Source organism: Drosophila elegans, unplaced genomic scaffold (genome assembly GCF_018152505.1).
Source record: "Drosophila elegans isolate 14027-0461.03 unplaced genomic scaffold, ASM1815250v1 contig_149, whole genome shotgun sequence".
Lineage (NCBI taxonomy): Eukaryota > Metazoa > Arthropoda > Insecta > Diptera > Drosophilidae > Drosophila > Drosophila elegans.
Genome location: NW_024545513.1, coordinates 7,429,974 through 7,686,698, shown reverse-complemented (window position 1 = coordinate 7,686,698; position 256,725 = coordinate 7,429,974). Strand labels below are relative to the sequence as shown.

The window sequence follows — 256,725 nt, the reverse complement described above, 5'->3', positions numbered from 1 at the left end:
CATGTTTCTATATACATATTTATTTTTTCTAAATTTTCACACTTAATATATGTCAAGTTTCACCCAAATTGGTTTTAAACATTGAAGCAAGCGCCAATTGCAGGTCCTTAAGACGAACTAAAACCGGCTAATGGCTCGGCAACGACTGGAGCTGACTGGGCGAGACAAATGGAAGATGTGTCGGTCCGTTGGCCTCGGCCAGCCCCTTTGCGATAGCCCGGTCCTGTTCTGTTCTGTTCTGTTCAGTTCAGTTCAGTTTTGGGGAATGGAAAGGAAAAGCCGAAGAGTTGTTCCAGTTGTTGTAGCCCGTAGCCGGTGGACCGCAATTGCTGGCGACATTTGCCGGACATTCTACGGCTGCGACAGCGGCATTTTCAGCTTGAAAACAATGCGAACGCAGGACACAAATACGGATACGGATGTGGACGTGGATGTGGACGTGAATGTGGATGTGAATGTGGATGTGAATGCGGATACAAGTACGGGGGAGTGGTGGGCAGTGCAGACACTAAGCAGACCGCTGACAACGTGGCGTATGAGCAACATGTCCCAGAACATTGTTATCGGACTCCGAACACCCACCATTCAACATCGCACAGCGACCAACCCACCTTGGCATTTTTCCACTTTTCCTATTTTCCCCAACATGTTTGCAGCTTGGAAAAATGTTGGACAGGAACTTCTTCATTTACATGCATTGCGGACGTGGTCCATTTCACGACGATGTCGCGACCAGAGTCCATCCATCACGGGCACGTGCTCGAAGCTCCATTTCGGGCTTGGGTTATGGGCTTGGATTTGTGCTTGGGTTTGGGTTTGGGTTTGGGTTTCGCCAACTCCCGCCAAGCAATTTGGGCGATAATAGTTTTAAGTGATTCGGGAGTGGTACACTCCGCTAGATTTATGAAACTCAATTCTTCGCCCTAGTCAAAAGCCAACTCAAATGCACCTTTTTCCACCCATTAATTGCCCATGGTCGAGAATTTGTTACGCTTTTATGAGTCAGCGTAAAGTTAATATTTTCTAAATTACAAGCTCTTATTTCTGTGTTTGAGCTATTAAACATATTTAAAAAAGTTTGAAATCAAATCATTTACGAGTTTTTAACGAATTCAAACTTTTTAAATTTAAATAAATCCAAAAATACTTTTTATTCCGATGAGTTTGCTTATTCTCTTTATTATAAAATTTACAACTACTTTGGTGAAGACTAAAGCCATTTAGAACCACTTTTAAACAATGATAATTAGTTGAGTAAATTGTCTCTTTAATAGATTTATAAATTTTTATGTTTTTCTGCGTTTAGATTTTTTCTGCAAAGTGGTCGCCAAGCTGTCATTGATTTTCGTGGAGTGTCCAATGGGTTAACGAAGCACCTTGGCAATCTTTTTGGCTTATCGGACATCTAAGTCCCTTTCAATTAGATAAATTAGCTGGCCACAGATTTCTCCGCACCTGTGAAAAGTCGTCCCCAGAACCGGGCTCTGGAATCTGTCGGTCCGCAATTAGCGTGGTCACCGTAATGCGGTTGGTTTTGGGCTTTGGGTTGTGGGCTTTGGGTTTCGGTTGGCCGGGATCATCCCGGCGGTTTGAGTGGTCTGAGTGGTTCCGATGGTGTAAATATTGTCGCAGCTGGCCAAAAAAAAACGAGAGAAGGGTTGGCTGAAGCTGCTACTAAAAAAAATATAGATGACAATGACAATGAGCGAGAGAGAGGGTGTGCAAAATCCATTTGATTGATTGAATTTAAAGAGCAGCGACAGCCAAGCGGGAAAATGGGGAAAATTACAAGACCGATGTCTGATAATGATAATGGTGATGATGATGATGATGATGATGATGATGGTGCAGTGCTGCAGCGTTTTTTCCCCCGCTCTTGGGAAAACTCAAATCATTAGAGTGATTAAAGGTTGAAGCTGACATGACAAGAGTTCCTTTGACTTGACTCGGACCCTCATCTTCTTGAGCTCTCAAATCAGTCATGGCAAATTCTTGGACTCTAATATCTGTTATGAACAAGAAACCTACGAAAGGCAGAAAGCCAACTAAATGAATTTAGCCAATTGTACATTACTTTGACGGGGATAATTTACATTTAAATTTCTCATTAGCTATTTCACACCTCTAATATACATAGTATGTATTTCGAAGAACCCTTATCATCTTGAGCTCAAAAATCAGACAAGACAACGACTTTTAGATCCAAAATAATTGATGAGCAAATTAAACAAATGTTTTAAGCCCGCTAAATGTTTTTAACGGAAGGAAAATGTTTCCCCATTTGTCGCCAAACTCTTAAACCTATTATGAATAACATTTATTTTAAAAAACCTGGACTTTTCTGAAAACCAAAAACAATTCACAAGCTGCTCTAACATCCTGAAAATATAAAAAAAAAATTAAAACCAAAAAAAAAAGCAAACCAAATGAATTTAATCAATTGTAAATCTAAATTATTACTCTAATTTGTTATTTCCTTAAAACAAATAGTTAAGGATCAGGAAATTATGTTCCAATAATAGAAAAATTCGCAATTCTCTTAACGATATAATTTCTTAAAAATTTTAGTTAAGGGCACGGAAATGTGTTACTGTTCCGTTTGTACATAAAAGTAAATAAACGTAAGATTGTTTTTAGGCTTAAACATAAACTACTTATAATTGTTAAACGATTTTTTCCGGTTTTGTTATAACCCTGAGAACCCTAGGACACTTTTTACTAGCTAAAATTTAAGATGAAATTTAGCGATTTTACTAAAAACAGCATCAAGAATCTATACTAATGAAAAAAAGAAAAACAAAAAATAAATGGATTACAATGTGTAGTATAAGTCAGCTATGCCTAGGATTAAGTAAAATGTACGATATTTTTTTTTTTATAAAAACATATACATAAATACTTAAAGTATCAAATTGAACTACAGAGAAACCCAGCAAAAAATATTTAAAAAAAATTGTCTTTTTTTTCAAAATGACTGCAAGCATTGTAACTGTAAATTGTCGAGCGACAAAAAAATGTAATACACATACGAGCATTAAATAAATACTTTAAAAAAAAATGCTTAAATGGATATGGCGAAAGAGATAGACGAGCAGAATTATGTGTGAGGATTTGAAAGTGTTTGAATGCGTGTAAAATAAGCCCCAAAGCGATTGAATAAAAATTAATTTTTGTGGAAATGTGAACAATGAAGGTGTGGTCTTGTTTTTTCCTGGGTGTTGGTACTTCAATCACTTCAATCGCCGCCCGAAAATATGCCATTAGTCGGTGAGATCGGCCCGAAAGTAGATGGCACTCGAGTGTGGATAAACACGGAAGGCGAATGGCGATAGCGATGGCGATGGCAGAGGCGGAGGCGGAGGCCATCGGATGACCCAATTAGAGGGGAGCAAACAATTCGCTATCGCATTGTGTCAGAACGGACTAGACCACCCGGAGGCGTCACAATCACGGCAGAAACGAATCGCTTAATTATGCGGGGTATCAGCAGAGACGAGGATGTGATGGACTCTTTAAAAGGTTGGTAACAGGTCGCAATGGGTCACTAGCTTAACACGCTACACAAATATAAATAGGGAGTCTTTTTAATTTATTGCATCATGGAAAGTATAATTTAGAATTCTGTTTAATTTCTAAGAAGTGGGAAAATTAATGCCAAAAATATCAAATTACCTTACATAATTATATAAATTTGTATCTTTACTAAACCACAAAGACAGTTAATTCCATTTAATATAATATTTTGGTACAATATAAGATCAATTAGTTATTTTTTTTAATGTACGCCAGTATAAAAATAGCAGCATTATCGAGTCAACTAAAAATTATTTATTGTTTTGTATGAGAATAACTTTAATTTAATAACCAAGCAAAAAAATATAATAATAATAATAATAATAATATAAAATATAACTTAAGATAAATTAGTTCGTTTATTTAATTTATGCCCATATAGAAATATCAGCTTTATTGAGATACAAAACTAATGATTATTTGTATAAGACTAACTTCAATTCACAATCCAAGCTTATAATTAATTCATTATTGAATTGAAGTTTTGTAATACAGAATACCATCATACACGACCTGATATATTTATTTTAATATTAGTAAATTCCAGGAAATTGTTTAAATTTAATTATTTGCTGTGATTTGTGGGTGGATGGATTTTATTTCGGGAAAGCCGTAGCAGTAATTATCTTTTGTATCGGTGAGTCCAAAACGTTCTTGTTGGCTCGCATTTGCCAGATAGCTGGCATGTGTATGAATCTGAGTCTGGAAGTCGCAGTGCGAAATGCAAATTGTCGCGCGCATCGCTTTTGTTTTCCATAGATTTATGCACTCGGTCGATGCTGCGGCTGATTTGTGGTCAGCCGTGTGAATGGCCAGCTCATCGGCGATGTGAGAGTCCCAGCCATATAAAAGTGAACCCCGCCGGACGGGGAATGGTAGTCGTAGTCGTAGTCGGTAGCCCCCAAGATGCCATCGAGTCGGTTTGATAACCAGCTGCAGATTCACCTGTTGCTCTGCGTCCTGCTCCTCGCCGCTGGACAGAGGATACCGGTTCGAGTGCCACAGCAGGATCTGCAGGTGCCCAACTTCGGGGGCGAGAGCTTCGAGAGATTTGCCAGCGGATCCGGTTCGGGATCGGGATCGAGCAGTAGCGGGAGCAGTGAGAGCCAGGAAACCAGCGATGAGATGCGGGAGCAACTGAAGCAGCTCCTGGGCAACCAGCTGTCCAAAGCCTTTGTCCCCCTGGCCACCACTCCTTTTACCCGCCGACAACCGGCCATTGTGGCACCCACTTCCTCCGGGGAAGCAGCTCGGACACAGTTCAACGCCGATCAGGATCAGGAAACGAATGAAGAGGAGTCCCCGGAGGAGGAGGAAGGGGGTGAAGGCAACGAGGAGGAGGCGGAGGAGGAAGAGCAGGTTACTCAGCAGCCACAGCCACTGCCACCACCTCTTCCACAGCCTGCAGGCCCCGAGGAGGAGCTGATTGGTGGGCAGGAGGAGGTGCTCGAGGACTACAATGCCTGGCGCGACAACTTCTACGACCTCAACGAAGACGGTAGCTATATCTTTGGGTAAGTTTGCACAGTCACAAGCCGTTACCATGACCATAAAAAAAAGGCTTTAACAAGTTAAGATTGCAGTTTTTCTAAGTATTCTCCTTATCTTTGGCTAGTGAAGGCTATGGTTAATATCAAAGTTAGGTTTATAAAACCCTTAGCTTAATGCATTAACTTAAACAAACATTTCACAGATTATTTAAATGAAAATTAACTTTTGTATAAGGTTGTGTAATTAATGAACATTTGAACATTTAATCTATAAGATGTGCATTTTTCCATCAAGTCAACAGATGCTGATATTTGGAAAGATTTTTCTTAATAACAAACCTTCAAATACAAAAAAAAAACACTTTTAAAAAGCCGATTTTGAACGAAAACACTGGAAAGTAATAGTCAAAAGTTCGAGTAACATCGTTAAACACGTTATAAAATTAATCGAATGTTATTCACATCTTACAATGTTTAGTTCTTGCAAATTTTCAGAAAAATAAACACCATGTAACCCCCTAACAAAAATACTAAAATCGGTCATAAACTAAATTTATTCGACTTTATTTTTAATGTAAAAAACACATTCTTATTTGGCCAGTTACTCCATACCCCATGGCGTTCGTCGCTGGGAGAAGGGCTTCTTTTCGGAGGAGCAGCATGGTAAAGTGATCGAGGGCTTCTACGTCCAGCCTCGTCAGATTGCCCAGGGCCTTGGATACGAGCTGCGATGCTACAGAGCCGATGACAATGGCTACCAGCCACTGCCAGGTAAGGAGTTTTATATATGTAGTACACAGTTTATATATTAATAACTACACATATATTTTTAAACAGTTGAGTTTCTAAGAACGCCGCCAGTTGTAAGGCGTGATGTGGTACCCCAGGTCAATTGCTTCCGTAATTCCGATGACAGACGACCATAAGCCGGGGATTGTCCAAAACCACACGATGGAAAACAATCCCCAAATTCAGTAGATAACACACTATAATCGTCCGAAATGCAGCCTTATTAAAGTGTATTTAAAATACTTTTTCCTAAGCTATTTATACTGTTTAAATTTTTTTTTTGCACGTGCTTAATATATCTAAATGGAAAAGTTTTATATTTATTGTCAGTTTAAATTCTCGACCTTAAACCATAAAGTTTATAAGCTGAAAATCCTTGAAAGGAATTAACCTATTCAAATTATTTTTTTTTATTAGGTAAGAGGAAATACATACATTGTTTCCTAACCTCATAATTAAAAATAAATCTTATTGGTGAGAGAAGGAAAATAGTTACATGTTAAGCAAAAATTCCAATATATTAAGCTGTATACTGTTTTACTAAAATAAGGACCGTCTGACTGTTTTTGGCCATACTTTACGACCAAACTCCTCTTAGCACATCCCGGGATTAAAAACAGGAAACCGTGGACCATAAAGAACTCGAGTCCATAAGAAGCATAACAATCGCTTAACCGAATTCACGGGGCTTACCCGTACAGTCATCACTTCCTTGTTTGCTTTGGCGCTACTTCTTGGTTTATTCTTTTTATTCGCTTTACTTTCGCCACTGTTTCAGCTTCCCTCGTTGCTCGGTTTCAAGTTTAATTCAAATGGCATTTCAAAATACTTTTTATTTGTTTTTATTGTCTTTTATTTTCGCCCAGGTCCTCGGTACTCTTTTTCTCTTTACTACATATAGAGAAAAGTATTAGTTTATTAGTCTTACTATCGAAGAAATTGACTACAGCGTTAAACAATCTTCTTAAATTTTGCTATTTCTTAAATTAAACATTATTAGCCTTATTTTCAGCAGCTTTGTATAACTTTTGGCAGTTTATGTTAAAAGAAATTATTATTATGCGTACAATTACAACGTTTAATTGCATTACACTAACACAAAGATTTAAAAAAGCGCTTTTAACGCTTTTTTGTAATACTTAAATATATTGGCTTGTTAAATAAATATAATTCTGAGATTCTAACTTTTTGAGGATCATTAATTTTCTCGCTGTGCATACGTCCCACTGTGGGGGGCAAACGAGATTTGTAGCTATGTGTGAGCTTGGCGTGGCTTTTGCGGCGTCCCTGGCGTGGAGCGGTATTCCCACAGTTTTCAATTTTTGGCGATTTGTTGCGGCACTTAACGGTTGTTTGTTAGCTGTCATTGTTGTTGCTGATGAAGCGCCTTTTGTCTCAACTTCCCTCCATATCTCTAGCGTTCTGCACACCGGTACAGGTCAACTTCTCTAAAGTGATCGCTTAAACGCAACAAAATAGTTAGTAATTTATATGCCCACGAGAAAGTTTTTCTACGTTAAATAAAATTAAATGAAAAATTAATGATTTCAACTAGAAAAATTTTTTTTTTAAATTTATAATTACTCCGCCTAAGGAAAAATTCCAATGAATGGCTTTTTTAAGTATTGAGTATGAAAGTATTTGAAGTTGTTCTTTAAATAAAGGTCCACCTGTACTTTGTATGATTGTTGTTCCCATTGTTTTTTCGCGACTATCCCAAGACGGACGCACAAATTCTGGGCAAATTGTTTGGGCCAAGTCGCCAGGAAGGGGTTGCCCGCATTCACATCCGCATCCGCATCCATAGCCCCATCCGAATCCAAATCCAAAAACCGCGGGTCCCCAAAGTTTGTTCGACTCTGGCTTAAATACGAATTTGCCTAAATCAACAAACGGCGAGAACAGAACATTTTGTGTGTCTTCTTTGCATTTGAAAAGTAAAAAGTAACAAGATTTCATTGTGGCTCATATTGTCTCGTCTATTTGCATATCTTGCGCGTGGCTTTATAGCGTTATATACGGGCGTAAATAGATATATATATATATATATATAAATATATATATATATATATACCACCGACCTTTGCATTATATAGTCAAGCCAAACAGCGAAGGAGCGGAGAAGGGGCCAGTAAACAGGTTCATTTAGCTCACGTTTTGAACTTTTAGCGATTGATCGTGATTTTTATTGTGGTTTCTGTTTCTGTTTCGGTTTCTGTTTGCTGTCATTTGCATGAGTCAACCGCGAGGAAAAAAAAAAGAATTTCTAAAATAAAAAAAATACTCCCAAATGAAATGTGGTCTCAGCATTTGCATGTTTGCGTTAAGTCAATATTTGGGAGGTATCCCACTTTAAAATCGGTATCCGATTGATAAAGTTATAATCTCATGAAGTGCCGTCTTGGCTTACATTTCTAAGGCCTTAGGAGAGATAGAAAAATTTACCATCTTTAAAATGTTTACTTTCAATGCGGATTATTTAGAATTAAGCCACAAACTTTTAAAGGCATATAATTAAAAAATAAAGATTTAGAATGCATGTACAATATCTCCTTCAATGCATTGCAAGCTTCTGACTCAAAGTAACAACAAATACATATATATATATATATATATATATATATCATATTTTTGTTGTTCCCCAAATAAGTCATCAAACTCTATCAACACAGAAATGCATACAACTAGTTCGGTTTCCAATTTCCACACATTTTTCCCCCGGTCCTAGGAAAACTCAGTTTTGGTCAACTGAAAATCCCGAAGTAATCAACTTAAAGCGAAACTTTGCCGGCCAAACTTTTGCAGATACAAAGATGCTCACAATCAGATACACAGCTACATGGGCCTGTGCTACCAACTTGGCTATAATTGAGCAATTTACACCACAACAAGATGGGGGGCAGTGGGTGGTTCTGTTTGTTTTTTTTTTTCTTGTATGGTTTTTTGGGTTGCTGGAAGGTCAGCTCGCAAGACGAATCGGGGAAAGTTTACCCGGGAGCATCACACAGTGCTGGAATGTGATAAAAATGCCGAGATTATGTAACCGAAATACTTTTAAATCGAAATCGAGCAATATAAATTCATGGCTTAGACACTTGAAAATGCCAACGACGGTTGGGACACTTGGTCATGGCCCATGGCTATGAGGGGGGTTATTTGGGTGACGGGCTGGGCGGTCTTCCCATTGGGAAATGGAAACTGGGAACTGGGAACTGGGAACTGGGAAATGAAATATTGTGAGCACACACACCGAAAAGGGAGGGCAACAGGCGACAGACAGTGCTGAGTTTGCCAGTTTTTGGTTTGGCTCTAAACAATATTTTATACTTACATGGCCGAGGATATTTATTAGTTTGTTGTGCGCATCGCTGCCACTCTCGAACGCCCAATTTCAGCTGCACATTCGAACTCCTTTTTACGATGCCGCTGGGCTGGCATTTACATGCGAAATGTCTTAAGTCGCTGCCATTAAAACTCAAACGAATGCGATAAAATCGGCGACCGTTAGTCGGCACCTTAATACCTTAATAGTATGACATGCCGAAAAAAAATGAATAAAAAGTACGAAAAGTGGGGGAACTGTTTCCGAATAAACGCTTACATTTATTAATTACGCATGCAGTTTGACGGACTCTCGAGAATTTAATCTCACAAATTGATGGTTAACCCTCTGCTAGCTGATATATTTTCCGCATCATCCCACACTCGAAGAAAAAGCTGATTTAAGTCAATTTATGGATTGGCAACGATCGATCAAAGCTGGACAAATTTAAGGAATTTTTCTCATTCAATTGATCATTAATTCTGCCGTAATTTATCAACAGATTCATTTAATTTAAATTATCAATTAAATGTCATTTCGCTGTTAATCAATCAAGGGGGTTAAAATTAATCATTAATAACAAACAAATGACAAACAATTAATAGAATTGTATTGTTGTTTCTTGGAAATCAATAAAAAATCAAGTAACTAAGATCATCCCTAATTATAATGACACATTCTTTACTTTTGAAGTTTAGAAGTAATTTGTTTTCATCAACACCTCTGAATATAGTATCTTCCTTAAACATTAAGCAATAAAGAACGACCAAATCTAATAAACTATGCACCATCCCTATTAAGCAATCAAGAAGCTGCTGTCCTATCAAAGTCATCACAAACAAAAGCCGAGAAATACATAAATATTTAACTCAGCGGGCGTGGATGAATCTGGAGTCTGGAGTCAGAAGTCTGATGTCTGGATTCTGGCATTTATCACACACTCGGCCACAAGGGTTAAGCAATTATAGGGGCAGATGGTGACGCCTACACTGAGCGACCGAATCGATGACCAACTCGCCGAGGGAAAAAAACAACCGCAGGGATGTGGGGCGAAGAGAACTTGGCCGGAAAGATGGGCCAAGTCGATAGCAATGTGGAACGATGACGAGCCTGGTCAATGAACCATGTCGATGGGACTCAGATGGGGACCGGAATGAGTTGCCTTGCATCTGGGGCTGACACACTTCGGCCGACCGGCGCAACAAACAAATAATCAAACAAACAGACGGAGTAAACAGGCCGAAAAGAATCCCGTCACAGGTCCAAGGATCCGTCGCCCCGAAAACTCTGTCAAAATCACAAAAGCCACCATGACGCCTCACAAAAGCCGACAAAAGAAGCGTTCTCAGTGGCTGCAGATGGGCGGTCAGTGCTGTCTGCTTCTGCAAAAAATAAGAAATATAGCTGCCTTTGAAGCAAAGGTTAAGGCGTTCTTTATTGGAAACATTGTAAGAAACATAATATTAATTCTTGTTCCTTAAAGTAAACCCTTTAAGGAACAAGTTGTAGAAACTTGTTAAATGTGGGCACAAAATTTGTAGAAAGGTTACTTTTTGGACATGTTATTTATCATTATTCTTAAATATATAAACAATTTTTTGTAACTCTTTAGGCACATATTTTATTAATACAAAACATTTTTAGATATATAAACAATGCATTGTTACTTTCAGCCATATATTTGATCAATAAACAAAATTTTTAAATAAATAAACAATTGAATGTCCTTTTCGATAATAACGAAATCTATCAACAGAAATAATAAATTTCTTCAGAAAACCGCTAGATGTATTAGCCAGAATTTGTAGCCAAACTGTCATCTTTGAGTCTGAGGAGTTGCCTGATAAGGAAGGGAAATGGAGAAGTTGGGAAGTGGGGGAGTGGGGGAGTGTGGGCGTGTGGGCCACCGAAAACACTGCCAAATCATTGGCATTGACGTGCGAGCAAAAGAGGGGTTTATTATGCTGCAGAGCCAGCCTGTTGCCGGCCTTTCTTCATTTGCCACTTTCTTGTTCCTGCTCTTCGCATGGACATTTTTCATCTTTAGTGCCGAAAGGCTTCACTCGAGTGCTCTGCGTGTGTTTTCTTCGGTGGGTTCGGGTGGGTATATAAAAGGCCGCGCATTCGCCCCAATGCCACACAATCAATTATTGAATTCTGAGTGCAACATGTTCCGTTCGAAAGAGATCTATGCGGGTGTGAGAATCAGCTTCCTACTGCTTTGCCTGGCGATCCTGCTGATGCACAACCCCGTCGATGCCCGATGGACCCGGAGGCCGAGGCGCACCACCACGCCCAGGAGTACGACAAAGAATCCGGATCGCCACCAGCATGTGCACCACTGGCCACCACTGGTACCACCAACGGCCCAGCCCCAACCACATCCCCAAGTTGTTGTGGTGCAAAAACCCAGCTACACAGAGTCGAGTCCTCGCCTAATCGACAGCTTCGATCAGAGATCAATCGACGGGCAGTATGAGTTTAGGTAAGAAATGGTAAAAGAATATGGAAAAATTTGTAATTGACATGCCAAAATAAATAGACAAAAAAACTAGATTTTCAAATTCACTTTTAAAGGTTTCAGAAAGACGCTCTAACAAGAAATATTTTGTTTCCTGCTTTTAGGCACCTTCTTAAAGTGATTTAAAATCCAAAATTTTTATAGAAGTCCTACAATATAATTAATCTATATATTATTTTACAGAAGTCTTTAAATATATATTTTTGACAAACAGAAAAAAAACTTTATTATAATGATACTTGCTTCGATGAAATCCCTTTTTAGTTTTGATACGGGAAAAATGACATTAACGTTATTCAATAGTAAAAGTTATACGTATTTGTTGATGTCTTTTTTTGTGCAGATACCAGCTGGACAACGGGAACACCCGCTACGAGCGCGCCTACTGGCTGCCAGTGGGCAAGGACCTCGTCCTGGCCAAAAAGGGCTACTACTCGGTGCCTCTGCCCAATGACAAGTACTCGACGGTGTTCTACACAGCCGACCATCGTGGCTACCATGTTGACATGCGTGAGTTTCGAGCTCTGAGCCATAAGTCCCTGTCAAATCATTTTCAAACCGCTAATGAATTTATCCAAAACGCAGAGACATTATCAGAGGAGCAGCCGCTGTTGCCGCGGAACCTCGAAGTGTCCGGAATGGAGAGGGAAATGGGAACGGCAACGGGAGCGGCAACGGGAGCGGGAACGGGAAAGGGTTCCGAAATGGGCACGGGTGCGGGGTCTAAGCGAAATTCAATAAGCGACCCGGAGCGTAACGAGCTGGATATGGAAGTGGATGAGAATGTGGACGCAAGTGAAGCTGGCACCGAGCTGGTTCCTAATGTAAGTGCCACTGGGGGCTAGGTTTACTCGGAACCAAGGCCCCCTCCATATGAGTATACCGAAAAAAACGGTTTGAGGGATTTTATTCCATGACAATTAAGGGTTTTTATTATATTTTTCCTAATATTACATTAGTTTAATCATGGTCAAAACTTTACAGCTTTCTTTTCTTTGATTTTTGATAACTTAATTAATACAATAACTTTATTGAAAAACGTACTCTATATTTATTAAAATTTTTCAAGATGTTTAAATGAATTGAAAAAAAAAAACAAAAAACTAGAATTTTGTCATGTTATACAATCACTAGTTACTTGTTGATCAAATTCCATAATATCATACATTTTGAATTTTTCACTGTGCATTTCCCCCGTTTTGCTGCAGGCTGTAAACCAAGTCGAAACCCAAACCGAACCATCAACTTTGGCCAACGACATTTTGGCAACTGAAGCACCAGCCGACAGCCACGTTGAGGATGATGACGATGTTGATGATGATGAAGGCGCCTCAAACTGAAAGCCAGAACATTAGAGGACATTTCGGCATATACAGGATGGTGGATGGTGGATGGTGGATGGTGGATGAAGGGCCTGGATGAAGGGACTGGATGAAAGGACACACACACTTGGCTGAGTCGCAGCTCGCTCTACTTGCTGCAAATCAAATTGAAAACAATTGTTGCAGTCAGCAGTCGGACACAGTTGAGTTGGCCAGTAGTCACGGCATCCCAAGGAGGGGGACAAGTCAACTCGACTCCACTTAACTCCATCTTCATCTTCATCTTCATCTTGCAGTTCATGGGGAATGTGTCTCAATTGGTCGCTTGACAGCTCCTTCTAGCTCCCTTTTCCTTTTATATATGATAGATTTCTTTTTTTTTTTTTGCAATATTCAATAAAAATAAATATAGGCTATATACTTCCAGTCGTTTTTATTTCAACATTGACTTATGAACTTAAAGGGTTTTTGAAGCACAGCATATACTATGTATGTATGTAATAATATACTTACTTATGTTAGTTGATGAACGTATTAAATTTTGGTCTAAAAGACTTAAGACTTGATTCTTATTTTATGTCTCAATTATTTATTACTAAATTGGTTCTTTTGAATAATTAGTTTTAAATAAAAGTAATATTTGCTGGTTGACTGTTTTCAAATTCCTAACTTAATTGTATATATTTACAACTGTTTTGACATGATACGACATTTTAATTGTCAAACGATTTTAAAAATTAGTTTGTGAACAGAATGTAATCTTGCTTAATGACAGCTCTTAAATGACATCATGTTCAGACACCCAAACGAGGTCCATTGCAGCAATTTCAAATAGTTTAGAGGTGTCATAGCCATTTTCAATGGGCGAACCGTGTGCTGTGTGTGTGTGTGTGTGTGTGTGTGTGTGTGTGTGTGTGATGGGCAAAAGATGAGACATTATGAGGCGGCTGACAAAAACACATTCGAGCCTCAATTTGCCAGCTGCCGACGACTGTCTTTTGTGGGGCCAGGCCTTTTGGATCGCTGCCTTTGCTATGGCCACTGCCTGCACCACTGCCTGCACCACTGCCTGTGCCACTGCCTTTGCCATGGCCCCCTTTGCTGGTTTCAATTTAAATGGTTTCTGGAAAAACGACCCAAATTGGGTGGTCGCATTGGTGAAAAGGCGATGCCAGGAGATTTGTCGGCAGCAAATCGGTGAGCATTCATAAAACTTCTCCATTTCTGGCCCTCCACTGCTCTCCACTGCTTTTGGCCAACTGCATGTCCCTGTAAGACTTGGCTGCCTTCCTTCGGTTTCTCCGCAAAACACACCCACAGTCAGGTGCACATGTGCTCGTAAAATGCAGCGCACACTGGGAAAAAATAGTTGGCAAAAAGTATAAGTTGCTAGAAAAGATGGCTTTGTAAATTCCCAAATTATAGGGCATTTTTATGCGAATGTTATCTCACATGAGCTGTCATTTAATGTGTTTCTGTTTTTTTTTTGCTTTAATAGCATAAATACTAAATAAACAAATAAAATTTTATGTCGGATATAAGTTCTATATATAGCCTCGTATATGTACTATATATGGTAATCATTAATTTAAAATTAAAAATCATTTCAATTCTGTGTTAATATAAAAGACTGATTCATTTGATTCATAACCCTAGGATTGCACTTTGTTTTTCTATTTTATGTTATACAAATTCTTAATAATATGAAAATCAAAGTACTGCCCTTGAATATAAAAATTGTTCTTTTTTGATATTTATTTCGGCGAGTGTGGAGTGAATCGGGACCGAGTTCTGTGGCAGGATAACTGCAGCTATTCATTTCGCTACTAATCCAATGCGGGCCGGGATTCGGATTCAGGATTCCGGATCGTACTGGTCCTTTTGGCCCTCTCCCTCTCACTGCCCTTGACTCGTTTTGTATTTACGAGTCAGCCATGCCCACGTAATGAATGGCAGGACCTCCTGCTCCTCGGGCGTGTGAATGAATTGAGTGTGCAAATGGCTGAATGAATGAATGAACCAATGCGAATGCGACTACGAATGCTGGTGGAATATGTTTTTGTGGCCTGTTGGGGGGCGGATCGATGGCCGACGTGAGTCACGTTGCCATCTCTGGCATAAGGCATACTATATAGCCCAGCCTGCCTGCAATCCACCCTCCAAACTCACAGTTCTTTTCTTAATTTTATGTGCGTCGCCTGCATCAAAGTTTACACATTTACCACACTCACGTGAAGCTCCATAAAAGCAGCGCCATTGGGAATGAAGATTGAATGGACTTTGCACTGGATACGCAGCTCATCCCGCCCAGAACTTTCCAAGCACCCGAACACATTAGCATTTTTCAGACAGGACCGGCACAATATGATGGATTACGCATCCCCAACAAATATGTTTCACAATTTCAACGAGGATACTCAGCAAGCACCGAAAGAAATAAAAGTCATTTGCAAACCCTAGATTTTAGTGGTTCTCTTTATTCAAATATTTATATATTTTTTTTTTATTATTTAAACTTTTCACTTTTGTCATATCTCCATAAAAACTTTTATATCAAAATGATTTGATACCCAAACTGAAGATAATTTTGTTTGTGTATTCTGACATTTCGATTGGCGCACTTGTGGCTATTTATAAGGTGCCATGGGTCATCGATGACCCTTGTCCCGGATTATTAATGTAAATATACACACGGACCCTTAACCCTTAACCATATCATTTGCCCATTTGCCAAAATTAATTTATCTTCATGAGCACTCTCCAGACAACAGAAAAATGGGAAAAACAAAACGCAGCCGAGTACCAAGTTCTCCAGGGACCTGACCCATGTCCAAATCGAGTTCGGCCGCCGTATTGTAAATAAGTAAATAGGGAAATAAATAAATAAATTGAGTAATGGCCATAATTGACGTGTCGCATGAAAAATTCAAAGCGCCGACAAACACACAAATTGAATGGGAACGGGAACGGGAATGTGAATGTGAATGCGAAAGCCAGCCGTTGAACTTTAGTCCCCCAAAAGTCCAAGTCGAAAAGCCAGGCCAAAACGAAGCCAAAACAGTCCAGAAACTGCGTGTGTGAGTGACTGCGGCATTTTCCAGATTTATATCGGGGTTATCAAACCTCGAAGCACAATGAGAGCACACACACATCCACACACGTGCACACACGAAAATGCTCAAAAAATCAAACGGAGTTTGGCTCTAAAAAGTGGCTAAGATATTTGTTGGTTCTTAGTAAGCCAGGCACATACCATCGACCAGACAGCTGAGGGGGAGTCGAAGATGGGGGCCCCATTTGATAATATCTGGGTTTGCCCCGCAAACATTCTACACAGGAACAATCTCAGACATTGGATCCCAATTCTCAATACTTCCATGGGTTCAATTTTTAAATAAACATTTCTTTATTTTTGTTTGAAGAGATTTTATGTATCCTATCGAATAAAAAATATATATGAAAGCTTAAATTTCCACGTATAAAATGTATTTACAAGATTGATTAATATTAAATTTCTCCCAATGTACTCAACCCTCTCCTTATAATGTTGATATATTTATGCAAACAGCTAGGTATTTCGTATTTCGCATTTAAGTTTATCAAAAACACGACTCCATCTAATCTGAAGATTAATAATGCGGCTCTGCGTAAATTTCAATTGTGACCACAGACCCACACATGCTGTCCGCAAAAATGTAGATTTAATGGGGACCTCAGCTGCAGCTTCGACCATGGTCAGCAAAGTCCAATAGGAACGGAAGCCAGGGCAAGTGGGTTGGAAGGGAGTGAAAGTCCGCCCCTTTTTATGGTTAGTATTTTATTGACTCGGATTAGACGTATGCCACAGTCCGTATTCTGCATCCGTAAGATACACATTAGAGAGATGGAGCGACCTGCTGCACGATTGCAACAACGTTTCGACCAGATTCTCTGCCATATTTTCGGTAATTGAGAATTGTGAATTTCGGCCCGGCTTAGCCGCTTAATAAATTTATGCAAACCAAGATAGAGAGATACAAATGTATCTGCCAGGGATCTGCAGAGATTCGTTCTATGCACAGTGAGAAAGCAGTGCGAGTTTGAAATAACATCCATTTGAACTAGAACAATAATAATAATAATTTGTATTATTATCTTTATTAAAAACTTAAGGTAATTAATAATATTATAAACACAAAAATGTAATTTCCGCTTTAGCATTATGTAAACATCAGTTTAATTGAATGTAATCAAAATTTTAGAAAATGTAAATGGTTATTATATTGTTAAACGTATCATAAATTTACTCTTCAGCAGAAAGCTTATAATTAAACGATAAATGAGTAAAAAGTCATATAAGTTATTATTTTATATTTCGTTTTAATAAATTGAAAATGTTTGCCTGTGTATCGGCAAGTTTTGTTGTTTGTTCCCCGCCCCCTATTCCCGGTATTTGTTTATCATTGCTTCTTTTTTGCACAGACACTCAGCTTGCGGATTTTATAATTTATTCAAGACACCAAACAAACTCGGCTTAAGTCTTACAAATTGTTTTGAGATGCTCGGCATATCATATAAAAAAGTACAAGCGAAAAGGAAAAGCAGCAGAAATCTGTATCTGAGTTTTGAAGAGCACCGCAAAAAATAAAAAATAAAAAGTAAAAAAAAAAAAAGGGGAGAGGGCGGGACGTGATTTGATGGGAATTATTCCATTGCCGGCAACAGGCAGCAGACTCAAAGCCGCAAAAAAGTGGGCAAAGTGCTCCAGACCAAAAGGTAGCTATCCCGGAGTGCAGAGTGTGGAGAGAGGGTTGCGGGTGGGGGGGGGATAATGGGGGGCGTGGGAGGGTCCACAACAAGTTGTATCTCGGAGATGTCATGTCACGTAGGCAGCAAGCGCTACATGGACCATTCATACAAATTTTGTTTTATAAGCCACTTTTGTACGTTATTTGTGTGTAACTTTGCCCGATTCAGACTGGCTGGTCTGCTTCTGCTGCTGCTGCTGCTTCTGCTCCGTGTGTGTTTATCTGTAGCTATATCTTCCCCGGGCTCACTCTTTTTTTGGGCCATTTCATTGCCGCCGATGTAGATTCACTTGCGAGCAATTGCCAACACAAGGCACAGTGGTTAATCCCTAGAAGCTCGACTACATACGTTGAAAGTTGATAAAAAAAGTTTCACAACCAAACGACTTTTTTGAAAAACTCAAAAAATGTTAAATGTAAATGCCAAAACCAAGTTTTTAATGTGTTTTATGGATTTTTGGCGATTTTTCAAACAAAATTATTTCTGAAGAGTCTTTTTGCTGTAACTTTGCCAAAATAAGACCCAAAGTCAAAAGAGTTGCTATTTTGAACAGCTGGCAACCCATACCATCCGTCCCCGATCGATTGAAAACAATTTATTCAGCTTTGACGCAAAAACCGAATTCTGAAAAACGTTTTTTGAACAATTTATTTATGTCTAAATTTCTGACTTTTTTGTAAGGGGGTATATCATCATTTTTTGGAGAAATTTGAAAATCTGAACAAATTTTAGCTGAGAATGCCATTCGATTGGAAATTTTATTACGAATTCAACGGTGTATGACATTCCACATTTTGACCATTATTTCCCAGGGTTTTGACACAAAAACCAAGTTTTTAATGTGTTTTTTTGCGTTTTTTGAGATTTTTCAAACAAAATTATTTCTGAGGAGACTTTTTGCTGTAACTTTGCCAAAATAAGACCCAAAGTCAAAAGAGTTGCTATTTTGAAGAGCTAGCAACCTATACCATCCGTCCCCGATCGATTTAAAACAATAAATTTTGTTTTGACACAAAAACAGAATTTAGAAAGACGTTTTTTAAAAAAATTATTTTTGTCTAAGTTTCTGGATTTTTTGTAAGGGGGTACATCATCATTTTTTGCCAAAATATCAAAATCTGAAAAAATTTTAACTGTGAATGCCATTCGATTGGAAATTTTGTTACGAATTCAACGGTGTATGGCATTCTACATTTTGACCATTGTTTCCAAGGGTTTTGACACAAAAACCAAGTTTTTAATGTGTTTTTTGGGATTTTTGGTGATTTTTCAAACAATATTATTTCTGAAGAGTCTTTTTGTTGTAACTTTGCCAAAAAAAGACCCAAAGTCAAAAGAGTTGCTATTTTGAACAGCTGGCAACCCATATCATCCATCCCTGATCGATTGAAAACAATTTATTCAGCTTTGACGCAAAAACCGAATTCTGAAAAACGTTTTTTGAACAATTTATTTATGTCTAAATTTCTGACTTTTTTGTAAGGGGGTATATCATCATTTTTTGGAGAAATTTGAAAATCTGAACAAATTTTAGCTGAGAATGCCATTCGATTGGAAATTTTATTACGAATTCAACGGTGTATGACATTCCACATTTTGACCATTATTTCCCAGGGTTTTGACACAAAAACCAAGTTTTTAATGTGTTTTTTTGCGTTTTTTAAAATTTTTCAAACTAAATTATTTCTGAAGAGTCTTTTTGTTGTAACTTTGCCAAAATAAGACCCAAAGTCAAAAGAGTTGCTATTTTGAACAGCTGGCAACCCATACCATCCATCCCTGATCGATTGAAAACAATTTATTCAGCTTTGACGCAAAAACCGAATTCTGAAAAACGTTTTTTGAACAATTTATTTATGTCTAAATTTCTGACTTTTTTGTAAGGGGGTACATCATCATTTTTTGCAGAAATTTGAAAATCTGAACAAATTTTAGCTGTGAATGCCATTCGATTGGAAATTTTATTACGAATTCAACGGTGTATGGCATTCCACATTTTGACCATTGTTTCCAAGGGTTTTGACACAAAAACCAAGTTTTTAATGTGTTTTTTTGCGTTTTTTAAAATTTTTCAAACTAAATTATTTCTGAAGAGTCTTTTTGTTGTAACTTTGCCAAAATAAGACCCAAAGTCAAAAGAGTTGCTATTTTGAACAGCTGGCAACCCATACCATCCATCCCTGATCGATTGAAAACAATTAATTTAGTTTTGACGAAAAAACCGAATTTTGAACAGCGCGTTTTTAAAAAATTAAGATATGTCCAATTTTCTGACTTTTTTGTAAGGGGGTACATCATCATTTTTTGCAGAAATTTGAAAATCTGAACAAATTTTAGCTGAGAATGCCATTCGATTGGAAATTTTGTTACGAATTCAACGGTGTATGGCATTCCACATTTTGACCATTGTTTCCAAGGGTTTTGACACAAAAACCAAGTTTTTATTGTGTTTTTTGGGATTTTTGGTGATTTTTCAAACAAAATTATTTCTGAAGAGACTTTTTGCTGTAACTTTGCCAAAATAAGACCCAAAGTCAAAAGAGTTGCTATTTTGAACAGCTGGCTAGCTATACCATTTATGTATTTAAATAAAAATACATAATTTGTTTAACAAATCAGTGTTTTCAAATACTTACAGATCCCAGTTTTTTCCCATTTTGCCCCACTGTGCCGCTGGTTGGCCGTGTGTTGAAAACTGCAGCACGTCGTCAACAGAATGTCGAGGGTCCCCACGCTGACACCTACAAAGTAAGACAAACCGAGGCACCTCCTGCTGCTCCTTGGCCATTGATGTTGCTGCCGTGGCTGCGATGTTGCTGCCGTGGCTGCGATGTTGCTGCCGTTGACTTTGCTGTTGCTGTTGCTGGGGGGAAACTGCAACCTGCCCAAAAATAACCAACGCACGGTAATGACAAACAGCGTTGTTGTCTCAACCATTTAGCATCACAGAAAGCCACACTGGGAAAAAAGTATTGATTTGCTTGTTATATTTTAAGGGTGGGAGTATAAAACGACAAGTATAAGTACGAATGAAATGTAATTTAAATACATTAAAAGCTTAAAAAACATACACACAATTTTGTTATAAAAAATGCATCTTAAATTAACTTGGATTATTTTCTCGGTGCAGCAGCAACACTACCAGGAATCGCTTCCTGTCACGACTGCACAGCGGCAACATCTTCCTTTTTCTGCTGTTGATTCTTTTTCGGACGCAGTCTTTGTCATCGACAGACAAAACAAATGACCTTGCTGATGAGGCACCTCAACTACTCCTCCCCCTCTGAGCCACTGTTCCTTGTGCTGCTACACAACACAAAATGCTTTTTAATTTTTTCAAAGTTACAATTATTATTCGCAATCAACATTTTGCAGACAATTTATTTTGTCTTAACAAGCTTTTGTTTTCTTTATAAGCAAAATTGTAAACCTTTACTTAAATTGTAATACTTTATATGTTACATTGTTAATATTTAAGTATTCCGTTCAATTTTTTTTTTTAATTTTTATACTTGAAGCCATTGTGTCAAACGCATTAAATATAAGTCTGTATATGTAGCCTTAGGATATTAGTTAATAAATGAAATAAGCGAAATAGTTTTCCGAAAATATATTTATTTGATAACGAAAACAAAACACTTGTTGTGATTTTTCAAACATTTATATGTAACGTTAGCTTGTTTACCTTGAATATAAAAATTTGTTGTCTGTGCTCCGATGGGCGCAACAAGTTTGGCAAACATTTTTGTACTTTTGCACTCTTGCACTTTTGTACTTTTGTACTTTTTTACTTTTGTATTTTAATTTCTGGGTCTGAGCGTCGTCTTTTGTTCGCCTGGCCAGAATGTGAAATGAATGCTTTGTCACAGGCAGAGATAAAATACGTTTATAAATAAATCAGTTTACGGCAGGATGAAGGAAGTGCCAGTGCCGCCTGATGTTGCTGGCGTGCTGATGTAGCTGTTGCCACTTTGGCAAGTTTAGCGCGCCTTTTTGGCCCCGACTGACAGGGTGACAAACTGACAGGGCGACAAACTGACAGAGTGACAAACTGACAGAGTGACTGCGTGACTGCATGACTTAGCCGGCGAGTGGAACGACTGTGACTGCGATTGTCACTGTTTCCGTCACTGCGACTTGGCCATAAATCTACTCTGGATGCCACGAAAAAGCCGAAACAATGCGGCTCAACAAATGAAATAAACTCATAAATGCTATCCAAGCAAGAGATGGTATTATTGATATTTTTCGCAATGCATTGGCGTGACCTTTGAGGTGTGCGGAAATTAATTAAATGGCGATAAGTCCGTGTCGACGTATTGACAGCTGCCCCCGAGCAGCATTATGCGATAAGTTTTGCGGTCCCTCGGTCCCTCAGTCCCCGGCTCAATTGCACATCATTAAGTTTGGCCGACTGACCAAGTGGCCCCTCGATGGCCCCCGGCCCTCATTTCAGATATCGCAGATATCCCAGCTGCCCGGTCCTGTGTTCGCTAAATCGCTGCACATTAAATGCAATTAAGAAATGATTGAAATCATAAATTAGCCCTAATTGGCCACAGGACGCTCGCCTCGTTCGCTCCTCCCTCATTCCGCTCCTGGTCCCCCATTCCGCCTCTGGTGTTGCATCTTCCCCGCTCGGAATCCGCTGCTTTGGCAACTGGAATCGGGAGCCGGGAGCCGGGAGTCTGGAGTTCAGAGCCTGAAGTTTAGAGCTTTGAGCTTGGAGTTCGGCGATGACAGGCGGCACGTACTGGCTGGCTAAATTGTAGGGTGCAAGAGCTGTTGTATTTTTAGCTACTGCCCAGCACAGTGGGTTCAATGGGTTATATTTCGATTTCAGCTGAAATTACCTTGACTTCTTCCCTGATTTTACTTACTTTTTAATAATTCCCTTTCTTTTTTCTTAAGTAATTAACATAAATGTTGATATAGCAGTGTTGATCAAGGAACAAAAAATATCGAACAATAAATAACGAAAAAAAATAAAGAAATATAAAATTTAAAAAAATGTATTAAAACCACTAAAAAACAAAAAAAACATGTAATTAAATGAAATTGAAGGCATTGCTTATATCAAATAGAATGAATGGAGTTTAAAGGCTTTCCAAGTCTGCTTAACTTTGTAAATTACAATATAAAAATAAATTTTGAAATGTTTTTTATGAATGAAAACGTTTAGTTGACTATAATTATATAGAATAAATTGTAACAAATTTATTGAAAATCTAATTGATTATTTGATGTGTATCTTTAAGATACAATTAAACAAGATCTGTCAGTATGCCGCATAATGAGATCATTTAATTTACTTATTAGATGGTTAAGTACCATTTTGAACAAGCAGCATTAAAGGCACTTTGTAGCTATTCCCTGGCCATCCATCAATTGGCAGCAAATCGATTATGTCTGCTGTATCAGTTTTCAGCTGTGATTGCTTAGCCCCACGCCCTTCCACCCCCTCCAACCCCCTTATACCCCTACATCTGCCGAACCCCTCCTAACCCATTGTGCGCAATTTGGCGGCCGTGCGAATAGCGCCAAAAGCAAACACACAAAAGAGGCGCAACCAAATTGCCCAGTTAGCAACCTGTCCAGCCCCTACCCCGCCCCCATTCGCCCCTTCCGCCCCTTTTACCCATTGAGCAGGGCACACCGATAAGCATGTGTGTAAGTAGATGAAATTAAGATTTTTTTCGTATGATTAAGCGTTGAGAATTTTTGACGGCAATGGCTCAGAGAGATGTACATACACTGAGCGAAATTCTGCTATTTTCTGGACTTCTACTTACAATTTAAGGCCTACAAAATATCTTTACATTGAAATAATACTATAATTATTAACTAAACCAACGGAACAACATATTTTAATTTAAAATAATAGTTCAAAAATTCGATTCTTCAAATTTGGATCCTTGTCTGATTACTTATTTTGTAAATTAGCAAAAAAAATAGTTTATAAAAATGTAAAATGTTGTTTGGAAACATCATATAAGTTTCGGCAAAGGGTAGTTCGTTAATAGAAATTACTGCAATTCCTTGATGTGTCAGCACTATACTTTTTGGTTAATTTGAAAAACAGATTATACTCAATAAAAAAAGGTCAATCCTTTTTTACCTGTGTATTTGGCTCTCTGTCACCCCTTTGGATATCCCGCTCAGGCTGAAGATATTCGCTGCCGCAGCCAAAGTCGACTTCTCTGCTCGCGTCGCTGCCTCCGATGGCGACTATAAAAAGCCAAAGTTACACAGTTTCCGAATTAAACTGTTAACAAAACAACACGCGACAGCACACACACGCAACCTCCAAAAACCCAAGCACCCCATACACACCCCACCCCATATATCATCACACACCATCCAAATATCACACGCTCACACATTAAAATGGCCACTTCCGGTCTGTTCCTGCTCTCTATCTTCTTGCTGAGCGCCACCCTTACTTCCGGCCAGCAGATCAGGGAAAGCGAAAAGGAGAGGGAGGCGGTGCGAAGTGTGCGATTATTGGATCGATTCGATAACCGATACCCCGATGGCAGCTACGAGTATCGATTCGAGTTGGACGACGGAACGGCGCGTTACGAGCGCGGATATTTCGCCAAGATTAACGAGGTCAAGACCCTGATGGTCGTGGGCTATTACTCGTATCGCATGACCGACGGCCGATACATCACCGTATTCTACAATGCCGATCAATTTGGCTATCGGCAAAATCAGTGTAAGTACAATCGGCATTTGTCTATCGATTTTAGGTTTTCACAAGACTAGGAAGTGAACAAAAAGTGATTACAAATTTAACAAAAAAAAGCCAAAAGATACAGTTATTAAAATAAATGTGATGTTCCTTCAAAGTTTGAAAGCTAGATGCAATTCATTAGGTTAATTTAAAAATTAATTGTTTCCTTATTCTGCTACAATTAAAGACATTTCAAAAGCAAGCAATCAAAGCCGTTTTAACAAACAATAAATAAAACTCTCTTAAAATCCAATACCAAATCTTTTAAGTGAGCATTTTAATTTTACGTATCCTAAATGTAACAATGTAATTTTGAATTAAAATCACCATTTAATATGCTCAATAACATTTTTTCATTTAGGATCAATAAACGAATAATTGTTTGATTGGCAATAAATATTTAAACACATGGTTAAATGAAATAAATATCTTTGAAATTAATAATTTAAAAGTTAGCCACTTGAAAAAATTTTGTCAGCTAAAAATGCACATCATTTAACTGGACCCAATTATCATGGCCTTTATTGACCACAACTAAAATGATTAATGTAAACGGCCTACCCTTTAACGAAACTCCTTCGGCAAAAATTAACAAGACATGCAGACGACACCCAACGATTATTCCTAACCTTAACCCAGAGATGGGCAATCTGGTTTATATTAATTCGTATTATTTTGTACCGCCCACAGCGATCACGCCGCAAGTGTATCCCAACCTGCCGCGCTCCATCGAGGTGCCCATGGCCAGGTCCGATCCTGAGTCCACTGCCAGCTCCAGCTCCAGCTCTAGCTCCAATTCCCAATCTCAATACCAATCCCGGTCGGAGGTCCATGGAAGCCCAAGCCCCTCCATAACGACGACAACGCCCCGGGGGGCGGGGACGAATCGCAGGGGCCGCTACTGATACCCCGTAATTGCACACCATCCTCATTATTATTATTATGGCTCCTTCCATCGTTTTTTTTTTTTCACCCTTCCTTTTTTTTAATTTTTGTGCCCCGACTACTCGTATTATATTATTATGATTTTTTTTCTGTTCATTGAAATGGAATTAAAAAATAATAAAAATTTATTAAGGCAAAGCAAAGCGAAAATTATGAATTTATTATTGAAGATGTTTCGAGTTGTTTGTGGCTGTTTTGCGTTTTTTTTATGGTCTACGCCCCTCTGCGCCTTACGAGTATTTTTGTTTTTTGGGTTTGTTTTTTGGCTGCGAAGATTTCGCGTTTTTTCGAAAGTCGCCGACAATTTGGCAATAAATTTACCACAAAGCGTTTCGGGCAATAAAACATACAAGTGCAGGGCACCCCCTCGCCAACCTGGGGTTCACACACTATACATATATATATATATGTATATTGGATATCTGGTCATATTTTTGCATTTTTGCATTTTTAACACATTTTTGGCGAGGTTCTCGGGCGCAGGCAATTAAGAAACGAAAACGAAACCAAACCAAAAACAAGACAATGTCCAGCACACTGAAAGAAACAGCTAAGCAATTAATTCATTTTATTTTATTTCTTAAGTTGCTTAAAAAATAAAAAAATAGCAAATAGATAAGGGGAACAAATAATAATAAATTGTTCTAAATGTATAATAAAATACTACAGAATATTAGTATAAGAAAAAATACATTCTGTTCATTCAATTTATAGTTTGGTGTAGAATATATAATCTTTTCAATATACATAAGACATATTCCTCTTAAATTACTCTTAAATATAGATTGCTGTTTTTTTTATATATTATATTTATTGCGAAGCTATATATGGGAACAAAATGAATATTTTTTGTGACGGTACCATTGCAAAGAGACAATTTCCAACAATGTCCAGTATGACACAATTTTTTTCCTCAGTGCAGGAACGAATTGAAATGAAATGGGATGATGCGGAATGGAATGGAATCCCAAATTCTGAACTCTCGAGTGTACGAAGGTTCATCATAAATTTATTAAGTGCCGACAGGATACCTGGGAAACGAGTTCAACGCTCGACTGACTTGCAGAATTAATTCAACTGGCACCTTTTTGTGGGCCGACTATTAAGCCATAAAACATAAAAGGCCATAAAAAATCATCTTGAGATGGGATTGCAATGGACCAGCTTAATTGCAGACCCCCGAAAATAAAGCATGATTTGTGCGCACATAAAATTGAAATTGATTTCAAATCAGATTAACTCAAGTGTTGCATAAGAAAAATTATGAAATGCGAGAAAAAAAAGGCAGCCACAAGTTTGCAACAGAGAAAAATAAAACTAAGGGCTTAAACCGGAGAATATTTTGCTAATGAAAAAAAAAAATTGGATTAAAAAGGAAATTGCATAAGCGAAAGCTTTTGGCTGCCATGAAAGCAATACTTGCCTCGCGGTTTTGGTAAGCTGAAGAAAAGGCGTTGGTAAATGTGAAAAGTGGGTGGAAAATGGGAGGAAAAGTGGTTGAGCTGGGCAGGTGGTTCTTGGCCTTCGACACTTGACTCAATGGCTTGCCACTGTTCCCATTGTGGAGCTCAGCTACACAGAACTTAAGATAAATCCAAAGAAAAAACCATGAAATAAGTAAACAAAAATGAACAGAGCAAAATTAGCTAGGTAAGTAAATAAACTGATTCTCTTAGTTTAAGTTTCATTTAAATATACCTACCTTTATATATTACAAAAAAATCCATATTTAATTAAAATTAAGAGCCACTTCAATGCAGTTATTTTTAGTAACTATTCTATTGAATATTTTGTATTACAAATTCCTTTATAATAGCTTGCATATACAAAGACAAATGAGTAGTTGAACAAGAAGAGTTAATTAATCATTAAAAACTAAAAGAGAAATTTGCTTTGAGAAACTAACTAACTAACATTTAAATTCGTGCACACGCCAAGGGAGTTTATTTAAAATCCCTAGTAATTAGAGTGCCTTTCTCTCAGCTGGATTGCTCAGTCCGTGAATTATTGTACGAGAAACACAATAAAACCAACTTCTGGGAAGTACTTAAAGAGCCTTTGCAGTTCAACACGAACCGGCAATCCCCCCCGAAATCCCCTCCACAACTCCGACTTTCCGACTTCCCGACTTTGCGACTTGCCGACGAACGGACACATGTAGCTGGGAGTCGTTAAAATTATCAATGAAACTTTACAAATCTTCTCCGGGAAAAGCCGGGAAAATGGATTGGGGCGAGGGGCAATGAAATGGAAAATAAGAAAGGAATAAAGCCAAATACAAGGGAAAAAGTTAAGTTGCAACTTTGTTAACTTTGACGCTTATTAAAGAGAGCAAAATCCAGCCAGTAACTAAGTGAAGGGAAATCGGATAAATGGTAAAAAACAGTCTTCCAGAACTTCGTTTCGATTAAAGGGCGAGGAAACCTAAAAAAAATTACCACAACCCGTCATTTCAATGTCAATGCCATATATCCCGCTCTGTGTTTCCATTAAATTCACATCACCCAAATCTTAAATGCCTTGCAAAAAGAAATAAATATTTTTTCCGGCTCGGCCCCGAAATATAATCAAAAGGCAATAAATATTACAAATGTGACAAAGCAGGCAAAGTTTAACTAGGACATGGACCTCCTTTTTTCGCCGTATCCCAGGAAGCGGCTACAAAATGTTTGCATGCTGCGGCAACAGCAACAAACAGTGAAAACAGCGTCACAAAAAATGTAAACCAAAGCCAAAGGATGAAGAATAAACAGAGGTGGAAAGGACACCGAAAAATGAGCGAGGACCAAGGACTAACTAAGCCTGCTCAAAGAGGGAAATACCCTATAAGGAGGTCGAAAAAACCAGTGGAAGTCGATTGATATTGATAATTTATGGTTTCATGATGGTTTCAACCAATTTTCGAAGAATATTTAAGCTATATTTATATATATAATATAATAAATGTAGTTTTGGAATTTAGCCAAAGGTTTTTAATACTTAATATCATTAGGATTTAACATTTTCAATTTAAGCAACTTATTTATAACTTTAAAATCATATGTTAATGTAAGAAAATAACAATCAAATGTTTTGCAGTCGGTATTATATTTTCAAATAAGGCATAAGTTCCTGAAAACCAAGACGCATGCTATGTATGGAACACCTTTTTTAGAGGGTATGGAAAAGGGATAAGCATTGCGGCACACCCGTTGAGGGGGCGTCGGCGAAAAAATTAAATATAAAATGCAAAAATGGCTTTTAAGCAGCGAAAGTCGCGTTTAGCGGGTGGGGGGGAGAGGTAGGCACTTACTCCACGAGTGGGGGGTTGGGGATGCCCAAAGGACGCAGGACACATGGCAGGTGTGTGGGCAGGGTGTGCTAAAAGGACATGGCCGTTGTTTGCCGCTGGGTGCCGAGCCATGCCAAGCCATGCCAAGCCGTGTCGCGCCGGGTGATGTGTGCAGTTCATCAGCGACCGCAGCAAAAGGCTGCGAGATCCGGCTAACAAAAAAGGACGTACTGCCAGTTAGCCATCAAAAAAACGCGCAAGAAGGATTCAACCGAAACGGGAAAACGAAATTAGCATAGGGCTGGCTTAGCGCTGTCAAATGAACCAGAAAGCAGTTCATTAAAAACGAAAATATGACCAAATAAAAAAACAAACAAACAGAAACGTTGAGAGTATAATCAAAGGTACTTTGCTTCCAGGTAAAACATAACGAGCATCTATAAAATACGATAAATTGTAAAGTGAAAAGCGTTTTATTAGAATTTTCACTGCAACCCTAGGCAAATTATGAAGTAAATTGCATTTCTTCGTGAGAGTTTTTCTTTTATTTAATTCCGTTTTTTAACACCTCTAATGAAATTGCCAGGCGCAAGTTGTCTAACTAACTCCTTGCGCCTCGCCCGCCACACTCCTTTGTTTATGCAAGTGGAAATTCATTATTTTAGCATGCACGCCGCAAATTATGCTCTGAACTCGCACATTTCCCCCTTTTTTTTTGCGAGCTTTGTAAGTGGAATTACCTTATTGGGCCAGATTAAATTCATCAGGAATTGCGGGCGAGTTTCTGGCCGCGAATTAACATTCCAAATTGAATTGGTGTTCAACAGTTCATGATTGCATTTGGGGGTATTTATGGCCATTTGGTAGTTCAAGCTCTGCAAATTTAATATCAAATATTTTATCACATTTAAATCATTTTTTCTCACATATAAAATAATGGTTAGTCTTCTTGGATCACCCTAACTGCAAATAAATGTATTAATTACCATTAATCGATCGCTTAAAGCTTTAAAAACATCTGGCACTGATTTAACTAAAAAAGTTCGCTCATAAATATTTAAAGAACGCACTAATTGCTGCTTGTCAACACAATTAAGAGAGGTACTGAGGTGAAACTGAATTCGGACACGCAGTTTTGCTCATATATTAAATGAAGTTTCAGCAATTATTTTTCGCTTTGGCCGAAAAAAAACGTTGTTAACCAGTGCAGCAAACACAATAAAAGCGAAGGGAACATTCAGCCGCAAAACAACTGGGGATTTTATTTAAATTTTTAAACGAAAATCCGCTAAGAGTATTTGCCCTGACCAGAATATCCAGGTGAGTCGTGGATAATAATATAGTACATACATATATACATACATCTGTATAAAAACGTTTAAAATAAAAATGCACACTCGCTTGGTTTTTTCGTTTTGCCATTTTTGCCATTTTTGCCGTAAACAGGCGTAACTTTTTCGTGTTTTGCCTTTGTTCCTCTTTGGTTTAAAATGAACACGAAGCTATTTGTTAATTCAATGAATTTATTTGCAGGCCCAGGCAGGAATCGTCTGGAACTGAGTCGCCGAGTCCGGAACACTGCCCGAAACATGTTCCATCGCCATCCGCACACATTGATAAACACATTACAAGATATTTTGCATATTTCATGTGTTCGAGGCGAAGGAAAAAGGACATCCATATTTGCATGGTCATGGGGATGGGCATTTATGGCACATATACAATACGCACATGGCATACAGTCAGCTCGTGTTAAAATCTGCTTTTATGATTAATTGCCGTGGTGCTGGAAAATAAACCGCGACAAGGAAGGCGACTTGCTGCATTTCAATTTGTATTTTCGCAGCTCGACCATTTTCATTGCTCGACCGCTTTTCCGGCCTTTCCCATTTCGCACAGTCACACTCACACTCACACTCACACTTCTGGGGTTTTTCGCTTTTTGGTTGCCGCGGTGTAATGTTGCATTCGGGGGATTGAAGTGTGATCCTTGTGTAATTGGGCGTTAATTAATTATTTCATTCATTTTTCGAGAGTTCACAAGTGCACAACAATTGTATCATATTATATTGATACATTTAACACATTTAGTTTGTGGACATAACAAATTCAGGTTGTGACAAGCTGTGGAAATATACATTTAAGCATGTCTGCCCAGGATATTAATTACACATTGGGAGTAAGCCAAACAATTTGTGGCAATATGATCAGTCAATCAATACAATTTATCTATTTTTAATCAAAGTCCACAAATTAAAATTAATAATTGGACAAATATGTATAAAAATCCAACTAAGCTAATTAATGTTTACAAAGTTTTTCATGTGCTTATGTTTTGTACATTAATAATGAATATAATAAATACAAAAATTAGAATATACTTTATTTGACTACTAAAATTTGCCTGAATTTAAACTTGTTTAACAGCCATTGTAACCATTTTGCAAGTATTTATCTTCGAATAAAAATAAACGTTGTTTGACCCATTTATTCATTATTAATTGGCTAACTAAAATAGTTTATACATTTTTTTGTCGGTGCCTTAATACATTTTCTTTCCCCCATTAAACCCCACTTGGCCCAACATTTCTTTCGCCTACGAAAGTTGTTCTTATTTCGGATCTTCTGGAAATTGGCGCGTTTATCTTGCATTATTTTGCGCACATTCGCTTCGCATAACTTTCGGCCTCTGTTGCAGTCACTGTTCCTCTGCCTCAACTTAAACTCATTCTGCTTGAAATGCACTTAAATAAATAATGCATCAGGAAAAGTACACTCACATACTCATTTAGCTAGGAAACATTTTTGTATGATGTTTACACTTTAAAAATTAACAAATAAACTGCTTTTGGCTTCTGTTACTTTAATCATATATACAATTCGTGTTAATAAATTTGGAACTTAAAGCCTAGTTTTTGTTTTTTTTTAGCAAGCGAAATCAACGCTTATGTCAAATCTTACAGGAAATATCACTAAGAACTTAAAAATGGATTTAAAAGAAATATAAAAATCTATTACAAAATATTTTTATAACTTTGAATAAATTAGATATAAAATAGCCAGATTAGGATTTTTTGAAATATCCAATGATCCAATAAATAAATAAACAAATAAATAAATAAACTTATTTAGCCGTTTATTTAAAAATACATAAACCTTAAACATCCCATATTCATTGTTAGAAATTAAAAAAAAAATGTTTAACCAAGATATAACTGCTTAAAAGCAAAAAAGCATGGAGGCCATTAGTTAGTTAACGAAACGGCCATTTACGCTGGTTTCTTTCTGTGCTTCTGAGACTTTCGCCATTGCTTCCGTTTCCTTTACGCCCAGAAGGGGATGGAAATGAGGGACGGAGGACGAAGGACGAAGGACGAAGGAGAGCAAAGGAGGAACTGCAACTGGCATTTTTGGCGTTCCCGGCACGCGCTCACTAATTTTATTCCTTAATAAAAACCAAAGGCACACAATACGCTGGAAGCGGAAAGCCGGTTGTGCACGTAGCGTCCTTGCAATCGCCCCCTCTCCCTCTGTCCCCATATAGCCATCTCTCTCTCCCAGGGGATAGCCATCTCGCTCATTGCTACCTTGCCACATTGCTACCTTTTGGCAAAGGTTCGCTATCAAACTAGCAAAGTTCATTAAAGTGATAATTACAAAGGCCGTAAAAGAAGCGACCAAGAAGACCAAGTCGACACGGAAAGGATATACGAGCTGCAAACTGAAAAGTAACCCCAAACCGAAACCAGGTTAAAATTAGACAAAAAGAAGGCCAAGTTGGTTCAGACATGGATGCCCATGCCCACATTTAATGTGCGAGTTGCTTGCCAAATAGTTATTTCTTTATTTGCAGGCAAGATAGTGATGATCTGAAATAAATATTGTATAAATAAAATTGTAACTATAAAATATAATCTTTATTAAAACTAAACTATTTTGGCATGTAAAGAAATAAGATAGGAGAACAAGGAACAAATCTATCCAAAAAAAACGACAAAATGGCAGCACTGGCGAGACTTTTCCGCACTTCTCAGTTTGCAGCAAATGAGGTGAAACAGTTACACTTGATAAGAATGGAAAATTCGTGTTCAATTTAATTGCCAGACCCCGAAGCCCATAGTTTTTTAATTTACACATTCAGGGAAAATCATTGGCATCGGCACAGGCCTATAAAGTTGGGTTCGAACCAGGCTTTAAATAATCATAAGCCAAGACCCAAAAAACTTTGCACAGCTGCCAACAGGCTGTCGCCCAAGGACCAAGAAAACTTTGTGGCATAAACAACAAACAGGGAGAATTCGGTGGCATATGGGGCGGGGCAAATTGAGGGAAAGGCAGGCCATAAACTACAATTGAAAGAAACAACAAAGACATTGGCAGCAGCAGCAGTAGCAGCAGCAGCAGAAGGCAAAAAGTAAATAAATAAATAAATAAATACTATACATATGCAAAAATGCCAAAAGGATTGGGCAAAAGTGAAATGCTTTGATATGCATCTAAATGGCATCATCAGCATCATCCATGCCCCTGCCCTTAACACCCCACTGCCCAGGGGTTTTCAAGTGGGACAACAGCAGGCACACAGAAAAACCAAAATCGATTTAATATTTGAGCTGATTTCAAAAAAATAGCATGCTTACAAATTATAGGACATTTTATGTGTGCTTTGAAATATTAAACCATATAAATGAAATCAAGTCATATTTCAAAATGTATTAATCAAATTATATTATTTGGTGTTATGTTATCAATCAACAAATTAAATAAAATATCTATAGTTAATAAACCAAAATTCTAAACTAATTTGCATTCTATATTTAACAACATGGAATTTAGTTTAAAATATTTTAAAACTTTTCTTTCAGTTCAGCAGCAACATGAACAGCAGCAACAGCAACAGCAACCAAAGATGGCAATCAGCAACACTACGATTGAGAAAGCAACAGCAAATAGAATAGGAATCAAGCAAAACAACAACAACAACAACAACAGCATTCAATGTTTGCAAAATCTGGTAAAAAATAAAAATAGTGGAAAAACAAAATACGAACAGATCAGACCTGCCAACAGTAGCAAAAACAGCAACAAAAAATAATGTATGTATATAACACCACGAACGACAAACAAACACAAAAAATACAGCAAATCATTTTGCGGGCATTACATTTTATTTCGCCATTCGTTTGCCGCAGAGCAGGCAAAGTAAACATTGGGTCAAAAGATTTATTCATAAACTATTTTAATACAGAGATTTTTATTTAAAAAAATTTACAAATGAACGTATATATTCAAATTCAAACCCTGCCTACAAACTGCCACTACAGTTAAAAAAATATTTCTTAAGTAATATTTCATAAAAATATATATATAATTTGTTTTTCTTTTTTTGTTCTACTGCTGGAAACCTTTAATAATAATGGTAATAGGAGTTTAAATATATCAAAATAAATTAGCCAATAAAAATGCCACCTTTTTTCCAAAATTTATTCAAAACTAGATCAGCTTATATAAGTTATAAAAAAAAGAAAAAAAAACTATACTCTATATCTAGTATGATTATCCATTGCTTGAGGACCACTGTGCCCACCGCTTCAAAAGCCTGTTCATCCTCTTTCACATATTGGTCGCTTTTGTGGCTTTGTAATGCAAATGTTTGGGCAACCCTGGCTGGTGATAGTGGAGCTCGACTGGGGGCGAAAGAAATGTGTGTGGGGGGGGGATAAATGGAATATACAATCACTATTGATGGCAACTCTGGACAGACAACTCACTTCTGTAGACATTGTAGCCCCGCTCGTCGGCAATGTAGTACTGCGTCTGGATTTGATTCTTGGGCCCGGGAATGGGCACTGAATTGTAGCCCTCCTGCACGTTGATCACCTGGTCACCCACTTTCTTGGTGTACAACTTCTTGTAGTTCACCAGACCGTTGCTCATCACTAATCTGGGGTATAGAAAACATTTTAAAGTATCCTATTAGCATACATTTTTAATGGACTAAATATAATTTTATTCCTAACAAAATAGTGGATTGTGAAAAATTTAAAGCATATTGGCTTACAAAAATGTTAAAACTGCTTACATTTAAAGTTTTAATTTACTTTAGAGGGATTTTATTGAAGTGGGTACTCTAAAATGGATTTTAAAATACAAGTTTTTGAAGTTATTTCAAATTTCTAAGCCAAAAATCATTAATTTATTAAATGCTATTTAAATGGATCTAGAAAAATCATTGAGTTAAGTTTTGTATAAGATTGGTTATAGGATATATTATTTGTTAAGTTTTTCATAAGCATTGAAAAATTATTTTCCATATGCAAAATAAAAGTTTTAAATAAATTGTATCCTGACCATTTTTAAAATGTACTTAATATCCACAAATCATTGGTGAAACTTTTGGGAGCCCAAATTCGATTTAATTGCTTGTGACCGGCATATATTTTAATTAATTAGTTTGAGCCAACTTACTTGTATTCCTCGGTGCCATTGGGGTGTATGACGTGATAGTTTTGCACAACATAAATGGGCGTGGGTGTGGGCGTGCCCGTGGGATGGCTGGTGGTTGCAGGTCGTGTAGTTGATGCTGATGTGGGTGGTGCCACTTCGTCGAAGAAATAATCAAGATTCTCCTCTTCAAAGTCCATTTGCGGAAATACGACCAATTGATCCTCGTACAATGGCCATATTTGCTCAATAGGTGTCCCAACTTGGATGGGTTTTGGGGTGGTGGTGGTGGTGGTGGTGGTGCTGCTGCTGCTGCTGCTGCTAGTTGTGGTGCCATCTGTTGTTGTTGTTGTGGTGGTCAGCGGCGGACCAAAGTCATCACCATCCTCGATGTCAGTGGGCCAAACAACCAATTGTAATTCATAGATGGGCTGGCTGTCCGGGGACTTCAAGTGACGATGCTGTTGCTGCTGTTGCTGTTGCTGCCAGTCCGGATTTTGCAGTGGCTTCTCCACCGGCTTATTACCAGCCCGATGCCACGCCCCCTCATTGTGGCAACCTAACGAGTCCATTGTCGCCGCATCGAAAGTCAATTTACAGTCGATGCGTCGGCCATCCACTTGAACAGAGGGCTCCTTTTGCGACTCGGATTTCGTTTCTAGCTGCTCTGTATAGGGGCTTTGGCCCAAGTCCAGGTCTGTGCTAGCAATGGTGGTGTCCGGATCCGGATCCGGATCCTGATCCCTAACTATCCCGGCCTGCAGCATCGGGATTAGTGTCGCCGCCAGCAGCAGCAACCACTCCGGCCGGATTCTGTTTGATGACATGTCTGCGGGCGCCTTTCCTTGCCTTTTGCACGCTGCCAAAAGGCCCGGACTTGTATTTATACGAATCAAGGGCGTTCTCGTTCTGGTTCTCTTTCTCGCTGCTGCTGATTTCAAGTTGACTGAATCATCATCATCGTCGTCATCGTCAGCTGCACTTTGGCCATCAGGAATACACTATATACATATATATATATATATGGCTACAATACCGTTATGCGCCACGAACGGCAAATAAGCCGGCTTTTGAGGCGGCTGCTTTGGAGGAGGGCCAATAATAAACAGTCGAAGCTGCAGCTTAACCCTTGAGTTTGGGACAAATATCAAGCCTTTGTATATTAATTAAACGCTGTGTAGCTCAAATAATTGTGAAACTAATTGAAGCTTTAAAATCTCTAAGCGGAAAACAATGCTTTTGGACATTTAGACTACTTTAATTACTTAAGTAATGAATTCAATGAAGTTGAGCATTACTCATACGCAGCGTTGCCTTCGTTAAATTCCTGCAGATTTGCTTATACATGCTTTATTGTTCATTAAAGAAAATACGTTTTTAATTTGTTTTTTATTACTAAACTAGTTCATTAAATCATGTGTTTATTAAATTTTCTTTTATCATCACATATTTTAAGTCGAATAAATATGCCATCAATACATGCCAAAGATTGAAACTAATTTTAATTTCACTCAATTTAAATAAATGCCAAGACACAAATTCAGTTTGCTTGTAACCCACCAAGGGGTTAAAGTGCATAATATAATACCCGAAAGATGATGAAAATCGGTAAATGAATACATGATTGTGAAGCGTGAGGAGCTCAAGTGCAGGATTGTTAAAATCTTTATAATCACGCTCGTAAATGTGCTAATGGGTATTTGCATCGGAGTTTGTTTGTGCAAGGGGTGATCGAAGTTCATTGGTTTAGTAACTGAAAATATTTGTATATATATTTTTTAATTAAAGAATTTGTTTTCTTCCTCCTCATTCCAGTGTTCTTTGGCCTTTTGCTCATTTACTTGATGATACCTTTCGTGAAATTTAAACAGGGTCATTTATAATGAGATTTTCCATGGCTGGCGCATCTGCTGTTGATGACTTGGATTTCTTGCTATTTTGGCCAACTTTCTGCATTTATCTGCTGGTGATTCTTCGCCGTCATTTCGGTTCCTTAGCCATGTCTCATAAAATATATTGGACGTTGTAAAGTATTATAATATTTTTAAAGCTTGCCTTTCGGCTCAAACCGGTTTCAACTTTGTCTGCTTATCTCGTTCACATTCTGGTTTATTTTTGGCGCATTTTCAAGGGCAGCTAGCCTTATAATTTAATTCAAATTCTATTTAATTGAATCAAAGGCGTCTTTAATGTGCAATTTGTCAAAAACTTTTTGATTTATGAGTCCGCAACAGCAAGCGGCTGTCAAGGAACTTGTTCACTTCACTTTACTTCTTTCTTATTTCCCTTTTCTTTCCTCCAGGAAAATTGAAAATCTCTCACAGCAATTTCCATGCAAACGAAACAATTCCGCCCCCATCCAGCCCAAATTTCCTGTTTCCCTTTTTTCTGCACTTTTTTGTTGGCACAAATTTAATTTGATTTGATTTTGGCCGCTGGACATGGCAAGCCCCCGGCAATTTGTCAAAAACTGTATACCTAAAACATTTTTATATGTGTATGCTAAAGTATATGCCATGCCATGTGCCCCTAATAACAAACAGCAATCCGCAGCATTTTTTTGGGGAAAAAAATTGCAATAATTATGGGAGGTTTATTAAAAAAAAGAAAACCATTTAAATAATGGGTGCAAAATAAAAATTCTCTTTATTTAGGACAAACACCATATATTTTTCATTAAAAATCGCAAAACAATAAATCCGTGTTACCAACTATAATAAAACAAAAACGAATTGACAATTTCACAAGTATTCATAGTAAAATGTAGGGTATGTCTATGGCGTGTCAGTTATTAAATACTAATAGAATGGATTAGGGGCTCCTTGCCAAAAGCTTGGGAATCTGCATTGTGGGAAAACTTAATTTTGGCAAAATTGAGAAACAATAGAAAGGTAACTATTGATTGTTTCTGTTTTGTCTGGAAAATTAAGTGCACGCCTCCAGAAAATTACTGGAGAACTGCAGTGTGTGTGTTAGTCCATGATAATATTGAATTTAAGACTCATAAACTTTGAAACGAAGGTGGTGTAATTTGGCAGGAATATATACATAAATATACGGCCGTTATTAAATGCTGACCCACATTCTGTGTCAGCAAATCCAGTTTTTTCTTCTTTTTTTTTTTGCAATTAAGTCCTTATTAAAACAAATTTGGATTCTTTGCAAATCTGGTTCCATTTACTGCACCCCGAAAATCATAAAATGTCTGGATATGAGACCCCAAAAATCATATATAAGAAGTGGCGGTTCTGGTCACCACATCAAAGCAAATCAAAGCAAACTCTGACTAAGAACAATCCTCAAGGAATTGGCAGAGAACTTTACACAAAAAAACCACATCAATTTGCCAGAGCTCAACATCAATTTTTTGAGAACATGGCTAACAAACTGAGTTTGCTCATCTTTATGAGTGCTATAGCTGTCGGTCTGGCTTTAACCACAACAACAGCAGCCACCAGGGAACCCATGCCCACTACCACTGAAAAGCAGATGAGCAGCGGCCCCATGAAGTCCTTAGACCGACGTGACAAACGGCAATTGGTGAGTGACAAAAAGGATTACTATTTATTAAATATTAATTGCTTATAATAATAATTAATAAACAATATTTTAAAAAACATTTGTCAATTGTTTCCCACAAAAATGTTCATAGCTAAGCATTCCAATGATGTGAAATCATATTATTATGTTAAATAGGGACAACCTTTTTAAATATAACAATGTAAGCCCCTTAAAAAATGTTTCACATCCTAAGAAATACTTGTATTTTGAATATTTTTCTTTAATATTTTTTAGAATATTAAAGCAAAGATCTCTTTTGAAATATAATTCATGTGGCAAACTATTTTGGTGTTATATTTTATAAATCTGACTTTGTTTATATTTTCCAGACTGCGAATGGTGGCCAGAGCAGCTTGGCCGGCTCCAGTGGCTCGTTTCCCATTTTCTTCGATGGGGTGAATGTGAATCCCCCCCTCCAACAGCTGCCGCCCCTCCAGCAACTGCCGCCCCTGCAACAACTGCAGCCCCTGCAGCCCATCACGGTGGTGACGCCCGTGGCCTCCAACTCGAATGCCCAGAGTCAGCAGCCGCAGCAGGGTTGGCTGCCCGCTTTCGGCCAGAATCTGCCCATAATTGGCACCTGGGTGGGTGGGCTGCCCAATTTGATCAGTGGCCTGGGATTGGGCACCCTGAATGGAGGTTTCGGCACACTGGGTGGCCTGAATCTGGGAAATCTGGGCCTGGGCGGAGCGGCTCCTGTGCAACAAGGTGGAGCTGCACCATCTAATCAAATCCCGGGATCCTCGCCGAATCCCCAGGCCAGTTGTCCGTTGACCCAGAAGCTCAGCTGCCGCTGTGAGCCGCTCCTCCAGTTGCCCGGACTGAAGCCCAGCTCGAATCCTCTGAGATCCCAGCTGGTGCAAATCCTGCGGCAGAATGCCCGCAAGAACGACGATGGATCGCAGGAGATGCGGGTGATCCTTAGCAGCGGACATGTGATCTACCAGCGCACCGCCAGGGATCTCGGCCAGACTGGCTACCTGGCCATGCGGATTCAGTCGGGCAGGTACTTCAACATCTACTACAGCGTCAACGACAAGGAGTACACGGTGCGGGCGGATGTCAAGGACACGCCGCCCACCTCCGATTTCGATGACGAGCTGAGCGGTCAACTGTAAAGTGTAAAAAGGAGTTGGCCAATATGGAAATCCTTCGGGTTAACTTTAAGTTTCATTTTTTTTTTTTAATTTAACTGCCCTCTTTTTGTATTAAATGGATTTCCAAGCCAATAAAAAGCTGCATTAAACGATTTGTTTTATCTAAAAATTGGGTTAATGGATCAACGTTTTATTTTTAAGCAAAAAAAAAATTTAGAAATAATTGAAATTTTTCTTTTGAAAGGTAATATTATTAGGCAAAAAAATCAATCATAGGAAAGTCGCTTACCAAACAAAACTTGTTAAATAAAGTGGTAATGTTACTTTAAGAAAAATATATTTGCAATTTGTCTTCAATAATTTTAAGCGAAAGTAGCATGTCTTCAAGGGATTGAAAATCATCAAAAAACACTTAATATGGTCACATATGCTGAGCGAACCCAATTCAAACTCAACCCCTCGAAACTTTCCCATAAACTGTATTAATCCTTTTTTTATTTGCAAACTTCGTTTTTTTTTCGTTTTTGTTGGTTAGCTGCTACAACTACAAACTAGCTGCGAACCAAATAAACAACAATGAAACACATTTCCGGCGATTGCTCTTTTGGGAGAAAAAGTTGAGCTGCAAAGACAAATATTCATGGGTGTGCGGCAATAAACTTGTCTTTTATTGCCATAGATGTTGTTAAAGGGTTAACAAAGGGGTGGCGAGGGCTCTCAACCCAAACAATATCCAGTTTAATTGAGGACTTCTAAATTCAAAGAGCCTGGCAAAACAGCGTGAAATATGTTCAGCAAACAGAGAAAAAATAGAATTATACAAATTGTCTTAAAATCTATATAAATACAGAATAATAACATAATACATTTATTTGAAAAATATAGCAACTTTATATCAAAACTTGATTATTGCATGAACTGTAATTGTGAGCTTCTAACTAAATTAACATTTAAGAAAACTAATTTGTGGCACGTTGAAATATTTGAAAAATTAAATAAAAATTATATAGGCTTAACAAATTTTGATATAAATATGCTAGCCAAAACATACCATTCTTTTCCACAATGGTTCACAGTTTTGTATTATTTTTTCCTGTTCACCGCCACCAGTTGAGTCGTAGTCATGGAAAAGCCTGGAAAAGCATGGAAAAGCCAAGAGAGGGAGGCAAACAAATAAAGAGCTCTATGGGCAAATGGAAATCAAGCTGTAAAATGCCATGTCCCTTACCCCGATGTTCCACTCCTTCGGTTTTGTGCACTCCACTTTCCACACTCCCACTGCTGCCTTTCAAGTTGTGCCGAGAAGTTTAGCAATGAGCCGGGAAATGGAAACTGGCTGGATATGCCCGGAAAAGCGAAGTTGAGTGAATGAGGGCCAGCGGGGCGATGTATAATTAAAAGTTCCCTTTTGTGTCGAAACTGGTAGATCCTCCCAAAAGGCAGCAGCATTTTGATCCTTTCAAGCAGCGATTAGTCAGAAAAACAGCAGCAATGGAAATTCTTGAATTCAGGACAACGGTTTTCCATTTTTTTAAAGAGTTTTCATTTTTGTTTTTAATTTTAAGATAAAGGACAACAAAACAGACACAAAACGCAATATTTCTATTATTTATTTATGCAATACTTAAAATCTAACAAATATTTTAACTCTATTTATAAATAAAAACATAAATTGTATGTTCAGTTAATCGGATTTAAAAGCAACACTTGCGTTCTCTGGTGAAAGAAATAATAATAATAATTAAGCCAGATTAAAGATAAATTTGTGTATGAATCAACATATGTAGATAAATAAATAACTATTTCCATTTGACTGACTATAATACTCAGGATTTAAATGTCAACAAAATTATGCATTTAATTTAAAGGTGAAAAAAATGTATTGACTTATTGCATTTTTAAAATCCATTTTTTTTTTCTGTTTAGCATGTAGCACAAACTGAATTTTGTGTTAATCGAAGGTTTTTTATTTCAGTCAAATGTCGAAGAAATTTATTTAGTTATATTAACCAACCATTTATATTTCAAAACTTCTCCATTTTCGATTTTGGGTCATAAATTTACGATGGTTTCGAATCGATTTCGCTCTCAATTCTGTTCTTAAACCGCTTCCTGCAACTAATTCACCCGCTGGCGGATGAAAGTTGTTCCTGAGGGGGGTTGCATCGAAGGGGTTGTAGCAGGGACGTAGAGGGGGGGAGTGTGGCTGGTAATGAAACCGCATTCCTCGGTGCCCACGCAACTTTTTCACAAATCATAAATGGTCCCAGGTCACAAACACACTATCCGGCTTTTAAGAGCACCTCTTTTCCCCAACACCCCCTACCCGCCCTTTTAACTACCTTTTAAAACCCCTTTTTTCACCCGCTTTAGCCCACTTTAACCACTGGTTATGCCGATTGCAAAAAGTCCTGGGCAACAATTGAAATTGCCGGACTCGTTGATGAGACTTTAAGCTGTGGCTGCAGCTGAAACCACGCCCCTAATTACGTATTACCAGATGACTGCCATTACGTACTTCCTGCCCGCCCCCTTCTACGCCCCTACGCCCCTACGCCATACGCCCCTGTTCACAGCCCCTTTTTAAAGCTGGTGCATCTTAAAGTGCCGAATGGTGCCCAACGCACCATTAAATCCACTGAATGCTCCACATTTCGGTTGGCTTTGGTTTGTTGATGTTTCTAGTTTTGCGTGGGCGGCATTAATGGGCGTGGGTGGGTCAAGGGGTCAAGGGGGGTTGCACAGGGCTAATGTGGAGGACTGTATCCATTAGCTGATATAGCAGAGGAGCAAAGCCAGACTCGTCGCAACCGCAGACCAACGTGAGTGACCGGCGACGACTAGACAGTGCGCAATATGTGTGTGCCTGTGTCTGACCCCCGAGCCACGCCCCCTTAAACCGGGATGCACCTAGCACGAAGCCCCTTCCGTTTGCCGCCCCTGGCTGCCCCCGAAAAAGTGCCGCATTGTGTGGCCAAAAAGCGAAACCGCGACTGCAACTGGCCCCGCAATAGAAAAGACACTGTAAGAAAAACGAGACATTGGACTAGAACAAATACTGCGAAGACAATATAAATAGCAACCAAAATGGTATAACTCAATTGATTAAGGGGCCATTAGAAGTGAATGATTTTTTAGTAATTATTTTAGATCCCTATAATATTAACTAAAGTTTATGCATAATTACAGACAAAACAATTAGATATAATTTACTAAAAAAAATGAAAAGACACTGAAAGAAAGGTGGCATAAAAAATTAAAACACTAAGCACAAATATTTTTTAAATTCAGGGTGTCCAAAAAAAGGTAAGTATTAGCAAATTATCCCCATAAATCTTAACTTAAGATATTGCATCTCTATAGACTAAGCAACTAGAGATAAATTAATAAAAATATGTTTTTTTCGGAAGGGAATAGAAACGACACTGAAAAAACTGGTATAATCCAAGAAAATCTTTGTTTAAGTATTGATTAAATAAATTTGCAAAAATTGATCACATTATAATATCTTTAAAAAATAGTGTAGGTATTAAAATGTTTCTTACAAGAAATAAGAATATTAATGCATTAATATTGTATTATAGTAAAAAAGGCCAGAATATAATATTACATCATTTTATACAATATCCAATTGTTTTTCGAAATGTAAAAGGGACCAGCAAAGCGGCCAGAAAAGGATAACCAGAAAACGAGGACCCATGGTGAACGGATGCGAATCGAGAGCGGAAAGCGTGACAGATAGATGGGCTGGGGCAGCAAGGGGTTAATGAAAGGGGGAATTTAGTTCGAGGCACTGTGGAAATGATTAAAATGTATTAGGCAAAATTAAGTTGGTTAAACAGAGAAAAGAGGCAAAATAAAAGGCGTACAAATGGGGTAAAAACGGATAAAAAAGGCAACGAGCAATGGAACAGGTAGAGCGGGACAATATCATTAGTCCCTTTTAAATAAAAACATTACCCCTATTCCCAGCCATGAATTTCCACGAATGCAAACACTTTTGGGCTAGCCATTCTTTAAGTAGCATTTAATGTGCTCTGGTTTTAAGTGCTGGATATTACTTCGGTTTACGCAGAACAACAAAATCCCACCAAAGCATTTGAGTCTGCAACATTTTGGCAATTGCAGAAAATGCTGTTTTATTAGGCAAAGTTTGAGTTATCTCGGGATAATTGGTTTGCACGAAGGGAGAGGAAAAAGTGATGGCAAAGTTGAGGAAAATGCGGTGAGAATCCCCTGTAACCCGCTCAAAGCTTATTAATCCCACCCCTGCGGACTTGGCAAGCCACTGTAAACAGGTGCAAACCTTGCACAGCAATTTCACCGACCTCCCCTCAACTTTTTCGAACAGTTTTTTCCTTTTTTCCCTCGTTCAAATAGTTGTAAATGGGCGAAAAAACAAACCAACCTGAGATCCACTTGAAAGCGAAAACAAGAAAAATCATTGAAAGGCAACAATGCTGGCACAACAAAAGCAACACGAAATGCAAAGCCAGCGACCACTAAATAAGTGGAGTGCGTGGGCGTGACCGTGGGCGTGGGGGAGTGGAAATGCGGAAAAGCGGATGCAAGAAAGTCCAATGAGCGGAACAATAAAGGATCAAGCGATTCCCGCCAATCATTCAAATGGCGAATATTAGCTGCAAAAGTTGAATGGTGGAAAATTCGTGATTTCTAAAAACACATAAGCAGATATATTTTTTTTTATTTAAAAATACCCAAAATAAATGCGTTTCTTTTATGAAAAACTAATCGATTGATTTAAACAATTTGAATATATAAAATTGAAAGCTTTTTGAAAAAAATAAATCACGAAAACACAAACGCATAAATATTTTTTTAATAATTTACTTTTGTATTTTAAATAAGAAATAAATTCTTTACGTTTAGGAACACATAAATAATGGATTTTTCATAACTTTTTTGTTGATATAAAATTAAAAAAATTGTATTTTTGGAAAGTTAAAATACGTGCGTTAGGTATTTAAAAATATCAAAAATATATTGTTTACTTTTAGGAACACATAATTTATTTTTCACCATTACGTTGTATGAGCACTTTTATTAACATAAAATTTATTCTTGATAAAAAAAAATTTAAAAAAAAAAACACAGGATCTAGATCCTCGCCAGGACCTCGTAGTGCTCCAGACGCACCTCCTCGCCGCCGAAGGGGATGTAGATGCAGCCGTGCGAGGGATGGATCTTTCCCACGCTCAGGCTGTCACAGTAAATGGCCCGTCCGACGTACAGGGCTTCCCCGTCGACATTCGGGCCGGAGGACAGGGCTCCGGGCGCAACATTTCCGTGCGAGGCAGGCACCCACTGGAAGCCCGATCCCGTGAGCACCTGGACATCGGTGAGCTCGTGCTCCGCCTGGGCATATGCGGCATAGGCCTTGCCCTTGGCCGGCACCACCTTGGCGGGCAGCAAGTCGCCGTTGCGGAAAACGCGGCCCACGTAGATGGTGTCGCCGTTGGAGTCGTGGCCGGCCACCAGAGCGCCATCCGGTATGTCCGTGGCCGTGGTGTCGACCCAGCGCTCCGGCTGACACAGCACCTCGTAGCCGAAGATCTTCACCTCATCGGAATCGTAGGGGATGTACAGGCAGCCGTGCGAGGGGTGCACCTTGCCCATGGTCAGGCTGCCGGCGTGGTAGCCCCGGCCGGCGTACAGGAACTCCCCGTCCACGTTGCGGCCCACCTTGACGGCCCCCGGCGGCACCTCTCCGTTCTCCGCCGGCAGCCACTCGTAGTTGTAACCGGCCAGCACCTCGTAGTTCTCCAGCTCGTGCTCCTCGCGCGCATACGCCACGTAGGCCCGGCCCTTGTTCGGGATCACCTTCGCCGGCAGCATGTCGTTTTGGAAGAAGGCGCGGCCCACGAAGATCGTGTCCCCGTCCGAGTCGTGGCCGGCCACCACGGCATTCGGCGGCACGCTGCCGTGGCTAAAGTGCATCCATCTGTGGTCTACGGGAGTGCAGTGTGAATATTAATAAATTTATTAGTAATTTTCAATTTGGTAAAGAAATGTATATCCTCTTCAACCATATTGTTATGTTAATATGGACAATTTATAAACGTAACCACAACGTAACAAGAAAATTATAAGTGATTTGCATTTATTATATTCCTTACGATATTATGAAAAATATAAGATATTTTCAGTATTCATTTGAGGACAACTAAAACACAATTTATAAAGCCATTTGAATTATACGAAATTACAGGGAAAGTGTCACAATAATGTTAAGCTCTTTCAAGTAAGCTTAAGTAATATTCTGGCTTTTGAAGATTTATATATAAATTTTAACTTAAACATGAATAGCTTAAAAATCCTTATCTGCTATTTATGAAACTACTGAGAATTTCATGGTTATTTATCAGACCTATCGAATTGTTTAAAAACCTTTTTTGACTGGTTAGTTACAAGTTACAAGTTGTAACACTAAAATGATGCAGTAAAACGAAATGTAACTGATATCATTAAATATCAGTCCGGTCAAATGGTTTCTTGTTATGGCATCTTGTTGCCCCGATTTGCTTACCTGTCATTTTCCTTGTCCGTTTGTCCGTTCTGCAGCAGCTCCGGCATCCAACTGAAGAGGTGGCCGACTTAATGGTCTTTCCGTGTTTCCGTCCGATGCCGTTGATATGCCGTTGCCTTATCGGAGCACACAAGCCCAGATAAGGGAGCCAACCTTTGATGACTCGGTTCTTGTAAGGCCCATGTTTAAACTCTCTGAAATTAGCCAATTCGATGAAAAGTTCGCTCTAACAGATATGAGGTTAAGCACAATTCAGGAAAATCGCTTTTGCTTAACACAACGGTGGAAATAATAGTTGTGCAGTTTCAAAAAAATATATTATATGTTAAACTTTTTTTTACAATTAGCAGTGAAGAATTGGAAAAAAGCATTTTTAAAAAATATTTCAACGGCAACATCAAATCTACTAAAGATTGGTAACCGTATTATATTCGATAAACATTTACTTTTGATAAACACAATTTATCATTTGCACAATCATTGATCATTGAAATCTTTTTGCAGTTTTAGATTTAGAAAAATTATAAACAGCTCATGTATATTTTACAATGCTAAGTTTTAGTATAGTTGTTTCAAGAATTAATCCACAAACGTTTGGAGGTGCCATTTTGGATTAACATAAAAATGTTTTAGCAAATTAAACAGCTTTTAAATTGTAAGGGCATATTCAAATATAGATTGCTGATATTATTTATTGCAATCAGTCTTTTAAATCTAAGAAATTCCCTCATTCATCGAGTGTTTTGCTGATATTAGCTACCTGTGGATGTCATGGAAATTTCGAAGCTTCGCGGATGTGGGTAAATTTTTACTACGGGACTATCAAGTCGGTTATCAATTAGCAACAATTGGTTGATTTCTGGCCATAAATCGTCGCCTACTAATAGCATAATTAACCATTTGCACTCGCGAAGTGACTTAACAAACACTCGATCGAGGGCGAGTCGTAAAACTCAGTAAGATATAAAGTCATACCCAAAAATACATACATACTAGACAAAAAAGTGACCATTTCAGTAGTGGGTTCTCTTCTGGTATAGAAAATATCTTATTTTTTTAATTTGATCCCGATTATTGAACAGCTCTTTTTTCCTGCCCAAAATTGTAGGAGTTTTCAGAACAACAATGGAAATAATACTACCATAATCAATCAATTAGCTTTAAAATTCAAAGTTTTGGGCCACAACAAAGCAAAGTCAATTCAATTCAGCGATGATATTACTTTTGTAATAGTTCTGGCTCCACCTACGGGACGAAATATGACTTTTTAGGGAAATAACTTTTTAATGCTCGGTTCCGCTGCGGTCCGCTAAGTGGCGCTGAAGCTTTGACCGCAGCTAGCGAAGACATGCTCCGCAGCTAGTGAAGGCACATTTGGAATTTGGCGAAGACATCCGCCATATTTATCGATAGTTAGCGGATACATACTCCGCAAGTAGCAAAGACATACTCCTAAGAAGTGTACTGAAATCGTTAACAGTGAACAAGGGATGGCAAAACATCGATGTTGCCCCGCCAAAGGAAATAGAAAGCAGACAAAAGCGTTGTGCCTCTCCAAAACTGTTCTTGATTATGATGCCGCAATCCAAAGCCCCTGAGCAGTTTTGTTCGAAAATACAAAATCATCGTTTTTGTAACGACAATCGACATTTTCCTAACAGAAATGTGAAATTAAATTCATGCCAACAGAATGTTATCATCGTTTTTCTAACAGCGCTGTAGTGAGTGGAAAACATTGATGATGCCCCGCCAAACTTCGATGACACTGATGTCTTGAAAGCATTGATTTAACCAATATTTCAGCTCTAGACGCGAAGCTCACCACGAAATGTTAGCCAAACGTCGAACTAACGAAAAATGTTAGCCAAATGTCCATCGATAGTCCCTGCCAAACATCGATAGGACCAATATTTTGAACAATCGATGATATCATCGAAGTCTCCCCACCTCTAGCGAAGGAAAGTCGCGATTTTAGCGTAGTAACCAAATTCGTACCAACTTCAGACCTAAAACGAGTGTTTAACTTAGTGGCCGCGCTAAAACGGGGCGAACGCGCTGCAACTTTTTTGGCGAGTGCTGAAACTGCAAACCTAGCCGAAAAGACGTGAGTGGGACAAGGTGTCGCGTGTCGAAGTGTGTGCACTGCATTTGTTTACGATTCTTCGGCGGGGAAAGAGGAAGAGCACACGCAACGTGCAACATTGTTTGTGTGGGTGTTTGTTTGTTTGTGTGACGAAAATACAACAAGTGCAAGCAACAATAATAACAGCAACAACAAATAAAACAACAGCAATTCATATTTGAAACGAGACAGGAACAACAACAACAACAATAAGGGGAGTGAAAAAGCAAAAAAAATAGAAAGAGGGAGCTATTGTTGTTGCCTCACACTGATAGCAATGATTAGTGAAGAATCCGGCGCTACAACAATAAATCAAGTAAAATATACCGCTTAACTTACTAATTTGGGGGAATATATTGGAACCCCTTCTTATCTGGGAACTGAGTGTTTTTCCTGTGTTAACTTTTCGTTTTCGTTTATTGCGGCGCTGTTTTGTTTCGTCACCTACGTGGCCGTGTCAACACGATTATACTCTGCTTATTGGAAAAAATATTGTTCTTAATCAACCTATTTAATGATTAATGAAGAATTCGACGAATACCTCTTGGGCATTAACAGTTGGAACATTTTTATTCTTAAACATTTTTGATGAGCTGTTTAGCGTTATTATCTTTCTCTATAGGCAATAAATGTCAAAATATTCAGTACTTGATTTTGTATTATTATCAAGTTCTTAATAAAAAAAACAAGCCGGTGCAACAACAAATTAGGTAAAAACATCGCTTTAAATGACAATCATTTATTTATACTGCAACATTTTCAACATTTTTGTCAGTTACGTGGGCGACCGGTACTTTAACTACAGTGTGCACTTTAGGGAGTGAAAAATTATTTTAATTCGCTTCTAACAGATAAACTCAAATTTAATGGCTACATTTTTCGCAATCATTGTTCAACATTGTTTTCCAGTTTATGTAGAATTTTTTTTGTTAAATATTTCTAAAAGTTTGCCCCGTTTACATAGTTTATAAAATAAAATATTAATGTTTTATGTAATTTGTGTTATTTTAACTAATAGTAACTTAGTTTTAAATACAGTCGAAATTCAGTAGCCAGCATTAAGAACTTTGTTTTTAATAGAGTATATTAAGCATTTTCTGTAACCAGTTAATTTTTTGTCTACTTTATCGAATTCTTGGCAATTTATGTTGCGGTTTCAGCTCTTTTTCTCGACTTCAATTCTTATTCTTCTGGTTCTTGCTGCAACTTCTTCTTCCTAATGAGAGTGCTTCAATTTCAATGCATTTTTTTTTCCTTTTGCAACTCGCGCTTTTTTCACATGTGTGTGAGAATCTCCAGCTGTGGCGGACTGTGTGGGTTTGCGATTTGAAGTTGCAAAAAGGGGGCGCTTCATTCGTTCGCCGCCCTTTGCCGCCCCCTTATGCCACGCCCCGGTCTCATACCTTTGGGCAGGATTTTCGTTTTATTTTGTCAAAGTTTGTTGCACTTTTCGCAGTCGGCGCGAACAAGTCCTTCGCATCCTGTCTCCTTTTAGCCCTTTTCTGGCGTATCACTCCCCTTTTTTTTATTTCCATCTATTCTTTCTTTTTTTTTATTTAATATATTTTTCCCTTTTCAACAATTAGTCGCAGCTGCTGGAAGTGCAGAAATGCAAAAATGCAGAAATGCAGCGGTAGAAACAGACACAGAAATGGCGAAAGTAGTAGACAAAAGGGTACAGTAGAACCCCAAGTACAACAGCCATGTCAAAAAAAATGGAGTTGGAAAATATATTCAACCATCAACAATAGAATATAATTAAATTCGGTGATACTTTAAACGTTGCTTCTGTAAAACTAATTTGTGTAATTTCTTGAAGACGTTTCTTCACAAAATCTACATAAACTATAAACATAATAAAAACATACTTTCGGCTTGTAATCATTGTTTTAGTTCCAAAAGCAAGTAGTTACGTAAAAAAATAATATAAGTTTTTGTTAGAGGCGAAAGATCACTGTATCTGCATCTGCCTCACATATCTCTGCGCTGGCTTATTTATGTACATATTTCACTTGGCACTTGTTATATTTATACGCTCCACACACACTTACAGCTTCTCTCACCCCCCCTCAGACTCATGTTCCCTTTTGCCCCCAACCCCTTCCCCTCTGTGTCGTCATCAGTATGCCAGTTGTCACTTCATCTTTTTAAATGCGCCTCATGGTTTTCAATTTCGAGAAACAAGTGGCCCAAAAGTGATTCTGCCCAAGTGCCCATATTACATGTACACATAGAGAAAATATATCGATAATTAGCCATTAATAAGACAGTTGTTCAATTCAAATATCCTTTTCTTAATATAAGTCAATGACAAAGGCTAATGCAAATAATTTAAAATCAAATTTATACAAAAAATATTTTTTAAATTGTTTGGTAATAAATATAAGCGTTATATATTTATCATATAAACATTTTAGATTGATTAGACAACATTTTTTGTTAAAACAAAAAAAAAAAACAATTACTTTGTCGAGCTAGAAGAGTGACACTTTTTTATATGGAAATCTATTAAAAAAATTCTTTATAAATTTTATGTAAATGAACATAAACATTTCATATTTATCAGACATCACTTTTTTCGTTAAAAAACCAATAACTTTATCGAGCTAAACAATGTTTATTATGACTTCTATTCTGATAGTGGGATATTTGATAAATAAAATAAATATAAATGACAAAAGGGATTTTCCCCGTGTATGCATTCTTTCTTGACAACCTCCCCCTCTCGTAATTTTTGCCACCCTGACCCCCTTTTCTGTGTTTCACTGACGCCTCTTTGCTTTGGGGCAAACTGCAGTCAAATGAAATAAACCGTTGGAGTTGCTTTAAAAGGAGCTGCGAACACGACAGATATACAGATGCAAACTCAATAAGCCAACTAAATGCAAATTTCAAATTCATCCGTTCAACACACAAACTCTCACACAAATTTGCACACTTTTCGCCAGTATTTTTACCCTGGCGACCGACTTCGTCTTGCCTTGTCTCAAAGAAAAACTCCGCTCCAAAGTTCACCCCACCCGTATGCCCACACCCATCCCATACAAACTGAACCATTGCATATCCCATCCCATACCATCCCATACCATCCCATCGCCCCACTCAGAACTCTTTGGAGCGGTGTAAAATCATTATTCGTCATGCTCAGATTGCCGTACTTGAACGACCAGGTAGACGTGTTCGCATACAACTCTATAACTCTGTCACACTCACCTGGTCTTTTGCATTTGGAAGTTCTCAAGGAAAAACTATGACAGCCGATGGCGGGTTATTTAGGTGTGAATCGCCCTTGGGAATGGGAGGGGTTTAGGTGAGTGATTTTGCCGGAAAATATATGTTGCACTGGTGGTTATGAAACCGATTCAAACTTTTGTACGACAGTTCGAAAAACAAATTTTAGTAAGGGAGTTTATATTCCACCATTTGGTTTGTCTGAACAACAGTTGTAAAATGTATCTTAATTGTAAAAATTAAACCTTTCCTTTATATAATATTTTTATAGAACAAGTATTTCCATTTCCTTATAATAGTTTTTTGATAGTTGTTTAGTACAGATTTAATTGTTTCAAACATTTGTATGAACTCAGTTTTCAAAAAAGGTGATAAAAGAGGACTAAATCCAAAAGTACATAGGATTATTAAGGATTAAAACTCAATATATTTTGTAATAATTACCTTACGAATAAAATCATATATTTTGGGCGAAGTTTGCGATGTAATCTGCACACCTGTTGATTATGGTCGCTTTTGTTTTGACCAACTTGCACCGAGCTAGTGATTTTCCGTGGCAAAAACGTGACCCGAATCATACACTCGTGCCATTAATGGCCACTTTAGACTCGAACAAAAGAAAAAAGCGAAACAGTAAAAATTAATTATGAACAAAAACATTGCGCATTTATCATCATTCATTCATATTAACTTGGCCTATCAGCATTTTTCATCATTCCCTCAAATCGCGGCCCATTAAAGGCCGGAAAGAAATAAAACGAAATGAATATGAGAATAATGAAAATTAAGGCAAATATGCAAAGGGCGACACGCTACGTTGACTGTTTGTTCTGAGCTGGCCAACAAAATTTTGATGATGGCCTCCGAAAAGGAAGTCAGTTTTTTGGGTCTCTGTTTTTTTTTTCTCTGTTTAAGAAAGCACGAGAGCCTTCGCAATTGCACAAATTGCCTCAGCGAAGTGAGAGAAAATTCGGGGGAAAGCCCGCCGACATGGAAAAGGAAACTCCTTGGCTCCATTAAAAGTTGGGCCATTTGACATCGGCCGCGTTAGCCCCGCTGTTGCGCCCCCGAAAAAAGAAGTTTTAATGGCCTTTCCACGAAATCTTCTCTGGGACACGTAAGCCCTTTTGTCAAGCTTCTCTTTTGCGCGGTCAAAAAGAAAGACCGAGAAGGAGTGACGTCAAGAAAGGCATGCAAAGAGAAGTCCGCACTGTAAAAAAACCAAACTACGCAATGTAATAATCAAAAAATGCTTATAAAAATCTCAACGCTAAAAGTATATTCTTAGAATTGTATAACTCATTTATTTTAAAATTCAAAAGACAGGTTTACTTAGCGACGCACTGTCCAAAAAGTTCACTTAATACTTTTTAAAGTTTAATGTAAACGGATCAAAGTTGCTTAAATTTGTTATATCGTGCTAGGATTCTGATAAAATTTTGGGTTTAAAATTAAGCTTTTTGGTAATTAGAATGGCAAATTTGATTCTACGCAGATACTTTCAATTGAAATTATAAACTGATCATTTTTAGATAAAACAAATTTAAAGAACGTAAAATTTGGTCAATATCAAATACATATATTAAAATATTTGTGAATAAAATTAAACATTTTTTCAATAATATCAGTAAAACATTAACCTGATTTCTTTCCGTGCAGGTAATAAACAAACTGAGAGAAAGAGACGACAAGAAAGTCATGCAAAAATAATGAAAATAATGGGGCTAATAATATGCCATTTCAAATCAATAAAGTTCTGAAAATATATAAATCGATAAAAAATACATTTCATGCTCGATTTAATCGTATTGAAGGTATTTATGTTATTTTTTAATTTTATGTTAAATGGGAATCACATAAGATATTATTTTTGGCTTTTAACAACAATGTTTAAAACAAATATAAAAATTTAACAATAAAAACACAAAGTTCAAAAAGTTAATAAATGTTACACATTTTTATATAAAAATGCATTCAATGCGAACAATTTACTTAAATTTAACCTGTACAAACCTCTACATCACTCTAAAAAAAACTCGTTTGATTTAATTTAATATTGAATATTAAACGGCAGTATAAATTAATTGGTCGATAATAATTGTTTAATCAATGCTTCTGTATAAGAGTCAGTCAACTAGAAAGTAATAAAATTAAATAGTAATATATTTCACGTTCGAAATATGCCTTCGGTTTGAATACCCAATATAATAATTGATTTTTTTCGGTGCCCCGCGAGCGAGTTAAATGTGTGGAAATGCAAATGAAATGAAATAAAATAAGAGGAACGCATTTGGCATGCTTATCAGTTTTTAGCTCAGAATAAAATAAAAAAAAAAACCGAAACGCCTCCTCATCGGAAACTTTGTTGCCAATTTGCATACAATGCAGTTTGCAGTTTTCAGTTTTCCGTTGGCAGTTTGCAGTCCGCAGTTTACATTTCACTGTCCCGATTGTTACAATTTGAGCAGTTTGTTTTTATTATTTGTACTCTATTTATTCGGTTTAGTTGGTGCACAATGTCAAAGTCATTTGATTGCTGATGTGTACAGGCTTCGCCTTTCAATCGATTCTTCGATAAACGTTGCTGGCCCAGCTCTGCTCGTCCATTCTCGTTTTATATGTTTTTTTTTGTTGTCATCAGAGAAGTTTCGGGTTCATTGACTCAGTTGCGAGTTGCGAGTTGTACGAGCATTTCGTTTGCTCGCCATCTGGGCTGGGGTGTTAATTGCTTTTTGTTTTAATTGTCAATTTATTGGGGCCGCATCGAACGCACTCTAACACTAATTTGTGGGCAAAGCCTCTTTGAAGGCTATTTTCTTAAGGATTTTGTTATGGTCCCTGGAAAATGACAGCCGTTAACACTAAAAGAGCTACAGTGAGGACTCTGTAAAGGGGCCACTTTCAGCATTGACAAATTACTCGTAATATTACTAATGTCATTTCTGTAACTATGGACTTAAGAAATAATTATCAAAGTTAAATGTTACCAAGTCTTTAAGTTATCTGACAAGTACTAAGATATACAATACATTTTCATAAAGAAAGGCAACATTTAATAAAATATGACATACTACGTTAAAATAAATATACATCTGGGTCCCATAGAAGGGAAGGGAACATTTAAATACTTGTGCAACATTTTATCTGGGGCTTAATGTATGAAAGCAAAAGCAACAAAAGCTTTGCATATTTATGTGATTTCCACACATTGCCAAAAATTCTGGTAGTTGGTTGCCATTTAAGCCAGTCACACCCACAAAAGTTGGCCTGTTTTTTGATTGCCTGTTGATGCCTGACGGCTACTGAGGAGCTTATGGCCCAAAGCTCCTGGACTGTTAATTACAAACAAACGAGTGCTCACTGATGCGTCAGCCATCGGAAATTATATTCAGGGAACTGTTGAGTGTGGTCGGTATCGCAAAATCTTTCCCTTCTAGCCGGGCTCATGCTCATAATCTATGCCCGGCCAGGTTCAATGCACTTGTCGATTTCACAGCTGAATAAAGTCGGCCACTCCTCCGTCCGTCCGTCCGTCCGTCCATCCGTCTGTATCGTATATACCACGTATATCTCCCTCGGATCCGGCGCTATATTTATACAGCAGTTGACATAACACAAATTGAATTATAACATTTTTACCGTCTCCGCTTTCTCGGGCATCGAGCGTGTTTTTTTTTTTTTTTTCTGTACGTGTTCCGGTGACGTTCGCGTATCGTGTGTAACGCGATCAGACGTTAAGTTTTAATTAACACATTTTCCAGGGACCCAACTCTGTGCTCCGATCGGGAGTAATGGGGGGGTTTAGGGGATTTTAGGGGGTTAAGCGGAACGTTAGTCACTAGTCACGTTAAATCCAACGGCGCTGCGCTTCGCTGTGCAAATATGCCGAGAATATTCGCTCCATTGCATCCGACAGTGCTTGGCGGAGGGCCAATCCCGGTCCGAGTCCCAATGCCTGTCAACTACCCCCGGGTTTAGATAACGCCCAGAAAAAGCCCCAACCTGGTACTACCGTACCGCGACAGCAGTGATGCCAACTACATTATTTCATTACCGACATTCATCAACTTTTTATGGCGTAACATTTGCAGATTACAAGAAACTTAATGGGTTTTTACTTCGGAACTTATGTCACTCGCTTGTCTTGAAATTAGAAAATAAATGTTTCCTACCTGGTTTTGGTTAAATTCATCTATAAACTTTTAGCTGCAAAACGAGGTCTTTACTTCGTAACTTTTTAGAATTTTAAAGTATGAAACAACTATAAAGAATATTTTATTAAGAGTGAACTTGAATTTAATTAACTGCGGTGAGCTATTTAAGACTCCACTGCAACTTAAACTGTAAAAGATGAAAACAAATATTTTTTACAACAATTTTAGTAAGCTCGGAGAAATTCAAAATATTCTATTTACATAACAACAAGTTATTCTGCCAACTCCCTCCTATTGCATATTTTTAGAAATCACAATTTCAATTTCTTTTGTCAAATGGCATTAAACAAAAAGCAATCATATAAAAAGGCAGCATTGAATTACGTTGTCTCAACTTTATTATTTGTTTATCAATATTCCGAAATACTCAGTCGCAGAATGCTTAGATAAATAACAGTAACGATGAACTAGTTGATAGTAGTGTGATTCAGAATTTTGTTTGCTGTCGCTTATAAAAATATTCCTAGAAATAAAATCAAAGTAAATATGTTATCGACACTTGTATTGAAATTGTGTTATTTATTTTATGCCAAAGAGAAATGGTCTCACGGAAATTGAAGAAAATAGTTGAACCATAAACTCTCACATTTTATTTATTATTTATCAAACACAAGACGTTTCAGTTGGTTGCAGCCAATAGTCTTTAAAGTCTGCAAAATATTTTTAAATCGAACAACAACCTTGCCTAAAAACGCATTTAATTGTGGTCCGCAAAGTTCTCATTTTATTTTAATAGCCACATTTCATTTTGGTCTGGAATGTTTGGCAATGCAGCCTGATAAGTTATTCTTTTCATATGAAAATTAAATGGAAACAATAAACAAGCACAGTAGCTTTGGACCACAAAAATGCTTGTTTATTTGGATTTTGAAAACAAATCATAATAGTCCATGGACTTACTGTTTTAATTAAATTAAAAATGCCTGCATTTGCTTTATTTACCGGGGATTAGGGATTGATGTTTTGGCATTGCTATGGATTTATCGCCGTCGTATGCTTTTGAAAGCATCCAACATCCAGCATCCAGAACTGACGGGATTATAGCCAAGTAAGACAACTCAAAACTTGGGGGGCTGCTGCATATTGTCTGAAGTAATTTATAATATCACGACGTGACGTGCTTTTGCCTGATAAATGAGCCAAATGTCGCCACGGAGTCAGTTTGCTAAATAATAAACTCTCGCCAGTGGAGAGGAGGGGCAAATAATGTGGATAGCCACGTTTCGTTGGAAAAATAGAATGGCTACGCTCTGCCGACTGGGATCAGCCCCAATTTCCACCCACTTTTCCACCACCACCCCCGAAATCCCAGTTTCTTGCGCCTTTCTAACTGCGCTTGAGCCGCAGCGTTTTGTTTTCGCACTTTGCGCGCTTTAGTTTCGGAATTTTCCATCAAATCATCAACACTTCCCGCAGAAAGCGTGTCTCAACATTATTTATGCAGATTTTCTTTCTACTTTTTGCCCGCGTTTCCCAGGAACAAAAGACAAGAGATAGTAGTGGGCGCAACAAGCGTGTGAACTAGCGCCAGGCTATTTCTCATATACAGTGGGATAAATTGGAAATGTTTTGTATATAAATTCTTATAATGCTTTCATTTCCAAATGTATGAAATAAGTTTCTTGATATCTCTCAATATTATTACACGACGCTGTTTAGAGGTTATTTAAGAATGAAATATGGTAAACAACTGTTTAAAACACTATTCAGAAAAAATACAAAAAGAAAAAAATGTTAAAATAAAATACATTTCTTGATGCAACTCATTAATAGTATAACACGCGCACGCGATAACAGCATTCAAATATAAATATTGTAGTCTACCGAATTTTAGAAGAATCCCTACAATTCCCAACTAACTAAAAAACTCCAAAAAATAGTTATGTAAACTTAATTTTCACAACCCGTTTGCCATCTACTGTATAGCAGTGTCGAAAACAAAATGCCATTAAGCTTAAGTTGGGCATAACATAAGAACAAAAACATCTGAGAGCTGTTTGTGGAAATAAAAAACACAAAGTCCCATAAAATAAAGTAGGAAAAACTCTTCGTATGCATAAACAATTTAATGCGTTCTCTGTGCGAGTGCGTATGTGTGTTTGTGTGTTTGTGGGTGGTGTGTGTGTGTGGCAATACAATACAATTTACACGCTTATTAATTTTTACAAGACTTTAACCGACACTTGAGCCAAACAACAAACAGCCAACAACAAAGGCAACAAAAACTGGAGCGAATGCTTTCCAACGTGTGTGAATGTTTGCCAACATTACTCACACACACTCACACACATACACAGCGCACCTCTTCAAACAAAAATTCAACTTGGTTTTCGGTTTTTTTTTTTCTTTACTCTTTTTGGTTATTTCTATTATTTGCGTGGAAGCTGTGGAAAAAAAAGAAAAGAGTGAAAAGGGGTCCTCTGTTGCCGTAGTAACTTTGCTCTAAAAAGTTTTGGCACCCATTTCGGCAGAGGCTTTGGGTGCGGGTAAATATATAAGCCACAATTTTAGCATGTAAAATATGGCCAAAAGGAATTTATATTTTTATTTATTTTTTAATATCAAAACTTTTCGACATACGAAAGCAGCAAAGCGTAGAATGTGGCAAGCCAAAGAACAAGCTGGGCCCTTGAGGGGTTTCTGTCATATGTGGAAACACATTTTGCCAGTTCATGCACAAAGGCAAAATTGTCTGTGAAAGGCAGCTCCCTTTCAGATCTAGTTAAATCAACTACTAAAAGTTATTCAATGCAGTACAGGAATAAAATAAATAATATGTTCACACATAAAAAAGTCGTTTATTTGTTATTTATTAAAACTCAAGTTGTTTTATTCAGGCTTTTAAAAATATTTTTTTTACGGTTTTTTTTTTTCATAACTTAGTCAAAATAAATAAGACACACAGCATTTTTTTTAACATTTCCGAGTTTTGATAAGGGGTTACATCACGACTTTTTGCGAAATTGCCGCCCTTTTTCTCCAAGTGCAGTCACGCCTTCTTTATGCCATGTCCTTGCTTGTTGTGCTCCTGCTTTTCGGGTTTCTGAACGAGTGGGAGAAAGTGACCAACAAGTTGGCAGGATCAGATGGCAGGAAGTACACGAGCACACACGCTGGAAAAGTGCATGTGTAATTGGGAATAACGGGATATATGTTTGCACCAACAGCCAAAGGTGAAATGTGAAAGAAAAATGGAAAATGAAAAGCGAAAAGGAAAGGCCAAGAAAAAATGGATGAAGAAAAACTTCTGCGACGAGGACAAATTGCCAGCTTCTGGAAAGTTTTGCCCAGGCCAAAAGAAAATAGTTTCTGATGTTGAACGAGTGACGAAAGCAGCACACACACACACACACACACAAGTCATTCGTGAAAACTTGTTGTCTGTGTGGACGGGAAATTGTGCGTGTGCAAGTGGGCGTGCGTTTTCTTTTTTGCCAACAAATAATTTCAATTTTTAAATTAATTAAAGTTTTGCGGAATGGTAAAAGTTTACTTTTAAAATTTGGAGCGTGGCAATTGAAAGAGAATTAATGATAATGCGAATCGGAAAATACTTTGTAAAGCGTTTTTTTCTCTCTAAAGTCAACTATAATCAGGGTATAATTGAAAAATGTGTTTAAAATCAAATTAAAGCTGTTTTCATAGGCACAACAGTTTGAATATCAAATAACTTAACAAGGTGTTTAAATAACATGAACCCAAAAAGTTATTAAATTTAAAATAGCATTTTATATTACTGATAATTATTGACAAAAGTAATGTTTGAAATTATGTTGCGAGTCTATCAATAAAAATGAAATGTATAAAAAATGTTATGGGTTTACTGACAAATATCAACTAAATATGCCAAAAATATACTTCAGATCTAGTAATGAAGTTGAAGTTGTTGAATGATTAAATAATGCTGCCTTTTTGCATACTTTTCCAAAAATAAAGAATGTTCCGATTGGCCTTTAAGCTGTTTAAGTTCACCCAGAACAGAACCACTCTTTGGCAGTACATTTTTCGCTTTGAGGCTCTTTGCTATCTGCTATATGCTATATGCTTGCCACTTGTTATATCGCTCCGGCTTTCTGTGTCTATCATCCTGGCCTGCGCCACCTCACTTCCGCTCATATGTCGGCGCTGGGAAAGTTGAGAATTTAAAGGAATTATAAGTACTCGAGCATCTGACACGTCGGCCGCACTTGGGAGAGTTGCCGGGGACTTGGCAGTTGGCAGTTGGCAGTTGTCAAGTGTGCTCCGGCCACTCACTATCCCTCTTCCCTAACCTTTCCTGCCTTTTCCAACCCGTTTTTCTCCCCCATTCAGAATTGAGTGGGGAAACCCAGTGACGAATGTCGCCTGAAACTCATATGCACTCTCCGGCGCCTTGAAGGCAAATAGTTTGAGGGATTTGCAACGAGAATGTCGGCAATTACAGTCAAACTTCTACGCTTAGAAATTGATAACCCTGTCATGAGCTGGGATGTTGTTAAATGCAAATCAGAAGAATGGTTAGGTATTCCAAATCACAAGCAATCAAACATATCATTTGCGGTAAAGTTAACCTTTTAAATAACATATTGTAAATTGTATGAAGACTTAACTGAACTATAATTTGTATTATTTGCTTATAAAGAAAATCTAACATAAAGTATTAAAACTGAAATTATTAAAGTAAATTTAATGTGTTTATCATTTCTGAATATTATACATTCATACATAACATGGAAGAAATGTTTTACTTCAATAAATTTCAATGCCATTTTCTATTATTATTTGTTATTGAAAATAAACTCACCCAGCAGAGTTTAACAAAATGTGTATGACATATTGAGCATATATTTTATTTCATCATTAAATCGAAAAAAAATGTTTCTGGGCCCAGATTGTGTGTAGCACCCATATCACTTGGATAAATAATAAATAAATAGGTATCCATTAAACTTCACTGTACTGCAAGGCACTTAAAGTCTGGGAAAACAGCTGGTAAATGTCTTGTGTGTAAGCGGCTTATGTGCCACTCCCTCCGCCCCCTTTTCATGTGCCCCTGCGCCCCTGTGCCCCTTGACCCCCTTGGGAGTCACGTTCATATGTCATATTGAAAAGGAGAAGAACAAATGTATCGTGGATGATTTCTAATCAAATATATCATGTGCTCCGTCGCCCAAGCAGGGAAATTGTGTTTGCACTTTTCTTTCCTCTCTGTTCTTCTCCTTATTTTCTTCGTTTCGTTTCGTTTCGTTTTTTGTGTTTCATTTTGTATTTTCTTGTATATTTTGTTTGTGATGTGAGGTGATTAATAATATTACCATGTTTGCCGTTTCATCTGCAGGTATGACGGAGGAAATAACCGGCGATTGGAGCTATTACGTGTATATATCGCTAACGTTGGTTCCAGTCTATTTGGCATTTCGGCTCATTAAGTCACTGGGCTGGCAGCTCTTCGTCAACAACTGAGCAAACACACAGAAGTTGCAGCCGTCATCAGAAGAATCCGTGGAGGAAAGATCCAAAGAGGTGCGTAGTCACTTGAGGTTGCCACTCAGAAGCGGTCGAGTGTCGAGTGCCGAAAGTCGAAAGTTGAGTGTCGATAGTCGTGGTCGAGTGGCAAACACTGAAACTTGCAAGCTACCAGCGGAAAAGTCAAAGAGTCAGTCGAACCGAAGTGCGAATTACCCTATTAATCCTTAAACTTTGTAAACTCCAAAATAGAGTTAGAGACCTAAAAAAGTATCTTATACTTATCTTTGCATTTAAAGTTCAATGAATCAATGTGTATGATGCCTAAAAAAGTACTCTGTACATAAATCTCTTAGTTCTTGTTTTTAAATTTGTCTGTTTAACTATACTTTATTTAATATACTTTTAAAGTTATCTTATTTTTGTGTTTGCATTATCAGTGGATCAAAGTGTATGATATATTAATATTATTTAATATATGTTAAAAGTTATCTTATTTTTCATTTGCATTCTTTACTAAAAGAGATCAAAGAGTATTAAGTACTTAGATTTATGTGCGCTATTTTGTTCAGTTGTCCATTCATAGCATAAACTTTCATTATTCGTCTTGAAACAAAGTTGGTCCAACTCAGAGATTAACTGAAATCCAAAGGCATTTATTTTAAGTTGCAAACTGATAGACTTTAAGCCTTTGAATGGAGAGCATCAAATAACTTTGCGGCCAACAATAATTCGTGGAAAACTATTTAAATATGCTTAACGTAAGTCCTTTGCTTTTTCCCTTTGCAGCGTGATATAAACGTATATATATTTGTTAAAAATGCAATAAATGGAAGGCTAGAGGACTAGAGAGAGAGCGGCACAAGAGTGATAAAAAGGGGTCCAGAGCAGCTGCCAGGATAGCCAGGATAGCCAGTAGTGCCAGGATCGTGTTGTGCTGCTGTGTTGTGTTGGCCAAGCCGAGTTGCTGCTGCTGCTGGCTGGCCGAAAAAGGAGCAAACAAAAGGCGAGGCGATGCCAAGCAGCAATCAACGTCATAAGCAGGAGCAGCAGCAGGACCAGAAGCCGAAGTCGAAGCAGGAACAGGAACAGAAACCAGAACACGGACCGGAACAGGACCACCACGACGGACGGAGTTATTGTGGTGGCACCGCCAAGCCGCCGCCGCAGCAGCATAAGCATCAGGATCCACATCCACTGTAGGGACAGCCACCTAGCCACCCAGTCACCCAGTCACCTAGCCACCTAGCCACCCAGTCACCTAGCCCACCCACCACATCTACCCATATCCTTAGCAAACAAGAGGAACTGCTGGCATCACAAGGCAGAAGCAACAGCAGAAGCAACAGCAAAAGTCAAAGCAAAACAACTCTCGCTTTGAGGACCTCAAGAAAACCAATTTACATATTTAAGCTTTGGGCAAACGCAAAGCGTAGCAGCAACTAGGAGCAATCAATAGGAGCTGGAAAAAAAAAGAGAGAGAGTGCCTCTGGGAAGAAGGACCTAACCAGAGACCACACCAGACCAGACCAGTCATCCTCATCCGCATCCGCATCCGCTGTATCAAAAGGCCAGTTAGCTGAGGCAGCACAGCCAGAATGCGACTGCCATACCGAAATAAGAAGGTCACCCTGTGGGTGCTCTTCGGCATCATCGTCATCACCATGTTCCTTTTCAAATTCACCGAGCTGCGGCCCACATGCCTCTTCAAGGTGGACGCCACCAACGAGCTGGCCTCCCAAATGGTACGCGTTGAGGTATGTACCCCCCTTCCAATTCGAACCCAATCTGTTTGGCTTACACCCCGGCATCCATCCACACCATCCCATCCGTGGCCGGGAACAAGAATATGAGAAAGCACACATAGTCACACCCCGGAACATCTCCATTCGATATTCGTTGCCCCAAGGTGCGTCGCAAAAATGTAGGGATGTAAATAAAAATATTTAAATTTAATCAAATGGTAAAGGAGGGGAGGTGGGGAGGTAGATAAGCAATCACTTCCAGACTAGCCTGATTCGATAATCTATTTTTTATTCCCAAATCAGTCTGCAATTCAATCAAGACTTTATGATTTACTTGAATTCTTATAGTATGCAATTTAGATCAGAGAGAGAGAGAGAGAGAGAGAGCCTTACATTTCTGCGACACACTGTGCTGACCAAGCCAAACTAAAAGAAAAAAACATTTGCAATGATAAATCAAAGGAAAAAAATCATGGAAGTAGAACCGAAGCTGGATAACTAATTTCATGTTGGCTGAGCACAGATGAAAATCCTGCCGGCCCCCGGAAAACAAAACACCGACCGACCGAACGACCGAACAACCGACCGCACACGCAAAACCAAAGCAAAAGTCATTGAGGGAATTTAACTGGTTATCGGATGACCGAACACTATTTTGTAAACATTAGTTGAGACCAAAACGGTCTCGTTGGAGTTTGAATGTTGCTTTTGTGTTATGGCAGGGGTTGGGGTATCCATTGATTAGCATTGGGAATATCGAAGGCGGAGGTCATAAGCAGCTAAGAACGGAAAGGGGATGACTCCACACAAGAAAGACAATGCGTCTGTACGGGATTTGTGTGTGTGTGTGTGTGTGTGTGTGTGTGTGTGTGTGTGTGTGTGTGTGTGTGTGTGTGTGTGTGTGTGTGTGTGTGTGTGCCGAGATAGCCAAATCATCGAAATCATTTCCACATTCACATTAACACATCCTTGGTTTTTGGCCATTGAAAGGGGCCTTAATTCCGGTGCTTTTGTGAGCCCAATTATGGAAAATGTGGAGCCATGGCTTAATTCGGCTATCATGCAGCCTGCGAAATGCGAATGCATGATAGTGCATAATTATTTGCACCCATGGATTCAAATTGCAATAGGTATTGCCATAAATCCAATAATCCATAGCAACAACAGAAATGCATCTTCTTTAATGGGCATAACAATGTTGTGCGGCCAAAACAAATAATATAAATTAATGCAAATGATACCTACTGTGCATGAGAAATTAGGGCAGACTTTAATTCAGCAGGTTTTGTGTTGCTAATTATGGCCAATGTGAAGCCGGGCCTTTAATTGGTTATCATGGCACTTCTAAATGCGAAATCAAAATATGGCTTAATTAACCCAACTCAATTGGCTGACGTGCAGGTCCAAAAGCAATTTAATCCACAGTTTAATTTGGCATCGCTCAACCAAATGGCCTATTCATCACTCAATGCACTTTGAACAATGGGTTTTGCATTTCACCAACTCCAACAGGCATATCAATATCAAAAGTGATTTATAAATTAAATCACATTAAATCACAAATATCAATGTTAGTTTAATATTATAAATTTTATGGGATATATGGGATTTTTAAACTCAGAATTGGGTATGTTATCAAGGAGCAGTCAAAGTATGTACTAAATTGGGCAACAAAATAAATATATATTTAAGAGAATTCTAAAATCATTTAATTATACTAGAGAAAATCGTTTTAAGAATATGGAAAGCTTATTTATTTAAAGAATATTTTATTGTTGTGCTACAAATCGAAAGCCCTTACAATTTAAACTTACTTTCCTTATCGCCAACACTATAGAATCTGTGTTTTTCCAAATATTTTTTTTGTTTTATCGATTGATACACTTCGATTAGATAAAAGGCAAAGCAATGATTTATGAAAACCGATCGATTTTCCATTAGTTGGTTAAAAACACGGCGATGCGTTGTTTGCCTTTGATAAGGTTCCAATTTATCACAGGGCTTAGGCTGCAGAAAGATAAGGCGCCAGACCTGTGCGGCTCCATATGGATAGCTAGCTATTCTAGTTCTAATTTTAGTAATGCCCATCACCTGTCTGTCGCCTCCACTCCTCATTTCCATTTCTCCTGACGCTAATGCCCGCGAAGGCGTCAACACCTGCGCTTACTCAACCGTCAAGCCATCAACCGGAATCCGGAATCCGCAATCCCCACGCTACCACGCACCATCATCATTATAATAATAATAATCATAATCATAATAATAATAATAATCATCATCATGGCCATGCCATTTATTTTGCGCCTGCAACTTTTCTCTAATTTCATTTTTTTGTCTCCACCTACATTGACGTCGCGGATGCGGATACGGATGCGAAACCCCGGACACGGACACGGACACGACTACGGTTACGGTTATGGAATACGGACACGTTCAGAAATACCTCACAGATGACAATCAACGCGTTTATTCATACAACCGTGAGATGCCATTAATATTCATAGGCGGCGTGCCCAGATCTGGGACGACTTTGATGCGCGCCATGCTGGATGCCCATCCCGATGTGCGGTAAGTCCTGCTCCTGCTCCTGCTCCTGCACCTGCTCCTGCCCGGAAACCCCTGGTCCAGGCTCCCGGCTTCTGGGTCCTGGGACCAGCGATCCGGGTTATGCCCCCTCCCCTGTAACCGGATAACGAATAATACCCTTTCCTATTACCCAGTCACTGTTCGATTTGATTGTTTGCCACAATGCGTATTCTGGGGGCGGAATGCTTCACTTCCATCTGCCCTTCCTCTAGCGGGATTTATTGGTTTGACATTGAGCATAAGAAGGGTTGAATAGCCATATCTTGCGGGTATCAAGATGTCTAAAATTATGGAATAAATATTTATAAAACATATCTGAAGTTATATCAAATCAATTGATTAAAGTATTTATAGAAAAATACAATTGTCATGTATCTTGAATGTACATTTGTAAAACGTTTAAAATGCAATTTATTATTTTAAAACAACGTTTCAACTCTAAAACAAAGTTAATTTTTCTTTCTTTGAATAAATATTATCTCCTTTAAGTACGCTTCTTTAAAATGTAATAGCTTTCCAATGTCAAAGCTAAAATAACTTTATGTCATTGAAGATTCAAAATGAGCTACTTAAAAAAAATAACCGAGTAGTAAATAAAACACACATTTCCCATTATCCCCGAATAAATCTTAAATTATATAATTTCGCCATGCTTCAATCGTTGCATTCCATTTAAAAGGATACCCGTGTCGTCATATTATTGAAAAGCTCGAAATCATTGCTGTCAATTCAATTAACATTTCATTTTGCACGAAGGAAATCCAATTTAAAGTTTCTCTTTTACCACCTTGCGTGGGAGTGGTCCTCTTCCTTGCTTCGAGTTCTTGAGAACTCAGATGGATATCACATATCCCTTTAACTAAAACATTTTTGGCTTAATTCATATAAGTATTCTCTTTCCACACACTCTAAATGTGAGTTGTAACTACATGAATGAAGAATAATTACTTAGGTAAGAGACATGATTTTCCAAGGAAAATTTATTCCATGGAAGTGTCTGCCTTATTTTAGAAGAAATTTTACCCTTTCTGCGAATAGCAGTTTGTGGGGGAAAACTGCATTTCCTTTGAGTTTATTTATTATTGGTTTATTATTATTGTAACAATAATCCCAAAGGCTTGTTTCAAACGAAACAACAATAGTTGCCAATTTTCTTTGTTTTATTTCTGGCTCAATACATTCGAATGTTTTAATCAATTCCTGTGAACTTTAAGTGTCGCACCCAATTTCCAAAAAGTTTATATTTTAAAAGCCACTTCAATGGCTTAATCCAGTTTTATCTTTCGACAATCTGTCTGAATTAAAAACCACAATTATCCGGTTATATAAAATTTTATTTTATTAACTGTTGCCTCCCAACTTCATTGGGGATTATCCAACTAGAAAATTAAATGTTTGCATACCAACAGTATGTTTATCATATTTTTTTTTTTTTTTTAAATCCTTTAAGCCAAAAATCTGCCAACACTGCCAATTTTCACACTTCCTTTGAGTATAATCAAACATTTGCCACTGCCTTAAAAAAACATTCCAATTTCAAATAATTTCCTCTTCCGTTCGGAGGACCTTTTCAGCTGCTGCTTTTTGCCCAGCCATAAAGTGTATTTCCACTCCGCTCTATGGGGAAAATGTTGTAAATTTTAATATATACATTTTTGGTTGGCTGCTGTGTGTCCCAGTCTCAGTACCCCATTCCCATTCCCAGTTCCCCAATTTCAATCTGCCACCTCCCACAGATAGCAGCAACCCAATTCGATATATTCCGTTTCGCCCTTTGGCAATTTTAATATTTTTTTACGGCTGGTCCCTCGATTTGCGTATCTGTTTCTGGTCTGGGCTTTCTGGGCTTTATCTCGCTGCCTTTTTACCTTCTGGCTGCTGTGTGCCCCATATATTATAACTTCTTAAGTTTCCCTTACGCATGAGTAATTAGCCACGAAATTTGCGCAATCTGAAAATGAGAAATGGCCATGGACCGTATCGCACCCAAAAAGGAGTTTTTTTTTTTTAGGCCCTTATTTTATTAACAATTTGCCTTTCTGCCGGCCCCATTTCCAAACCATTTCGCTCCATCCTGTGCCATCGCATTGCATCCGTGGCCTATCCTCCGTCCTGTATCCTGAATCCTGAATCCTGTCAGCAGGCTGCCTGGCTGGCAGGGTCGCTTTTTCTGATGGCTGCACAGCGCAATTTCCGCTATTTAAAAACCGACTTCCCTTTCCCTCAAGAATCTCACGGATTTTAGTTGCAGAATAGGTCCTCGTCCTTTGTTCGCCTTTTGCAGGACGATGGTGGTGCAAAGTGTAAAACTTTCCTAAGCGTATGTGGATGTGGAGTAGGTCACCCTCGTTCGTTCGTTCGTTCGTTCGCTCGTATCCACACTGCTCCCTTCTGGTTTGCAGATTAAATCTGCTTTAGCATTTGTAGCATTTAGCATTTGGACTTGGCATCAACTAATTGAGTCTGGGTAAGCCCCGAAACAATTTTGTGGGATTTGCATGGCCGGAAAGGGAGTGGGACAGGGATCGTGGGCTCCTCGCCGAGATGGAGGACTCTCATGTCGAGGTGCGAACAAATGTAATTGGTTGGGGCCAGCAGATAAAGTTGTGACCCCGATTTAGGTGGTGCAAATAGGTGACTCCATGTTGCTGGGCTATTAAATTTCGGGCTTAAAGGATTTTTTTTATATCACATTTCTAAAACATTTATTTTCAAGGCAGGCGGTAACAAATGTTATGCATTTAAGATAAGCCAAGAAGGTGACCCCTAAATTTATGGTGTAAATAAGTAATTCGAACTAGTTTTTTACATTAGTTTTTATTTTTGTTTGTACCATTTTTCTTCTTTTTACATAAGCCCTTCTTGTTAACAATTTTAATTGGGTTTTTCAGTTATTGCAAAAACAAAAAGAAAAAAAATAACAATAACAGATAAGCAAGCTAATTAACTAATTGATAATAACAATGTTACAGACTTAATTAAAACATTAACAAGTTAATTACTAGTAGACAAGAAAAAAAAAACTAAAGTTTTTCAATGTGAGTTAATTAGTCGGTAAATCATAAATCAACTTTGATTACTACCCTAAAGTCTGTTCAAATAATGTATGCCCTAATTTAGTTATCTATCTTTTAAAACAATCTATTTATTTTTTAATTATGATTAGCAGACTAAAAGCATGTCTAAATTTTATGTGGGGTAAATTTAAATTACGCTTTGCAGACATTATAATTGGTGGTAAATTATTTAATTATGATTATTATTGTAGTAAAACCAGTAATTTGTATAGTTTCTCGTGGTTTTATTTTTTTGAAGTACCTTTTCTAAAGCAAAAAGGAAAACTCAAATTAAACTTTGGTTGCTGACCCAAAGCCATTTTCAATTGGCCCAAAAAAGTAGTTGAATAAACAAGGCTTTGATCGACTTTGATTACTTTCCTCTGGGGTCATGGATTTGAGTTCGAGTTCGATTTCGGGTTCGGGTTTTGGTTTTTTATTTTCCAATTGCCGTTCGCTTTGCACTGCAGTGTGGGATATTTATGATAATTTACGCAATCAGGCAGTAATTTTTTGTGTGTGCTCTGAACTTGATTACGGTGCGCTGCTGGCGTAAAATTCTACTAAGGCAACGGCAAACGAGTCGTTTGAAGCCCTTCATAGTTCAGTGGTTTCTGCAGTCCTGCAGCCAAAGGGGAAATCGGAGTGGATTGGGTTGGGTTAGGTGAGGGTCTCGAATGGGAGCTATGCACCAGACATGGATTCGCGACGGGGACTCCACTTCCACTGGAGGAAAAGCCAAAGAGCTCACAGCGGATGGCATCCCATTTCGTTTTGTCGATTGCGCTAGGAGGAGGTACATGAAAGAGGATGGAGCCGTAGCCCCCATCACATGTTGCCCGGTGATACCGAACCGGCATGTTGGGGTGCCCCTTTGTTAGCTTTAATGCCAAACCTTGGACTTTAATGGGTGGGGTTACTAGTGTCCGACTGTTCACATTTTCCTTCTTCGTTGAAATTAGACAAGCATTTAAGGGCTAAAAACTATATGGAACAATTTAATGCGTGCATAAAATATATCCTCCCAAAATAAATATGCGATCTTTACAAAAGGTTACTTTTTTAGCACTTACAAATGCCAGTCACAAGTTTTAATAGCTTTTATTTAGGTGATATATGTTTATATATATTCAAATAAAAATAGTTTCATTTCTTGCAACTGAAATTAAACTTAATTAAATTAAATTTTATAAATATAGTTTAAAGGTATTTTTAAATAGAATTTAAACAGTAAAGTGTTATCGAAACCTATGATTTTGAACTCCCAAAAAGGTAAAATGTGCAATCCAAGTTGGGTGCACCCTATTCACGTGAATAGAAGCTGCCCCGCTGCCCGGTGCCCACAAACCCGCCGCTTTGTGTATTCTCATCAGTATATCCGTATTTTGTATTTTTTGGGATCCTTGCAGCTGCGGGCAGGAAACACGCGTCATTCCGCGCATCCTGCAACTGCGCTCACACTGGCTGAAGTCCGAGAAGGAGTCGCTCCGCCTGCAGGAGGCCGGCATCACCAAAGAGGTCATGAACAGTGCCATCGCGCAGTTCTGTCTGGAAATCATCGCCAAGCACGGCGAACCGGCGCCGCGTTTATGCAACAAGGATCCGTTGACGCTTAAAATGGGCTCCTATGTCATCGAGCTATTTCCGAACGTAAGTGCACCCGCAGCGATACAATTTACCCATTCCTACTATATACTTCCCAGTGCCCAGCCCAGCGCACTCAGAGTACAAAAAGCATAACAATATCAGTTACGAAACGCCGTTTTCATTCACCATATCTGATGTAAATGCATATCGCAAAAATCTCTTGTTAAGGAAATATCCGCATGTTTTTATGCGCCATAAAAAAATAATAACATTTTTCAGCTCTAGGGATTTAAAATCACCATTGCATTGACATGAAATATTTGTTAAATTACATAAAAACGTATCGAAATAAAATTATTACGTCTAATTTTAAAATCTCTTAAAAAACAAATAAATAAAAATTAAAACGTAACGTAACATTGCAAAAAAAATTTAATAAGGCTTTGGAATGATAAGCAATTTTATAGTCTAATTAACATTAAATCCCTGACACTATTAATTCTCTAAAGAATTTTTATCCAATAAAAACATTGATTTCTGTAACATTATACATAAATCATATAACAAATTTAGTTATACAATACAATTAATAATTGTAATATTTTAAGTTCCCAATTATAAGTGTTGACAATATTTTTCGCCGTGAACTTCGCTTACCCGCCTGTTTTCTGGTCGTTACAGGCGAAATTCCTATTCATGGTGCGCGACGGCCGGGCGACAGTTCATTCGATTATATCGCGCAAGGTGACAATCACCGGCTTCGATTTGAGCAGCTACCGCCAGTGCATGCAGAAGTGGAACCACGCCATCGAGGTGATGCACGAGCAGTGCCGGGACATTGGCAAGGACCGCTGCATGATGGTGAGTCCTGGGAGTCCTCCTCCATCCAGCCACCCAAATACACACCTGCTCGCTCACCCCCAACTCAATCAATGATGATTAACTTGGTCGGGCTGCTGCAGACTGGCACAGGAAATTAAGCGAAATGACTTCTAAATTCCATTGATGGCTGGTCTTAAAAGAACTAGCCATCGGAAATTGTGTATAAAATTAAAAGCAGCTTTCTTTAAAGTTTCAAAGAGTGTTAACTAGTTTTGGCCCATTTAAAACCATGATTTTGTGGATTTACGTTTAATATTTAATTGATATTACTTTGGCTAGGATAGCCAAGGAGAGTTAAACTTCTTTATAGCTAAAACCAAAAAGGGATACAAAGGGCATAACATTTAGCTAAAACCAAAAATGATCCTATTAAAGTCATAGCAACCAAAATTCTTTACTAAAAAACATGATGGTGAAATGTTTTTAATAAGTTTGTTTTTTAATTGGAAGAAGCTATCTTAAAGTTAAAAACTTTAACTTATTTTCAATTAGTTTTGTACTCTCCATTATGTTTTGTATACAAAAAAGGAAGCTAATTTCAAGTTTTAAGGACTCTAGCTTAAAGAATTTTAAAATACTTTTAAACTTTTTTCGTATTATTTTTTTGTATGATTGACTATTTCGGATAGGAACAGTTCTTGGACCTGAATGTAGGTCCTGTTTTAACCCTAATTGACGGAACTTTTTTACCATTTCATTGATCAGGTCTACTATGAACAACTGGTCCTGCATCCGGAGGAGTGGATGCGCAAGATCCTGAAATTCCTGGACGTGCCATGGAACGATGCGGTGCTGCACCACGAGGAGTTCATCAACAAGCCCAATGGTGTGCCGTTGTCCAAGTAAGTCGTAATCAAACGCACTTTGTGATGGATATTCAACTAATTATCTAACCAAATCGCAGGGTGGAACGGTCGTCGGACCAGGTGATCAAGCCGGTGAACCTGGAGGCGATGTCCAAGTGGGTGGGCCAGATACCCGACGATGTGGTGCGCGACATGGCCGACATAGCGCCAATGCTGTCCGTGCTCGGCTACGATCCGTATGCGAATCCGCCGGACTATGGTAAGCCCGATGCATGGGTGCAGGACAACACGTCGAAGGTAAGGTGCAACCCGTCGGTTTCCGAATGCAAAACAAACACAAAACACTTCGAATCAGTCACTCCACTCCATGTTACCACTTTATCACCATCACCATCCGCATCCCCATCCCCATCCCATCCTCCAACACCAGTGATGCCCTCACATCCCTGTTAAAATAATAATAATAGTTTTTTTAACAGTCAGTAGTCTGATTTGCATGGAAATTTACATTATTTTACAGTAGTTTCTTCCTATTTTTATTATTATTTATTGATTGCAATGCAAGTAGAACATTATACATTTCTTTCTTTGTTCATTGTATATGAAGTAGTAATTTTGTGTCTGTATTATATGGTTTATGACATTATTTATCAATCAACTTTTTCCTCATTTATTGCCATTGTGGACTTAAGTTTCAATATACATTATTTATAATATATAAATAAATGTCTTGTATAATATTTATAATATATAAATAAAAGTCTTTTTATAGGTAATTATAAATATTCCCTTTTCACTTTTAATTCAAATTATTCAAATATGTTTTTATGTATTTGAATTTGTGCCACAAATGGAAATTAAAACGAGTCTAGGTAACATTTTGATGATAATTTGCATAACTGACTACGAATCAATTTGTCAAGAGCCTTCTTCTTTAAGGACCTTAGAAAAGGACACACTCCTGCACAGTTAGGTCTCATTGGCATCACTGTCAGACACAGGCAATTGCACTTCATCCCCAAAACATCACCACCCACCGAAATCCTTTGTTTTTGTTGTTTGTTGTTTGTCATTTTGCCAGGCTCTAGTTATCTTTCACCTTTTCCTTTGGCTCTGGGCCGTTCCAGTTGCCTGTGTCATTGGCATATTTTGCACTTGCCTGCACTTCCCCCTCGTCCCCTTCCGAATATCCTATATCTCCTATATGGTATGGTATCACAACCGCCCAAATCCCACCCACTTACATCACACATTGTGCAAGTTTTTTCTATCCTTCTACTCGATTTCGTTCTGTGTGTGCGATTTGTGTTTTGTGTTTTGCCTGTTTGTTTTGTGTTTTGCACTTTGCCTTCTCGTTTGTTGGTTGCACCCAGCGATTTTCCTTTATTTCAGTTCTTTTTGCCTTTTTTGTATTTTTCCTTTTCCAGCTACTTTGATTCATATATGTGGGGTATAGGGTTTGGGGTTACAAAGCGTTGAAACTGAAAGGAATATCATTGATCACGATGATAATGGGGATTCGTTGCCCACTTGGTGGCGCCATCTATTGACGATGGTATGCACATTGTGCGCAAACAGAAAAAAAAAATACAAAAACTATATGTATTGTAGCTTGTACGGGTTTTTTATATATGGGTAAATATGAATTTAATCGAAAGGTAGCAGTCTATCGAGGACCAGACCAAAAAGAATACCAGTTTTTCATATCACAAAAGTGCGAGCTATCGGAAAATAAATTTAATTTCATTATTTACTTAGCGCTTCCCGCTGAAATTTTTAACCAATCGAATCTTTTTTCACGCATTTTTTATTAAATTTCACATGCTTTTATTGCTTTTGTCCTATCAAGGGTTTTAAAAAAGTTATTTATTTATCCTGTTCCCAAGGGAAATTATAGTTTTCAACAACATTTTTTATAAAAAATGAAATATGTTCGATGAAATAATTTGTATTGTTTGGCTTATATTCTTGCAGGGATATTTAAGCATTTAATGGTTTTTATTGTTTTCTTAAGCATTAAAACATGTTTTACACAGTTGTTATCTTTAATTTAATTGGTGGTTTTTTCAAACAGTTGTACTGATATCGAAATATAAATACAAGTTTTTTTTACTCTTATTTGTTTACAATTTTCGCCTGTGAAAGGAATAACACATTAATAATTGACGAATAAAAATATCTAATTTTTTGAGCTTCGTTAAAGAATAACACATTGATGAAAAATATTATTAAAGTTTTACCGTTTTCTTTGTAAAAATCGAATGCATTATGACATTATATTGCTTAATCATTACCTTTGTTTTTACTTTTTTGCCGACAAAACTTGTTTAAGAAGTTCACCTATAGTTACTAAACTTTTTGAATAGCTAAGTAGTTAATTAAAATTTAATTTATATTCACGCCTTGCTTGCCTCTTGCCTTTTGGCTTTGAACAGAGAATGGAATATAATTAGTATTCATAATGTGGGCAAAGGATAAAAAGCGTTTGCCTGATTACTTCCATTTCAGTCACTGATTATTATTGGGCCAACAGCTGTCGCCGTTGGCTAGCTAGCCAACAGAATTTTCAACTAGCGTTTAATTGAAATTTTCGGTTTGCTTGGCCATTTTCACTGACCTTTCACCCCGTGTCCCCCCGTTTCGTTATTTTTTTTTTGTTTGTTGCCGTCAGCAGCTGCTGTCTCTGTTTGCAAGTGCATCCTGCTGAGTTATGTCCGGCGCAGCGACGCGTTAAATTAGCTGCTAATTAATTAGTCCACTCCGCGTTACTCCGCACCACTCGACTCGAGTGGCGTTGAGTTAACTCAAGTTGAGTTATCTCTGCGCTGATTTTTTGTTTACTTTTTACTCAGCACGCTGCACGCTGCACACTGCACGTATTTGTTTGTTCTGGCGCCCGGCTTAAGGAGTGTCTCCTAAATTAAAATTGCCACTGCAAATGGGAGTCCTATAAAAAATTAAGTGGCCAGCAATTCGCTTTTTGCACCGTCTGCTCATTTTTCGCCTGCACATTTACTCTAAACTGCATTGCCATTTTTTTTCTGACCTTGAGCTCGGTTTAAAACGGTTTTCATAAAATAAATTGGCAACCGTTTCATGCAATGAAAATCCAATTAGCATCTTATTTACAATTTAAACAGTAAATTCAAATAAATATTTTTGAACGATTTAAGGGTGTCATTTCAAATTAATTTATTTGTATCAATAATTCAATGGTGAAAAATTGGCATCAACGCATTTAAGTTACGTTGCCTTATGAGTAAGTTTATTTAGTTTTTGTTTTTAGTTTGAAGTCTTTCTTTTTCCACAAATATTTTTTTTTTAATTATTACACCAAAAGCTTTCATAATAAATAGCTTAATAAAATAATTGCAATAACAAATAAAGCTAGCTTTTGTTACTTTATACATTTTTTTGCTATTATCATGACTATCTTGCACTCGATTTAATGGCATTTTTCTGCTCGCTTGCTTTATTTTGTTTTTTATCATATAATATGAAGTGTCCCATAAATTAAAGAGACAATGTTAAAAAATGAAAATTTTCACTCGATTCAATGCACCTTTGGTGGCCTATTTTTTGACGTTGCCAGTGGTTTTTTTGGTTTTCGATGAAGTCCCCGATTTTTGTGCGTTTTTATTGGCCTGTCACAGGGACACTTTCTGTTTGACAGTTGCAATTGCAATGTTTCCGCGCGGCTGCCCCACGGTGGGCGGCAGTTTCGGAGGGGGCGTGGCCGCGGCATGATGGCATAAGTGGCAATTTATACATGCATGCCACCGGCAGATAGAGGATGGTGGAACGTGGGGGGTGAAATGGCCACCGGAGCCGGGCAAAGTTAAGTCAACTTTCGCAATCCCCGCCAGCTTGACAGGCATCCGATGCCATGCCAACCCAGCCACTGCTGCCATTTCCAAACCCTTTTTCCTGATGTCCTGATGTCCTGATGGCACTCGGCACACCGGTCAGTTATCCCATTCCTCACGATATCCCAGCCACGCAACGTGCCACGCAATTAATATCAATTGAAAGTCCGCCAATTTCATTATATTCCTTAATTTATGTTAATGGCAAATATTTTAATTAATTGACGGCTCTGCACCGCAACGCAACGCACCCCCATTTCCGCTTATCGGGCAGAGGTGTCTGGAAACATTAAATATTTTAAACATATTTGCATATTTAATATTTATGCAAAAATTAAAAAGCGACCGCCAGTTGCAGCGGGAAAATTAAAATCAAATAACGAGTCGTTAATACCCTGAGGCAGCGGGAAAAACAGAAGGCGAAATGAAAAATATTGAGGGAGTTGAACGGAAAACCGCACAAAGAAGGAAAATGTTGTGGAAATTACGTTTGCTCTGTAAAAACAAGAGCTTTTCTGCGGGTTCGTTAGCGAAAGATAAACAGAAATCAAATGGAAATCTAAAATATTTAACAAACAAAGGAATGGAGGAATTAAACGAAATTGAATTTTGTTTGTGGGGAGAAATGGAAAAAAAAACTATAAGAGTGTGTGGAAAATCGATTAAAGATAAAGACATGTGCGAAAAAGTAAAAACTAGTTTTAGGAAAGAAAAATATTTAAAAGCAAATTTTAAAGTGATTTTGAAAGACTTTTCAACATTTTCACGATCAACATATTTATGATTTTAAAAAATGTAAAAAAATAAATAATACATTTATTGCCCTTATCTATGGAATTATTATTTTTCTGTTTGAAGTATTAGATAAGTTAGTAACTAAAATCAAAAAAGCTTTTTCATTTTAGATCATAATAACTAAATAAGAAGGTTCATTAGTACTACACCCATTTAGAGGGTGCATAAAAAAAAGAACAAAATAAAAATTAGCCAATGAATTTTCGGAACTCTTTATCTTGCAACTTTTTGCGCTTTAATTTGCACACTGCGACATCGCAAAGTTGAACAACAATTTGTTGTGCTCAAAGTTTTCGCTTTGACTGCCACTCAAACGATGTTTTAACATTTTGCCACCGAAACGGGCAGCTGTTTGCCTTTGGTGTATAGTGTATGGTGTATGGTGCATGGTGTATAGTGCATGGTATATAGTGCGGCGGTTGCAGCAGCAACATCGGCCGTAATGAGGCGGCCATCAGCAGCAGCTGCAATTGCATGGGAAATACACGATTTTGAGGGCTTTGGGAGCAGATATACACATTTGTTTATATACGCATAAGTGCGCCCATTATGAGTGGATTAATTTGAATACGCTTTTCGGTTTTGTATCTACTTGCAGCTAAAGGCCAATCGAATGCTGTGGGAGAGTAAGGCTAAGCAAGTGCTGCACATGTCCAGCGAGGATGACAACTTCAACACCATCATCAACAATAGCAACAATAAGGATAACAGCAATAATAAGTACACAATCAATAAAATTCTACCAGAACAACACAGCAGACAGCGGCAACATGTACATCAGCAGCAGCAGCAGCAACATCTGCAACAGCAGCAGCAACAAGAGCATGGGCAACATGAGCAACAAGAGCAAAATGAGGAGGAGACCGAGTCGGAAAGGGAAGCGGAACCGGATCGAGAACAACAATTGTTGCATCAAAAGCCAAAGGATGTCATTACGATAAAGCAGCTGCCATTAGCCGGCACCAACAATAGAGAGGACCCCATGGCGGATACATGATATCCGCACATACCCATAAGACTGCCGCGTGGCAAGCATTGAACATGGAACATGGAACCTGGAACCTGAAACCTGGAACCTGAAACCCGGGACCTTGGCTGCCGATAAGGATAACGATAATGATAACTGTTGCGTTGCTGCTACTGCCGCTGCTGGAAACCCAATTTTAAATTGTATTAGCTGGGACATTTACACGCTTGATATGTGTATATGCATATGTTGTATTTGTACTAATGCTTCTTATAGTTACCAAAAAAAAAAAAAAAAAAAAACACAAAAAACAAAAAAGAAAACAAACGTAGTTAAAACTTAAGCACAGAACGTTTCGTGACGAAAAGACTTAAAGTTGCAGGGAGAAATGCCAATTTAAAAGCCAACCGCACCCTTAAATCCATATTAATTTAATTTATGCCTTAATGTCTCTTAACTGGATTTACCTTAATGTGGGCTGGGCGTTGAATTATTTAATTTATTGTGCAGTGAAACACTTCATTTGCTTCGTTTGTTTGTTTAAATGGTCATTGCAATATCTACTACCTTAATTACCGGCTAATCGTATTCAGTTGATAAGCTACTTAATTGAAATATTGCATTAACATAATTTAGCTGGAGCTCTGACTTAATGCGATTTATGTTATAATTTAAATGCGACTTATATCTGATAGTCTTACTTTTAATTAAACGGTTGGCATTCACCCCTTCCCCCGGCGTCTTACAGTCAAGAAACGCACTGTGTGTCCAAATCTTAATGAATGTGTTGCAAAAAAAAGCAAAATAGGAAAGCCACCATAAGAAGCTGAAGAAAGAACAAGGCGTAATTGCAATTGAAAGTCATTGCAGGCACTCACCGACCTCCTCTACGATTTAAATCTGAACTTTTTCATTTAGTTTAGATGTCTTTTTTAAGCCTTTTTTGTACTAATGTTTTTTGAGAGACTCGTGTCGGTTTATCACTTAGAAACTCTTTTTTTTTTATTGTATCGGTAATTGTGTATATAAACTATAAATATTTAAATTATGCTTCCCACTTATCAAATGAATCTCTAGCTGAACTTTGTCATTGGGATCTAGGAATCTATGTAGGTTTATATATGGAATACATAAAACTAGAACCTTAAGCACTGTTTATAGTTTGCAAAACGGTAGAGCGAAACAAAACGAAATCAATTTAGAAGTGTTGAATTTTAAACGAAAAGAGCTTTTAAGATGTTTAGTTTAATAATCATAACCGCATATGAAATATTTGCTGCTGATGACAAAAGAAAAAAAAGACGTGAACTAGTATAGAAATAATACATTTTTTGTAAACTTTTTTTTTTGTGTTGCAATAAATTGACTGAATGTAAAGAAAACCAATTTAATAAAAACAAAAATATATATATATATATAAATGTATAACTTCAACTGAATGTCTAAATGTATATGAAAGTTAAAATAGATTTTAAATGTTTACGTGTGCGTGCATGTGAGGAAGTAGTAAACGAAGTTAGCTAAGCTAAAACATTTGGTCTAGGAAATTTACTTCAAATTCAAATAGACATGGTAAATTAAGGACCTTTTGAACAGACTGTTCTGGCATTAAAAGATATATAAGTTAAATCAAAGAGCGAAATCACATGCTTTTTAACAGACTGTACTTAATAAGGACAATTGACACCTTTTGAACTAACTGTACACACTGTGCTTAAATTTTAAAACATCTCCAGCTCACTCAGTCATTTGAATTTGAAGTGAGTTGTTTTCTAGTTATAATCATAACTTGTTTTTGCCAAGGACCAGATCCTTGTACACAGACAGACACTCACACAGACACACGAGCCTTGTCCGTCCTAACTGCTGTGTGTGTGCGAACGGGATGGCGAAATTATGTAGTACTTACTTGCCATTGGCTTTGCGCTCAAAGAAAACTTTCCGAACGTTTGTTTTTGTGTTTTATTTCAAAGAAATGTAATGAGAATTGCTGACAATAATTAAGAAAAAACGATTGCTTAGAGGAAATTGAAGTTTATTTGATGGCGACGACGAGAAATCCGGCTTGCTCGCTAATAGCTAAGAGAATTTTATGAAAATGAAAACGAAAGTCAAACAGAGTGGAGAAAAGTTTATATAAATGTGTTCTTCTGTAGTCACAGAGTGGGTTGCAATCACAAAATTATGCAGTTTTGTGATTGGGAATCGCATTGAGTATGTGCACTATATATAAATATAAATGTGGTAAATGTGAAACGTAAACTATTTTTGCTAGCTCTTAAGATGCATTTTTTTTCTCAGTTTTACCCGTGTATTTATGTATTATGTATAACTCTCTAAATATATAGTACATGTACCATATACATATATTGTAAATTTTTTGTTGTTGTGGAATTGCTGCAGTTAGGACAGGAATCCGAATGCCGATGTTGAGAAACTAACGATCTACTTGCAGCTGACAGACAATCAGAGCTCAAAGGAACTATAAATTACACTATACACTATACACTACACACTGCACCCTCCCAGCAACCCCAAAATTATACCCACCCGTCGATCCCTAAATCCATGGAACCATAACGAAACGTATTTAGCCAATTGTAATCCACGAAAATAGGTTAACTGTACGCTGCAAAGATCCGATATGGAAACGAATTAATTCTAATCACAAGACATTTTCTGTGTGCAGTTTGTAGCCTAAGAAAATTGTACAATATTGTATTGATAACTACATCCTGGCAACAGATAAATGCAAAATCAATATAATAAATATATATATATTGACGAAATTATACAATACAAGAAAAAAAACCAAAATAAATCAAATGAGGAAACAATAAATGTTAAACATAAATATAAAAGTATGCAACCGAATAAGTTTTATTTACTTTGTTTTTAAACAAATGGGGAACATTTTTAGGTTTGTTTAAAAATGTTGTCTTTAAATTAGTAGTTGAAAACTTAGGAAAGCAATTTTATTAAATCATCTCTTAACGAGGTTTGAAAGTGGTGACGACCGCACTTTCAATATACTTCGATGGGACCATCACATCGGCACTACTTGTGCTGCGTAATGACGAATACACTTTCACGGCAGTTTTTTTTTTATTTGGTGCGCATCGTTACTACGTGAACTGCCGTCCACAGTGGTTCAAAATTTATGATATATGAAAAATAATATACTTTTTTCATTCCTTAATTGGTCTTAGAAAAGAATGTCCAATTCCGAGCATATTTGGGTGCAAATTCGGTTCTAGTCTTAAAAAACCGAGTCCATTTCAAATAGCCTGTATATGAAGTCATCAGTTTTTCATAAACCTTAACCCCCCAAGCATTCTTGCTTGTAATATTACAGTGAACCTCCATTGAGTGCATATTCCCCCATTATAAGAACGCCAATTTGGAAACCCGATCGATACACACAAACATGCACACAAACAACAGGAATTGTTCATAGATATGATGCCATAACACACTTTAATATCTTGATTGTTTCGCTTTTTCGTTTGTTGTTGGTTGGTTGGTTGTTTTTGGTTTTGGTTTTGGTTTTGCTAGTATTTGACTTAGTTGGTGTTGGTTTTGATGTTTTATTTTAAAGAAATCTTACATTTCTCGATTCAATAAAAAAGATGTTGAGTTTTTTGATTTTGAATAGCAAGTTGTTTTGGCGAATAAGCTAAGATATATCATAACTATTTAGTTCATTCTTTTACTTTTATTAAAATTGTTTGGCTTTGGTATTTAAATGTAGAGTGTTTGTTTTACGAAAAGTGGTGAAGGAAAGTGGTGGTGCGCGAGGGCGGGCCGAGAGAGTGTTTGGGTGGATTGGTCTATTCCTCCTCCTCCTCTTCCTCCTCCTCTTCCTCCTCCTCTTCCTCTTCCTCCTCCTCTTCCTCCTCCTCTTCCTCCTCCTCCTCCTCCTCATCCTCCTCGGCCTCCTCGTCATCCTCCTCGACGACCTCCTCCTCGACCTCCTCATCATCCTCGACGATGTCCTCATCGGCCTTGGCGTCCTCCTCGCCCTCGGGTGTCTCGGGCTCACCGGCCTTCTTGCCTGGTCGCTCGCCGAACCACTTTGGCAGTTTGGCTATATGGATAACAGATATCGGAACGGTTAACGATTATATATATACTCAAATAGGGTAACTAGAGAGGGGACTTCAAAACGGTAACAAAAAACAAAGAAACAAGAACACAGCACGACAATGAACAAATTGATGAATGTTGTTCTGTTGTTGTCGTCCATTAACAGGGTCATACATAGTTGATCCCCAGCTATAGAGTACATCCCAAGCTATCCGATCTACAGTACATACATTTTTGACGGCCGGTGTATTGCTCCTTCTTCTCGTTCCAGATCTTCTCGTTCGAGTCCTTGCTGATGGCATCCCAGCCCTGTGTGTGTCATAGTGTTTTGATCGTGTTTTGATGGGTGATTTAATAATGAGCACGGTACAAGTTGTGTACAGTTGGCAATTATGAAAAATAGTACATAAAACATAGAAAGAGATAAAAAGAGAGTAGACGTTAGGTGCGTTACTGGTTGTCAGCCCTCGAAATGGCCTATGAATAGCCCCCCAAGCTCCTATGTCAAATTCCCAATCCTTTGACGGGATTGTACTTCCAACTAGTGTTGCGAATTCACCACGCTTTGACGTGACTGTACTTTCAAGTAGTGTTGCGAATTCCCCACCCTTTGACGTAACTCTACTTTAGTAGTTTTTCGAACGCCTAACCCCTTGACGTGACTGTACTTTCGGTAGTAGTGGAACAAACAGAAAACATAGTTTATGACATAAACATAAAACAATAGATATAGATAGATAGATAGATAGAAAGAGAGACATGTAGACATGGAGGGCCCAGCGGACGCTTACATTTTGTGCGCTGAGTAAATCTTTCCTGTCTTTCTTGCCAGGTCTTTTCTAAGGTTTCCGCATAGACCGTATTATAGCCCTATATAGGTGCGTACAATATTGAGAGAGTTTTACAACCCGAACAAAAAAAATACCCAAGCATTGTTGGCCTTTGGAGAAAAGGAAACCAAATACTTACACCCTCGAAGAGCTTCTTCTTGTCATCATATGAGCGGGTGTCCACACGTCGCTCATACTTGGAGGCGACTTGAATCTTGGGCTGTAATCAGAGTACCACAGGTTAGCTGGGATTGCGATATTTGAGTGAAGTTCTTACCGGGTATTTGCCAGTCAAAGCTTCTGGGTCGAGACCCTTCTTCAAGGCTTTGTGCCTGAGCTGTTGCTTCTGTCTTTCCTTCAACTCTTTCAACTGTCAGGTGAAAGATGGCTGTCAAAATGGGGATGTCTAGGATAATGATGGCTATTCCGGTACTCACATCGTAGTCCTGACGTTTCTGCCTTTCTTCCAAGTCATACTTCTCAGTTTCCAATTTGACAATGAGCTCCCACAGTTCCTGGGCCTTCTCGCGCAGCTTGGACTCTCCGAATCCTTCAATGGCCAAGGGCTTGATGCGGAACGACAGCGAGATCTTCTTCTCCTCCTCCAACTGTTCCTTAGTCTTGTTACGTTCCATGGCGGCGGACGAGAGTCCCAACTATTTTTTGTTTCATGTGGCGAATTTTTTTTTTTTCGTTTTTTTTTTTTTGTGGTTCGAATTGATTTTTGCGCAGGATGCATTTTTAATATTTATTTTTAGTTGATTTTTTTTATTGCAATGCAGACACATTTCGTTGTGTTTTTATTTTTCGTGTTTTGGTTGGTTTCGGATTTTTGAGATTTGATTTGCGGTACGTGCGGTACAAACGTGGTGAGAGAGACAAACAGTGAGAGAGATAGACACACACAGAGAAAAGAGCGCAAAAAGAGTGGAAATTGTTTGTTCATGTTTTTTGTTTGTTTGTTTGTTTGGTTTGTGTGTGTGCATGCGTGTGTTGTTTGTTTGTTTGTTTGTTGTGTTGTTTTGTGTTGTGTTGTGTAAAAGAAAAAAGAAAACAAAATTGTGTTTTGTTGTTTCAGTTTCACATTTGAAGTGTAGTGTTTTTAGAGGCATATTTTTAGGCGATTAACGATTGAGAAATGTCAATATGATCGATTTATGCAAACACAAACGGTTAACGATCGTGAATTTTCGATGATATCAAATACAGTGAACGATGAAGTCGAACATAAACGATTGACGGTTGTTCGTGGATGTTCGATTTAGGCGCAACACAAACGATTAACGATAACAAATGATCGATGAGTTCAAAAACCGACGATTAATGCGATTGATGGAAATCGATTGATACGATGGGTTGTGGGTGGTTGGTTGTGTGGGTGAACATATGGAATCAATAAGAAATCAAAAAAAGAAGAAAACAAAAACGGGAAGAAAGAAAGAGAGAGACAGATGGGGCGGGGTGGGGGGTTTTGTTGGGGGAGAACGGTGGCGTATCAGCAGCCGGCATTGATGGAATCTCATATAATTACCACGCCTGCATCCTTCTTGGCAATGGTGAAGTTGGGGCCCTTCTTGTCCTTGTCCTTCATGGCCTGCAGCATCGCCTGGCGCTTCTTCTCGGCCTCCTCGAGGCGCATGCGCTTCTCCTCGATCTCGCGCTGCTTCTTCTCCTCGGCCTCGCGGACACGGCGCTCCTCCTCCTCCTTCTTGCGCTGGGCCATCTTCTGCTCCTCCTCGGCGCGGGTGACCTTGCGCTTGGCCTGCTTCTCCTTCAGCTTCTTCAGCTCATCCTCCTCCTTGGATCTCTGTTTGCGCCACTCGGTGATGTATTCTTTCAGCTGATCATCGAGGTCGGAGCGCTTCTGGTCCTGACGCTTGATGAACTCTGGGTCGCCCTCTCCTCTGATGATCGGAACGGTTCGTTTCGGTTGTTTAGGTTCGGGAATGAGAAAGCACTTTATTAGTTCAATCTATCGAGCAGCACTCTTTTTCTTTGTTTGTTTTTCGATAGCCACTAGTACTACGAATAATGTCTAGGTACTAAAATTAATTACAGAATTTTGACGGAATTTCTTACGGCCTGTTTTTTGTTTTATTTTGTAATTATATTTTTATTATTTGGTTCGATTTGGTTCCGAAAGTCAAAGAGTTGTTTTTACAATTAGTAGCCACCAAAGTGCTGATGTGAGAAAGCATTAGATTTCTACATTCTACGTATGGCAATACTACTCTAGTTATAAAAAAAAAACAGAAACAGAACAGAAACACACCAAAAAAGATTGGGATTGCTCGATGGCACTGGAGTGGTGAGTTGTGGTGAGTAAGAATTTGTGTTTGAGTAGTGCTTGCTACAGAGGTACAGTTTACACCTTAGAAATAATTTTTTTTTAATAAATGTTTTGCTTTTTTAAATGGTTTACTGACACGAACAGGCGGATTAATCGGGGGACGATCTTAACATAACACTAGGGGTTTAGTCTTGGTTAGCATTCTGGTTTCATTTGTTGTTCACATTTGTTTTTTGTACATAGACTTACTCGGCTGGTGTCTGAGGTGGTTTTCTATACGTGAGGCATTGAGGTGGCAACAAACATGGAGGTGGTGATATTTTTATTTATATAATATATATATATATATTGGTTTTGTGTTTCAAAAATTGACAAATTCACGATGGTTTCGATTGATTGATTGATTTTTTGTTGTGGGTTTCGATTCGAAAAGTTCATACAAAATGCGATTGTTTTCGTTATTTCAGTTTCAAACAAAAAGGAACGTTGAAAAGAAAGAGAAAAACGGTTTGTTGTTTTAAAAAATTCATTTGCAAAATAGTTTGGTTTGTTTGTTGTTTTGTTTTTTTTTTTGGTAAACGAAATGAAAGAAGAAGATAAGATGGAAAATATATATAGAGAGATATTTGCATAAAAGGTTGAACAGAATATTTAATTTTGTAATGGTAGGTACGTAATTGTTTTTTGTTTGGTTTTGTTTGTTGTTTTCTGGTTGGTTGTTGTTCTAAAGAAAACTCAAAAATGATTCCAAGCAACGAATCTTTGTACAGTATGAACTGGAACTGGTACTGGAGCTGGTTCTGGAACTGGAACTGGTTCTCTGATGCATATGGAGCAGAAATGTACACACAGAAACTTTGGTAATTTTTCACAAATTTTTTTGTTTTTTTTTCGGAAATTGGAAAACGAGCATACAGTTTTTGGGGCAGGCAAAGAGTAATTTGGAAAAAAACTTTTATACAGATATTTGGAATTTTTATAGGTCTTTCTTTCTTCTTTTCATTGGTTTCTCACTCAATTTACTTACTTCCTGCAACAAGAACGAGATCAAAAAGAGATGGAAGAGAGAAAGAGAGAGATAAACATAGTTGATATCATTGATTTCCAAATCTTAAAGGCGACAACATTTTTGCTAAGCCAGGCCAGCGATAGGCGAAAAGTTAACTTTTTGTCAAAAGTATTGTTTTTAGAATTTAGAAATTGCGTTTTACGGCTTTGGAAATAAATTATCTTGTGGGGAGTCGGGAAATACGATGGTAAAAATAGAAAGACAGATAGACAAAAGACGTGTTACAAGTAATACAAAAATACACACTAAAAAACCGGCTGCGTTCAAAATAGTAGTGCACTATAAATATTTATTAAGCAATTTTATAGTCTTATTTTGCCAAATGCTTTTTATGACAATTTTAGATTTTGGAAATCATATTGATTTGGGCATACATTTTAGTACACTTTGTTTTTGTGCTTTAAATAATTTTAAATTATGTTACTTTTTGGTATTTTTAAAGACCCACTACTATTATTTTGAACACAGCTGTATACATATGTGGGTGGTGGGGGATACACACAGCTTTTATATACACAATTTGCCAATTTTTCGCTAGGTTTTCGGGGGAAGGTGTATGAAACTATGAACTCGCTGCTTGAGTAGGTGTGGGTGTGAACAGTGGGTGGGTGGGGGTTTTGCTCTCGGGTTCCATTAGTAAATTTTGTACAATTATCGGATACTGATTTTGTGATTTTATACTTTTTATTGCAATTTCAATTTCGGTTTTTATAGACACACACAACAACACATTGAAAACAAAAACCAAAAGAAATAACAAAAATGTACACAGAACAGAAAATAAAATCATAATTATAAAATTAATAAACAAATAAAATTATTTACAGACGAGTACACAAAACAGAATTGTTGGGTTGGTTTCAGGTTTCAGGTTTTTCTTTTTTTTTTTGGGGAATACATATTTCTACAAAATTTATAAAAATGTTTTTTTTTCGCAAACATTGACAAAATACAACACATATAGAAAATTTTGAAAAAAAAGATTGTGGGGGCGGGGCAAGGTTTCGGTTTCGAAAAAAATCAAAAAATTGGTTATAGTTATGACATAAAAAAAAAAATATATAGACATAAGTGAACACCAATCGAGTTCTTTAGGCTGCTGCACCAAAACCAACAAAAGATGTCGACAAAAATTGGCAACAAAAATGTACTTACGTCTCCTCGCGGGTCTCCTCGACAACCTCCTCCTCCTCGGAGCTGCTTTCGAGTTCGTAATTAAACGAATTTTTGTTTTATATATTTTTTTGGTTTTTGGATATGGTGTTTTTTTTTTTTTTTGAGTGAAAGTGCAGGGATACACACGGCACACGGGTGCAGAAGTGATATTGTTGAATTGTTGTTGAATTGTCGTGTGGTTGTTGTTGAATAGTTGTTGATTGTTATTAGTTGTTGATTTCAAAAGAAACGAAACGACAACATTAGCGGTTGATCGAACAGATTCATGGGTTTGTGGTGGTGGTTGTAGTGGTTGTGGGATCGTGGTTCGGTTTCGGTTTTGGATTCGGTTCGGGGGTGAGAAATGCGTGGAAATAGACAGAAAGGAGTACAGATCAAAATAGGTGCCACTGGTAAACGTGATTACAAAAATTCTTTTACAAAAATCTAGTCTTTGAATTAGTTAGTATTAGAAAAAGGGTTCAAACGAGACCTTCGAATACTTCTCTTTAGATTTGCTACTTTACTTAATTTACAGTTTACAGTTTACTTTTAAATTTACACACTTTTTAATCATTTTCGCGGTCATATGCGTCGTATACTTAATATTTGCATCGCGTTCTCTTTAGCATAAGTTCTACTTACGTGTACTCTTCATCGTCGGACATGGCTACGGTTTAGGGTTGAAAAAACCTGCAATGAGAAAAGAAGAAAGTTTGCATTTAGTCACAGTTTACATTTTATATGACAAAGCAATTTCCATATTTAAGATTTGTCTATGTTATAATAGGAAATGGAGTTGATATTTTATGACAAAGTTTAATTTAATTTGTTACTTTGCAAAAATAGTCCATCTCTACAAACTGTTAAAAACGTATTCAATTACTAATACGACAGAACAATATTCAATATAAATCTGCCACTACTTTTTTAATAACATTTTGTATTATTATTATTATTTTTCAACAGCATCACCAACACTGTATTTATTTGAAGATGAAAAAGGCTTTAAAAGATATGATAATGTTAATTTAAAATTGTCCTTTCAAAACCACATCTTCTTTTTCCTTCAGAGTTTCACTGTACCTTCAGCAGCAAAAACAACAAACAAGCGCCTTTGATTGCCTTGCTTCAACTCTATAATTAGACGGATCTGTCCCCTATATAAACGTTTGTTCAGGGATATATATGCCGTGAATATGTAGGCAGGGAGACCTGTCTTTATATAGCCGGCAACAATGTCTCGTTCTCACATCATAATCTTCCACAATCCAAAAAAAACGAAAAAACCAAACAACAACGAGTTCCGTACGCTTCGCTCTAAAATTATTTAATTTTCTATGCTATCTTTATCTACATCCATATCTATGTGTGCGAGAAAGAGGGCCAGAGTCTATGTATATCGGTGGTTTTCCTTTTCCTAAGATTTTTTCTAAATTAAAAATAGACTTTGGGGCACGTATTGAATTTCCCGAAAGCCGAAAGCTTCCGAAACATCCGAAAAGCTTCGGCGAAAGCCTTTTTTGAAAATTTTGTATTTTTTTTACCTTGGCACTAAATCTAGAAAAGCTTTCGAGTTTATATATATGTTTTTTGGGCGTGCTTGTGTGAAAAGAAAAGCAAATTAAAGTCAAATACCATTCATAGATCGCATATATTATGCCAATTATTATGCCATGACATTATATATATTTGACTGTGCAAAGATGTCTATAATTTCATAATCTTTGCGAGATTGCCTTAATTTTTATGCATTTTCGTTTGAAAATGCATTTTCTGGGTTTTATTTTTAGCCGCAGACAAACTGGGTCAGTTTAAGGGAGTTGTTTGGCGATAAAGAAAATTTAACTGTGAAGTTAATTTTCTCTGAAGAATATTCATTTAGCCTCTAAATTATTTTTTATATCTCCCCTTTGTTATTTTAACCTCAAAGTTACCAGTGAATAGATCATCCGATTAATCAGATGTAGAAAAGATTTTAAAAGTTATCATTAGATCAACCTACAGATAGTGACTTTCATTATAAACAGTTATTTACAAAAACTAACTACTTTATACATTATAGTTGTATCCTTTTTGCTCGTTCTTTTTAATTTCTTTCTATTTTCAAGTTCATGAAATGAGAAAAGAACCAACTTCCTGTTTAATATTATTCTACTTTCACATTTATCGTTTTTTAATTTTCAATAAATATTTGCACCCCATTTAACCCTATACTTGTACACACTCTTTTCCAGCTCTTTCTCTCTATTAACCCATCCGTTTCCATCTATAGTCCTACATATTCCAAAAATCTCCAGAAATCTATTTCCCAGCGATCGTGTGTGGGTGGCAATTGTTCCGTCTCTTTCCGATTTATATATCTCTAATATCTGAATTGGCGCCTGCGCCGAAAGCTGTAGAAAAAAGTTTTTACCCTGCTTGTATGTACGTGCGTGTGTGTGTCTTGGACATTTTGCCAAGGTAACACACACACACACACGCGCACACCCATACAAAATGAATTTATTTTTAAAATTCGTTGAAAAAAAAGAATTAAAGAACTTTTCCTCTCAGATCATATAACACATCGAGAACTGGTTGAATATATATATATATATATATATATATATATATATATATATATATATATATATATGTATTCCTGTATGGTATTGATGTTGGTTTTGTTTGTTGTTGTTGCTGCTGCTGATCCTGTTGTTGTAGTTGCTGTTGAATATTGTTGTTGCCGTTGCCAATGCCTGGGCGAATTTGTTCAATTTATTTTTAGCCTTTAGCCGTCGAAAAAAAAAAGTTAAAAAAAAGATTTTTGAAAAAAATAAATGGATTGAAATGTTTTAGAGTTTTGTTTTTGGCTTTCAAGTCATTTTATCACACTATTCATTCTTTGATTTCACTTTAAAAAAATTTAAAAAAAAGGATGTTATATAACACTAAAGTTTTCCAATTCGTGGCTTTATATTGTTGATTTTTGGTTCGTGGTTCTTTTCCAAAGGATTTGGTTATCTTTTCTTTTTTTTTTTTTTGTAAACTTTTTGTTTTTTAGACACACTATTTTATTTTATTTGATTTTTGTTCTTTCTTGATGATGCAGCAGTAGAAGGAGATGTGAAGCAGCAGTAGAGCAGAAACAGAAAAAAAAAAACTTACTTAGGGAGAAAAACAAATTGAATTGAAGTCCGAGCAGCTGACGTTGTAGGAGCGAATGCTGCGGTTCGACTAAACAGACTGACGATGAAAAGCGCTGCTACACGTTATGTTAAAGAATTTTTCGTCGCGTTCGCGGAAAAGCCATTTCCACGCACACACCGATCGCCTTTCTATATAGCATATAGCCTTCGCATGGGTGCGAGGAGGCCGGCGATATCGCTGGCCGATGTGGCAACAAGTGGGTGGTGGGTGCTGTGTGGGGTTGGGCATTTTTCAGGTGGGCTGCAGCTGAAACATAAACTTGTACGCACGCACACTGTGACACCCAGTTTTCCGAATTTTCCAATTTTCCATTTTGGCCAGAGCGAGATGCGGCATCCTGTATGTGGCACACGCACATAACTAGATCATAAGTATATAGCCATATGGACGGTCTAAAGCGTTGGCGGCTTTTTACACATTTGTTTTTGGAATCAAATATCGTAGAACATAAATTTCACAGCCATTAAAAAATCGGCCTGCATATATTTTTCGTGTTTGTACGTGGGCAATATACATACGTATATAGCACATATAATTAGGATTCCACAACGGATCGTTGCAGCATTTGAACCCCAGAGTGCACGCCCTACAAACTCTCCCCTCCAATCCCTCCCCTCCCCCTTCCGCCCCTTTACCAATACATTTATATATATATATATATATTTATTTACCCCGTCTATATCGCGATCGGACTGCTGACGTCGAACGGCCTTAGGTGGCCCCATCGCATTGCCATTTGTCTAACACTTGAAACTATTCGTCATTGTTCCGATTTTCTTTTTTTATTTCTCTCCTTTTGCATTGTTATTTTTTTATTTTCCTTTCCAACAGATACTTTCGCCAAATAGTTCTAGATACCCTTACGCACCTGATGGCCTTTGGTTTTGGCTGCCGATTTTGATTCACTCTTGAATTACTTGACTATGTGCTAGGTCAATCTACAACAAAAAAAAAACGAAAATAACTCTCTAAAAGTAAACAAATACTTGCTACACAAACTATTCATTTTGTTGCAAAATCATTTTATTCATTTTTATCATCATGCAATATTACAATTTATATCCTTTAGTCATTTATGAACCCCTTTAAAATTCTCAAAGCAATATTCAAAAATCTCCGCTTTAAATGAATTGAGTTTTTCATGCTCAGTCAATTAAAAAACCAATAAGCTATGAATATAAAACAATGTTTCAGATATCAATCTTTAAACAAATGCCATCTTTAAACAAATGCCTTTAAAAACCGATATTAAATTTGTACCAATATGCTTGGGTTTTATTAATTGTTATTTAAAGCCTGAACAATATTTTAATCATATATACAAATTTTAGTTTATTCGGTAACAAATTTAAACAAAATCATTAAGAAATCGACTTGTAATTATTATGTGTTCTGAATATTTCTAAACTAAAAATATTTTTTAATTTTTATAATAAAAACTATAGTAAGTAAAACAATTTAAAAATTCATAACTTGTAAAAGTTCCAATAAAACAGTGCATGAAAAAAATTAATATTTAAGGATAATAATAATAATTTCGGAAACAATTTTGCAAGCTTATTTAATTTATTGTATTTATTTAAAAAAATAAAGTTGAAGCTGATAAAAATAAAAGCATACGGTTATGTTTAAAAATAATCGGGGTGAAAAATTATATATACAAGCAACACTTGTTTTATTGAAATAATAAACATTTAAATGATTTAATAATGCTATAAATGAAACCTTTTTTGTTTTTAAAATTTGCATTAAAAATCTGTAATGTAAATACATGACTATAATATATAAAAAATATAATTTTGCAAAATTAAACTATTGCTATCATTGGTTGTAAATGTCTTTCTTTTTTAATTAGGTTATAGAATAAATTCGACTTCTAAATGTGATAGATTAAATACTATTATATAGGAAATAAATATTGTGAAACCACTTATTATAATATGCATTTATTTTTCCCATGCAGTAAAATTACGTTATATTCCTTGAGTTTCGCCTTTTGTTTTGATTTCGTTTTTGGTTACCAAGTCTCTTAAATTTAGAACATTTTTGTATCTGCACGTATGCGAATTGCACACAGCGGATACAATATAGTATATATGGGTAGTCCGGATCGGTGTAGGTATTATGCATGGCCTGCCAAGAGCCACAGAATCGCCATGGGACACAGGTGGGCATGGACATGGGAATGGGCAGGTCGATTTATCTGGGAAAGAGTGCATGAACAGATCTGGGGATCCATGTATCTAATCCGACATCTGTAATCGCTTTTCGGGGCTATTCGGTTGCCATCTGGCCTGGATTTGGATTTGGATTCACATAACATTTTCCGTTCGATAAACAACTGTGAACTTATGACGAACATCGGGCCAAATAGTTCAGTAATCCGTACACCGAACTATAAGTACGGGCATGTGTGGATGTGGGCTTTTGGGTATGCCTTCAACTAAATTTCAATTCGCATCATCTTCCGAAAATCTGAAAATCAGAAAATCAGAAAATTAGAAAATCAGGGAATAACAAATAGCACAGTTTCGAATTTTTGTTGTTCTATTTTTGGCCATTTTGTGTGGGCGCTAACGTCTGTAGCCTTCGGTCTTTAGTGCCGATCGTATGCACGAAGCCCCCGATATAAATATATATTACATATTAAAGTATGCGCGTATATGTATTTGTTTAAGTATCTTCTATATGTCTATCTATAGGCTAGCTTTCTGGGGCGATGTTTACGGGCAACTGTGGGTAATATCTGCATAGAAGAATAACATAAACATTATCCAAGATCTGGACAAAAATTTAATTTTAGACGAGCTAGCCCAAGGAAATCATGAATTGAATAGTTATAAAAATCCCTACAAATATTATACATAAATCATAGTTTTAAGTGCATATTTTGCATTTCAAACATCATTTAAGAGCAAAATACGAATTTTTGGTCATATTAAAATTTCAGTCAGCCGATTATAAGCTTTCTATTATTAGCTAAAAATGTATGTGTCATATTAAATTCATGAATTATTCCAGAACCGTGTTCCATTTTGTTTTCATTGAATAAGATTGTCACGGATCAGGTCAAGCAAACATATTTTGTAAAGAACAAACAACCGATTCTTGTCAATTTTAGACTCTATATGTTCAATGTTCGATTTAAAAATACGCTCTAACTAAATTAAATGAAAGCGAACAAAATCAAAAAAAGAAAAACAACGGAAAAATCCATAAGAAAAAAACACATTGAAGAAATGCCGAAAAGAAAACAACAGAAAATATAAAAACGTTTAAGAAAGCCATCATACACAGGCGGTTTATATAGTATCTATGCTCTGTCTACTATATGTATAATATTACACGTTTATTTTCAGAATTTGTTTTTGACTTCATTTTTGGCTTGTTGACACTTGGAAAAACTTAATTTCAAAATTACTATCTCAGGCTCAGTATTCAAGCTAACATGGGAAGTTTTTGTGTGTCAACATTTCTTTTTTGTTTTGGAAGCGATTTGGTTAGCTTTATTAGGATAACCAAACCAAGCTGGTAAGTTTTGTTTATAAAACTTTGCTCTTATATGTGCAATCTTGATGAAACTGTTTTTTTCTGAAGCATACAAAAAATTACTTTTTTTTTATTTCGACCCTTAAAATCTACACAATACCTAAGAAACATAATATGCAAATAGAAAAGTCTATTGTTATTAAGCTTTAAAAATAAATGGTGCATTTTGCCTTTGGGTCGATATTCAATTCAAAAATCAATATTTTATGCGTTTTTTTTATGCAACATGGCAAAAAAATGAGTCACAATTGACAGAATAACTGTTTTGCATAGCGTTCTACACTAATTTAAAAATTTATAATTTTTGCCAAATTTTTGCATTTTTTATAAGGGGTAACATCAAAATGTTTTCCAAAATGCTCAAAAACTTAAAGTGTCTAAATAAAAATGACAATTTACTGGGTCGATTTTGGAATGGGAACTTTTGACAAAAAAAAATGATTTGAATGAGAATGGACTTGGAATTTTATTACGAGCTTAACAAGGTAGGCCTTTTCAATATTGGTCTATTACTTGCGTTGGAATAGTGAATAGTCTATATATTTAGTTTAGCTAAAATACACACAAATATTTTTATTGTTTTTTAATAATTTTGAATTAACCCTTAGAAAGTAACACGACCAATTTAAATGTTACCGCCATTCTATCGAAGTGTAATCGCACAGCGAACAATCGATAGCGTCGTTACCAAAATCGAACCAATCGATAACCGGCGATTGTCTAATTAGAGTAAAAAATTAAACACAAAAGATTGTTTTTGATGCGGAATTAGCCAAACCGGGGCAAAACAATATCATTTAATTGCGAAAAAAGAGTGCGCAGTGGGCGAGCACAACAACAATTGCGTTGCGTTGCGTTGCGACACGTGTGCGAGCGAGAGGGCCGATGCGGTAGTGGCCAAACCGATTGCTCCGGATTCCATTCGCAACTAATAAAAAAAAAGAAAAAAAAGAAGAAAACCCCTTTTTTTGGAGGACACCGCGTGCTCCGTGCAACGATGGCCAGCGAGCCGGAGAACAAGCCGCCCATCCTGCACATCCTGGTGGTGGGCTTCCACCACAAGCTGGGCTGCCAGGTGGAGTTCTCGCACCCGCCCCTCATCTCGGGCTCCACGGGACGCCACGAGTGTCCCTCCGGGTGGAAGTACCTGCCCACTCTGGCGCTGCCGGATGGCTCGCACAACTTTGCCGAGGACACCGTGTTCTTCAACCTGCCCAGCTTGTATGAGCCGGCGGCGAGTATTTACGGGGTGTCCTGCTATCGCCAAATACCCGTGGAGAAACTGAAGATCCGGACGGCGGACGTCACACGGAGCACGGTGCAGAAGTCTGTGTGCATACTGGCGCGCCTGCCCATCTACGGGTATATTGAGGTCAAGCTGGCCCTCATTGCCGACGCCTTCTTCGACCAGGGCGACTTCTCGTGCACGGAACTGCTGGTCAAGGCCTACCAGCAGCTGAATGCCTGCCTCCAGGACGACGAGTCGCGCCGGCCACTGCGCCACTTCCATGTGGGTCTCTCGCTGCGCGAAATAGTGCTGCACTGGCGCCACAAGTCGCTCATGCTCTTCAAACTCCTGCTCCTGCAGCGACGTGTGGTGTGCTTCGGCTCGCCCGTCCGCCAAATGTGCGTCCTGATCCTGGGCATGGCCTCGCTGGTTCCCCGCCTGCTCGAGAAGGGCTTCCAGGAGGTGGCCTGTGTGCGCACCTCGCGACCCCTGTCGCCCATGCCCGACTTCACCGACTCGCTGCAGCGCGAGGCTCTGGCGGAGGCGGAACTGGAGGCAGTGCCTTCCGTGGGAGGAGGAGGAGAAGAAGCAGCAGCAGCAGCAGCTGGTCACGAAGATGGTCAGCAGAAGCTAACGCCGGAGAGCGCCACCGCGACGGAGGGCGACGCCGAGGAACTGGCCCTCGTCTCGTCCGCAGCCTCTGCCGGCGAGGAGCAGGCCAGCAGTGATGACACCTCGCCGCGTTCCACACCCAACTCACAGTCGCAGGACTCGTCGAACGGCAGGAACAGCTCGCTGACCAGAGAGGCCAGCGTGGACACACTGGCGTGTGAGTAGCTGACCAAATAGCACTCCCTGTTCCCAAATTACATAGTTCTTACTTTGGTCATATGCTATTGAATTACTCATAAGAGAAGTTGTTGTAACGTAACATAACATATTTTATATGAAAAATAGTCGGAATAGTGGTTTACATATGTATATAAAACAATCTGTTTAAAATAGCTTTTAAACTCAAATGATTTGACTTATACGACCCCCGTGTAATAATATTACATTTAAGCCATTAACAAAATTATAAAGCAATCTGTTTTATATTGCCCCTAAATTCAAATGACTTCACTAATATGACCGCTGTTAAAAACTAGTATATTAATGACACTAAAAGCTAACTATTTTTGAAATGATTGACCCTTTATTAAATTAGTTTTTCTCTCGATTGAATGCCACTTAATACCTCGTATATCAGTCAAAATAGGGGTTTACTTATCTGTTTTATATAGCCTTTAAATTCGATTATATAATATGTGACCCATTAAATAACTGTATCAATTGCTTGACAATGTCTTAAATCTCTTTCTCCGCAGCCAACCTCGCCGCCCTGTGCGCCGTGAACCCGGATGAGTACCGGGCACCGGTCAGCATCTTCGCCAGCGGCAATCTCTGCCTGCCGTATCTGTCGCTGCCGTACATGGACCTGCTTAGCGATCCGATGGTGCTCTCCTATGTCATCGGCACCTCCAATGTGCTGTTCCAGCAGAAGCGTCAGCTGGCTGACGTGCTGGTGGACATCGAGGCGGCCAATCTGGATGCCCACGATCCGGAGGTGAGGCGCCAGCTGGTGCTGAGCACCGAGGACCTGCGCTACATGGACTACATCATGAAGCACGTGCAGTCGCCCAAGGAGGATGCCGAGGGCAGCGAGTACTGGATCCGGGAGCAGTTCCAGGGCTACATTCTGGCCCTCTTGCGCACTGCGGTGGCTCCAGGTTGGTGTGCACCTTGCTGCCTACAATTGCTTCCTAGAATTGCTTTTAAAATATGACATAACTACAGATGCCACGCCCAAGGACAACGATCATTTCAATGCGCATTTCATGGGCGCCTTCAAGCGTACGCAATGCTTCCAGGAGTGGTACGATGTGAGGCCCGAGCCGGAGTTCTTTGAGGCCCTGCCCGCTGGACATCCCTTTGCTGGCACTTTGTCCGTGGCGGACATGAAACTAAAACTAGCACAGTGAGTGGCAAACTGAATCAATCACCAAATAAACAAATGAGGCGAAGCATTTAGTTGTTATTTCATAAACTTGCCAACAAGCTAAAATAGTTTAATAAATATACATAAGCTTATTCAGTTTAGATTGTAAAGTCTCGAATTATGAACGTAATTCTATTTAGAAATTCCACATCAAAGATTTTATTTATAAAACTAAGTACTTGGTTTAATGTACATACAGAAAGTGTCAAATTCTCTTTATTTCTAGGCGGTTATTATTCTTTAATATCCTATAATGTTATGCCTTACAACAAAGACTTTGCTGGCAATAAGTAAATTGAACACAGAAAGTAACACATACTTTTTCCCCTTTTTCTCAGAACAATGCAAAACAGTGAGAGTGGACGGAAGATCAACCAGGCGGTGAACACCACGAGCAGGGCGGTGGGCGGTGCCATCTCGCAGGCTAAGGGTGCCTTCTCCAGCTGGTGGTCATCCATCACGACGGCGCCGGCCAATGCGAACGCTGCGCCCGCGAACGGCGCCAATGGCCAGGAGGTCGTTGCGAGCGAAGGAGGAGCTGCCGTCCCAGAGATCTGCAGCTCAGTTACATTCCAAAACCACAAGGATGCCGAGGACCTGGACATGGCGGGAGTCAGCATCCACCTGGCTGGCCAGGAAGAGGCACACGAATCGCACGAATCGCACAGTGCGAGCTGTGAACAGTCGCAGGGCATCGTGGAGATCGGTCGCGAGGCGGAGCTGCTAAACAAAGCCGGTCAGTCCGATCATCCCGATCAGCCGGATCAGTTGGAGGAACCCAAGATCTCGACCGTGGCCGCAACACAAGCCGGTCGGCCCGGCTGTGGCGGCAATGTGGCCACCTCCGCCGTGGAGCGCAGCAGTGGCGATGTCTTCATTGTCTGAGGACGTCAACTGCAACATCAGCACGATCAGACATTGTATAAACTCGAACTAAGCTTAATGATAAACGATAATTATTTATTATGCAACAAATTGTCTCAGTCTCAATGTTGAATTTATATCTACTACTTGTACTCTCTCTTTTTTTTTTGTGTACCTATTGTATATTCTGGAGCAGGTCGACTTGTACTCAAAATCATAGGGATTAACGCCACATTTTGTTTCTTTCAATCATTGAGGCATTCCTAATTCCACATAAAACAGTGAAATTCGTATCTTAAAAGTCAAACTATAGTGAGTTCAAATGTATTTTTCAGTTGTATATATATGTTGTGATAAGTTTTCATTTAAATCCATTTCAATTTATGTACAGTTGTGGTCAAAAGTGTTTACACAAGTCAAATGAAAAAAAAATGCTTACAAATTGTGCAAATACTTTTGACTTTAAAGTGGAAGTTCAATCTGAACTTATGATCTTTGCTTAATATGGCCTCTAAAAATTCTTGTTTCTGTTTTGATTTTTACCTGCTATATTTGTTGGCACAAGTCAGTCCAGCTCCCAATTGGCCAAAAGATAATATTATTTAATATTTATATATATGCCTACGCTTAAGTTATCCTTGCCGTCTCCACCCACCACTCAGTGTATATGTGTAACCATGTAAAGCTAAACCGTTCCAAGTGCAATTTGTAATCCAAAAACGACAGCGTAATTCGTGTGGCAATAAGCAACTTAAAGAAATCTGATATTATGGGACTCGGTCGAGAAGTCGCCCTCTTTGTCCAGGGTCCGTTGTGTCCAACTCTACTTACCTAATCCAAATGTAATCCAAAATAAATACATTTCCAAATGCATTTAACGTACTGTACTGTTTGTTCTGTTTTCGCTTATGGGCTAAGATCAGCAAAATAAACCATTATGCAATATGCATAATTGGTAATAGTGAAATCCGAATCCACACTGGTAAATAAAAACTTAATAAATCCAAATATTTTGTACTCGATACAATGTTGATTTTCATCCATTGCAGATTTTATTTATTTCAAGTATAAAAATATTAAAATTGTTTTAAAAGGTTTCATTTGACTGTTTGGGAATTGATTTTAATATCTGAAAATTTAATTTAAATTTAAACCATACTTAACTTTAATAATGGTGATTCAAATTAAATAGAAACTATTAGTTATCTTATATTTTCCACATTAATTAAATTATTTTAATATTAGATCATGCTGTTTTATATGCATTTTATTTAATATTATAATATTATAATAATTTGAACACTTAATGCAATATACATTCCCTTTTTTTTGAACAGTGTAACCAGCCTTTTCACAAAACTGAGCAGAACAGCGAGAGCGAACGACAAGGAAACCTCTTTGTTACTTAATCCAAACATGGACACACTACTTCCACTTCACTGTGCAAAAATCAAAACCAGAGTATTTAATAAATCCTTTACAACTGGATAACATGGATAACAAACGTGTGGTCACTGACTGCATCAACGCTTTCTGATGGCCTCGAGCACTGGCTCAAAGGAGGGAAGCGGGGCGGCTTGCAACCGCTCCTGGGCAACGGACAGTTTGGCCTGGCTCGTAGAGAGCGTGGATCGCAGGGTCTGCAGTTCCTTCTCCGCCTCGGCCAGCTTCTGCTCGCAGTCGTCGAGGGCGGCGGTGCGGAGTTGGTGATCTTGCTTCTGATACTTTTCGGCGGCAGCGATTAGATCTTCGTTCTTCTGCTCGCTGATCTTTAGTTGTTCCTGCGCCTCGACCTGATCCTGCTCCAGCTCGTTCAGCTGGGCGATCTGAGTTTGCTGATCCTCCAGGAGCTGCTGCTGGTGCTGCAGCTGCATCTCGCGCTTGGCGCGATAGTCGGCCTCCATTTTGGTCAAGCTGTTTTCCTTCGCGCGCAGACGCGACTCCAAATCGGCGATTTGGTAGTCGAGATCAAGGGTCTTGTCCCTTATCGTGTCGGCCTGCTGTTCCAGCATCTGACGCCGCTCGACATTCTGTTGGCGCTGCTGCTGAAGAAAATTGTCCACCAACTTAAGGCTTTGTACCCGCCCGGCGATATCCTCCAGCTTGGGATTCAGGGGCAGCGTTAAATCCAACTGCTGGTCGACCCCGCCGCCGGCGATCTTGGGGCCGCAAGTCATGGCCATGTGGCGGGCATGCGAGTTGAAAGCCTCGACGGCGTCTAGTTGCTTTTGCTTGGCCCGCGACACCATCACCTGCTGGTGGAGCTCCAAATCGGACACCTCCTTCAGCTGTCGCTCATAGGCCTTGGAGTAGTTTTCCATATCGTTGAGCTCAATTTGAAGCGTCTTCAGCTGCTGGGCGGAGTACTTCTGTTTGTTCACCGCCTCCCGCAGCCGCTGCTCGTACTTCATTTGCTCCCTAATCGTGGTCTGCTTTTCTTCGATCTTGGCGGTCAGCTGGCGCAAAAGGTTCGTCTGATGGCTTAGCTCCTCCTCGCTGGCAGCCAGCTGTTGGCCAAGCTTTTTCTGCTTATTGCAAAGCCGTTCCAGTTTCTCCAGCTTCTTGTCGTCGCTGGCATCCTGCAGTTTGTCATCCAGTTGCTGCAGCGTTGCCCTCAGATCGCCGATCTTCTGGTCGAGATCTTGGCGATCCGGCAAACCGCACTTCAGGCTGATCAGCTCATCGCTGGTCTTGGCCTGCAGCATGGCCTCCTCCTTGGAGAGCTCCTGATCCCACAGGGTAATGCATTTGCTGGCCTCGGCGAAGAGCAGAGCGTTGACCTCCTCGTCCAACTGAACGGTCTGCACCTGGGTGGTCGACATGGTGACCATCGATTCGCAGTGCTCGGTGGTCTCCATGAATGGAAACTCTTCGAACGGCTCATCCCCGTCGCGCAAGGGTGGCGCAAAGTCCATGAGAAAGTCCAGCAGAACGATTACGTGGCCGAAGGAATGCTGCGTATTTGGCGACACTAGCCAGGATTTGTTCACCTGAAAGTTACAAATTGGTTAGAGATGAAGGTGGAATAAAGCCATGTCCTACAGCAGCCTCACCTGATGGGGATATTGCAGTTTCTGCATGGCACTAGTGATGTCCTCGACGTGGTTCTGGCCCACGGTCACCTTGTTGCGCCAGATGTGCTGGAAGAGGAAGTTAAGGATGGCCACGAACTGCTTGATGGTCATGTGCCGGAGACCGCCGGCGCGGTTAAACAGATCTGCGATGAGCCCCAGTCCCGAGGACTTCTCGTTATGCTGGACGGCATTGAGGTACTCCAGTATCTGCTGTGCCCGCTCCGCCACCCATTTCTTGTCGGAGTGCTGGGGAACAGGGCGTTCCGCGGTCGAGGGCACGAATCGGTGGCCTCGGTTGGGCGTCGTGCCCATTTGGTTGGCCGGATCCCGATCCAAGCTCAACGGTAGCGGCAGACGCGACGCCGAGGGTCTGGAGGGGATTGGGAAGCGGCATTATATGTGGTTATTGGGCGACTGTCTAGTCAGTGTACCCACCTTCTAGGATTCGCCTGGACGGACGACGGAGTGGCCGTGACTGCACTGCGCTTGTTGCTCCTAAATAAAGGTTATTCGGTTAGGTCTTAGTCCTCCTGGGATTCTGAGCAACTCACCTAGACTGCCGTTTATCCACGGTGCCACGATCTTCCAGCGAATCGCCGCGGAATTCGATGGTACGCCGGGGCATGAGGTGCGACATTCTGGACAAATAATTAACTTTTAACAATTAAAAATTGAAATAGAAAATAGGCGCCGTGCTGACAATTCGAAATTTCGCTTCAACGTGAAGTTGGCTGCGCTTGTAATCGATAGTTTCTAGAGATGCGCTTTTGAGTTTTACAGTTTGCCGCCAGTGTTCACACTGCATGGCAGTAGCATCACCAGCATCCATCAGCGTTCACACTGCAACCGCAGCAAATCCAGCATCAGAATATAAAGTTATTTGCACTGATAAGTACGAATCAATTGTTTATGTTTAGTTCTCGCGTTCTTCACTGTAAATATTTTTTTATTCGACAATCGACTTTTTGGTATACAAAATATAAAGAAAAACTTTGAATTTATGACTTAACAGAACGATTTGCAAATAGATTTGTATTTTTTTCAAATAACAATATATGTTAACAAAAATCTGGTAATTAGTCTCTGAGAATCACCTAATTATATGATAATTATCTCTTTATAAGAAATAATTATGATAGCCAGTTGTTTTAGGTAAATAATGACTACGTGACCTTTGCACATCCCTTTAAAGATAAAGAAAAAACAAAAACACCCTTCTCCTTATGAACGATTTTGTTTGCTTTCGTTTATTCCAACATATTTATTTAATTGGTATTATTGTTTCAAGTATTACACAATATTGATGCCTTTTCTTTTACGTTTTTCATTAATTTATATTAATTATTATATATTGTTATAACTAAATATCGATCACATTTCCTTTCAGAACGTCTCTCATTCTCATCGTTTTAATCCCTGTTCACTTTTTGTTGCAGAACGTACAAACTCCTGCATACACTTTCCCATCGTCCTAACTAATTTGCAATAATAAATATCGTTTTTCGCGCGTTAATTATTGCTTTTCTTTTACACTCGCTGGGGGCTGCGGGGAAATGGGAATGGGGACAATGAGAAAAGTAATATTAAAAAAAAAAACACACACAAAATCGAAAGCGAGACTTGCAAAAATCAAATCTGCGATAATACTACTAATTGGTGGACAAGTGTAAATTAAGGAATTAAGTAGGTTACATTTACGACTATATTTTGCAATTATTTTTTTGGCTGCTTAAGGTAAACCAGAGCGAAAGAATCAAGAACCGAAGGGGGAGAAAACAATTTGCGTTGCGTAAATGTTCTTTTAGTTATTCTTCGTCTTCTATTTCTCCCTATACAATGTATATATTTCATTAAATGTGTATAATATTGTCCTAAAAGCCTTAAAAAATATGACGCAGCAGGCCTGCAAATCTACATATGTATGCCCATATATAGCCTGTATATATATACCATAATCGCACATAATTTCTCGGTAGAGCAAAAGGAACACAAGCAAAAGCCATGTGAAAAAGGACACAATGTAAAAGGATATTATCATCTCTCTCGCCTCGATCATTCGACATGCATCATTAAAAGTTAGTTCGTTTTTAAATTGGTTTCCGTTTCCGTTTGGTGTTGGGAGGTTTTTTGTTTTTTGTTTTTTTTTTTGGGAGGGGCGCCTGGAGGCTATACGTACAATTTCTAGGTTTTCTATATATTTGTTTTAGGTACATAACAGTTCTTTATATTGTGTGGTGTGGTTGTGGTGTGTTGTGTGTGGCTGCCTTTTTGTTTATCGTTCTACGTTTTTCCGTACTCCGTACTACGTATTCCGTATTCCCTATTTCGTTTGCTAATCTAGTTGGGCGCGTTGAGGGTCTGCATTCCGGATCCGTACTGCATGCCCACAGACATGGTGAAGAGCCACGCCACCGCCAGCAGACTGCTGCCCAGCAGATCGCCCAGAGCCGTCAGGTAGGGTATGGCCGAGTTATCCGGATCGATCTTCCACTTCCACATCGCGTGCACAATAATGTGGGCAATATAGAGCAGCAGCATCACCTGAAATGATTGCAACGCATTAGCAATTGTTTGCGCTTGTTTTACTACAAATAGCCATTAGTTTTAAAGCAAATAGTTGGTTTTTCATTTAATTAGTATACTCAATGACTATTATTAAGAGACATGCAATGTAGAAGTTTTTTTTTCTTTTTTTTTTGAACAGGAGATATTTATTGTTTTTGAGTAATTTATTTATTTATTTACTATCATAATGCGACAAGGCTGAGCTTGTATTTATTGCGCTAGTCAAAATTGGTAGCTTTTTCTTATGTTTCCATAAACTTCCAACTCACCTGCACTAAACTGGCCATCAGATAGGAAATCACAAACACCCAGGTGACCGTAGAGGTGCTATAATTGATATAGTCGGCCGCAAAGATGAACAGAATGTTGCCGGGAATGGACATGGCAATAAGTATTCTCGCTGTCTTCGCATAGGGAACTGTTTACCAAGGAAAACCAAACATTAGTATCCGGTTCATTAGCCTGCTTCGACTGTGCGAATTACCTCCTTTGAAGAGCGCCCGCCACGGCCACTCCCAAATCTTCGTGTGCGGTGGTATAATCCCGATAATTGAGCTCTGGTGCAGCATTGTGGATATCTTGCTGGCCTGCACCGACACCAGGTTGCCGCCGATTCCGTTGATGATCGGCTGGAACACCACGAATCCAGTAAACACCTCGACAGCAGCATCCAACACAAGGCCGCCCAAACTGCAAGAAAATGACGAAAAGGTCAGTAATCAGTTATCAGTTATCAGTTTAGAAACCAAACCACCGGGCTTACACTTGATTAGATTCCAACACATAATGGTTGTAAAACATAGATAACTTTAAATTATAACATTCATTTGTTTGGCCTTTACAGCTTTCAAGGAAAAACTATATATTGTTCAATTGCTTGTGTATTAATAAAGATTAACAGTTGCGGTTGAACTGAAGTAAGTGACTCATTTAATTTCAAATCTAATGTCTCCCTAGTTCTGATTCGCGTTAACTAAAGTTTGTTTGTCTTTTGAAGTTGTGCAGTCCCAAATGCCCAAGTCATGGCGAATAATTACGCCCGGGAATTCAAATCCTACTGCTTCTACTGATTCTAATTACAAGTGCGCTTGACCTGCCGCCAAAGACGAGTCAGGGACATCCAGCCGTGCGAATGTTTCCCATGGTCTCTTGGGTCTTGACTTCTACTTATTCCCCAGATTTGTATATAAATAGCGTTCAGATTCAATCGCCTGGACATGATTTGGCATTAAATTAAACGGCCTGATATATCTAAATATAGCGGGGACAACTTGACGTTTTTCTGCTTATCATGGCCCCAATTTCGCGGGACTCAAGAGTCCATCATCCGATCCGATTGAATAGAGATTGCAGAGTGCAGAGTGCGGAGTGCGGAGTGCGCAGTACACAGTACGTACCCACTTATGCAGAGGGCCGAGAGGACGGGCACCCATCCGCTCTTTAGCACCGGTCGCGTGTACTCGTTCCTCAGCACGATCATCACCCACATGGGCAGCAGCACCAGGTAGCAAGTGACCACGATGAATGTGATCCACAGGTGCGTTTCTGTGGGGGAAAAAATTATGATTAATATGGAAAATATATGATAGTAAATTTGCCCCTAGTCTAGTTTTAGGTGGCGCCATCTGTCGAGTAGTAGATCGAATTTTTAAACATCCAAACATTTACATTTATTTTAATAGCATTTAAACTAATGGTTTGATTTACAACATTTTTGTTCGAGTCTATAGATATTAACCAAATAAACCTATTCAGCGTAATATCTGGTCCTTATCATGACTCAGATTGAAATGACAAACTTTCGCTATTTGAGGGCGTTAGAGTGGGCGTATTCTAACTAAAACTTGTGCTGCGTAAACACAACTAGAACCTGAATGATAAATTTCAAACCGTTGGCTTTAATAGTTTACGAGATCTCGAAAAACAAGTTCAATAATTTATATACTTAATAGGGTCTCTCTGTACTTTCGGTTGTAAAGTAGATGGGAATAATCATAGGAATTATGTTAAACTTACTGATATGATCGTACAGCAGCGAGGCGATAAAGGAGAGCAAACTGATGGACACCACATCGCCAATGGAGGCGGCTAACGGTGTGGCCAGATTATCCGGATTGAGACGGTACTTCTGTGAGAACATGATGACAGCGACCAAAACAAAGTCTGAAAAAGGAAAAGACGTCTGCCATTAATGGGCCATGTCGTCGAATGGAATGCAAGCAAAGTAAGAAGAGAAAAATCCTACCCAGCACAAAGCATGACGAAGTGGCCGTGAACATCGCCGAGGCGGTCAGCAGCATCATGTTCTCGAAATAGAAATCGCCGGTCATGGCCGCACCAACGCTCACCGCAAACATGGCCACCAGAAAGGAGGCCACCGTCGCCTGAACCTGCACCAGCGCTATATTGCCCACTATCATCCTGATCACGCTCTGCCGACTGGTCATGTTGCCCAGGTTCACTTGCGTGGAGAGCCGCGATGCCAGGCACATGTCCAGGTTGCCCTTCAGGCCCAAAAGCGCCGGCACCAGGATGAACAACTCGCTCACATTCTTGAACACATACCATTTCTGGAGGAGAACGGCAAAAGAGAAAAAAGATTTTGAATTAGTATTTAATTCATATATGTATATAGAGAGGAACAATACCTACGATTATTACCTACAATGTATATTTATTTCCCTTAAAATGTCATTACCAAATGTCAATTAAATTTGTGCTAATGGCTTTATTCATTTTTTAAAGTGAATACACCCTTTTTGGCCGAGTGCATCGAATATATATGACAGCTATATTTGTATTTACAGCCCCAAATGCAAACCCCTCCCCTTGTTTATTGAAAATGTTCAGTTCATTTCGAGCATTGGCCGCCTGTAACTGGCTGCAACTCCAGTTTGGCCCAGAACTTTTACCATCAATTAGCAGGCAATTAAACATTTACTATCCACCACATATGTACCATATTTGATGTATACTTCGTAGCCATAAATAACATTCTAAAATGAATTGTGCCGATTCACCAAGTACACAAAGGAGGGGAAAGGTTTAAAAATAGCTTCAGAGCTCTGTCTGGTTTTTGCTTGATTGAGTGGCTCTTTAAGTCTTGAATGTCAAACAGATCGATTATTGAAAGCGTTGTCATGGCACTCATCATAATACCTAATTCCTAAATTTATCATTATTTATTTCACAGGATTATTTATGGAGCTGAGCCATAAAAATTCGTTATCTGCATAATTGCAATAATTTATTAAACCAAAGTCAACAGAGTGTTATCAAATGTGACATATGTTTACAAAAAACTTGGGCGCCTCATTGTTTCTAATAAATTAGGCCTGTTCGAGCTCATCATTTGATAAACTATATTCGACTAACCTACAGATTTGATTACCCCATTGCAACTTGGTATTTTTCCCACACAAATAGGAATTAAGTGAAATGTGTAATTAACAGTTTTGCGATTTTCTTTGTGCTTGACTTGGTTGCAAATCTTTTTTTTTTTTTTTTAATGGGCCACTGAGCTCTGTCAATTACAAATTTTTACAATTTAATGACGTAGTTGTAGTTTGCACTGACTTTTGCTTTAGACTTTCGCTGGGCTTATCGCCCTTCAGGCACCTACAAACCTACAAAGTCAATGGAAGTCAGATAAAACGCCTTAAACAATATCAATTAAATAAAACGAGTATCATCACGATTGAGTAAATTTGTTTGTAGCTTACTTATATAGTAAGTATTTATATTAGATATAATACTTTCGAAATAATATGCTACCCATCACCATTAAATTTTCATATTAACTGAAAACTGAGGCCCCATTTTCAAACCACATAAGTTTTATTTTGTTAATTTCGTGGTATTAAGTTTTTCAAATCAAAAAGTTTAAAATTCACCTAGTTTCCATGACAATTTTTGTTGGCTGTATCTTTAAAACCCTCCGTTTTTTTTATCAACTTAAAATAAACAGATTATTGCTGTTCCTTGTAATATTAATATTATAGAAAGACTCACCTCAACGCGTCCCAGCACAATGCCAGCTCCGATGGTGCCGATGCCGGCAAGGAAGAACGGAATGGAGACCTGCAGCAGGATCGTGGTCCACTTCTCCTGCTTGATGCCGGGCCTGTTGAGCGCCAACTTCTCCTCGGAGCTGCCATTGATGCCGGCGATACTGGAGGCGTCCGCTGCGACCAGGGCACCCGAACCGATACCGCCATTGCCACTACCGCCTCCGCCGCCACCTGCTCCTCCTCCTCCTACGCCGCCGCCGCTGCCGCCGCCGCCACTCGCCGCTCCAGGATCCGGTTCGGAGGATGCTATGGACGTCGTGATGATTGAGCTTAGTGAACCGGTTGTCGAATGTGGTAGGCCCGACAATTTCTCATTGTCGGGATCTGGGATTTGAGTTTGAGTTTTGGGGAAGAAACGAAAGAAAGAGGGGTTGCAAGATGCGGGTTAGTTGGGGATCAGGCACAGATCAAGTGTTCCAAGTGGCTCGCCGGATTAGGTGCTCGGGTCTCTCTCTCATACATGTCTAAGCTACTTCTATGTTCATACTATGTATGTATATATACATTTGTGGTGCATGCAGTGGCCTAAGTGCTGGAGTGTGCGTGTGTGGCATGCATCTAAATTTAGCAGTATTATGCAATTAGCAAGGCAATTAATTAACATCGCCATAAATTAAACATGTACGTATGTATATATGCATATGTCTCTGATTTTCTGTATTTTATTCATTTCAGTTTTTTTCGACAGTCTCCAGGTGAAGTCTTCTTCAAGCAACAAAAAAAAAAATTAATAAATGTAAAAAAAAAAAAACTCGTTTGAATAGAATTCTCGTATATTTATTTGCGTTTTTGGTTTCTGTGTCGACTCGTAGCCAAGTTCATAAACCACGAATCGTTCGTCCATAAACAAATTCGCGAGCCGCCGAGACAGCAACAATTAAACATCACAAAAATAACAATAAAGAATGCCATAATCCAAGTCGAGTGGGTTGAGACGATTGGCTACCCCTCCAATGTTGTATCAGTTTTTGGAAAAAAGCGTGAATGTAATTTAAATCAAGCTTAATATACATATATGTGGTCTTTAAAGTTTAAAAGGTATAGCTTTCTGAATCTTTGAGATCCAATACATTTTATTATAAAATATCCCCTAAGAATGTCTAATCCTTAGCATGTACCTTTCTATAGCTATCGATCTACTAATCCTTTATTAACAGTAAGTCAAATTGGGAAATAAAGTTGTTTTGTTCTACCTGCCCAGCTTCTTGGAACATAATAGAATCATAAGAATAAGCATGTTTAGATCAAGTTTACGAGGCAAATAGTCCCTTGCCGTTTTAAGAACCCCATATACCCCATATAGTCGGGAATAAAGATCAGAATTCAAGCGAAACACATAAGAGGAAACACTGCATCGAGATGAACCAGGGGTGAGGCGGAGCATGCTTGATAATAAGTAAACATTCTGTGTGTTTAAGCGCTAATAGACGAGACATGCAAAAGCCAGAGCGATTATTGCATGGGATTAATGTAATAAAGAAGGAATACAAAGTATACCGAAGGCAAATATGTTGTAAAATAATAAGGGAAACGAGGGACTGGGCGCTAAAATATAAATATTTGCTTATCAAGAGTAAATACAAAAGATAGTAAGATAAAGTCAGAGCGAGATAGATAGATAGATAGAGAGAGAGAGAGAGAGCGCAAGGAACAAAAAAAAAAAAAAAAGGAAACGAGATCAACGATATATGGTGTTTCTTTAGTGTTCAGTGTGACCAAAACCTCAAAAATTCCTCGAAAAGACCTATATACACGAGAGCCGAGAGTTGTTGCCTCTGCTTGATGTTGTTGTGGAACTTGGTTTTATCGCATCGGGAGGGGGTTTTTTACTTGCACTCACCGTTTCCATTGAAAATGGTAAACAATCTGTATTTATCATCCGGTGCCACATCTAGCGGTGTGGTTGCTGTCAGTGTGGACAACTGTTGTTGGTATATTGGTGGTGTGGCATATGCAGATGGTGGCGTTGTTGATGCTGTGTTGTTGTTGTTGTTGTTGTTATTATTTGTATTGTTGTTGTTATTGTTGTTGAAGAGGCCAATATTAATGGTGGTGGGCGGGGGATCATCAGCAGCATTATCACTGATCACTTGCGGATTGACATAGCCCGATAAACGACGCACATTCAATGGCGTCAGGCGGTGTTTCAGCTCATTCGGTGTTGTTGTTTTTGTGGAAGGTGTTGGTGTGGAAGGTGTTGTTCCTGTTGTGGATGGTGTAGATGGTGTGTCTGTGGATGCTGGCTGGCTGGGATTGTGCGGCAAGTTTGTCTGTTCGTTGGGCAGCGACATTTTAGCATTGGTTTAGCGTGTCTGTGGTCGTCGTGTCGTGTGTGAGGGTCTTTAGGTGTCGGTGTGGAGCAGCCCCAAACGGTTGGCGTGCATGCGTGTGTCTGTTCGTGTGCGGGGGCCTTTTCTCAAGCGAGTATTCGCAATTGAAACTCATCGACTAAACTATATTTGAACTAAATCCTGAGTGCCTAAGCTTTTAAACTATATTTAATTTAAAACAACGCAAAATAAACTCTCAACACAAATCATAAACTGGTGCTCTAATAAATATTGTTGTTTTTTTTATGGTTTACTTGTCTATGGGCTTTGCATACTTTTTGTTTTGGTTTTTCTTTTTTTTTTTTTTACCTATTACTAAACACAAAAAATATATCACAAAATTGTTTTATTTTTAGATAAATAATTAAATAAGTTAAGAATTATGGAAAGTGCATTGATTGCTTTACAGTATTACGTAGCCTTACGTTTTCTTTTTTGTTTTGTTTAAGGAATGTATGAAAAATATAAATCGGAATAAGAATTGAAAGAATCCGGAGAATCGTTTGGTTTACATTGTATTGGAAATGTGGCGAATGTTGGGGCGCCGTGTGTTTGTCGCAGGATGTGTGCGTCGTAATGTCCGTAGTTTATGGGGGCCAGGATGTACTGGGGGAAGTGAGAGGTAGTAGGTAGTAGGTAGTAGGTAGAAGGTAGAAGGACTGAGGCTGAGGTTGAGAGGTTGAGCTTAGTCACCGGACCGTTGATATGGCTGCAAGGCAACAACAACAACGCATATGGTTTATTTCTTGTTTAAAGAAAGATCGATCATTAAAGATCGGTTTGATTATATACTATAGATTGGCTAGAACGTGGAATCAATGGAAATCAATAAAAGCAACAAAAGATCGGGTCACAAGTCTACAAAAGCTTCAAAAGTTTGTTTCACCATTAACTAGTTTAAACTGGTACACTATTAAGAAATCGGTTGCTTCTGATGTGCGTTTAGTTGTTAAAGTACTAATAAAACCATATTTGGTTTAATCTTGAAGTAAAGTTAATTTGAAAATTTTAATTACTTAGATTGAAATTTTTGTACTTGAATTTAAATGGTTATAATAAATAAAAAAATCAATCATTGATTAATTTTAACAAATGATTAATTTCCTGCGTTCATCGGTTATTTCTTTGCCCCAAAATAATGCCTGACCTGCCCGAACAAATTATTTTCAACTTCCGCATGGTCGAGGAAATAAAAGACCCTGACCAAGATAATTAAAATCGGTTTTCGGTTTTTGTTTTTGGACCTGTTTGTTAGGATCGTCAGTGTTTTTATGTTTTTGTTTAACTGCGTGAAATGATTTGGAGAAAATAAAACCCCAGAGTAAACCAGTTTGTCAGTAAGTCAAAGAAATTACCCATTTTAAACAGTGAACGTAAACGTAACATTATCGGCTATGCATGAGATTACACCATTTTAAAGTTTCTTATTTTGGTGAATTTAATACATGTACACATTTTATTAATAGTTTTTAGCAGGCAGTGCTTTTACTCTTTAGTTTTTAGTTTCTATGAACTATATAGACTCTATAGACGTTTCTCAACATCTCCTTCGCCACTCACACGCCTGTCTGCGATAAGATTTTAATTCTGCTTATTTGCCAACGCGTTGACAACAGTTCGACACAATAAATTGCCGCCACTTGGCTTTGACAACTGGAAACAATATATAAAACCGATGGCAGGGATGATTGAGAGGCGATTCGATATTGAATGATCCACTTGAGACTTCTAAGGGTTTTTTTTTTTGCGATTTTTTTTCGGTTTTCTTATCACTGTGGAGTGAAAGCCTTGCTCCCGCAACTCAATATCACGTCACAATCAGTCCCACGCGTCGGCTACGTAATGCACAAAAATAAATAAGTATTGCTCCAGCTACAAAATGATATTATCTCTATCTATTTGCTCACCATAAAAGACAAGGAGATGTCAATTACAATAACATTGGGTCTAAATAAATATGTAGTAAAACTTGAATATTACCAAATAACTCTAAAAAAAATTCAGCTGCACTACAACTTAAGTAATACGAAAAACTCCCAATTCACAAAGAAATGCCCACTCGACCATTGATAAACACCTTGGTTTTTCCTTATTTTCACAATTCATCGATGATTCATTTCCGATTGCAAAAACTCACTGTACTAAAAAAGTTTTTCAATCAAATCTTATCGGTTATTGGACGATTTCGATTACCGCTGATTAGTGGGAAAGTGATGAGAAAGCTCCGTAGAATAAGACTTACTCTATCAACCCGTAAACAATGCACCTACCAACGGAGGATTTTCCGAACAACGTAGAAACACTTGTCAACCACGACAGCAACAGATAATGGAAATGCATATAATGACAGCGAAAACATTCCATATCAATGGTAAATTCAATATTTGAACTGTCAATTTATTTGCCACCTTGTTCTCAGGCGTTAAGTCTTAAGCCTTTTTTCCCTGTGCTAAACGTTTGTTAATACCCTCTGATTCACTTTGGTTTATTCTAGGCTACGGAAAATGTATGGTAATCATAAAGAAAAGACATTTTACATTCCTTTTTTACGAAGATGCTATTTTAGAGTTCTAAGATATACATTTTTTATGAAATATTATTCCAGATTATCTGTAACACAATCAGTAGCCAATTGGTTGTAAAATACGACACTTCTTAAAATCAGCCATGGGTTATATATTACAAGTCCGATAAGCTTATCAAGGCAAAACGAACCAACCATTCGAACTAATAGCTTAACAATAACAAAAAACGCAAAACCCCTACAAATGTGAGAATCATATTCGCGTTACGTATACGCAGCGTGCCCAGAAATAGCTAGTACTCTTAATTATCTCTACCGACCGATTGGTTATTTTTGGTTTACCATTTTTATGGACTTAACTATTTAAGAACACAAAAATAAATATTGCCAAAAAATTCAAAAAAAGGTTAGTATTGCTAGAACCAACCTCTTTTTTCAGCATTTTGTATTAAATGGTTTTGTTAAGAAAGGTAATTATACATTACATTATACATAAAAGTTATTAGTTTTTAACAACTTTTTAAATAAAAAAAAAAACAAAAGCTTAAAAAGACAGTAAAGGGAAAGAGCAAGTATTCGCATTACGTATACGCAGTGTTTGACTGGCGGCAACTCATTGGCTGATTTGCGATTTTCAAGTTCAGAGTCAAACAAAGCACGTGGGCGGGTGGGCGCGTGATGGGCGTGGCACTGCATTTGGGGACTAAATTGAATTTCGTCTCTTTTTCCCATTTGTTTGCATGCGGAACTAAAATCGCAATTATATATAGTCAGCGGATCGGGTGGGCATATAAATGCAACTTGATTAGTGGATCAGCCGCCGCCGTTGCCGACAATCCAATACAATCGATTCGATCGTCAATCGATTTTGCCGCCTTTCAGTCTTGGTTTTTTTTGCCCATTTTCTTATCGATCCAAAGGAGAAGCAGTAACCAATTGATTTTCAATGATTATGGTTTTACGATTCACCCGCTTAAATGCCAAAAGTTTAATTTCACTCTGGTTTGGGGTTTCTTTTAGTTTACTCTTCGTTTTTAGTTGGCAGACGATTTGTCTGCGAAATTCCAGTTGGGTGTGGAAATTTACAAAATGCCAAGATCAGGTTTTATTCGGATTGCATTGCAAATGGGCAATGACTGAGCGCTGAACTAGTTCCATTTTGTTTTTTATTTCATTAATAACATACACATCTTTTCTCACTACATCAAAATTCACAACCGTTATTTAATAATTTTAAATTTAATAGAACAAAAATTGTTAACTTCTAAAACCTAAAGATTATATTTTTTATTTTAAAGTTTAAATGCATTGTCGAGCTAAAACAAATCAAAAAAGGTAAAGTCATTCAAGTAAATATCCAACCATTAAAAACTAGTTCAGATTTTGTTGCAAAAAAACCAGCAGGTAAACAAAATAAAAAAAACCTTAAAATTAATCAAAACTAGTTTAGGTCTTTAATGCTAGCACGATAGTTTTTGTTACTCAATTATTTGGTGACTGTGAATTTTAGAAGTGGATTTAAATTAAACCCAAAAATTTGTTAACAAAAAACTAAATAAATTTGAAAACAGATGTAAGCATTATAACAGATTACAAATAAAAAAATTAACTAATCAAAAACCATTTATATTAAGGGACTCTTAAAATAGAACCATATTTGAATTATCAAAAATAAAACATAATTTCTTTATGGTATAGTTTTAAACAGATTTTCAACTATTTTGGGCCCTAAAAAATGGTAAGAGTAGGATCCAGGCAGTAATCTTAGAACTCACAAGATAGTTTACGATGAAGCGCATCATCATAAAATATCTTTATCTGAGGGCTTCGTATGAAGATCTCGTTTTAAAGGGTGACATAGGAGCTGCCGAAAATAAAAGAATCATAAACCAAGCAATCTTTTTTTTTGGAAATGATCCGAAGGTTGAAGTGAGAAGTCTAAAGTAAAACTGATAATAAATCAATTTACTGGAACTTAATTACTTTTGTTTGAATTCTGCACAGCAGTGATTAGATTGCAAAAAAAAGATTAATGATTTATAATACATAATATATATAATGAAAATAAAAATAAATTGGAAGATTTGGCGAGATTTCTATGATTGTGAATACAATACAAATGTCCAAGTAGTCATATAGCGCACATTTAACCCAAGAATGCCCACAGTCATTGTCGGCGTTAATTAGCAAAACGTGCGCTAAATATTAAATGTGCGATGATGCCCCGGGCTAATTTCTATTAAGTGCGCTTAAAAAGTCGCTTTGCACACTTCTCGGGCAGATATATAATGTAAGGATATATACACGAACATATGTTTTATGATTAAATTGTTCCCAGGCTTCATTAAAAGCTATTTTGCTTCACTTTTAATTTGCCCCCCTGTGGCAAGTACTTTCGTACTAGGAAATGCATTTTAAATAGGGTTTCATACCCTGCGTGCAATGGTATATGGGTTTGGTATAATATATATAACGCTTAAACAGAAACAAAATATATAAATTGCTAAACTATAGCTTACAAAAGGTCTTTAGCCGTATTAAAAATTAAAAAATGATATTAAAGTATTTTATATCAGTGCCACGAATATATCTACCCCTTTTCGTTTGCCAGTAAAACCGCTCAAATATATCCAATTAAATGCCAACTAGCCGGTATTTAGCATTTGAAATAATGAACGCAATCTTCTTATGGGATTTTGCTATCTATGATACATTTCTCACGATGCGGCGACAGAAACGTGCGTCCCACTGGGCGGCTACGTAATATACAAAATATTGCTCATTCACAATAAAAAGCATGCATAAATATGCAAATTGTTCACGTGAACACAAGTTGGGCTCATCTCATCGCCTCATTTGCATGCGATGTAAACGAACTTTAGGCAAAAGAAAAAAAAAATTATAATAATAAAAAAAAAAACAAAAAAAAAAAAACAATCGCATTCGAGATAGAAACGCTTTTCATTTCACTTCACACAGAATCATTTTCTGGGCCCTGGCAACAGATAAAAATTAAATAAACAAGTCTTTCCTATGGGGATTCGCTGCTGTTGTTGTTTGGGTTTTACGGCTTGGCTTTTATTTTGTTTTATTGTTGCGCATGACGCAGGTGAAATCGAATTCGATTCTGGACACAATAATTTTTGTTAATGAATTGCCTTGTCAGCCCTAGAGACTCAAAAAATATATAAATGTACAAAGTTATGCCTGTACCAAAACAAGCGAAACAAACAAATTGTTTGGCCGTAAATTCGAAAACAAAATTATTCAGACAAGTAATCACCTAACCGGCTTGGCTTATATATTTATAATTCTTTCTAAGGTGTAAAGTGTAACGAAATGAGATTGAAAAACTGGAAACGAGACCAAAACTGAAACTGTTTCAAATGTCATTCAACTTGCCATCAATGCGTGAACAAAAAACAGCATTTTCGGCTCAGAGCAGAATTAAAACAACAGAACAGGTGCCTTGTACAATATATGTACATATGCATAAGGTGTATTCAGAATCTAACTCGTGGGAAGATTGGCCAGTAGAAGAAGTCAGCCATCGAGTGTGAGTCACTATGATCTCCTATCTATTGATTTACAAATTAATATATTTAGTTCATGACTCTCTATGGATTTCTTTATTACCTGATAAAAAGTTATCAACTCTTTGAGTACTGGATGATATAATCCATTAAATGTATGAGTAATTTTGCACTGAATTAAAATAAAATGTTTTACTGATTCACTATATTGACAAATCTCAAATCGATAATTGCTTCGCTCTTGCTCACCTCAGAATTTGAGAGGTGTGAATCTTTCCTGCCAAAGCCCACACAGTTGTTTTGAACAGATTAAATGTACTTAAATGATTGCTTTCGTAATCATTGTGATTTAAGATTAAACATCCTTTAGTGATTATAAGATAATCAAATAACATCATTTCAAACAGGAGTCTTGTGTGATTTGATTTGATTTTTAAAAATATTTTTTCATATTTTGAAAAGTTTTGCGATTTAAAAAATAGCTAGGATAGCTTTTATAAGTTAAATTAGGAAACTGAAGTTTATAAAATTCTTCCGCTTGATGCTCATACATTTCTGGGGTTTCCCCGCCCCAAAATTTCAGCCTCGTGCGATCCACCGGCGACCTTGCCCACCCAGTTACCCAGTTTGCAATCTGCAGCCGTCTTAGTGAGCTTAACAAAAGCAAGTGAATGGCAATACTGGCTTACTAGAAATCAGATTGAAGTGCGAGCGAAACTCATTAACTACACGCAGCAGTTGGTCACTCCGTCGTCGTCTACTATATTACATACAAGCCGGAAAATTGGGGAAGTCGGCTTTCGTAGATTCTCAAAAGGGAGAAATCCAATCAAATCAAATCGAAACGCATTCAAATTATAGTTACCATAACCCTAGGTGTGGAGACATTGAACCCCCCGCCAAAGCATAAAATTCAATCCGAAAAGCCAACTTAAAATGCAATTTGGCCGTGAAAACGAAATACCAGCAAACATAAATTAATTATTATTGTTAATACTATTTTTTCTTTTGTTTTGTTTCGGTTTGGTTTTCTTCTTTGCATTAAGTATGCATAAACTCAAAGCTTTTCAGCCTTTCGATTCAATTTGTTTCGAGTTTTGTAAAGCTTTTTTTTTATTATTCATACATATATTTTTGTTTTTGTTCAGCAAAGGTTGCTCTCTATACACGTGTGCATATTATTTATAGTATTTTAATAATTTTGTTTTAAGCCTCAATTAGCGAACAAGAAAACGGTTTCATATAAAAGTCTCAACAAACTTTTTTTATTTGATTAATGACACCCAGTTTGGAGTTGATAAATGAAGTGGAGATTTTCTTGTAGAATTTTGATTGCCTTTAAATGTGTCAAAGTCTTTGTTTAGACAAATTTTGGTAGATGTTTTTAGAGGCCTATAGATCTTTTAGAATGAAAAAGAGTTGAGAATAATAATTTTGCCATTAAATGAACAAGAATTGCAGATAATTCTTCTAAATAAAACTATTATACTCCTATAAAAAGAAAGAGTTACGATCCAAAGTGTGAGATCATCTGAGGAAATCGAAACCAACTGTAAACCATCGATCAATGACAAACGATTGGCAAAGCCCAAATAAAAACTAAAAAGTATTGCCAAAAACTAGTTAACCAATTCGATGCGAGTGGGAGAAACGACACGAAAGACTAGAAATATGAGATTCGAACAGATTCTGCTCGCTTTCAAGACCCCAGTTAAAGGTAGCAATAGCAATAACGCCTTAAAGATTCCTATTCCATTGATTTCCGCCTTTCAACCTTTCACTAACGAGAAGATTGTTTAAAATCTGGGCTTACTTTATCAGCTGTATTTTCTTTGAGAGGTTGTTAAATTCACTGGGTGTTTTATTATTTTTTAGTTGCTTTTTTTTGGGAACTTTTATTTGGGCACTTTTAGCACGTATAAATAACTACTGATTGAGGTATGTTTTGTATTTGTAATGACTTTTATTTTGTACTTTTTGTTTTTTGTCACAGTAAAAAAAAAATTTAGTTTTAAGTTTTAATTTTAAAACTTTAATCGCGTTACTTTAACAGTTTTTTAATGTAACTTTTAGTGTTTTTCATATAGGATTATGGTGTAATTTTTGCTCGGATCGTGTGAGGCAAAACGCTGTCTGCACCGTCCGCCGGGATATCGCACACTGAATGTCCAAAGACGGCAAACACTTGTTATTATAACGCGTCAAAGCGTTTCCATTTAGCGCCGACTGCGACGCCGACTGAGGCAGCGACGCCGGCAGAGCTGGCTCATCGCTCGCGGGGAACAGAAAAGTCAAAAACAAAAATTACAAATATAAACTGACGATGCTGACGCCCGAATCTGGCCCGAATCAATAAGCCACTTGGGCCTGTCGTCGGTCATGATAAGACTCGGATCGAGACCCGCTCTCAGAGATAGTGTCGACGTCGGCAGAGGCAGCGACTGCGGCAGAGCGACGCCGGCATCGGCAGTGCCGAGCAGTACGACAGGTGAGCGTTTTTACGCTCCCGACTCTGCCTGTTATCAGCAGCGATCGCATATCGAGTGCATGAATGAATTCACAACGAAAACCCAGAGGCTTCAATATCTTTACCGTTAGAAAAAATCGGGTAATCAAAGAGAGGAGGTTTAAATTATGGCCGAGAGAGAGAGAGTGAGCTCACAGAAGAATCAAAAAGTCAGGGAGAGGTAATCTTTACTCAAATATCGTTTAAAACTAACTCAAGCTTTGTACAACCTAAGTGGTTAACCCTTCCATGCCCGGATTAAATAAACATACAGAGGGTTTAAAATAGAAGATGACTCTAAAAGATAATAGATTTAAAGATTTTCCTAAAGAAGAGAAGTCAAACTAACTGAAGAATCAAAACATTATTATAGATGTATCAAAAAATATACAAAATTTCTTAGAAAACCCAGTAAACATTGTAAGAAGTTCAATTTAATTTAAGATAAAATTTAATATATCAAAGGGATAAAAAAATTAAATTTTCTTGAAAAATAACTGCCTAAAGAATATTAGAGCTAAGAAATATTTATTTAAGCCTTAAGAAAACTACCAGGTTGTTATGAGAGTGAATTATTTTGAACAAAAGATCAGAAATACGTGAAAAATCTAAGAGCCAAGAAAATTGATTATCTTTATACCATCGTATTAAAGAACCGTCCATTAAAGAAACTTAAGTTCTTTTTAATCTTTTCCAGTTTGTTTACAGTGATTAAGGCTCATTTTTCGAGAGTTATCCTGGATACTTAAAAATTTTTTAAATTTAAGGTTGACAACACTCAAATAATCAATATTTTAAAAATAAAAATTTTATTAGATTCAGGATGTGCAAAAAAAATCCCCATGAGGAAAATGGAACTAGAAAACCCAGCAGAGAATATCACCTGCGCCGGCGTCTCTGCCGCTGCGACGCGGCGCTCATGGCGTAGACCGTTAGAACGGTCAAAAGCCGAAGAGGTGAGCGAACCGCTGGCGAAACCCGACGACAATACTTCGGCTGGAACTTCGTGATTGTTCGTGGCGATTCGTGGTAATTGACAACGATTTTTGACAGTTAGTTGGCACATTACGTGCTCATGATGTACCGCTGGCAACGGGTCGTATGAGTGATGCGAACGCGTGATTTCCACCAGAGTATTATCCATGATTTACAATCAGCAACAACCCTTTTTGCACCTTTTTCTGACGCATTTGCAACAGATAATATTTCAATATTAAACGCTGTAACCGAAAAGTATTTTAACTTATATCGGTCAACAAGTCGACAATTGATGGGTGCTCGTAATTTCCACAAGGAATATAATCATGATTTACAAGTTCAACAGTTGAACGAAGTATGTGCGTCATAAGTTTACCATTTTATAACAAGCTAAGTTATACTTCATCTCAAGTGGGACAAATAGCCGTATAATAATGAATTTTAACATTTTGCTAATTAAACAAAAATCAATTGAGTAGCACAAAAAACTTGAGTCTTTATACCTATAATTACTAAGAATTTAAAATATATTTATATTTATCATTTGAAAACGCCCATCCAAAGTCATTTAATTTTCAGAAAAAAAACCCCAAGATGAAGTCAAAACACCTTACGAAAATTCAAATCCGATCAAGGAATATATGTATTTGTTATTGCTCGTACCTACACCATTTGATAAGATTTACGAACTTGTCACTGTACGATTTCATTGGCCAGTTTCAAAGATTACCTCTGTAGAAAATAAATGAATATCTATTTTGAAAGGTAAATCTAATCAAGAATAGCTTTCGCTTTAATTAACCATTCTTTTTGGACCGATATGGCGATTAGGTTGTGAGCAATCCAAGAAAAACATAGATGAAGTTAAAGATTATGTTGTACACAGTAAAACAAATTCTTAGAAGATGAACAACTTTTCTTAACTGTCAAAAAGTTATGTTTACCTATGAGGAAAACTACATATTTTGATAGTATAAAACAGATTATAAAACATAAGCACTAATCGAAATTTGCTTTTTAATATAATTCCATTTTAATCCGCTCTTAATCCTCTAATAATGCCTCTTACGTCTGAAAATAGATTACTAAACCAAAAATAGACAACAAAGTTGATAATTGTGACACTGTTTGACCCACAGGTAAGAGTAAATCCACAAAAAAAAGGGGGCCAACAAACATGGAAAGTGTTTTAAACTTTGGCACTCGATTGTGAAGCACACTCTCAATTTGATAATTTTTTGTTGGTATGTGTATGTGCCAAGATTCAAAACGAAACCATTAAAAAAAAAACTATTCAACATGTGTACTTTATTTTATTTGGATTTCGTTTTATTTTATTTATTTATTTTAAGCTTTTTTATATCGTTTTTCGATAGACAAAACTGGTTTTCCGCACCCGGATGAAATGTGCGAGAGAGTCCAAGTCCAAGACCCGAAAACAAAACGCCGAAAACGTACGCCCAAACATCTGGCGTATGGAGTCTCGATTGGAAGCCCCCGCGGGGCTTTAATTAAGATTTGAATTCGGAATTGAGAATTGAGCTCGCTTGGCTTTCAGGATGTTGTGAAGAGCCAGATCTCAATGGATGACCACATGAATGAATGAACCAAACGAATGGCACCGCATTTACAAATAGTTTTTGATTATAAGCCCCAAAGTCAACAAAAATACACGAAGAAAGAAGGTAAACTCATGTTTGTTTACTACAACTGGACGCGAATTTGCGTATTTGGGACATCAATCGTCTTTCTCAAGAGCAGTACTTAGACACATCTTTGTTTGTTTTTGTAAAGTGCTGTAGCTTTGGGAATTCTCAATCTTTACATTATTAAACGAATTACGTTTAATGTATTTTTAAACAGTCTTAAGTGTCTTGGTCAGTTTCAAGAATTTTTTTTGTTCGGATTCTATAAAAGCAAAAGTTAAATAATATTTTAATGAAATATATTCACTTTAAATGGGTAGTAACACCAACACTATGGCCCACCAAACTGCAAAAATTGTATAACTACTTTAACCTTCGTTTTCTGTAAATAATCATGGTTTTAACAAAGAAGGAATTGATCTGAAAATATCCCCGTGGGGGACTTACCACGAGAACATGTCCATTGTGTGAGACATGCAATGTTTCGCCAGACCCCCTCCTTGTTTTTTTGAGGTACAGTTGCCAACTGAACTCAAACAGGGAAGTACAATATCGATCACAAGCGAACAAATAGCGGGCGAAAATAAAACAATAAAATAAATGCAAACAAGCTGACAAAAGATACATTTACCGCTTATCAGAGATACTACGGATTATGAGGAACTTTGGGGAGAGACAGGCGGCGGTGGGTCATTTACATAGTTGACATCGTTGAGTTCGCTGGGTTTTTTGTTTGTCAATTTCGTTGTGTTTTCCGAGCAAATTACTCAAATGAAATTGCTCGTAGTGTATCGATTGGCAATTGATGAACTGAACAGTAGGGGCTGAAAAATTGGTGGAAGAGGTGTTTTTTTTGGGGCCAGGGGGGCGTTCGTTCAATCAAATTGTCTGCCTGATAGATAATTACGATCAACGATCGCCGCTAGTTCCGTCAGTAAATTGTAGACGTCTGCCCCTTTGGGGCATTTTACCCTCCCACAAATTTCACCCATGCCTATGCTAATCTACACAGAGCAAAAATGTTATATTGTAAACAAAAAATTGTAATTAAATAATTAGTAAGAAATATTAAATTCATTTCAAATTATAGTTAATATTTTAAAGTTAATCTTAACTAATATTGGATTTCATAAAAAAGTGCAGTGTGACCAAATATTATATTTTATTTGATGGAATGGTCGCACTGCCGGATACCCCTAACACTTTTTACAATCATTTTTTAAAGCGAATATTATAATCTAATTACATCAAATATTAAAAACCATCCATAACAATTTTAAAACTTTTGTGAATAACTTTGTTTCCAGTGTGGGCAAACCTTCAACTTGAACTAGGGATTGAGAGACCTGTTTTGAGCGTTGCACGCGATTGAAATGAAATAAGCAGCTGCAAATTGCAACATGAATTATTACGCCAACGTCCCTTCGCCTTGAGCCCCACCAACCACCCCGCATCTAAATTCCAACCAATTATACAGATGTAATGAGCTTTAATTGTGTTTTAGGGAAATTCGTTGCACACCTAACTATTGACAGGTGGCAGCGACAAAAGGCCAATACAATAAAATGTTTGCGAAAAACCAGAAAAAAAGATCTACAGATGTGTTCGACACAATCTTATCGCGCAAGATGTGCATATTAATTGCATACGAGCATTCGTTGCCTGACAAACGATTACGTTACTTTGCCTTCTTTTGTTTCTCCACCAAAAGAAACACAGGAAAAAAATACCTGGCAGATACAAAGATACTTAGATAGAAAACAGACAAGCAATTTGGCTATGGCTGTAATGAGTCATTGCGGTAAAGACCCGCATCGTTTAGGAATACTACGTTTAGGAATACCCCTCAATTGGGTGCCGGGTATCTCCGTGGATGTGCCGGGATTTCGGGAACTTTTCTGTCAGATAACTCAAAGCGTATACAAAATGTGAGTTACGATATCATCTGACAACAATTTTGTGTTAAAAGAAATGGGACATAACTCTAAATAGGATTCTTTTTGGTTAAAAATATGTTTTTCCATATAAACTGGAAACTTATTTATGAAATGTAGAGCTTACTCGAGTTGTATAATTTTTCTTTCAGAAACGTTTTAAAAACTAAAAATCTATTTTTGTGTTGTGAGAGATATATAAATGATCGTATTGAGTGTACCCATAATATAATTTAACATTACCATTTGGGAATTACCAAAGCAACACTTGTAGGCTAAAGATAATCAGAGTTATCAACACCTTTTGGGTCACCTGAACAAGTTCTTTGACTCCATCTGACCATGAGTGACTCACATATATTGTTTTTTTATGAGTCCGATCTGATCCCGCTAACTAGTCGAGTTGACTGAACATTGTCGTTCAGTCGTTTAAAAGGCCACTGGCCACGGCGAGATAATGGTTATCAATTGATCGAACCTGGCAGAATCTTGCTGGACATAAGTACTTTTCGATGACGCAAAGTTAAAACCGAAATCAGAAGACACAGGCCCCCTTCCAAAACCTCATCCTTTGGCCACTCGAAAGATACAATCGATTGGGGAAATATAGATTCCATAACGACAATAAAGATGCTCTATCAAGTGCATTTAGTTTGAAACCACAATGATTTATTTTACAAAGTATGTTCTTTCCTTAAGATCTGTTATCTCAATTATATATTTTTTCTATTTCTTTGTTTTTTTTGTATAGCATTCATTTCCTTGCTTGTGTGCTTGCTTTGTTTGTCGCGTGGTTTTTTAATGCCATATCGTAGTACATCGACCCCATATCGACAGTAAAGGGTATTCCCACCAAACGTGCGTAGATTGCAATTTTGTCAGGTGGTTTTTGCTTCATCCATCCGATCGAACCACCCCTCCCCTGCTTCCTGACCACTTTCCTTAGTCCGATTTCGTTTTTCAATTTCGATTCCTTTGGCATTATCAGTCGTCACGTACTTGGCTAAAATTATATCAGTCATATACGGCTCATGCAAACTTGATCTTGATGTGAAGTACCACACAAGTGAAGTCCAGGAATCCAAAGGGGGGAACTGCAGGGATGGACATGGTCAAAACCTTGAGTGGAGCCTGTATTTACACAGAGATATAGCATACATGCGAATCTAATCGGAGGGAAACTTTGGACGAAATCTCCATTTTTAATTAAAGCAAAAAAATGTCTTAAGAGCTATCCTTGAATAAGAGTTCTTAAAATGTGAGCGTTCCGGGTATGATTGCCATTATTTATATACAAATATTTTTTATTATAAACTTATTATTATTACTTATTGTTATTCTAATTCTAGCGCTACAAGATAAGTCTTGTAAATTAAAGGACTAGTCACTCTATTTTTTGGTATATTAAAACAATACGTGTTTGTATTGCATGGCAAGGGTTGTCAACATTTTTGTTTGAGTTCATATACACTGTTGTGATATAAATTTGACAATCCTACCCGGAATCCTCGGAAGAAACGATGCGATTCTTATCACGTCGAGTGCATTCCCAGTGCTTCTCAGGTGTTTTTTTTTTGTTTTTTTTTATTTTCTTTTTTTTTAATTCGTGGTTTGTGCAATTTATCAACGGGTTTAATCATTCCAACAGCGACGCTTTTCTGATTTCGATTTTGGTCTTTTGAAGAGTCGAGACAAAAGCCAACGACACGCGTCATTTGCCTTGATTAGTATTCCCAGCCACAGATACAGATACCGATTGAGATACAGATACAGATACACCGCGTCCATAGATACGGGGATACGTGTGTGCGACGCGTTTATGTAATGTTTCCTCGTTTGGCGTTTGAAATGTTTTTATTTAACTTTTTATTTTGGGTGGTTTGGCTTCTGGCCTTGCCCCTGACCTTGCTTTTTGAACAACAATTGTCGGACGGACGTGGTCGTTGACAAGTTAGCGCCACTGTCTTTTTATTGGATCACCTCATTATCACTTCCTCCTCGTGAGCGTTACAACTGTAGAGTGCTCATCGATAGCCGATCGAAAGTTATCATTAAAATTACACAAAATTCTCATGCATTATCTTTGAGAATTTCCCTTCGATAGAAGGGGGTGGTTTCACTCACGTAAGGGGAAGTTCCCCTGAGATATGGGAAGTTCTCGCCAATAAGAATTTGGTAGAATAATGAGGCTATGGCCTTTGATTACATTTTCTTCAGAAAAACTTGCAAAGTTTCATTCCCATTTAAGGAAAGAAAGATCACAAAGTATTATAGAAAGATTAGCAACTGATGAGTCAGGTGAAGGTTTATTTTCCTCCAAAAAGTCAAGACTGAAATGTAAAAACGGATGTTCCCAACGATGACAATAATACTATGAAATTTTGCTATTCCAAAGCAGTGATAAGAAATTTAATTAAAAAGTTGACTCGAAAACTCAGTTAATAACACTTCAAAAGGCAATAAAATAATAATAATTATCAAATAGTAATAATCTACGAATTGCTAAGTAGCAATTTACAAATACGCTTTCACATAAAAAAGAACCCAGCATATCGCGCATAAAATTATTGAGCAAAACAATCTTGACAGTAGGTAAAATCCAATTTAAGGGCTATTGTTAAAAGATCAACAGAATGTGCAATAGTTAAGTACCATTTCTGAGTAAACGAAAGCACCGCTATTTATTGGCCCTAAACGAGGACATTCTGGAGAAATACCCTTTTAAAATGGCTAACAAAGTTGAAAGTGAAACACAATTTATAAGATTATACAAGACCCTTATTTATAATACGACAAATATAGATTTATAGAGCTCACCCAGTAAAGCAAAACTAGCCAATAAAATCTAAGACCCCAACTGTAATTCCATTTCCGCTTCTGTTTTATGAGTAGTTATAAATTTGACTCAATTCCAAAACGATTTGATCTATCCAACAATTTTCAACACTCTAATATTATTGTTTTATGGTTTTGCGATAGCGGAATTGGCATCGCCATTCGCTAATACGCAGTGGAACCCTTAGATTGGGGGAGAACTATATGATTTGTTTACTATTACCAGTCTTGACCCAATGAAGACTGAGTCATTGGCCCAAATTCAGGTATTCTTTCATCCATAAATGACGGATATTATCTGGAATCGTATGGCTCTGGACTGGTGCTTATCGCAGGCATTATGGGGAAACCTCTATCAACGTCGAAAACAACCAACAATTCAAACGAATTGCGGCGCAGCTTAATTATTTTACAATGCTCGCCCACACAGCTAAAGATGATCACCTTTTTGTGTGTTTGGTTCTTTGCTGATAACTCAATTCCCAGAGGGCAGCCAGCCGACTGTAAAAAGCGAACAGCAAAGGCCATAAAAGTCAATTGTAATTTTGATGAAATAGCCTAATGACAGTGTCAACAATTCGCGGATTGCTCAAGGAGTCAGACGTTAAGCAATAAATAATAGACAAAATAGTCAAATTAGTTATTAGGGGAAATTGTAAATAAGTAAGAAGGGTTTGCTAGCGCAACAAACTATGTTTACGAAAAATCTGTTATCTGATCTGAAATTGCAACAATTGTCTAGCGTTAATTAAAAAGATAATTCCAGGAAAAGAATTGCTCCATAATTCCATAATTACTTTAGGTAATAAGACATACACATCAAATTTCTTTAGAAACATTTCCTATTTATGTATAATTCAATATTTCATGTAAATAAATATATGCAGTTATTTTGATTTATGTTGTTAATATGTTTTGGGGAAAAAAGTAAAGCCTTATGCAGTCATTAATGCATCTTTTTTGCTAATTCACAAATTATTGACGCTGAGTCAGCTGAATATTAAGCAGGCGTCAGAAATTAACTATCAAAACAAATGTCAACAATTATTTGGGCAAACATTTAGTAGCTAAGCAAACAAACAATTCTAAATCCACAATTCTGTGTTAATTTTCTCTCCCTCTCGCCGCTTCACTCACTCACTAATTCCTTAATTCTCTAATTCTCCAATTCTCTGGTGGGATACACAGACATACCTGCCTCATCTGGGCTTTCGTCATCACAGGTGTTCACGAGGCGGGCGTAACCGCAGTAAGTGCCACGCCCACACCGCCCCCCTTGGCCGCCCAGCAGCCGATCCATAATTTTGAAATCGGTGGTCCTATATCTATATTAATGCAGCTCGAAGTTGACTCCCAACGTGTTCTCTTTGGAAAATCAGCCACATTTTCATAGTCACCGCCGATTTAATGCGAAAAGCCGATTAAGGAATATCAAAACTAAATTTTGTGTTCCAAATTTTGATTATTTCTCGCAACAGATTATCAATGTCGACTAAGTTCTGACTGGCTGGGCCACAGTTTCTTATTGGGTTGCTTCAGAAACGCGCCAAATCGAGGTCTCTATATAAACACATATGTTATGTGCCTCCTCTTAAATATATATTAACATAGTTTGTGTTTTGGAAAGAGCACAAAAAAGTGAACCGGATTTTTGGGGGTTGTGCAAAAAAGGTGTTAAGCGTCTGAGAAGTTTAATAATAAAAACTAGTTTCTTACATAGATTTGCTTTTTTATTTCCGTTTTAATGTGATTCTCCCTTATGAAATTTGGTTTTTCAAGAAAAATATTGTTATTATTATGTATGAAATATGTTTTAGGATAAGATATTTACTTGTAGTTTTACTTTGAGAAGTTCGACTGTGGTTGTCTTAAAAAAAACACAGCTCAATAGAATTTTAATGGTCTGTGAGTGGTAAAGTGGACCCAATTAATTTATTTATTTCCCATAGTCAATTTGCAGCAAGGTCCTAATTCCCATAGATTTGCCAAAGACAACAAATGACGCTGTCTGTTAAGTGGAAACCAAAGATGAGGTGTTAATGCCAATATTGACTGGAGTGTTTACCACGCAGCATGCATTCGGCACCACTGACGTCATAACGAGCGCTTTTGGGTCTAGAAAGCTCTTGACACCTACGCAAAATGCTGCTCAATTTGAGCACCCCTGAATATACAGACGAGATACCAATAATAGCACTGAGAACTTAAAATAAATTTGACTGTTAAATATTCATGTCATAATGTTACAAATAAATAAAGTTAAGAGCTTGAGGTCCATTAAGATAGGGTGCCCTGAATTTAATTAATTTCAATAATTTTTACTGATTATAAAATTATATATTGAACTAATTGTAGCCCTATAAATATGAGCACAACAGTATCTTTGGAGGTGGGCGCGTGTAAGCCCTTGAGCCAAAGATCGAAATGGCCAAAAACCACTCAAATAGGGTAAACAAAGACAGTAAAAACAATGATAAATCGAAAAAGATTAAATGCTCATGCGCGGGGCACTCAAAAAGCCGTTATGCGCTGCTGCCTCTAAAAAAAAAAGGTGAGAAGGGAAGCCGACAACGGCAATGAAAATAAATAAATATAAAACGAATGCAACTGCAACTGGACTGAAAATGTTTGTAAACAATGCCGTAAACAAAAGCCTCAACAACATCAAACTAAATGTTACTAGGTTAAGTTATTCAATTCACGATTCATTGGGTAAGTCATAAGCGATAGAAGATATCGATTATGTTGCCCAATGCACGAATGACGTGCTTTGTCCATACAGCTTCGGTCGAGATATTAGCTCATAAATAATGGCTTCAAATACTTCAAGTTATTACCACCGCTGCGGGATTTAATTGTAGGTTATTAAATAAATATGAAAAACGTTCGCAGAGAATATTATGGTATTTCTTCTAAGTTGTAAAAAAATGATGTCTTAAAATAAAATACAAATATTATAAAGTAAGAATCTTGTTAATAATAACATTTTTTAGGTGAGCTTATTACTTCGTTTTATCTTCAGAAATTATTAGCATGGCTTATTCAGCCTTATAGAAATGAAGCTCAATGTTAGTTGATCTAATCAAAAACCCCTTAAGTTGGCGATGCTATGCGGTTGACCTCTACTGTGCTTTTCATGCAATCGATTAAACTCCACATAAACAGCTGACGGCGCTGAACCGTTAAGCCTCGTCATCTGGCAATGGCAATGAAAGTGCAACTGCAAGTGCCATTGCAAATTGCACTTGCAGCCGAACTGGCGATTGCACAAACACAAAAAAATAACCGCTGGCGTGTTTACACAAAATAAACAAATGGCAGTAAGTCGGGAGTCAAGTGAAGTCGGACCAACTCAACCAAGAAGTTATATCTAAGCTAGGTGGGCTAAGCAGTGCAGCGGTACGGGGCGAATGCCGCACTGCTTGCCGCTGGCCTTAAACTTTGCTTTTCAGGGTCACGTAAATAAAACCAATTGTTAGCATAATGCAATTAGTGTAAAAATCCAACAAACAAATATTAATACTTTGCATTAAACTAATTGCTGCGAAATGCATTTTACATAGCTCTAAAAATAGCGTGCAGCAAATTATGAGAAAAGCAATAAAAGATGTCAAAGCGAAACCAAATAAACTAAAATAAACTTAAGTAAAACAAAAGGGACAAACAAAGAGAGAGGCCATTAGGAATGTTTATAAAATAAGTAGCGAATAAAATTACATTTCACAGTGGCAGCTGTGTAAATTTCAGTTTCAAGCATTTAAATTGGGAAACTTTAAAGTACTACCAAAATACCAAATACTTTTTATCTGTAGTCGTTTACTTTAATTTTTTATAATAAATACAGAAGTTAGTTTTTATAAATTAGATTGTTTTACAGAACGTTAAATCAAAGTCGTGTTATTGATTATTATTAGAACGACCTTGCTATTGTAGGTAAGCATAAGTTATAAAGGTAACATAACATTAATAAGAATCGTTAAAAAAAAAAACAAATATTAAGAAGCAGGGGGAAAATGTTAGTCGGGGGAAAACTCAAAAACAAGGCGGTTTAAGTGACAAAAATAGCTTACGTATGGGCCTGCGGCGCATGCGGGTCTCATTTTTCTCGCCGCCACTGTTGGTGCCGCTACTGTAAATCGGCTGCATCTTGCGACTGGCACAACAACAAGTGGCAAGTGGTATTTTACCGATTCGATTGGCAAAGCAATATGTGAAAAGAAAAAGAAAACCAAAAGAAAAGCACAAATTCAAGTAAAGCAAAATTATCAAATCGAAAAAAAAAAATTTTGTTTTTTAAGGCAGCAATACACTTTATTTTTAAGTACGCAACATTTATTTTTAAGTAAATCACAGGAGGGTATTGAAATTTTCAAGCTGTTATTATATAATAGTTATATATAGGTTTATTAAATTTATACTCAATTAATTTAGCTCAAAAAGATCTAATATGTCTAAGCATGCAACCAAGTTCTTAAAAGTCTTAGTAATTTTTTTTTAAATGCGAAACTATTAAAGCTTTAGTACCAATAAATAAAAATTTTTATAAAGAGAAATTAACATTTTTTTATAAATTGAAACTTTTTAACTCTGAAAATTCAAAGGTTTTATATAAACCTATATTTTTGTGGCCGATATGTTCGGGCTATAGAAAGTCGAGTATACTATCAAAAATTGTTTACTAGTCTACAAAATATAGTGCTGCCCTATAAACACATTCGTTGTCCGAATAACAGGCACTTTACTGAGAGTTGAGTGATCCAAATTTTTCGGTACACCACTGTGTGCGGTTCAACCGAGTGGAGATAATAAAATAACCCGAACCGGTTATCAGCCAAACAAAAAAAGATATTTCACATGCACAATTCACATTTGGCAAATGGTTCTCTTGGTCAGCGAATTCTCTTTGTTTTGTTTGGGCTGATGCTTCTGCTCTATTCTTTACCTTTTTCCTCTTTTTTCAGCGAAGACGCGTCAAGCTAAAATGTTCAAAGGCAACTAAAAGCAGCAAACAGAAATACTTTGCCGTCGACCGGCAAACAATCGCATCAGAGAAAAAGAGCAGAAGGAAACTGTCGAGTGGTTCCGAATTTCGAAAACTCTCGAAATTGCGTTTACCTATTCTAGAAAAATCTATATTTTACATGTTAAGAGTATATATTTAAACCGTAACCAAGAACAGCCCTACGTTTTTATTAACTGCTATATAAAACTAGTTTTTGGAAAATTATTTTAAGAACAAAGGTAATCCAAAATGTTAATATATATAACAATTTGTTTAATTTTGAAGGGTATATTCTGAAAAACAAATTAGATAAATATCTGAAAACTTTCAATAATGTTCAATTCACCTAATTTTAGCTCAAAAGCATTGATCCGTAGGCCACGTTTGGCTATTGCGAAATTCTACAAACAGAATAGTTTTTAATTTGGAAAAGTATATTGAAAGTCACAACAAATTTAAGTTTAATTCAATAGAATAGAATTGAAGGGTTTTCGGAAACAAGAACGCTTATTTTTATCTTATGAAGCGTTAAGTCGCGTTTGAGCGACACATGTCAAGACTAGCGAGCGAGTGAGACGGGGCTAATGGAGCACTTATCTAGAAACCCGGCAACTTCGGTTTCAGGCCCCACTTTTTGGCGATAAGATAGGCGCGAGAACAGGATAGTTGTATAAGGGGTATATTGATAAGACGGCCATCTATATATTGGCCGGATTTAATCAATTAATTGTCGGCAAAAACGAGGCAAGGTTCGAAGGTCAGCAGACGACTTTGCGAACGAGACCGTGACATTGACCTCGACACCTGCCAAACCAATATCACGAATATCACGAAAAAAATAATATTTATGTCAGAGGCAAGTTTTGACCCAGTTAATCGAAAATCGTGGAACTAGAGAAAGGGAAGGGACCAACAAATTTCATTCACGCGAGCGTGGGAAAGAGAGGGGGCGCAAACAAAGCGCGTGGAGGAGCAAGATGGAACGACACGCGTTCAACAAACTTGATTAACGGTTTATCGATTTGCCTTGGCACACGTGCTTTGTCACTCCTATTGATTTTTACGGCATGGAAATAAAATAACTGCACATTTTTCTCCTCCCTTATGCGCACTCCTTCCAATTTCATAACGGACCCATCCCGTTCGTTGCGTGCCTGTGCTTGTGTAGTTGAGCCCACGTGTTGTTGTTTTTGTTAATGAGTGATTATTATATATTCTGGTTTTTACTTGTCGGTTGGCAGGAGGAAAAACACAAGGCAATGGCGGAAAGTAGATGAAACACCGAGAGAGAACAGAAATCATAGTCGTTTCGTTTACACACTCGCAAGATAACCAAATAACGACATTAACTAACAATAAACAAATATCGGAACTTAACACAAAAAAAAAAAGAACTGAACAGAAGACACACACTCACACACTCACATCTCTTCCAGACAACTTTTGTCGCGGTAACAGCGCGAACTGGAAGTTTGCTCCTGGCTTCATTGACTCTCAATTTCGAACTGCGACGAGCCGCCACAGGCAACAACAAAAACGCGTCGTGTGGAAAGCGTCATTTTCCACCCCCTTGTAAAAGGGCCAACAACAACAGCAATGCTGCGAAACATGTCTGGCACTTTTAGGGATGACACGGAACAGATGATGCGGCTATCGCTGTCATCGATAGACAGCGGTAGGGGAGTTTTCTTGCCGCAAAAACATTGCTTTTTAAATTTAAATATTCTTGTGTTCCAAAGAGAATTTTAGATTACAAGTTTTAATTTGTATCTCAGTTTTGTAACGTTTTATTATAAATGTATTGGATTTGATATTCCTAATAAAAGCTCGTCTAAAGATATGTTCTCGTAATCTTATGTATTTGAATCCACTTGTTTTTTTGTTAATTATTTCTTAATTAACCTTATTAACTTAAAATAATTATGCATTAAACTTGTGATCTGCCACGGTGTTCACATCCCTATTGTTCTATTCCCTTTTGTAACATCCTTCCAACCACTGGAAGCTTCTTCTCTCACACTCGGTTCCTATTTCCTGGAAGGTAAGATCATTGCCATTTGCTTGATTTCTTTTCTTTGTAACGGTGCTAAGTGCGGGTGCTGCAGAACTAATATACATAAGTTATTGATTATTTGAGTGACAAATCGGTGGACGGAAGAAACCAGAATACCAGTTAAGTCGAAAAAATGTTCTATTATTTAATATCGTATTAATACGTTTTTACGTAAAGTCGACGAAAAAGAAGATTCTGCCAGATTTAATAAATTATAAACAAATTTTTAAGTTTTCTTTGTCAGCGTTACCTATTGCTTTTCACCTTTGTTTTGTCTTCGTTATGCCTAGAACTCCGCCATTTTCAATTTGATCTTCAATATGGCTATCTCGCTCTAATCTGTGGGGATACCGATCCCTTGAAAAAATTAAAATATTGCTTAGAATTTGACTTGAAGCAATGGAATACTATAGTTAAATTTGGTTCTAGTTAGTTATTTGACTCTCGTGCCAAAAGAAACTGCGACTGGATGGGCGTAGGGAAAATGGGACTTCCCGTAACCTAAAATCGTGTTGGAATGTTAGCTTATGTATTTATGGTTTTTTTTAGAAGTCGCCATGGACATGCAAGCGCAGCGCCCTATTACGTCCGGCAGCAGACAGGCCCCGGATCCGTACGATCAGTACTTGGAAAGCCGCGGTCTCTACCGGAAGCACACGGCCCGGGACGCCTCCAGTTTGTTTCGGGTGATCGCCGAGCAGATGTACGACACCCAGATGTTGCACTATGAAATTCGACTGGAATGCGTCCGGTTCATGACCCTAAAACGACGCATATTCGAGAAGGTAGCGATTCCACCCACATTCGTATTTTTCCCTAACAGGCAATCTATGGGAAAAAGTCGAATATTTATAAACTTCAAAAGAAAAAGGAAAATTACATACAACCTCAACAAAACCACATTTACACAAATCCTTCGAAATTGCAAGAAAACTCTTTACTGAATGTAAACTTGTTTTGTTGGTTATAGAGAAATCTCTATAGAATACATATATATTATTTAAGTTTATTAGACTGCCCCATATTAGCTTCGACTTATTCTAATTTTATATTCTGCAGGACATCCCAGGTGATTTTGATAGCTACATGCAGGACATGTCCAAGCCCAAGACCTATGGAACCATGACAGAACTGCGCGCTATGTCCTGCCTGTATCGGTAAGCCTAAAAAAAATATGGTTATAACATTAAAAAACTAGTGCAAACTCTAAACTTTCCTTATTGCCTTACATATTCCCAGACGCAATGTGATTCTGTATGAGCCCTACAACATGGGAACCAGTGTGATTTTCAATCGACGCTATCCGGAAAACTTTCGGGTCTTTTTTAACAACGAGAATCACTTTGATTCGGTCTTTGAAGTAAACTATATAGAAACTGCCGCGATTTGTCAATGTAGGTGGTTGCCTATTTATATAAATTAGCTGCTTTATATGGTACTTTGTATATTTACCAGCGATCAGCTTTAAGTTGCTATACCAGCAGCTGTTCAAACTGCCCGACGTATCGTTCGCCGTGGAGATCATGTTGCATCCACACTCTTTCGATTGGGATAAGTCCGATGTGCAGTTCAATGACCAGGGCTATATGATTGGCATTCAGTGCTCCGATGGTCACACTTTCGCGCTTGATCTGCCGGAGAACACCAACTGCATTTTGGAGAATTTTATGCTGTGCAATTTCCACAGCACCTGTGGCATTCAGAGCAATAATAGTCGAAAGACAAGCCGACGGGAATCGAAACAACAGGAGGATCGGAAACTACCTGGCACTGGTGGCCACGAATCAAACGATCATCTGCCCATGTGTCCCAACCGATTGGAGTCCTGTGTGCGCCAACTTTTGTATGATGGTCAGTATACCCTATAAAATATACAATTTATTTTATTTTGACCGTTTCAAGATCCTTATTACAGTTTTCTAATGGTTTGCACTTTTGATTTTCAGGCATCACACCGTTTCCCTACAAGGTGGCCAAGTCAATGGACCCGTTTATGTATCGGAATATCGAATTTGATTGCTGGAACGATATGCGCAAGGAGGCCAAGCGTTATAATGTCTACGTCAATGACTATAACTTTAAGGTAAACTCGGGTGGAATTTTAATAATCGTTAAGCACACATACGCATGTTTCATGTCAACCCATCAAGCTTTAAACACTTTCATTTCCATCTTCATACTCGCCAAACTTTACGCTTTAGTATACGTCCAGCTTTTATTCTTGCTCGTCTCGTTGCCGTGTGATTTGTTTTCCAGGTTGGCGCAAAGTGCAAGGTGGAATTGGAGTACGAATCGGAGATGTACACGTGCCACATTCAAAGCATCTCCAAAGACAAGACCACCTGCGTCGTCTTTGCCGAGATGTTAGGCCAAAAGCTATGGGTACCGCTTTTCTTACCTGTTTTTAATGTATACCCGCCCTTGCAGAGCTGCATATTTATTTATTTATTATTTAAAATCAAATTTGATAGCATTAATATTAATATTTTGTATTGTAGTTAAAACAAAAACTTCAGAAATTCTTGAATTTCGAGTTGAATTACGTTGTTTCAATATCCATATGTCATAATTTATTTAACATGATTATGATTTTATTTCTGAAATATTTGAGAGTGGATTTATATTTTTTAGAAAACTATTTTCTTAGATTCAATTTGTTTGCTGTAAATATGTGTGTTTGATTATATTTCTGAAAATATCAATCTTAATCTGCAAGGGTGCCCTTCAGTTTCGGTATCCGAAGCTAGTCTTTCTTTCGTGTTAGCTGATAAGCACCTTGTTACATAAAAAAGAAAACCTTACTAACATGGACATCTCTTGCTGGCCCAGGTTCCCTACGAGTCGCTGCATCCCTTGCCGCCAGAAGAGTACCGTCCGTGGGCGTTGCCCTACCGCTATCAGCGCCAGATGAATCGAGTCCATTTGCCCAAGTTTGTCGGCAAAGCCAACAAGATTTCGAAATGGAAGAAGAACAAGGTGTTCGAAATGGGGCAATACTTTGAGCCCAGCAAGTGTGATTTGATGCCGATGCAGGGCTACATACCCTTGGAGAATTGCTATCAAGAGGCCCACCACCAGGAGGAGCAGCAGGCCGATCATCGGGATCCTGATCAGCAAAACCAGAATCCGGTTGAGGAGCAGACGGATTTGGAGGAGCAGCCACAGAAACAGCAGCAGCAGCAGCAGCAGCAGCAGCAGCGTTCAAAGGAACAGAGGGCTCAGGGACAGAAATCGAATTCCAACCAAAACCAAGAGACTGCAGTTTCAGCTGCTCCACCGCCCGCTCAATATATGAACTATTTGCCCCTGTTGGCGGGTCGCCCCAGTCAGGCTCCTCCACCGTGGCCCTCGTCTCCGCTGGCGCTTTCCGAGGAGTTTCAATTTCCCATGCCGGGAACACCGCATCCCCCGTCAGCCGAGGGCTGTGTTTACATGCCCTTCGGTGGTTATGGTCCGCCACCACCGGGAGCTCTTGCCATGCCGGGTGCACACCCCTTTATGCCTCTTCCTCCGCCACCGCTAAATGTTGCCGGGGTCGGAGAACCACGTCGTTCCCTGCACCTGAACGGTGAGGATTTGCCAGTGGATGTGAGCACTTTGAGATACTTCTACAACATGGGCGTGGACATGCATTGGCGTATGGCCCATCAAGCGCCGCCTGAGGATCTATCGATAATGGCATACAATCATCAGAACAACACGGACCAACAGCCGGGAAGAGGCGGCGGCACCGGAGAGGACCTTTTGGCGGCCGAGGCCACTCCGCCTTCTTCGCCAGAGGCGGCAAATGCTGCGGAGCAGCAGTCGCCGCCGCTCGAGAAAGCCGCCTACTCCAAGCGCACTATGATTATGGGCAAAGGTCGCGGTAAACGCCCGGAGCAGCTGCATGACCTAAAGGATCAGTTGGGGCCAGCGGCCTTTCTGCCCACGCCCACCCCCTCGCCCAGCTCGAATGGCAGTCAATTTAGTTTCTACACATCGCCCCCTCCGCATCATTTGATGTCGCCGCCGCGGCTGCTCCAACCGCCGCCGCCGCCGATATTTTTCCACAAAGCGGGACCGCCTCAGTTACCAGGAACAACACCAGGACAGGTATGAGAACAGCACTCATTTGTATACATCTATATTTGTTTTTAGGTTATTATTTATAGCAATAGGCTAGCAATTATTTGTCATTTTTGTCTGCTACCGGAATAAAGCTTTAGACTTTGAAACTGGAAATATTCTGACGATGAAAGTTGTGTTATAGAAATCTATAACCAGGCCAATAAAAACCAATAAAATTAATCGTTTAATTTATAACTTTATCTTGACTTAATATCTTGAATTGATCATTATTAGTCGGTTTTAGTTTATTCTTGTATTTTTTTGAATAGTTCAATATGTTAAAGGGCAACTTGAAACACGGCTTAAAAAGTAATTTAAAACGTTTTTTTTATCTGAAAATTTGTTCTTGTTTTCGCTTTATTTGTAGAAGCCTTTTAAATGAACTTATTTTCCAGAATCCCTATGCCTGGGGCATTGGAGCTCCTCTTGTGGCCCCCTACGAGGTGATCAACAACTTTAACATGGAGCCGCTGGCACAGCCGCAGCCTCAGCAACAGCGACAGCAGGCACCGGTGCCCATGCCTATCCAATCCCAGCCAGCAGCCGTCTATGCTGCACCGCGTCATCACTAAAAACGGGGAAAATATCAGATCATTTCAAAGAGAGAGAGGGAGAGGCCTTACCCATCGAGTGCATTCCATTTCATTCACTTCCAACCAACGACTTTTAAAATTTAATCGCACTTTTAAATTTGTAGTCAACTTTTTATATGCCACCTGCTCCTCCATTTACCACTCAGCTTCTGTACAACTATCGATTGCATAACTTAACGCAAATGTCAACTTAACTTCATTTTAAACTTGTAATTCAACGTAATTTTATGCGATTTTTTTTAACGCTTGCTCTAAAGTCGGTAAAGGTGTAGCCTGCAAGAAACCCAAGAACAACCTATTTATATGATTTATTTAAAAACCTTACAACTAACACTTACTCTATATATATACTCCTATATATTTATAAACTCGCTGATCGGCTTGAGACTCACCCATGTAAAGTGTTCCAGAAAATTAACCATAAATAAAACAAGATTCGAGTGTAACGCAAAGACAAAATACGCGAAAGACTTGCAAGTGCTGCATTTAAGTACGTGGTATTCTCGTCTTTCGGCGCGATTTCAGATTGTAAATGCAAAATGTGTGGATTGCTTTGTTTATATAAGAAAACTGACATAATATCCTTTATTTTCATGATTTTATTGTTGCCTTGTTGTCTTTGATGTTCCTAGTCAAAGCAAAAAAAACTAGTTTTAATCATAGTCATTTTATTTATTGCATGGTTTACATTTCAAAATACTACACCTAAAACAAACTGGTGCTTAGTAACATCAAAAAAAAAAAAAAAAAAAAAAAAATAATTTGGAAATTCATAGTGTCCAATTTATCTGCCACGAATTATTAAAACTAACCCAAGTTAAAACTATCAATAACGCTAAATAAAAGATGAGTTAAGGTGTGCAGGGCATCCATGCTGGCTTCTGTCGACCTTCTATAGGATGGCTAATTGAAAGAAAGGAAAATAAATACATTATTTATTTGTTTACGCACCGCTAATGTATAGCTAACATTAAAAAGGTTAGCTTATTTAAATAGTTTAATTTTTAAAATACTATCACACTGTACTAAACACTTTAAAAAATAGTTAAGAAGCTTTGTATGGCTTACTTATGTATATAATGAGCAAGCTATGGTATCACAGAAACCCTGTTTCAGTGTCACAATGTTTATATAATTATTTGTGCAGAATTGTTAAGTTGTTTTCTTGTAAACGTACCTGCGCGGGATGTTTTTCAAGAATCTTCAAACAAACAATATATATTTTTATTACAATTTCGGTCATAAGGATTTTCTGTGATACCCTGCATTAGAATTTATTTTTTATTTGTTTTGTTTATTTTTAAAGAACAATTCCAGGTATTTACTTGTCCGGAACAGAATGCGAGGAGTGCAAAACACAGAACCATCATAAGGAAGCCCGTTTGAGTCATTTCGCACTTTACTTTTTTTTTTTTGTTTTTACTTTTTAAACTGTGCCCAAAAGCTTTGAACTTGGAACCGATTCGTTTCTCTGTTGGCTTTATTATTTCTGTTTACTTGGTTATTTTATTAATGCTCTCAATTTATTTCTGCTTACAGACTGAAATCGCTGTGCAGAAGTGTCGCATTTTTATGCTGAATTTTCAAACTGCCAAATGGGCGGCACTGGCGACCTACTTTGCGATTTCACCTGTCATCAAGCGATCGCTTCTTCGCAATACCCATTATTATCGCTGTTGTTGCTGTTTGTTTGTTATTGAATGTTGCGTGGGACTCAAGTTGATTGAACAGAACAATGGGAAGGACAACCGATGGCTGTAATGACAGCTCGCACTCCCAATTTGTGTGATTATAGGCGACACTTTTTGGTAACCTCAAGCTCTCGAACTCGCATTTGTCGACTTAACTGGCACTGAAGGAAAACATTTGCCGGTGAGTCAAATATGATATTTCTTTCGATATTTTTTTTTTCTAAATATCCTTCATTTATTCGATATTTATTTATAATTTTTATGATAAGTTACGACTTGTAAACGAGTTTATTTATACCTTGTGTATTATATAGTTGTTTATTGTGCCTAGAACTTTTGAATATTTCCAAACTTCTCTCAAGATCCGCCATATGCTTTTTATATTTAAAAAAAACGTATATTTTATATAGCAAATTTTTGTTTTTAATATTAAAAATTTAAGGTGTTTTGATCTCTTATAATCAACTTTCCATGGTTCTAACATGGTAAAGTCGAAATTGTTCTAAAGAAGTATATAAATCTCTTATAATCAACTTTCCTTGGTTGTAAAAAGAAGATCAAATATAATCAAAAATCGAAAGTGTCAATACCTCCTTATAGGGTATATATCTAGCTGCACTGTAATGACTTATAAAAACCCTTGAAAATAACCATTAATTTGAGAATGATTTTTTTTTTTTCAAATATTTTATTTGCTTGCAAAGAAACCTGAGTGCCACGCCCCCTTGGCCATTGAATGGGTGGGTGGATTTGGATGCGGATTTGTGTGCATGGGTGGGCGTGGGCGTGGGCGTAGGCATGGGCATTGGGCGATCAGGCAGTGTTTTTTGTTTTTTTTTTTTGTTTGTTTCTAAAACATAGTAACTAATCAGCCGGATAACCAAGTGACTGGACAACCGCTTCAGGAGATTCCGTAGCCGCTGCAGTCACTCAATCCTTTTCTTTTCTTCTTTAATAAGAGGAAGGAGCATAGCCACCATGTCCGGCTGGACCGGCGCTATAGTGCTGATGTCCATGGCTGGGTGCGGCGGGTGCATATTGACCCTCGCCGGCGATGTTGGCCAGGGCGGAGAGACCCTGGTTGCCGCTCTGGAGCAGCTGGTAGCCAGCACTGGCGGCGGCGGAGTCAGCTCCCGAAGCGTAGGCGGGCAGGGCACGACCACCGTCATGGGCACCACCGTGGGGACCGGCACCGTGTCCGTGTCCACCGTGTCCAGCGTGTCCGCCATGTCCATGGGACTGCGATCCCTGTCCGTAGCCCTGCTTGTTCTCGTTCACAAAGTACTTCTCTGCTGGCGGCTTCACCACATTGACGAACACGGGCTCAACCTTGACGCGACGTGGGTGGTGCTTGACGTAGACCTTGCGCAGCACGATTGCTGGAGGCTTGTGCAGCACCACGGGCGCGGGCTTCACCACCAGTGGGGGATGGTTGACCAGCACCTTGGTGGGCGGACGCTTGACAATGATGGGCGCGGGGCGATGGATCAGGATCTCGCCCTTGTTCTGCGGATAGGTGATCGACGAGGTGAGGGTGTTGCCCTTGGTGTTCACCGCCTTGTACGGGATGTTCTGATCGGAGCCGTAGCTGCTCTGGCCAGCCTGGGCCACACCGGCGGCATCGGCTCCGGATTCCAGAGCACCGGCACTGGCGCCAGCACCACTGTACTCGCCACCAGCTCCGCCGGCACCACCGGCAGCAGCTGCGGCCGCCGAGGCGGCATCGGCACCGCCATCGGAGCCACCGCTATGGCCACCGGATCCGGGTCCATAGCCCTGGGAAGCGCCGTAATTGGCGCTCGCACAGGCCTGCAAAACGAGAGGGAAATGGGTTATAATTGGCACTCCTTTATTTTCTTTTGCTTATTAAATATTTCTTTGAAAAATTTTAAAATCTCTTCTACAGTTTTCTTTTACTATGGTTTTCAAAACCCTATACAATATGAGAATCATATATTAGTGATATATAATGGCACCAAAATCTTCTGAGTTTCTAAGAAGTGTTAATGGTAAATAGGAAATTTACTTGTGAAGAAATTTTCATATAGATTATGAAATCATATAAAGGCTGGTAAAATAATATTTCGTTACCAAATTTTCTTTCGAAAATAAGTTTTTATGTTGGAAACAATAAAGGATGAAGTTTGTCATTGTTGTAAAGTGACATTAAACCAAATCTCCATGGATCTTGAAATAATCCCAATACTGGGACAACACAAGAGGAGACTTTGAGAACTCTTCTGAGTATAATCCTAAGATTTCGAGCGTTAACACTTACGATGAGGCAGGCGGCTAGCGCCCAAATGTAGGTCGATCTCGTCATCTTGTCTCCCAGTCTTGCAGTTCCAGTTGCTCTTGGGCCTCTGGTGTGCTCCCGCTTGGACTGTCTGCTGTCTTCTGCTGCCCTCCAGTGGTGGCCGACTACTTTAAATATGCTCCGGGCGCGTCTCCGGCTCCGGCTACGTGACATTTGCATTGATGGCGACTCTGGTGCCGGCTGTTCCGCTCCGGACCCACGCGATGCGAGCGAAACATGGTCAAATGTTGATAGATCGCACGCATCGCATCGCATCGCATCGCATTGCGGCCAGCGCATATCACGGCGTCTCTTCCACTTACGTAGAAGTAGCAGCCACAGCCCAAAAACCCCCGTTGGCCGACCAGTGCCCATTGCAAGAACAACAAACCTAGCGAACAGCATCGAAATCAACAGCCGGGCTTTGAATCTCCACCGCATATCGAGGTCCGAACGTCTGTGCAGATAGCGAAAATAGTTCCGCATTGGCAGACATAAGACCCGGGAGTCAGTCAGAAAGAGAGAAATCGAGTGGTTGAATTGGAATGGATAGCCAAAATGATATCCAAAGATTCGCATCTCAATAAGCAGTTGGCTATGAAAAATCCTAGAATTTAGCAAGGTTTTTAATGCTTAATGTGTGTTAATGTGGTTCCCTTTTTGATAAGATATCAAGGTGATTCTTTAGAAAGTGAGAAACCGAGTAGTGAATTGGAATGGATAGGAAAAATGATATGCAAAGATTCGCATCTCAATAAGCAGTTGGCTATGAAAAACCATGAAATTTAAAATGTAAATGTAAATGTAAAACCTATATATAAAAACTTAAAGCCTTCATTTTGACAGTTTGCTTGCTTATTAAATAGTGAAATATATTAATATTTATACAAACAGGATTTGATACTTCGCCAATACAAAAAAACGAAACATTTCAAATAAAACAATCAAAAATATTATTAATACATTTTTATTATTAAGAAATTTACTTTCGCGTTTAGGCCTAAAAGATTTCTCGGACAAAGAACTCATTAAAATAAAAGCACAATAAAGATTAACTAGTATTCTAGAAGCTTATGTTAATGGCTTAGTGTTTTTATCATTTAAAAATTTAATTAATAACAGTTTTTTTATAATAAGACCTAAAGAGTCCATAATTTCATTCAAGATATTGATATTTAATAACTATTAAATTATCTTTAGTAAAATATGTAACAGGTACTGCTTGTATCTATAGGATATATTTTTTGAAATACCCTACAGATTGAAATGATAGTTTTTGTAATAAAAACATAAGACTAGTTAATGTTCTCAATAGTCTTATAAACAATTTTGCAATTAACAATGGTGCATTTCATATGAACTTCCGTATATCCTATAAAATTTTTACACAGTTTTTGGTTAAAACAAAGAAGTTTTTAGTGTGAAAACTGGCGCGAAGTGAGTCATCTTATTTAGTCATTATTATAATGAATATTGCAGAAATGTGACAATGACCCTAACTTCTGGATCCATAACTTAACCTCTTTAGTGCGAATACCTATATTTGCGTTGTTATACTTATGAAAATCACACTGTTTTTCGTTTTTTGAAATACTTGGAAAAGTTCTTACTCCGAATAAGATTAGAAGGTTGAAAATATGATTAAATAATTTATACTCTTACTTCGAGTTAGGCCTTGATAGGTAGATTAATGTATTTTTTATGACAAGTAATAATATAGCTAGGCTGTCTAAACTTTATGTTAAGCCTTGAATAAGTTTAGATTTGCGTCTTTATGTTGCCACATATATTAATGATGACATGCCTGAATAATAGCGCTTTGTAAACACTTTGCAACCCCCAAGCAAAATAATTTCCACGAATCGTTTACGTTTTAAGTAATTTTTTCATCTTTTATTTGCACTCAGCGGTCGTCGGCAAAGAAAAAAAAAAACAGAAATTTAAATTAAACCAGCTGTCGCAGCTGAGAAGGAGGATGAGAAGGGGGAGGAGCCCATCTAGTAGTTGGGCTGGCCGTAGGGCGCGGGGCTGTTGTACAGTGGAGCCTCGTTGCCGTAGCCATTGCCATCGGCGGACGGCGCGGCACCGGCCGAGGAGGCGGCCGATCCGGCACTACCATAGCCCTGGGGCTGGCTGTAGACGGGGGCCACCACTGGCGACAGTGGGGCCTCGATCTTCTTGCCCGGCTTGTAGACCTTCACGTAGACGGGATTGAGGCTCAGCGGAGTGGGCACCTTGTTGATCACCTCCTGCTGATAGATCACCGAGGGCTTGATCTTGTAGATGACCGGATTGCCGCGCACCACAGTCGGTGGGCCGCTGTTCACATAGGCCGGCGGTGCACCCGGCTGGTGGACAATGATGGGGGGCAGGGGCTGGGTGGCGATCACCTGGTGGTTGTTGTGACCCGACGGCACCAGCAGGGAGCGGAACAGATGCTGATCCACGAACTGCGGCGACACCACCTTGATCTTGCCCTGACGAATGTTGCTGGCCAGATTGGTCTCCGCCAGCGAATCGGCAATATCCTCGGAGTTCTTCAGCTTCTGATAGTTGGGATCGGCATTCAGGGCCTGGAGTTGCGCCTGGACGCTTCCCAGACGGCTAGCTTCCTCCGGCGATGGCTGGATCTCGGCCTGGGAGGCGATCTGATTGGCAGACGGCTGATTGCCGCCCGTCGCCACGTTCACGTACTCATCGAGTCCGTTGTTGGAATTGGACAGATACTGACCATGTCCGTTTCCACCTTGACCATGTCCGCCAGCGGGACCATAATTAGCGCTCACCAGCTGAAGGAGAGAAACAAATAAGCACGATAGTTAGATGGATGCAATGTTGCCGCCATGGCTAAGACTTCTGGCTAATGGCTAGTGGCTATTGGTTACTAACCGGCGCGGCGGCGATGGCTAAAATGCCAAACCAGAGACCGAGTTGCATGTTGCCGTTTACGTGTGGATCGTCTACTGCTCGCTGTCTGGCTATGACTCCGGCTCTTTATAGCGCCTATAATCGCTGCCCGCCACGGCCGGCTACGTGATCCATCTCCATTTCCGATTTCGCGCCGCATCTTTGTCTCGCCATCGTGCCCACATCTGAATCCACAAAAACTCCTAACCCCCAGTGTCTGTGTCAACTTGCCGCCCGTCGCAATCATCTCTTTGTGGCGGTCGCCTTGGCTTGAATCATAGCTCTTCCAGCGATCGACATCGATCCAAAGATCGTTTCCACTCGTTCCGAATCTCAGTCTATGTGGGTGTGCTTCTCTTGGAAATACATACGGATGGTTGCATTCTGGGGAGTCGTGTTTGATATGCTCTCTGAAATACTTTTGGATTGATACACTTTCTTCGGTTGCTTGCATATTCTTCTCTTTGGAATAATATTTTACTGATCAAATTGAAGATCTTCTTGATCATCTAATGAAAATACTCATGAATCGCATAATGTTTAATATACTTTATTATTTCTTTATGAAATTTTAATTGTCACCTGGCTTAATCCTTTCTCTGAATTTTTTTTTATAAACGTAGGGAGTGGCTTTTGATATGCCCTAAAAAATACTTTAAAAATTATGCATTTTGGGAAGCTCTGTTATGTTTTTCTCTTTGGAAAAAGTTATTTTTGATCATTAAATGAAAATACGTATAATATTTCTGATATTATTTTTAACGTTTTATTGTCTTCTTTTTTAGAAAATTTAATTTTTAAAATCTTAAATATACATTTCAATCTTTGCGATCATATTCTTCTACGTTTTGTGATCTCTTCGAATCTTTTTTTTTGTCAGATATTTTTGACAGTATTTTTGAATTTCTCTTTGAACTGATAATAGCTTAAACTAGAGATACTCTATATAAAATGTATGTGAACTGATAAACTTAATAAACATTTCCGAGTAAGATGTTATAGATAAAATACCTATACATAGTATGTAAATATAATTATAAATGGGTAGTGCAGTTCCGGAGATTATTCAGTCTTCCATTTCACCTGTGATTCCATTACCTTAATTAGTGTTGGTTTTATAGCTATATCATTTCTAAAGAAATTTAAAATATTTTAGGTAATTCCTGCTTCAGTTTTAAACACACTACAGCGTGAGTTCCAAAAAATCATTGAGTTTACTATATCTTATCTCTCTCATTCACAAAACTTCTTTACTGTAATCAAAATTTTTGCTGAATGAAGTGTTTACTTTAATATAGCTTTATTTGGTGGAATTGACTTAAATATACAACTTCTGGTATCTTTAATTTTATAAAATCTGTTAATAGTTTTTATTAACCATTAGGCATTATCTTTAATACAACTTAATGTAAATGTATTTTATTTTTCTTACTATTAAGTTAAAACCCAGAAAATAAATTACATTTTTAAGAGGTGGAGCTTTTCGTCTCAATTTTCTATATATAATAAATATAAAAAATTCTGCAGAATTGTTGAATGGCTCTAAAAATAACAGTTATTTAAAATTTTTGAGTAATTATTTATAATATTGAGTCACTAGTCACTGAAAATGTTTTTTGTTTTTGTTTTTTTTTTTTGATAAGCTCGATTGATCGTATCGTATTTAAATCCAAACACAACCACTTTTGATCTATTTGTTTCCTTTTATTTGTTATAGTTATTCCTTAAATCTCAGTGTTTGTGTGGTTTGTGTTGTTTGTGTGTGTTGTGTGAGTGTGTTGTGTGTGTGTGGAGAGTGTGTTGTGTGTTGTGTGTGTTGCTCAGCACCATTTATATAACTCAATGGACTGGGGACCGCAAGTCTTATGTTTAGAATAGTTGGGTTCTAACTTTTAGAGACCCCGTCTGTAGAGTAAATAGGTGAGATCTCGAGTTGGCCGACTGCCGTAGTCGTTGAACGGCGACTTGAAGTTGAGCTGCGAGTCAAAGGAGTCACCCTCCTCCTCGTGATTGGGTCGATCCCCTTCAGAATATCGCACTGGCGCCGGATTTGATTGGGCGGCATGCAGCTGATCCTCGCTAGAGTTGATGATGTAGCTCCGTGGATTTTCGAAGCTCTGTGGTTTTGAGTACATGTTTCTGTGTGCTGTTTGTTGTTGTGGGTATTGATGGGTGTGTTGTCGGTGTTGTTGTTGTTGATACTGTTGTTGTGTCGGAGGTTGTGCATAGTGTTGTGTGTGTTGTTGGGCATAGTTAAATCGCTGCTGTGAAGGATGTGACTGCTGGCTCTGCTGATGCATCAGATATTGCTGCTTCATGGCCATGGCTCGATTGTCGAAGCCATGGTGATAAGCTGAACCAGATTGGCGAGATGTAGGTGGAGCCACACTGCCAGGTTTTTCGGCACCCGGCAAGTACTCATGATGCACCTCCTCATGGACACCGTTCTGTGTCCGGTTGATCAGGCGATTGTATTCCTCGTTGATGCCGCCCACCTGCAAATGGATGGCATGCTTGAAATCCTCGCCCAGGTGCGTCAGCCAGAACTTCTCGTCCACGTCGCCGGTGGTGACGATCCTTGTGGTCTGGCCGCTCTTGGGCTTGGAGGCCATCACATCGATCACATTATACTGCTCCTGATCTGCACCACCACCACCAGCATCCGCGTGGGCTGCCATGCGATTGGTGGTCTCTTCCAGCGGCGGACCCGGACTGGTGCTGCCATCAAACTCCTCATCAATGCCGGGCGTGGACTCAGTCGGTTTCTAATACCAAAACGTCTATTATACACATTGCATTTTGAGTAGATTTAATATTTGAAGATACCCACCTCTGCGTTGATAAGCACGACCAGTGCTGTGAGCCACAAAAGCAGTTTGGGCCAACTGCTGTCCGCTGCCATTTCGACTGAAGCCCCCCGATCCCATGGATTCAACTTAAATACCCCCAAAATGAAGCTCGATTCGAGCAAACTTCAAAATAAGACGTGCCGGGACGTGATCTATAACCAGATATGCCATATTCACCAGATGTCTCATCCACGAATCTCCAGCGATCTTGATGCGTCAGGTGGAAAAAAAAAGAGAGCCACGGTCGTTTGAATTCTTTTGCTCGGCTCAATGGGCCCCGAATGACCATTCGATGTACATATGCTCTAAAAACATTGTTGATATATCGAAAACTACAAGGTTGTCTGATTTCATATCAGATTTTAGCCCCAGATTGTTCTGGAAAACTCAGAAAAGCTTAATTGTTATCCTAAAATTGACTGAAAATATTATATAGGAAATAGAGTGACATGAAAACATTTTTTTTAACAACTTTTCCAAAACGAACCACTATTTAAGAAGTTATTACCATAAAATCCGATTATTTTTAAGAGTCATTTATTTTTTTAAATTAAGTAATTCAATCAGCTTGTGTCTTGTGTCTGAAATAGGCACTACATTTATTTTATATTGCTAATTAATCATTGAGATTGTTTATGTTTAGATATATGAAAACATCGTTCATAAAATAAATAATTCTTTGAATAATTTTGTCAATAAAATATGAGAACTTTAAAATTTAAAGTTAAGTAAGTTTTAAAACTTTGTTTTGAAGTTGCAATATAAATAAAACATATAACATTATAAATGCATTTTATCTATACTTTTTTCACTTGACTTTTAAGTTTATAAAAATGCATTCTTTTTGGAGCTTTATAGTTAATTATTCACCATTCAATCGCATTAATTTTTATTTATTATTTACTTCCCAAGTTGTTCACGAGTTTTGCGAACTCGTCTAGAAATGTTTTGCTCTTGTGGTCACGAAGTTTAGGGCGTTTTTTGCCACTTTTGGTAATGTATCTACGACTATCTCTCTGCTTTTCAATGGTATGCGATCGCAAGAATTTTTGACGGTGAATGATGAACGATTTGTTCATATAGAACAACAAATATTCAGCCATTGACAGATCGTGATAAATGTGGGTATAGCGTGGCGTACACTCTTTTATTTTTACTAGTATTCATTTGAATACAGTTATCTTAAGCTAAATGCTAGAAAAAAAGGTGTTTTCTTGTTTTGCTTATTTCAAAACACACTTTGATTAAATTTAAATACATGTGGATTTCAGTGATTATTTTCCACTGACTGGATATTTTTTTGTTTACAATGAATTTAAGTTTTAATAATAATTTCAATAAATTATTTATTTTTGTTAAACTTTTTTAAGATATAAAGATTTAAAGTAGCAGATAAAAATCTTGTTATTTATAGTCTTTTTAATTATTAATTATTTTAATCTGCGAGCAACATTTGTAATCCTTTAACATGAATAATAGTACCTTATCAATTTATAAATACTGAAATACCATAAAAATCGGGGTCTACTTTTAGGGGTATCATATAGTCTCATAGAAATCAAGACCTTAGTTAAAAATCTGCACCATTGGGAACCCAAGAAGCATCGAATCGAGCATTTTTAATCAAGCAAACACTTTATTAACCAGTTAAATGGGGCAACTTCTTGAGGTGCCGACAAAAGCGGTAGACGTAAACAGAAATCGGAGGTTGGAATCGGCGGTGGAAGCTATAGTATATATATATATATATATATACAAGACCCACTGGCCTACTTTTGGCTGGATTTTAAGCCGAGCTCAGCAGATCGATGGGTTGGCTTGGTTTGGGTTGGGTTGGTATTTTTTTTTTTTTTTTTTTTTACGTTTCGGTTTGGAAGACCTCTTTATAAGACCTCTCTTCAGTAGCCGTAGCCCGCGTCTTCGCTGCAGCTGCAAAGAGAAGAAAGACGAAGACTGTGAATGGAGTGAATGAAGAAAGAAACACCACAATGTTTTTTCAATTTATTATATTCTGTTTTTTTGTGTTTTTGGTTATGATCGTTTTCGTGTTCGGTTTTCAAAGTAAAGCTAACGCTAAAAGATAGGTTTTTTTTTTTTGCGTGGGACTTCTAGAACCAGGCCCTCAGATAGTCCGTGATTGGTGGCGCACTGTAGGTGTCCACACTGTAGCCATTCTGGGTGTGGCTATTGTAGCCATATGTCTTGGCCGGTTGTCTGGCGTAATCCTCGTGCAGACTTTGTTCCGGTTCCGAGGCCTGATCGAATCCCCAGCCGCCCAGGCGGCCATCGATTAGTTTCTTGAGGAAATCCGTGGTCTGCTGCTTTTGCACCGGCTCCGGATCCACCAGGGTGCCCTCTGTGGAGTGGTAATGATGGTGGGGATGATCGTAGGCCGGATGATTGTACACAATGCCCGAGATGATGCTGTCCAGCTGGGAGTCGGTGACATGCTCCACGGGATAGCCACCGCCGAGACCCAAAAGTGAGGCACCGCCATAGGATCTTCTCGTGACCGATTCCAGATCGCCGGCAAACTGCAGCGGCGTGGAGCTGTACTCCAGCGGATCTGGGACGGAAGTGGTGGACAGTAGGCTGCTCAGCTGCGAGTCATCCACGAATTTGTAGTCCTCCGGACGACTCAGCGGCGATGGAATCTGCACGGGATAGTAGCCAAAGGCGGCGGCCCGCTTGGCCGGAATCGTGTTCTGATGCTCCAACGGTTCCGCGTGCTCCGGTTGTCCAGTCTGAGGAGGCACTTGCTCCTCCTTTGGCTGGGGCTCCTCTGGCGGTGGTGCCGCCGCTGTCATTGCTCCACAGCCCATGTGGCACTGACCGGGCTTAAAGTCCGGATTCAGGGTCTCCGGCATATACTGGATTATCTCCGGCGCAGTGAGGTCCATTTGGGAGCGTTCTTGCTCGAGCAGATCGTACTCCCCCTTGATGTCGCGCTTGTGCAATCGGCGACCCAATCCCATCCAGCTCGGCTGGCTTTTCTTCGTCTTCCTCTTCGTCTTGGGTGCGGCGGCCACTGGCTGTGCGGGTTCCACCGGAATCAGGCCGAAAAGCTTGAGATGCTGCTGCTGCTGCTGCTGCTGCTGCTTCTGCTGGACGGGAGTCAGGTCCTTGCTGTACAGCTTCACATAGCGTGGCGGACGCTCCTGGAGCTGCTGCTGGCGCATGAGCCGCCGGCGGAGCAGCGATCCCGGTGGCCGGATGTCCCGGCGACGACGGATGGCGTTGGGCGACCTGACCGGTGGAGCTACGTACCTGGGCTTTTGGCTGGCGCAACTCGAGCAGCTGCAGGTTGACTTGTTCTTGGCCTGGCAATCTAAAATAAAAATAAAAAATACAAATATGTGGTGAAATTTGTTCAAGATATAGAAATATTTAAAAAAAAATTTTGAAACCACAAAACAATTTCATTTACAAGATTTCAATAAAATTTCAATCAAATAAATAACACGAAACCATTGATAGCAAAAATGTAAATTATTTTCTGACTTATTTATATTCAAGATGCCACCAAAAAAATTGGATTTAATATGTCAAAGGAATAAATATTATGAAAAATTAAATTTTTTTGTGATCTTATGTTTAAAGTTTAATGTATATTTTGATTGTAGGAGTTTAATGTGTTGAAAACACTTTAATATGTATCTAAAAAACAAAAGACTAAAAATTTGTAATTTGTCAAAAGTATTTATACATCAAAACAGAAGCCCGCTTAAGGGAGAGCTGTCCGCTTAACGAAGTTTTGGCAAATTATAAACTTTTGTACTAGCAATTTATTTTAAAATTTGATGAACAAATAATTGAATACTTAAAAATACGGTCAAAGGACGCTGTCCGCTTAAGAGAGAGAAAGTTGTCCGTCTAAGGGAGGTCTTGCGTTTAAGGACGAGATTTTTGCACTTACCCGCCTTGTTGACTGTGATCCGGTCCACCTTGGCGTACAGCTTGGAGGGATTGGTCTTGGGCGGTGCCGGTGTCCTGGGCTGCTCCACGGTGAAGTCGAAGCTATAGCTGATCTTGGCCTTGGTCTGGACGGGCTTCTCCACCCGATAGCCGTACTCGGCGCCCGCATACTTCTTTTGCTTGGGGGGATTGGGCACGTTCAGTTGGTAGCCCAACTGGGTGGGACAGGCGCAGCTCTCGCCCGTGTAGACGACCTCCACGGGAGCGGAGTGGACCAGCGCCACGAGTGCGAGTAGCAGGCCCAGAAACGGTGCTTTCGGGGCTATCATAGCGTTCAAGTGTCGCATCTCGGTTAGATCTTCTCGGTTATCTGCCTAACTGGCTACTAGCCACAGAGTGCACAGCCGCATTCTTTATATCATCTCGCCCAGCTCGGAGCCCAATGCACTTGACTTTGGGCAAGGTCTTCTTCCCCAGAGACGCCGGCCGACCACACTGTTTGTGTTTGTTTTTGTTTTCGCTGACCTTTTCAAATAGTTGGCGGGTCATGTTTTCCGTCAAAAGTCATGTTCCCGGCGTTCGCCGCTTTCTTCAGTGTCGATTGTCGCGAAAAGTCAACATCCAAGCTTTAAATTTAGAATTCTGCACAGTGAAACTTCGCCACCAGTTGCCAGCAATTCCAATTTCCCTAGAGAGAGAATATAAATTTTGTTTTTAAATTGTCTTTCAAAAATATACAGGGAGTTTTTGGTTAAAAAATGTACAGGCAGGTTTTTGTTCAAATATATTTGTACATTGTGTTAATAACGTGTGTTTATTTGGAACGTAGTTTTGTAATAAACCCGATGAGAAATAGTTTTCTTACCTTTTAGGTGTTATAAAATAGTTGCTGAGTGAAAAGTTATGGTTCATAACAGATATGTTTTTACTGTAATCATGTAGCTCATAAATAAGTGTTTCGTGGGAATATTTTAAAATGATGGGAGATTCTTTGTAAAGCTGTAAGTCAGTTTTAAAACATTTTAGTTTCTTTGTTTTATTTTTTTGTCTATTCTTTTTTTTTTTTGTGTAAATTACCTCCCATCTAATTTTCATGTCAGCACTTTAAGCCACTTTTGCGACAATTAAGACGTGTCAAAGTGCTTTGATTACACAAATGCGGCAATCAACAAATAAATTACCATTTTCTTAATGGTCATTTACAAATCGTTTGGGTAATTGTGAGTTCAGAAATAGTTTTACACAAGCGATGGGTTGAATGAAAGTTTATGTTTTGAAAACAAAGTCTTATTTAATTTACTGCTATTAAATTGAAATTTTTTAAGTTTTCTCCCTTTATAAAATAAATGTATAAGAAAATGGACTTGCTTATGTACTTTTTATTTTTAAAACTAACTTAGACAGACATCCAATCATTCCCTAGCGTATGTACATATTTACAAAAGGAAGGATTGGCATTGGATGGGATGGGTTTAGTAGGAGCCCTCTGCGGAGTCCTCGCGTTTGGCCTTCCGGTAGGAGGTGATCCTGCCGGGCTTGAAGCCGCAGTCCACGGACACCTTGCCGGCCACCTTGCCATAGCCATCGCTATAGTCCTTGGAGTCCTTGTAGGCATAACTGGAGCTGTAACTGCTGATCCTCTTGAACTTGGGGTTCTTGTACTGCTCGGTGACGTAGCCCAGCTGCTTGTAGGTGAGCTGGGGGGCCTCCTCGTCGTCGGAGGACTGCTCCTGCTCCTCCTCGGCATACTCCTCCTCCTCGTCCTCCTGCTGCTTGGCCACATAGGTGGGCTTCTTCAGTGTGATCACGTCGCTCTTCAGCTTGAAGAGATTCTCCTCGGGCACATTGGAGAAGACCACCTTCTTCTCGCCATCGACGGGCTTCTGGGCGAATCCGTAGGCCAACTTGTACTCGGGCACATTGATGGCCTTTCCAGCCTGGGCGGCCAGACTCACGCTAATGGGATCTGCAGCCGGACTATTGTCCACCTTCTTCTCCGGCGCATAGTCGATTCTGAAAGAGATTGGCTCGATTTTAGTTTCTGTTTACATGTTCCGAGTTAATGGAATTTGTTGGTATTTTAGGGCATTTTGTTAACTCACTTTCCGTAGACGGATCCGGAGCTGGACGAGGAGGCGTAGCTGCTGTCGGAGGAGTAGCCCTGCTGGCACGAACAGGTGGGCTTACACGGCGTGGTCTGTGTGGAGTGATCAAATCGAGAGAGTTCAGTTTCGGTTTCGGTTATGGTTGTGGTTTCGGATATCGTTGGGAGGTATCTAAATGGGTTCTATCGCTCCGCATAGCTCTTAGTTAAGGCAGCACGTACGCGGCGATATATTTGATGAGGCGGTATACGGTATATGGTATATGGTATATGGTATACGGCATATATATATGTGGATGACGATGCTGTGGACTGATGTTGTGGTGACGCAAAGTTGGGGCGGTGTATTGATAATGCCGCCCGATGCGGAAATTGTTACTGCAGCTGAGGGGGATGACGATGGATGAATGCCACTGCCACTGGGTTGCTGATTACAACTGTCGAAACTAATGCTACTTCTTATGATACGGTAATTTACGATAGTTTAAGTTATGATAAGGTAGAGGTCATACTTTTCAACATAGATTAGGTGGTGTGCCTGGTTAAAAAAGTTACAAAATAACTTATTTCTTGCTTTTGCTTAATTTTAAAAGCTTGGTCATTTAAATTACTCGATAGTGTATAGTAACTAATAGAAGCACATTATTAAATTTAAATATCATATTAAACAATACAAATGTTTTTAAAATCATTAAAATCTTAACATGGTGTTTTTAAGCTTTTGGAGAATATTCAAACTGGGTCATGTTAAACTGCGTATTTAATGTACAAAATTGAATTTCCATATTTAACAAGAAATTAAAAAATATAAAATATAAATGGTGTTTAACATGTAATAGTAATTAAAAAAACTAGTTCTATAAGAAAAATTCCTTAATCAAATAATCAAGTTATTAAGGGGAATAAAACATTGGGCATTTTTCAATACAAGACAGGAATTTAAAACTAAATATTTGAATATGTCTAGAAAGTCAAGTTAAAAATCACTGATTCTTCTGTTTTTAGTTAAGTTACAAATTGGGTAGGCATTACTGGTTATAGGTGGATATGGGAATGGTTGTTCATGCGGATTAGTCATGGGTGGTTATAGCTGATAGCGATGGCCGGAGGGGCCCCTCTTGAAGCAGTCGATCCGCTCCAGACGCTGCAACCGTTCGGCCAGACGCTGTGCCGCCAGCGACTTGGCTTCGATGGCGCCCTCGAGCATCCGACGGCCCAAGAGGTTGTTGAAGGCGCTCATGTACTGGAACAGCTCACGTACTTTGCCGCAGGTCTTGGGTAGCTGGGCCGGCTCGATCAGCTGCTTGCTGCACCAGCAGTTGTCTCCGATCGGCGGGAGGTTCACGTCAGTGGGCTCGTAGTATCGGGGCTTCGGCCGGATCACCGTGGATCCCTGGCAGCTCTGGCAGTAGTCCGTTCCCTTCTCGGAGCACACGCAGGCCGCCATTAGCTGTAAGATCAAGAGGACTACTTTAAAACGTGTTTAACACTTTTATTTTACACACAACACTTTTTACAGTTGTTCAGGATATAAAGTTAACCTTCCCTAACTCAAATCTATATTATAATTTGTTTTCTAGTTTCTATATTTTTAAGTCGAACTTGAACAACTCTTAGCCCTAATATCCCGTTACAGGAATTTCCAACACTTTTCTTAACGATTCGAAAATTTATTTTGGTCCTTAAATATTTTTAGTAAATATTTTATTTGTATCCTATCTAGCCACTTTCATAAACAGTTTTGTTTAACTCTTAAAAAAGCATTCAGCATTGTTTTTGCCACCGTACTAAACAGTGTTCTAAAAGCCATTTAAAAGCTTCCTTTGTCCCTTTCTAATACATGCACTTGTTGGCTCTTTCACTCTCACGCACTTGCACGTTCACTTGCACTCATTTAATATGAATTTATGTTCTCTTTCTTACCACTTGAATGCAGTGCATTCCCATCACCAGACAGAGAAGAAGCTTGCAGGCCAGCATTTTGGTAATATTCTTATCGGATCTGTGTGGCTCACTACTCTGTTCTGGGCTCGTTAAAAGTTTGCACTGACTGTGGGAGCGGTCCACACGGCTTTTATAACCGTGATAAAACCGAGAAGATCTCCAAAAGCTGTGCTCAGAAAACCATGCATTAGTTTTTTGCAGCTGTTGCTCTCGATTTCGTTTGGAGGTGAATGAAATCTTTGCTCACTATTCGCGCTAAATGAAATCTTCTTGGGATCTTGGGGTCACTTTCTCGTTGAACGACCTTGATTGAAGGACAGGGTCAGGAGTTCAGGGGTTCAGTCTCCTCCAAGAAAACTTTCCCTAAAGCACCCATCATTCCGCCCACTAAAGCTGCACTGCTACGTGCTTCGGCCTGAAAACCTCACTTGGTATTGATAATACCCCTAAATTGACTGATGTGATGTGTTATTCTCTGGTCACTGGTGAATTCCACGAACTTTTGGCGATACGATACAATGAAGTACTAAGGTACTAAGCAGAATAATACGAACTTCTTGGGCCCAAAATATTCCAGTCATTCAAGACTGGCAGTTATCAAGATCACGGAACCCGAATTTTGTAACAACAACGCGGTATATTTTTATATATTGCTCTAATGTTAGGGTTTTCTTCTATATGTCTTATAACATCTATAAGTAACAGGCAAATGAGTTAATTATTTTTTGTTAGACCATAAACATTTCACCTTATATTTATTTCCAGAAAATTCAATTTGGGATTTTGAACTGTGTTATTAAAACTGCGATTAGAAGTGCGTTCCCGATTTCTAAATGGGTCAGCGTCATCTCGAGGCGACCCGGGAATCGGGAGCAGACTTCACAGATTCAAAATTAGGCCATTAACCTAATTAGCGTTTGTTATTGGCGCCTGTTTTAAATCAAAACAAAAAAGAAAAACTGGGAGAAAACACTGTCTATCATAGATCACTTCATTTCTGATCGCTAATGGTCGGTATTTGGGCATATCGAAATACATTCCTCACATTAAAACACATGTCATTTCAAAATAAACACGTGTTTGGCAGTATCTTTGGACATGCGATTTAACTGATGTTTAATTACGACATTTCCCTGAACTCACACGTGTCACACTAATCGATTCCTAACCATTGCAAAATTTATAGCAATCAGTAATATATATAAGCAATATTATGCAATTGTAAATATACATTTGTTTTTGGAAATTCACTGAATGAATGTGATAACCAGTTCAGTTATATACATTACAAGTCTACAGTTATGCTTAAATTGTTAGCATTCGAACTTCAAAAAATATTTTCAAAAAAATATAAAGCTATGTAGCAGCTGGGATTTATAAAATAAATTAGTAATTTTTATTGCTCATTTATCATTATTGTTTTATAGTTCTAATTGTCTTTAAATATTACTATAATCCGTCTGATTGTGCTGTACTATTTCCCGTTGCCAACTCATTTGTTTACAAAAATCTATGGTTAATCTTTCCCACTAAAAAGCAGCAACCTTGACTTACCGCCATATCAGAAGAACTTCCTAAACCCCAAGATGACAATCGATCAGCTTTTGTGCTCATGGGAAACAGTGGCAAACTCAGGAGGGGCTTGGGAAAATCCAAATCATCCAACAATTGATCAGAAACTAATGTACAATGTATTTAAAATAATACTTTTTTCTCGAAGTATTTATAAAATTTAAAAATTGTCTTAAACTGCATTAAAAACATGTACATATATTAAACAAGAGAGCAAATTTTTGTTTTAATAAATATTTATTTATATTTAAGAAATTAATTTCTACACAACATGAAAATTTATGCTTATGGATATATTGAAATTAAAGGCATTTAGTTGGGTTTATCCTATGATATGCACAATAAAAGCCGAATTTAAAATTAGTTGGCAAAGTTGTGTTGTAAAATATAGAAACTATTCTCAACGATTTTGATGTAAATATATAAAGCCGACATTATTAGAAATTAATGCTTATGGATATATTGAATTAATGAATGTTGCAAAATAATACCCCTTAATATTTACCAGATTTTTTTGTAATGGTGGGACTCCACTCCAGATTTTAACCGACGTGGTTCTGGTTTGGTTTGCCGAAAACCCATTACAAACGGTTTATGGCTCGGCAACAAGCCCAGACGGCTGATCCCGGTCTTATCAGCCGGTTGGGTTGTATAAAAGCCCCAAGCTGACATCCCCACCAACCCAGAGCGCGTCTATATACGTAATCGGAAGCCAGGTTGTGCTCAGTCTAGTACATATACATATATACTTGGCCCATCGGAAGCGAGCTGCCTTATCAACGGAGAAACAGAGTCCAGTTGGCGAAGCACGCTGAAATTTCGGCAACAGTACAGTCGTACAGCCCCAAGTGATCGCAAGTGTTCTCGCAAAAGTTCTTGCAGTCGTGTCCTGACCTCCAGAGTATCCCTTAAAAGAATCCTTTCACAAAACAATGGCAGCAAAGAGAATGGATTTAAATAAGCGCACCTTTTTGGTGCTGAGCGGCAGCTCGAATCCTTTGGGTCAATCCCTGGCCCTGGAGTTTTGCCGTCGCTTGGCCACCGGATCCGTGGCCCTGATCTTGGACGAGGATCAGCAGCAGCTGCGTGAGCTGGAGGATCTGCTCCAGAGTGAGCTTAAAACCGAAACCATTAAAGTGAGGACCGGCAAGTTGAACGACAGCCATTCGAATGGCGTGCAGCTGATGGAGCAGGCTTTGAAGGACCATTTCAAAGTTGAGGGGGACAACCAGCGATTCGAGCGATCTATAATGCTGCATAACGAGGGGCTGGCGGCCACACATGTGCTCTTGGAACCCCAGAGCACCGAGGATTGGAAGGAGTATGTCCAGCAGCAGCTCTACGCACCGGTGGCCCTTAGCCAAAGGTGGCTGCAGTCGACGTATTTGGCGAAGGTGGAGAAGCTGGCGGTGAATGTGACCTCCTCCCTGATGGTGCGTCCACTGGTCCATGCCGGCTTACTCTGCTCCTGCAAGCGGGCCAGGGACATGTACTTCCGGGCCATGGCCGCCGAGGAGCATCGTTTCGGCGTCCATGTGCTCAGCTTCTCACCCGGACTGATGGCCAGCCACCGGGGTCAGTGCGATATGAACGGAAACGAGATCACTCCCGCCGAGCTGATCGCCTCGAAGCAGCTGCTCCAGCTGCCCAGGATCCAGCCCAGCCAGGCCACCCTCAAGCTGATCAACATCCTCGAGGAGATCTCCTTCGTGTCCGGCCACGACGTCGACTACTACGACACCTTCGTCTTATGAGTAGCACCGTGGCGGTGGGCTGTGTCTCCAATGGACTCGGTTCTGTTTTTGGCCCCCGATTTGGATACTGTTTTTTATTTGATTGCCTTGGAAATGAATAAACTCTGGCTGACGACCCTCAATTTAAACCTGCAAGTGCACGAAAACCAAGCACACGAACAGGAAAACGAAACTAAAACTATTTTTTCATTTTGGTCAATTGGTTCGGGGAGATTCTTCTCATTCCTTTTTTTGTTTTTTTAATCTAGATTCAATTGGGAATTATAGCAAGATTTTTCTGATTTCTCATAGATGATTTCATAGATTTAAAGTCTTTGTTTTAGGGCACAAGAGTTCTTTAAGTAGCTTCTGAAACTGCTAGTTTAAAAATGAAATTTAGACTTTTTTTTGTAATTGAATAATAGCAGAGTTTAATATAGATAATATATTAATATAAAAGAGGCTGTAGTTTGATCAATATTCCATAGAGGGCACAAATTAATTTTCTTTTAATATATAAAATTTTTTAAATAGTTACAATATTTCCCCAATTGAAAACATAGTTTTATTAAAGAAATTTATAAGGTATACAAAAAAAGAGGCTGTAAATTGGTCATTATTCCAGCAAGTTGAAATTTATAACACTTTTAAGTTAGTCAAACCCCCTTTTAAATTGTTTTTGTCAAAATATAAGATTAATTAAATAGATTATTTAAATTTAATGCATTTTACTGAACAACAACCCTGATTTGAAAAACACAAGCCACATGTTTTAATGATATTGAAATCCTTTTTTAAGAACTACTGTAAACCGATATTGACTATATATATACATCTAATACATACAGATATTTTTGCGAAATATAGATATGTAGATAGAATTAATTAAAAGATCAATAACCCAACAGCGTTGCGATTATGAATCAGCAATGGGAATATATATACATATATGCAAAATATATATATATATATATATGTACATATATATTACGCATAACGTATATAGCAAAACAATCTGAGACAGAGCCCGACGCCTTAGTGATAAGGGAATCCACCGATCGAATTCTACGGAAGACACGTGTTCATATAAAGATTTGCGTTGTTGCCGGGTCAGAATCGGAATCGGAAAAGTATTCAAAATATATGCATGTATATGGGCTGCGTTTGGATCCGGGATTTCACTGTTTTTTTTATTTAGGTTGTTTTATAGGCAATATGTACAGTTACTACTAAAATTTACTTAGGATTTTTGCTAAAATAAATATTTTTTTGTTTTTTTTTAAAAGATTAAATTTTTTTTGAACTTGTTTTGACTTTATTTGTCTACGAATACCATACGAATTGTTTTAAATACATTTCTTAGTTTTTTTTTTTTTTCAAATTATTTTGTGTAAGCTCATATTCAAGGCATACTTTTGGGTATTCCTGTTCAATGCATGAATAGGAAAACTAATTCCAGTTTTATTTACATTTCCAAAGCTGTCTGTTGCATACAATATTGCGAAGCTTTCCTAATCGAAGTAATAATATTGTAATTGAATTTCCGTACAATGTTGCAAAACTCTCTAATCAATATGTTTTCATTGTTAAACCTTGGATATAAAGATTAGGTTAGGAAACATGATTTACTTAAGTATTTTAAACAAGTCAGGTTTTCTTTGCAAAGCAATTTAAAGAATCGACTAAAAATAAAAATTTATAACTCGCTTTATTTTATAAACTATTGTTTAAAGTTGTTCAGGGGTGTGGAAAATAAAAATTTTAATTTTAGTGACGATTAAACGATGGAGCTTTAACTTTACTTTAAAGTTGTGGAGCTTTCGAGAGAAGATTAGGAGAATCTCAATCTCAACTCTTTTGGGTTGCCGACCTTGACATTAAATTTGTCGCGTTGATTTCATGCATTCCACCTCATAACTTGCGTATTACGATAAATCCCGTAATTTTTGATACATTATGCCGACTTAAACGATGCAATTAATAAAACATAGGCAATTAATTAAATTAAATCGTTAAGCAAGAGCCGGCGATAACCTTTCCACTTCAAGTAGAGCTTAAAGCCTGAGAGAAACGAGAGCATTGATGGGCTGTCAGAGAGCAAAATACAGGGGCGGCAATATGGGGGTTACAACCTACGTATATCCCCCCAACATATTAGGTCCACATATTCTCATTTCCAATTCCTAATTTAAAATTTGGTTTTGGTTGGTTTTTATGAATTTACAAACCAAAAAATGTACTAAAAATATTGTTTTTATATATTAAGGAAAAACGTTTGTAGAAAGTTTTGCAACCAAACAATGTTGTGTTAGAAAAACCTCCTTAATTATTCAAGTTTTAGAAACAATTTTTTTTTAGTTTTGAAATTAAAATGTAATTTTCTGTTGTTTTTTTTGTACTTTTCAAATTGATTTCAAAGCAAAAAAATACTTGCTGAAAATTAAAATAAAGATATTATGTTCAACCCCAAAAATTTATAGTTTTGAAGTGTCCCCTGAAAATAGTTCCTGCTTACGCTCCTGGACATAAAATAATGAGCTTTAGTCAGCTGTGAAAAAGCTGGCAAATCAGGTAAAATCCAAAGCGAATTAAAAAAAAAGGCAGCCAACTGTTGCCGCTGTGGAGTTTGTAAATTAAATAGAAAGTAATTTAGTGTGGTTTACGCTGCAACAATGGACCTAAAGCAACGCACATACCTCCTGGTGACCGGAGCCTCTCGAGGAATTGGCCGTGAGTTTGCCCAGCAGCTGGCGAAACGGATCCAATCGGAGGGATCCGTGGTGGCGCTCCTGGGTCGCAATCATACCCTTTTGGAGGAGACAAAGGGAGAGATCCTGGCCACAGTACCCAAGCTGGCCGTGCATACCTACTCCCTGGAACTGGAAACGGCCAGAACGGAGGACTTCACCCGAATTCTGGAGAATTCTCGGGGGCAACACACCTTCGAGCGGGCCATTGTCATCCACAATGCCGGCACCGTGGGCGATACCTCCAAGAGGGCCAAGGAGATCGGGGACACGAGCTACCTGCAGCGATACTATCACACCAATGTCTTCTCCGCCATATCCCTGAATTGCGAGTTCATGCGCCTCTTCCAGGACATCCCAAAGTTGGTGGTCAATCTCAGCACTTTGGCTGCCATTGCGCCCATCTCCTCGATGGCTCACTATTGCACGGTGAAGGCAGCCCGCGAGATGTACTTCCGGGTGCTGGCCACGGAGGAGGGCCTGTCCTCCAGCTCGGACACTCTGGTGCTCAACTATGCGCCCGGCATGATTGACACCCAGATGACCATGCAGGTGCAGCGGGAGGCCCACGATCCCGCCGTGGCCGCCATGTTCCGGGAGCAGAGGGAGTCTCGCACTATGCTGACCACCGTCCAGACCACCGAGCGGTTCATCAAGGTCCTGGAGGCCCTCAAGTTCAAGTCCGGCGATCACGTCGACTACAGGGATGAGCAGTTTTAGTTGGTTTAGCCAATGAGTGATGTGTATGGTTATGGGTTTTTCGTATTAAAACATTTAAAAGATAACACAGCATTCAATGTCTCTATTAATCTCCTAAAGAAATCCCCTTTTACAATGGCTTATGGAATCACTTGGGATATTATATCGTTTTTTTTTTTTTTTTTTTTTAGGACCATAAATCATTAATTGATTCGTCTCTTCTCCTGAAATGAGCTTTGTATGAGTGTTTTTGTTAAAAATAATTAAACAAAAAAAAGTATATTCATTATTTTTACAAAGATGATTTTTTTTTTCTTTATGGTTTTCTTTTTAATGAGTCCACTGGGTTTAAAGGTAGATTCAAAATTTTTAAATTTTCTGAATAGGAATCTTAAAAAAAAGTTGGAAATTAAAAGAGTTATATTTAGGTTAATCAAATAAGGGATAAGGGATTTAAAAAGAGTATTCAAAGGCTGCCAAAAGTGATTGCTATAAAGTTTCGAAATAGCTTCCAACTGATAACAAATGTGCGTTTACATTTATGATTTCGCATTCATGATTTTCTTATCAGCATTAAGGAATCAATTGCTTTTGTGAACCAACATCTTTGTGCAAACAAACTCCAGCTTGGTTTAATAGCTACATTTTAATGCCATAAATAATATGGTTTTAACATTATGAGGTATTGAATTGAAACTAAACATGAACACGGCACGCTTTATGCGCTAAAAGAAGTCGGCTGCAGAGCGTCGCTTTGTGGGTATCTTGAGCAGGTCGTCCGTCAGCGTGGAGCCCGTGTCGATGGTGGAACTCTTGGCCGGAGTGCCGATCCTGCCCGACTCCGACTGCTGTTTCGGTGGTCCCAGCGGAGTGCTGCCAGTGTGGCTCCTCACAACGCCGGGCGTTATCTTGCGCTTCCTGGCGCTCAGCGGCGATGGTGTGTGCAACGATCTGGGCGTTCCGCGGAGTCCCAGCTTCCCGGTGGCCAAGAGTTGGGCTGCCGGCGACATGCTGGCCAGGCGCTCCATATTGGTGCGTATCAGCGGGGATCCAATGTTCCGACGCGCCGTATCGAGGGCCATTTGCTTCTGATTTCGCATCTTCTCGCTGACCTTCTCGGCCAGCGCGATGGCGATGTTCTCGCGCCGGGAGTTCTCGTTGATGCGGAACGAGGGTCCCTGGGTGGGTCGCAGTGGAGTGTCGCCACCGTCGAGGCGAAAGGGTGTGCCGTCGATCTCGCCCCAGGTCATGATGGGCGAGAAGGCTTCTCCGGGGCGCGGCGATGGTGAACGCAGCAGATCGAATCCTCGTATTCTCGGCGTGGCCGTCGATTCACCCGCCCCATTGACTGACACTTCATCCGGCTTTTTACCCTCCGTGTCCCGGTGCTTGGCTTCATCCGGCAGCCTGGTGGCATTGTGCTGGATGCTCTGCTTGCGCTCTGCCGCCTGGACACGCTCCTCCTCCGTGTACTCCACGCCATCGGGCACATACATTATGGAGTTCATGTTGGTGTAGTTCCACGTTTCGATTTTTCTCAACGGATCCGGCTCCTCGAATTGCTTCTCTATGCTGGGCAGCATTAGGGCGCGCTGCAGTTGCTCCGCCGAGAGTTTTTCGTGGTTGTAGAGCACGGCGTACTTCTGGCGCAGCTTCGCTTCCGCCGTTTCGATGATCTCCTGAAAGCTCTGGTTATCCTCGCTCGTGTAGTTCTGCAGGAAGGCGTCCAGGGAGAGCTTCGATGTGGTGTCCCCGCCCTCGGCGGCACTCTTCTCGGAGTTGGCAGTGGACAAGGGGGTGTCCGTGGCCCGGGAATTGAGCAGCGGAGTGTTGCTGCCGTTGGCCATGCTAACTGGCGTCTCAAATGTGGCCGGGGACATGGCTGAAACGAGAGAAGGTAGTGTTTTAGTGTTAGTTATAATTAAAAGGATTACACCCAACTGGGTTTCTTCCAAAAATAATAGTTTTTCGAATATGAATATATATTTAATAAATACTGTGTTCCAAATGCGTTCTTTATAACTTGTATAATTCTTTAAACATTTGCAATTATCGATACATCTGCATTCACTTTATTTAAATTAAATACTGTGCTTAAGATCCGAATTTGACCATTAAACATGATTTACATATCACATTTTTCCTGTTCAATAATTTCATCAGACTTTGAAATCTGTAAGGAAATATTGTTGACGTTTTTGTTTAGGATATGGGAAGATTGAGTTCAAAACCACCTCTTTAAATCCAGTAGTAAGAATAAAGTGTATATTTTTGGAAAAAAAGAGCTATCGATCAGCCTCAATAAATTGTGGGAAATTTGTATTTTGGAAGCACTACTGATGCTGCAATGTGGATCCCGATCCTGCGTAGTACTCACCATTATTCCGCTGATTGTTCCTTCGGCTGGAGCTTCTTCCTGTGCCGGGAATCCTGCCCAAACTGTAGCGCTCCCGAATCTCGGCCATTTGGACAAAGTCCCGTCGCGACTCCGCGTCCAGGTAATCGTTCTGGGCCCGCAGCCGCTCCAGATCCGGGAAGAAGTCGCGCTGGATGATCTTGGACATCTCCTCGATGTACTTCTCCTCCGTGAGGATCTTCGGTTTGTTCTTGGGGCGCACCATTGCCGTGGGCTTCTTGAATTCGGCCAGCGCGGAGTTCTGGATGCGGGCCACCTCCATGGCCAAGCTGCCGGGAGTTCCGGGTGTGCCCGGAGTGGCAGGTGTGCGTGGCGTGTCGTTCATCGCCTTGTTTATCTCGTATTTGTCTCGAAATTTACTTTGTTTTGACAATTAGTTAGTGAAATCTGTTTTACTTCTTTTTAGTGTGCCCGTTACATTTTTCGCCGAGAATCTCATATAGTGTTGCCAGATAGTTCTTTTTTGGCGACCTGGCAAGGAGCACTTATCGATAAGCTATCGCGAAAAGTGGAATGTATTCAAAGAAGCGCGAATATTTAAATTTTAATTGGCCTATTGCTGCCGTTTCAAGGTCTTTTATTTTTAATTATTAATATTTTAAATACTTAATTTTTGACTCCTTGATTCTCCTGCTTAGGTTTTAAATACTTATATTGCCTAAAATCCATATATATCAATATCTCAAAGATATTTGTTTCAAAAACACCCGAAAGTCAAATCAAAAGGGCACAAAGTGTGCCAGCCTAAACGACAAACATTTTTGCCTTCAAAAAGTGTGTACAAAATAGTCAACTATTTGCCGTGTGAATCATTGGCCATAACTTTGTGTTCGGCCCATTTTATCAGTTCGATTCAAACACCGCTGCTCGGAGGCCTTATCTCTTCTCAGTAAGTCCGGCAGCTTTAAATCCCCAATCGAACTTCAGTTACTCCCGTCAGTCTTTGTTCAGCTTTACTGCGCGTCGCTTCTTCGATCGCCGTGAAATTAGTAATTGAATTTAACACATTCGTTGCCATATCGCATATCCAAATCAGTCATGAAGTTCTACATGTTGCTGATCGCCGCCTTGTCGTTTCTGACCTACATCAGTTGTGGTAAATTTGGTTCCTTGTTCAATTCCCTCCAGATTTCGATCGGGATTACATTTTTTTCCTGTTTGAAACGAACGATTTATTGGAGTGCATTATATAAGAAGGTGTGATAAGCGGTGGTCTCATGGACACCAAAATAAGTTCATGATTAGATATCAACAGGCGAGTTCCCCTAGAAACGTCAAAGGTTCTAGGCTTTGTAACTTACCCAACAATTTTTTTTTATGTGTGTGTATGTGTGTCTACAGCCGGCGAAGAATTTGATATATATAGTATATATAAAGAATGTATCCATATGTCAGCAGTAGGTTGATTTCTTTTTATGATGAAATATAATATATGTGTGCAATGATGCAGGCTTGTTGTCAATAGCAGAAAGTTCTCGAATTTTTCTTTGCTGGTAATATGTATGCAAATTTATCTGTATAAAAACGAAGCTACGTGAATTCAAGAGGAAATCGTCTTTATAGAAGAAATAAATCTGGGCTTAAAAGCATGCACTTTTGTGTTAGGCATTTATACATTTATAAATACAGTTTGTCATAAAGCTACTTACACATTAGATAGATTATTAAAGCGAAGTCAAAATGATCATCATCGTTTATTTTTATTCGTAATTGTCACATTTATTTTTTTGATAATTAATTTTTATTATTTGGAACATTTATATTAAACAGATGAGTCTTAGCACAAACGTATATATGTAAATCACATATGTATAATGATAATTTCATAATAATTTGTGTGCAAACTTGGAGCACCTTAAATGATGTTTTCAGCACTGTAAATTGACTTTTCTAATCTTATTCGCGGCATTCACAAAAATGTATGTATGTTTGTTGACTCATTTCGTTGCCTATGTGTACACATGGTCGATAAGAATCGATTGTGGCAACAGGGTGAATGAGATAATTCCACTCAGTTGGTACAGTGTGTCCCATGATAATATGACAAAACAGGTGAACGTTTAAAAAGAAAAAACTCAAACCAAACAGATAGAGATAGAGATAAAGATAGACATGTTTTTGCACTGTTTTGAAGAGGACTTTGCACCAAAGCCCCACCTTGGTTTATTTTTGGATGCCAACGCAAAGGTTACAACCATAATGATCTAATCTAATCAGGCCTGCCCGAAACTCAATCGAAACGCACCGTTCCCCTCGCTCAATTCGCAGATGGCTGCATCCAGTGCAACTCCAAGACCAACGAACGCTGCGCCACCGATCCGGTGAGCCTGCTCAACCGCAACTGCTCCGACGGCACCTCCAACTGCTACTCCCGCGTCCTGGGTAAGTTATCCTTTATCCTTTATCCATTATCCCTTTCTGGTTTACAATTTCAAACACAACAGATTCATGTTCCTCAAGTCTAAGTAATACGTTGATAAATGTACTCCAAAATATTTTACTAAGCCATTACTCATTTTACAATAGTTTTTTTTTCAAACTAAACCGATTTCCATATTCTATTCTATGTTCATAGATTTTATTTTAGTAAAAAATTAATAATATAATGAGATGTATATTTTAAAAGATTGCATTCAAATTTAAAGTTGACTCTTTAGTTGTTTTTCGAAATAAAGAAATATCAATAACCCAAAACGGCCTAAGAATATTTATTGTAGCAATTAAACTACTTTTTGAATTTTTTAGTGTGCTTATACTTTAAATATACCATCCATTAAAATGTAACCTTATCTCAAATATAAATTTTGTAATCAAAGAATTTTATAAAGTCTACGAAGGTCAAATACAAAATAAAAATGTAAAGCTTATTAATATGTATACTCTGTTCTGCTACCTAAAATAAGTTACTTATTATTAAAATGAATTTATTTTGATTATTTGCGGACACCTGTAGATGGCTACACAATCCGTGGATGTGCTGTGGACCTGGACAACGCCACCAAGAGCGCGTGCAACAACGAGCTGGTGTGCCAGCTATGCACCTACAACGAGGGCTGCAACAGGAACTATTTCCCGCAGAGCCGGGCGCAGTGCCTCCAGTGCTCGGGCAACTCCACGGAATCGGAGTGCGCCACCGACACGTACCGGCACTCCTCGATCTGCCCGATCTACAAGTTCGGCGACCAGTGCTACATCCGCAACAGCAACCGCACCGCCAGCGGATCCTTCCAGCGCGGATGCCTCACCTCGGCGCAGGCCAACAAGCAGTGCGTGAAGGAGGGCAATTGCTTCACCTGCGAAGGCCGCGGCTGCAACTTCCTCAAGTACAACGACACCCTCATCCCGATTGCCCGCGACTCCGGTGCCCATTTGACCCTCTCCGTGTCCCTGATGCTCGCCGGTCTCCTGGCCGCCGCCTTCAGGCTCTAAATAGTGCCAATCCAATCCTTCCATCTTCGAAAAACTTCCTAGGCTTCATCTTCAGCATTAAACTACCTTTTTTTAGCAGCATTATAAACGGTTTATAGTATTCCCTTTTTTTTTTGTACACCTCTCTGTCTTCGTTATGTCTTAGCCTTGAACAAAAATAAAGATACAATAATAATATATCGAATTTTGTTATTTTCGATTTAGATAACAATAAAATTTAAGCCATTATGAAGTTTTTTATATAAAAGAGAGAATGGCTTTAATAACATAAATATTTTGGGTAAGCTAAAAAAAATATCTGGTTTTAAAATCAATACATTTAATAATTGTTAAATGTACAGCATGGATTAGTCTATTACTGTTTTCTATTGCTGTTTTCCACTATCTGATGTATTTAACAAACTTAGTTTATTTCGAACAGTAATATATATAAAAATTAAATGGAAATTTAGGGCATTCAAAAAGACTCAAATTAAACGAATTAACATTTTTGTTATTATAGATTTTGATTGTTATAAAATTGAAGCTATATTCATTCCATTTTTAAGGAGGGGAAAGAATACCTTTAATATCTTGTTAATGCTTCTAATGTAAAAATAAATTTTGATCCAAATAAAATTACTGTTTAATTGATAAATTACAAGTCTGCTTCGTTGTACTATTTTTTTTTTAAATAAAAAGGAGCTTCTGCAGCTTCCTGCATTTTTATGGATCTCTCATATTTTTATTAAAAACTTGGCTTGCTTTGAACAAAAATAAGTATGAAAACTGCATGGAAATGGAGGGCAAATATTGATCAAGCATTTTGTTTGCTTTCGCCTTTTTACGAGGTGTCAACGGGCGGCACTTGATGGCCCGAGTTGCAGTTGACATCCTACCCCTCCACCACTCCACTCCATTCCTCCTCACTATATAGAGGCCGATCCCAATACCGATTTCAATCCAGAACCAGAACAAGAATCATAACCAGAGGCAGTAACAAAACCGGAAGCTCTCTCCGCCAATGAGGGGTGCATAAATGTGTCGACGCCTCCGAATGTTTGTCAATTACTTTTCACGGCTCGCTTTTCCGGGGCCATTTCAAATCGAACTGGATGTGCGGAAATAGATCAGTTTGGGCATGCTTCTCACTTCCAGGGAAGCCAACAAATTATACAACAAATTTCAAACAAGAAATAGAAACGGTTTGTTTTTGCATTCTATTCTAATTTCTTAGGCTTATTTTATTTATATTTGTTTCCCTTGAATTTATTGTCATATTTCATTTTAATTTTTTTAGTAGGCAATTAAAAAAAAAGTATATATATAACTAAGGCCAAAAAAAAAAAAAATAAAATTAAATAAAATCAAAGTAAGAAATTAGAATATAGTAAAAATGAAATTAATTTTTATAACCTTTATATTTTAATTCCCCATTCAAACCTTGTCTAAAATATTTTTAGTTTTACTGACTGATGATGAAATTATTTATTTTTGTTTATTCCACCAATGCTTCTTTTATATTTGTTTAACTGAAATTATTAATTCACCATTCATGCCTTGCTAAAAATAATTGTAGTTTAATTGACTCTTAAGTTTGATGAATTTATTTATTTTTGTTTAACAAAATTTTAAATTTTACATACCTTTGTTACTTACTCAATTATAAAGCTTACTATTTATTTTGTATTTTTCTTAGGCTTATATATTTATACTTTTTTTATTTTAGTATTATTTACTTGTTAATATTGAACTAAGAGTTCAAAAATGGACTAAGTTTTGTAGTAAAGAAATTTGATTTTTGTATCATATTCAAATAAAATAAAATTAAATCGTTAAATGGCGGAAATGGTGTTTCAGGAGGCCACGATTTGGCATTAACATTACAATATGACAGATCAACGGGGGAATTAAATACAAACTTTTCCTTGACCAGACTGAAGCTCAAAGAACCCGAGCTCAGGCGACAGAGCAACGAGATATACGAGTTATACGGAGATACAAACACGTTGTTGGAGTCCTTCAATCCGGAAGCAAGATGCGGAAGATGCAGATCCTAATTCAGACGCGGGACGGACAGAAGAGCCTCTACGAGGCAGACCGTTTCGGGACGGTGGGTTCACTAAAGGCCCAGATTGGTCGCAACATGGCCGTGCCCATGGGCTTCAGTCGGCTGTCCTACAAGGGCACCATCCTGTCCAATAAGTGTGTGCTCGACAATGTGGGCATCAGGCGGATGTCCACCCTGAATCTCTTCTGGCAGCCGGTCGTCCTGACGCCCAGTCAAGTCGACGACAAGGATGGCGATCAGGACCAGTTGGAGCAGAAGCTAAAGGGTGTGACTGCCACGGCCGATAAGCATCACCAGATGGTCAAGACTGGAGGAGGAGGACTACTCAATGAATCGGACAGTTTCCACGATGGCGATGCGCTGGCTGGTGAGATGCACCAACCCGTCCACAGCCCACTCACCCAGGACGAGGATGAGGATGAGCCGCTCGAGGACCTAACAGTACCGTCCACCGATTTCCTAGGATTCATAACTCTCAACAAGCCCCGCCAGAAGTCAGCAGATGAGCATATTGAAAAGGAACTGGTGCCCCTTGCTGCTCCACTTCCTGAGCCCTTGAAGGTGCCCCAAACGAAGCCGGAGACCAGGGCTCCAGCCAAGTCTTCCAAGCCCAAGGTGAAGGGCAAGAAGAACCGCAAGAAGAAGTAGACACTTCCTTAGTTCCTGCGTTTCCTCATTTCAGTTCGAAATTCATTACAACCACCTTTTCAAGCGACAATTTGAAATCTAAATTTGCGTTGCAATAAAACCAATAAAACCTTCGATTACTCGAAATCCAAAATACGTTTTTAACACAACATTGGATTTATTTTAATACTTAAGTTGAATAGCAGGTATTTAAATTAATTTAAGTAACATTTTACCTAGCGTTTTTTGTATTCAATTCTTTATCTATTCTTAATATTTATTTTGTAATATTTAAATGTTATTATTTAAAACCTCATTATAAAAATTAAATTATAAAAAAGATTTTAAATTAAATGTTAAATATTTAAGTATTCTTAAAATGCAGCTTTGGATATATTTTTATTATACTTAAATTGGTTTTTCAAACGGTTTATGCGAAAGAAAACTTATTTTTAATATATACCATTTTTTTTCTTTTAAATACAAAACATGTATATTAATATTATAAAAAAATAGCTTTGGATATATTATATTTACCACAAATTGGTTTAAATATAAATTGGTTTTAAAAATAGTTTTAGTACATCTTTACTGAGTGCAAATCAATTAAAATGTATAATTCTTGTCGATCTTCGCACTTATTATTTGAAATCATTTATCCTAAGCGGTAACCAATTAATTGCGTTTTGTTTACACTCAAACAAATAATTAACAACTAATGGCATGGCCAATGCCATAACAATTTTTCAAATTTATGAATTATTTATGGACTGCATAGTAACGATGCGTTCTGAAAAATGCCAAAAAATAAACGAAAAACTCACGAAAGAAGCCACTTAACTCAAAATAATTGTAAACAGTGGCGGCCAAACGAAACACGAACACGAAAATCAAGGAAAAACAATAACAAGCAGTTCCATAAATGGATAATGGATAAATCCTGGGCGCAACTGGATGCGTAGATTTATATATACGAGGAAGGTAAACAAATCGGTTCAGGTGGAGACCCGTCCAGGTACCATGTACCATGTACCAGGTACCATCCACCATCCAGCATACACCGCTAATTGAATGCCCGTGGCTGATGGAAAGCAGAAGCCCCCGGCTAATTGGGGGTGTTCACTTTGATCGGTCCAGTTTTTCGGTTTATTCGGTTCTTCCATTTCTTGGGTTCCCCGGATCTCCAGTTCTCCGCAGGTTCTAATGGCCAACAGACGCCATTTTCATGGGGCTCTACTGCCGCATCTTCTCTTTCGCTCTCTCTTGTTGGCCCCCTCTCTTGCTGCCTCTCTCGCACGCCTGCACTGAGCGAAAATAGATCAATTGTTTTTCATTGCCAAAATAATAAAACTTTTGGTGTTTTAAAAAAATAAAGTAAAAAACCTAAGATGAAAAATAAAATTATAACTATTTTAAACTATATAAAGTAGTTATTATAAAATATTTTTTATCAAATATCTTAAAGTTATAATATTTATTTAGCCTCACAAATTTTTGAAATTTCCTATTCTCATAATCTTTTTTTTAATTTCAACAATGTGTAAGAAACGTAGAAATTCTGTGGCAAAAGATTTAAAAAAAAAATTTTCAGAAGTTTAAAATATAATAACATTTTTCAATTTTTAAATTGAAATATCTTTAAAAACTGCAAGGCTGTTTATAGTTTCATTTTTCCTAGGATGGGAACTGCGAAATAGCAAAGTATAAATTTATTTTAAATCCTTGGGAACGACAAAAATTCCTTATTAAATTAAATTAAAAGTATTTAAGCAATTAGGCATAAATAATTTTTAAAACCAGATTTTGTTGTTTTATTTTATTTTCCGTGTGCCTTTCCACTGTCTTAATATTCCGTTTTCCTCTTTACGGTTTATTTAGTGTCGAGGCTATGGCGCAATTTGTATTTATGACCACTGGCAGCGGCACCATCGGCTGCAGTGCAGCATGGGCACCACGAAAGCCATCAGCATGAGCACCTCCATGTGGCCGCAGTCCAATTAAAAGCGTTTTCCAAATGAGGCGCATGACTCAGGTCAGCCACCCACTCGGCGTGGCACGCCCACTGCCCACCGCCCCCTGCAAGAAGTAAACAAAGTCCAAATGGGGATCGGAGATCACCACCCACCCCCCTGACCTCCTGCCCATTGCCTAAGGCCACGCCCCAGCCAAAAACAAAAAAAAAAAGAAGAGAGCGAGAGGGATTTTTGAAACGGAAAAACTGAAATTAGGCAAATGAGAAGCCGAGAAGAGGCTACAGTGAACTATGCCCTTTGGGAAATCTAAAAAAACAAATCTTAAACTTACTCTTATTAATAATATTAAAAAAATACCTGGGTATATTGGTTATTAATATTTTTTATTCAGGAAATGCTAAATTCTCTTTGTACAAGAACCAACAAAAGGTGCAAATGTATAGGAAATATATTAATAAACAGCCAATTTAAAAATATCATATAAAATTTTGGTTGTTATACATTTGAATGCTTATTTATACCCCTAGGTTTATATGTAATTATCCGCTTTCAAAGTTACTTTAAATAATACTAACATACAAGTTATTTGATATTGCAGTTTTATCCATGTTTTCTATTAAGGAACCTGCAAGTTCTGAAAACTCCAATAAGCATGCCACACAAATTATTAAAACGTCTAAGGATCTGAATCGAAAAATCTTCCGAAACTGTAGTCTCACTGTATGCACCATCTGGTAAATGCCTCTTTTGCACCCTACTCTCAGTCCTACCAGGCATATTGTTTAGATACACCCATCCAGTGCTGTGCGATCCTCGAAGAGGCCACATATGTCGACCCGATCTGAAGAGGAGGAGACGCCTCAGCCGCAGCCATTGGTTCATTGGTGGATCGATCGCATCGGGGACCGAGTCTAAATTTGGATACTGCTGGCGGCGATTGGCGGACGGATTTGGGATGGTATGGTATGGTATGGGATGCGATGAGATGATATGTTCAAGATCTCGAGAGGCAGTGAGTGGTACGGCTGCCACGAAAACGGGAACTCTCATTCGGCGGACAAACGCTTGACGGAACGGATGTGTGCGTGATCAGAGATCGGATCAGAATCAGAATCATAAACAGAAACATAATAAGAACCAATATCAGAATAAGAATAAGAATCCAAATTGGAATCAGATCGTTTCGGTTCGGTTCGGTTCGGTTTGGTGCGGTGCGGTAACCACAATATACTATATATACGGATAATCAGTTCGCACTTGGCCGGAAGAAGGTGGCAATTGAGACAACTCAACGCTTTCTGCCAGGCGAAATAGAAAGAAAACAAATAAAAGAAGTTCAAGTCAATCAATCAGCTAAAAAAGCAAAACGAGGAAATTTTCGCCAGTCAACGCGATCGGGCCATAAAAACATTCGAGCCAAGAAAATAGGAATTAATTTATCTTTTCGATTCGCTTTTCGATTTCGATCTCGATTCTGATTGACAACTGCGAAAGGTTGCCGTGATTTTTCACACCCCTTCGCGATAGAATTGTGTTTTTTTTTTTTTTTGCAGTGCACAGTGAGTGAGTGAGTGAGATAGAGTGTGTTGGGTGCAATAATCAAATTTGACAACTGCGCGAAAAACGTTTCGAGATCAAAACAGTGAAACTAAAACAAAACATATCAAATCAAATCGGAATAAATGGGCCAAGAATTCAGTGTGATTTCCTTTTTTTTACTGTGAGCCCCAGATATCCACCCAAACATATCTCTATATATATATATAAATACATATATATAGAGTCGATCCAGTTCGCGATGACGCACTTGATGGGTCCCACGGAGTGCGCCAGTGCCATGATGACCACCTCGATGCAGTTCCTGGACACCAGCCTCCCGGATTACAACTGCTACGCCAACGACTTCTGGACATCGCCCTACATGACCGGCGGCCTGAGTCCCATGAAGCAGATCGAAGGTGAGTCCGTGCAGCTGCAGGGGATCGGGTGTTCCACCCCAACAATTTTTTACCTATTTTGTAATTCAAAGGTTCAGTGTTAATCTTGTGTTTATCGAATAGTTTATGAATCAGTTTTACCTTTGGAAAAGAATTTTGCGATTTATAAATGCTATGTATGAAATTGAAACCGCAGGAACTTTCTGTATCAGTAACTCTTAGAAAAGTATGTCGCAAATATTTAGTTTTAAGAACCAATGAAGGTAAACAACTTATAGTTTTAATGTAGTAGTAGTAGTTTTATTTAATATAATTTGATTTATTTTAGAGTGGTAAGAGATTTTGAGTGCTACAAAACTGTTAGCAAGATCAATTAAATTAAAATTAAATTTAAAACATGTATTTCAACGTTAGACTTTATTTAAGCTTTTTTTATGAGGTTTAAAAAGATCAACAGCATATATATAAAAAAGATTAATAATTATAATAAAAAAGGTTCATACATTTTTGTCATTAACTACATACAAATAAGCGTTCTCATTTTAACGAAAAGTAGTCTTAAAGTGTCTAACTATTTTCATTATAAAAATTTTTTTTTTGTTGATCTGTTTTCGGTTTTTTAGGCAACTGAACTATCTGCATACTTACACATACATTATATGTCTTTCCCTCATAAAATATTAATATTTAAAAACCAAATATCCAAACAATTCTTTCAATTTCTTTTCCAAGTATAAATCCGTAAAAATTGATTACTATTGGTACATATTAAAATTGATTATTCAAAACATATCAAAAGAAATGCTAAACAGTTCCAATGAAATTACGTTTGTGACAAATACATTTCATACCATTTGTTTGGCCCTCAAGTGACCCAAAAAAACTGAAAGAAAATCTGTTTCCGATACAGTAATTAGCAAAATACACGGACCATGGCTGCGGCGGCACAAGAACAACAAGAAGCCAGAAAATCAAAAAACCAGAACACCAGAAAAACCGAGCAATTAGCTCCGAATTCCCGGATCCGAGATTCCCAATTCTCAATTCTCGGGTCTCGGGTCTCGAGTCTCGAGTCTCGTTTTTCAAGTGGCATTTCATTTCTCCGTTGTTGTTGTTTGATGTTGTGGTGTGACAGAAAAACGATTTGTTGTGCCAAACGTTAATTGATTTTAGAATTCATTCGTGCAGCGAAAAATGCCGAAAAAAATAGCGTCTCATTAAGCGATAAAAAGGCGAAAGAAGGCGACCTGTCATGGGTCATTTGGCGGCAATTCCCGCAACTCGGGGACTTTGAAACTTCGAAACTCCGCGACGGTGACAATTAATTGCAGAAAAACCACTCGAGAGCCGGCAGGCATCCCCCAAAAGGGTGAGATCCTAAATTTAGAGCGGGCAACTCAATCAGCAGCCGCTGCTCTGACGCCGTTTTATAATTGGATATGTTGTCCCATTTGCCCGAAAGTCGAAAGTCGGCTCACTATATCACTATACCACTACTATACTATACTATGTGTGATTTTGCGGGTATCGGCGAGAGATATTAAAGGGATCTTTAATCAGGACTCTGCGCCGGCGTGGCGTCTCCCAGTTTGTCTCCCTGACTTCCACTTTAAATCGCATAAATCACATTAAATATGAAATTAGCAAATCCCAGCGGCTATATATAAGCCCATTCACTTGGCATACAAAATGTATGCATATATGCGGGATGGCTTGATTTATAGGCGAATATTTTCCGCCCATTTGTCAGGGATCCGGAAAAGTAGGTTGAGTTGAGCGCTTTATTTATTTATTTGCTTGGGGAATTTTTTAATCGACACAAATTGATTTAAGGTAATATTATTTTTTTTAAACTAAATTAATTTAAGAAAAAGGAATTAGAGTTTATTAAAGTTTAATATGATCTGGTCTCTTTAAACATATACATATATTTTATTTTAGCCTTTAAATCATAAACAGGTAATCTAAACATTATTTGAATATAGACATGCATGCGAAAAGGTGTTTTATAAAATCTATAAAAAATATGGTTACCCAAATTAAATTAATTTTACGACTTCACCATTGCAAGATTTACATTTTAAATACGAGTTGGTAATTTGCTAATCAAATGTTTCAATATTATATTTTTTATTCTTTTGAAAAATGTTACTTTGTTTTCATAAGTATAAATGTATTTTGAGGTTCTTGTTTGATTTACATTATTTTATTTAAAATTTCTGAACATTTGCCCATTCATTGCGAACTTATCAAAACACAAATAAAGAGATTACTTGATGGTAATTAATTTATTGTCCGAAAGTTAATTTATTTTAGAACTTTAATTAATAAAAATGTAATGCGACTAGGACTTAACCTCTACAAGCTTTTTAAACAGCCAGTGTAGTGTTCCTTAAATAAATTTTAAATAATGTATTAAAATAAAAATGATTTTTAAATTAAATAAGGCTAGATCTGATTTATCGGAAACCATTTTTTACCTAATCGTTTTATTCTCGCTTATACTTTTGTCCTCTGACTTCTGTTTGTGTTTCTAAGCACATTCCTGATTTAAGTTCCTCTTCATTTTGTAACCCCATTTGCTGACCCAAATGCAACCCATTATCCTTATTGAAGCCTGCATCCAAACGGCTGGCAAGGATCGCAGCTCGTACAAGCCGTTGGAGCAGATCGATGCCAAGTTGGCGGACATCGAGACGCACAGTACGGGCAGCACTGGCACCGCGAACAGCAGCAGCAGCAGTAGCCAATCGCTCTCCAATCCCAGTTGCCAGGAGCAGTCCTCGTCCCTCCTGCCCCCCGAATATCCCGGCGGCCACAGTGAAGCCTCGACGGCAGCGACATCGGCCAGCACAGCAGCCACGTCGGCGGGAGGAGGAAGTGCGTCCACAGGAAATAAAAAATACAAGAGTCAACACAAAAAAGACAATATCAGTGCGGACAGTAATGCGGTGAAAAACAACAGCAACAACATTAGCAAAGGAGTAAGTTAGAAGGATATTTATATTTATTTGTATATTTATAAAAGTAGTTCTTTGGTTTTGGGTCAACTAAAAAAAAACAAGACTAAATTTAAATCTCACATTATTAATCCTTTTCGGACTCAATTATCTCGAATTACCCATGCGAATGTTGACGTACTATCTGTCTTATGAATAAATTGAAAAAACATCGTTTCTTGTTTTTCTTCAATAATTAATTTTCTTTCTATTTTATTTAAGTGCATTTTCTTAATGTTATATATGGTTTAAATTTAAATCAAGTTTTTAGATACTGAAATCAATTCCGAAACTACTAAAGTAACAAAATTAAAATGAATTTTTATATTTAAAATGGCTTAAAGCCGCAATGAATGCAAATCAAAGCGAAAAAAAATAAAATTGTGCACAAAATATTCGGATTTTCAACTTTTTTTTTACCAGTGCGTTTTATGTTTATGCCTAGCTTAACTGTTAAGTTTAATTCAAATCAAATCTAAACCTTAAAATATTTTGTTGTTTCTCAGGAATCGGAGCCAGTGCATCCATCGCTCGCCCAGGCCATCGTAGTTCTGGAGACGAAGGCGCTGTGGGATCAGTTCCATGCCCAGGGCACCGAGATGATCATCACGAAGACGGGTCGCCGGATGTTTCCCACCTTCCAGGTGAGGATCGGTGGCCTCGATCCCCACGCCACCTACATCTGCATGATGGACTTTGTGCCCATGGATGACAAGCGGTACCGCTACGCCTTTCACAAGTGAGTAAATTGTTTTTGTTTCTAAAAAAAAGTCATAAAATATCAAGGTTTAATTACAACAATTTAATAAGTCGAAAAAGGAAAAATATCTAAGTAAAAAATGTGTTTCAAAAGAAATTTTTAATGTTACTATTTCTTCCTAATAAATATACATTTATTGTTATATTTAAGCTCCTGCTGGGTGGTGGCTGGCAAAGCGGATCCCATTTCCCCGCCCAGGATTCATGTGCATCCCGACTCACCTGCCGCCGGATCCAATTGGATGAAGCAGATTGTGTCTTTCGACAAGCTGAAGCTCACAAACAACCAGCTGGACGAAAATGGTCATGTGAGTCTATAAAACTTATAACGCAAGGCTCTACTGTTTTCAGAGTTTAGGCCAAGTTTTTCTCAATAGTTATTTAAAAATTAAAATTTGTAGTATTTACCAAAGCCAGGTTTTGTCCATATTTATTTAAACTCTAAAAACAACTACTGTGAATTTTTTTAAATATTTAACACTTAAAACAAACTTATGTAACATATTACCTTTAATTGAATCTGTTTTGTTTTTTTTTTTTTTTAAAGATTCAGAGAGGATTGTAACTCTATTTGTTTATTATTTTTGTGCTGTTGTTTGTTTGGTTTTTCTATGTTTTCAGAGTCATAAATTGTTCAACTAATGTTTTTTTCCTCCTTTTTTTCTAATCCGTTTACAGATCATTCTGAATTCAATGCATCGCTATCAGCCTCGATTCCATTTGGTGTATTTGCCGCCGAAAAATGCGTCCTTGGATGAAAATGAGCACTCCAGTCACTTCCGCACTTTTATCTTTCCTGAGACGAGCTTTACGGCCGTAACTGCCTACCAGAATCAGCGGGTCTGTACAATTTTAATTACTATTATTTGTTTTATTATTTTATTTAATAAATAATATTTTTGGGAAAATGTGTTTAGTCAAATTTAAAGTTTTCTTTACATGAGAAAAGAAAGAAAATGACATTAATGTGTCATAAGCTAAGTCAAAAAAATTCCTTAACAAAAACTTGTGATTATTATTAATTAAGTATAACTAAAAATAGATTTTTGGTTGCTAGGTATTAAAAGGCAATGCAAAATGCTTTGCATAACAATCATTTAAATATATAAATATAAATATCAATGTTATATGATTTAACTGGTGCCTCGCCAAAAGTATTTTTATAACTCTTAACAAATCGTAATATTCTTTAGTAAATCCCATTTTTTTCTTAACAAAAACTTTAAGTTTTATCAAATTGCCTCCTCACTAATTGCCCAATGCAATTCTTCTTCTTCGAATTCTAACCCCTTTTAATTTTCCCTTGGCATACCAAACAAGAGGCCGCGACCATTTTGTGCCATTTCGGCCTTATTGTTTATGTTTTTCCCATAATTTATAACAAACAGCGGCCAAAGCTCGGAGCTTGGTGCCGCGACCCCATCCATTGCAAAGCAAAACAGCAGCACAAATATATTTATATTTATATATATATGAAAAGTGTATGCTTACTCAAGAAATGTTAAGATCGACCTAGGAGATACTCTTTAAATTTATAATATAAGATGAAATTCAGGTAACATTGTTAAAAGAAAAGGATTCATCATCGATATGAAATATATTTGAAATACGATAACAACTTTAACTGTTTCGCAAGAAAAAATAAAACAGAGGAATTCCTTTATTAAATCATATCAAAAGTTCTGTGGAACTAACTTTTCGACGAAAACGTCCCCACAAAAGTTGGGAAATCAGGTGGGCAAGGTGATATGGTAAATAAATAAATACTTAAATGCAGGCCGTTACCTAGGACAAACACATTTTGCACCTTCCACTTGTACAAACATATTGAAAGGCCCTTGAAATGGGGTATATTATATCAGTATTGAAAGGAATACGAACTTCGAGGGACCCCGATCGGAACCCCCATATCTTATCGTACACCATTTCAAGTTGGATGACGAACCGAGGCAACATGAGGTGCCTCTGGTTCTCGAATTTGTCTCGGGTATAATTCATAATTCTGGCAAGTGGAAAGAACGGGGATTTTCGGGGCCGGGGGTTCGGGTACATTTGCTATAAATACAGCGTAGACATGCTCGGAAAGTATTTAAATTATTTATGTGCTCAATGTGGGTGTTAACACTTTTTCCACCCGCCCTCAAATTTATTGCAAATCATTTTCCATTTTCAATTTTCCCTGTCTTGCCGCTGCCAGTGGAATTCCAGTTGTAAACATTTTTCTCTAATTTGTTGGGCACGGGTATTTAATTTATTTGTTTTGATTTCTCGGCATACTTCTCATGCTTTTCCAGTCCAATAAAAATATTTATCCATTTTCTTCCAACTCTTGCAGGTGACACAGCTGAAGATCTCCAGCAATCCATTTGCCAAAGGTTTTCGGGATGATGGCACCAATGATGTGTAAGTAGTTTTCAAATATGTTGCCAATAAGATTTAATAGCTAAGATTAATTCTGTTGTGATTGCGAAACAAGTTGTTTGCTTACATATTATTTTTTTAAAAATGACCAACCTATTAGATTTTTGTGCAAATTTTACTGTTGAATAATTTGTCAGAGAAAATTTTTCAAACGAATTTAGACCATGATTTTTGAAATAATATCAAACAACTTGTGTTTAAATGTTTTCTATATTTTCGACAGTCCCAATTAAATACAGATTTTATAACAAAATTGTACACAACTATTTGTGGGTGTTTTACAAATGTTAGGAAAAATATTATTTCAATACAAATATTTTTGTTTAAAAATAAACACTTTGTTTTAATAATCCTAACTTTTAACAACATAAATGAAAGCATTTTCTTTATTCTTTATTATTAAAACAAGTTTTAATAGTTGTTTCTAAATCAGAATTAGAAGGGACTTAAAAATTGACCCACTTTCTTGATGATACCGCCGCCTGGCAACTCTTCAAAACTTCAGTTGCTATCCAAAACTTTTTAGGGATACCCATTCCCCTAACAAAAAACTTCAAGTCCCGAAGTCCAAGTGGAACTAGACATTCGGTCGACGGGCAGAGACATCCCCGGAAAAAATCGAAAGTCATGAAATAACGAAACAATAACTCAAAAACAAAAGAACTTGAAAATGTAGAACAGAAGCCGAAGATGTCGAGTTGGAATGGAAAGGGGAATGGAAAGGGGAATGGAAATGGAAATGGGACTGCCACTGATGATGCTGATGATGATGATGCCGATGGCGATGGCACGGCTGACAGATGTGCCGGCGGTATAAACAATTTTCGGGGGCTTTTCATATTTGTCGAACTGCAGGCCCCGACTTCGTAGCATAGTGTAAACAAATCAGCGGTCCGGTCCGCAATTCCCAATTTTGTTTACGACTATGCTTAGAGTTGTTTATTGCAGCGAATACTTCAAATAATTTTGAGTTTTTTGTTTCAAACTTTCAAACATTTTTCCAAATGTTCGGTCTATGCTTTCTGGCTCTAGTTCTGTACAATTTTGAACACAAATATTTATAATATTTTCTGAAGCCTTCTTTTTCACGTTATTGCTTAACTAATTGCGTCTACATTACTGCTCTGAAAGAATTAAAAGTTTCCAAAGTTAATGTTTAACAGATAATAAGGTTGTTGGAATATTTTGTATTATTATAACGTATAACATTTTTCAGAAACTTTGTACTTAATTGTATAGTTGTCATTTTTCGTACCACTTGCCTATGAGTTAAGAAATAATTTTGTTTAATAAAATACATATTCAATACATTATTTTACCATTTCATGTGCTTGCATTTTTAGAACAACTGGTGGTGGCAGCAGCATGTCCTCCATGAGCCACGAAAGTCAGGCTCGCATGAAGCAACAGCAGCAGCAGCAGCAACTGCAGCAGCAGCAGCAACTGAAGGAGCGAACGGCGGCAACTGGCAACTTCAGCATGAGTTGCAGCGACTTGGGTGTGGAGCAACAGCAACAGCAACAACAGCAGCAGCAACAGGGAGCAATCCTGCAACTGCCGGCCACGCCCTCCAGCAGCTCCACCTCCGGCAACTCCCCCGATTTGCTGGGCTACCAAATGGAGCAGCAACTACAGCAGCAGCAGCAGCAGCAGCAGCAACAACACCAGCAACACCAGACGAACCAGCATCAGCAACATCTCCACCAGCAACATCAGGCGAACCAGCAGCAATCGCTGCTCCAACAGGGCCAGAATCAGACCCAGTATGGAAACTATCATAGCCACGGCTATCAGCCACAACATCAGCCCCATTCCCATCCCCATCCCCATCCACATCCCCTCACCCCGCACTCCACCAGTTCCGCATCTCCGCCGGCAACTGCCACGGCAGCAACTGCAACAGCGGCAGCGGCAGCAGCAGCAGCAGCAACAGCAGCAGCAGCAGCAACATCGGTCGGCACGGGAGCAACACAAGTGATGACCGCGGCCAATATTTACTCGAGCATTGGTCAACCTTATGCCCAGGAACAGAGCAATTTCGGTGCCATTTACCATCATAATGCGGCTGCTGCTGCGGCCGCCCACTATCACCATGGCCACGCCCACGGGCACGCCCACAGCCACGCCCACGGCCCATATGCCAGTGCGTACGACAAGCTGAAGGTGTCGCGTCATGCGGCAGCCGCCGCCTACGGAATGGGTGCCACCTATCCAAGTTTTTACGGATCGGCGGCCCATCACCAGATGATGCGACCCAGCAGCTACATAGAGATGGTGCCACGCTAAACCCAATGTCTGGGCATCAGGGAGTCCGGGGATTTCGGTTTCATATCACATATTCTTTTAAATAACCCACAACTTGCCTGTAAAAATTATTTAATACTCTAAATTAAGAATTATTCGTCGGTACATTGAAACATAAACAAATATTCCTGCCAAAGCTAAATAGATCTGAAGCCAGAAAATAGTTCTAAAATCAAGAATTTTTATCAAAAAGAATAATACGGTAAAATAAAACAAAAATAGCTTCGATTAAATTTTAAATATTTGAGATAAAATAATAAATAAAATTATCTGTATTTAAAATTTTTGTACGCAACAAAAAAATATAAATATATGCTACTCCGCTTATAAATCTACAGTCAAGACTAGTTCTTAAAATCAAAGAAATTTGTTATTTTTTTAGTTTTAGAAAGATTTAATGATATGCTCAAAATCTATATGTTAAAAACCCTTAAATTGACATTTTGATTTGGAGCCAAATTTTAAAAAAAATTAATATTCAAACGAATGCATAGAGAAATAAAGGTTTGAATATCAGTTTTAATATAAATTGTGTATTTTTATCTTAAGATCTACATTTGCAACAAGAAATCAAGAGATTTCTTCTTGATTTTAGAATTAATTTGTTTAAGCTAGTGCAGGATTCAAGTATTAGCAGCCAGAAAACCAAAAACAAATGCAACAAGTATTACAAGTATTTCTACAACAAAAATTTACCATAATAAATATAGTTTTTTTTTGTAGCCTAGTTCTTATGTAAAACATCAATTTAGAAATCCAGAAACTATATTATTTGATGTAACTTGTAGTGTAATTATTATATAAATATATTTTTTTTGATTAACATTTTAGTTACTTCGTTTGTTCTATGTAAATACAAGCACATATCTCGCTATATATATAAACTGAAACAGTTTCAAATAATAAAAACAAGGAAAATTAAAAAAAAAAAACTCAACAACAAAAGCATAAATTAACAAAAAAAAACCGAATTTTATTTCAAAATGGCCGAAGTCAATTGGGAAATGGAAATGCCACGGGGAAAAACGATTTTCCATTTACCATTTTGTTTATGCTATATAGCACTTTATCTCCATCTCTCTTCGGCGAATGTTTTTTGTTGACTCTCCCGTCTCTTTCTAAACAAAATGTGCCGTTGTTTTAATTGAGATAAACCAACGAAAGAGCCGCAAGAAAAAGAGGCTGGAAAATGCGTTGGAAAATGGGGAAATGGGGGTATGTAAAAAGAAGACAGAGTACAGAATAGGAGCTGAGGAAAAGTGGGAGTTGCAAGTCAAAAAATATCTTTAGAACACTCTGATCTTGAAGGTGAAAATCGTTTATAAGAATCTTGATATTGATATGTTTTTCAGTTTTAATTAAGTAAAACATCAACAACTTTGAAAGGTTGTAAGAAAAAGATTATTTTTATCAGGCTTACAAGCACAAAGTTATTTATTGCAGCAGACCTCAATTAACATATAAACAACCGAGATATTTACAAAATATATTTGTTTTAAACATTTTTACTATTTTTTTCTCATTACAAATTAAAGAATATTTTCAGAAATGAAGAAATACCCTGTAAGTAATTAAAATTTTGTAAAAACTAGAAATAATATGTGAAATAGGATAATTTTAGGCTAAAGAAAAAGGAACAATATCGAGACGGAATTTATAGCCCGAAAATCTATAGATTTAGAGATTGGTGAGAGTTTGTGGAGTAAAGTTTCAGGAAGAAGTAGATGGAGGAGTGTTAGACGATGGGGGTCCACAGGAAAGGGAGGGGAAGATCCACAAAGGAAGCCATTAAATCGTATCTTCCATTTTCCTACTCTTTGATTTCCAAGCGACTTTTCTTTGTTATCATTGCGGGTCCATCGACCCTCAAAATGAGTTTTCCACACTCTGATAAGTTTTCCCCCCGACGATTGACTAGGCGAATGGATCTCCTCCCAATGGAAAACCGATTTCGAAGCGTACTATATATGCTTATAAATATATTAAAGAATTGGCAGGCCATCGATCGATTCGAAATGGATTTAAATGCCAAATGGAGGATTTGAGATGGCCATAGGCTGTCATGTGCTATCATTTAAAGGGGTCGATAAAAGCCAAGCAAATAATTTGGCATTTTCATGGGTGTGTGCGTTTTTAATACCTCATTATTCATTCAGTCGAATAATATTTGATTTTGTATAAGTTGCACAAACAATTTCAATTGGAAAATGGTGTATAGGTGAAACTCTTAGCAACTGAAAAAACTCAATCTTAATATGAGAATTCACATAAAACATGCATCTGTATAAAAAAAACACTTAATCTTATCAAGTTCTTGTTTGCCTATTTATAATATAAAATGATTGTGATATTGCTACTACTACTACTAATATTACCACAACTATACTGTCTTAAATATTGAACATTTTAAGAATCTAATACCTTTCACCAGAAGTTCATATTATCAAAAATTTTAAAAATATTAAAAAGTCGTAACTTTAAATATAAAAGTATGATAACTAAAGTGCCAACTGCGACAAGAAGTTCACGGGAAAAGAACTCTATAGTTTAAATATATAAAACCACAAGAATAAAACACAAGAATTACACTAACACAACCCAAATCCAAAAGTGCACTAAATGCCATTAGTACCTTATTTATCTCAAAGTATATATAATATTAAGTTAAATTTATCCTTTACTCCACCTTTCATGCTGACGTTTTTAATAAGTGAAATATATAAAACCCATACATAGAGTATATATCAAACCAGAAGTAATATCACAAATGAAATAACTTAACCTTAACTACCTTTCGGAAGTTCCTAAACAATCTTGAGACCTATCGACAAGTTTTCCTGTCAGTGGCCTTCTGCCACTGAATTCCTTTCCGTAGGATACCTCCCGCCCCTATACCATATCATTTCCATATCCCCCGATTCCCGATCCCCGATTCCATGATCCCCAATCCCCAATCCGTCGGCGACACATCTGTTTGTTCTTGGGCGTTGTTTTTGTGAAAATTTTATGCAAGTGATGAGAAATTTATGTTCTACTTGGTCGCTGCTCTAAGGCGAATTGCATGCCAATTTGTTCTTATTTATGGGTCCTCGTCCTCCCATCGGAGCTGTGCCAGAAGATATGGCATATATATGATGGCGTTATTAAATTTTAGACATACGCTCGCGGCTCTTTGAAGATGCGGCCCTTTAGGGAATCTCCTTCTGTCTAATATAGTGGACTAGTTAGAGTACACTATATATGTACATATATTTTTGGTTGGTCTGGCCAAAGTTCAATATGCCATACAATTAATCTCGAAAACCTCCCATCGTGTCACCATTTCCGTGTGACTAATGACTGTCGCATTTGATGGCTTGTCACAGTTTTTGAGCATTTTTTTCGTGTCTTGTCGTGTGAAATTGAGTTTCGAGTTCTCTGCGCAGGTTAAACGTCAAACGAGTGACGTTACTAATGATAAGTCCATGTGTCGCATGCTTTGCTGATCGTTCCATCTAAGATTACTTCAATAGATACTGTATTATACTATATATAATTGTGTGAGACAGAAAAAATAAATATGATTGATTTTGGTGCTTGGGATTTAAAGATAGCCAAAGGTAATGGATTAGCTATTATTGAAGGACACTTTTAAAAAACATATTATATAAAATGTAGGGTGTTCAAAATAGTAGAAATCCAGAAAGACAATAGTTTAAAAATGAGTTCAAAAGGATACATACATATTGGAATACATCTAGTAACCGATTCTATATCTTTTATAGCTACCTAACAAGTTATATTATTAGTTAGTTATATAGGCGCAAGTATTAGCTAATAATAAGGCCTTATAATTATGAAGCAAGAATAATAAAGTGGGTAAACTAAAATTGAAAGTTAAATTCTTATATCTTACTTAAAATTAAAACCGTTTTTTAACATATGGGCCATTTTGGGACAGCAAAAATTGAACAGATTGTAAAATGTTCTTTGCTTTACTGGAAATTTTTAATAATTTTGATAATTTAAGTTGAAATAACAAACTCATCGAACATTGTTAAATATTTGTACATAAGTTAAGTAGAAAGGGAAATGATTGTCTAACCTTTGACTAAGTGATTCACTTGCACTCAAATGATTCATTTCGGAAATAAGGTGCTTCAAGGCGTGTTAAAGGAAATTAGTAAGAAATCGGCGCAATGTGTCAGCTAGTGAGTTACTAATATGGACAATCGATGGAATGTTGGGCTGCCGCACCACCAGAAATTACACGCTCTATAAGGTGTCACGTAAAACCCAATACAAGGCCAATCCATCGAATTCACCCGCAAAACGAAGTGGTTTTTTATAGTATTTGCCACTATCGCTTCAACACTTTTTAGGCTCCAACACTGATAAGTGGTATATGACGTACAATATCACCGATCCGACTTATATACAGCGCTATCATTATGTGGTGATAATGGCTAATGGATGGGGTGGCCCGAAGAAATTAGGGTGGGGGCTGCGGGGCCAGTGGCCACTTGAAATGGCATGAAATATGGTCGGCAGGGATCGGTTCGCTGCCACTGTAAAGTGAATATTTTGAATATTTATTGTCGCCGGGCGCTGCGGTAGGTCCACTCTAGGCACACACGCACACACACACACATCTGGCTCGTTTGTTGTAGGTGTGTATGCTGTCGCCTGTCTTTTCAATCACTCGCATGGTGTCGAATTGCCCACTTTTTGTCTTAAAGGCAAGTAATGCACTTTAAAAAACTACTGAATATATATATAAAACAATATATAATTTAAAAGTCTAATATCTAAATTATACAACTTAATTCTTTTATTAAATATTAATACACTTTGATAATTTCAGTCGCTATATTATTGAATATTAATAACTTAAGATATTATTTTGCTTAATAATTAGTGACTAAAAGTAAATATACACTGAGCTAAATAAATAAAATTGTTATTTAGTTTTAAGAGGGTTGGGTTATTTAGTTATCCCTAATGCACATTATTAAATTAATACTCTCAATGTTTTTCTTAGTTTAATGAAATTTTCATCCCACAGTTGGTATTTTAATGTTTTTTTTATACTTCTTAATATTAAATATTAAAAATTTTCTCAGTGCGGGGATAACAAACTGAAACTGTTGTTCTTATCGACTGTGTGTGTTTGTTGTCGTTTCAGGATTTTCGGCACAAGTTCGGGGCGCATCCGTGACTAATCGCTTTGAAAGTGAAACCGTGTTTATGTTGTTGACTTCGATTTTCCGCTCTACGAAATTTCCCCCAAAAGATTTCCTCCCTTTTCCGTTTGTTATTGTTGTTGCTGACACTTGAGGCTTTGTTTACGTTTTATAAGGGTAGAATATATTTGGGGCATATTCAAATTACTAGAAACTTAAAAATATTTTATAAATTAGAAAACCAAAGATAGCTTAACTGAGAAAATCAATAATTACATAGCTGATTTAAGCAAATGAAATATTGAATAATTTATTGTAATGATTCATATCTAAATTAATTAAATAATTCACAGATAAAACATGCAACTTGCATTATTATTACCCATTTTTAATTATATATTTAATTTAAGTATTTCAGAATTATTAATTTGATTTTTGGTTATCTTGATTCCTTAAGGTTTCTTAAACTATTATGATATAAGTATATTTAAAATTCGACTTTTCTCCAGCAGTTTTTTGTTCGCCTTTTCAAGTGGTTGACAAACCCCCAAAAAAAAATTGAGATCTTGGATGATTGCAGGAGGATGCGGATGAGGGATGAGCAGGAGGCACACGGGCTATGGGCTATGGGCTATAGGATATCCCTTTTTTGTGGGGACGCATGCGCGACTGTCGAGTGCAATTTTGACATATTGCTGACACGCCCACATACAAATCTCTCTGAGGATCTGTCACTGCCCCATCCCCATACAACCACATATAGATACGGTTAGGGGTTCCCCCTTCTCCACCGAAACTCTTTTCTCATCTGGCGCACGTGCTCGAAAGTGCAACCAACAATGTTGCTGCCGTTTTACGAAGCGTGAACATTATGAAATAAAAATTGCATATAAATAAGGAAAGTATTGATACATTTTTTGGTGACGAAAATTCATATACACTTGGTGCTTAAAAATATAAAAAATAATCCTTTGTTCACACAATAAAAATCCCAAAAAAATGTTTTTTAAAAATCTAATGTTAATGTTTATCTGACAATGTTTCAAAGTTTCAATATAAATATAATACGAAGAATTTTGTTAGTTCTATCTAATTGTATAACATTTTAAAGACTTTGAAGTCACCTCTATATTTTATATATTTTTTGTGGCCTTGTTAATTTTATAAAGTAATATTGCCACATTATAAAGCTAAATTTTTCTTGTATTCATTAAAGTAAGACAAAAGTCACAAAAATTTACTTTTAATTATTTGTCTTTTATAAAATTTGCAGTTGATTTTACCAAGTTTTAGCATTTGTTATAAAAAGGATCTGTTTTGTCTTAAACTATGAATAACCAACATATTTGCTATTGATACTTCAAACTTAACATTCTTTGTTTTAATACATAAATCTATACACTATTATGAATAATAAAAGTACCCTCTGCGAGAGTATAAAGACTTTCCAAAAAGTGAACGACATTTTTGGTGGTGCAAATTATAATTTGATGGCTTGTGACCAATTAATATTACACAATGCATAAAAAAGAAATGTGGTGATTTGTTTAAGGGCTTTTTTTTTGAAGGGGCAGGGAGACTTGGACGATTCAGCGGAAATTGAGCGCATAATTCAGAAAAATGTCGTGCCATAAAAATCGTGTGTTGAAAGAGGAAGAAGAAGAGGATATAGCCGAAGGAGTCGAAGGAGAGCATATATAGTATAGTCGGGCGCACTTACCGAAATTAATGCCATCGATGACAACATAGCCACCAACAATAAAAGGCAAAGTCCAAAAATAGCCACGAAAAAAAAGAAGGGAAAATGGGAAATGGAAATGGGAAAGGGAAAATCATGAATGGGTATGGGGGAAAAGTGTGGGGACAATGTTGCCGCTGGCTGCACAATTATTGCCAACTGCTAACAGATTTGTTGGCACTGAGAAATCGAGGGGCGAAACATTTGTTTGATAATGATAATGGCCATGTTGAAGGGCCACAAAAGATGCAGTTGCACTCCAGCGAAATTGAGTCATTTCCACGCGGAATTATTGCCACATGCAGCAGCGAGTTGGGTCGGAAATTGAACAATTTCCGAATTTAAACAGCAATTGCCAAGTCCATAACAATTTGAATTGCGCGCTTCAACGACACGACGTGTGGATTGTAACTGTCGATTGGTGTGGATTGTAAGCTGAAACTGAAATTGTAGTTAATACTTAAGAAAATGTTGACTGTCCTTTGGCTGAAAAATAGAAATTAAAACCAACAAATTAAAAAGAAAATGTAAGTATCAGAAATAAGCGTTTATAAAATGTTTAAGGTTATTATAAACTTATTTTTAAAATTCAGCATCGGCTTTATACGTAAATAATATTGGCAAGATTTCAAGATATATTACATTTTATTAAACAATAAGGTAATAAAGCTTAAAACAAAGAAAGATCCTAAATAAAATAAATCTTATGTAAGTTTTCTGGTTAAAAAAAACATAATTTTTTTAATATTTTTTCTTTGATGTTTCTTTTTATGTTGTTATGCGACAACAAATCAAATCAGGAATTCAATGAGTTCCATTTTATTTAAACTCTTGAAATCCGATAGTTTGTGGCGCCGATAAATAAGCATATTATCAATGCTGCCACATGCAGTTTACCCGCGTCATGCCAATTTTTGGCGGTCTGACAGCGATCTGGCAACGCTTTTGTTATTATTCTGTGCAATTTTTATACAAAAAAACAAAAACTTGTGATTAAAGTGCAATATTACAATAAAAGCACTCGGTCCACATGTGTTTTAAGATGAGTCCAGTTTTAAGACTTCAAACTGTGCTAAAAAAGCAGTAAAGAGCAGGAAACGCCAGCCAATATACTCTACACAGAACCGAGGAACCTGTGGAATCAACCTTATATTTCTGTCTTGCTTAGAATTTTATAGTCCAATAAAGGGTTGCACAATTGAGGTGAGTGTGTGGACACCTGTCTGAGTGATGCTAATTGGGATAATCCCCCCCAGATGTCCGAATCCTTGGTTGTTTGCGTCTGTGACTACTGGCAGCGGTGTCACTTCCACAACCTTCCCAGCCGAGAGGCCGGCGACTCCAGCCGGGAATCGAAATCCCTGCGGAGGATGTGCATCCAGGTGGACGCCATCAATGGTAACTACTACCTGCGCGAGTTCCTCCAGCAAAAGGAGCTGGCCCTGCGCCTCAAGCGCCAGCACGGCGTCCAGTTGGTCTGGCTGTCCTTCGAGCCACCGAAAAGGGACACCGTGGACTACCGGTTCGCGGACATCCTGGCACACACCCTGTGGGAGCACATCGAGGTGGAGCACCTCATGTCCTGGCTCTCCACCCTGGGCGGTGGATTCTCCGCCCTGGGGGAGCAGTTCGAGCGATGCGTAAGTCTTCTTGATCAGTCACTTTATGTTGGCGCAAAACCAGAACTTCTCACTCGGAACTGTTAAGATTCCTTTGTTAAATCAATAGGAATTGAAGCTCAGATATTTTTATTTAAGCCTAATCTAACATTTCTCATCACTCTGCAATTTCATGTTTCATTACATGCCTAACGAGGTATGACATGCCATTATTGGCTTCTTATTTTCATTGTAATGGCCAAAATACTGATATCTTAGGGCCAAAAGTCGGTATTTTTATTGAAAAATTAGACTTGGAACTTTAACAGAAATTGGCTCGTGAAAGAAGAAGTCTTTACTAGATCTAACTATAGATCTTTATATTACTTAACAAAAACATTAAAGTAAAGTTGTTTGAGGAAAAATTAAGATTAAATGATTAGAACCTCCATTCCAACAGCTACGAGTTCCATTCAGTAAATCCTCCCAAGTCTTTATTTAAACGCTTCTAATACCGCAACCCATTTTTAGGCGGAGACGGCGGGCAAGATCTCGCTGCAGCAGCTGAAGATTGGCCTGCGCCTCGGAGATCCCTTCCTGCAGGCACGCTGCAAGCTGTACTTCAGCATCTCGCTGATCCAGCGTGGCCAGCTGCGAGCGGCGAAGCACTTGATCCGGGAGCAGTACGCCTTCGCGAGGAGCAACGCCGAGAAGGATGTGCGCCTGGTGCGGATGTGCCTGGGCATTTGGCAGCGATTGAGCTACGAGTACGAGCAGCGGCGGATGCGGATGCGGAAAAACGTGCAACTAAGGCCGGTATAAAATTGTGTAAATTATAAATCTATAAAATTAATGGGCAGGCGCAGAGACGGGCGGCCCAGTGTTAGTTTTGATTATTCCAATTGTGAGTTGTAAGTAAACTGAAATGTTTTCAATATATTTATTTAATATGTAATTGTATATACGTAAAAAATGCATTTACATTATTCATTTGTTTATTTCTCGTTTGTATTGTATATATTTTCAACTGCCCGCTGCAAAATCAATGATAAAACGTAATTCGGGGGATGGAAACACTGAGAAATTTGCTTCGTTTTACTTAGACTAAACACAAAATTATTGTTTTACAGAATTGACAAGGTTAGACTGGTATATATTGCACACTGCACATGCATATACCGTGGGGATCGGGAGTGACATTGTGGTATAGTGGGTTAGTGCGATTTTGTGAAGAGCTCGAAAAAATGGTACAACTGGCCAGAGAAAAAAAAAATGTACACAAAAACTGAAAGCTGGTATGGTGTAACGCGAACACTTGGTTGCCGCTCGAAGATTGCTGATCGTAAAGCTTTGTATATATTGTATTTAAATATATATATGTGTGTGTGGATGGCGGAGGGCCTACTGCGCCAGCGTGCCCATGGGATCCCAGGCGGGCAGGACGATCGGATCCATGTCGAACACGCGCAGCACATCCTCGGGCACATACTTCTTGTCCACCACCACCTCGAAGCCGAACTCCCTGAACCAGTCGGCGTTCATCACCAGGTAGCCCTTCTCGCCGCGATCCTCGCCCCACGAGTTCTCCACCCGCAGTTTCTGGGCCACGCCGCCCTTCTGCAATTCGAAATGATAAGTAACCAAGGTTACTTGGTTAATGGGTTATTATGGACATAGCTAGGAGTACTCACGTCCACGGAGACGGCGGTAAAGACCATGGCATGGGTCATGGCCGATTCGCCGTAGATGAGGCGATCTGCTTTGGAGAACGTCGTTTGTATGTCGATGTCAAAGACCAGCTTGAAATCGTGGCTAAAAGAAGAAATTAAATTACATTAGTTGTATAACTGTGTGTTTAAAATAATACTACACGAGTGAAATAGAAGGGTAAATTAACACATTGAAAATACTCACACGTCCACATCCTCGATGCCCTGCTTGGAGGCGAATCGCTTGCTGACCTCGCAGCCGAACCAAACGGCCTCGCCGGCCTTCAGCGACTTGGTGACCATGGCCAGGAGCAGCTCCACGGACTGGTTGTTGTAGAGGACGGGTCGGCCGCCGACCACATTGCCCAGGCAGTCGACAGTGTAGGCCTGGTCATAGCTGCTCGTCGGCCGTGGATCGGTGACCAGGCACACCTTGTCCTCCACGTTGAAGTGCGGCTTCACATATCGCTCGTAGAACTCGAGCGAGCTCACCGGTCCAATGGACTGGTAGTTCTTGCTCTTGTCGTAGTACTCCCAGGTGAAGGTCTCCGAGGGAATGCCCAGGCAGATGCCCACCACCTTGTAGATCTCGGCCATCTGCTCCTGGATCTTGCAGGCGATCTCTTCCTCCGTTGGATTCTGGTCCAGCAGCACACGCAGGTGGCGGGCGTACTCCCGGAGCTACAGCAAGCAATATATATTCAATTGAGTATCTTTTTGGTTTTAACGATCAACTTTACAAATTTAAATCCAATTTTTCATTGCCAACATAATAAACATCAAAGGCATTTACTATTTAAGTGAATAGATATATCAACAGACTGTTGCGTTTAATATCTTAAATAGAACTAAAGCTATCAATTGCAAGCGCAATTTCTCGAATATTAAAACTAAAAATGTTCACATTTATGATACAATTTTAGTGAATTTAAAAAGACTTTTAATGTATGGATATTTGAACAGACTACATTCAAAGTTACCAATTTGAATTTGAAAACAACTTACCTTGCTCTTCAGTATGGCATTCATTCGTATGCTGGACTCGCAGCTAAAGCTCTCGGGGAAGCATTTCTTTGGCATGAGGCCGTGTTTGGTTATCAGGTTGACCAGCATGTCCCACTGGCCGCCATCGGAGGTGGGATCGAGGAGCAGGAAGGACACCAGCCGGCCGTCCACCTTCTCGCCCCGCTGCGCCGTCTTCACGATGTTGTTGAGGAAGTAGTTGCACCGCTCGATCTTGTCCCAGTAGAAGAGGAAGGCCTGCGAGAACTCGAACTCGTCCAGATTGTAGTTCTTCATGAATGGCAGGCGGATGCAGTTGAGGGCCGCAAACAGCCAGCAGCGGCCGGAGCTCCGCTGATTGGTCACCGGCTTGCCCTCCGTCTCCACCTTGTAGTTGAACACATGGTTGGTCGTCTCCAGCGCCTTCCGCGACAGGCACACATCGAAGGGATCCACGCGGGAGCAGACGTTCTGCGCCAGCAGATTCTTCGGTTCGCTGTAGAAGTTCTTGCGCCATTGTCCCAGCAACTGGGTGGTGATGGCGCTGGTCACCTCATCGATCCTGTGCGTCGAATTCTTCCCGCTATTGGCACTATTGTTGTTACCGGAACCACCGCCAGCGCCTCCTCCTCCTCCTCCTCCGCCGGATCCGCTGTTGTTGTCAGCTGCAAGTAAATGGGAGTGGCAACGTTCGCCGGATATTGTGTGAGTTACTCGAGCGGACTCGGTCGAATAGCATATCGCCGGCTGCTGCTGCTTGCACATCTTGACCACACTTGCTTTCGGATTCAGATTCAGATTCAGTTTCAGATTCGGATTCGGATCTTGACTTGGTATTGAGGTCTTGATCTGGATCTTCTTCACCGCCCGCCTCACCGCCCAAACTGGAGGATCGGGTTACCCAAAAAAGAAACCAAAAACGAGAATTTTGTGGTGACGGTGCAGGTAAAAATAAAGGGATTTTTGTTACTGCCAAATCGAAATAGAGAACAGGTAACAATTATGAGATTTGGATAAACAAAAATACATATTTGAAGCGACTTCAAAATAGCGCTTGGAAACTTTTCAACGCACCTTTACAATTGATGTTTCATTGTTTGATGCCTCACCAAAAATTTAATTAACAACTAAATGGCAAGAGGAGAAAAGCCATCTTGATTTGCAAAGCAAATCTTTACATTAGAATCAAATTTTGTTCAATTGAAAAATAGATAGTTGCGACACCAAAAACTTGAACGGCAAAAACAGCTGAGCTGTTTGAATTTAATTGGCAATTAAATTGGCCAAGAATGTAATTATTTTGCAGGTCTCTTTTTTTTGAGCCTAACACAGTTGTGTTGCATGCGCAATTGGATAAAAATAAAAATATTGTACGATAACAAGATAACTAGAATTAATATTTTATAAAAATCTTTTTCAATGTGAATCCCTTTATGCTAATATTTTCACCGCAACTGTTCGTCTGTTATAAAAACACGATCGTGGAAAAGGAGATTGGCTGTGAGATAACATTTTAAGATAATGACACCTAACTTTCCAGATCATTCTTTAAATTTACTTTTGGTTGATTCTATAAATGGATTAAATAGAGATAAAGTGGATAAACTTGTATTTTGCGTTATTAAAATACATATGTCTTGAAAATTCAAAGATACTTTGAAAGCAAGAATCTCTAAGATCAATTTATTGGTAAAACTACCAAACTAGATAAAGTTTTAGTTTACCAAAACTATCTTAAAATATTTTGTTTAAAACAAAATACTACTAATTTTTTCATATAAAGGCAGTTATACTTTAAGACTTTGAAAGACTCGTAATACTTAATCAAATTAAAAATGGATTTTTATCAAAAGCAAATGTTCATTAAACAAAATCTACATATGTATCTGTAAGATCTAAAATATGTATGAATATTATAATTCCGTTAGAACCGCTTTGTGACGCAACATGAAAAAAATCTGGCAAAGATGGGCATTGTTTTTATTATTTCCTACTTGGTCGACTACCAGGGCTTCCTATCGAAAAGTGGGCGTGGTCGGGGCGGCACAAAGGCAGAAATGCAAAACGATAGAAACAGTAAGAGAAACAAGAAGAACAACAACAGCGGGGCCATTAACATTGGCATTACCATTATGCACTTTGGATCTCTCATCTCTTTCACTCTTTTCGCCATTTACTGAGCTTTGTCTTCATTATTTATTTACTTTTCCAAGTGTTAGTAGTGTGTGTGTGTGGGTGATGCTGATAAGCGAAGCTAACGGGTTAAAAGCCGTTAAGAAATACCTATTAAAAACCGTTATGTGCGAGAGAGAGGACAATGCAATTAAGCCAGAACCAGTTTAACGGGACTCGCAAACACACACACACACACACACATGAGTAGCGGGTGGGGAGCAAAAGAACGTGGGAAAAGGAAGAGAAAGAAGAGGGAAAGGAGAGGCAGTCAAAGTGCCGTTTTAAAAAACTTTCGCGGAAAGCCGGCACAAAAACAATCTAAACAAACCGAACCGAAAACAACAAAAACATGTTTGTCCAGTTTGACCATAAAAAAACAAACAAAAATTTGGGTGAAATTTTACTTTCGTCTGGTTTTAATTTGTTTTTGTTGCTGGGGCGTCAGCAAAACTTCCCTCTCTCTCACTCGTCCACACGCACACACACACACGACACCCGCACTACACAACAACAACAAACAAAAGAATGCGGCCAGGAAATGATTATTTTAACTTAAAATTGTTAATAGGCGGTTAAAGAAACTGCATTTCCTTTGGACGCTCCCATTGTTTATGAACTTACACATATTTAACGTTTTTTCCTTTTTTTGTGGCGATTCACTTATTTTGATTTTCTTCAGTCACTGCGGATTTTGTTTGGCCTAAATTCGGTTTTTCCTAATTTTCCGGATGTGTTTGCAATGCTGGCGACTGCAAGTGTATTATGCGAAATTCGACAGCTATTTATTTTGTTAATAATGTTGGAAAAAAAACTCGGACAATTTGCCAGTGTTACCAAATATTGAAATTGATTTCAGCCCAAATGCTCCCGAACAACAATGAACACTAAAAAATACCCATTTCCCGCGAAATTCAAACATCAGGTGAGTTTCAAAAATTTAAAACAACATAATTATAATCAATAAGCAATTGTATTTTCAGATAACTCTTTAGTGCATATGACAAACTCTCTGTGACTTATCGATGAAATACCGTGATTTATGGTGTTTTTTATTTGTTTTAATGTGGGTAATTTCAATTTATCAGATTTAAAATGTAAGCAATTAATTGTTTATTCATATTCCTTCTACCCAATTGTTGCTTTAAAGTATACAAGCAAGTTGTTAAATATTTGGTAAAGGCACTGATTTACAAATGCTTAGAAAGTAGGTACTACCAAATATTGAACACATATTCCTTCTTAAAATAACACGTTGTAAAGCCAGTATAAAATCTAAAACGGTTCGAAGAGGCGGAAATTTGAGCTGTATATTTCAAGTAAAATAACACGTAACTGTAGGGTAAATCTTAAAACAACAGTATTTTGGTAAAGTTTGAATAATTAAGATGTTATCGTCAAACTGTTCAAACCAACGTATTAAAATTATTTTAACAACTTGCCTTCATAATTGTTATATAATAGAGATACACATTTTTAATTTAAATTTGATTTTAATAAACACTTTTCAATTTAATTGTAAAAAAAAACTTTATTTTCATATCAAAAATTTGTATCTTTTGCTTTGTTTATTGCATCTTAATTTTGTGCAGTTCAAGGCACTGTTTCTACAAACTATTCATGTTATATTCAAATTTCTTGTTGTTCTACTACATTTAAAAGTACGCTTCTTCTATTTCATTCAAAAAACACACTTTTAAATTTCGCGCTCTCTTGTGCATTCCGCGGAAAAATCCAGAGTTTGCGAGGGAGTTGGCGTTAGGCGAAGACGTCTTCTGCAGCTCGGCCACTCTTGCCCACCAGGAGGAATTCAATCAAAAAACCATAAAAATTCGTAATTCTCACCTACGGTCCGCGTTATCTTACCCCTCAACTTCCGGTTTTCCCCGTTTTCCCAATTTCCCGAGGCCTCCGTCCGGTCCTATCCAGAAAAGCCCCATTGAGAAGCCTTCAGCGCCGGAAAAGGAAAAGAATCCCAGCCAATGAAATCCCACAAGTGAATCGCGTCAAAATCCGAAAGTCGCGTGCGTGATTCGTTCGATTTCGTTCAATATCGGTCGTTATATAGCCGCCATATAATCAGGGGACACGATGAGCGGAAGGTACAAGGAGTACGCCAAGTTCAAGTACTATATGGAGAAGTGCTACGTGCTGCCGCTGGAGCTGAAAAATGACATTATCTACTGCCAGCGTGCGATGCGCGACTTCCTCAAGGTCCACGGGGTGAGTTTGTCTGGTTTTGGGACTTTTGGGGGGTATTACGGGGCCTACGGGGCCGATAATGCATTACTTAATTCCTTTGTCTTCTGTCTTTAACCCCCCAGTTGGTCTCGGACGTCTTCAAGGAGCAGGCGGATGCGGTGGGTTAAACAAGAGCCATTTTATCCTTTGTTCTGCCTGCTTTGGCAGGGTTGCCATCATCGCCACTTTCTGGATCATTAGGAACCATAGACCTTAATAAGAGTGCGCCCCAAATAGCCACTGAGTTCCAACACAAAGAACTGTATGTAGAGCGTACATAATTCTAGAAGCATTTTTTGTGTAAAAGCTTATAAAACATACAAAGCATTTCCAATATTCAGGTTAGACGATTAGTAAACAGGAATCCATTTCATAAGAAATTATAAACAAGTAGTCGATGACTTCTTAAAGGGCTTACTATTATTCACTTAACACACATGGTGACTAATATTCAGATGGCAGTGTTTAGGATTTTAGTATAACTTTTAAAAAAGCTTTAAGAGCAATCTACACATGCATACAAACAGGAGCACATTTTTAGTGCCAATTATTATTATTTTTCTTATTAAATATTTTCAGTGCTTTCACTAGTTTAACACTTTAGATCTCGTATATGAGAAATATATAGAGTAGACTTGTTAAAATGCATATTAAATGTATATGTATTTCAACTGGAATGTTTGATAAACAAATGTTTAAAAAAAAGTAATTGTATAGAAAAAAGGGAAATTTAAATATATATGATCAAAAAAAGTAATTATAATTTAAAAAATATAAATATTACATAATTAATGCGCACTTTCTTTAACTGCGTCATGTCTTAATAATATTCCTCCACCAAAGTGCGTCTTTTACATGCAGTCAAGCCCTCAAATAGTAAAGGGAAAAACTTTTATTAATTTTTTTTAACTTTCAAAATGAAGCTGTTGAATTATAAAATATATATATTCAGAAACATTTGGCCATGCGAGGGTTAATGCTCATTAGCACCTGCGATCCCCGCGCAACCCATCCCAATTACTGAAACTTTTTTAATGTGCAACTCACGCTCAATCTCCAAACCATTCGCTTAACCCCTTAGGATCCCGTGCAGATGCGTCGCATCTTGGACGAACTGGAGGAGGAGGTGTACGAGATCAATGCCGAACAGCAGTTCCTGCTGCTGCGCCTGAACGACGACCTGGAGGGATTCTACAAGAAGCTGAAGGAGAACAACATCGCCTGCCTGCCGGAATTGGCCAACGAGTTCGTCTCCGGCCAGATAGTGCCTTTGATCTCGGACCCCAGCTATAAGATCAGTCCACAGTCGGTGATGAACCGGGACAACGAGGAGATGCTCATCCGCAAGCACTTCCTGTTGAGCCAGGACGATGAGGCGGGTGTGCCGCCGCTGAAGCTCAGCGACCTGGACGAGAACATACCGCTGATGCTGGCACCGCCAATTCGCGGTCTGGGCCAGCAGATCGCAGCCGTTCATCCGCATGTCAACTGGCCCAAAGCCGAGGCTCTGCCGGTGCAGGTGCAGCTGCAGGTGCCGTTGCCGGTGCCAAAGCCGGTAACAGCGCCGCCGCCCCGACTCAAATCCCACACGGAGATGATGAGACGGTCGCTGAATGTGATGCCGCTCAAGCGAAAGACTATCACCTGCACTTCACCGCCTCCTCTGGCGCCCATTACCCAAACAGTGGTGGTTTCTGCGGCATCGGCAGTACCCACACCATCGCCAAAACCTGAAAATCCCCCCCTGGACTTCGAGGTGGTGGCCCAGAGCAGGAAGAACCTGCACCAGGCCTTGAAGCGGGCCCGGAAAACGAAGCAGCAGCCCCGTTTGTGCGACGAGGAGGAGGTCTTGGAGCTCACCAGTCTGGAAACTAGTCGAAAGAACAAAACCAAGTCACCGCCACCGCTGGAGATGTCAAATACTGCCGCTAACCAGACATCCAATGGCACTGCCTTGGTTAAGAAGTCCAGCGCACCACATATTCCGCTGCAGGGGACGTCGAAGAACGCCAATAAGACCAGGAACACTCGCAGAAAATCGGCGCCAACACCATCATCGAATTCACAGCAACAGGCACAGACACAGGCACAGCCGCAGCCAGCGGGCTCGCCATCCGGCAGCTCAGATGATTCCAGTGCGGAACTGCAGCAGGAGCAGCAACGGCTCTTCGCGTCCGCAGCCCAGTGGCGCGATGAGCCGCGCGAGAGCCGCATCCTGCCGACGGAGTACGGCCAGGAGACGTTCCTCGGCCTGTTTGGCCTGTACACGCCCGAAGTGCTCAAGAAGCTCAATCAGCGCCACTCGAAGCGCAAGCGGCGCACCGTTCAGAATGCCAGCGGTGTGGACTTTCACTATGGCCAGCAGTTGAACGCCATGGACACGCTCGTCCTGGGCGTTCGCGGCCACAAGAAGGCCAAGGACAAGCTCGAATTCCTGCTGTCGCCGAAGGAGAAGCGTCTGCAGGCCAACTCGAAGAGGGCGTACACACGCAAGAGCAAATCGCCGGACAAGATTTCGGACAAGATCGCTGTAGGAGGAGGTCCGGTCGTAGAGTCACTCTGTCAGCATGGCGAGGGCGGCGCCTCCAAGTGCCGAAAGTGCCGCGAGTGCAGGGAATGCAAACGGAAAGTGGGTGAGTCATTTCTGTCTTTTTTTATGAGACATTCAAATGGCACTTCAACTTCGCCAATGACCTCAACTTTATGTAAGATCATAAAGCTGATGATGCAAGCGCCCCTTAATTTAGGTATTTAAATGACTCAGATCTTGAATATCGAACAAATAGTGTTTAGTTAAAATCAACTTCTCCGATGACCTCGATTTCTGTAAAACCTTTATGAAGAAGCAAACCAAGCTGGTGACGAAAGCTACCTAATAGTCTATGTTTTGTTACTTAAAGTATATTTATATGACTCAGATCTTGGATTTCAAACAGATAGTTTTTAATAAATCATATTAAATGGAACGTCAATTTCATTATTATTTTTAGGTGCTTAACAAGCTGGTGACGAAAGCTGTTTAAAAGTCTTTGTTTTCCGTTTTGAAGTTAACTTTGTGTTTTGGAATATTATATATATAAATGGTTCAGAACTTTTATTTAAATTAAGTTAAGTTTCTGTAAGATAAATACGAAGAAACAAATCAAGCAGGTGACGAAAGTAACGTAATATTTTTTTTGATGTAAAATATTTGTAATTGATTAAGATTTTGAACTTAAACCAGATATTTTAAGACCTTTACTCATTTAAATGTAGTTTATTTGACTTTTAAAACCTGTTCTAATTTCCTGTATTTTTCAGAGCGCGAAGCGATTTACTGCCATTTTTGCAGTGGCTTTTACCACATGGACTGCCACGAGACCACCAAGAATCGCCAGCAAATGCAACTCCAGAATTCCCGCTGTCCGCCGTGTTTGCGCGAGCAAATGGACAAAATGCGAGATGCCAAGTGAATGGTAGACCGCATGTGTCATATTTTTTTTCTGGTTTCCAAAAGGAAGCCACAAGTTGTTGGATAATTTAGTTGGCTCCGCCGTCCAATGGACATGGGCATTTATTAAACGTCTCCTCTTCGTTCCCTCTGAAGCTCCACCGTTGTCGGTCGACCTTAAAACCCAATTTTTGTATTTTTTTTTTTTTGGAGCAAGGGCGAAGAATAACATTGATTTGAATTTTTTTCTTCCTAAAGTTTTACATTAAAAAAAAAGTGTCTTAGTTAAGTTTTGTATGTAAATGTGCATACGCAAGTGATTAAAATATATATATATATTAATATAATATTGTTTCTTTGTACGCTCCGCTGATAGCCGAGTGACCCCCTTTTGGGGAATGGGGCGGGAATTCCGACGGCTGATCACGTTCATAAAGCATGGCTTGCTTTTGTATGCTACGAAGGTGTGTTCTGATTTTCTTCAAAATGTTATTTAATTAACTTGCGATTTTGAATTTTAAGCTTGCTTTTATATTAAGCTTTGACAAATTTATTTAATCTATTAAAATAAATAATTCTTTTAAAAACAAACATTTTAGTTAACATAAAGCAATTATTTATATAAAAATTGTACTTGAACTTGAAGTGGAATATCCCAATATCATCTATTAAATGGGGATTTGTTATTTTATATTTTGAATTATTTTTATTATTTTGGCAGTGAGTGTGAGTATTAAAAAATGTATATACATTGCAGGCTGAGAGTACAAAACCAGTCTAGGCCCGGATCCGCTGGAGCATCGAGGCGAGCAGGGGCAGGGTTAGGATCAGAAGGATCGGAGGTGGATTGGACCAGCTCCTCGCCCCGTTGCACAGGTCGCCCTGGCAGAAGCACATGTAGACCTTCTTGTAGTTGTAGATGGTGTCCGCACAGCGGTCCATGTTGTCATCCGGACCGCGCTGCACGCACATCCGCTGGATGGCCAGGTCGTAGTCGTCGATGGCATAGGTGCCGCCGCCCTCGATCACCTTGCCGCACCAGCCGCTGGCGCAGGGAATGGCCGCCAGGCCCGGCTCCTGCTCCACATCCGTGGCATTGAAGCTGAACGGGTCCTTGCAGCTGCCCAACTCCCCGCGGGATCGGCACTGGTAGCAGCGGCGCAGGAGGCCTGCAAACAGCAAGGATTTAGTATCGGAAACAGTTATATATAAATAAATTCCATGTAAAATAAATACATTGCTAAGTTTTTTCATTATCAATAAAAAAGTTTAAAAAGTTTATTTGTAATAATTATGGTCCAGTTCCATTAAATTGCAAATTAACTATCAACATATTTGACAGCGAATAAGTAAATAAATTTCATATAAATATATATTTCCATTATAAATATATATAAATTCCATGTACAATAAATAAATGGCTCATGAATATAATATTACCATATAAAATAAAAGGAATTTTCATACATTATATAGTTCAAAAGAAATAATATTAAAGAAAGGTAAAGTTCCCAAGTTTTTACTAAGCTCTTTTGTTATAAAAAATATATTAATTCGAGTTTGTGTACTCAATAACATTCCAAAAATAACACATATTACTAACAACAATTGTTAGTAATTAATGTACTTAAGTTAAATCCGTTGTTTAATATAAGATGTTCAATATGTAATACGATGTAAAATATATACATAATACGATTATATTTCGTAAAAAGTGTTTTGTTAAGTTATATATGTACATAAATGTATGGATATTAAGTTAAGAACTAATAGTTAAAAATATATTTTTCCTTTTAACCTAGAATGCTAGTTTATGACGACTAAAAATATATATATTTTTTTATATATATCCGATATTTATGTTTATAAATAATACTAGTTAAGTGACAAAAATTGATTGAAATCGAAAAAATGTGAGAGACAAAAACTAAACCACAAATTTGTTGGTATTTGCAAGTTTAAAAGAAAAGATTAAAATTTGTATGCAATTTGTAAAGAATTTTGCTACAGTTTGTTTGTAATTTAATTTTGTCGTTTTCCCCAAATGAAAATCAATCTAGACCACGCACACAAATGCAAAACACACAACACATAAGCAACTGAAACAAAAGACTTCAACGGGAACACGAACTCGCCGAACTCACCATCGATTTGGGCCAAGCTTAAAAGGAAAATCACAGCCAGAAAAAGGCTAGTGGATTGCATTGTCCCTTCTTGCAATTCAATTCCCTCGACTTTCCCTCCTGTTTTCGGTATTTACTGTTAAATAAATATAAAAGTTAAGATCAAGGCAGTTATGACTGTCAAATAGTGTTACCAGGCGCGGAAATTACTCTCCCACCGAAAATCTGAGAAAGTCAGTTTTCGAAATAAATTTGGGGTATTCCTTAAGCTGTTGGTCAGTTGTTTTATACTTTTAAATTTAGATATTCATTCAATAATTAGCAACCACTATGCTGTTGAACCACTGAAATTCATTAAGAAGCCATTGCAATTCTGAACTATTTTTATATATATATATATATATAAAAATAATTGATAATTCAACAGGCAAAATTTTGGTCGTTCCCCAAGTGCAGACAATTTCTTTTGAATTTTCAGAGATTCACTGTTTAGTCGTTAAATATCTTTTGTATTATAACAATAATATAACAGAGTTAAAAATATTTAACTAAACAAATAGAGACTAGTAATGAAATCAAATGTAAATAAGTGGCAAAATAAAGCAGACAAGGATTAAAATAATACATACAGCACACACGCACTTGTTTTTGTTAAGAACACGTTCACTTTGTAATTCAAACCAAATTGATCCACATGCTGATAAACTAATGTTATTTAACATAGCTTTTACAGGAATGTGGCGTTTATGAGCCTACTACAAACATTAAATATCGATGGAGGGGATGGAAAGAAATAAATAGAGTTTTATGTGCTAGGATGTGCAAGTAAAACGTTATAACTTGTATTACTTTTTTAAATCGGATTTATTCCAGGAAAAATGTGATTGAATTCTTAACAATTGGCATAGGAAACAATTTTGTCGATGTAACTGTTTTTGAAACAGTGAAAATAGTCGATATTTCCATAGAAGCCATCGATAGTTGCTGCTGAAAAATAGCGATGTTGCAAATTTCTAAACGTATCGATAAGGGCCATCGACTTTGTTCCATCTCTATCACACAGCCCATCAAAAAAAAATCTTTTTCCGCAGCGAAAAACTAATTTTCTCGCTCGCCCGTTGAAATTTTTTTGTTATTTTTTTTGGAAAATTGTCGGCCACAATTGGAGGTAACCAAAGGAGGCGTGCGTGAAAGTCCAGGGCCGCGAGTTTTCACCGGAGAGCGAAGAGCGTGGAAAACTGCGTACGTACAAAAAAGAAAAAAAGTGGGCACCAAAAAAAAGAAAGAAAGAGAGAGAGAAGAGGAAATTTTGCGAATTTGTCAGCAGCTGTGCGTCGTAACTAAAGCAACAAAAATAAGAGCAAGGGAGAGAGGGATGGCGGTGACGAATGCACAGGAAAAAAACACACAAGTGTGCAGCCTTGCCTTGCAGCGCCATAAACAAAAAAGTAAAATTATTTAAATAGACTGCAAAATCATATGCAGCCGACACCTGGCGGCCGTCTCGCTCTGTCGCGCGTGTGTTTGTTTTTGTTTGCCAACTGTTTCTCATCTCCCCTCTCTCTCGTCCCTATCCTCTCTCATGCAGCGCCAGCACATCCCGATTCCCAATTGGACACGACCAGGTGAGGAGTGAGTTCCAATAGGAGTACCGCAGCGCAGAGTTAACAACAAACAGCAAAAACAACAACATGGCGCTGGACAGTGGGACGCAAACGAATGCGCTGACATCATCCTTCACCACCAAGAAAAAGGATGCGGCAGCGGAAAAGGAAAACTTATGGTAAGTAGGGGTTGCATCCCAAAGAAATATTCCTAAAAGTAAGATCAGTTAAGTACTGCGATTCATCAAAAATTATAGTCAAAATTACCCAGCATTTATGAGGATCCCAAAAAAGACAAGAAAAAGTCTTTTAATAACACAAGCCTTCAACAAAAATAGTATCTTTAAAACCAGGTTTAATTTAAAATATACAAGTCTTCGTAATTAATATTATTATAGTAATTGCAATGTAAAAGAAAAAAATCGCTAATAGGTATTGGATATTTTTCAAGTTCCAGAGCTTGTAACTCATGTAATTATAGTTTGATTAAAATAAACTATTTGCTATGCCCTGTATAAAGTTCTACCAAAAATATAGATCAATAAAAACTCAAAAAGTAGTCTTAGATTAGACCACAAAAAAGAGCATCCAAAAAATAAACAAAAAAGAAGGCCATGAGAGAGGGCGCTCCATTTTGCTCTTTTTTGTATGATAACTTTCTTTAAATGACGTTTGCAAGCTCATTTTCGCCACTAATATTACCTTCAACTAATTGCCGTTGGTAACTAATGTTCCTTTAAAATTGTACCTCCATTTGTTTGTCTTGAAATATCCAAAATGATTTGAGGCAGCCGGCAACTTTTTGGGAAGGCTAAAAACCAGCTGATTTCATTGACATGTTGTCATTTCTTTTTTCTACCTTTCTCTCTTTAACCTCAAATATTACCTAAAGATTCTAAAGCTTTGGCGAACATAAACTAATAAACAAAATGCGTAAATAAATAATATTACAAAAAGCTGGAAAGGCAGAAAAGTGAGAGAAAAGACGGCCAAGAAGAAAAACAGAGAGGAAAAGAGAGGGAGAGAGGGCGAAAAAAGAGCAACAATGTGCGGGGATGATTCACAATTTCACTAACAAAAAATACAAATCGAGGGCAGCGTTTACCTTTTTTTTTCGCTTTATCAATTTTTCAACACTCATACTTATAAATAAAAGCTAGCTCAATGGGCTACTCGCCAATAAGACTGATTCCGATTGGAACCCAAACTTGGCTTAAGACGTGCGTGTATTGGTTTCCGCTGGTGTGTGTGTGTGAGCGATGTTGTCATCACTTGAATATGTCGTTTAAAGTACACCCGTTAACATAATTGGGCAAAGCGTTTCGAAATAACAGGTGTTTTCTAAAATACATCATAATATTCATATTCCTAAATTTAAATATTTTTGTTTGTTAAAAAACTTTATACAAATATTCAGCAATTAAAAATTACCTTTACTTGAGGTATCTACAACTTTTAAATCACCAGCATATGGCGTTAGGATTAAAGTACAATATTTAACAGAAGTTGTTTTTCTCCATAGAAATTGTAACAACTGTTTTCCACAAAAATAACTGAAATGGAGTAGGCATACAATATTACCAAAATGTTTTTCCTTAGTTTTATCAGCCTTAGAAGCATAACATGCAGTTGTACCATATAAACAAATTTTAAGTTTACGCAACCGAGATTTGTTTTTCTCATAACAAAGTATCATCTTTTATAACTCTGAAAGCAGTTTATTTATAAATATAACGTAGTGATCCAGTTTGTAGGACTGCATTTCCACAAACTCTAAAGATTGTAGTTTAGTGTTCTTGAAACATTAGGAACTTGTTTGTGTATTCATTTCCTCGTTAAAAAGAAATCGTCATCGGTGTTTATATTAAGGGAGCATTAGCTGAAGATATTGATTTTCAAGACAGCTGTATTATTTTACTGTCAATATTTAATGTTTTTAAATGTTACTAATGATGTCCAAAACGATTTTTGCCTAATTTCTTATGATTTAGAAATTTTGCCATTTCCCCATTCGATTCCAGAAATTGGAGGGCTAATTTAAAACATTTTTTATTGGCTTTGATTATTTGATTAAAGATATTTATCGAATAATGATGCAAACACATAGAAACACTATAAACTATTGAACGAACAGCTACTACATTTCTTCGATGAAAACATCGTTATCGTCTTCGTTATCGGTCTGCTGCAGCACCAATGTCTGCGATTGCTGTTGCCTATCGAAGTTGTTTTGGATGCGTTCCAGCAAATCGGTGGCCACCAGTGCGAAATCCTCCCACAAAGCGTCGTGGCCATCCGCATCGGCATCCGTTTCCGCCACATCCGCATCCGCATCCACATCATCTGGCTCCCGTTCCGGTTCGTCTTCTTCGTTATCGTTATCGTTATCGCCGGGCAGCATGCGCTCCTCATCGAGATAATCGGCCAGCAGATCGCTCACTTCATCGAGTATGTTACCGCTCTGGCAGAGATTAGCCGCACACTGGCCGTCGATGAGGAGATTCCAGAGGGCCTGGCAGACGATATTGGCCAGGAACCAGTCCTCCTGCTCCAAGGAACCACGCAGCAGTAGCGACAGCAGTTCCGCTCCTCGGAGCTGTAGGAAAGGACCTCGCTGTTCGCCATCGCCCAATAGATTGACCAGCACCCCAATGGCACAGGTGCGCAGCTCGTAATCCTGCCCAGCGGCCTGCTTCGTGAGCTGCTGCACCATCAATGGCAATCCTCCGGCCGCACAGAAGCAACGACGAGCCCGTTCGTTCCTCGTCAGGTTGCCCAGCACGCGGGCCAACTCCACTTTGGTCACCGACGTCTGACAGTGGCCCAAGACCTTGGCCAACGCTTCGGACAAGTCGTCAATCAAGCTCTGCAGCGATCCCTCGGCCAACGGCTGTGCGGCTGCCTGTTTGTCCTGGTAGAAACACAGGTTGTGCAGGGCTCCTAAGGTGGCATGCAGCAGCTCCTGCTGTTCCGGCGACTAAAATGGGAAGAAATCCATTAAATTCGGGCTTGGTTTTTGGCTACACAAACCCACCTTCTTCTTGGCCAACTCGTCGCTGGTCTTGCTCAAAAGCTTGAGCAGCACGGTGCCCAAGGAACGGACATTTCCCAGGCCAGCGCCCACCTCGGGATTCACACTCATATTGGCCACCACTCGTATCAACTTGATTTGGGCATCCAAAAGGGCCACACTGGTGGCTGGGCGATCGTTTAACTGCTCCAGCACATTCAGCAGATACTCCATGGCCACGTCGTTGTGAAAGTACTGAAAAAAAAACAGAATATTAGATTAATAACTCATTGACTAGCGTGCAACTTATATGTTATATATAAATTGATATTTTGTAGCTAACAGAAGTTATTTAAAAATCCCACCTGTATGCGCGCCGACTCGTGCTTGGCCAGTATATTGCCCAGCATGTAGCCCAAGCGGCTAAGCACCGCCAGGAGTCGTTCACTGCACTGACCACCGCCGGCACAAGAAGGACCCAGGAGCAGGCCAATCCTGGCCGCATAGTTGTGCAGCGTTTCACAGCAATCCGAGTCCTCGGAGAGCACGCTGCAAAGGGATTAAAGGCTAAATTTTATCTCTTCGAATGGAGGATGTAGTTCGATTTACCTCAGAGTGCGCACCACATTGGCCTGCACTTCCAGCTCGCCCATGGAAACCTCGGCTGCCCGGATAAGATGTGGACACGCCAGTTGCAATTGAAGCTGCAAACGCTGCTGCTGCTGGCAAACATCCGCCAGTGCCCTCATGGCCGCCGACAATTGATAGAGCGTGTGAAGCGGCGGACCCTGAAGGCGCTTAGTGGCCCCCGCCTCATTGAGCATCTGCAGGTGCAAAATCATCAGCTCCACGGCGCCGTGACGAGCCAGGCGGGATACCAATGTTTGCTGTCCCGTCAGCTTCCTTGGACAAAGGCCAGCCGAAATGGCCGACAGAGCAGGAGGCATGAGAGCTGCGATGGCCAGCGGATGACTTTCGGAGCCAGAGGCACAGCCAGAGCCTGAGCCGGAACCCTCCAAACCAATCCAGTTGCGGTTGAGGGCATCATCGCGCTCCTGGGCACTGCTGGCGGTGAGGAAACGTATGCAACCGTAGGCATAAATGCAGGCCTCCGGCTCATCCAGCGGCGAGGCGTGACCCAGGCCATCGATGAGCAGTTCCAGCACATCGTGCTCGTGGAACAGGGCATCATGCTGCTCATGCCTGGCCACTTTGAAGATCAGCTTGCAGGCACCCGTCAGATTACTGCCCGTCACTCTCAGCTGAAAGGGCAAATGAAATCAATTAACTAATGAGGCGGATTATGTGCTGACAAATGACTCACTGCCAAAACCACACGAGCCACGGCCAAAAGAACACGCGGCGAAGTGCACTCCACCAGTCCATAGAGACCTCCTAGGATGAAACCGCGCTTAAAGCTGCGCTCCTGTTTTCTCACTCGCGTATAAAGCTCCTGGAGGATCTGCAATGGGGCAAATGGATTTATTAATATGCATTGCATTGTCTGGCTGAGGGGAACCTAATTAAATATTTATAATAATTGATCCAAATGGTGAAATACAGATGAGGAAACACAAATGTTCAAATCAAATACTGATTTATTATCGATAAAAAGAAAAAGATTCATATACAGAAGGATAAATCCTAATATTTATATAAAAATATTAAAAATATAAAACAGCTGATCTGAAAGATGGAATACCAGTTATTAAAAACCAGAAACCTTACAAATATTCATACGGAACTATTAAGAATATAAAGTTGATTGTCCAAAAGATGGAAGCCTGATTTATTATCGATAACTAGAGACCTAAAAGGTGGAGAAACGGCCAAAACCGCTGGTAAAAGTCCAATACTCACCGCATTTATGTGCTGCACTGTCTCATCGCTGCAATCCTTGAGACCACTGTGCTGCTTGAGCAGTTCGATCAGGGTTTCTGTGCTGGATTGGCAGAGTAATGCGCCATTCCTGGTGGGCATGGGCGTGGCGGGTCCAGATCCCGATAAAGCCGGCAACTGGCGGGGCGTAGATGGTTTCTCGTTCTGCAGATAGCGCATGCTATTCGTAGAACCCAAAAAAAAAAAAAAAATACTCGTAAATAAATGTAAAATCGAATCCCGGGGGTAACCTACGAAAATGCACTGGGTGGCCGTCCTGCCAGGGCCACTTTGCCGTACAGCACCCGTCCGGATTCGCGGGGCGTGATGGGTCGGCGAGTGCTGACCAAACGGGCCCCGCCGGTGGCCATCAGGGGAACGGCGCCGCCGACGGACTCGCCCAGGAACATCTTGGCCTCGCTGATGAGTTCCGCGGATGTCTTGCGTCTGCCCATTCCACTGGTGGCCACCAGGCCCAGTTTGTTCAGACTCTGCTCACTGGCATGCGGCGCATTGTGGCGCATCTGGTGGTGATGGTGATGGTGGTGGGAGTGCTTCGCCAGCTGCTCCTTGTCCGGTTTGTCTGATTTCGTTTCCGATTCCGATTCCGGCTGTCTGGCCTTCTCCGTCCGAATCTCGTGAGAACGCGTTTCGCTGCGCGATCGTCGCCGCAAAAGGAGACTCATCTTGAGGCGCCCTAATTGTTTAAATGTCTATAATGTATAACAATACAATGGACAATGGACAATGGACAACTCTCAACCAACGCGACCAACAGTTCTAGACGTACTCCTCGAAAGCAGCGAGGAGTTTGCCTGGAAAATGTACCTTTCGTTTGGCTTTTTCGCGTGCACCATGCCAACGGGGAACCACTTCCCCACTTCCACTCTCCTTCTCGCCCACTTTCACCGCCCACCCACTTTTCCCTTCAAAGGAACCACCAACCAGTCACCACCAAATGAAGAGAACGCTAAATCGTTCGCTTACCGCCGCACAGTGGGACGCAGTTAGATTTTCCCTCGAAGTGGGTCAAAGTTACGGAAAAGTTTTAGGAAAATTATAGAGACAAATAGGGAATTAAAATGCTTGCCAGGAAAATAAACAGAAAATAGAAATGAAGAGAAAGAAAAACAGATTTCTATTGTTAGTATTCAAAAAGTATTATTGTTAAATTCGAGCAAATTCAAATTGATTTAATGACTTGATTTTAAAGAACATAAACAATCACAATCAAATGATTGCTTGCCAATTAAAATTTTTTATAATATTTAGTGTACAAATAATTAAAGTTTCGAACCACTGTGCCTTACTCGTAGGCAAATGAATAAGCGCCGCATTCAATAAAGGAACCCGACCAAAACAAAACAAAACAATCGCATCGAAACGAATCGAAACGAACTGGAAAAGTGCTCTCGGCAATCGATATTCCCCTTAGTTCGGTTTAGTTCAGTTCAGTGTGGTTCAGTTCCATATAGAAGTTGGCTGATGCGGTGGCGAGTGCGGGGGGCAGCAGGTCCTGGAGGTCAATTTGCATGTCGTGGAAGCCGAGGGAACAGGACAGCACAGGACAGCACAGGACATTCTGTCCAAACTGTCCAAGCGGCAGGATGGCAAGGCACTAGAACTTCACTCTCGACATCAATTGAAAATTATTTAATTGGTCTAAGTGAATTGCAGACATTGTGACGTTTGTAAATCGCATGCAAAACCATATCAAATATTGACGTAGTTCCGAAACACTAAAATTAAGCACGGAACCTGTGGGTTGGTGGTGGTATTTATTTGTATATGGAGTGTGTCGGTTCGTTTTTTGGCGTCCGCCAATTAACTTGATGGCGGAATGTTGCGAAAAGGGAAATGTGCCTGAATGACGGAGCTCTGACCTGAATTCGATTAAGTACGTGTTGTGTCAGCGGAAAAGCTTACAGCTTGTAATTCGCACAATTCGCAGAGGTTTTGAGATCGGGAAGAATCTAGCTCTAGATTCTAAAGCAATTTAGATATATATATAGATTTTGTAAAGGTACTTTTGACTTCATTATTGCATACCTTAGTTTTTAAGTGGTCCTGTCTTTAGTAAAGTGCAATTGTTGTTCTCCTTGCAGGTCAGCGATATTGAATGAAGTACAAACACAGGGCAGCACAAAACTTCCATCAAACAAATCTGTACTAGTATTAGGCGACAATGCCACCGGAAAGACGACACTCATTGCCAAACTGCAGGGCGTCGAGGATCCGAAGAAGGGTTCCGGCCTGGAGTATGCCTACATTGATGTCAAGGACGAGTACAGAGACGGTGGGTGATCGATCGATCGATCGAATGAACAATCATATATATTTCGTGGTGATCAAATTTTCGTATTTCATTGCAGACATGACGCGTTTGGGCGTTTGGGTCCTGGACGGCGATCCAGGGCACACAAACCTGCTACACTATGCGCTCAACGAAACGAACTATGCACACACACTCGTCATCCTCACCGTCTCGATGACGCAGCCGTGGGGCTGGCTGGAGCAGCTCAACCACTGGATCAAGGTCCTGGGCCAGCACATCGAGAGCCTGCAGCTGGACGCCAAAGAGAAGGAGGCGGCTCGCCAGCGACTGGCCACCACGTGGCAGAGCTACTGCGAGGTGGGCGATGACATGGACCCGGGTTCTCCGGTCAAGCGGACAATGCGCAACAACTCGATCGACGAGGACGACCTGCTGCCGCTCACGGAGGACGCACTAATTACAAATCTGGGTCTCGACATTGTTGTTGTCGTCACAAAGGTTAGTTGGGCTGCAAATCATTAAGTAGGAAAACGGAAAGCTGGTTGTAAAAAATTGAAAACCATTTTAGAGCTCTCAGACTTTTAGCAGCTGCACCGTTTACAACCCAGCTTTGAAATTCTGATATTCTTAATTTAACTCTTGCAAAACTATTTAAATATGAGCCGTTTAGACTTTTAGCAGCTGCACCGTTTAAAACCAGCTTTAAAATTTAGATTTTCTTAGATTTTTAGCCGCTGCACCGTTTACAACCAGCTTTAAAACTCTGATATTTCGTATAAAAACCATTAAATATGTTTGCAAATTGCTGAGATGAGTCTTTAAGACTTTTACCCGACGCACCGTTTACAACCAGCTATATAATTGTGACTTCTTTAATTTTACTCATGCAAACCCATTTGCTTTTGCTTACAGACGGACTACATGACCACGCTGGAGAAGGAGTACGAGTATCGCGACGAGCACTTCGACTTCATCCAGCAGTGGATACGTAACTTCTGCCTGCGGCACGGCACCTCGCTCTTCTACACGAGCGTCAAAGAAGACAAAAACTGTGATCTCCTCTACAAATATCTGACGCATCGAATTTATGGTCTACCATTCCGTACGCCAGCGCTAGTCGTTGAAAAGGATGCGGTACTCATGTGGGTGTCTTTCTGCTCTCTCTCTCTCTCGTTAAGTGAATAACTAAATCGGTGATATTTGCATCTTTATTGCAGTCCGGCTGGCTGGGATAGCCTGAAGAAGATTAGTATTTTGTACGAGAATATGCATGGCGTCAAGGCCGAGAATCCCTACACAGACATTATCAAATCGCCGCCAACTAGAAAGGTATTATTTTAAGACAAAGATGCTTAATCAAGAAACCCATTGATAATTAACCTGTTTACTTTATCCAGGCGGTTTCCAATCGAGAGGCGGAAGTGCAGACGGAGGACGAGCAGGCCTTCCTGGCCCGCCAGCAGGAGATCCTCAAGCAGGGCGACCAGGTGCGCGGAGAGTCGCCTCTGCGATCGCAGGGTGTGGGCAGCAACAAGAGCGGACCACGAACGCCCGGCACCGCAGGCCAGAGTTCACCCAAAAAGGTGCGTATAACTTGAGATATAAAAAACCAAAATACCAAAAAACCAAAAAACCAAAAAACCAATGTGAATGCAAACTTATTTGCCCATCTGCAGATTGATCCCAAGCTGACGCCAGCCACGCCCGGTGCCGAGGGCGTTCTGGCCAACTTCTTCAACTCGCTGCTGCACAAAAAGTCGGGCAGTCCGGCCAGTGGCGGCTCGGGCGGAGCCGGTAGTCCGGCGGGACCGGGTCGCACGGCCAACGGCACGGACGCCATGATGACGCCCGAGAAGCTGGCCGTGCGCACAGATGCGGCCGCCGAGCTGGACCGGTTATCGCGCAGCGTCAAGAAGGAGATCGACCTGTCGCAGAGTGAGTGCTGAGTGCTGAACGCCGTAGTCAACCAGTGGCAGCAGCAACACACACACACACACACACACACCACAGAAACACACACCAGCGGCAGCAGCAACAAAAGAACCAGATCAACATGAAATCGTTATTTAAGCATAAAGTGAAGGGCAGAGACTCGTAGAGAACGCAGGGCCAGTAGTGCTGAATGGAAACACAATTTAAAACAGCCTAAAGATCATTCAATGGTCTCAAAGTTGGTGGACAGACTTTGATCAGTCTGCGGGTATAGTATTCAAAAAAGAAACTGTTGGCCAATTATTCAAATCTTTATGAAGGTATTTGAACTTTGAATATTATTCGATTGTTTATTAAGAGCTCTAAGGAAAGGCAAGTTTCTAAATTTTATGAAATACAAATTTCGCTTTCCGAATCAAACGCCCTCCAAGAAACTGATCAATGTCCGGAGATTTTTCATAAACTTTTCAACAAACTTCCGGGAACTCATGTGATGAGTTTCCTGACTACAAGCTATTTCATTGCGAGCCTCCTGCGGCATACTCAAAAACGTTCGATAGTAAATGAAACAAAATAGAAAACAAAACAGACACTAGGAATGAAAAAAAACATAAAACGATGAACAAGAGATGAGAAATTCGCCACTTAATGGTTTAGCTTAGCGAAAAAGTTTGCTATTTGAAGAAGGATATTGTCTGCGAGGCATATTGTACTCCTCGCCGCGCAGCTCCACCCACTCTGCATGTGTTTAAATGGCCTTGGCGCGAGAGAGGATTATGATAATGATAACGATAATGGTAAGGATAATGTGAAGTAGTTTTTTTTTTCGTTTGCGGGTCCACACACACATTTGTATGATAAATTATTTAAAACGCTGTAAAATGTAATTAACAAACGGCAGACAAACGAAAACGAGAGAGATTCGAACAGTCCAAGATCCTATCCAAGATCCCTGCGATGAGGATGGTATGCGACTAGCTTGTATGTACTTTTTAATTATATTAATTAATTACACACCCACTCACACTTGTGTTGAATCGGTAGGCGAACCGTTTATATTAGTATTTATGGCAGGAGAAATCGAGGAGAACAACCGTGCTCCCTTGTCGTGTGTACATTTTTAGTTAACCCACGATTTTCGTTCTTTTTGCTTTTGTTCAACAATCAACCAACCAACGAAATCCACTGTAATTAATTTTAAACCTTAATCCCTTTGATTTTAATGTAGAACCCAGTCGTTATTCGCTCCAGAAGAGAGACAGCTGTACGTCTCCATTTTAAATCAAGTTTTTATTTAAGCCATTTTAAACGAGCGTGGACCACGAACGAACACGAACGCATGCGTCAGAATCAAGAAAACAAGAAACCAAGTTAACATAGCTGGACTGCAATCGCAGTCGCAATCGCAGTTGCAATCGCAGTTGCAATCGCATTTCGCCCTCGGCCCAGGCGATTGTTCTATTTTATTATGATTTATTCGAGTCGAGAAGAAGCTTTCCTTTTGCCATATGTATTCCACCAAATGTATGTATGCTCTTCTCATCGGGAGATTTAATTTCTATAACTTTCCATATCCTCTAATTTCTTTTCATTTTGTTCAACTAACTCTTTGCCTCTCGCTCTTTGCCGTGTGTCGTCAAAAGCAACCACAAAAAATATATAAAAAATCAAGCAAACAAAACCGAAAAATAACTGAATGATTTGTGCTACAGAAACTATTTTTATGTATAAATACAAAATAATTATATTAAATATATTGTGTAACATTATATATAAATATATACAAAAAAAAAAAACAAAACAAAAGCAAATTACAAATATTGTGCAAGCGAATTATTTAAACAAATTGATCGGCATTCGAAAAACTCCCAACAAAGAACAAAGCGAAAAAAAACACACACACACAAAAGTAACTTAATGTAAATTAAAAACAAAGAAAATATAGGCATCAGCAAGAAAAAAATAAAATAAATTAAATAAAATTTTCCAAAAACACAAAAAAAATCTAACTATTTTAACGATTGTTTTATTTCCATGATTTGAGTTAGGGGTGTTACAATTGAAAGACATTGATTTAATATTAAGCTTTAATATTAGTTGTTTTTAAAAAAAAGACATTTTTATTATACGTTGTATATTGCACTGCTTTAACAATTCAATAATTAACCTTTACTGATTTTGAAATCATTTTCCATTATGCAATTTAAACGTTAACTTGTTTATTAATCGATTCTACTCAATTGTTAGCACATGTGACTAGGACAAACTTCATGAAACTGTTGTCAAAATTCCTGCATGGAAGGGGCGAAAAGCTTACTTTGATATGCGGGACTTTTATTAATGATGAGAAGGTCCTTTGACGATTATCGAAGAGAACGAGGCCAACTGGCAAAGACCAATTGCAGCCAGGCCCCCCTAACATCAATGATGTTTTCATTTCGATAGTGATTTTTACAAACACACTCTTTTTCCCCTTTCTACACTCTGCAAAATATTTCTCGTAATTTTGATTGACAATGTATTGGACTTAACGTTTCTATTATTTATTTATTTCGATTATAATATTGATATGATTTTTAACAGAAATGTTTTTGATATTTTCGTAAGCTAAATAAATTTTGAACTCAACAGTCTATGCCCAAACGTATTTATATATATTTTTTCATACAATCTTTTAAAAGTTTCAATTCGAAACTTCGGCAAAAAAAAAATTTGTACTCAATCAAAATTCGCTTGGAAAAAAAAAAGATTTCTAGGCAACAGTGGTGGTTCTAGCTTGTTTCTTGATTTTCTGATTGTTTTCTCACAGTGCATGTGTCTTTCCAAGGATATAAGGACCAAGAGGAACAGCTGGCAGCTGGTTTCCCCTCCCGCATTGTCTTGATGGCTCCAAGGATAACACTTTGCTTGACCTTTCTCTCTCTGTGCGTGTGTGTGTGTGTGTGTGTGTGTGTGAGCGCGTGATAAATGATGACGCAAATCCCCTTTCCCACCTCAGAAAGTGGCCCCTTTTGGTCCTTTCGGTTACATATTGTTTCAGCCCGCATCCACATCCACATCCACTCCTTTGTGCCCGGCGACAGTTTTGCCAAGTTTGCTTGGCAGTAACAGTTAACCAGCCAGCCAGCCTGCCACTCCCATTTTTCCGCCTCCCCTGGATTTCCTTCGCACGTGCTCATTTTCCTTATTGCCCACCCTGACTTAGCGCCTTTTCTGCCAGCCTCGATTTGGCTCAAAGAATATTGACATTGATTTTGATTTCCTTTTTGCGATTTGATGGCTTGCCTGCTGCACGTACTTCATACCACTCCTATACACACACATATACCACACAGTGTGTCGAAGGATTCTGCTGCACCAGCTGCTAAACGCCTCGGGTGTTGCAAGTTCAGATCAAAGATACTTTACCATCACTATTATTGGAGTCCTTGGTTTTTGTGCGCTTTCAAACATCATCCTGCGCTTAAAGTAACGCTTTTAAACTTCAGACAACTGGGTATAGTTCTTCAATACCGCTTATTATCATTACTACAATTTTATAAATAATTCAACATTGATGAACAAATCTTAAGTTATAAAAAATTTCAAATCTATTCTATATTAAGAAAAGCTGCTGTATACTGTATGAAATAATATTAATTATTATATATTTTTTTTGCAAAATAGATTCAAAAATTAAACTATTTTCAGACGAATATAATATACATTTCCTAATTGTTGCCTTATCATGGCTTTTTAGTGATTTAAAATATGTACATATGTATACAAAATTCAAATTAGACCAAAATTTTTTAGACTAATCCTCTTTTTCTATGTAATCAATTAATAATGCACAGAGTTTGTCATTCAGTCATAACGCATTCTCTTATTTTATTTTATTTAAAATTGCATGACATTTAAATTTTATTGCATTTTTAGCATTCTATTTGGCGCTGATTTTTTTGTGATAGACAACGAATAAATTTACGAATAATTTATGCATACAGAGACGACGCAATAAAACAGAAAAAAAGGCAAATCAAATTAAACGCAATGTAATTAAGTTGCAATTTTTCGTTTTGTTCAGCTTGATACAAATCTAATATTAATAAAGAACGCCAAAGATGTCGGTTTATCGAACTAATTGAATTTGCATTAATTCCCGTAGAAAATATGGTAAATAAGTGATGAGCAAATGTGAAAGTCTTTACGGGCGGCAGAAAAATAGCCGCTGGCATGAATTTATTATTATTGTTGAACTCAACTCTGGGGAACGCATAATAAATGGACATGTCTTCCCGACTGTTCAGTTAAATTGGCAACTAATTAATCAACAATTTGCGCTTGATAAACATGCTGGAATCTCGCAACTAATTATAATAATATCCAAGATTTTTCCCCGGCACGAACGAGTCTTTCAAGTTGAGTTTCTATAATGACAGCTTAATTGGAATTGGAATCGCAACTGGACGGGATGTGTAGATTGGAGTATTGGAGTATTGGAGTATCTAAGTATCTGGGTTAGTGAGGGGGCGCCCTGTAAAACTTTTGACAGCTGGCTGCCTTGCGAGGCCGTCAAAACAACTTTGATAAAAGAGGGCCAAAACAGACAAACAAACAACGAGGCAAACAAATGAATGAGTGGGAGATATGAAAATTTATCATTCTCAAGTTTCGGAAGGAAAACAAATGGCCAAAGACACAAAGGGAAGTCTATGAAATGGCACAACAATCTATTGTGCAAATTTATAAAAATTAAATTCCAGATTTCAAATCAATCTTAAACAATTGATTTTAAATCTGAAATTACAATGGGGATAGGATAATTTTAAATTTCCGCACAACTTAAATTTCAATCATAATATAGTTAAATCTTAATTGAATGTTTGTCAAAAAAGGAAGAAATAACTTAAATTAAATCTACAAAAAATCTTGAAAAAAAACAAAACTAACAACTTAAATTTTATACTTAACAGATTTTCCAAGAAATGTTGTTGTTACCCAAAAGTCAATCAAATTGTTTGATTTAAGTTTTGATTGTGGTCAATAAGAATTTGCAGCTGAAGTTTATTGAGTGCGGTGTTTACTTGGTCTTAATAGTCTTTACCAAGAATGCTATGATTTATTGACCTTAAGAAGACTACTGTCTCTCTGTTTGTTTTATTTGTTAAGTGTTATTAAATTTATTGTTTCATTAACATTAAATTAATCCTAAGTTCTCAGCACATTCTGAATTTTATGATGTAAACCAGAAAAACATATGTTTTGAGAAAACAAGGCGCAAAGCCAAACAAACTGACTGTTTAATCATTTTTAAATCTACAAACCCCAAATAAAAAAAAAACCAAATTCACTCACTCAATTTAATGCTTATTTTATGACCTTAAACGATTTTCGAAGGTATTTCTTGTCCACCCAATGGCCGAACAAATCGTTTAATTTGATTATTTAATGCGGTCATCTTTTGATTGAAGTCAATTGGAATCTGCAGCTGCAGTTCGTTGAGAAAAGTGTTTACTTGGCTTTAATGGACTTGGCCAAGGATGCTTCATTGTCCTTGGAGCGACTACGGTTCGTGTTTTATGCTCTTCTGCTGCAGCTCCATCGCATTTGTCTGACAAATTGAGTTTCCGGACGGACGGCAACTCGGAAAAAGCGCAAATAAAATCAAATGTGTGGCCGGCAGCAGAAACTACACAGGGAAATAAACTATATTAAGATCTTAAAAAAGGCTAGGACTTCAGCTTATTCAAACTTAAATTTAATAGTTCCTCTTTAAAATTTATATTTTGATCATTTGTTGGGCAGTTTGTCGGGTTAAATTTAAATTAAATAAATATATTAAATTTAATACATTTTTCCTGTGTAGAGGAAACTGCAAGAGGGAGGACGCTCTAATGACTCGGTTTCCTACTCTTATAAAGCAATTGCCTGAAGATGCCCAATTGCACATGACACTCTTTCGACCACACAGAATTTCATTTCTGGAGGAAAACGTTCTTTATTTCCCCATTTATTGCTCTCAATTTCTGTGTAAAATTTCAATTGTGTTCCTTGGGCGACAGCCATGTGCAGGCGACCAACAAAAATTGTCAATTAAAGCCATTAGGGCCATTGGCAATTAGTTGGCAGTCCCATTATGCGGAAACCCATTTGCCGTTGCACGTATTTATATGTACCATCGTTTTTTCACTCGAAACAAATACGATCTTAGGCAGGAATTTCTATTTAAAAATACATTGCTCGATACCCTGCAGCGGGATGGGCAAATAAGAGATGTTGTGTGTTCTTAATTGGTCTCTTTGTGGGTTAAGGCACAACAAATTTAACATGTACAATTCACCAGTACAAGCAAAATATAAACAAATATGGTAGTTTGTATGCCAAAGATACAAAATATGCAAGGGAATGGATTCTTATTTAAAAACAAACAATTTGTAATTTTGTGTACTTTAAAATCGGTTTTATTGCCAAACATATGTAAGCTCGAAAATGTAAAACACAGGTAAAGCAAATGCTCAACACTTTGTTAAAAAATAGTATAATGCAAATGAATACACTTAGAAAACAAGCTACTAATCTAAAGAAAAAAAGGATTAAAAAAATACAAGAATTTACGATTGGAAGTTCTCTACATGGTTTCTCCAAGGGGCTTGATGATCAGCTCGTGCACCTGGACATGTGGGGGCGTGGCAATGGCGTATAGCACTCCCTGCGAAATGTCCTCGGAGTGGAGCATCCGGTCCTTGATGGACTCCCTGATGCTATCCGGCAGGATTTCCGTATCCACCACGCCCGGACTGACGCTCTGGAATATGAAAACAGTAAGACCGAAATAAATAAAGTTTATACATTTAAATACAACAAACAAATTATAACAATTTAAAAACCTAGAGTATTAGTAGCAAACGTTATGGGTAAGCTTAATAATTAATGAACAAGACTAATCTCTTGTGCATAATATTTAATAAACTTCATCGGTAAGTTTACTAAAAAGAGATAAACAAGTTTTTTTATGAAATAAGTGATGCATAATATTTGAGTAAGACATGAATACTTTCATTTCAAAATTTGCATGCTATTAAAAAAGGTTTATGTTGTATTAGATAAGATAATAAATATGGTAATGAATAATTAACCTGAATTTATGCTGTCCATAATAATACTCATTCCTGGTAAAGAGTTAGGCACTATTTTTTGTTAGGTAAAGATAATCTGAATAAATTCTAATTATTTTGAATAGCTACAAAAACTAATATTTCTATTTATAAAAATTGGTTTTTAGTGCAAATACTTTGTCGAACTATTTTAAGTGGGAAGGGGGGAAGGCGAACCCACCGTGATCTTGATGCGGGTGCCCAGGCCCAGGAACTCCTGGCGATAACCTTCGGCCAGGGCCGTGACCGCATGCTTGCTGGGCGGATAGAGGTTGACGTCCGGTGCCACGCCCTCCATGGCCGTCATGGTCTTGTGCCCGAGGATGCTATTGATGAGCACCACATGGCCGTCGAACTTGCGTTCGCGCATGGAGCGCACAGCCCGCTGGGTGCAGAGCACAATGCCCATGACGTTGGTCTGCAGCACCTGCTGCATAAGGGTCGGACTCATGTCCACCAGGTGGCCCGACTGCAGGGTGCCGGCATTGTTCACCAGCACATCGACGGCGCCCAGCTTCTGGATCACCCAATCGAAGGCCTCGTTCACCGAACTCTCGCTGCCCACGTCGCAGTACAGGGCAAACAGTTTGCCCCTCTTCTCGGCCGGCAGCTGCTGCTGCAGCTCCTTGACGCGGTCCACGCGACGGGCCAGCCCCACCACCGTCATCCCGGCCAGCACCAGGTCCTTGGCGATGGCCGATCCGATCCCCGAACTGGCTCCCGTGACGACGGCCACGCGATTCTGCCAGCGCTCCATGTTGCTCGCTTGAAAGTTCTCCGATACTTGATCGGATCACGGGTGAAAGCAGCTCCTTATATATGGATGCTTGGAATGAGCATGGTTGACGCTTGTATTGTAGATAGATCGTTGGGATCGTTGCGTGCCGCTCTCCGAACGAGTTCCAGCCAATTGCAGTGAGAGAAAAGCTATAAAACGAATGCTATTACAAATTAAAAACAATTATTTCAGCAGGACGTTTTAATTAGAAAATAATACAAAGTATATATAGAATGAAAAGCTATAAAAAAAGATAAATTAAAAACAATTTTTTTTTAACGGCAAGAAGTCCGACCTATGCAATAGAATGTGATAATTAATTAAAAACAAGTATTTCAACAGGAAGTTTTAGTTAGAAACTAAGAACCAAATATAAAATATAACATTTAAAAATGTTAAAGAGGTGCTTGAGTTATATAACATATTCAAAAGTTCTCTATAGAACCCTTAATTAAAAAAAAACTAACTAATCTAATCTCTTAAAAAAACTTTGCATTTATATTTTATCAAAAATCGAAATAAATCTTTTGACAATTTTGTCTGATAAAAATATACTATAAATGTAAGGTGCATGAGTTATATGAATCAAAATTTATATAATTTAATTTCGTAAGAAAAGTATTAATATTTTATTATTCAAAACTTGAAATATTAATATGTGATACAAATATTTAATTAAAAGCTTGATTTGAATTCAAATATACGGTGGAAAATAAAATTAATGCATGCCATACAAAATAAATGGCATATATTACCCAATTTATAAGATTGAAATCTTGTGAAAAAGTAAATATTTTTGCCAGTGAATCTCGTTAGCGTGCTGAGAAACTGCCGCCTCATCGCCTGGACAATTAGGCACGCCCCCGATAGAAAAAAGGGGCGGACGGTGATGTATTTGCATAGTTGGAAACGACAGTTTCTATTGTTTTTGGCTACTCCAGCCACTGTAAACTCATATTTTGACGAAGAAACACTCCTCACGTCGGTTTTCGGGAGCTATAATTGGCGTATAAAGAACATATATTTATATGGCCTGCTTGGGATAATTTAGGGCTGGAAATTGGGTCAATTTAACTCGTAAACTGTTTCTGCTAAATTATACATATTTTATCCAACTAACTATCAAATGTGTAGATAAAACAGTTGATTAACCAAAGAGTGTAGAATAAACGTTAGTTTATTGCTTTAACAAATTCATTTTTGAATTAAAAGAAAATACGCTTTTAAGCTATTTTCTTAAATTAAATTAATCTGGCTCACAAGATAAATAAGAAAACGATTAGTATGCTGTAATAATACCTTTTTGCCACACATCAGCTTATCAAATAATTTGCATATTAAATGTATGCGATTCTCGTTTCCCACATTCAATTAGCTGCACGTTTATTCATCTCGGATTATATTATAAGTATTATGCATTAAAATATATATATATATATATATATATGTATATGTCGACACACCTTCTTCTACCCTGGGTCATTTATAATCTCGTTTTGCGTCATTTGAAATGTCATTCAATTAAGGTAAGTAAGAAACTGATGCATTTTATTTTATATTGCAAGTATATTTCAATACGTCTTTTAAAATCATATGAAAAATCGAAAAAAAAAATTAACTCAATAATTTTAATTAATATTAAGAGCATTATATGTAGTACATGAGAAAACCTAAGCTATTTTTACATGAAGTTAAAACTAATGGGTATGGGAAATTTCGCATATAGATGGGTATTAATCGATTACCACGAGAGTATAAAAATCAAATCAAAGTATTGAATTAATTCATCATAGAAATAAGCTTTTAGTGTTTTTGTTTGGGTGTAGTAAGCTATATAAATTAATCCAAATTTTTTTTGTAGAATTATGGTATACAAAAATGTATATAATTAATCAATTAAAGAACTAATGAAATTAATATTGTAATTCTTCTGTGTGATAGTAAAATTATTACATTTTAAGCTACAGTTTTTTCTAAACGGGAAATGAAAAATAATAAAATCGAATTTAATAATTATACACTCTCTTTATCCAGTGTATACCCATGGCGCCCCCCAACAGCAAAGAAAGGACTGAATATATATATATGTTTGAACCGCATCACCTGAACTTCATTTTTGTTGGGGGGTTAGACGTTGGAGTGGAGTGTAGTGGATTTGTCGATACCAACACGCAGTGTTGTACATTTGGATGTGGCTGCATAACTTGTTGTTGTGTTTCTAGCGTAGTTCAGTGTTGAAAGTGTTGGTGCCGATGCTCCTGGATTGCCGATGTGTGACAAGGTGTGGATGAAGAAGATGCTCTACCAGTAGCCGCCCTTGGATGCACTGCCTCCGCCGTAGTTCATGCTCATGTCCATGCCGTTGTAGGCGCAGAAGGCCTCGCCATTGTCGATGCACGGCTCGGATTGGCCGGCTCCCTGACCAAAGAAGTTGGCGGGCACGTTGCAGGTGAGCGGCGAGCTCATGTTCCCATAGTCACCCATGCCCATCTGCTGCTGCTGCTGTTGATGTTGTTGTTGTTGCTGCGGTTGGGCACTGGGCATGGCCATGCCCGACTGGACACTGCATCCTCCGGCAGCAAATTGACTAGGATACTGCGCTGGTGCTGCTGCTCCCTGGCCAGGCCATCCTGCTCCGGCTGCTACTCCCGATCCCGGTGGTCCATATGCTGGGGCTGCTCCAGATCCTCCAGCGCCGGATGGCTGCATCAGGTCGCCCATCTGCGGATAGACAGGTGCGTTCACGGGCTGGCCGTTCCAGTAGGAGAATCCGTTTGACATCTTCAGCAAAAAAAAAAAATAGCCAAAAAGTGTAACTTTTGGAAATTTGGAAAAAAATAAAATTAGAAAACTTGTAGTTTTTTTTGTAGATTTATTTTTGGGCCAAATAGAAGCTTCACAAATTTTGTTCCGCCAAGCGTTGTTAACTGTTCGAGCTAACACTTAAAACTGAGGATCTGGAGCTCCGGCCTGGGGCTGTTCGACTTTTGCCTTTGACTTTGACTTCATGGATGGCTAGATTACAAATTTTTCAATTTTAACTGAAATAGATTCGTTTGAGTCTGGTTAGCCATGATTTACTTAAGATCTCGTTAATTCCTTGCGAATTTTTTAGATCTGAGCTAGTTTATACCATTTAGATATTTAATGAATTTTAATTTTGTAACCATTTAAAAAGAAACATATACAAAGTGTTGTATACATCTGGATACAATCAAATTATGTCAATTAGTGAAGAAATACATTACAGATTGTATTTTCATTAATTTATTAAACGCTTTATATTCATTAGGATATTTAGATTGAATTGCAATGGTTTTATAAAGCGTAGTCAATATTTTTTCAGTGTTAATTTTCAATCAAATTGTACTCTCAGATTGGCAGAAACTCAGCTGGTATTTAAAGCTATCTTAAGACTATATTGTTGTCGTAATTTTTGTTTTCTTGACCTGATTTGGTAGTTAATTTTCTCGGCTTTCAGCGACCCAAGAAAGTATCCCCATAACAGGCATTCAGTTTTTTTGCCGCTCCGCTTTTAATTCAGGTCATTCCGTGTTATTTAGCATACAATTTTATATTGTGATAAATGACATTTCTTTTCATTTTCATTTCATCTCTTTACTCTCATATCTCATTTCTTAGTTCTATTTCTTTTGGTTTAGCCTTCTCGCAAAATGGGGCGGTTGGCGACTGGGGGGCGTGGCGTGTGGCCAGCGTTGTGTTAATTTTTGAAAAAGGACGCCAACTGTCGTGATGCAGCACAGATGATAATGACGAAGACGTGGCAACAAACATTTGTCTACATAAGCGGTATTAAATGGTTATAATCGACTTTTAGGTAATGAATGTATCTTTATATCCGATTAATCCGATTCGGCTTGATTATCAAATCGTATATGCAAATTTATGTAAAGACATCATTCGTTCATTGTTTTGTTATCTTCGTATTTGTTTGTTAAATGATCTTTAAACTATAATTTCTGGCACGTTTTAAATCACACATGGTTGGCATTTAAATAGGGTATTTTTAAGGCTTTCTCTCGGCAATTTATATTCTTACTCTATTCTTGTGCCTAGCATAAAATGCAAAACACTTGAACTGAGTGGAAACGAAGGCGAAAGCAAAATAAACAACAACAAAGTGCCTCATAAACCATCAGATGCACTGGGAGAAATTTCATGACTTGAAATATTTATGATTGACACACTAAGAATTCTGAATAATATACGCAATTTGATTGTTAAACAATAGTATGTATATAAATTTAAAAGACTTACTTACTTTGATTCAGGAATTCTAATAAGTCAAGATTGTTGTTTAATTTGAAAAGGCGAAAGTTACGTAGACGCCATATATTTTTACATTTTTTTATTGCGTATACGTAAAATATTGACTAAAGGAATTTTGAAAACTATAAGCAGTTGCATTAATTTATAAATTCAATTTATTTAAATTTGTAAGATGAATTTATTTTAATTCTGAAATCAATAAAAATCGATATTATAATTCATGAATTTGTATATACTTACGTTACGTATACGCAATATATTGATGTTGTTATTGCGTATACGAAACGTTTACAACTAATGCCGACTTGTGTTGACAAAATTTTTTTAGCTGTGCCTAAAAATAAGGAGAATAAGCAGCGAGCCGAGAAAAAAAGAACGCAACATGGCAGGGTGTTGATAATGATAGCAAAGACAAAAGCCCACGCCTAATGGGACACGGAGTGGCTGAGGGGCAATGGTGGCTGGTCCTGAGCGATGGTGAGGACGATGAGGGGCTGGCGAGATGGCTGGCCGACTGGGTGACCATCCGACTGTCAGGCCCACGTCCTTGACGCGCTGCAGTGGCGACATAGTAGTGAAATTGCCTGTCCTCGGCCGGCGTCAACATTGTGTCATTGCTAGTATTAAATCAGAGCCAAACAAATGATGATACATAAGTGCGACACAAGTGCGCAGAAAAACACACAGAAAAGATTAACCGAAAAGCTGGGTGGGCAAATTAAAATTGCAACACGACGGGCCGGACATACAGAGAGGAACACCTTAGGGATTGTACCCTCAAATAATTTAAAGATTATATTTCTTAAACAAATATACAATATATATTCAATAGTAAATAATATGAAAAACATCCACTATTTAATGGGTATAATATTTTATTTCTTAAGAAAAATAAATTATTTATTAATTTATTTTAAGAATATTATGAAAGCATTTTGTATAAAACATACCTTATATTTGCTTAGTTGGCTAACAAAAAATGTTTGAATATACAATATTCATAGAGTTAGCAAGAGGTTTTCTTGACAGGATTGTTAGCTATATATTTTGTAACTATATTTACTATATATTTTATTTAAGAACATTTGGATTAGTGCAAAATATTGTGGAATTTTTCTGGTCCTGCCCATATTCTTCACCCACTGTGAGTGATCAACTGAGTTAATATTTCACAGCCTGACCTTGGGTCATACCGAATTATGTGAAGCCAACTGTGCCGGCGGAGAATAGAGGAAAAGCCAGCGAGAAAATCGGGAAAAACAGATCCGGGGAGATGGAAGACAAAGAAGGCAGTGCATAGTTCATCAAGTCCGCAAACAAACGCATGCCACAGTCGGACTTCAAGGAGGCAAAGGATCTCGGAAGGAGCAGAGGCACACCCACTTGGGTCAAATATGTTGGCAGTTGCATTCTGTTTGGGCTCCGAACAGCAAACATTCAAGTGGCTGGCAAAGACAAAGGACCGTCACAGTGGGTCACAACGAGTAATAGTGACTTAAATATAGTACTTTAACAACATTTATCAATAAAACATGGTTATCATTGAAAACTCATTCAAATAATATCGGAAATCGATGATAGATAGCCAATATCTCACCTGAAACTTAGCTTTTCTGATTTGTTAAGTTATATAGGAGAATGGCATTAGGTGTAGTTTAATAATCCCCAATATATATAACATCTTATTTATATAACTCCTAACGTAGTGATTTCCAAAAATATTCAGTACTATCCCTAAAACTAACAACTATTGTTGATTTTTGGCTCACCACTGTAGCGTAGTGTAGTTTTATCGCATTATTGCAGCTGCCTCTGGTCGACCACACTACCCTTCTCTTTCCATTCCCTTCGCCCTGTCTCACTCTTTCTCCCCCTACCCATCTCCCTACCCATCTCTTTCGCCAGCTCTATTTTTCTCTGTCTGTCCAGTGGACTCCTCCCGTGCCATTAGCCAAAATGGGTAAATAAGCTTAGTGCGCTGTACGACTGGGGACTTAACTGTGTGCGGAAAAGGGATGGCCAATGGGGAAACGGGACGGAGATAGCTGCAGGGAAAGTGGTGAGAGCACTTGAAAAAGTGGCAAAATAATTACCGATAACACAAATGCCCAGGCACCGATTCCGAACAGTCGAACTTTTTCCGTGTGTCTGACTTTTTTTTTGTTGTACCCCTACCATCGCATTTTTCCCGCCTTCCCACGTAGCTTTTCCTGCCCCTTTTTCCTTTTCCTCCGTGCCGCTTTTTTTTTTTTTGTTATTGTGCTTCGCTTGTAGAACTCTGGCTTACATAAATTCAATTGTGCGCCTCTGCGAGTGTGTTTGTGTTTGACTGTCAGTGCAGTTAGGCTAAACCGATTTGTCTCACCCTCCCGCGCACTTCCATTTCCCATTTTCCCCTTTCCGCTCACGAGTCTGTGACTTTTCCTGCAGGCTATGCCCTACTTTTCGGTATTCGATTGACTTTCATCGGTTTTTTTTCTTTAACTCTAAAATATGTAGTCAAAGAATTAAATTGTAAATCAACATTTTTCCTAAAGATATTTTAAATCCAATTTTTATATTTAACATCATCAAGACAATAGTTTTACTACCATATATTAAACAAAAATATTATGCCGCAAATTTTATGAAACGCATTAAAGCATTAAAGAAAATACAGATTTAAGTTTGTTTTTAAATTAATAACTGATATAACATTTTTAATAAAATTTAAATTAAAAAAAAGCTAGTTCCTTTAATTTAAAATACAAACTAAGATATCTCTGTTGCTAAATTTGTCGTTAAAAAGGTTTTATAAAATACGTACATATGTATACCATTGTCATATAATTTTTTTCTTACATAAAAGTAAAACCCAGGGTACTTCGCACATCGGCTTAGGCCTTTTAGACCCGACTTTTGACCAGTCTTTTTTCCCTTATTTGTTGTTTGCATTGCCCAGTTGACTTTGGTGCTCTCTGTGTCAATTGATGGCCCTCGAATGGACTGGACTCGAGCGAACAGTGAGTGGGGTCTTGAGGCTGTAGCCCCGAAAAATATCAAGTGTCGTTTGTCAAGTCAGAGCCAACATTCAATAATGTTAATTTGCAGTGGTAGCGTCCGGAGATTCCCCAAATTCGGTTTGCAGTTAAGCCCCCGGTAACAAGTTGCGGTGGTCTTTAATGGCTGCCGTCTAATCACTCCGCTTCGGGCAACTTTCTTGGCGGTCTTCGGAATTTGGGGATGGAGGCTCTTACTCTTACCGCATCACATGGCCATGCCAATTTATTTAATATGCCGTACGTGAGCTTCCGCTTTCGGTTCTGTTCAGTGTCGTTTATGGCCCCTGACTCTGATTCTCGTCCTTTTTTCCTGGCCTTGTGTGTTTTTACTACTCGCATTTCATTTCATTTTACTGGACGTTTTCAAATTTTTCACTTGAGTGAGCTTTAGCAGGCGGTTTCACATCTTTAACGATGTGCAAAAAAAAAAAAAAATGAAGAAAATATACTGCTGAAACAGGAAGAGGACTCTGAACTGTCCGACCATTTGTAATGACCAAAGCCTCTGGGGCGGCTAACATGTGAGGACCTTCGCTGACCAAAGCTCCTCCACTGACAGTTGGGCACGAAAACATAAGTGGTATTGTTGGCAGTTCCAAAAGACTGTAAAAAAAATATGTCATACAGTGCACGCACGCAGCAGTGAACTTAGAATTTATAAGAGTACAAAAACAATGTTTTATTAAATTAAACGAAGCTGCAGAAAAATCTTTTTTTAAAGCGCCATTGCTTTAAAGGACTCTTACCAATAATTTTGTTTGCTCTAAAATATGCAACTTGTCGAGTTTTCATTCTTTTGAGAATGCGCTGCACTTCAAAACAAAATCAACTTGTATTGAAAAAATAATCAACGGTGTTTAACAGAAATTTTGTTATTTTATTAATTTATTTGAAATTATATGTTTAGTTTAATAATATTAGATATTTTTACTTATTGCACTTATTGCACAACACTATTTGCCTTCTTAAAATATAATGTTTTTTAAATTGAATTATTTACTAATTTATTATAATACAATATTAGCCATATAAATAGATTTAGGTCATGTAATTTTTACTGTTAGTATTACTGTGCGTAATACCTACTTTTACATAATTTCTAAATTATTTTGTGGAACTTGCAAGGATGTTTTTTGCGTGTGCGTTCGTGTATAATCAGCTGTTGGGGTCTCGGTCTTCCTGGCAACTTACAGTTAAAGAGGATTCCGTCAAGGACACCGAGCCGGCGAATTGTGTTCGAGGCGCAGCTCATTCGTCCTCATCGCCATCAGTCTTGGTGAGTCCTGCTCAAAAACTCAACTCAACTCGGGCCAAAATCCAAGCCCAAGTCCGACCTCGCCTCATATGCGAGTCTTTGTGTTTGCGCATTCAAGTGACGTGGTGCGGCAGCTGTGCCGTGTCCTCGTCCTCATCCTCATCCTCATCCGCATCCGTGTCCTCTTTATCCAGTCACCCACCCAGCCCCTACCCCTCCCCACTGTCAGCCAGGCTTAGATCCACAGAGAAAGAAATTCTAGTGGTAATCGGAAGTGAACCGGAAACCGCTCGACTTTTAAAAGCATTTATTTTGGTGTTCATGGGTATAAAATGTTTTTAAATCAAAAGCAAAGTCTTTAGAAATCAGAAAACCATTATCTAATCCGATTTGAAAATATTTTTTAAATCGTTTAAGTTTGAAAAAACAAAAATAATGATTATTATTAGCAATGCCTGTATTAAAGGTATAAATACGCTTTAGTTATTTTATTTAAGTATATTAAAGTATATAACACTTAAGTCCCATATAATCCTAGTGAAAGCTTGTTCCCCACTTTATTGCTGTTTCGTTAGTTTACCAGTGTACATAGATATATTTTCTGCTCTTTTTTCTTGGCATTGCGGCACCAAAGTGAGTATTTCCATATTTATAGTTTCTGAAATAGCTTCTAACTAGCTTAGCCGGCTGGCTTTGCCAAGAGGGGAAAAGGTTTCCAGAGGGTTAAATTGAATACCTCTGGTCACTTTTGCATAGAAATTACTCGATTTCAATGGCGTCCGGCAAACAGTGAAATGGAGTGTCCTCCATTTGCAAGTTTTCTCTTTAAGAGATTTGTTCTTTAGATTTCACTTTGAATATATTTTTATTCTATTCTTTTCTAATTGAATAGTGTTATATTTTATTTTAATTTAAAAGCTTACTTGGCTTTATTATTTTGCCACAGGGCTACTTTAATTATTTGAAGACTTAAGTTGATGGTTCTGTCAGGCTAGTAGATTTTAAAAACCTTATTTGTTTTACCTTTTAATGTTATTTGAATACAATCTTACATTAATTTAGCATGAACGGAAAGTGACAATTTAAAAATGTAATATTATTAAATATAGTGAATAATTCAATTTTTACTTCAAAAGTTATTAAAAATATATTTTAAAGAAAATATAAATATAATTATTTATCATCATTTTTTTAATAGTCAACAGTTTCCGCTTAAAAGACAATTCAAGTAGTATAAAAAATTGTTTAAAAAATATATTGCCGCAGTTCAATATTATTTACTTGTTTTGAACGAGCATTCTTTTTCACTTCAATTAAATGAAGATAAATTCCCCAGAGATCATACATAGTTCCATTTCCATATCCCATATCCATGGATGAACTTATTTGGGGGCAAAAGCTGGCCCAAAAGCATTTCGGGATTGGGTGGTCCTGCTCCTGCTCCTCATCTACATTTTTTCGTAGTTTGGGAGCCTCTGTTTAGGTCTGCTTGATGACCTTCAACAGTTAACTGACATTTATAAATTTTTATAAGGTTCAGGGGTTCAATAACGCAGCATGACAAAATTTATCGCCACAACGTGTTCATAACACACACACAGAGACACACACATACACACTCTGGACAGCGACCCACACACAATCAACGCACAAATATATGCCGGCTTCAAGGGGTTAAGGGGTCGCGGGATGTTGATGGTGGGCGGAATATTGATGGCAAAACTTCATGAAGCATGGCCAACTTTTTGCCCATCGTCTCCGCTTTTTTTGCAATGCGTAAATGTCAGATAAGCCCCTTCCTCCCATACACGCATTTATAAAATAACCATAGAGTGGCGGATAATTGATACCCAGTTTGTTACAGATAACTCTATAAATACAACAAATAAACAAATTATAGAAATTCAGTTTTTGTTTTGATATTTTTAAATAAATATTAAAAAATATTTTAAGCTGTCATTTCGCTTCATTTTTTTATGATTAATAATTGTATTAAACTTGTATGCCTATAAACCTTTTTTTATTCATTTGTTTATCTTTTGTGGTTCGATTCTAGGAGTACCTTTAAGTTACATAGCAATATTTTTGAAAAAGATTTATGGTACAGCCTTGAACATGAAAACTTTTTGCTACCAACTTGCATCGAATCGAAACTCCTTTTGTACCAAACTCCACACTTGGTATTTCTGCTGGTGCGTGCAATTTTTAGCTTACAGCTGTCAACTGACTACATTTACAGAGGGAAAACTAAACGAACCAAACAATTTGGCGGACTGCAAACGAATCGAATCGAACCGAAAGGGAAAATCGAAGCCAAAAGAAGGATAAAAGGGAAGAAAAGTATCAAAAAATGGGAGTGCACAGTGAAGTTTATTTTGATTAATTTTCAAAGGTGCCACAGCATAGATGTTGTGAAAAATAAGCTTGTGACCAAAAGAGCAATTTGTCATAGTTTTTGCTGTAACCTTCTCACCTTTCAAAATATTATTAACAATAAGAGCAGCATTTGGTTTAATATATAAGAGCTAATTGTTTTTATAATCGCTAAAGAGGAATTTAATATTTATGTTATTTATACAGATATTTCCTTTTTATTTATAAAATGTGAAACTCATTTAATCCAAATTGTGTCTTTATTTAAAGGCAGTGTTTCTAATAATAATTATTCTTTATTTTTCAGTGTGTGATGAAGGGAGTTGATGTGACGGAGAACAGCGAAAAAGGGTTGGCAGCATTTGCTTGTTGACTATGCATGAAGCGGAGACACCGCAATTTCAGTTGGAGAAATCCGGAAAACTCCGGAAAACCTCCTATGCCATATTTCGCCCCCTAAGACATCCCCGAAAAGCTCGGACCCGATTCGCTGTCGATTGCCAAATGAATTTTGTCAGGCAGCGAAGGTTGAAATTGGCTTTTTGCCTTTTGGCGAACGTATTTTGAATTTTAATGCGAACAAAACAAGAAGAAAACCCTTTTTTTTCCCGCTGCCGCTTTTGTTTGTTGGGCTTGGAAAACAAACACACACGAACTGGCAGGAAGACACGGGACTGTTTCATTAGCAAAAGCCGAAGACTTAACCTCTTGATGACCGAAAGAAATATCACGAAACAATTATTTAAGACAAAACAACCCTTTTTACAAAGAAATGGGTCTTGGGGATTGATCCTACAACTTAAAAAAAAATATTTGACATCAAATTTTGTGTACACGTAATTATAAAATATTATTGAAATTTAAGCATTCTCTTTTGGAAATGTTGAAAAAATGTATTAGTTTATAGTACCTAAATATACGTTTAAAATAGTAGTTGGATATTTTTCCTTCTAAATCAAACAATCAATTACCCATCTTGATACAGGCAGGAATAATTGTTCACTTGTAAAATATATTTAAGACGATAGGCAGGCGAGGGTTAAGAGATTGCATGACTTTGGTTTTTGTTTAGCCAAATTCAACACATCCCAACACCCACGCAGATACTACAAAGCAACCGCAATGGGATTGGATTAACATTCTGCCAGGATCCATGGCACACTTATGTGGGAAGCGAAGGAAAGCAGCCCAAGGAGGAGCATGGATGTGGATGTGGCTGAGACGGCTAAGATCTGAGTGCTATCTTAGTTGCGGTTGAACACTTGCCTGACTAGGCTCGGAAAAACGGGGTGGGAAAAGCCGAGCGGGGAATGTGGCAGCACATTTGAATACTTGATTTCTTTTATGAGGCGTCCTTGTGCATGTGTGCTCTTAATTTTCAGCCTCAATCGCAAATCATTCGAACAAGAATTTATTTGAGCTTCATCCATATCTTGATTTTGTTTAAATGCAAATTCCATTTGCGTTAAAGCCTCGATTAGTTTATTAATTGCATTTAAATCACACATTCCCGTTTGCCCATAAATATGCCGCATTATCTAATATGAAAACTAATATTTCGACTTAACTGGCACATAAATTTATTCAAAATGCTTTCACTTAAATTTTCACCGTGCTGCTCATGAACCAATGCACAAGAGGTAGGATTGGGCTTCAATTAGTTTATTGTTTTTAGACTTATAAGTATTGAAGATAATAAGCTTTTGAAATATTGATTAAAATATTGTTTAAGTTTTAGCTTTTTGATTTGTAGACTTTATATTTATCAATTTATTTCTCACTTTGCTTTATAAGTATTATTTACAAATAGTTACAAATAAATATAATTATTTAATTGTACTTTGATTACTATTGATACATAACAATTGTTTTTTAGTTATAGAAAACTCATTTACAAGTTATTTTTCTTGTTTATGGCCATAAATTAAGTAACAATAAAAAATAATTTAATTTTTGATTGTATAACAAAAATTGTTATTAAACGTTTGCGGTTATCAAAATGACATTGGCTTTCACACCACTTTTATAAATGTAAAAATGGCTTTTCTAATTCTCCTCCACAACTCGGCAGTTGTCATCGTCTGTGTGTGTTGGTTTGTGCGTAAGGTCATGACACACATTTGACAAAGAGGACCGACCTGTCCTCCAGCCACCAGCTACCACCCACCACCCACTACCCACCGCCCACCACCCATTCCCGCATACCAGGCTACCAGGGTCCAGTGTCCATTCCAGGGCCTTTGTTGTTTGGGTTTTGGGCTTGATTAGACTCCCAAGTATGCCTAAGCCCATGCGTGTGTACCAATGTGGTTGGAGGTGGGTGTTTCGGTGTGTGTTGTGGTGGTTGGAGGTGGAGGCGTAGGTGACCTTGCTGTTGGCCCAAACTTGGAGCGGGGCCAAGTCAAGTCAAGCAAAAGAGCGCGACCATAAAAGTGCCTCGGAAATGGAAACAGAAATGGAAACGAGCAGATAAAACAATAATTGAGAGTGGCCCAGGATGGCGATGATATTTCGTTAAGGGCCCAGGAAATTATGGACCCACGAATTACCCAGGTAAACAAGCTTCTTTATATTCTAATTTACATACACAAATTTAAATGAAACCAAAAAGTTTTAGATTAAATACAACATTTAAAAAAAGGATATTAATATTAATATTTATTGAGAAAAAAAAATATGGAAAAGCTACATATAAGAATCATTAACAATTTAGGCATGGTCTAAATATTCACGTTAAATTAGTGTTATATTTATTTTGAATACTGTGAATTTAAAATTATTAAATCATTACGTTCGAAATCGTTTGGTTTTTTCTAAATTTGTACACAAATTGGTAAGTACCATAATACCATAATACCATTTATCAATTTCAATTTCTTTAACAGGGTAATTGAATTGCTCAACATTCTTTATTATATATGAATTTTATTGGGAATTGGTAATGGCCATACAAAACTGAATGTAAAAATATGAAAAAATATGTGTGATTATTTAAAAACCACTATGGAAATTAAAGCGGTAAATACACAGTAATGTGAAAGCAATTTTATCGGTTTCATAAATTTGATTCGACAAAGTTGTTGATATTTGAAATTAAATAAATGTTACGCTTGAAATAATTAACAGGCAATTTTTTATTAAAGAACTATTTAATACTTTTAAGGAAGAGATTTATTCAAAATGGCTATCCTATTGAAAGGTACGAATCTTGTTTGTATAACTAAATTTCTTCATTGACCCAAATTTTGTGTATTTCCGCGATAAAAAAGGTGTGAGCAGCAAAATAAAAGTAAGGCGCGGTATTTAGCGAAGGATTGTTATTCATACGCCTCGTTGGCCGAGAGATTTATGCCAGCCAACAGGGAACGAAAGACAACATAAGATGGTGATGAAGAGGAGGAGGCAAGGCTAGCATAATAATAAGAAACAGAACCAACAGCAGCAATTAAAATGGCGGCAGCAACAAATACGAATGTGATAAAAATAAAAACAAAAGTGAAAAGCCGTCATTTTACTCTGTTCGTCTTATTTTACCTACCTCTCGTGGTGTCTACACTGGAAACAAGTTATATCATAAAATGGGCTTTATTTTATAAGGTACTTTTTTTAATTCCCACGGTCGCCAATTGAAATATTTAAAATGATTACTGAACTTTTCAAAAACCATCGATCAATGGTTTCACCATAAAATGGTTTTAAAATTAAATTTCTTTGAAAGTGTCCTAGATAATTTCTTGTAAATTTTGTTTAACTTGATTTTTAGAAAGGCTTTTTGTTTTATTTAATGTTGTTTTTTTTTTTTTTTTATTAATTTATTTACATAATTAAAAATAATATAAATACGAATAAAAACAATAAATTAGAGCTTATTTCAGTGATGTTCCCTTCGTTTCCCGCATTTGGAAATAAAAGGCGACTGGCGGCGGCAGCGCTTTTAATGACGCAGCAGCAAACACTCGGAAGGCGTCAACCCACTTGCCACAAGGTGGTGTGGAGGTGGTGGGCGGAAGGCGGTAGGCGGTGGGCGGTACCCATTCCATATGTATGGGTGCACATCAACATGTGTGCGTGCGTAGAGCAGCTGTTAAATATTTGCTCAGTTCTTTTTTCGTTCTCACTGCAACCATTTCAAATGTATTAATAATTGTCAAATGTTTAATTAGCCAAGCGAACACAAGCCCAACTCGTTCGTTCGCCAAGCAAGCCATTCCAGCGCTCCAAAGAGACAACTCTGTCACGCTGAAATACACAGGGAGAAAAGCACTGGAATTGGTCTATAAGAATAAAAAAAATGAATATACAATGAGGTATAATTTTAAGGAGGTTTACACAATACCCGTTAGTATGCAACATTCATAGCTGGTTTACTTAAAAATAAAAACATCGTTTTAGGCAACTTAAAAAAAAATTATAATTAATACCCTGAATAACAACATGTTAAAATAATGTTATTACAACCAAAAAGTTTTTATGATAGTATAGACTTTTTACTGTAGGGAAAAATGGTAAATGGTTATGAAATTAATGTGGCTGATAAAATGTTGCTTATGTTCAAAGAATTTTTAAATAAAGCTTTCAAAGTAAAGTAAAGTAAAGTTAAATAACATGTTCAAAAATTCTGAAGCAATAGATATAATATAAATTTTTTAAAATCGAAATTTATACGCCGTGTTACCACTAATTAAAATATTACTTATTTAAAATTCAACGTATTAAAGGACTACGACCAGGAAAAGTGACAAGAAACGTTTAATATATTTAATATTTTTTCTGGGTGCATAAAGAGACAGAGAAACATTTACCGGCGCCAAAAATATGCGTAAATTGCTGGAACAGCTTCGACGCAGCAGCAGTATTTCTCCTTTTCAGACCCCCAAAACACACATCATCCCCCTGAACTCGTAGCACCCCCTCATCATTCGGCTGTTCTAGGCACCGCATTAGGAAAGCCAAAAGGAAATATCCTGCGCCTGGGACTTTTCCTCGCTGCCAGCGGAAAATTCTGCAGAGAGAATTTCCCTTGCTGCGAAATACTTCGATTTTTCTCGCATGCTACAAATTTTGTCATCCACTGGTCTGAAAATGATTTGGATTTGAGCCATAAAATATTCGACAACGACATAAATATTTTCTAGATAATAAAGGCACGTATTAAAAAAAATATTTATATCTATAAATCGTTTTTATGACAGCCGAAGATTTATAAAATTAGCAGGCAGTGTTTATTTTCTTTCTAATTACAATTTAAAAAAAAATGTAGTTTCGAAACCTTTATTGAATTTAAATGTAGATACTTTCTTTGAATGTGTTTATATTGCTCCCATATTTATTTTAAGAGCTAATTAAATAGGATTAGCTGGGGGATGCAGATTAAATACAAGAACATGTACATGTTCATTAAAAGGCTTAACAGTGCGCGTAATAATTGTAAGATAATTTAAAACTGCACTTTAAGATGACACGGTCAACAAAAAAAATTGTTTTTTTTTTTAAATATAATTTTCTTAGTTCAAGTTTTGCAACTTCATATAATTCGTTTTAAACAAAATGCATGTAGCCTTACAGTCCTGATTCGAACTATACACGTTAGCTCGCTTCTATGTTTTGATCAGTTTAACGGCATTTAAGCCACATTAAAACGAAATTAACTATTCATTCAGAAATTTAACTGGCAAACATGAAAAGCAAGAGCAACAGCGGCCAACAAAAGCTATAATAATAATGATATTGACAACAATGACAGCGCAACTGCACGATTTCAGTTAAATGGCAGAGAACGACGGAAAATTATGGTCGAGAAAAAGCGAAAAGAAAAATGTCGTTTTATTGTTACAAATTATTAATTAAAAGGCTGATTTTCCAGCATGGCGAAGATGCCGAAATAAAATAGAAATAAAACTATCAGTATGCCATTAATTCTGCCACTTTAATCTGGTTTTAATGTTGAGCATTTGCCATGTAAAGTGCATAATAAAATTGTAGAAAATTTAATTATGCGCAATTAATGCGCATTTAATGCACGCAACAGCAGGCGAACGATCCTGGGCGGCCAAAGTGGGCGGCCTCCTGTCCTGGGGGCGTGTCTATTGATGTCGGCTAATTGACTGCCATCGCGGGGGGTGGGGTGGTGATTGGGGGTTGACTGGGCTGGGTGGTGGCATTACCAAATGCTCGGTCAACTGCTAATTAACATTCTCAGTTGGTGCCAGCGATTGATGGGGGCGGAAAAAAAGCGAGGATTCAATGCTGTAATCCGGATGGCGATGCCTGTCATGTGCTGTCCAAAAGCAAAAGAAAATTATAAAAAAAAAATCCGCTGGAAAACTGTCAATAAGGATTGCTTTCAAAAGTATATATTTCATACGGAAGTGATCTTAAAAAGGAAAACTGTCAATAAAAATTGTCCTCGAATGTAGAAAATGTATATTTCCGCCGCAAGTCCCCTAGATATATTTTTTTTAAATAGCCCAAAACTTAAAACTTTCACAAAACATAACATCAAATTAATATCTCTTAACCAAATTCCAACCAAATTTGTATGGATTTTCATTAAGGCAATTTTAGAAAACTTTAGTAGGAATTGAAATATATATTAAATATTAAACATTTGGACCCAAATCAAAATTATAAGATATTAGATATTTTGGCTAAGCATACTTTAATATCCCAATTGTTTCTAAATTAAATATTCACAACTATCATTCTTCGATTGGCTATAGAATACCATTCATTTGGCTGTCTTAAATTTGTATGTTTCGTTTTACTGCCATTTTGCACAGCTGTCGTTTGACAAACGACTGCAGTCAAAATAATAGCACCCATAAATTGAAAAAATAATTTTATATGACAAGCCAAGGTAACAGTTTAGTACCAGATTTATAATACTCGCTTTAAAACAAAGTGAAATGTTATATATCAATATTTTATTTATGAAATAGAAAAAAAAAATTTTGAGAATTTAGAAAATATTGGATTTTGAAAACATTTAAGACAAATAAGTTCAATTCACATAGTGCAAGTGCAGTGAACCAAAGCTATATGTTTTCTATATGTTTTCAAAGTAATGATTGCTAATAAAAATATTTAAATAAAGAGCCTTCTATCAGTCTCCCGGCCGCAAGTGTGCCCCTCTGCGGATGCATTATCCCTGCTACTTGCCCTGTTCGTGGCTACAAATTTATGGCGAGTCCTCGACTCCGCTTGATTGCGAATATTATTTTATTTAATGTAAACTCTTTTCCACTTCCTGCTCCCTTTAAGGGCCATCAAATGCAAATGTTTATGGCAGGACGCCCTCTTCGCCCCACTGTGCAATGCATTTCTCATGCCGATGCCGTTGGCTTTTTATGGCTATGTGGACTATTTATGGTCCAACTATGGCACCTGCCCTGCCCTGCTGCAACAATTTCATTTCCCATTTCCCCTTTTTTTTTTGTAAAAAAATGTATATATATTTAATAAAATTCCTTTCAGCGAGTTGACTATTTAACTTGTGTCGCGATTTAATTTCCAGAGAGAATTAATGCCCGTAACGTCGATATGTTATTAGACTTAATTTGATATCGAAAAGGATTTTATTTAATATTCAATTGTTCAAATTGTTCGTTTTTTTAACCTTTCGCAATCACAGCTAATCAAGCATTTGTCATCAGATTTTTTTTCCATTCTCCCAGCAAATTTTGTATTCATTTTGCATTTGGTTAAATTTCATTTTGAGCAAGAAGTTTCGAAAACAAAACTTTGCCCATTGCACACACATGTTGAGAGGCGGTCAGGGGGCGTGGCCGACGTCTGACCCCATAAAACTTTGAGCGTTCGACGGGCAGAAGCCAAAACAATGGCATAAGTCATTTTTAATTGCCTTTTATCGAGCGCATGAATGGGGATATTTCTTGGGTAATTGGAAAATATTTTGCTGCCAAACTCGGAAAAACCGAAACATCACAATTTGGGATAAAAGGGACATTTCTGTGCTATTATGTATAAGTTATTTTGAAATTGAGAAATGTACAATTAAAATCGAGGTTGTTAAAAGTAGTTTTATTTTTAAGTTCTTCTTTATTTCTTTAAGCTTAGAAAATCAGGAAGTTGAAATATGTAAAATAAATTTCAGATTTGTTTTGCTCAATAATTTAAGTTAATGTAGATGCCCAGATTTTTTTTTTTTAAATATGAGCATTTTTAGCTGTCAATGTGAGAATTTCCCATGTTGTTATTCAGGATAAATTAATTAATACCATTGTTTTTTTGATTTTAATCCATGAAATGCTTTTTTATGAAGTTTCAAATGTTGTGAGAAATCTAAAGTAATTAAGACTTGAAAGTCGGTGTGTAGGCCGCCATTCTGAGTGTACCCCGCGTTTCCACTTCGCGCGAGTTTTTTTGGGCCACGCTCAACTTATTAGTGTCATTTGTTTTTTTTCCGCTCGGTGGGCAAAGTCTGAAAAATGACAGGCGCCGCCGATCCACTGACATGACAGACATCCTGTCCCTAGGAACGATGTTTCCATTGCCGGACAGCCTGAGAATCGGCATCCGAATTAGCCTCCCCCAGATTTTCCACCGCGCCACAGCACTTTCCTCTCATTAGCGTGCGGCCATAACAAGTAGCCGACCCGTTGACCGTTGGCACACGGCCTAACTTATGCAAGTTACTTACCTGAGCCCCAGCTCCGTGCCGCTCCGTTCCGCCACGCCCCTCTATCCCTCTATCCACCGGATTTATGGGCCTGGCTATTAATCAAAGCCAACAGCAGGTACTGGCTTAGAGCCTGTTTTGATTGTCGGTGGGGCCGCAAATTTATGCTCACCGAAACGGGCCCGCTTGAACATTCAATTTTTGAAATTGGCTGCGAAAAATTTGAGATTGCAGATGGCTGAAATATGACTTTTGGTCGAGAGAAGAGGCTAGTCGATAATTATTACTGACAGAGCTGCTCTGGTTTGGTTGGTCTCTGGGGAATGGCACCCCAGTTGGGGTTTTTATTTTCCCAGCTGCATTTGGCTCTTGGCATATTGACAGGGCACATGATTGCCCACATCCCGGCCAGATTCTCGCTCCTTCGATGCGTGCACAGTGGCTTAATTTCCATCGGTCATGCGAAAAATTTTCTTTTAGATAACGGATATTTATCTGAAAAATAATTATATTTAATGTATTATTTTAAATGGCTAAAACGTTGAGTTGATCAAAAAATAATTTATACTAGAAAATAACAAAATTGAATGAGGTATAAATAAATTTTAATTTAAAATTCCAAGCATGGCACGTATTTTGTGGAAATCAAGTTTTGAAAAGTTAGTATTAATTTTCGTTAAGATTATAATACCACCCAACAAATTGACTTAGCATTTTAAGTAGTATAGGTCTATAAAGGTGGAAAACATATTTTCGAGGACCAACATTCATGAACGAAATTGAGTTAATTACTATTTTGTAAAGTAAGGTATTAAATATCAGTAATTTTAAATTTAAATTTTAAATTCCTTAAAGTTCAAGAGGTATATGAAATGTTTAATATAAATAATAACTATTTTTAAAGTAAGGAAAAGAGTGCATAAATGCTTTCCAAGTGCATTAGAAGTTGGAAGTCCCAACGACTTGGTCACCACGGTAGCCTGCATTTGCATATGTTTCTCATGCGTGCGGTGAAAAGTGTGTGGGGGGAAAGCCGGAAAAGTGGGCGGGGCAGGAAGGTGACGCAGTTGTTCGAGATGTGCAGCTTGTTTGTCTTGCACTTGCGACTGTCGAAGCAACTGTCAGAACATTGTCGCATTGATGAAGCGTCTGTCCTTTTGGGCGATGGCGATGGCGGTGGGGGATATGGATTTGGGTGCGAGCCTGTCAAAGGATATATCGCATCAATCACACACACAGCAACATGTGTCGCAAGATGGCAGCAGCAATAACAGGACGAGGGAAACAAAGTCAGGCGGAACACACACAAGTTTTCTTGCTCGGTGCAATCTTAACACTTTCGCCCCTTCGGAGTTTTCATTAGCGATTTTCTGGCGAATCGGCAAAACGGAACCGATCCAATTATCCTTCGGCTTCCCTTTTTCCCATTTTTCCCTTTTTCCCTTTTTTTATTTGCCTTCTGTTTTTTTTGTTTGTTTTTGTTATATATTTTATGATTGGGCCCCAGGACACGTGGCTGGTTCACCCAACACCCCAATACCGAACTAGAGGCTAGAGGCACATAAATCTTCCAGCACCGACGACGTTTGACAGCAGCACTCATATGTCATACCGGCGTGGTTGTTGTCCCACATCCTTGTTGCTGTGGGCTTGTTTTGGATTTCATGTTTAACATTTTACAGCAGCGACAGCGGTTTGACAGTTTCTGCTATTTATTCTGGATGGGAAGGAAAACAATTTTCGAGGCCGTAGAAAAACGAATGAGGGCGGCAATTGGGGGCAAATCAGCCTGATACAAAATTTATTGTCTATCTCATTTTCTGGAAATTCGGAATTATTTTATCATATAAATTATAAAACTGTTTGTTGCTCTGGGCTAATGCCTTTGGTTAAGCCGAAAATAAGATTGCTTGGAAATTGTGCCAACACGAATTTGTAAATTAAAATGATTCCAAATTAAATAAATGCTAAGTAAATTTTACCAAGTCCTCAAAGTGGCGCTGGCATAAATAGTTAAATTACAAAAACCATAATTTGCTTTTAGAAATACCACAATACTCTGTAATTGAATTAAATAGAAAATTAAGTAAGCGGCTCACAACAATAACGTAGACATCATGTTTGGCAAGTGAAAATCTGGCATCAATTAAAACGCAGTGAGGGCGTTGTGGAGTTAAGCCACATGCAACATTGGCAAATTGCAGTTCATGTGCTTAACTCGGCTCATTTCGATGCCGGCCGAAAGGCGGTACTTATTGTTAGTAACGGACACTGCCAGTAGCAACACCAACATCAACAGAAACAATGGCAGCAGCAACAATTAGGCTATGTAATTACGGCCAAAAAGGGCGAAAGGGGAAAAGGGGGGCTGAGAATAAAGTAGCAGCAAAGGAAAACAGAGAAAATATCCACAAAGGCACTGAAAAAAAGGCAAGGCTTTCTCTTCCAAAGTATGTAAAATTCAATATGGCATGTAAAATTCATGGAGACAATACAAATAATTTGCACATATCGAGTTGTATTTTTCTGATAAATGTGTTTTATAGTTTTATATAAAATAAAAATGTAGTTTCTAAAACTAGACCTTGAATTTAATATATATTAATTTAGATTATTCAAAGGTACTTCTTCTTTACTAGTATCTTAACGAAAAAAACCGAAAAGTTTCGCCAAGTGAAGTGGCAGTAAAACACTGAAGGGGCATGTGGCCACGAAAATAAAAAAAACCAACACAGAAAACAAAGGGCGGACATATGACAGAACAAAGAGCAGAAACACTGCGAGATATCCAGCGACATGTCCAATGCATTTGCATTTAAATGGTGGAAAACTGTGGGAAGGAAAGTGGGTGGGCAAAAGTGCACGAAAGGGGCAGGGTGCATTCATGCTAACAATACACAGAAAATAATGTTGTTATCTTAGAGGAAAAAATTACAGAAATGTAATATGGTGACTAAAATGTTACTTATTTCGTACCAACTTTAATTTATAATTTGTGATATTTTTTTTAAGCCCCGAAAATAATTATGCTAAGAAGACTAACTTATTTTTTCAGTGTGCCCAAGGCGACAGCGAGAACAGCAAAATGCAATACAATAAACATGGAATGCATTTTGGCCCTGCCTTCAGTGTCAGTGAACGCATGTGAGTGCGTGATTGCAGAATACACCACATCATCAGCTGTACCACCCAACCACCCACTCAGCCACCCACCCACCTGCTACTCAACCCGTCCACTGACCATCGAACAAAATGCCCAATTTGGTCAACGTCAACGTTTTAAGGTGGCTACAACCTTCAGGGAAGCACACATAGAAAAAAACCTGGGAACTAAATATGTATCCTAAACATTTTGGTTGTTTGCTAACAAAGTTAATAGTGATTTTAAAATGTTATAATTTTGCCAAGATTATTATACATTTTCTTATGAAATAAGATTTACAAGTGGCAGTGAATTAAGCCATATTTACTTAAAATATGCATTTAAAATTTTTTTTTAGTTTTACCAGCATTTGAAAATTTATGTTTTTGAAATAAAAAAGTTATTAAGTTAAATAATATTTTGAAAATCATTACTTAACACAAGTATAATTGTATTTGAAGAAAAAATCTACCTATGTCTTAAAGTATTTTATTTAAACAAATATTACTGTTAATTGGTTACATTCGTACCTGATAAAGACCGAATGTAACCAATTAAATTTATCCATAATAATGTTTTTTTTTAATTGTTGTAAACCTAATAGTTCGTTTTTTTTTGTGCAACCCCTCTTTTAGTTGACCCCAGGAACTGGCCCTCACGTAGCACGCATTTGCAATTTAAACTTGAATACGCATAAATTAGTGGGTATTGCCAACTTGCCAGCAACAACAACGATTCCGGCTGCAACTACAATGGCTGCCATGATGACAGGCCCAGGACATGGACGGCGCTTCCTCCCCCCCCCCCCAACCTAAAAAAAAAAACTAGAAAAGGGGGGAAAAAGTGGTCGACAGTGGTCCGCAAATTGCTGCAACAGATATAGTCATATAGCCATAAAGGGGGCCTTCCACCGCCTATAGTATATGCATGTGTAACTAAAAAAGGCGTCAAGTGTGAAAATTATGGGCGATGCGAACATTTGATTCACTTTGCAGCAAAATTGAAGCTCAATTGCGCTCATCAAAATGATACTATTATAGGGCTGACAAGTTTTATACCATTACATTTATCAAATATTTTGTATAAATTTCCCTGTAGCTTTGAATCTTTTAAAGTACACCATTTCAGTATTTATACTTTGGTCGCCAGACGTCAATTCCTGACGATTGACTGTGTATGAAACCAAGGCCAATATTAGATGACTCCAATTGATAATGCACTTACCGCTGAGGACAGGCTTAATGGGTTATCCATTATCCTGCAACACGATAACGTCTTGTGCGGATAATAATACTAATAACATTTTATATTCTTATTTCTATTTTACTAGTGTACACACTATTAGTATGCACACAAGAAGCGATTTCAATTTTAGGACCTGAATTCGTTAATCAAAAAGTTGAAACGTATTCAAATCCTTTTTTTGACAAAACTGTAAACCGTTTTGAAAATAGTCTGTTAATATATTGATGCCCATGTCAGTAGCCAAAAAAATAAAGCAAATCAAGTTCTTAATTGTTTTTCCATTGAGGTATGTATGGGTATTTTAAGCTACCCACTGTGCCGGGAAATGGGGTGGGAAATTGGGGCATTCGCATTCGCATTCGGCATTCGGAGTGCGCTTCATTAGACATGTGTTTGTTTGTGGCCTGCGGCCTGGACCGGAGCTGACACTAGAAAAGTTTGGCCTGCCAGCGGATTGCTCCCCTGGGCGGATTCGGATTCGGAGTGGGATTTGGAGTTGGAGTTGGAGTTGGAGTCCACCTCGAAAATGGCCAAGGATGTGGCTGGCAGTTGGGACTGCGACTGGCTGTGAAACTGGGTCAGGAACATGGTTTGGATGGGATTGGATTGGATTGGATGGGATGGGATGGAAAGGGGTCTGCCATTCGGCGGCCCTTTACAACGCCATTTTGCCTAATGGCCCGATACTGAGCTTAATCGTTTTGTTTCAAGTTGCCGGCCATAAAGGAAATGCATCCATCATAAAATGTTGCGTCGCCTCTCGCGAATTTTAATGCGAATCTCTTTATGACCGGACACAAATTAGCCGTTCAGGGGGTAAAAGAAAACGGGATAAACATGGTATTTTTTCACTCGTTTTCTTCGTATTTATTATTATTATGCTTTGGTGTCACAGAAATAGTATCTGCCGTTTTTGATGCGCCCAAAGAAATAAATTAAAGCATAGTTAAAATAGGTGAGTCTTCAAAATAAGCTACAGACAGTATTAAAGTTGAATTATTAATTCAAAACTAAAAAATAAAACCCCTAAACTTTTGATATTTTTTTAAAAGAGATTTCTGTAATCTTATTTCAATGTCTATTATTAACGTTTCACTCAAAATTTTAGTAAGATCATATTAAATGCCCTTTTTAGTTGAATCTTTTTCTCTAAGAAGGGAAACTTTAAAACTCGAATTAAAATATTTTCCAGTGATAACCAGAACATCTGTGCCCTCTTGATGAAAGTATTAAAAGTAAAAAGTATTTGAATCGAAGTGGCCTCCGTGTATAAGTTCATATCATAATTTTGTTTGACTCTGTGAGTTCTACTTATAGTCAGTTGAAATCCATTCTCGATACCATTCGGTTCGTTAGGCAGTACCAAATTCCAAGTAAATTATTTCTTGAAAAACATTTCAAATTTCGTAATTCAAATTGAAATCGACGCAATTCGCAATTCGCAATACGCAATGGTGTGGAATACGCTCTCCTTTTGGGATGGTCAGCCGGTGACCTCACCCGTCTATCCCCAGATGGGGGATATGCTGAACCCGAATACCTCCGGATACCAGCGGACTCTTCACCCGCCTTCCCAGCCCCTTTATCATCATGGTCATCCGCATCCGCAACCTCATGCTCATCCTCATCCTCATCATCATGGTCATCCCCATCCCCATCCTCAATCTCAGTCGCATCAGAACGCGAGTTGCTACCTGCGGATGGGCATGGACATGGGCATGGGCGACTTTCGCCACATGAGTTGTCCCCTGCCCAACTACATCCCGCAGTTCCGGGAGCCCTGTTTGGACGACGGAGAGGCGTTCCGGGCCTACAACGGCATGGAAATGGACATGGACCAGGGCTACGGCGGAGGAGCACGACCTGCCACTGATGGCGCTAGCTATGGAGCTAGCTATGCAGCCGGGGCCAAGGGCCATTTCTGGTAGCGATCACATCTCAATCCACAACTTCTTGGCATATTCTCATCGATTTTTTGTGCGTTTGGTCATTGGAACTATTAAAATGTTTTCTTGAAAAGTGATCATATATGGGTTTTAATTTAAGCAGACAAATGAAATGGAAACACGGGTTCCTTGAGGTATAAAATTATTCTTAAATAATATAAATAAAATAAAAAAAATATAATAACGGAATGCCAACTAAATTTAGTATAGAAACTCAATTATAATTTAAAACTTAAAATTATTTATAAATTACTAGCCCATTGTTATGTTATGGAACTTAAATGTAAACATACGAAACCAAAGAATAATAATTATTTGGGGAGTCAGTAGAAGTTTAACCAAAGGTAAGTTCAAATTGAATCTAATAAATAAACCTAACTGATTTTAGCCAATGTGGAATTGGTTATTCCATTGTAATGTTATTGTTTCATTGTTTCGAATTCGAAAATGTATCGTAACATATTACAATTTAGTATAGCGAATGTCATAAAACAATCGTTGCACTTGCTCCCTGTGTTTCATTTCGATTTAATTGATTTCGATTCGATTCGATGGCTTGCCTTGGCCATCTCATATTTCTGCAATTCCCATTTACGGACTGCAGCCTGCGGCCTGTCATTGCTCGGCCTTAATTGATTTGCCAGCGCAAATATTTTGCTATAATTAAACAGTTGTCCAGCGCCTTTAGATCCCTGCATCTCCTGCATCTCTAGCATCTCCGGCTGCACTGCAGCACTTAATGGCCTGGCCACAAACATTTGTTCAGACCGTGCTGTCCTGCCTTTTACCTGACTGACTGCCCTCTGCCCGTGGGCGGTACGAGGAAGGGGGGGAGGCGTGGCAAGCGGTTTGTTTCCTTTACGGATCGAAGAGCAGGTCTCCGGGCGAGCAAATTGCTGGCGAGCAGCCGTTTCAGCATTTTCGGGCCAAGTAAAACTTGATTAATGTTCGCTATTCAATTTCGTCTTTATCATACCCTGGATCAGCCGAATCTTGAGGGGTATCACTAGATTAAGCATCTTGCGTTTACAAATAATTCTTAAATTAACAAAATTAAGAACACACAAGAGCGAATATATTTTTTTTTATTTGACAAGAAAAAATAATAAATATTAAAATGTTTTAATATTCAGTCCATTTCGGTAATAATAATAAGATGCATTAGCACGTTCAGCTATTACAATTTTCTTAGTTCTTTTAAAAAAATTCAACCTTTAAATGAATGTTTGGAAATCTAAAAAAATGTGTTTCAAATTGATAATTGCCTTGTGCTTATTGTGCAAAATATGACACTTTATTGTATTATCACACGATTTTATTATAGGTTATTACTATTATCAATATTTATTTCATTCTTAAAACATGGGCTTTCTGCATATACTAGAAAAATACAAGATTAAACTTGCCAAAACAAAATGGTCTTGAAAATTATATCTATTTTTTAATGGGTATCTAATACGGCTTTACCTTTTTGTGTTTCGCAGCAATTAAGCCCCAAAGTATTTAACAACAATTCCAGTCGAGTTTTCAGCCATTTGGCTGGAAAATGTAAATGGAAATGGGAAAAGCGGCGAGCCGAAAGGAAATGGCCAAACGCAAAAGGCGTTCAACTTGAAACACATACACAAACATGTATAGAAAGCTTCAGGGAAATTCCACCGCCCTTTCTCTGCCTTACGCCGCCTTTCTCCGCTTTCCCCGCCTTTCTCCTCCTTTCCCCAATCTCCATTGTCCGTCGTTCTGCTGACTTTGTCAAAAATGTGTTGAAAAGTAACGGCAAAACAGAAAGTGACAGCCGTAAAAAGCGTTAGACTTGCCATCTAGCAGCCATTTTGCAACTGACAAATATGGCGGCAAGTAAGGCGAAGGCGGGGCGTGGCATTGTAAGGGGAGAGGGGTTTCAGGCAGATGGAAGAGATTTTTGTATTTCGAATTTTGTATTTCGTATTTCGTATCATAAATTCCAGGCGTTGAGCGGAGAGGAGGTGGCTCCAACGAGCAAAAACGATTTACGACCACACGAATGCAGATATCAGACAGGAGTTACAGCCAGTCGCATATAAACTAAACATGATACAAGTACAGTGAAATAGCACGTGAAAGAACAACGATGCCAAGGGTAAAAATATTTTATATTATCCTCCTCTAATCTTATAAAATTAAAATATTTTGATTTCGGTTATTGCAATTGTTAGATGTTTATACACAAGAATTTTGTAATATGTTTTGTTTGTATGTATGTAAATTAGTTATATATAATTTAAAATACCTATAAGCTTTCTGTATTTAAATTTTATGTATCTTTCTGTTTCATTATTACTTTCTTATCAAAAATATTAATCTTGCAAATATTATTTAACCTATAACCTACGATACACACAATTCTAATCCTCCACTATTGAAAATATCATTAGTTCGTTCAAAGCGTTTTCTCTGTACAAAGAAAAAAAAATATATATATGTAAACAAATACCGCTACAATTGCTGCGTTTTCATTATCGCTTCCAATTCGATTGCTTTTGGCTTTTGATATTCGGTATTGCGAAACGTTTTTTGTTTATTCGCGATAAATGTTAGAGGCTGAAATGCATTTAGATGGAAAACGGTTGTCAGTTAAGCCCATAAATTAAATAAAAATAAAAACCATCGTGACATATTTTAAAAACTGCGGAGGCGTGGCATTTTGAAAATAAATATCTTAAACAATGGTTTCATGAATATGGCTTTAAGCGGTATTGTACGCTTTTACTGGTTTAATTGTACCGAAGTCCTGACACTTTTCCGAAAGAAATAAATGCAGATGAGAACAAAAACGTTCACTGTATTTGTGGTCTGACTTCTTAAGGCTTTCGTCCCGACTGGCGTCCCATTTCTTATAATATTCCGCCTGCAATTTCACTGATTAATTGCTGGGGTAGCATTACCTCCTTTCCAACTGGTTCTTCATTCGCTCTCGTTTTCATTTTTGGTTATTTCAAGTGTTTTTAGACACAATTTGGCAATAATCTGGGGTAGATTGGGCTCGCCAATATTTATATTTAATAAGATTTATAAAATAAAACTAATATTGTTAAATCATTTATCTTGAACTTTCATTTTCTAAAAATTAATCAAATTATTTAAGACAAGGAATAATAAATTAGACATAAAGAAGGACATAACAACAATGTAATTGACTATAAAATAAATCCAAACCAAAAAAAGAGCTCAAAGTGAAGTTAGCCGGAAAAGTAAGGTACATAATTAAGTAAGAAAGCCTTATTAATTTTCCGTTTTTCCCGCCTGTCCCAACATTTCCCTCTGCCAACGGCTGGGCTGACCTTCCGAATGGGACTGGTCAAACAGATAGAGACCGGGGTCAGAGGTCGTTTCGGCTGCGTGATTCCTGCAGGGTAACACTTAATCGAACCCTGGAGGCGGGTCATCCCCGCCGCCTTGTTACCCCGCCCTGGCTACCAATCCACCAATGTTTATTTTGGTCGTTTCCTTTTTGGCCAAGTTTTGCGGCAGCGACGGCAACAGCTCATCTGTTTTTATTTATGTATTTCATTTATTTAATTCAAACGTCTGACTGAGTTGTGCGCTCTGTGCGATGTGCGATGTGCGCTGTGCGCTGTGCTCTGTGCTGCCACTCCCCCTCGAATCCGCCCACTTTTTGTCCTGTGTCCTTACTTAGTTTTGGTCGGAATTTGCATTTGGCGTGTCCTTTTCAGCATTTGCCTCTTCTCCGACACTGAAACAAAATTAACAATAAGAATGCTCGGACCAACCTTGTGGTCAATAACTGAATACAGTTACAGTTTGAGATTTTCATTTTTACATTTAATTTTTAGGTCAATCAAAAATATGGATATTGCTGTGTTTAAATATCGTAAAATTTGAAAATAAATATTTTGCATAGCTACAAAAATTCAAAAATAAGGCAATTTTTGTTTAAGTTGGTTTTGAAAATTAAATAACTTTTTTTTTTAACTCGAAGTAATGAAACAATGACAAAATCCAAATCTTGAACTATATATTTCAGTGTCTCTCGGCCTTCAGTTTGCTTTGGTGTTTTTCTTCATTAAATGCCTTTGAATTAATTTATAATTTGCTGACGCTTATTTATGCCGTCTTATTTTCGCCAGCGATTCTTCATCTTCTTGGCCATCTTTTTTGGCCATTTTCACGCCTCGCGCGTAACTGTAATTAATTGTCATCGAATTTTCAACGAATCAGCCTATTTTTTTGGTGTTTTTCATTTTGTTCCTTCGCTGGTAATCGCTTTTTCGGTCCCCAATCCCCAAAAGATCTAGAAATCTCAGTTTGAGTTATGATGTTGATGCTGTGGTTGCTGCTTCATGCCTCTTGGACTTGATATATGAGCTGGAAAACTCACGGTTCCAGCCCTTAATTTTAGCCGGCATTTGGTTTTGGTCAATTGCACATTAAATTAGATTAGCCTGACTTATTTTAGAGGGCCTAAGATAATGGGTTTGAGCAAAATGTACTTGTTGAAATAATTATTCGGCTGAATTTGCTAAACAGCTAGGCATCCTTTAAAATTCGTAGATAACTTTGTCTTCGGATATTTATCTTGTTTTGTGTTTTTTCCTATGATTAAGCAAAAACTACTTACCATCTTATTGTAAAAAAATCTTAAATGTTGTTGATTGAAATTGCTTAAAGTCTGTCAATAAGTGGATTATACCTTGCTTAAACACATTTTCGTTTGAATTTGGTCTTAAACAGCTTTGCGTTCTTTCAATATCATAGATTGTTTTGTGAACTTGCTTATAAAGTTAAGCTAAGTTCCAACCTTTGATTAAGCAAAAACTGCAAACCATCTTATTGTTAACACACAATTTAATCTTTTCTAAGTGGTGTCTTAAAAAATCCTTGGCTGCCATGAAGGTCCGTTTTTTGCCATTCTGTATTTTCGGATTAATTTTCCTCTCTCTCAGTTTTTCAATTTTCCTTTGTGCGTTGAGCACCACAGATTTTTGCTTATGATTGAGGCCAAGCCGAAAAAGGACGACAACAAAGGACTGCCAAAGGAGGAGCCGAGTGAAATGGTAACAGATATTTCGAGTGGCATGCCAAAAGTGTGGCAATTACAGGACAGAAATTGTCAATTGATTGCCACTTAACACGTGCGCTCACTTCAGAGGCAAATAGACCAAGGGGAGGTCCTTTCGGTCGACTGTCAATTGAGTCGCAAAAGCTAAAACCCTTTCCGCACTTACGGTTGGTGGCTTACGTCACAGCAAAATCGAACCAGAAAAATCGAACTAAATCCAACTTATGCTAACTGAGCTGCGATGAAGTCGGCTAAGCCGAAAGTTCGCCTGATTTATCCCATGCAAAAGTCATTCAGCTCCAATCGGTCGTGAAATTGTTTAGTGCATTAAGACGTTTCTGAATCGTATTACATGTCTTCCTCAAATATTGACAGATTGTAATAAGTCAAAATCAATTGCAAGCCATTAGGTCGGAATTTTTTTTGATCAAATGGGGCAAAATTCAATTCCTTATGGGAGGGAAATGGCAATATTTATTTTTGCCTTTGCTGGGCTCCTTATGTGAATCAACCAAGCGATTTTTTTGACCACCTTAAAGTTCGCTTTTGTGTGCTTTGAAGTCAAATTATTACGAACAATGTAATTATGTTTGAGTGCGGGTAGAATTAATTCTACAAAATAAATAAAACATATATCTTTAATACGGATTTCTTGCATGCAAAATCCTAAAAACGTTGGCCTTAAAATAGACACTTTCTTTCTACTTTCTCCTGACCATCTTGAACTTTTTCAAGATTTATTTTGTGTGGCAACATTACTCATTTGGGCACTTATATCATTTTTTTTGTTTTACCATCTCCTTGACACTTTTTTGGCCATTAAGTGGGTGGCAAAAAAGCCACCCCATTTAATGCACATAGAACATCAATCAAGAGCTTTTTACTCTTGTTCAATTTCAATTTCAAATTCGAACACAGATCCAATATGCTGCGCAGGCATTTAAATGAATGTTTCATTTATATCTATAAATACGCAGCGCGCAGTTAATTAAACATAATTATCTTGCGCACTCAGACACACACCCACACACTCAAACATGTCCTTTCTGTCTGTGTGTGCCGGGGTCATGTTGATTTTATGCAATTTGCTTATGTTAATTTTATTTGCGTAATTTCGCGTATTTGGCCAAGTACATTTTTCATTTTCCCTTTTTTTCGAGGTTTTTTTGGCAAGTGAATTTTCGGTGTGCTCTATGTCTGTGTGTTTTTTGTATTTATGTAGGAATTGTGCTCTGAAATTATGCAGCAGGTTGTGGCGGTTGTGGTTAGGCATTTGTCAGTAGTTTTAGTTTTAAATTTGAATTATAGTAAAATAGAATAAAAGATGTAGATGTAGAATAGACTTGAAATAGGTATATAGGTTTTATATATATTTTTGTTTCTACTTGATATTGTACAATTATCGTTTCCAAAATTATTCTCTAGTTTATTTATACAAACAATATATTGAAATTGTAAAATTTTGCCTAATATTAAAGAAATTTTCATGATTATTAACATTCTAGGCACATAAATTTAGCCCTTGTTCCCCAAAGGACAAAACGAAATCTGGAAACAAACAAATAATTTCTAGACTTTAAGTCGGTAATGGTTTAAAGCACTAAGCTGTAATTGGGGAATTGGCCAAAAGCATGGACATAGCCAAAAGTTAACGCACACAATTGCACAAATCCCTTGTTGGCTAGAGAACCAAAAAACAAAATCAAAAGTTGAATGTAACTGGCTATAATGGAATAGTTGATTCTCTATGTTTTCGTTGTAACCATATTGGATATCTTATTTTGAACGCATTACATTTAAGGCCAGTCATAAAAGTATAAAGTATATAAACAATAAGAAAGATTATAGATTCAATCATAAAATGTTTTATTTGAATTATGAATTTTATCTAAGTAGCTTAACCTAGTTAAAAAACAAAGGGTATTTGAATTCAAAACCCAAACACCTTCCCCTCATTAAGATGTTATGTCACAAAAGGTGGCCTAATTCAAACGAAAAATGCAAGAGATTTCAATTCCCCGCAGAGGAGAAGCCAAAATTACGTACACAGGCAGCTATTTTCAAAAACTGTTACTCAGTTTATCCATGGGAGGGAAAATGGTGAACTTGAACTGCCAAATTATATCATTAAAACTTTAGCTAGAAAAACAAAAAGTTCAAATAACTCTAAAAAATTGCTAACCATTTTTCAACAAAACAAAAAAAAAAGAAACATTATACAAAATATTAGGAGGTTGCCAACTCATTGAGCAATTCATTTGTGAATTCATTCATAAAAACAAAGTTTCACTTTTGGGCGAACTAGCACTTGGAAGGCCAAAGAGGTGCAAACTGAAAGCGAGTTTTCCGGGAAACGAGGTTAGACAGCCGTAACCAGAAACCATAAGTATGTCCGCCGTTTGGGCCAACTTTGTTGCGATCAGCTAAACTTTGCCGAAATTTTCAAGCGCGTCAAGCGCATTTCCAGATAGCTGTTGGTACAGTGCGTTTCATATTTGTGGAAGGAGAATAATTTTCAAATTCCTTTGAACAAACGAAAGCCTAAATACAACGCTTTTAATTTTATTAAAATCGAAAACCGATATCATGTAGCTGCCATAGGAACGATTTCGATTGGAAATTTTATTACGAATTCAATGTATGACATTCCAACTTTTGACCATTATTTCCCTAAGATTTTTGGAGATTTTTCAAAAAAAATAATTTCTGAAGAGACTTTTTGTTGTAACTTTGCCAAAATAAGACCCAAAGTCAAAAGAGTTGCTATTTTGAAGAGCTAGCAACCTATACCATCCGTCCCCGATCGATTTAAAACAA

At 38.2% G+C, this 256,725-nt stretch overlaps 33 protein-coding genes across 58 annotated transcripts; 17 read left to right on the top strand and 16 right to left on the bottom strand.

Moving 5' to 3' along the window:
* The first annotated feature begins 4,479 nt into the window (after window positions 1-4,479).
* LOC108136365 lies at window positions 4,480-6,094 on the top strand. Its single transcript, XM_017257478.2, has 3 exons — window positions 4,480-5,087; window positions 5,665-5,834; window positions 5,901-6,094. The coding sequence occupies exons 1-3, from the start codon at window positions 4,480-4,482 to the stop codon at window positions 5,987-5,989; spliced, it is 867 nt and encodes a 288-aa protein (XP_017112967.1). The 3' UTR covers window positions 5,990-6,094.
* Window positions 6,095-11,330: 5,236 nt separating this feature from the next.
* LOC108136416 lies at window positions 11,331-13,424 on the top strand. Its single transcript, XM_017257523.2, has 4 exons — window positions 11,331-11,659; window positions 12,039-12,205; window positions 12,281-12,519; window positions 12,904-13,424. Exons 1-4 carry the CDS (start codon window positions 11,343-11,345, stop codon window positions 13,033-13,035), a joined length of 855 nt encoding a protein of 284 aa, XP_017113012.1. The 5' UTR covers window positions 11,331-11,342; the 3' UTR covers window positions 13,036-13,424.
* A 10,665-nt stretch (window positions 13,425-24,089) lies between these two features.
* LOC108136413 lies at window positions 24,090-25,546 on the top strand. Its single transcript, XM_017257519.2, has 2 exons — window positions 24,090-24,523; window positions 25,232-25,546. The coding sequence occupies exons 1-2, from the start codon at window positions 24,193-24,195 to the stop codon at window positions 25,444-25,446; spliced, it is 546 nt and encodes a 181-aa protein (XP_017113008.2). The 5' UTR covers window positions 24,090-24,192; the 3' UTR covers window positions 25,447-25,546.
* Window positions 25,547-34,324: 8,778 nt separating this feature from the next.
* On the bottom strand, window positions 34,325-36,037 carry LOC108136415. The gene is made up of 3 exons (XM_017257522.2): window positions 35,226-36,037; window positions 34,529-34,701; window positions 34,325-34,444 (listed from the first exon to the last, which is right to left on the bottom strand). Exons 1-3 carry the CDS (start codon window positions 36,026-36,028, stop codon window positions 34,371-34,373), a joined length of 1,050 nt encoding a protein of 349 aa, XP_017113011.1. The 5' UTR covers window positions 36,029-36,037; the 3' UTR covers window positions 34,325-34,370.
* Window positions 36,038-38,492: 2,455 nt separating this feature from the next.
* LOC108136364 lies at window positions 38,493-40,011 on the top strand. Its single transcript, XM_017257477.2, has 2 exons — window positions 38,493-38,741; window positions 39,092-40,011. The coding sequence occupies exons 1-2, from the start codon at window positions 38,577-38,579 to the stop codon at window positions 39,878-39,880; spliced, it is 954 nt and encodes a 317-aa protein (XP_017112966.1). The 5' UTR covers window positions 38,493-38,576; the 3' UTR covers window positions 39,881-40,011.
* Window positions 40,012-44,857: 4,846 nt separating this feature from the next.
* Window positions 44,858-47,475, bottom strand: LOC108136387. Its single transcript, XM_017257499.2, has 3 exons — window positions 47,396-47,475; window positions 46,407-46,600; window positions 44,858-45,828 (listed from the first exon to the last, which is right to left on the bottom strand). Exons 1-3 carry the CDS (start codon window positions 47,416-47,418, stop codon window positions 44,978-44,980), a joined length of 1,068 nt encoding a protein of 355 aa, XP_017112988.1. The 5' UTR covers window positions 47,419-47,475; the 3' UTR covers window positions 44,858-44,977.
* Window positions 47,476-48,344: 869 nt separating this feature from the next.
* Window positions 48,345-61,442, top strand: LOC121467137. 3 transcript variants are annotated; one of them, XM_041708494.1, is made up of 2 exons: window positions 48,345-48,510; window positions 61,291-61,442. In XM_041708494.1, exon 2 carries the CDS (start codon window positions 61,293-61,295, stop codon window positions 61,413-61,415), a length of 123 nt encoding a protein of 40 aa, XP_041564428.1. In that variant the 5' UTR covers window positions 48,345-48,510; window positions 61,291-61,292; the 3' UTR covers window positions 61,416-61,442. The 3 variants fall into 3 exon arrangements, with proteins under 3 accessions (XP_041564428.1, XP_041564425.1, XP_041564422.1); XM_041708491.1 differs by having other exon boundaries at window positions 48,345-48,742; XM_041708488.1 differs by having other exon boundaries at window positions 48,345-48,844.
* A 1,573-nt stretch (window positions 61,443-63,015) lies between these two features.
* LOC108136501 (protein-tyrosine sulfotransferase) lies at window positions 63,016-78,703 on the top strand. 2 transcript variants are annotated; one of them, XM_017257735.2, is made up of 7 exons: window positions 63,016-63,175; window positions 65,601-65,731; window positions 70,215-70,455; window positions 71,074-71,253; window positions 71,980-72,116; window positions 72,179-72,377; window positions 77,340-78,703. In XM_017257735.2, the coding sequence occupies exons 1-7, from the start codon at window positions 63,017-63,019 to the stop codon at window positions 77,736-77,738; spliced, it is 1,446 nt and encodes a 481-aa protein (XP_017113224.1). In that variant the 5' UTR covers window position 63,016; the 3' UTR covers window positions 77,739-78,703. The 2 variants fall into 2 exon arrangements, with proteins under 2 accessions (XP_017113224.1, XP_017113225.1); XM_017257736.2 differs by having other exon boundaries at window positions 72,179-72,339; window positions 77,340-77,492.
* Window positions 78,704-81,155: 2,452 nt separating this feature from the next.
* LOC108136509 (troponin T, skeletal muscle) lies at window positions 81,156-90,402 on the bottom strand. Of its 10 annotated transcripts, none has more exons than XM_041709263.1 (10): window positions 90,289-90,402; window positions 87,784-87,831; window positions 87,135-87,183; window positions 85,164-85,187; window positions 84,156-84,528; window positions 83,062-83,280; window positions 82,902-82,994; window positions 82,764-82,844; window positions 82,025-82,103; window positions 81,156-81,795 (listed from the first exon to the last, which is right to left on the bottom strand). In XM_041709263.1, the coding sequence occupies exons 2-10, from the start codon at window positions 87,794-87,796 to the stop codon at window positions 81,539-81,541; spliced, it is 1,188 nt and encodes a 395-aa protein (XP_041565197.1). In that variant the 5' UTR covers window positions 87,797-87,831; window positions 90,289-90,402; the 3' UTR covers window positions 81,156-81,538. The 10 variants fall into 10 exon arrangements, with proteins under 10 accessions (XP_041565197.1, XP_017113259.1, XP_017113250.1 ...); XM_017257770.2 differs by having other exon boundaries at window positions 84,159-84,528; XM_017257761.2 differs by having other exon boundaries at window positions 87,139-87,183.
* Window positions 90,403-93,784: 3,382 nt separating this feature from the next.
* LOC108136581 (late secretory pathway protein AVL9 homolog) lies at window positions 93,785-98,891 on the top strand. The gene is made up of 5 exons (XM_017257893.2): window positions 93,785-93,861; window positions 94,488-95,936; window positions 96,475-96,876; window positions 96,944-97,124; window positions 97,484-98,891. Exons 2-5 carry the CDS (start codon window positions 94,877-94,879, stop codon window positions 98,028-98,030), a joined length of 2,190 nt encoding a protein of 729 aa, XP_017113382.1. The 5' UTR covers window positions 93,785-93,861; window positions 94,488-94,876; the 3' UTR covers window positions 98,031-98,891.
* A 392-nt stretch (window positions 98,892-99,283) lies between these two features.
* Window positions 99,284-101,807, bottom strand: LOC108136646 (kinetochore protein ndc80). Its single transcript, XM_017257969.2, has 4 exons — window positions 101,635-101,807; window positions 101,519-101,578; window positions 101,063-101,453; window positions 99,284-100,999 (listed from the first exon to the last, which is right to left on the bottom strand). The coding sequence occupies exons 1-4, from the start codon at window positions 101,718-101,720 to the stop codon at window positions 99,533-99,535; spliced, it is 2,004 nt and encodes a 667-aa protein (XP_017113458.1). The 5' UTR covers window positions 101,721-101,807; the 3' UTR covers window positions 99,284-99,532.
* A 517-nt stretch (window positions 101,808-102,324) lies between these two features.
* On the bottom strand, window positions 102,325-132,515 carry LOC108136556 (solute carrier family 41 member 1). 5 transcript variants are annotated; one of them, XM_041708149.1, is made up of 9 exons: window positions 132,432-132,515; window positions 109,559-110,757; window positions 107,660-108,042; window positions 105,894-106,218; window positions 105,665-105,811; window positions 105,046-105,193; window positions 104,133-104,338; window positions 103,918-104,066; window positions 102,325-103,624 (listed from the first exon to the last, which is right to left on the bottom strand). In XM_041708149.1, exons 2-9 carry the CDS (start codon window positions 110,007-110,009, stop codon window positions 103,421-103,423), a joined length of 2,013 nt encoding a protein of 670 aa, XP_041564083.1. In that variant the 5' UTR covers window positions 110,010-110,757; window positions 132,432-132,515; the 3' UTR covers window positions 102,325-103,420. The 5 variants fall into 5 exon arrangements, with proteins under 5 accessions (XP_041564083.1, XP_041564084.1, XP_041564082.1 ...); XM_041708150.1 differs by having other exon boundaries at window positions 132,424-132,442; XM_041708148.1 differs by lacking the exon at window positions 132,432-132,515 and adding an exon at window positions 117,919-118,274.
* A 575-nt stretch (window positions 132,516-133,090) lies between these two features.
* LOC121466761 (protein ovarian tumor locus) lies at window positions 133,091-138,288 on the top strand. Of its 2 annotated transcripts, XM_041707114.1 has the most exons (9): window positions 133,091-133,178; window positions 133,609-133,844; window positions 134,119-134,216; window positions 134,299-134,453; window positions 134,515-134,910; window positions 135,006-135,142; window positions 135,316-135,441; window positions 135,889-137,151; window positions 137,562-138,288. In XM_041707114.1, exons 2-9 carry the CDS (start codon window positions 133,617-133,619, stop codon window positions 137,736-137,738), a joined length of 2,580 nt encoding a protein of 859 aa, XP_041563048.1. In that variant the 5' UTR covers window positions 133,091-133,178; window positions 133,609-133,616; the 3' UTR covers window positions 137,739-138,288. The 2 variants fall into 2 exon arrangements, with proteins under 2 accessions (XP_041563048.1, XP_041563049.1); XM_041707115.1 differs by lacking the exon at window positions 135,316-135,441 and having other exon boundaries at window positions 137,562-138,287.
* A 1,830-nt stretch (window positions 138,289-140,118) lies between these two features.
* LOC108150550 (chorion protein S38) lies at window positions 140,119-141,853 on the bottom strand. The gene is made up of 2 exons (XM_017278781.2): window positions 141,729-141,853; window positions 140,119-141,259 (listed from the first exon to the last, which is right to left on the bottom strand). The coding sequence occupies exons 1-2, from the start codon at window positions 141,771-141,773 to the stop codon at window positions 140,402-140,404; spliced, it is 903 nt and encodes a 300-aa protein (XP_017134270.1). The 5' UTR covers window positions 141,774-141,853; the 3' UTR covers window positions 140,119-140,401.
* A 1,762-nt stretch (window positions 141,854-143,615) lies between these two features.
* LOC108150553 (chorion protein S36) lies at window positions 143,616-144,718 on the bottom strand. The gene is made up of 2 exons (XM_017278786.2): window positions 144,636-144,718; window positions 143,616-144,535 (listed from the first exon to the last, which is right to left on the bottom strand). Exons 1-2 carry the CDS (start codon window positions 144,681-144,683, stop codon window positions 143,744-143,746), a joined length of 840 nt encoding a protein of 279 aa, XP_017134275.1. The 5' UTR covers window positions 144,684-144,718; the 3' UTR covers window positions 143,616-143,743.
* Window positions 144,719-146,336: 1,618 nt separating this feature from the next.
* Window positions 146,337-147,558, bottom strand: LOC108150551 (mediator of RNA polymerase II transcription subunit 9). Of its 2 annotated transcripts, none has more exons than XM_017278782.2 (2): window positions 147,484-147,558; window positions 146,337-147,418 (listed from the first exon to the last, which is right to left on the bottom strand). In XM_017278782.2, the coding sequence occupies exons 1-2, from the start codon at window positions 147,553-147,555 to the stop codon at window positions 146,546-146,548; spliced, it is 945 nt and encodes a 314-aa protein (XP_017134271.1). In that variant the 5' UTR covers window positions 147,556-147,558; the 3' UTR covers window positions 146,337-146,545. The 2 variants fall into 2 exon arrangements, with proteins under 2 accessions (XP_017134271.1, XP_017134273.1); XM_017278784.2 differs by having other exon boundaries at window positions 146,337-147,433; window positions 147,484-147,540.
* Window positions 147,559-149,118: 1,560 nt separating this feature from the next.
* LOC108150549 lies at window positions 149,119-151,798 on the bottom strand. Of its 2 annotated transcripts, XM_017278780.2 has the most exons (3): window positions 151,419-151,798; window positions 150,770-150,830; window positions 149,119-149,431 (listed from the first exon to the last, which is right to left on the bottom strand). In XM_017278780.2, exons 1-3 carry the CDS (start codon window positions 151,762-151,764, stop codon window positions 149,401-149,403), a joined length of 438 nt encoding a protein of 145 aa, XP_017134269.1. In that variant the 5' UTR covers window positions 151,765-151,798; the 3' UTR covers window positions 149,119-149,400. The 2 variants fall into 2 exon arrangements, with proteins under 2 accessions (XP_017134269.1, XP_017134268.1); XM_017278779.2 differs by lacking the exon at window positions 149,119-149,431 and having other exon boundaries at window positions 149,463-150,830.
* A 983-nt stretch (window positions 151,799-152,781) lies between these two features.
* Window positions 152,782-155,575, bottom strand: LOC108150552. Its single transcript, XM_017278785.2, has 4 exons — window positions 155,445-155,575; window positions 154,783-154,971; window positions 153,520-153,614; window positions 152,782-153,430 (listed from the first exon to the last, which is right to left on the bottom strand). The coding sequence occupies exons 1-4, from the start codon at window positions 155,499-155,501 to the stop codon at window positions 152,890-152,892; spliced, it is 882 nt and encodes a 293-aa protein (XP_017134274.1). The 5' UTR covers window positions 155,502-155,575; the 3' UTR covers window positions 152,782-152,889.
* A 2,147-nt stretch (window positions 155,576-157,722) lies between these two features.
* Window positions 157,723-158,963, top strand: LOC108150554 (sepiapterin reductase). Its single transcript, XM_017278787.2, has one exon. The coding sequence runs from the start codon at window positions 157,970-157,972 to the stop codon at window positions 158,789-158,791; it is 822 nt and encodes a 273-aa protein (XP_017134276.1). The 5' UTR covers window positions 157,723-157,969; the 3' UTR covers window positions 158,792-158,963.
* A 2,364-nt stretch (window positions 158,964-161,327) lies between these two features.
* LOC108150547 (sepiapterin reductase) lies at window positions 161,328-162,309 on the top strand. Its single transcript, XM_017278778.2, has one exon. The coding sequence runs from the start codon at window positions 161,443-161,445 to the stop codon at window positions 162,235-162,237; it is 795 nt and encodes a 264-aa protein (XP_017134267.1). The 5' UTR covers window positions 161,328-161,442; the 3' UTR covers window positions 162,238-162,309.
* Window positions 162,310-162,843: 534 nt separating this feature from the next.
* Window positions 162,844-165,062, bottom strand: LOC108148116 (splicing factor ESS-2 homolog). The gene is made up of 2 exons (XM_017274970.2): window positions 164,594-165,062; window positions 162,844-164,098 (listed from the first exon to the last, which is right to left on the bottom strand). The coding sequence occupies exons 1-2, from the start codon at window positions 164,955-164,957 to the stop codon at window positions 162,942-162,944; spliced, it is 1,521 nt and encodes a 506-aa protein (XP_017130459.1). The 5' UTR covers window positions 164,958-165,062; the 3' UTR covers window positions 162,844-162,941.
* Window positions 165,063-165,551: 489 nt separating this feature from the next.
* On the top strand, window positions 165,552-168,238 carry LOC108148109. The gene is made up of 3 exons (XM_017274957.2): window positions 165,552-165,728; window positions 166,901-167,014; window positions 167,586-168,238. Exons 1-3 carry the CDS (start codon window positions 165,671-165,673, stop codon window positions 168,059-168,061), a joined length of 648 nt encoding a protein of 215 aa, XP_017130446.1. The 5' UTR covers window positions 165,552-165,670; the 3' UTR covers window positions 168,062-168,238.
* Window positions 168,239-169,931: 1,693 nt separating this feature from the next.
* LOC108148099 lies at window positions 169,932-170,887 on the top strand. The gene has a single exon (XM_017274946.2). It carries the CDS (start codon window positions 170,079-170,081, stop codon window positions 170,757-170,759), a length of 681 nt encoding a protein of 226 aa, XP_017130435.1. The 5' UTR covers window positions 169,932-170,078; the 3' UTR covers window positions 170,760-170,887.
* A 2,866-nt stretch (window positions 170,888-173,753) lies between these two features.
* LOC121467993 (T-box transcription factor TBX5) lies at window positions 173,754-184,063 on the top strand. 3 transcript variants are annotated; one of them, XM_041710869.1, is made up of 8 exons: window positions 173,754-174,431; window positions 174,493-174,669; window positions 177,265-177,632; window positions 178,154-178,386; window positions 178,558-178,714; window positions 179,085-179,246; window positions 180,742-180,809; window positions 182,171-184,063. In XM_041710869.1, exons 2-8 carry the CDS (start codon window positions 174,510-174,512, stop codon window positions 183,111-183,113), a joined length of 2,091 nt encoding a protein of 696 aa, XP_041566803.1. In that variant the 5' UTR covers window positions 173,754-174,431; window positions 174,493-174,509; the 3' UTR covers window positions 183,114-184,063. The 3 variants fall into 3 exon arrangements, with proteins under 3 accessions (XP_041566803.1, XP_041566802.1, XP_041566804.1); XM_041710868.1 differs by having other exon boundaries at window positions 173,754-174,669; XM_041710870.1 differs by lacking the exons at window positions 173,754-174,431; window positions 174,493-174,669; window positions 177,265-177,632; ... (1 more) ...; window positions 178,558-178,714; window positions 179,085-179,246 and adding an exon at window positions 180,153-180,393.
* Window positions 184,064-190,957: 6,894 nt separating this feature from the next.
* Window positions 190,958-192,589, top strand: LOC108142694 (uncharacterized protein F58A4.6). Its single transcript, XM_017266703.2, has 3 exons — window positions 190,958-191,234; window positions 191,288-191,671; window positions 192,161-192,589. The coding sequence occupies exons 2-3, from the start codon at window positions 191,288-191,290 to the stop codon at window positions 192,449-192,451; spliced, it is 675 nt and encodes a 224-aa protein (XP_017122192.1). The 5' UTR covers window positions 190,958-191,234; the 3' UTR covers window positions 192,452-192,589.
* Window positions 192,590-192,606: 17 nt separating this feature from the next.
* On the bottom strand, window positions 192,607-197,330 carry LOC108142693 (bleomycin hydrolase). Of its 2 annotated transcripts, none has more exons than XM_041709976.1 (5): window positions 197,137-197,330; window positions 194,344-195,224; window positions 193,544-194,019; window positions 193,321-193,441; window positions 192,607-193,246 (listed from the first exon to the last, which is right to left on the bottom strand). In XM_041709976.1, the coding sequence occupies exons 1-5, from the start codon at window positions 197,138-197,140 to the stop codon at window positions 193,031-193,033; spliced, it is 1,698 nt and encodes a 565-aa protein (XP_041565910.1). In that variant the 5' UTR covers window positions 197,141-197,330; the 3' UTR covers window positions 192,607-193,030. The 2 variants fall into 2 exon arrangements, with proteins under 2 accessions (XP_041565910.1, XP_017122191.1); XM_017266702.2 differs by having other exon boundaries at window positions 194,344-195,005; window positions 197,137-197,326.
* Window positions 197,331-198,275: 945 nt separating this feature from the next.
* LOC108142774 lies at window positions 198,276-202,525 on the top strand. Of its 2 annotated transcripts, XM_017266815.2 has the most exons (4): window positions 198,276-198,735; window positions 198,837-198,872; window positions 199,835-201,386; window positions 202,054-202,525. In XM_017266815.2, exons 1-4 carry the CDS (start codon window positions 198,604-198,606, stop codon window positions 202,203-202,205), a joined length of 1,872 nt encoding a protein of 623 aa, XP_017122304.1. In that variant the 5' UTR covers window positions 198,276-198,603; the 3' UTR covers window positions 202,206-202,525. The 2 variants fall into 2 exon arrangements, with proteins under 2 accessions (XP_017122304.1, XP_017122305.1); XM_017266816.2 differs by lacking the exons at window positions 198,276-198,735; window positions 198,837-198,872 and adding an exon at window positions 198,883-199,015.
* A 300-nt stretch (window positions 202,526-202,825) lies between these two features.
* On the bottom strand, window positions 202,826-204,951 carry LOC108142274 (protein quiver). 3 transcript variants are annotated; one of them, XM_017266001.2, is made up of 3 exons: window positions 204,936-204,951; window positions 204,328-204,442; window positions 202,826-203,352 (listed from the first exon to the last, which is right to left on the bottom strand). In XM_017266001.2, the coding sequence occupies exons 2-3, from the start codon at window positions 204,386-204,388 to the stop codon at window positions 202,961-202,963; spliced, it is 453 nt and encodes a 150-aa protein (XP_017121490.1). In that variant the 5' UTR covers window positions 204,389-204,442; window positions 204,936-204,951; the 3' UTR covers window positions 202,826-202,960. The 3 variants fall into 3 exon arrangements, with proteins under 3 accessions (XP_017121490.1, XP_017121489.1, XP_017121488.1); XM_017266000.2 differs by lacking the exon at window positions 204,936-204,951 and adding an exon at window positions 204,501-204,515; XM_017265999.2 differs by lacking the exon at window positions 204,936-204,951 and having other exon boundaries at window positions 204,328-204,494.
* Window positions 204,952-205,361: 410 nt separating this feature from the next.
* Window positions 205,362-216,025, top strand: LOC108142558 (cytoplasmic dynein 1 light intermediate chain 1). The gene is made up of 8 exons (XM_017266497.2): window positions 205,362-205,548; window positions 205,895-206,089; window positions 212,904-213,094; window positions 213,171-213,571; window positions 213,986-214,215; window positions 214,291-214,402; window positions 214,471-214,656; window positions 214,750-216,025. The coding sequence occupies exons 2-8, from the start codon at window positions 205,998-206,000 to the stop codon at window positions 215,017-215,019; spliced, it is 1,482 nt and encodes a 493-aa protein (XP_017121986.1). The 5' UTR covers window positions 205,362-205,548; window positions 205,895-205,997; the 3' UTR covers window positions 215,020-216,025.
* Window positions 206,097-211,723, bottom strand: LOC108142557 (armadillo repeat-containing protein 2). Its single transcript, XM_017266496.2, has 7 exons — window positions 211,054-211,723; window positions 210,781-210,979; window positions 210,245-210,382; window positions 209,530-210,182; window positions 209,286-209,469; window positions 208,945-209,175; window positions 206,097-208,887 (listed from the first exon to the last, which is right to left on the bottom strand). The coding sequence occupies exons 1-7, from the start codon at window positions 211,482-211,484 to the stop codon at window positions 208,048-208,050; spliced, it is 2,676 nt and encodes an 891-aa protein (XP_017121985.1). The 5' UTR covers window positions 211,485-211,723; the 3' UTR covers window positions 206,097-208,047.
* Window positions 216,026-221,425: 5,400 nt separating the features above from the next.
* On the bottom strand, window positions 221,426-222,935 carry LOC108142200 (farnesol dehydrogenase). The gene is made up of 2 exons (XM_017265887.2): window positions 222,323-222,935; window positions 221,426-221,792 (listed from the first exon to the last, which is right to left on the bottom strand). Exons 1-2 carry the CDS (start codon window positions 222,896-222,898, stop codon window positions 221,616-221,618), a joined length of 753 nt encoding a protein of 250 aa, XP_017121376.1. The 5' UTR covers window positions 222,899-222,935; the 3' UTR covers window positions 221,426-221,615.
* A 2,068-nt stretch (window positions 222,936-225,003) lies between these two features.
* Window positions 225,004-225,875, bottom strand: LOC108142272 (RNA-binding protein FUS). Its single transcript, XM_017265996.2, has one exon. The coding sequence runs from the start codon at window positions 225,698-225,700 to the stop codon at window positions 225,221-225,223; it is 480 nt and encodes a 159-aa protein (XP_017121485.1). The 5' UTR covers window positions 225,701-225,875; the 3' UTR covers window positions 225,004-225,220.
* Window positions 225,876-248,218: 22,343 nt separating this feature from the next.
* On the top strand, window positions 248,219-248,926 carry LOC108142310 (dendritic arbor reduction protein 1). Its single transcript, XM_017266062.2, has one exon. It carries the CDS (start codon window positions 248,355-248,357, stop codon window positions 248,829-248,831), a length of 477 nt encoding a protein of 158 aa, XP_017121551.1. The 5' UTR covers window positions 248,219-248,354; the 3' UTR covers window positions 248,832-248,926.
* Window positions 248,927-256,725: the final 7,799 nt, after the last annotated feature.

Coding starts and splice junctions, on each gene's coding strand:
- LOC121466761 (XM_041707114.1), top strand. CDS start 133,617: ATGGACATGCAAGCGCAGCGCCCTATTACGTCCGGCAGCAGACAGGCC. Junction 134,911..135,005: donor GCGCCAACTTTTGTATGATG/GTCAGTATACCC, acceptor TTTGATTTTCAG/GCATCACACCGTTTCCCTAC. Junction 135,442..135,888: donor TGTTAGGCCAAAAGCTATGG/GTACCGCTTTTC, acceptor TTGCTGGCCCAG/GTTCCCTACGAGTCGCTGCA.
- LOC108142774 (XM_017266815.2), top strand. CDS start 198,604: ATGAGCGGAAGGTACAAGGAGTACGCCAAGTTCAAGTACTATATGGAG. Junction 198,873..199,834: donor TCAAGGAGCAGGCGGATGCG/GTGGGTTAAACA, acceptor TTAACCCCTTAG/GATCCCGTGCAGATGCGTCG. Junction 201,387..202,053: donor GGAATGCAAACGGAAAGTGG/GTGAGTCATTTC, acceptor TGTATTTTTCAG/AGCGCGAAGCGATTTACTGC.
- LOC121467993 (XM_041710869.1), top strand. CDS start 174,510: ATGACGCACTTGATGGGTCCCACGGAGTGCGCCAGTGCCATGATGACC. Junction 174,670..177,264: donor TCCCATGAAGCAGATCGAAG/GTGAGTCCGTGC, acceptor TCCTTATTGAAG/CCTGCATCCAAACGGCTGGC. Junction 177,633..178,153: donor GCAACAACATTAGCAAAGGA/GTAAGTTAGAAG, acceptor GTTGTTTCTCAG/GAATCGGAGCCAGTGCATCC.
- LOC108142310 (XM_017266062.2), top strand. CDS start 248,355: ATGGTGTGGAATACGCTCTCCTTTTGGGATGGTCAGCCGGTGACCTCA.
- LOC108142557 (XM_017266496.2), bottom strand. CDS start 211,484: ATGAGTCTCCTTTTGCGGCGACGATCGCGCAGCGAAACGCGTTCTCAC. Junction 210,383..210,780: donor CAGTGCAGCACATAAATGCG/GTGAGTATTGGA, acceptor GCCCCATTGCAG/ATCCTCCAGGAGCTTTATAC. Junction 209,176..209,285: donor ACGAGTCGGCGCGCATACAG/GTGGGATTTTTA, acceptor TTTTTTTTTCAG/TACTTTCACAACGACGTGGC.
- LOC108136364 (XM_017257477.2), top strand. CDS start 38,577: ATGGCTAACAAACTGAGTTTGCTCATCTTTATGAGTGCTATAGCTGTC. Junction 38,742..39,091: donor GACGTGACAAACGGCAATTG/GTGAGTGACAAA, acceptor TATATTTTCCAG/ACTGCGAATGGTGGCCAGAG.
- LOC108136413 (XM_017257519.2), top strand. CDS start 24,193: ATGGCCACTTCCGGTCTGTTCCTGCTCTCTATCTTCTTGCTGAGCGCC. Junction 24,524..25,231: donor TGGCTATCGGCAAAATCAGT/GTAAGTACAATC, acceptor TACCGCCCACAG/CGATCACGCCGCAAGTGTAT.
- LOC108136365 (XM_017257478.2), top strand. CDS start 4,480: ATGCCATCGAGTCGGTTTGATAACCAGCTGCAGATTCACCTGTTGCTC. Junction 5,088..5,664: donor GACGGTAGCTATATCTTTGG/GTAAGTTTGCAC, acceptor TTATTTGGCCAG/TTACTCCATACCCCATGGCG. Junction 5,835..5,900: donor TGGCTACCAGCCACTGCCAG/GTAAGGAGTTTT, acceptor ATTTTTAAACAG/TTGAGTTTCTAAGAACGCCG.
- LOC108150547 (XM_017278778.2), top strand. CDS start 161,443: ATGGACCTAAAGCAACGCACATACCTCCTGGTGACCGGAGCCTCTCGA.
- LOC108142693 (XM_041709976.1), bottom strand. Junction 194,020..194,343: donor ATGCCATACTGAAGAGCAAG/GTAAGTTGTTTT, acceptor TGCTTGCTGTAG/CTCCGGGAGTACGCCCGCCA. Junction 193,442..193,543: donor GGCATCGAGGATGTGGACGT/GTGAGTATTTTC, acceptor TTCTTCTTTTAG/CCACGATTTCAAGCTGGTCT.
- LOC108148109 (XM_017274957.2), top strand. CDS start 165,671: ATGAAGTTCTACATGTTGCTGATCGCCGCCTTGTCGTTTCTGACCTAC. Junction 165,729..166,900: donor TCTGACCTACATCAGTTGTG/GTAAATTTGGTT, acceptor CTCAATTCGCAG/ATGGCTGCATCCAGTGCAAC. Junction 167,015..167,585: donor CTGCTACTCCCGCGTCCTGG/GTAAGTTATCCT, acceptor GGACACCTGTAG/ATGGCTACACAATCCGTGGA.
- LOC108150554 (XM_017278787.2), top strand. CDS start 157,970: ATGGCAGCAAAGAGAATGGATTTAAATAAGCGCACCTTTTTGGTGCTG.
- LOC108148099 (XM_017274946.2), top strand. CDS start 170,079: ATGCGGAAGATGCAGATCCTAATTCAGACGCGGGACGGACAGAAGAGC.
- LOC108142274 (XM_017266001.2), bottom strand. CDS start 204,388: ATGCAATCCACTAGCCTTTTTCTGGCTGTGATTTTCCTTTTAAGCTTG. Junction 203,353..204,327: donor AAGCTTGGCCCAAATCGATG/GTGAGTTCGGCG, acceptor TGCTGTTTGCAG/GCCTCCTGCGCCGCTGCTAC.
- LOC108150550 (XM_017278781.2), bottom strand. CDS start 141,773: ATGACGAGATCGACCTACATTTGGGCGCTAGCCGCCTGCCTCATC. Junction 141,260..141,728: donor CGCTAGCCGCCTGCCTCATC/GTAAGTGTTAAC, acceptor CTCGTTTTGCAG/GCCTGTGCGAGCGCCAATTA.
- LOC108142694 (XM_017266703.2), top strand. CDS start 191,288: ATGTCCGAATCCTTGGTTGTTTGCGTCTGTGACTACTGGCAGCGGTGT. Junction 191,672..192,160: donor GGGAGCAGTTCGAGCGATGC/GTAAGTCTTCTT, acceptor ACCCATTTTTAG/GCGGAGACGGCGGGCAAGAT.
- LOC108136646 (XM_017257969.2), bottom strand. CDS start 101,720: ATGTCGCACCTCATGCCCCGGCGTACCATCGAATTCCGCGGCGATTCG. Junction 101,579..101,634: donor GTGGATAAACGGCAGTCTAG/GTGAGTTGCTCA, acceptor ACCTTTATTTAG/GAGCAACAAGCGCAGTGCAG. Junction 101,454..101,518: donor GTCCAGGCGAATCCTAGAAG/GTGGGTACACTG, acceptor AATCCCCTCCAG/ACCCTCGGCGTCGCGTCTGC.
- LOC108142558 (XM_017266497.2), top strand. CDS start 205,998: ATGGCGCTGGACAGTGGGACGCAAACGAATGCGCTGACATCATCCTTC. Junction 206,090..212,903: donor GCGGAAAAGGAAAACTTATG/GTAAGTAGGGGT, acceptor TTCTCCTTGCAG/GTCAGCGATATTGAATGAAG. Junction 214,403..214,470: donor AATCGCCGCCAACTAGAAAG/GTATTATTTTAA, acceptor TACTTTATCCAG/GCGGTTTCCAATCGAGAGGC.
- LOC108150553 (XM_017278786.2), bottom strand. CDS start 144,683: ATGCAACTCGGTCTCTGGTTTGGCATTTTAGCCATCGCCGCCGCGCCG. Junction 144,536..144,635: donor TAGCCATCGCCGCCGCGCCG/GTTAGTAACCAA, acceptor TCTCTCCTTCAG/CTGGTGAGCGCTAATTATGG.
- LOC108150552 (XM_017278785.2), bottom strand. CDS start 155,501: ATGCTGGCCTGCAAGCTTCTTCTCTGTCTGGTGATGGGAATGCACTGC. Junction 154,972..155,444: donor GAATGCACTGCATTCAAGTG/GTAAGAAAGAGA, acceptor TTGATCTTACAG/CTAATGGCGGCCTGCGTGTG. Junction 153,615..154,782: donor TACCCAAGACCTGCGGCAAA/GTACGTGAGCTG, acceptor CACTCCACACAG/ACCACGCCGTGTAAGCCCAC.
- LOC108136556 (XM_041708149.1), bottom strand. CDS start 110,009: ATGTCGCTGCCCAACGAACAGACAAACTTGCCGCACAATCCCAGCCAG. Junction 108,043..109,558: donor TACCATTTTCAATGGAAACG/GTGAGTGCAAGT, acceptor CTCAAATCCCAG/ATCCCGACAATGAGAAATTG. Junction 105,812..105,893: donor TTCGTCATGCTTTGTGCTGG/GTAGGATTTTTC, acceptor TTCCTTTTTCAG/ACTTTGTTTTGGTCGCTGTC.
- LOC108142272 (XM_017265996.2), bottom strand. CDS start 225,700: ATGTCAAACGGATTCTCCTACTGGAACGGCCAGCCCGTGAACGCACCT.
- LOC108136415 (XM_017257522.2), bottom strand. CDS start 36,028: ATGTCATCAAACAGAATCCGGCCGGAGTGGTTGCTGCTGCTGGCGGCG. Junction 34,702..35,225: donor AATGGCACCGAGGAATACAA/GTAAGTTGGCTC, acceptor TCTATACCCCAG/ATTAGTGATGAGCAACGGTC. Junction 34,445..34,528: donor GGGCTACAATGTCTACAGAA/GTGAGTTGTCTG, acceptor TTTCGCCCCCAG/TCGAGCTCCACTATCACCAG.
- LOC108136501 (XM_017257735.2), top strand. CDS start 63,017: ATGCGACTGCCATACCGAAATAAGAAGGTCACCCTGTGGGTGCTCTTC. Junction 72,117..72,178: donor AATGGTGTGCCGTTGTCCAA/GTAAGTCGTAAT, acceptor ACCAAATCGCAG/GGTGGAACGGTCGTCGGACC. Junction 72,378..77,339: donor TGCAGGACAACACGTCGAAG/GTAAGGTGCAAC, acceptor ATCTACTTGCAG/CTAAAGGCCAATCGAATGCT.
- LOC108150549 (XM_017278779.2), bottom strand. CDS start 151,764: ATGCGACACTTGAACGCTATGATAGCCCCGAAAGCACCGTTTCTGGGC. Junction 150,831..151,418: donor GATCACAGTCAACAAGGCGG/GTAAGTGCAAAA, acceptor TTTTTATTTTAG/ATTGCCAGGCCAAGAACAAG.
- LOC108148116 (XM_017274970.2), bottom strand. CDS start 164,957: ATGAACGACACGCCACGCACACCTGCCACTCCGGGCACACCCGGAACT. Junction 164,099..164,593: donor GAACAATCAGCGGAATAATG/GTGAGTACTACG, acceptor CTCTCGTTTCAG/CCATGTCCCCGGCCACATTT.
- LOC108142200 (XM_017265887.2), bottom strand. CDS start 222,898: ATGGAGCGCTGGCAGAATCGCGTGGCCGTCGTCACGGGAGCCAGTTCG. Junction 221,793..222,322: donor GCACCCGCATCAAGATCACG/GTGGGTTCGCCT, acceptor TTCATATTCCAG/AGCGTCAGTCCGGGCGTGGT.
- LOC108136387 (XM_017257499.2), bottom strand. CDS start 47,418: ATGGTCACTTTTTTGTCTAGTAT. Junction 46,601..47,395: donor GTCACTTTTTTGTCTAGTAT/GTATGTATTTTT, acceptor GGCTAATTTCAG/AGAGTTTAAACATGGGCCTT. Junction 45,829..46,406: donor ACGGACAAGGAAAATGACAG/GTAAGCAAATCG, acceptor GCACTCCCGTAG/ACCACAGATGGATGCACTTT.
- LOC108136509 (XM_017257761.2), bottom strand. CDS start 87,806: ATGTCCGACGATGAAGAGTACAC. Junction 85,188..87,138: donor GAGGAGACCCGCGAGGAGAC/GTAAGTACATTT, acceptor CCTCACGTATAG/AAAACCACCTCAGACACCAG. Junction 81,796..82,024: donor ATACACCGGCCGTCAAAAAT/GTATGTACTGTA, acceptor TTATCCATATAG/CCAAACTGCCAAAGTGGTTC.
- LOC108150551 (XM_017278782.2), bottom strand. CDS start 147,555: ATGGCAGCGGACAGCAGTTGGCCCAAACTGCTTTTGTGGCTCACAGCA. Junction 147,419..147,483: donor TCGTGCTTATCAACGCAGAG/GTGGGTATCTTC, acceptor TTTTGGTATTAG/AAACCGACTGAGTCCACGCC.
- LOC121467137 (XM_041708494.1), top strand. CDS start 61,293: ATGACGGAGGAAATAACCGGCGATTGGAGCTATTACGTGTATATATCG.
- LOC108136581 (XM_017257893.2), top strand. CDS start 94,877: ATGGCCAGCGAGCCGGAGAACAAGCCGCCCATCCTGCACATCCTGGTG. Junction 95,937..96,474: donor CAGCGTGGACACACTGGCGT/GTGAGTAGCTGA, acceptor CTTTCTCCGCAG/CCAACCTCGCCGCCCTGTGC. Junction 96,877..96,943: donor GCGCACTGCGGTGGCTCCAG/GTTGGTGTGCAC, acceptor ACATAACTACAG/ATGCCACGCCCAAGGACAAC.
- LOC108136416 (XM_017257523.2), top strand. CDS start 11,343: ATGTTCCGTTCGAAAGAGATCTATGCGGGTGTGAGAATCAGCTTCCTA. Junction 11,660..12,038: donor GACGGGCAGTATGAGTTTAG/GTAAGAAATGGT, acceptor TTTTTTGTGCAG/ATACCAGCTGGACAACGGGA. Junction 12,206..12,280: donor TGGCTACCATGTTGACATGC/GTGAGTTTCGAG, acceptor TCCAAAACGCAG/AGACATTATCAGAGGAGCAG.